Genomic DNA, 288,358 nt, shown 5'->3' on the forward strand with positions numbered 1-288,358 from the left:
AGAGATCGCACCATCAGTTCTTTATTCACAAAAGAACAAAAGGACAATTTGTGCTATTGACCTTGATTATGACATCAAAACTACTATGGCCAACGAGATGGGTCTTATGTTCCTCTGCAAGGGACACAAAGAGAAGTACTGAGTATTGCTAGAAGCTGTGTCTGACAAAGAGGGAATGTTGGACAAACTAAACATTTTGTACATTCTAGTGTATAACAGGGAGAACCAGATTTACAGAACAATTGTCAATAATAAAATAGTTGCTATAAAAGCAACGACTCGTGTTATATTTATATATATATATATATATATATATATATATATATATATATGCCTGCAAGTACAATAAGTGAAAAAGGAGTCCATGAATTTAAGAGTAGAGAGGGGTATATGGGAGGGTTTAGAGAAAGAAAAAGACAGAGAAAACATTGACATTAAATTATAATCTCAAAAAAATATAAAAAGCATTGAAAGTTATATATGAAATCATATATGGGTCATTTGACAAAAACTGGAATACAGACAGTAGAATATGTAATTTAAATATTGTCTGGGTATTAAATTTACTGAAGTTACTAGTTGTTTTATAATTATGTTAGGACAATTTTCCTGCTCTTTGGAAGTATGCATTGATGTTATTAGGTTTGAAGCACCATTATTTATTATAACTCATCCTTAAATGTCTAGAAAGAGTGCAGAAAATATGTAAATATTATGAAATGATAACAATAGGCAAACCTGGGGTAAGAGTAGTAAGTGTTCCTTTTGTTGTTTGTTTTTTCCAGACAGGGTTTCTCTGTGTAGTTTTGGTGCCTGTCCTGGATCTCGCTCTGTAGACCAGGCTAGCTTCGAAATCACAGAGATCTGTCTGGCTCTGCCTCCTGAGTGCTGGGATTAAAGGCATGCGCCACCACTGCCTGGCTAGTAAGGGTTCTTTTTATTTACTTTTCTCTTCTTTACGCTTCCTACACTTAAATATAATGTGAACAATATTTCAAAATCGTCTTTGCAATACAATGAGAAATAATTTAAAATGTGAGCTAATTGGATGGAACTGCTTAGAGAAAGATAAAGTGGGGGAAGAATGAATATGCCAGATTTCCTGGTTCATTCTCTCTGTCTTTATCTCTTGTATGCCCTGTGTGTGTGTGTGTGTGTGTGTATGTCTCCTTTCTCTCTCTGTGTCTCTCTCTCTGTCTCTCTCTCTCCACCTCTCTCGTCTCTCTTTGTGTATATGCTCATGTTTATACAGGAAAGTTTACATACTTACCCATATAAGGCTATGAAAAACAGTGGACAAACTCAGCTGTCATTCCTCAGGTGCTCTCTGTCCTGTTTCCTGAAACAAGCTCTCTCATTGGCCTGAATTTTGCTAAATAGCCTCCTTGGCCACATAGCCACATGCATGTGTCTGACACTGCCTCCTCAGTGCTTTGATTGCAAGCACAGGCCATCATATCTGTTTTTTTTTAAATGAATATGGATTCAGAATAATTGAAATCAGGTTTCAAGTTTGGAAGACAGTTTACTGACTAAGTTAATAAATCAGCACCCTAATTCTTTAAAGACTTTAAACATTTTTGCTCTTATTTTATGTGTACGAGTCATTTTGTTTTTGGTCTACATATATATTGACTGTATCACATGCATGCAGTGCCCACTAGTGCTCTTAACCACTGGGCCACTCCCCAACTCATGAACTTCATCTCATAATATTATCTGATTTTGTTGTGCAATGCAGAATATCATAGCTAGAAGCTACCTTAGTTGACTCACAAATGAAATGATTCCTAGAATATCTCTCCCTGTTTTGAGAGTTGAACTCCTTCCCTCCCATCCTAACTTATACTCCTTCTCTGTCTTTGAGTTGCTTTGCCCATCACATAACCTGGAAGATGCAAGGCATGAATCTTGCCGAGTCACAACAGCAATCTAGGATCTACAAACCAGAGCTCTGGTGTCTTGAGGAAATGAGAGCCAGATTCATGGAATCTGATGAACTTGGATCAGACTCTTCTACTTTTATAAATCTAAAAATTATAAGTACTTTATTAGCAAAGTATGATGAAATATATGACTGTCACCTGATTCCTTTTAGTATATTCTCAAATTGGTTTGTTCTACAAGATAGGCCCAGAAGGGTTCTTTGTTTTTCTTTCATTGCTCCTATTTTGGGAATACCAAAAAGAGTTATTATAAATCACTCAGGCATGAAACAAATGACTGAACTAAACTTGTGAAATGACTTCAATTTACAAACTAACAAAGCCTGTGTGCTCCTGCAGAGGCAATAGTCTATTATAAGAATTGCTCTGCAGTTTAGGGTTTAGCATTCAGGCCTCAGCCAGGAGATAGAGATGAAATTGCTTATGTACTTCGTCTCACAACACTATCTAACTTTGTTGTGTGATACAAAACACCAAAGCTAGGAGCCTACTCAGCTGAATGGAGGGAGAGATTGGAATTTTCAAAGATTAGTTTTTGAACTTGAAGAACCAGTCAATATTCTACTCCTAATTTTCTAGAACTGTCCATTTTGTCACTCCAACTGGATGGCAATACTGATACTACAACTCTCTAAGAAAACAGAAATGTTAAAAGGGGAAAAGAGAAGGGTGGGGATTTAGCTCAGCAGGGGATGGCTTGCCTGGCAAGTATAAAGTCAGGGGTTAGATTGCTGGTACAACAGAAAACAAGAACAAAAACTCTGACTCAACAATATTGAGCTTTGAGCTGAGGTTAATAAGCGTGGACTCAGAAGTCATTTTCTTCTTCACTATTATTCCACCTATGAGTGAGTCAGTGATCAATGTGAGCTTTTTGGAGAAGCATTCTGTTAATGCAATGTTACCATCCACCAAAAATTCAGCACCTATGACCTGTTTGGCACTGTCGCTACTCTGTGTTTGTCTCTGCACCAAGGGTCCCATACCTAATACAACACAAGTCCATTAAAGGTTCAAGCTGAATTAGGAAAGCAAGCTATAAACAGGTCATTGAGATACTACTTGATGAAAAGGGCACTTGGAAATGGCATAAAAACTTCATAAATGGCAAAACTGAGAATCCTAAATGCACTGCAACACACTGCAGTGGATAGTTCTTAGCAAAATGGACTGTCACTTATAACTAAACAACCAGAGCTTTGTCTGGCACAATAATTTCCAACTACCAAGAGGCTATTTAGAAATACTGTAACCTAAGGCCATGTACATTCTAGAGAATAGGGATAGGGTAATAGCTGAGAGATGTGGATATTCCTATCATAGGTCATCCCAGGAGAACCTCAGTCCCACATCAGAAAATGAGCATGTAGAAAAAAAAATTAAGGATAAAATCTACACTGCAAAATTCACAGTTTTAACTTTCAGCTACCAGTAACTGAGAACATGTCTGTATTTGGACAAAGAGATACTAAAAAATGTAACTGAGTCGTTGAGATGAGTCTGAATTTAGCACAATGAATGTCCTATTAAGAGATTAACACACAAGGACTGAGACTGAAGAGTTTTGTAAAAGTTACAACTAATTTTACAATAGTTTCAGATTTAAAGAAATGCTCAAGTGAAAATGGAGTCACATATACCCCATACTCAGTTTCCACTATTAAAATCTTACATTAGAATTGTACATTTAGTATAGTGAATGAACCAAGATGTCTGCATTAATGGTGCTCTATATTTTATTCATCATAGTTCTTTAATTTCTGTCTAAGGAACATTTTCTTTTTCTCAAAAACGCGGCTAGGATACCATATGATATGTGATTTCCATGCTTCCTTACAGTCTACCTAACAATTTTTCCTCTCTCATTTGGATGACTTACATAGTTTTATACAATATTATTATTTTACAGATGGCTTTTGATTTGTATCTTTTTCCTTTCCAACCATTTTTAGAGTAACTTTTGGGAAAATGTAACTATGTGTAGCCATGTATGAAGGGTGGGTTGATAAGCAACCCTGCAGCAGTACTTTTCTTTGAGCCGCCAGTCAGCTTACAGATAACAACACAGAGACACAGAGACGACGTCTTATTAATTATGAAAGCCTGGCCTTTAGCCTAGGCTTGTCTCAACTAGCTCTTACAACTTAAATTAACTCGTTTATATTAATCTATGTTTTGCCACATGGAGTTACCTCTCTTCTATCTTGCACCTTCTGTTTCCTCTCAGTGTCTGGATGATGACTCTTCCTTTCTTATTCCCAGAGTTCTCTCTCTGCCTGGAAGTCTGGCCTATACCTCCTGCATAGCTATTGGCCATTCAGCTTTTTATTGGACCAATCACAGCAATACATCTTCACACAGTATACAAATATCCCACAACATTTCTCCTTTAGTCTAAATAAAAAGAGATTAAATTCTAACACAGTAGAACTATATACAATAAGATCAATTATCAAGTAAGAATATTTACAATGTGCAGTCCATCTGTATTTGGCAAATTTCAAGAAATTATTTTATTATCTACCTTAAACAATAGTAGAAACATACATACAGTATTTAAAAAAACCCTTAAATCTGTATCAATATGCAAAACTCTATAACAATATAAAATATTTGAGATTAATAGTTGCTTTTCAGTTTAAAGTAGATTCAATAATCTACCCTTTTAGCCTATCATTTTATATCCCCCTTTCTTTCTTTTCAGAGAGATCCCTGAATCTAACCTTTGTTTAGCTTTTTTTCTGACAATTGCCAATAATAAAATGTAACTAACCCCCCTAATTGATGACAAACATCCAAATTTCACCAAATGACCAAAAACCATCCACCTCACCTCTTGGGAATGTGGATTTCATGTTCTCTAGACTGTTTCCTGTGTTCTGGGGCAATGGCATCTTTGGGGGCCCTGAGAAAATTAAGATAATGGTCAAGTCCTGTGAGAGCTAGCTATAACATTTGCTGTCCGGTCTCCGTGCAATATGAAAGTGCAAAGCTTAACAGCAGTCCTGACTGGAACAGCCTGTGAGGCTGGACCACCTCAGCTACAATCTTTGAAGTTGTTCTGGATGTAGAATTTTAAGGAAACTTCAAAAGAGGCACTCTGAGAAGCTGGATCACCTGGACTATTTGTCTTAATTGATATCTTGTCTTTAAAAAAAACTATAAAGTTTTAAATGTAACATATATATTTGCATTAACACAAGTATGGAATATGCAGTGTGTACAAGTCAGTTAAAGATGATTTTTTTTTTGTTTTATGTTTGACAAGGTAAAAGGCATCTGTTAACTTTATAAGTTTGTTTGGACTATATAACCAAACTGTAAAATAAATCTATATCCATGCCATATGAAAGGATGGCATGTAATAATCAGTCATGAGGACTCTGTAGCCAACAAGATTTATCATGTCTTATCCAGTCTCAGAGCTATTCCCATGTATAGGGATGACTACATACATCAGCTATCTTGTAGTTTTTCATTGTTGTTCCTTTATGTTTGTACCAAGATTTTCAGGAAGTCTCCCCAAGTCAAATCCGATCTCAATTAACTTTGAAGAAATCCACAGGTTTTGTTCCCTGTGGAGACAAAAGCACAACCTCTCCCCCAACAGAATCCATTTTAAACTTTCATTCTGAAGCCAAGACATCCCTAAAGTGTATAGGCTGATTTAATTCAGCAGTCCCTTCCACAGTCCCATGTCTCTCAGAAGCTGCCATTCACTCATCAGCATTCAAAAAATTCAAAGTCAACAAAGTAACAGAAAGGACCCAGGTATCCTGTGTATCTTCCACCTTTATGTGGCTTATTTTTTTTTTTATATTACTTTACTTTTTCTTTAAAGACTTTATTATTTTTAACGATTTCTTCTTTCTATGACTGTCTACACCCATTTTATTTTCTTTCATTATCATCTAAGCACATTTTTAAGCATAATATGTCTATTCAGAGGTTTTCTCCACCTGGACCTGGTTTTCTGCACATTTGCAGCCTTCTCTGACCATGTGAGTCAAATCTTAAATAGCTAGGCTACCAGTGAGCACCTCTGGAGGCTGTCTCTGATCCCATAGGTTCCACAAAAATCTAGCCTGATGCCAGTGGGTATCAGGCTGGAGCTGCATTTACCTGCCTCAGGGAATTTGTTGTGTCTACTACCTATAACAGGAGTTTTTCCCCAGTGTAGGCTGCTCAAATGCTAAGCTGCACAACAGGGCCTCTTAAAAGAACTGTGCCTCTATTTGCTGAGCTTACCTGAACAACCACTTTCTCAGGCCCTATGTGGATACTTAAGGGCCCATGTTTGACACCATATTCAGTGAGTCTTTCTCTGTCCCAGCAGACAGCTCGAAAATCATGACACACAGACTTATTATTAATTATGAAAGCTTGGCCAATAGCTTAGGCTTGCTTCTAATTAGGTCTTATAACTTATATTAACCCATATCTTTTAATTTACATTCTTTTATGTGTCTCAGTTACCTTTACTTTTAATGCCCATGTTGCTTGCTCTGTGTCTCCTGGCATATAATAACTACATAAGATCAGAAAACTTTCATTTTATCTGTTAACAACAAAAAGAATTCTGGTGTTTACACTCAAGTTTCTTCCATTGTAGTTTTTAATTATAAAACACAGGGCCATTTTTTGTTTGTTTAAAATATTTCAGTATCAAAGTAGATTTCAATGTCTCCACCCATACTCAGGGCATTAACATCTCTAAGTAATCTATCTTTACCTTTTGTCACATTCTTTTACCAGTCATGACTACAACACATCCAAATCTTCATTCTTCTATAGGCAAAGTCCCTATCTTATAGGAAATCATTCATATAGCTACCATATGTTCTTCATGGCTCAGGGAACACAGAGGGTGGTATTGGAAGAGCCAAGAACTTTTACGAAAAAATTGTCTTCTGGACTTAACATAGCTATTGTACTCATGGTCTTAATGTGCCCATGGTTATCTCATAAAACATACAAAAGTTCTATTGTACTAAGTACTGCGATTTCCAAAGCAATTTATGTCTCTATACTTGTTTGATTTGCACGATCTGACTTTAAATGTGAAGAGTACATTTTTTTTTTTTTTTGCAGTACAATTCAGTTCTACATATCAGCCATGGATTCCCTTGTTCTCCCCCTCCCGCCCCCAAATATCATAATAATGTTGTGAAGTTAGATTACTAAGTGAGAGCTTAGAACTAGAATAGGTCTGAATAAATCCATTTTATTCCAATTTACTCAAAGCATGTCTCTTATCAGAATTTATATCATTCTGTAGTCACAAAAGGAAGGCTTCGATTATTAAAGTACATTATAAAATTCAAAAAAAAAACATACAAAAGATTGGACCTATCAACCTTTAGTTGCAGATAAGGGATGGGTGATGGGTCTATGAGCTCGTACCCCTACCATTCCCAAAGTTCCCAGTAGTTAAGGAATTTGGGTATCCTGATGGTTTTAGCTGTCAATTCAACATAATGTAGAGTCATCTGAGAAGAAAGCCTCAACTGAGGAATTATTTAGATAAAACTGGCCTCTAGGAATGTTTCCATCAAACAGTTTTGGTTGTAACTGAAGTAGGTGCCCCAGCCTTTCGTGGGTAGCAGCTTTTCCTGGGCAGGTAGTCCCGAACTGTGAAAAACTATAGCCTGATTATAGCCAGCAAGCATCTCTGCCTTAAGTGTTTTACTCTAGCTCCTGCCTTGATTACCTTCAAGGATCAAGGGGTTTTCAGCTGTATCAAACCTTTCATCCACTAAGTTCTGTTTGGTCACAGAATTTCATCACAGCAAAACAAAGGAAACAAGAAGGTTGGAGATGCAATATCAGTTTCTTCAGTGGCATAGCAACAGAGTAGTTATCCTTACTCCTCTCTCCCCTGAATAACTTCCTCACCATGTTTTGATAACTCTTAAATTAAACTCAGTGCAACACACACACACACACACACACACACACACACACACACACACACACACACAACTGCATAAAAGTAGGGGTTATTTGTTGAGAAGAAGGGTGCCTGTGAGACAGTGGAGAGAGTGAAGGGGATGAGAGATGAGACCAGTGGGTGAAAATAACCAAAAATCATTTTTAAATATTATGAAACTGTCAAAATTTTAAATGGGAAAATTAGTTATTAAATACTAAAAGAAATTACAAGGAGCTAAGATTCCATCTTTGTAGGTTTGTAGTAGACGAGTAAAACCTACTTACCCATTGAAACACTGAAGCAGTAGTTACAGGAAATGAGCAGGAAGACAGGAATTCTTTTGTAGTGGTGCTGATATTTTACATTTCTTGTAGTTGAATTTAGTAAAGGAGTACCTGTTTTTTCTTACAAAAAATTTGTAATGTCAGCACAGTTCTGAATATTGTACAGTGTTCATGCCCTAGAAATTTAAAATTTATTTTCTTTCAGATTTTTCAAATCTGGCAATCTAGTTTAAGGTCAGAACCTTTCTGACTGTTGAGTTAATTCCAGTCATTAGAGTTGTGACTGGGATTTATCATTTTAAAATTCATGTAGAACTTTCATGGAGTGGGCAATGTATCAGGCATTGAAGGATGCAGGATGGATTAGACTCTGTCCCTGACTTTGAGAGGCTCATCAGTCAGTATAAACTATAGACCCACATAACTGAAGTAAAAGGAGGTAGATGCCAAAATACAGGAAGTTTTGTAGGACACATTATGGGAGAATGTCTCCAAAATAAGTGTGAATTAAGAAATAGGTAGAATATAGATTAATCAAGGTTTTGTAGAAAAGGAATAAATTCTTGGTATTTAGGACCAATTTTATGAACTGATTTGAACAAGAGAGAAACATAGCCACATCCGATCCTTGTCCCCAAAGCCATAGTTCTCTCTTTTGTGGAGGTTTAGCTCCAGAGCTGAGATAAATTTTTGGCATTTGGCATTTCTTGCTACATTTTAAAGCCCACCTTAGGATATATTCATACTCTTGTTAAATAAAAAATAGTTTAGTAGAATAGAAAAATATTTTCTATAAAAATATCATTCTACCAGAAAGCATACCAAATAATGGACTGAGCATTTCAATTCTTTAAGAGAATATTTTTCTGTTCAGATTTCATAATATACAGGTGAATATTAAAGCAATAACAATTATGGTCACTTAATAGTATTTTTTTTCTGCTATTTTCTAGGCAAGGCAATTTATTTTCAAATGCATAAGCTGCAAATGGAGAGCTATTATTATGGTAATGGACTAAATGCAAAACAAATGTGGTCCTGACACATGGAAAGCCTTCCCACAATACTACCCAGCAAAGATTTGCACTTTCACAGATATTAAAAAGATATGCTCCTTTATCAGTATGCCCAGTCATTACTCCAAAGAGTGCTTCCCATGTGCCCCACACTGCACTGTGATACAGAGATAGAAATGCCTGCTTCCTGCTTTCCAGATTCTTTATGTGGGATAAAAGTGTAAGCCCTCTGTCATGGGAGAATTGTTTACTTGAATTCTTCATTGTATTGGTTTGCATTTACCTAATGGTGCCAGGGAAGATCTCAGAGGATATGAGAACCCAAGACTGATGGGTTGGCTGGGGTTTGCCAGATTCATAGATGGTGTGGCAGCATTTCAGGCAACAAGATGGACACTTACAAAGGACCAGAAGCACAAAGGCTAGCAAGAGCTGAAGGAGGGTAAGTAGAAGAAGTCTCAGAGAACTTATTCTGAAATTGAATGTGAAGGAACATGGGAGGTGCTTTCAAATTCTGACTCTGGGAAGATGGAGCTGGAAGTGATGTTTTCAGAAAGCTGTTTCTTTGAAAATACCATCTTCCAGAGCTATGTTTTGATCCCATCTTTATTCTAAACCCGTTTTGTCAATCATTCACCTTGGTATATTGAAAACGTAGCCTTTCCCAGCTAACATCCTCCGTTCATTAACACTGTATTTTGAGGCATAGGTGGCTTTTTATTTCAATAATCCCCATAGAGCCTCAATGCACATAGAATATTGGTGAGTTGAATAAAAAGAAAAATTGATTAGTTATATTATATTGGAACAATGACAACATCTCTTGATCATCATTTTAAGTATAAAATTGTTGAACTTCAATGGATACTGTTAAGATTAAATAGGGTAGTTGATATAATGTGTCAATACAAATGCTTTACCTATAAAGCATGCTTAATAAACATGCTAGCTCACATCTTTTCTTCTTATCTCATGCCCAAATCTCAATACCCTCAAACACGAGGCATAAAAAAGCAATCAAACTGAAGACAGGTCCATTTGATAATTCTGCATCTTTGTCATGCTTCAGAGATCCTGACTGAGCACTCGCAGAGTTTCGCTCTTATTCAACCTGCAAAAATAATCTGAGTTGACTATCAAAAACTGAAATGATACACTAAATATCTCAGTGCATGCATAGTACGTGTGTATGTGTGTGTGTGTTATCTTCTTTTCTAATTGAAAATAGATATTTTTCATACAAAATATTGTGATTATGGTTCCCTTCTCCCAATGCCTCCAAGATCCTCCCCACATCCCCACTTACCCAAGTCTACATCCTTTCTTGTTCTCTCTTACAAGCATTAAAGAACAAAGAAAAAAAAAGGAAGATAAAATAAAAACAAAAAAAACCTAAATGGGACAAAGCGCAGGTCTGGGCTGCTGGGGTCACCCCAGTACTGACTGTTTTCTACTTCACCTCTTCTGTTGTCAGCGCTCTGTTGTGTAACAGTTTCCTCCTGGTTTGAAACAATCCATCCAGAGAGAAAGCTCCTTAAACTTGATGGTAAGCAACTCAAAACAGTTTGAGGAAGTTCCTGAACCTGAACAGATTCTCTAGGCCCCTCATGCCACCCAAGAATATATACACAGTAAAGTTAGCAGAAAATCATTCTCAGAGGAAGACCAGCTTCCTAGAAACAGAGACCAACAGAGCTACTTGGAAGATTTAGACCAACTGAGTTACTTGGGAAAAACATCTTCGAATCTGTTGAGCTGCCTGCAGGCTATGCAGTGTGCTCCAGGCTCCCAGGTTTTGTGAGTGATCAGGCATGCTGGGTTAGGCCTTGGTAATGCAGCTGTCTTTGAGTCATTTCTGCCTCTGTAAGTAACCCCTCACCCATATCCTCTAAGTAACCTCAATAAAATGCATTGACTCATCAAGTTGGACTTTTGTTGTATCTCTCCATTAGCCTGTTGTGGGCTTCTTATCTGGGGAGAATAGACATGTTTGTTGTTTCTTTCCAAGAAAAATCTTGTCACACAAAAATCTTCCAGCAATAATTCCTTTCTTTTTCTTCTTGATTTTCATAGTGATGAGTCCTCATGGCCTACTCCCTAATTTTGAAAAACTTAGAAGCTATTCTTCTCTCTGTCTCTTATGGTCTGTCATTTATCAAAGAAATGATTCTTTTCCTTACTTTCTCCCATTATAATTCTACATAAATATGTTAGCACTTTGTTCTAGCTCCTAAAATGTCATTGACAAATGTCCCTGATCTTTCAGTAAGAAATACCACCTACCTAGCTTCCACCTAGATATCTCTACATTCTAACATGGTTCTAAACTGCTGTGATGGAGGCAGATCCTCTTAGCATTCTCATTTTCTAAACTGGGCCTTTGTTTATGTCCATAAGAAATGCTATCACTGGGTGGTGGTGGCGCACACCTTTAATCCGAGCACTCAGGAGGCAGAGGCAGGCGGATCTCTGTGAGTTCAAGGCCAGCCTGAGCTACATACAGAGTGACTTCCAGGACAGCCTCCAAAGCTACACAGAGAAACCCTGTCTCGAAAAAAAAAAATGCTATCATCTTTCCTAATATTTATCAGATTTTCTGGTTCTAAAATTCTTAACTTTTCTTGAATCATTATTCAATAATTGCCATAATTTTATCTTCACATTATGTAAGGACTGTCATAGCTAGAAAAATCTTTCCTGCCTGCTGGTACTTGAATAACTAGTCAGAGGCTTAATATTAATTACAAACTGGTCTATGGCTCAAGCTTCTTGCTAGCTAGCTCTTTCATTTTAAATGAACCCATTTCTATTAATCTATGTTTTGCAATGTGGCCATAGTGTTACTGGTCTGTTGACATGTTGCACCTTGCGTGGGGTCTGCTCTGACTCTCGCTGCGTCTCTCTTGGATTTCCAGCCTGGCTCTTATCCCATCTTACCATAGGTCAAAACAGTTTCTTTATTAACAAACAGTAGCAACACATATTCATAGCATACAGAAAGACCATTCAACAGCAGACTATTCCATGCTCAATGAACAAACCATCACGATCATTGTGTGGTAGTGTAAGTATGTAATTTTAGCACAAAAGGCATATGTGGGAGGATCACCATTAGTCCAAGGCTAGCCTCAGTTACACATAGGGTTGCAGGCTAGGCTGGACTACAGAATGAAGGTTTCAAAAAAAGAAGCAAGACAAAAGCAAACAAACAAGCAAACAAAACTACCATAGCCTACATCTAGCAATATCACCTTCCTCTTAGAAAAAGAGAAAGAAAAAGAAATTTCAATAATTTTACTTCCCACTGTACTGGCCTTCAAATGTCTTCTTTAACTCACAGAACATCCTGTTGTAGCACTTACTCTGTATACAGCACAGTTCTATTCATGGAATTCTCCAGTTGGCTGTGGTGATATATTGTGTACCCCAATAAAGCTTAGCTGGGGATCAGAGGAGAGAGCCAGCCACTAAATTAGACATAGAGGTCAGGCAGTGATGGCACAGACCTTTAATCCTATCACTCAGGAGGCAGAGATCTGTTTGAATCTCTATGAGTTCAAGGCCACACTGGGCTACATGAAAGAAACAGAACCAGGTAGTGCCAGCACATGCCTTTAATCTCAGGAAGTATTATAGCAGGACACAGAAAGGTATATAAGGCGTGAGGAAACAGGAACTTGCTCTCTTGAGGCTGAGGATTTTGTAGAGGTAAGCTAGTGCCTAGCTGTTCTGCTTCTCTGATCTTTCAGCTTTCACCCCAGTATCTGGCTCTGGGTTTTTTATTATAAGACATTTTAAGATTTTTGTTACAGTTGGCATACTTTTAATTGTTTCCATTATTAAGAAAGAAAATATCCATGACATTTCAGCCCTGCAGGTTAATCATTGAAATATCTCAGGCTAGCACCTTAAGAAATGGAGAATATTAGACTTGCTTCTCTTCCTTTCCCTTCACATATTCAAGTAAGATAGAACTCATTCCCATTGTCATATGATCTCCAGACTGGTGGCTTGCCATCTGCCCTCTCCTCTAATGTCATCATTCTTGGCCTGTCAAAGTCTGTCATTTACCACAGCTCAAATTCTACCTCATGGTTCAAGCTTGGTCTGAAGCCTTGAGTGATATTTTCCAATATTTGAGACAGAAAACAAATTCTTTTCTCATAACTCTGAAAAGAGAGTTTCCCTCATATGTCTGGGTTATACTCATGCACAGAAGTAATTTAGAGCAATGGTTTCATTCACTCTGTTATTTTAGGCTCTACATTACCATCAACATTAGAGCAGGGCTGTTGACTTTAGGTATAAGATTAGTGAGAAGGTTTATTACTTCAAATTAGACCTTCTGATGAGATTCAAATGCTCCCATATAATTATTGCCAGCAAGAAATGATCCACCGCCATACATTTAATTGCAGTCTTCTTTTTTTTTTTTTTTTTTTAAAGGGAAGGGGTGGAAGGGAAGAGTTACGATATTGATTCATTGAAGTGAATCAGGTAAATAACATTTAGTGCTGGAGGCTTTAAAGGTTCATCCGTTTCTATTTATTCCTGTAACTTAAAGAGCTCAATTAAATATAATGGGTTAAAGTATTAAAAATCTGATTATCAGTACTTACTCAGTGAGACACTGATTAAAGCTTAGGGAAAAGACAATTCTATTCATAGAAGCAGGTTCAGAAGGAAGATCAGAGAGGCTTTAGCTGCACTTCTCACCCTGTGTTTTTCAGTGCAATTACTAAAGGTGAAACATAGAAACTTGAGAAGTTGTCCTAATAAGATGGAGTGGACTGCAACAATGCAATATTACCATCTTGCTCATAGATGCCAATCGCATTCTGACACATAGCTGCAGGTAGACATGTAAATTTCTTGTTAACTAAAAAAATGTATTCCCCTTTGTTTTTCTTGTTTATTCCACAGCAACTGAGTTACAGCATTTCAAGTCATTCTAAGAAATACATTTCTTCTAAAGAATTCATTTAACTGAACTGTCTATGAGCAACAAAAGGGTGTATAAGGAAAAGCATTGTACATAAACTCATAAGACATGGTCTTCATCTATAGTTGTACCTTGTACATTTGTATTTTCATTCATACAATACTGTTTTTAAAGCCATCTACGGGACCTTGGCTAAGTTAAATAGCCACAAGAAGGTTCATTTTCTTTCTTCTGTAATGTGGATATAATCATTATGTCTTACCTTGATGGTTGTTGTGAGGATTGAATCAAATCTTTAAAGTCAAATTCACTTGTATTCTCTGAATAGGGTATAAATTCAGCCTTCTGCACCCCTTTCTTTTCTAGTCTTATAAATCATATTGACAATTGTAATTTTTAAAATTAGCTTCCACACTCATCTACTTTTCAAATTAGAGCTTTTAAATTTTTTATTTTTCATTTTATTTTATGTGTCTGAGTGTTTTGCCTGCATGTATGTCCATGCAACAATGGATGCATGGTGCTTGCAGAGGCCAGAAGTCAGCATTAGATCTCCTACAACTGTAGTTACATGCAGTTACAAACTATCATATGGGTGATGGGAACAGAACCCAGGTTCTCTGGAAGAAAAGCAAGTGTCCTTAACCACTGAGCAATCTCTACAGCCCTGTACTTTAATATTTTTAAAGGCCCTACCATTGATATCCAGTTGTTACTCTTCACATATATGTGACATATGACACTGATAAGCCCATTTGTGACCAGAAATAGCACACTGTCACCACAGAAGCAGTGCTGGTATTCAGTAGATTAAATCTAAATAGGAAGGGCATCCATAAAGCAGGCATGGTTTGCACAGCACATACAGTTTTGGACTGATTTCACAAGGATATCATGTGGTCATTTCTATTGCACTTCTTATTATTTTATTATCCCGAAAGGTTGGTCTCTAGCTCATAAAATTTGTCCATGTTGCTAAGTCTACAATTCTATATGAGAATTTAAATATAGGATTTCCTTAGCTACCTACCCACACTGCCCCACAGGAGTCACACGATTCCAGGCCCTTGAGTGAGCTCCTCAAACCCTGATCAGTGCTGCCCTCCCCTTATACCCAGGATAGAGTGGGCATGCATTTCCAGTCCTAGTCAGGAAACTCTTTGCAACTGATAGCCACAGAGGGAGGGAAAAATTACCTTTCTTTGATGCTTATCACTGGTTTTATATACATATATATATGTATATAAAACCACACTCCAGGTAAGGAAAGATCCCATTCTCAGGAGTATTCAGCTAACACAAATTGTTTATTGTTGTTGTTTTAAGAGAGAGAAAAAACATGAAGTTGGGTGGGTAGGGAGTGAGGAGGATCTAGGTAGAGTTGGGAGAGGGAGAAACATGATCAAAATATAACATATGAAATTCTGGAAGAATAAGTGAAAACATAATAAAATAAAAGACTAGGCTTAAATTTATAGAATGAGAGATGCACAAGGAAACATTACAATGGACACCAAGAAGTTCAGAATATTACAAATAAATACTATATTGAAAACGTGGATCTATGTTGTTCTCCTATGTCTGGGCTCTATGATTGTATGGTTAACAAAGAATGGTGTAAGTAACATAGCTCCAGTGTCTCCTTCAGGTTTTATCAAACTGGACGCCTCCAGGTTTCTGTCTTTTGAGATTTATTTGTACTGGTGCAACCATACCCCATGCCTTCAGGTGGCCCAGGAACCTACCTTTTCCTGTCACATCACTCCCATTCAGTATCTTAGACTCTTCCATTCTCTCTCTCTCTCTGTCTCTCTGTCTCTGTCTCTCTGTCTCTGTCTCTCTCTCTCTCTCTCTCGTTGACATATATACATAAGTTCTATATGTTCATAAAATAAAAAATGAGGAAAACTTTGATATTTTCAGTTATTTTTCTCAATGTGATGATATCCTTTCTAATCAATATCACAGAAAGATATCCAAAAGTAAATTACTTTAAATGAGCAAAATATGTCTTAATTTTAACAAAATATAGACAGAATGGCTTCTGGAGTAGTTGGATTTGTGTGCTATCTTTCTTTGTTTTTTATTAAATATTAAATTTTGAAGAAATTTATTATGAAAACATTGCAAATAAAATATCACACACAAAAATTAACCTTAAAAAAAGACTGTAGAACTCAATGAACTTCTATATTGCCATAATAGAGTAGCCACTCAAATTAGAAACTGTGGAATATCACATTGGGTGTTATACTCTCACTATAGTATATGAATTTGTGCACTATTCTACTACCAAAACAACAAAATGATCTATTACAGATTTCAAATGAGAAAAACAATTAGCTATATATTCTTTTCCATAACTCATGTGCATTAGCTAGCTGCATTCAGTCTTTTCTCATACCTTTATAGTTAACTTTTCTTTTTTGCAAATTTTATATTATGTGTATAGGTATTTGCGTGCATGTATGTATGTCTACCATGTGCTTGCCTGGTGCACTCAGAAACTAGAAATGTACATCATATCCCATGGAACTGAGTACAAAGGTTTGTGAGCCAACATTTGAGTGTTGATTATCAAACAAGGGTCCTCTGGAAGAATAGCATGTGTTCATAACCACTGACCCATTTCTACAGCTGTGAATTTAGACTTTATGGTTGTCTTTTCTACGTGCTATACTTTACTCACATGTACAGTTTTTTTTCCATATATACATATAGTACTGGCTACATTCTGCACATGGAGAGAACATTTTTTTTTCTTTCCAAGATTGTGTGACCCCACATAACATTATGCATTTGGGCCTATCCATATTCCTATAAATTTTGTGATTACCTATTTTAGTGCTGAATAATATATATCTAGAAGGTGTCCTGAGTCCCAACCCAGCCTACAGCAGGTTATAAAATAATCACTCAGAGGCTTAATATTAATTACAAACTGTGTGGTCTATGGCTTAGGCTCATTACTAACTAGCTCTTACAACTTAACTCAAGCCATTCCTATTATTAGTTGATAAATAAAAGTTGTTTGACCAATGGAGAGGCAGAATAAGTTTAGGCAGTAAATTCAAAATGAATATAGAGATGAAGAAGGGTGGAGTCAGGGAAGATGCCAGCCTGCTGTCCAAGAATCAACATGCCAACAAACCAGTAACTCCACAACCACATGGCAATACATAGATTAATAGAAATGGGTTAATTTAAAATGTTAGAGCTGGCTAGCAATAAGCCTGAGCCACAGACAGAACAGTTTGTAATTAATATTAAGCCTCTGAGTGATTATTTCATAAGCAGTTGTGGGACTATGGGACCAGGCAGGACAGAATAAAGCTTCTGATCACATATATATGTATATATACATAAATTGTGTGTGTGTAACAAATTTTCATTATTCTTTTATCTGTTGATTTGTTTGTTGATGGGCAAGTAGGTTAATTCCAATTCTTTTGCTAAACTAAATAAAACAGCAAAAAACATGGGCATGTGACTTTCTGTCTGATATGGCAAGGAGTTCTCTGAATATATGCCCCAGAGTAAAATGGCTGAGTGACAGTTTTTTGAGAAACTCCTGAACTGATTTCTACAGTGTCTGTAATAATTTGAACTTGAACTAACAAGTGAATAGGGGTTCCTTTCTCCTCCCATCTCCAACATTTTTTTCCCAGTTTATTGATAATAGTCATTTTCACTTGGGTGTTTGATATGTCAATTTGCATTCCTATATGATGTTTAGGCATATTGAACACTTATTAAAATAGTTATCATTCTTTGTATTTCTTTTTGAAAATACTAATTATTAAGTTCATTTACTCATTTGGTGGCTTAAATTTTTTGTGATTTTACCAATATAAATACAGGTATTCCTTGCTACACAGACGTCTATACAGTTTCCCAATGTGCTTCAAAACAAGTGGTTGGTTTTAGTTAGCTACTTTTGTGAAATTCTGAAGACAAAACAAATTTTCAGAAAGGTTGGAATTTGAGATAAGCCTGGTCAATCATATATAGAGAAACATAGTTGAAAGAAGAGTTAGATGGATGGGTACAGGGCTCATAAGACACTGTAACATATTTTGAGGCCTTAGTTCAAGCAAACAGAATTAATTCAACCTTCCATCCTTTTCTCTATTCAGACCCTCAACAAATTCAATGATACTCCATGCATATTGGAGCCTTACTGTGCTTTATTGAGTCCACTAGCTGAAAACAATAGACCTCTTCCACAAGACTCTCAGAAACACATTGATTAGTAACCTAGAGCCAGGTTCTGAGCCTCAGGTAAATGAGTCAAGTTGACACATTAACTTAAGCGTCACATTGTCATATGTTTAATCTATGATTTTGTGTAGATGGGAGTTTGAAGTGAGGTTGTGAATGACTTGAGTCAAACTCATGACCAGCTTTCCCTTAACAAAGCGTATCATGGAGGTTTTTTTTACATTTTCTCTATTGTAGTTATTTCAGAATTTTATTGTAGGGATTAAATTTTATCACTTTTTTTTTATTTCAGTAACAACTACATAAGTGCACCATTAATAAAAACATTAATGTTCAACACCAACATAATTACTCTAATACTTCCCATATTACATTTTGCCGAGAACTTGTTAGATGCCAAATACTAATGCTAGACTTTGCATACATCATCTCATTTAGTGTAGAACACTCAGTAGGATGTGTTCTACTGCTGTTCTTAGATGTAAAGTTTTTTTCTTGGCATAAGAATAACTTTTTTTTATAAAAATCATATCAAAAAGGAAACAATTCATGCTGTTGCATTTTCCCTGACATGTATGTTAAGCATTTAACAGAAAAAATAAGGCCAGGCAATAAAATGACCATCAAATAATTGTGGACATTGCCACTTTATTCTTGGCAAAGTGAAAATCCTTTGTGTTTGAGTTATGGCCACCAGATAAAGCATAAAAAACTCAAGAAAACCATTTAAATTTAAGTTTCAGATGAATAAATACTTGTAGTGCAATCTTGTCCCAAATATGCTATGATATGGTAAAGTTAATTATTTGCTGTTTATCTTAAGGCCAATTTTCACAGGATAATTTCTATTTCATCTGGCAACCTTATAGTATGTCTGTAATTCTAAGTATAGATTTAAACCAAATTGTAGCCCTGTCATTTTTCTGCTTGAACAAAAGCAGAATTTTCTTGTTTTAGATTCTCTTCTGTAAACTAGATGTTACAAAGATTTAGTGGAAAATTACCTGAATTAACACACAAATTTTAACATGACCCCTAAGACATTGTAGGAAAATAATAGCTATTATTTTGGTTTTCATTTATTAAAGACCCACTTAACTCAAATTTTAGTTATTATTCTTTCTTTCTCATCAGTTAAGGGATATGAGAGTAGGAATCATTTTAATGGTTTCTCTGAATGTTTTGGGTATGTTAGTTAACAATATGTAGGTTTCTGTGTCACTCTGATATCTGACTTTTATTGTTTTTCATACAATATTCTTCATTAAGACAAACTATAAACCTGTTTACATTTCTATTCAAACTGAGGAGTTCCATATGAGTGGTGGTTGAATTGTATCTTATAATTAAATTTAGTTTCTATGTTTTTCTGTGACATTTGGGAGACAGAAGACAAAGAATGTCAACTTCACAGGTAGAACCAAGTAGATCATATTCTGTGGGTGCTTTCTCTGCTTTCCGTGAATGCTGTCTTCTGTTCTGGTTACCACTGCATCTTGCAGTAGCTGTTCTAAAGCCACCACTTGTCAGGCAACACCAGTCATCTAAGCCTAGCACACATGGATATCCTTTTTGTGGTATTCTGCTTGTCAAATGTTCCCTACCCTAACCACTGTCTGTTCATCAGGAGCAACTAGCAAAAGCAAAATTAACATCCTTAGTTGTAATTTATGCCTAGCTCCCTGCCCTTCCAATACACTTGAGGCATTTCCTAAGGTTCCTGAGGCTCCTCCAATGGTTACTCAATACATACTCTTGTTAGATTGTTTCATCAGAGTTTCTCACTCCTCTCTCCACAATCTGCTAAAAAAGAGGTCACTGGGGAGCTAGGAAGATGGCTTGGTGATTAGGAGCATTTGTTGCTCTTATAGAGAACCTAGGCTTGGTTCACGGTACCCATGTGGTGACTTACAGCCATCTGTAATTCCAGTTCCAGAGTATCCAACGCATTCTTCTGACATTTGAGGGCAGGAGTCACATATGTGTTGCACATACATATATGCAGGCAAAATACTAATCCACATAAAATCAAATAAATAAATCTAAGAAAATACTTTGGTAACACTCGAAACAAGATTGTTGCTCCTGGTTCACATTTTGTTAAATAATAAGATAGATCAGGGTTATTGCAACTATCACTCATTTGCATCACACATGTGCTTAATGTTCTCTATTGTTCTCATTATAATTTTCAAAGCAAATCTACAGAATAGGGATTAGTTCCTTATTTTATATAAAGGAAAAGAGTTAAATAGTTGAAGTAACTTGCCCAGAGATACAATCCTCCAAGGCTACTAAATAAAAATCTGCATGTTTCCTTACAGTCTGCTTTTTCTTCACATTCTGATATTTCAGGAGAATATATTTTAAAGAGAAATTGGAGCCAAACTTGAGGCTCTGCTGTTGGCTGACTCTGAACACTGGGTCAATAAAATCAACTGAGTTCTTTTCAGTTCAGTTCTACATTCACTAAATACCTTCTTAATATTTGAATCCATGCAACATAGCACTAGAAACAAAACTGGAAAGGAATTGCTGGTAACTCCTTATTGAATTGTGAGCTCAGCAAAGGAGAATAGATAGACACACAAAAGTCTCACTGTGGAATATGATATGACAAGTCTGATAAAATACAGATGAAAGGTTGGCTTAAGAAATAGAGGAGTAACAGAAAGCTGTGTAGGAATGACCAGGGAGATGGAGAAATTGAGCAAGTAACCCAGGTAGAAGTAACTATGCTTCCTATATTGTGCCCTCTAGACTGAAGAATACCCAGATATCTGACAAGCTATTCTTGTGTGTGTTTGGGAACATGTGTGGAAGAGAGAACACCAGAATAAATGGATGGGTAAGCAAATTTTCCCACAAATCCAGGAGGAGTAGAGGGCTCTGGTACCATGCATACTCATGTATAGAACAAAAAAGCAGAGGAGGAGCACAATTGCTTTCTGTTCATGTGGAAAATTCCATCTTCTTCCTTGGAATACTGATTGATCTTCTGGTTCTCAAGATTTTGACCTAAGGCTACATCAGACCACAGCCTTTCCCCATCTCCAGATATTGATGTTTAGCTTCTGTATTCAGATAAGCAAAATTAATTTTTCCTCTCTTTCTCCCTCCTGCTACAGAATGTCTTTCACTACACTGTGAATACATATTGGTCCCATTGGTTAATAAATAAGCTGTGTTGGCTTATGGCAAGGCAGTTTAGAGGCAGGCAGGAAATCCAAGGAGAGAGACAGGAAAGAGAAAGGCAGAGTCTGGGGAGGGACGCCAGCACTGTCAAGAAAAGTAAGATATGAAAGTACTGGTAAGCCATGGCCGCATGGCAACTTAAAGATAAATAGAAATGGGTTAAGTTATAAGAGCTAGCTAGTGAGAATTCTTAGCCATAGGCCATACAGTTTGTAAATAATATAAGCTTCTGTGTGTTTACTTGGGACCAAGCTTCTGCAAGAAAATTGGTGAGAGAGATTTGTCTGGACCGTGGGGGGCCAGGCAGAACCCGAGTAACTTCTGGCTACACCCTCTCCTTTTCCCTACCCCATTTTGTTCTGTTTTGCTGAATCTTAACACATGTGATATTTCAAAATTTGAGATATCAGTTTTGGAGTATAGACCTGTATTCAAGTCATAGGTAAACCATGCCACATGTATGGTTTTAAAGAGCAGGATGAAGCTCTGGCAGCTTTGTCATGGAGATACTAACTCTTTCACGTAATGTGCGTGTTACATGATAGTGAGAAACAGTTGTGGTAGACAGCATTTTTCAAGGCACTCTTTGAGGAGCAAAATAAATAGCCCATAAGGATTCAAATTTAAAACAAGAATAATTAATTATTGATAAATGCATGATGATGGGACAAAATGAGCTAATATACAAAAGCACAAAATGATGGAAGAAATGAATTTGTAAAATAGGCTGTACCTGAATAGGGGCTGAATTTAAAGGAGGGCTAAGAGTCTAGAGCATCATGCTTACTGTGTGATAATAATCTTGAGTAGGAAGTGGCTAGGTGGCCCTGATAGGGTACAGCACACTAAGACAGAGTCCAGACGATCTATGCTGAAGGGAAGCTGGTCATGGTGGTGTGTCAAGTTTTAGAAATTATTGAGTTATGGTTTATAAGGTGATGAGTGAAATATAGTCTCATATTTTCCTCCTCTATGTAATACATAATAATGATAGCCTAAAACCATTAGAGGAAAAACCAGGGAGAATCCTTCAAATTTTAGGCACAGGTAAAGACTTTCTAAAAAGGACTCCAGAAACTCAGGAAATAATACTACCAACTGAAAAAGGGAATATAACATGAAACTCAAAAGCTTTTGTAAAGCAATGGAAATGGTTAATACTGTGAAGAAATATTACACAGAATAGAAGAAAATCTTTGCCAGCTCTAAATCTGACAGAGGACTTGTGTCTATAGTATACAAATAACTCATAAAAACTAAACATCAAGAAAATAACCAAATTAAAAATGAACTATGGAACTGAACAGAAAATTCTCATGAGAATAAATACAAATGGATGGAAAAACTAATATATATATGTTCAGAAATGATAGCCATCACCCTAGTCAGAATGGCCGTGGTTAGGACAGAAATGACAACAAATGACATGGGTGTGGGGGAAGGAGAACACATATACGTAACTGATGGGATTGTAAACTCTCTTAGCCACTCTGGAAATCAGTCTGAAGTTGTCTCAAAAAGCTAGAAATATGCATATTTTGCCTGCATGTATATATGTGCAACACGTATATGCATTGTGGCTGTGGTGTTTAGAAGAGAGCACTGGATTCCCTGGGACTGCACTTATTTCTGGTTGTGAACCACAACAAGGGTCCTGGGACCTTATTTTGGTTTCTCTGCAGGAGCAATAAGTGCTCTTCATTGAGCGATCTCTCTGGTGCTAAATATTTTTTGTTGAATAATTTTTAAAAAATAATACATTTGCTGATCAGTTGAGATTTTTGTCCTTAGGGAGTAATGTTTTTCTTCTGGTGTAACAAGCATTTTACTCCAAATTTTCCCTGGAATTCAAGTTTATATCTAGTATCATTTTTTTGCTAGAATATCATCTCTCTCATTTTATACATGCAGGCAAAATATGCATACTTGTAAAATAAATAAATCTAAAATTAAAAAATTTTTTGGAAGATTTGTTTATTTATTATGCATACAGTGGTCTGCCTGCATGTATCCCTGTAGGCCAGAAGAGGGCACCAGAGATGGTTGTGAGCCACCATTTGGCTGCTGGGAATTGAACTCAGGACCTTTGGAAGAGCAGCCAGTGCTCTTAACCTCTGAGCCATCTCTCCAGCCCCCTACAATTAAAATTTAAATAAAATTTAAAATGAAAACGTCACACCTGCACTAGCAGACATTTAGGAAGAGATAAATAACAACAAGAAAATACAGACCCTCCTCTGTCCTCTCTAACACTGGACACAACATCCAGATAGAGCATCAGTAAGAAAGCATCAGACACAAGCAACACTGCAGACCAAATGCACCAAAACACTGAACAACCTTCCAACCCACAGTGCACCATCAGGACTCTCCAGGACACACACACACACACAAAAAAAAAAAAAAAAAAAAAAAGCTAGAAATAAAGCAATACCACTCATGGTAAAATGCCCCCAAAGACTTGACACCTTAATACAGAGATAATTGTCATTTTATTTACAATAACTAGGAAATATAATCCATCTAGATGCCCACCAGCTGAAAAATGGATAGTGAAAATGTGGTACTTACACACACAGTGGGGTATTACTCAGCTGTAGAAAAATTTAGATAATTAAATTTTCAGGTTTATGATGGAACTGGGAAAAAAAAACATACTGAGCCAGGTAACCTAAGTTCTAAATGACAAACATGACATCGAGTACCCTGGCCCTAAATACCCTGTTTTGTTTGTTTAGAGTTAGAAACAATAAACAGGCCATTGGGAGAGATGTGGAAATTTAGGGAGGTAAGATAGTGGAACACAGATGAAATGAAAGTGTAGATGGAGAACACTGTGGGCAGGTAATGGAGTGATGCAGAGGGGAAATGAGGAATCATGGAAGGCTTAACAAAAATAAAGTGTGAATGTTGAAGGAGCTAATTGGGAACCTAAGAACTTGTGATTTTAAAAAAATATAGAGTAAGAAAAGATAGTAGAACAAATGTCACATAAGAGAACAAGGGGAAATAATGGGATGTAAAGGTTTAAGAGATGATGGGAACAGGTATATGAGGTGGTGGTGAATATTGGGTGGGTTAACAAAACCTAAGGAGTTCATAAGTAGCCTTACAAAAGCCCATTACTTATAATATATATGAATTTGAACCAAAGTACCTCACATTAGTGAAAAATGATGCTACCAGAAGACATGTTAGGCTTGCGTTACCTCCCTACAACTGATTGCTCAGTGAGGCCCTAGGAACCTAAACAGTAAGGGTTAATGCCTTTGCCCTTGGCTTACTACCATAACAAGATAGTAAGAACCTATTGCTGAAGACACCACATAGTTTTGTTATAGTACTACACAAACTGGTACTGACTAGGAAGCTTCCCTCCAGGTGGCTAACCTTTATAGTGCTATAGGTGCTATTCAGGGTACTGGATGAGAGCAAGGAAAAACATTGTCTTTTCCAATGTTGAGTTTTGTAAACTACAACATGGATCTGCTAGGCAAGATATGCTCATTTGTGCCATAAGCAAGGGTGCTTGTGGGAATAACCAACTGATTTCTTTTTAGATTAGAGGCCTGGTTCACAGGAGGGAGCTTCATATTTGGTACTATAAACAAAGCCAAACCTATGGCTAGTAAAGTCTCAGGCCACAAGGGAAAACCTATTGATATTGGTTCACTAATTTTTTTTTGCCATCTAGCTGTCTCCTAAATATTTAGGTTCATAACCACTGATTAATTCAGTCCCCTACCTTGGCCCAAGAAGCTTCTTATTGCTGTGTGCAATGAATGGTTCGTGCAGAAACACATTTCTGTTCAAAATACTGCGAATAAGCAACTGTAACTGCTCAGCTGTACATGGGACATTCATATTAACCCTACCCTCCCAGACTCAGGGAACACTCTGGAAGAGGCGGGTGGAAAGATGTAAGAGCCAGAGGATAGCAAAGTGAGCTGTGAAATGTTGCTCTGTGGACATGACATGGCTATCGCACGTATGACATTATAACAACTGTGGTTACCTCTGAGGCCTGAACAAAATCGAACCACTTAAACATTCCAACATGGAGAGGGCAGAGATTCCTGAGGCCCCACCCTTATCTAAGAAGCTGTTCACAGTTGATGGAAGGTGGAAGAAAAAGAAAATCACTGTAATTTAGTAGTATGGCCCACTGGGAGGTTTTCTGTATCCAAGGGGATGACCTCATGCATGTGAGCATATGGGCAGCATTAATTGGATTCAGTGGGTTAAAAATAAATAAATAAATAAACAAACAAATAAATAAATAAATAAATAAATAACAGAAGTACACATAGCTGCAAGGGATACAATAAGAGGTGCTGCCAAGAGTTGAATAGGCAGAAATAATCAAGATATATTGCATTTGTGTATGTAATTTTCAAAGAATAATTAAACATTGAATTAATTTCAATTAAAAAAGGAAAACAAAGAAAAAGAGGGTAGATTTATCTAATGAAAACTTTAAATTCAGGGTAAATCATGTCAGTAATAATGACGGAAAATCTAATGCCATGGACTTTGCAGACTAGTCTAAAATCTGTATTTATAGGTATATAATTGCCATTGGTTACTTGTAGAAATTATTATTTTTATAATGAGACCACTGAGCTTCTCATGACATGAATACTTCTCATAATACCTGGACAAATGATACCTCAGTTTTATCAAGGAGGAGGCAGATTCCACGTTGTAAAACTAATATTCATTTACTTTTTAGTAAATGATCCATTTATTTTTTTAGTACAGACCTAGATACATTTAAGAAAAATAAATAAATCTGAACTTTGTTTCATACGACCGGGAGCTAACAAAGAAACAAAGAAAATTGATCTCACTTGGGGTAGTATTAGGAGATACATTCCACAGAAACTATCAATTGAGCCGAATTTGAAGGCTCTATAGGATTTTGCAGAGGTGAAAAAAAAATAAGAGAGGGGAGGTAGAAAGCATTTAAGATAAATTGAACAGAGATGTCAAAGCGTGCTGTCAGTAAAAGAGCACATGGACACACAATAGGTGGGAATTCCCTCACATCTAGAGGGGCAACATGCGAGGCAGGAGGGCTTCACTGGGAGTAACTGGAAAAGTCCGACTGAAATTGTTGCATTTTATTTTGGTGATAAGCAAGGGGAAACAAAGTGGTTGAAGCAGATGGGTCCTCATAGTCTCTGGCTTTGGGGCTATAAAAGGAAGCACAGTGTAAAAATTGACAGACACAGAGAAAAGAGAATTCCGCTGATCTTCATTTTTCTGTTCCCAAGACTGACATGTGGAGGAGTAAATCCATCACACACAAAATGCATTAGTGAAAATATCACTGTCTATTCAGACGATTAGGGTGAAGAAGGAAGACGGCATTTATAGTTTGTGATCACACTAGCTATGGAATAATTCAGTTTCCTGATCTCACAACTTCATTAAAAATACAGCAGTTTCAACATTATCCCTTTGAACATGATGTTACTGCATTGTTCAAATTATGAAAAATAAATTGATCTTTTTCCATGTTATCACAGGAAGAAGGCACCTGAGCCTACAGCATGGTCTTAGAAAAGCTTATTAGGTGAAGTGATTTATTGAAGAGGTAACTATGGCAATAGCATGACAAAATTAAAATATGTAAACAGTAATCTAGGAGGTAATTATAATGATTGTACAGAGATGCTGCTATCTTTGGGAGCTCATGGAATATAATCAAAGGCAAAAATATATAGTGTGTTCTCTGGTTAAGAGTTCTTCCCTAAGCTCTGGTATTGCCATGCATTTTTGCCTTTTGTCAATAATAAAACCATATCTGTCTATCATATCCTAGGACATCAGCTGCTTATCAAGTGACTTGCATTTGAAAAAAATTGGCAAAAGGGGAAATCCCGGCTTAGACTACTAGCAATAGTGGAGAGGGTGCCTGTGGTGATATATCTTGTACCCTAATAAACTTGCCTGAGGATCAGAGGATAGAGCCAGACACTAGATTAGACACAGAGGTCAGGCAATGATGGCACATGCCTTTAATCCCAGGAAATAATATGGCAGGACAGAGAAAGGTTATATAAGGCCTGAGGAAACAGGAACCCACTCTCTATAGAGTGAGGATTTTGTAGAGTTAAGAGCTAGTGGCTGACTGTTCTGCTTCTCTGATCTTTCAGCTTTCACCCTGATATCTGGCTCTGTTTATTATTATTATTATTATTATTATTATTATTATTATTATTATTATTATTAAATACCATCTAAGATTTGAACAACATCAATGTGGTGATATATTGTATACCCTAATAAACTTGCCTGAGGATCAGAGGACAGAGCCAGCCACTGGATTAGACAAAGAGTTCATGCAATGATGGCACACACCTTTAATCCTATCACTCAGGAGGCAGAGATCCCTCTGGATCTCTGTGAGTTCAAGGCCACATGGGGCTACATGAGATTGATCCAGTATAGGAAAGAAACAGAGCCAGGCAGTGGTGGCACACACCTCTAATGCCAGCACTTGAGATCTCATGCCTTTGCTTGGGAAGTACACATGCCTTTAATCCCAGGAAGTAATGTGGCAGGGCAGAGAAGGATATATAAGGCATGAAGAAATACGAACAAACTCTCTTTTTGGCTGAGGCCGTTTGAGTGAGGATTCGGAGCATTTCAGTCTGAGGATTCATGGAAACAGGGTTGGCTGAGGAATTGGCAAGGTGAGGTTGGCTGTGGCTTGCTCTGCTTCTCTGATCTTTCAGCTTTCACCCCAATATCTGGCTCCAGTTTTTGTTTTTATTATTATTATAAGAACTATTTAGGAATTTGAGCAACAGGTGCCTGAGCTGGCTAACCTCGGTAATCAGACCGGTGAATACACTAACTGTCATCATAGAGCCTTCACCTAGTAACTGATGGAAGTAGATGCAGAGATCCACAGCTAAGCACCAGGCTGAACTCCAGGAGTCCAGTAGAAGAGAGGGAAGAGGGATTCTATGAGCAAGGGGCATGAAGATTATGATGGGAAAACCTACAAGACAACCAAACCAAGCTAGTGAGAATGCATGAACTTTAGACCAACAGCTGTGGAGTCTCCATCGGACTGGACTAGGCCCTGTGCATAATCAAAACAGTTGTGTAGCTTGATCTGCTTAAGAGGCCTCCTGGCAGTAGGATCAGGATCCATCCCTGGTGCATGAGCTGGCATTTTGGAGCCCATTACCTTGCATAGCCCTGATGGAGGGGAAGGGGCTTGGACCTGCCTCAACTTAATGTACCAGGCTCTGCTAAGTCCCCATGGGTTGCCTTACCTCTTCAGAGGAGGGAATTGGGGGTGGGTTGGGGAAGGAGGACTGGGAGGATGTGAGAGGAGGAAAGAGAGGGGGATCTGTATGTAAAATGAATAAAAAATTTCTTAATTGGAAAAAAAAGGGAAAAACTAACTAATGAACACCTGTTTACTAAAGAATAGGTTTTTGTTGTTTAAAGACTGCTCAGATCAGAACATCTAGTTTTAGCAATTTATTTTAAACTGTGTGTGTGTGTGTGTGTGTGTGTGTGTGTATGAATGGGTGCTCATAGAGTCCAGAAGATAGAAATGAATTGTCTGGAGCCCAAGTTAAAGGTAGTTGCAAGCTGATTGAACTGTTTGATGGGAAACAAACTGAGGTTCTCTCAAGAAGAGCATGCTTTCTTAACCTCTTAGCCATCTCTGTAATCCCAATATTATAGCATCTTAGCGTTCATATTAGTAAGAAGCATACAAGGAAGGCAAAATATTGCAATTAATGTTATAAGAGTAACATCTATAAAGTATAGAGAAATGTTTAATGTGGATATAGGAACATTATTATTTGTTTATCAAACTTTGCTCATACTTAGTTTTCAAAAAGAAAGCATAATATGTGTAAAAATATAATTCATCTGCTATTATTATTACTTCATGCATTCCAGTTATTTTAGTTACTTTTATTGGTGTGATAAGACACTATGCCTAAGGCAATTTACAGAAGAGTTTAATTGGGATTTATAGGGTTAGAGTCCCTGACCACCACAGCAGCGAGCACGGCAGCAGGCAGGCAAGCATGGTGCTGGACAAGGAGTTGAGAGCTCACATCTTTAGATACAACCAGGAGGCAGAGAGAGCTAACTGAGAAATGGTGTGGGCTTTTGAAACTTCAAAGCCTGCCCCCAGTGAAGTGCCTCCTCTGATGAAGTCATTTTCATAATCATTCCCAAAGAGTTTTACCAACAAGGGAACAAGTATTCAAATATCTGAGCCTATGGGGACAATTCTCATTCAAACCTCTACATTAGCTATACATGAAAGTGAATACGAAGAATATGAAGCTGGCTTAGAAGAAAGAGCAAGTGCAGAATGGACCAGTCACTTCCATCCTTTTCTTTAAGCTGATATTGGTCAACCTTCGGCAATGACATGTTTAAGTCGTTGGATCTGGCTCTTACTCTATTCTTCGTTAAACTGTCTTAAACTATGGAAGTATCTTTTTGTGACTCATGCTAAAATCCCCATGTTTGGATCTTAAAGGCCCTTCCCTTAACCAAGTGTTCCCAAATTTCTGTCCCATTGAATATTGTCCTACTTAAGTGGCTTCTCAAAGTAACAATGGCCTGAGGCTAAACAAACTTCAGGAAAACTGCATATGATACTTGCACTCGGATATTCAGAATGTACCTTAGGGTATTAAAAGTTATAAAAACATAATGCAATCAAGAGACCTGTTTAATTTTGATTTGCTGTAAGCTTCTATAATGCATTTGAGCACAGGAGCCTTTTTTTTCTCTGTATAATATCTCATAAATGACACATTTTGAAAATTATACCCATTTTCCTTTCTTGCACCCACAATAATGAGCTTTTTTGTGCTCTTGTCTTCTTTTTTGCACCTGCATAGGAACCTGCCTTTGTCGCCACTCCTTCATCTTCCTGAGAGCATTATTAGTCAGCTCTTCCCAGAAAGCCCTTCCTTATATGGGGAACAAAGCTGTGACTTCCCAAGCTCTGGCCATTCTCTCATCACTCTTCCATCCCATATCTTGGCTCATCTGAAGGAACGTGAAGGTGTTGCTAAGGCATAATCTGCACCTTCAGGACTCCCCCAGACTCTTCATTTTGATGCTGAGTTTGGGTAATGTCTCTTGGGCTCATGACACTGTGGTTTCTCACTCTGAATGTTATGTTCAGCTCTGAACCACTCCATTGTCTACTACGAAGAGATTGATACAATAAGAGCAAAACACGTAGAATCCAGACTCCCAAATGCAGAGTCCAACTTCAAGTGTACTATTCCAAACACATTTACTACTTGAAAAGATCAGTTCCTTTATTTCTTGAAAAAGTATTGGAATTTTCAATTTGAAACACTTGATACTGGCCTTTGTAAGCTCTGACGTGTAGAGTCTAACAACTGTTTACACTTTCCTTCTGTTGTCAATATTCCTCTCCAGCCTAAAAGAGTGTTCCATTACTTTTCTAAATTAACTGAAAGAATATTAGAAAGAGAGATTGCAGAAAATTGAACGTTACCAAGTTACTTTTCTATCCCTTGTTTCTTTTCTTGTGCCAACAAAAGGATGTGTTCAAATTTACTGCTATGTGTGTGAAATCACCTCATTCACACTGAGTGTTTAACCAATGCTGCCTTCCCTGTGAAAATAAGACTTTTACTGATGACATTATTACTGTAAGAACCACATTTTTCATTTATCATTTATTAGTTAGGGGGTTGTATATATGTCATATCATGTGTGGAAGTCAAAGTGTCCTTGCTGGACACACTTCTTTCCTTCACTCTGTGTATACTGGTGATCTAACTCAGGTTGTCAGGCTGGGCAACTACTACCTCCACCCATGGAGCTATCTCTCAAGCTCAAGTTCTATCATTTGCTAGGGTCTCTTGTAGAAAATTAAGGTTGTTTTGATCATATCAACAAAGCTTGCCAGGTCAACCTGACCATGTGAACAGTAGAAAGAATGGAGCATAAGATTTACCATCAAACATGGGCTTGAACTCTGACTTTGGTTCATTCTTTAAGAAATTATAGCTGAGTTATTGAACATCTCAAAATTCAGTTCTATACCTCCAAAGTGTGCAGAGCGCAGTACCTATCATGTAAAATGACTTCACATATTGAATAAAGCCATGAAGAACTACGTACTCATGTGCTAATACTAACATCTATGCTTATTGAACATTTCAACAGCAGCATTGACAAGTGTAGTTAGTAGATAAGGAAAAAGTTTACAATTATTGGTGAAGATTAATATGAGAGAGATCTTCAGGTTTGTCCTAAAGCTAATGAGATTTCTCCAGCATTAATTTTAGCTCTGCCCTGTGGGCATGTATAGTACCAGACTGAAGAGTAACTGCAACCCTACAAAAAGAAGCAGATGACATATGCCAGGCTTCCTGGGTTCATGCCACCCAGTTACCAAATTCAAAGTCTGGTAGCCAGGCTGTTCATTCCCATTGAGTTTGGCAGAAGAACAAAGACAATATGAGTTAGCCAAGACATAGAATTAAAGTCTAAATCTTGGAATCAAATCAAAGGTAGCATGTCACTCTTCCCCCTTGAATTAAGCTATGTACTTTTGTGATGTGATGTTTGTGTCCAACCTTAGACTTCTTCCCTGTGTGTAGAGACATGGCAGGCACTTCCCATTAGACGGATCGTCTATTACAATTATAGTTTTGTTTTTTTTTTTTTGGTTTTTCAAGATATGGTTTCTCTGTGTAGCTTTTCACCTTTCCTGGATCTCGCTCTGTAGACCAGCTGGCCTCGAACTCACAAAGATCCACCTGCCTCTGCCTCCCAAGTGCTGGCATTAAAGGCATGTGCCACCACCCCCCGGCACAACTATAGTTTAAAAACCTTTCTGCTGAGCCCTTGATTCTTCAATCTATCTAGTGCAAACCATTCCACATTGATTTTCTTCAGTTTTCTCTGTTATCGTATTCAGTAATGTTCAGGAAATTGTATCACATCTATATTGATTGTCCTGGATTATAGAATCTTATATCATGTCCACAATTATTTTACTAGCACATTTTCTAATTTCCAAACTTCCCCATTTATATTAGTATTCAAAGGAGCTGAGAGTTGCTTCACTTCTAAAGAATTACTGTTTTAAAAAAATAACAAAAGAGTCTGGGGCAAGGGTGTGTAATAACTCAGTAGGAGAGAACTTGCTTGGCATACATAAGGTCATGGATCCCGTTAATACAGAAAAAATAATGATGAATAAATAAATATAAAATGTTTACTCTGCTGCTTTGAACAACTGCTATGAATGAGCTCAGTTAACTCACACTCCCTGCAAGCTTTATTATCGCCACACCTCACTTTTTTATTAGCATCATTAAGCTGTATTTATCATGCCTAATAATGAACATTCATTTAAGGCATTCAATTAAGGGTTGTGTTGGGAAGAGGTTCCAGAGTGGGTGGGAGGTATAAATAAGAGGAGAATGGGAGGTAAATGTGATCAATATACATTATGTACACATGCACAAAATTGTCAAAGAAAAAAATCACTGAAAAGCAATTCAATTAGTTTCAGTCTAGTCATAGGTTGGTGTGTCATCCCCTACCATCACTCTTAGGATACTTTTATTACCTCAGAAAAGAATCCTCATTGGCAGTTACTCCATATGCTCTCCTCCACTAACAGTAGTAAAAGTGTGATGCAGCTCATGAAAAACTTTAGTGTATGAATACAATCTGGAATTGACTTTCAGAAGTGTATACCTTAGAAACTTGTACCATACCCCATTGGTTCATACTGCACAGAAGTGTGGCGTAACCACTAAGCTCTACTTCCCCATTTCACATGAACAAGTTTAAAGCAGGAAATGTGGTGATGGTATACAGTTATCAGTATTAGACTGCAGTTTGAAGTGGCAGACACTGGAATCTTGACTCATCTACCTGGATGTTGCTGAGTAATTTTTTAGTGTCAGATTCTTCAGCTACCCTATGGACCAGAAAATAGCCACTTCACATGGAAACCATAATGGTGCAAAGATAAAACATAGTATGGAAAAGAGCTGGCTGTAGCTAATTCTGCCCGCTCCCCTGCTCCAGACACTAAATTAACAGGAGACTGGTTAAAAAAAAAAAAAAAGACTATAAGACTAACATGAGATGACTGTGCTTTGTCTCATCATTTTCTTTGAACTAAATCTCACCTCCTCTCATAATGTCCTCATTGTGAGCATCCTGCTCAATCCACAAAAATTTCAAAACACTCATTTTGTGTGAACTAGTTGCAGCTGCAAACCCACCAGCAGAAGCAGGTACTATATCTGCCCAGTGTTGATTAGCATCACTGCAACTCATTATTCTGATCAGCCAGAAGCAATTTACAATCATCTTTAAGCAAGTATGCATCATTTTCATAATTGACTTGCAGGAGCTTTGACACAACAACTTGTAGCTGTCAATCACTGTCAAAGGATAGAGTAGGAGGCCTTCTGGAGAGAAAAGCAAAGATATAGTTCCAGTCCACAGAGACAGTGGCTTGAATGTGGAGTCGTTTGGCTATACATCCTATTCCCTGCTGTCATCTCCAGGCCTTGTCATAGGACCCTCCCATGCAGGGGAATAGGTTAAGAGACAAGGTGGAACTCAGTGGTGCTAGAGGCTGACTTAAAGAAGCGTGATGTGAGAATGCTAAGCTTGAGGCACAGTGAGGACTTTTATCTACTTTTTTTTTTTTTTTTTTTTTGGTTTTTCGAGACAGGGTTTCTCTGTGTAGCTTTGCGCCTTTTCCTGGAACTCACTTGGTAGCCCAGGCTGGCCTCGAACTCACAGAGATCCGCCTGGCTCTGCCTCCCTATTTTTTAATCCTTTCTGATTATTTCTTCCTCTTTGCTAATTATGGTCAAAAAGAACTTGACTCACAATTTATCTCTCCATCACAAAGAATTATACATTTTATATAACCCCAAAGATTATATGTAGCATCTAGGTAGATAGATGATAGATTAGATAGACAGATAGACAGACAGACAGACAGACAGATAGATAGATAGATAGATAGATAGATAGATAGATAGATAGATAGATAACAAACGTCTGTAACAGGAAAAGATAGAATTTAAAATTGTGTATTTAATATATTTGTTTATGGTTATCAGTGAGAACACTTTTTAACTTTAGGGTCCATGATACGTAATAAAGCAAAATATTCAAACATTCACTTGGAGTTGAAAAATATTTTCTAGATAACTTTGGGGGAATAATTTGGTACCAGGTCTGTGTAGACAATGCACGATACTGACTCAATCACTAAGAAAGACACAGTGAGCCTAGGAATCTGTATTTCACATGGATCTGTAGGAGAGTTTAGCCAGGGCTTTCAGAATGCACTTAGACCAGGCATGTGTGAAAGCAGGGGAGACAGCAATGGCACATTCTCTCTTTCCCTTCCTCTCTCTCTCCCTCCCTCTCTCCCTTGCTCCCCCTCCCTGCTTCTTCCTGTGTTGTGAATATTGAATGCCCCATTATTTTCCATAGAGCAAAGTTGCTGGTTATATTTGCAGAGTCTCACAGCGTGACAGGCACTGTAAAGTGGTAATATGTAGGATGAAAGTTCCATGCAGACAGCAAACATCACACTTCATTCTTGTCATTTCCCGGTAGAGGCAAGTCCAGTGGTTAAAAATCAGATGTCCTTAGTGACTATGTGCAAATGTGAAAAATTAAGAAAATGAATTTTCTGAAACTGAGAGCATTGAATACCGTTTACCTGCATATCTCTGCTTTCCTTCTTTAACCACCATTTACCATATATGAATGAACTCTATTTTAATGAATGTGAACCTCCTAACGTCTGATAAAGGCAAAGACAAAAGCCCATTTTATTATGCTTCTTCTTGAAGACTCTGCTCAGTGCTACATGCTTGTATTTCATGCTGCCTTATTGGTGTTGTGTCAGTTTTCCATCTTGAATCACACACATCTGTTTTTTCATTAATTAATTTGAGTGTGTGTGTGTGTGTGTGTGTGTGTGTGTGTGTGTGTGTGTGTGTGTGTGTTGTGCAAGTGTGGACATTCTGATGCCACAGCATGCATGGGGAGGTTAGAGGACAACTTCGGGATCAGACATTCCCTTTTACCTTTACCTTGGCGTTGAAGTCAGGTTGCCAGGCAAATAGCTTCATCTGCTGGGCCATCTTCCTCGGCTCCATGTCACACATTCTTCTTCTGATTCCCACCTCTGCTTTCAGTGTCCAAAGTCACTGAACAAATCTATACTTATAATCAATTCTTCTATTTTAAATTCTTTCATCCTCGTCCTCCCGTGTCAATGACCTCATATTGATAAATGCAATGAATCATTTTGTTCTCATCTGGATTGGCCTGATAACTGGTGACAGCGCTCAGTTGTCATCATGGTCTTCTCTTGCTGCCTTGCAGAAGTCTTCTTCTTATGGGTATGCTAAGACTCAGTTTCTCAGCAGAGATATACTGGGGCTACTCCAAGTTTTGTCTGATCTCACTTTCTATTTTACCTAGAGGATCTAAATGATATGCTTAATTTTGATAAATTCCTGAATACTGATGAATTGTGAGATTTTTATAGCCAATGAAGACTTCTCTTACAAGCTCTAGACTGGCCAAGTTCCCATGTTATAACATTGTAGAGCCACCTGGACACATAACGTGGATTACTGACAACTTCCATTTTCTCATGCCTCAAATCTAAGATAACACTAATTTCATCTGAATAGTTACACCATCCTCAAATGCTTAAGTTGAATCTTATCCCCTATATGTGATCATCTTAGGAGGTAGACATTTTGGTGAAGACTTTGGTTGCCCTTATAAACGAAGTCTCAGATAACCTGTTTAACATGTGAGGACACAACTTGAGACTTTGTAGGTGAATGAGGAAACAGGTCCTCAGAGACACCAATGTGTTAGTCCCTTGACCTTGGATTGCCCAGGTTCCATAACTGTGGGGGAACAAATTCTAGGTGCTACATTTATTCAATAAAAGCAGCTTGATCAGTTGAATACATGTGCCATTTCCAAACAACATGACCTAGAAATTCCCCACAAACACATCATTTGTTGCCATCAGCCTGTTTTCATTTCTTAGTTGGACTGTGTGCCACATTCTTAATCAAGATGCTATCTTGTTCTTTGTCTTCCAGGCTTTCCTCAATTTTAGCTGGGGGGGGCACTTTCAAGATTGAAGTCACCCCTTTCCTTTCTAATAACAAAACTCTCTTCTTTGGATACAAACTGTGTTGTTTGATTTTATGTCAACTTGATACAAGCTAGGGTCATTTTGGAAGAGGAAACCTCAATTGGGAAAGAATGCCCAGAGATTGGTTTTTGGGTAAGCCTGTGGCACATTTTCTTGATTGATGGTTTATGTGGGATAGCCCAGTTGACTGTGGGCAGTGCCCCCCTGCACTGGTGATCGTGGATGCTACAAGAAAGCAGGCTGATCAAGCCTTGAGGATCAAGCCAGTAGGTGACATTTTATGCTGTCTTCATTAGTTCCTACTTTCAGGTTTCTTTCTTGAGTTCCTGCCCTAACTACCTTCAATGATGAACTGTGACTTAGAAGAACACGTGAAATAAACCCTTTACTTCCCGGGTTGCTTATGCTTGTGATATTTTATCACATCAGAAACCCTAAGACAAAGAACAAAATTTTCAGGATAATTAATGACTTCTTTCATGGTTTGGTCATCACTCCATTAGCTTTCTTGAACACTGTGGTTTCAGCATCCCCCTGAATATTGGCCATACAAGACTTCTTTAAATTCCATGGTTTAAAGGCTTTAATTTTTTTTACCATCATCACAAAACCTCTGGCTCTTTTCCCTACAACTTTCTCCATACTCTTTAATTCATGCCTATATCAATTCATATCCACATCGATGCAATATCTGTAAGACAAACTTCTACAACCCTAGTGTACTGAGAGCACCCCCTACCCATACACACTCATATCCCAACAGATTTACCTGCGGCATTTTCTACAATTTAGATTTTGTACTCATTTTTTGTGATGAACTGGTGACTAGTTAAACATCTAGACTGCGAATGAGTGACACAGATCTTATTTTAGCTCAGTCTTTTAAATAGATAATACAAACTAAAAATAATAAAATATGAATATGTTTAATCAGCATATTGGATGGGGTCTCTGTTAGCTACAGTGTAGACAGTGTCTCTGTATGGTGTCACAGGTTGCTTTGTTCTTGGGTGGGCCAGAAAATACTTTAGAGTCTCTGTGCATCTCACCAGAAAAGACATGTACACTAAAATTGGGTGTATTTTAAGAAAAGGTTTACACAGAAGTGAGATGGGCAGATGGAAACAATGAGACATTACATCAGGACAGTAGGTAATGAACCTTTCTCCCACTCCCTGTTTTTTGATTGCATACCCATGCAGAAGCACGAAAGAAAGGTACCCAGTAGTTACAGCTTGCACAGACAAGCTTCTCTGTGCAGAGAGAAGTGAGGAAAACGTATTCCCAAAAATAAATGAAATTTATTAGCAAGGACATATATAGTTCATTACACCTAGAAGACTCATTCGTGTTCTTGTTCATTATCTTTTACTTATTTCATCAGTAAGAGACTGTTTCTCTTTCCTCAATTCTTTATAGTTAATGTTTTCCTCTATGAAAAAAATGTTTAATATTAATAACCACGAGAGAAATGCAAATTAAAATAATAATGAGATACCTCATATCTGTTAAGAGGTGATTAGGAAAAAACAGGAAAACAGCTGTTGGCAAAGATTTGGAGAAGAAAAATTCCTGTCTTCTCTTGGTATTGATGTAAATTGATGTAGCTATAATGGAAAATGGTATGAGGAGTACTCATAACACTGAAATTAAAATTCTCATGTGATCCAATAATCCTCTTGTTTGTTATGTACCCAAAAGACTGAAATCTGTATGTTTCAGTCACATCCATAACTGCATGTTGGTTATTACATCACTGAAAATAGCCTGGCTCTGGATCAGCATTAGTACTGTGAATACATGAGTGAATACTGAATATACGACAAATAAGCACTGTGAAATACTAGTTAATTTTAATAAGAAATAACGTATCCACTTGTGACAACATAGTTGAATCCGGCAACTGCCACATGTCATGCATGAAACAAAACATGGACAGTAAAACAAATACCATATGACCTCACTCATTCGAGAATCTCAAATTTTTATCATTTTTGAGGTTGTGATGAATGAGAAGAACTATATCAAAGGTTATGTTTCAATTCCTCTGAGAGGTCAGCTGATATGTATTTGAGGTGGTGACTGAGCTTATTAATTTGATTTAATTATTTCACATAGTGTGTATAGCATGGCATTATCCTGTATTCCCAAAAATACATAACCTTTTTAATGAGCTGATATATCATAAAAGTGTTCTGAAGAATAACTTTGAAGATGATGTGAACCTTGTATGTTCCCTATGTACAACAAATTAAATTCCAAGTCTTCATTGGTCTATCTGGTCTCACTGCTTGACATTATGGTAAATACGCTGCAATAAGGGATGTGTCTAAATCTATTCTTCAGTCTCTGCTTTCTCAAAATATGTGTCTGATGCAGATGGTGTAGCCAGCATTTATGAAATGATTCTTATGGTTTGCAGTCTATGATACGTGATACAATTGCAAGTTAGATGAGGAAAAGGGCTGGGGAGAAGGTTCATTTAATACAGTTCCTGCTGTGTGAGCATTAGGACTAAAGTTATGATTTTCACATCCAGGAGTGGAGGTAAATGCTAGGAATCACAGTATTGGGGGAGAGTAGGCAGAGATTGTCAGTCTGGCCAATTGCCAAGCTCCACTTTAGGGAGAGACCTTTTCTTAAAAAACATCATGGAAAGTAATAAAGGAAGATGCTATAGTAAAATAATAATAAAAAACATACATCAATCTCTGGATTATAGATACACACATACTCAAAGGTAAAATGTGTTACCTAGTTGACCTCTCACAACATTCAGATAAGTAGGTGAACACTTTTTGATTCCATCTATCCAGAAGTGAAGACATATCCCTATCTTTTTCAAACCAGTCTAGTTTGGATCTTACTTTCAGAAACAGAAGGTTGCATAAGTGATACTGTGAGTGCTCTATACTCTAACCCTCAGGCATCCCTGATGAGCTTCCTTGGGATGCAGTTTCAGCATCACAAATTGAGAAAGCCAGTCAAGCCTTAGTGAAAGACTCAGAGCGGTGTTGTGTCAAATACAAAAGGGAACAGCAAAAATATCTCCATGCCGAGATTGACAAACAAGGTAGCATGCATAGGAAAAATGGTTGCCATGCCAATGACCTAAAGAGGTCCTAATCTGCCCAGTACTGTGATCATGGAATTTCTAACTTCTCTCAGCTTTGGTACACTCCTTCTTGTCTTCATGTACTCTCTTCGTTAACAAACAGAGTCTGCCTCAACCACTATCCACACAGAGCTGTCTAATTTCTTGCTCTAGGTGACAAAAACCTGGAAATCTGGTGGGGGCTTGACTGACCCCAAGATTCTCCTATAATATTGTGGAGATAATTTGACACACTTTTCCCGCTCTTTCTGGTGCCAGTAACCATTTAGTATATTGAGTGGGTTCATTTTAGACTTTACTATCTAGCTGTTAAAGGAATTGCAGGTGTCCTCCCATGGTCTCCCATGAAACCCACCTTCAACTGGCCAGATGATCTGAAGAACTGCAACGAATGGTAGATTATTGTTGTGTGAAGTCATCATATTTTGTAGTTGTATGCACGGAACAAAAGCTAATTCAAATGTGTTTTGTAACTTTACACATTTTATAAATATGGCAGGAAGTATTTAGTTTCACATCCTGAGGCCTAGCTAGAATTTGAATGGAGTTCTGTGGGAATCCAAATTCCATGCTGGAAGGGAAAGTGACACACTGCCTTACTGAATCTGTTTCATATTTTCTAAATTACTTTTAAACATTTCAAAGAGTCAATCACATTGCCAAAATTCTTTTATTTTCCACTATAGCTATCCCATTTTTTTTTATAAAACCATAATGCAACAAGCTTCCTGGCCTAACACAGGGCAGACAATTTTGTTTGAAGATCTAACAATGTAGCCACCACTGTCTGTATTGCCTATGCCAGCGCTAAGTTCCAGGTGGCATCAGAATGAAGTAGAATCAATCAGGACTTGTCAAACCTTGGCCTGCTCACTGAGTTTGGGATCTTGCCTGTGTCTGCATGGCACATGAGTTAAAAATAGACTTAACAATTTTAAATATTTGAAAAGAAAATCCAGAAAAGGGATGTTATTGCATGACATGTGAAAATCACATGAAATCAAAATTTTACTATCCATAGAAACATTTATTAGATCAGAGTAAAGCTCATTATTTTATGTGGTGCCCGTGGCAGGTTTGCTGCTCAGTTGTGACAGCTAGAACTGATGTCCCACCATGCTCTGCTACCTAGAAGCATCTACTGAAATTTTAGTAGGAACCACTGGAATCTTCCTGACTTGTCGAACCTACTCTTGTTTCTTGCTTCACTTATTTAATCACTATAGATCATAATTACCCTCTCTTAAGTGATATGCATCACGTAGCCATCTTTCACCCACTTTTTTAAAGACACAATTCTTTCACTTTTTATTGTTTGAACCAAAATTCATATTAGCACCTTTAATTTCATTTGAGGAGCTTCAGAGAATTTATCCAGTCTTTATATACCTTTTTGTATTTTTATTCTTTCCTTTAACATGCTCACACTTTTCTCCATGATGCTCTTTTTTTTCCATTTTTTAACTTTTTCCTTTTTATTGAAAATAGGTATTTTTTATCATTTTTATTTATTTTTTTATTTAATGTATCATCCCTAGTTCCCCCTCCCTCACCTTCTCTTGCCCCACACCTCCCCCCACCCCCCCATCCACTCCTCAGAGAAGGTAATGCCTTCCTTGGGTAGTCAACAAACTCTGGCATACCAAGTTGAGGAAGGGCCTAGGCTCATCCCCTCTGCATCAAGGCTGAGCAAGGTATCCCACCATAGGGAATGGGCTCCAAAAAGCCAGTTCATGTACCTGGGAGAAGTCCTGGTCTCCCTACCAGGGGCCCCAAAAACAGATCAAGCCTCACAACTGTCATCCACATCCAGAGGGCCTATTTTGGTCCCATGCAGGCTCCCCAGCTGTCAGTCCAGAGTCCCTGAGCTCTCACTAGCTTGGGTCAGCTGTCTCTGTGGTTTTCCCCATCATGATCTTGACCACCCTTGCTCATGCAATCTCTCCTCCCTCTTTACAACTGCTCTCCAGGAGCTCAGCCCAGTGTTTGGCTGTGGATCACTTCATCTGCTTCCATCAGTTACTGGATGTAAGTTCTATGATGATAATTATGGTAGTCACTAAATAAAATCCACAAACGCAGAAAGGCTAGGTAAAAAGGAGTACCCTAAGAGGGACACATATGGAGGGCCCCAGGAAGGACAAATAGTTAAGATCTCCTGGGTGAAGTGGAAGGGGGAGAAGGAAGGGAATGGAGGCAGGGAACATGAGGGATTGAGATGGCCGAGTTGGGAGAGGGATGCAGAGGGAGAGCAATGAAAGAGATATCTTGATAGAGGGAGCCATTATGGGCAAGGGAGAAATCTGATGCTAGGGAAATTACCAGGATTCTACAAGGATGGCCCCAGGAAAAGCTCTTAGCAACAGTGGAGACGGTACCTGAACTGGCCTTTCCATGATGCTCCTATAAACAAGTTTATGTCCCATAATTTAAATGTCTTTGAAAAATGATTAAAATAATTGTAGACATAGAGAAAGTCATAAAATGCATCACTAAGGATCTTCCACTAGTTCAAATGCCTATTTTTTACCCAGTTTTTTTACCATTTGTTCCTAAGTTTATTATATAATAATATAGTTATCCAAACCATTTATTTGGCACACATATATTGTATTTCTACTCTTTCCTGGGTAGAATTAGAACTTTCAGCCTGGCAATTGAGAAAAAAAAAGTATTCATATTCCAGATATGTGATCAAAAGCACCAATGGCTGTTTAAACACAAATTCCTTAACATTTTAATGTATATCACTCAGTATCTGTGTTATTTATTGCTAAAATCTCTTTCTCCTTGAACATTGTCTTTGATATATCTATGAAAAAAGAAAGTAGCTGAAATTAACATGAATGGTACTAGGTTGTTCTTGGAAAGTCAATTCTGGCACAGAGTGATGTACTTTTCCTTGCATATGGGGCTGAATCTTTAGTGTGTTCACAAATGGCTTGGCTGCATTGTCACAATATGGATTAAGTAGCTCTGGCTCAGAGGCTCAGGTTACCTATCACTGCTGAGACAGTGCCTGCTCTTTCTCTACTTCTTCATTCAGAGTCAACACAGTGGGCTGCAGATATAGCTCAGTGGTATAGTTATTATCCAGCATATCCATGACCTTAGGTGCAATCCCCAACATGTCAAAATTAAAATGCTTTAGGATAAACAAGTCTTCATTGGATGATCACAGAACAATTGTGAAGGATCAGTTCTGTTCTAAAGTGGAATGTTGTTTTTAAGACATCTATTAAAAGCAAGACAAGTAATATAGTACAAGTCATGACTCTTGGGGCACAAAGGTACAAATCTATACACAGACCTGAAAAGTGAAAACTAGGGTTTAACCTGTGTTTTCCACTCGTACTACTTGTTTCCTAAGCTGTTAAACTGGAAATAATAGTTTACTATATGGTTCTTAAGAGGAAAATATAAGAATGCAATATAATTTAAATACATGGAAGGCTTTATTGTGTTTATTAAGGATATAGTAAATAGAATTATGTTTTAAGCAAATTAACCTGATGGCAAAAGGCTGTTTGGTTTTAAATCAGATAAGATTGGGTAACCTTATTTAATGAGCACATACTATTTATTAGAAACTCTGCCTGATGCTAGGGACACAAAGCTCAATCAGGCAGCTTTTAAACATTTCATAAGCCAGGCGGTGGTGCATGCCTTTAATCCCAGCACTCGGGAGGCAGAAGCAGGTGGACCTCTGTGAGTTCAAGGCCAACCTGGTATACAAAGTGAGTTCCAGGAAGGGCGCAAAGCTACACAGAGAAACCCTGTCTTGAAAAATAAAAACAAAAAAACAAAAACAAAAACCACATTTCATTCAGAGAGATAATCACCAGAAAACTGTCTTTTGGACATTCCAAAACACTGATCTCTTAATTTATTGGGCAATATGCTAAGGGAGAAGCAGCTGCAATGTGGAGACAGATATAATTTGGTTGTATATAATGGGGTTAAGGTAACAATATAAGATATGGATTATATGAAAAAGTATCAATGGTATTCTGAGGTTGCAAGCCTCAGAGTATGGTCCCATTGATGAAAATGAAAAATGCAAAAGAGCCAGCCAGGCAAGGGGAGGGGGGAGGGAGAAGAGTGAGTTTACTTTTATTCATATTGAATTGAAGAGCTGTTGGCTCCTCTCAGTGGAGAATTCAGAGTCATTTGGTAATGGAATCACCCTGGGTAGTAATATATATAATTGAAGCTCATTCACAGAGTTCATGGAATGATAACATGCACTTTTTGGTTATTCTGCAACAATGTAATTGAGATCATATGTTTGTGTATCCACTGTGCATTAGCAGAACTACAGAAAGGCATGCATGTTTATGTTTGGTGTTTACCCTACATCAGCAGTTTAAAAAATTACTACCCTGCGTCGACTCTATTAATGACAGTCTGTATTTGGAAGGCTTGATAAGTTGTTTACAAGGAAGTTCAGAAGGAGAAATCAGCAAGTGTTTGCTGAATACTGTGAAAACATTTTTCTCAGGATGTGTTGCTGGAAATGGCAATTAGTCAATGTAGGAAAACTGGTGTGTCTTTATACATTAAATCATGCTAAAACAAACAGCCTGGCCAATTCAGTTTAGCTTCTCAGACAAATAAATGCAATTATGCTGAAATACAGAACTGTCTCACACAATTCCTATTTGTTCCCATGAATTCTCATTAGAGTTCTCAGGATGAGCCAGAAAAGAAGCTTCTCTGTGCATTTTTACAGAAAAAAAAATGTAGTGAGGAATAGGGAGATGAAGAACTTACAGAGACTCAAAAACGAATAGGTTGAAAAGTGGCCTGAAAAGTTTTCACAGCTTCTTTCTGAAAACTATATACTGTGCTTGGGAAGTTTAAGTTTCCTTTCTGGCTTCTCAGGAAGCTTCTGTACATCAGCTCTCACTTTGCCAGTGAGATGGTACAGTAAAACAGAATTCAAGTACTTTCATCATAAACGTGTAGGTTGCTTCTACTAAGCAAGTGAAGGAACTCTATGACAAGAACTTTAAGGCTCTGAAGAAAGAAATTGAAGATATCAGAAAGTGGAAAGATCTCCCATGCTCATGGATAGGTAGGATTAACATAGTAAAAATGGCAATCTTACCAAAAGCAATCTACAGATTCAATGCAATCACCATCAAAATCCCAACACAGTTCTTCACAGACCTGGAAAGAACAATACTCAACCTCATATGGAAAAACAAAACAAAACAAAAGATAGCTAAAAGAATCCTGTATAATAAAGCAACCTCTGGAGGCATCACGATCCCTGACTTCAAGCTCTACTATAGAGCTACAGTAATAAAAACGGCTTGGTATTGGCATAAAATCTGACAAGTGGACCAATGGAATCGAATTGAAGACCCTGACATTAATCCACAAACGTATGAACACCTAATTTTTGACAAAGAAGCCAAAACTGTACAATGGGAAAAAGAAAGCATCTTCAGCAAATGGTGCTGGCATAACTAGATGCCAACATGTAGAGGGTTGCTTCTATATTAACCAATATTCACCCTTCTATAACATCTATGAAGGAATAAATCCATTTCAGGTAAACTGAGTTCTCCTTCCCGGATTCTTCAATGAAAAGAGTGACCTAAACTGGTTATGTATTAGACCACTACAAAATTTGGTTTAAGGATGGAGATACTGTTTAAATTTCTCTCAGTCACAAGAATTTAAGAACTCAAGGAAAGTATGTCAGAGCAGCCTCACTGTTACCTATTGGATGTACCCCAGGAATTTGGCAGGAACACCTAGCCCATAAGCAGATTAATCAGAGCAATCAGTAAGGTTTTGGTGAAGCTGATGAATCAGGTCTTTGGCAACTAAATACGAATCACTATGTGACCAAATATGAATCTCCAACTTGCAACAAAGACATTTCTAATTTGTAAAAAATTACCTCAAGGTATGCTCAACCTATGGACACTGTGGTATCACGATGTCATCAACAATGTTCATACTCAAGAACCATCCACTCAAGAAAAATTACAGAAAAAAAACTCTTAATATTTAAAGTAATCTTAAGATTATTATTTATTGGGCTACTGTATTATTCATGGTTTTGTAGAGGAGCAGAAATGCTTTAATGAGTATATGGTATGAAAATAGAATTGACAATATTACCTTAGTCCAGCAATGTCCATCTACCTACTATAGAGGCTGAGAACACAGTAGCCACTCAGTCCATGATGCTAGATGTCTCAGAAGTCTCAACCCACCGCTGAAGGCTTTGGTAATTCCTAGAGATATGCTGGTGTTTAGTTAATGTTGGAAAGCTGAAGAAACTGGGTTCCAGCATCAAAGGATGGGGACAATGACAGGACCAACAGGACAGATTCATGTACGCGCAAAAGGCTAAGGTAGGCAAAGCAACACTAATTTTTCTTTGGATTCCTTTATGTCTAGGCCATTACAGAAAGGTACTACCCACTGGGAATGTCCTCAAAGACTTGTCCAGAGGAATGCATCTCAGTTCTAGGTATAATCAAATTGAAGAGTTAACCTTCATAGCCAGATCCTAAGCTATTCCCGACTGCATGCAGCTAACAGTAGGAAGGTTGGACACCCATATAGAAATGAGCAATAGAAACTGAAAGAGAGTACTTCTCTAAGTTGGCACCCATGAAATATCAAGTCTAGAGTTAAACATTGTACAATCACTTTCTAGATATCTTTTCAGTGGAGCATACTAATTTATCAATACCACACAATGATTAAAAACCTAGGACATTTAGGAGCTAAAGAAATATAGCAACTGTTAAGAGTAGATACTGCTCTTGTTGCAGCTCACAACCCCTTGTAACTCAAGTTTCAGGGCATCTAGTACCTTCTTCTGACCTCTGCAAGCACCTATGCTCATATACTCATACCTCCTAAACCATTTCTCCATCACTGACATTTTCAATTTTGATAAGGAAATGTAATTAGTTATTTTGAAAATTCATGGAAGATAGATGTTCTGACTTCTACATTCCTTTGTATCCCTCACTGTGCAAACAGCACATCATCATGTAATGGAGTCAAATATTTATTAATATCCATGCTTTTTTACTAGAGATTTATGGTGCTTTGCACATGCAAAAGTCTCAGTAAAAGTACTTTAAGGAAGTTACACTTGTTCAGTAAGAATATGGCTTTATTCTTAGAATCCAAAGTTCCTTATCAACTTGCCATGGAGCTGTCTACCATGTCCTTTCCATTTTTTAATATTCATTCTAAGTCTTCAAAAATCAAGCTTTGGATCCTTCTGACAAACACTAATATGGAGCAGCAACATTAAAAAATAATTGCAATTGTTTAGTATGGGGAGGTGAGTGTGTGCCCATGGGGAAATCAGATGACAATTTATGGGAGTAAGTTTTCTCATTCCATCATCTGGGTTCCAAGAATCAAACTCAAGCTTAGCAAGCAGTCAAGCTCAGCAGTAAATATCTTTACCTGTTGAACTTTCTGCTCCCCCACAACTAACTACCTTTTAGAAAATTAGTAGTCATATATGGCTAGTGAAAACTATATTGGACCATTAATATTTAAACAGTATGTCTATAATAGTATATAAATATTCTTCAGAAGATAAATTAGGATCAGTTTCACGTGAAGTTAAGTTTTTCAGAATATTGTATTTTAATTTTAGTGTATACTCTAGAGTTTGCTACTTTATGTGAAAGTTTAAGTACTCCTTACATCTCTAAGTGTAGTCTTTATCACAATAAATACATTATTATTTTAAGTGTTCAAACATACAAAGAAGTTAAGATTATGCTGGGACAAATATCCACTCAACAATCAATAGTATTACCTTTCCACCAAAGATAATTTTAATTTAGTTTTATACTCATCATGCAACCCTAACTATTTCTTGGTATAAACGAATCTAGTTTGAATAGTCTTAATTGTCTTATATCAATTTACATGGGCTGTGAAAAAACTTTCTACATATGATTTACAATCAGTGTGTTTCAAGATTCATATTACACCTTCATTTATTTTGGAGATTCATTTAATTGATGCATAAGTAAAAAATTCTATTAGTTTCTGATCTTTCAATAGCTATGTGTTGAGTGTGTCAGGGAGCAGGTGCTTAGGATATAGGGACATGTTCAAGTTGTTTATCCTTATCCCTCATGTTACTCCAACAGATTGCCACAGATTAGAAAATACAATGTATTTGACTTGCCATTCTAGGGATTGAAAAGTTCAAGAACATGGCACTGCACTTGGTCAAAGCCTTGAGGTTGAGTCACAACTTTGTTGAAAGGTAAGCAAACCCATGGTGAAAGAGGAAATTTAGGTAAAAATATATATTTTATCAAAATCCACTGCCCTAAATAACTTTATTAATCTATCCTTAAGGGCAGAGCACTCTTCGTTTAGTCACTATATCACAACGTTACTTTTAATATCATTCTAATGACAAGACAATTTCAGCATGTTGTACATCGTTTTAACTCTTCTGCATGAGAAGTCATTCTTACTTATTTGCCCACCAGCAGGTAAAATCATTAGTGCCTGTGTCAGTCTATGTCTTACACTAATTCAGTCTGAATAATCTCTTCACATTTCATTAGTCGATGTGGCTACCTGTCCTAACAGAGTGTGAGATGCTACAACAATAAAGTCCTTTGAAAGTTACATCAAAATTTAATTGCCACAAAGACCAAGAAAAGTAAATTCACTCAATCCCTCTCCATCAACTGTAGTTCAGAACTGGAAGGCAGAGAGATGGACAGTTCTCTGATTGGGTCTATGGAGTGGGAAATCATTCCTACAAAAGCCACAGGGGGAAATCCTGGGCTTGGGGGTGACTCTGCCAAATACAAAAGGCCAAAGTTATTGCAATTTACATATTTCCATTTTGAGACATCTTCCAACCCTTCAACCCATATGGCTTTGGTAATTATTTTTAAATGGAAATTCAGATAGCAGCAGGCAGTAAGTATTTGAGTTAGGATTTCATATGGAGAGGCTCGGTGGGGTACTTGGCAAGCCTTTTCTTCTCCTCCACAAAAACCAAAGGGGAAAGCTGGCATTTCAAATCTTAATCATAGGCACTCTACTCCTTTCTCACTCTGACCATTATTTTATAAGAAGGTGGAAATGACTGTGGGCTATGTGCTTTCTTCCCTCATGGTCTTCCCTACCACACACATATTACAAACACTTGTCAGAGGTTTAGAGTGGGCTTACATATAAATAACCACAGGTTATTACAGTACAAGACTCCTGAAGAGACAGCCATTTGGGCCAGAACACTGACAACCTCTAAAAAGTGGCTCTCCACTAATAGCACAATGCCTGGCTAATTTTTCCAAGTCAGCATTCATTACTATTTTAATGTGATGGCTCCCAATACAAATTCACAGTTTAAAGCTTAAAGAATACAAACTTTAGAGTAACATACAATCTTTTATAATTAATATATCTTCTTTTTTATTGAATGATCAGTGTGTGTGTAAATGTGTGTGTGAGTGTGAGTGTGTGTGTGTGTGTGTGTGTGTGTGTGTGTGTGTGTGTTTGCATTTAGTTGAGTATGATATCCCAGGTTCTCATCAACTAGCAATGTAGCCCATTGAATTCACAATCTTCTTGCTTCAGCTTCTTTAGTACTGGAATCATAAAGCTACCAACATGCCCAGTAATGAAGAGTTATTTTAAAATAATATTACTTTCTAAACTATAGCAAACTGTATAGGAAGTTTCTATTGTCTTACCTTGTCCTAAGAAACCCAACAAGCTAGGAACCATTGCTATAAGAAAGAAAGGAGTCTTCAGAATCCTATCAACACAAAATCTGATGGCTGCTTGGCCACTTACTCAGTGATGGATTTGGACAACTTACCTATTATTAGTTTATTTAGATTTATAACAATTAATGCTCAATTAGCAGTGTCAATGTGAAAATTAAATAATATCACATGCAAAAAATATTTTGAATTTAATTTTCCTTCCTCTCTTGCCGTTTTCTATGGCATTAAGGACTTCATCCTTTGTTGATCAGAAAATTTGGCCTTGTAGTTTCCCAGGCCCTCACATATGCTCCAGTTGCCCCACATCCAGATGGGCCATGTGAGTGATCACTCACTGGATGTAGGTGATTAGAGAAAAACTAATTCTAATGGTTTCAGGACAGGTGACTGTCTTATGGACTGTTTTATATGTTATCTATGATTGCAAATATGAGTCTTTTTTCTGCTTTTTTATGTGATTTCTTTATTATTATTATTAGTTTTTACATCCAGACCACTGTTTCCTCTCCCTTCTCTTCTCCTAGTCCTGCCTCCCCCACTTCCCCTCTCCCCAAGGCCTATCAACTCCTCTCCTGGTTCTCCACAGAAAAGGGCAGGTCTCCCCTGGATATTATCCAAACATGGCATATCAAGTTGAAGACTAGGGACCTCCCCTTGTATTAAGGCTGGGAAAGGTGAACCAGTATGAGGAAGGGAGTCCCAGAATCAGGCAAAAGAGTCAGAGATAGCCCCTGTTCCCACTGTAGGAGTCCCACAAGAAGAGGAAACTGCACACTGTAACATGTACAAAGGGCCTAGGTCAATCCCATGCAGGCTTCCTGATTGTTGGTTTAGTCTCTGTGGGACCCTATGAGCCTAAATTAGTTAATTCTGTGGGTTTTCTTATGGTGTCCTTGATCCCTCTGGCTACAAGAAACCTTCCTTCCCCTCTTCCACAGGATTTTCCAAGCTCTGACTACTGTTTGGCTATAGGTCTTTGAATCTCTTTCCTTCAGTTGCTGGATGAAGCCTCTCTGGTAACCACCGAGCTAGCTGGCAATCTATGAGCAGAGTATCATTAGGAGTCATTTCATTGACTCTTTTTTTAAAATCTTTGCAGCAAGGCTAATGCCTATGTCAGCTTGGAGGACCCTCAAATGATGGCAAATGGTACAGGAGAAAAGAAAGCAGGGACATTATGCCTACCATGTTGCAGTTCTCTTATGCAGTGTAAATTCAGACTTAAATTTCATCTGGGTTGAGTTGCAAGTCTTGCTAAATACAAGCAGGTTATATGAATCATATTAAGCAATAACACAAGCTCCCTCTTGAGGAAGGAAAGAAAGCCAGAGTCTCTGGAAACTGGGAAAGCAGGGGAAGGAAATGAAGCAAAAATCTACTGAGGAATCAGAAAGAAGACTTGATGAAACATCTTTCTTGCACATGAGTAGCAGCTGAGGATACTTTAGTCTGGGGTTAAACTCTTGCTGCTACCTCCCAAATTCTATTACTGACAGGTTATTTCTCCTACTGCCATTATACCAAAGGTGACAGCTAATTAAAGAGAAGATGAGTTACATTAAAGTATTTTAGGTGAATAAATAACCAGAGGAAATTCTAGATAAATGAGCACACAATTGCCTTCACCAAGATATTAGATCATAGTAGCATAAGGAACAGTAATTAGAATCAATATAGGGTTTGTGAAGAGTGTCAGGAAAGCACATTTAATTAGGACAATTAGTGGTATTGTCTAAAACAAATCTCAATAGGTTGACCAATTAATTTATCCTAATGTATACAATAATGAATAAAGCTCCAAACTTCAAATACATTGGATTAGTGACAAGAATTAAGAGTATTTCCCATAGTCAGCTTGAAAACCACCCACACAGCATAAATTGACATTAATAGTTAATGAAAACAAAATTTCAAAGTATACTGTCTCATATGAAAATAGAAGCCTAAAATTGGTATTGAGCAAAGGATATTTTAAATCATAGGAATTGGTCTGGCTGGATTCCAATGCTACCAATTCCAGGTAAAATATGAGTAATAGAGGAGAATGGTGACATTCAACACACTCTTCTGTAAAGTAAAGTCCTAGGTTTGTTTTTTTCACAGTTGATTTGTTTTGGATAAATACCTTAATTTATCTTAATCTCCATTTTCTGAACTTAAAATGGTCATCACTCTGTCTACTTTACACATTTGTTATGATGATATGGAAACATACCTAAGGTCTGGTTTTGTTTTAACATCTGTTGTGTCTTAAATATCATTAGTTCTCTTTTATTGAAAGGCAAAAAGCATAGTCTCTGCATAGAGAATATTCTTCCCTGTCATATACTGTAACTGTCTTCTCTTAGCTTAAGTCCATTTACTAATAAAATGTAAATAAAACCTGCCAAACAGGGTTATAGGAACAGTTAATTAGAGATGAAAATAGTATCTATCATCCAACCTGCTGTTAGCTTTTTATTAATTTTCTCCCTCCAAGAATGCTAAAGTATTTATTTGCAGCCTCCAAAGCCACAATCAACTCACTCCTTAACCTTACTCAATGCTGGTCCATCTAAAACCATCCCTGGATGCAGACATGCCAGCTTTATCTATCACTCTTCTCTTGTTCCCAGAGATGAATGCATTTCCAGCAATCTGAAGCTTAGCTTGGGTGAGAATAATATAATGCCTACAGGATCCTTTTAATGAATTTGGTTGGAATATGCTTTGCCTGTTCAATAAATCCAGCAGAAAATTCCCAGGTATTATACAGCCAGGAACAATGTGGAGTTTAAAGTTTGTTTGTGTGTGGATTCCCTGTTCCATTCTGTTCTCCACAGTGTTCATGTAACAAAGCCAAAGTGTGTAATTTTCTTATATATGACCAATCTAACAATCATTATGTTGTATAGATTTCATTATGAAAATGTTTTAGATATTTTGTCTTTTAGATAGTGCTGATTACAATGAGCTGAAAGAAGTTGAGATCAATATGATTTTAATAAAAGGGATGTAGGTGGTGGTGATGGTAGAGATGAGAGTGCTTGATTGGTGATATTAGTAATGACTCTGGAGATTCTTGTTGAGCTAAAGCACTGTGAAATGTGCTAGTTTTCAAAGGTTAAAGACCTTTAAAACAACTGATTTTGAACTATAAGTATGTCAGAGGATGTGGAATTGGAAAGAGATGGTACCATTCATGTCTCATGAGCTGTGAGTATGATACAGTATTCCACTACAAAGAGCATGGTAGCAAGAGCTGAGGCCATGATGGTGGTAATAGCCATGGTGGCCATAATGGCAACAGTAGGAGTGATAGTCATGATGATGGTTATGGTGTTGGTAGTAGTTGTGGTGGTGATGGAAGACAGTACACATGATAATAACTGTAGTACTAGTGATAATACTTTGGGAAGAATTGTTTCATGGATCTTTGGAGGAAATACCTTGATAATGTTATTATAACTCAGTAAATTGAGTAAAACACTGACCTTCAAGGGTAACCTGAAAGATAAAGAGATGCTTCATCCAGTAACTGATAGGAACAGATGCAGAAACTCATAACCAATAACACTAGACAGAGCTTTGGGGAACCCTGCAAAAGAGGGGGAGGAAGGATTGTAGGATCCAGAGAGATTGAGAACACCATGAGAACATGGCCCACAGAAGCAACTAAGCAGGGCTCATAAGGGTTCTCAGAGACTGAAGCAACAAACGTGGACCCTGTATTGGTCTGAGCTAGGTCCTCTGCATATATCTTATGGTTGTGTAGCTTGGTGTTTTTGTAGGACTCTAAACCTCAGGAGTTGGGAGTGTCCCTGACTCTTTTGTCTGTTCTGGGGACCCTTTTCTTTCTACTGGGTTGTATTTTCCAGTCTGGATATGAAGGTTAGTGCCCAGTCTTATTGTAACTTGTTATGCCGTGTCTGGTTGATAACTCTGGGAGGACTGCTCTTTATTGAAGGAAAACAGATAAGGAGTGGATCTGGGGAAAAGAGAAGGTGAGAGAGGGACTGGAAGGAGTAGAGGGAGAAAAAAATTGTGGAAAGGATGTAGTGTATGAGAGAAAAACAAACAAACAAATAATAAATAAATAAATAAAGGCTTGGAGATAAGAAGCTTTGTTTTTGAATTCTCACCTTGCCCCTTCTTTACCATACTGCTCTATATAGCTATCTTATGAGCCTAGTCATTTATTATTTACAGGAATGACTCATATATTTCCCTGAATACTCATAAAATTAAATATTTCATTTATAATGAATTTTTAGGAAACTGCACATTGAAAAGACACACATTATTTTTATAAACAGACAGTAACTTCTTGCTTTCTTGAGTACATGGCTTTTGGCAAATAGAAGTTTTATTTTTACTTTTATTTTATGTTGATTTTGCTTTAATCTAATAAAAAAATGTATGTCCATTGTTTTAGTTAGGGTTTCTATTGCTGTGAAAAGACACCATTACCACAGCAACTCTTATAAAAGAAAGCATTTAATTGAGGTGGTAGTTTACAGTTTCAGAGGTTTGGTCCATTAACATGGCAGGGAGCATGTCAGCTGGGAGTAAGGTGACATGCAGGCAACATGATGCTGGCTACATCTTGACCAGAAGGCAACAGGAAGTGGACTGATCCACTGGGCATGGCTTGAGCACATAAGAGACCTCAAATCCTTCACAGTGGCATACCTCCTCCAACAAGACCACCCATACTCCAACAAGGCCACACCTCCCATTAGTGCCACTCCCTTTGGGTACCATTTTGTTTCAAATCACAACATCCATGAATAGTAAACAAATGAGTATTCAACTATAAGGACTGGGTACATTCCATACACCATGCATAATAAAAGAGAGTTTAGTTACTTTTGAGTCATCCTTCAACAATGATGCTAAAAAGAGGAGAGAAGCAGATGAGGAAAAAGAGGAGCCAATACACTGGATAAAGGCTAGAATTCAGTGAAAGCACTGCTCTAGTGAGTATAATGGGCAAGTGATTGGGTCCCAATTCTTAGAACACACAAATACTACCTTAAAAGGAAAAAGAACATAGCGGAAGTGAGGAAGGGTATCTGAAAGATTATTCAATTGAAGATCTCATCAGGAGGAGAGTAACCTATTTGTCTTGCTTCATTCTAAAGTGGCCAAATGAAAGAGGCAAAGAAATAGTAGACATACTCAAGATGAAGTGTTGTGAAGGTACAGGAGTAGACTGGGTTCGTATGGCCAAAGCATAGGTATGGCAGCAGGTATCAGAAGCAGTAAGAGGCAAGAAACAGCCCTACTTTAAAAAAAAATGTGGAAAGAATAATGTCCTGCAGACAAATTGCTCTCTTGTTATAGTTATGCTAATTTGTTTCTGACTACTAGAATCATTGATTAATATCTGTTGTTTTAAAATACAAATCTTTGGCATTGTATTATAGAAGTCGTAGGCACCTAATACAATCTATACAATTTCTTAGGTTTCCCAAAGACACTTTAGAAATATTTTCTCTATTGTAGATTTTTAATATTCTCTTCACTGCTTCACCATTAATCTAATTTCAACATCCCCTCCCTAAAGAACAATCCACACCAAGAACACCAGCAAATTCTATTGTGACTGTAAATATTACTGACAAATAGACTTTAGTTTCTCTTTGAGCTCAAAAGAATGCAAATTTCATATCTAGGAACCTGGCAGTGTTACATTCACTAGGAAGCAGGGAGGCCACAGAGACTGGAGAACAGAGAACTTTAAAAAACGTACAGGAGGAAGAGTTGGGATTTACACCCACCAGATGGTGGAGTCAATGCAGATCAGAATGTTGGATGATCAGGTCACACAGAGAGAGGATCCCCAATGCAACTCCTGTAAGACTTCCTTGTCAGTTTGCTGTGCTCTGTTTTCACTTGACTGCTCGTCTTGGTCAGCTCACGCTACCTGTTGTGACAAAACGCTGCAGTTGCTGCTTTGTGCTACACTCATGTCTAAAGCAGATAGCTGAGATTAACTCTGACACTCCTTTAGTTGGGATGAAGTTTAATGCCTATTGCTTTTGGTAAAAAGACTTTTTTTCTTTTCTTTTTTATTTATTTATTTCAGTGTGTGTGTGTGTGTGTGTGTGTGTGTGTGTGTGTGTGTGTGTACATGTGTGTGAATACCAGAAAATAACTTTCTGAAGTTGGTTGTATCCTTCCACCATGTGGGTTTTGGGAACAGAGTTCAGTTCATCAGGCTTGGTGGCAAGCACCTTTATCTGATAAGTCATATCACAAGCTCTGAAGACTGATTGTTTTGTTTTGTTTTTTGAGACAGGGTTTCTCTGTTCTGTGTAGCTTTGGAGCCTGTCCCAGAACTTGCTCTGTAGACCAGGCTGGCCTTGAACTCACAGAGAGCCTCCTGCCTTTGCCTCCCAAGTACTGGGATTAAAGGTGTGCATCACCGCTGCCCAGCTGATTGTAAGAGTGCACTGTTGACTTTGCAGCAACAACTGTAGTTACTTAGCCTCTTGAGAATTGGCCAAAAGTGACTGAAATGCCTTAAATGAATTAAATACATCTGCACAAGGCTACAAGTACCTACGGGCTTTCATAATCCTTAGAGTAGAATGACTTCTGACTTATCTTTGCTGAAATCACTCTCAAAATCATACTATAAACCACATGATAATTCCTCTATACTTAATGACAGATCATGCCACCTCAATAAATCTGGATGCTTTTTGTCTTCTTTCATATGGAGAGCATTCTAGGAATGAATATTTCTGGCCAATAGAAATGACTTGGGTAGTCTACAAGTTCCCTATATTGAATATGTTTGGAGAGTGAAGAGATGAAGCACAGAGAATCCCATGGACCAAGCAAAAGCCAAAGGTAATTCAGAAGTTCCAAGAGAGCAGGAGCCCCAGCACACACCAAGCATTATGTATTCTAGTCATTTTTTTTTCAAAATTCAAGTGAGCTGACTTCCTGATGACTCTCACAGAAGGCAGCCATCACATTAAGAGGAAACTCGAACAGCAATCCTTCATTTTCTTTTCACTTTCATGAAAAATTTTTTAGCATAATAGGAACTTATCAGAGAGCCAAATCACTGAAATATGAAAATCACAGAATTAGCATTTACCCAAATGCCTCGGCTCAGCCCATCACAGGAAGGGCTCCTTTTAATCATACCAAGCTGCTGCTTCGTCACTGTAGAGTTTCTTACAAGCTAAAGAGCTCCTTTTTCTTCCAGACAAAATTAATGAGTTGGCCAAAGAATTGGATTAGTCAAGCAAAGAGCTTTCAAAGATTTTGAGGGAAAAAACAAAAATAAAATAAATAAAACCTCATCCACATTTTCAAGTTGTCACTCTACAAAACACATTTCAGTGTGAAGTCTTTTTAGAATTAGTTAATTGAATGACCACCTTCTTTGTGTTTCCTGTTCTCAGAGTGAAAGTTGTGATCTCTTAAAATATAACTTTTTCTTAAAGACCTGAATGGTTTGCTCAGCTGCTTCTCTCTGTCTTAGACTAGCCACATGTGACATGGATGAAAGCTGGAAGCAAATTATAGTCATAGTCTTTCTTTTTAGCAGATCTGTTTTACTTCAAGATTATTTAATTTTCCTGTTTTGTTGTCTATATGAAGATTTTTTTATCTCATGTTAAAAAAATAACTTTCACTAATTGATATATTTTATTCCCATACTGCTTGTTGAAGGCTAAATGGTTGGGAAGATTCACATACATTTCTTTGGCCCTTTGAACTTTACTTCTTCACTCTGAAATTGAAAAGCAAGGGTTGGGGTTAATATTGTCATCCTGACATGATATAAAAACACCTAATAGACAAACTTCCTTACATGTCTCTAAAGGAGTCTCTAGATTCATTTAAATAAGGTGGGAAGAACCATCCTAAATATTGATGGCACAATTCCATGAGCTGGACTCCTTGGCCAAATAAGAATAAGAAAGTGAGCTAAGCATTCCCACTCATCTCTCCCTGCTTCTTGACTGAAGAAGTAATATGACCAAGAGCCACACACTTCTGTTGTCATGGCTTGTTTTTTTTGCTGGGATGGATGCACTGTCAAGCTAGCAACCACAATAGATCATTTCTTCTTTGTACCTGAGCCACCCTGATAATGTCATCTTATATACATGTATATTTGTGTTTATATCAGTCTATATTTACAAAGATGATAGAAAGATGGTAGGTAGATAGATGACAGATAGATTGATAGATTGATAGTTTGATAGATAGATGATAGATAGATAGATAGATAGATAGATAGATAGATAGATAGATGATAGATTTATTTGATAGTTTTCTAAAAAACCTTGACTAATGTTCCCTCCTAATTTGTGTCTCTTCACCCAATTTTTTCACAGCTGGAATTACATTTCTACAACTAATATCCAAAAGGAAAAAAATCCATGCAAAAGTTTTGTTCAAAGTATAGAATTCAAATCTAGATATGAAAAAAGTAAGCATTCAAGAATGTAAAAATGCAAACCTTTCTGAAGTACATAAGGTCATTATTTAATCTAAAGTTATTTTAGCTTAAAGTGTAGTGGCCCAGAAAACCTATCTCATTCTGTTTCCCAGAAAAATAAATACATAAATGAACCCCAGAGACGGACAGTAACTAAAAGTGGATAATGGATCTTTTAACTTCCAAATACAATCTCTACCTATTATCTAACATAGACTTTATTTACAACACCCTGAAAAATGTAACAGTACATCTGGGCAATTAGGAAGAAAGAATAAGTGCATATGCATAAACACATAACTGAACTCAGAAAAACATAGGTTAATATAAGACATTTAAATTAACCAAGATGTTTCCTACCTTAAGTCTAGAACAGGTACAGATCAGTTCCAGATGATCTTATCTAAATTTATTTGCAATTCCATAGTTAAATCTACACATATTGGCATGTTCACAAAATGCTACCCTGTGATATTACACACGGTTATGAATTAATTAGATGAAATCTAAAGTTTCTAAGACTAATTTATTGAGATAAGAAATAATAGTTTGGGAGTCTACAAAATGGGATTATTCTTACCCTAGTGTTTTGTATAAAAAGTTTAGATTATCTCCTTTCAGTCAAACATAAAGTTATCTTCAACTTAAAAACACCTAGCAAGGAAATAAAAATACTGAAATGACTAGGTACCGTAGAAAAGTATTTTCATATGCAATTGAAACTATAAGTATGAATAATATAAGTTAGAGGCGCAACATTACAGATGCTCTAGGTTGAATTAGTGATTGTAGTTTTCTAAAATTCAATCATTTGCTTACTTAGATTAAATTAGATTAAAGGACAAAAATATAAAGCCAGAGTGATGTCAACAACACAGTGGAATAACAAACTGGCTCCTGAATATCTGTCTTCTCACAAAGACATGGAGTAAAACAACTATATATGTATCAGTTCTCTCCAGAGAAAGCAAGAATTCAATAGACAGACTTCTACACACCACACAACTGAGACAATACCCACATCAAAGCAGGCTGAAAAAAATCAGCACAGATATAGCTGTGAACTAGCTCCACCCAAAGCACAGCATCTTCCAAACTCAACAAAGAAAAACAAAACAAAAACCTTCAACTTACAACTTCACAAAGGAAGAGGTCTTGTACCACACATACCGTATTCAACTTTTACAATTCTTGCCAGAGGGCCTAGCTCTCATATCACTGGGCTTGAAGAATGGCAAGAATATATCATCAGAGGATTCCCCTCAAGCACAATGAACAAAAGGATGTTTTGAAGCCCAGTAGCACAACCAGTGGCTATAACGTCTGGAATTCGACCAGCTTAAAACTTAACCTAGCAAAAAAGTTGGTTGCAAGATTTTCCAGCATCTCCCTACAGTTCTGGAGTCTATCAGTTCAATAACTGAGAGTCTACAGAACAGATAAAGAATAAACCTGTTCCAGATTAGACAGGAAATAGAGAACTTCCTGGAGTTTCTTTCCTGGCTTGTTACAATAATTCCAGCCCTACAGTGTCCTTTGGACAGAGACAGGGAGAGTTCCTCATGGCTGAATAGGAAAGGAATGTGCCTTTGCTTGGTGTACTTCAAAAGTAATTCCAGACCAGAAACTTTCCATTCCTCAGAGCATCTGACACTTCTTCTGCTTGCTTAAATAGGTGAATGGTCAGTCCCAGCATCATCTACCCTGATTTGCTAAAATAGTAAACCCATATCTGGAGAGTCTCCCTGGAAACAGTTTCTGTTTTCAGTCATCATCCTATCTTGTGTAGCTTCACCTGAAAGACTGGCTACTAAATCGCCTATCCATGGGAGTTATTGGAGTTTTGAAATCTAGAGTTTCCTAGATCACAAAGAAAAACTGTGACTTACAGATTCATTGGTTATTTCCCCAGGTTCTATGTAAGGACTCTAAACAAGTATACAGACATCTGCCGCAGACTTTTCCTTGATGTAGTACTGACCAAGTAGGAGATAAATTATGCCTCTGAGGAACTTTTCTGGTAAAAAGGGATTGGAATACATTTGTAATAGTCAAGTATCCCTAGCTGCATCCCCAATGGCCTCTGGATGAGTTGAGGAGAGAGAAACATCTCTGACATGAGACCAGTCTAACACAACTGTGATTGGTGGTTCTTTTATCTAGCAAACATAAAGCAACATATAGACCCAAAGAAAATGAAGAAATGAAGTATATGGCACATAAAATAATAAATCTCTAGAAACTATCATTGATGAAATGGAGATAGGACACCATCTGACAGAGAATTCAAAAGATTTGTCAAGTAAGGAGAACAAGCCAGAACAATGTGAAGACTTCACCAAAATGATGCATAACATTTTAAAGTAACATGTAGGAATTATTGTATTCAAAAATAACTAAGAGAAAATAATTGCACACAGGGTTCAAAAGAAGACTAAGCCAAGTTAAAGAATCAGTGAATTTAAGGCATTTCTGTGGAATAGTTACATCTCAGAAGCAGAAAAAGTAAAAGAATGACTAAGTAATTATATAAATTAAGGGAAAACATAAAGCATAAAATAAAACATGAATTATCAAAATACTAGATAGAAAAGAATGTTATAAAGTGATTAAAACATGTTCAAATAAATAATGGCAGAAATTCCCCCAAAGTCTGGGGAGTTAATAACAAAGTCAGAATCAGGAAATTCACTGGTTGCTTAAATAATGAAATATGAAAGATATCAATAGAAACAATGAAATACAAGGGCTAAAGGCAATATAGAATAATAGCAACACATAAAAAACAACTTGCTACACAGAGAAGACATTTATAATATAATGTACTTTACATTGCATAGTAACCATGTAGAAATGCTCCCATAATTGATCAAAACAGAAAAAGAAATGATAGGAAATATATCACTATAGACAAAAAGCAGCAGCAGCAGCAGCAGCAGCAGCAGCAGCAACAGCAAAGACAGCAACAACAAAATACCACAGAAGAAGAACACAAGAAAGAAATAGAGGTACATAAAGTCTACATAAAATATAAAAAGAAACAACAAAATGATGATCATAAATCCTCATCTAAAAATAACTCTACTATATAAATGGGATCAATTATCTGGTTAATATATTAATCAGAGACCAGGGAGGTAACCAAGTATATAAAATATTTTCAAGCAACCATGAGAAACCAAGTTTGGATCCCCAGAATCTACATAAGCCAGATGTATGTCGATGCATTTATAATCACAAGTAACACTCATATGTTGGGATAAGAGGTGGGGCAGAGAGAATCCCTGGAAGTTACCTTACCAGCTAACCTGGTATACTCAAGCAAGCAATTCTTCCTCCAACAAGATAGATGTTAAAGACCAACATCAGATGATGTCCTTTAATCCCAGCACTTGGGAGGCAGAGGCAAGTGGATCTTTGTGAGTTCAAGGCCAGCCTGGTCTACAGAGCGAGAACCAGGAAAGGCGCAAAGCTACACAGAGAAACCCTGTCTCGAAAAACAAAAAATAAATAAATAAATAAATAAATAAATAAATAAGCACGTGGCCCTCCTGATTGTTTGCTGTCCACTAGAGACTCACTTTGCATTTAAGCACACATAGACTAAAAGTGAAAGGAATTAAACCAGTAATTAGCTGCAAATGAAAATCAACACAAGAGTAAAGTATCTCTAGCTATAGCAGATAAAATTACATTAAATCAAAACAGTAAAAGAAATAACAAAGGTCTATAATAAAGATATTATTATTATTATTAAAGAAGATATAAGCATCTCTCTATATATACATATATATGTATATGTATCCATATCAGAATACCTATGTATAATATTAAGCATATGTAACTAGATCTAAAAGGTCTCATAGGCTGTAATAAAATGATAAGGCAGATAATCCATATAGAGCTGTCTATATTAATAACAAATCTATGCTTAAAATACACTTTAGAACAAATGGATCCACCAAATATTTGAAGAACATTCCAATTAAATACAATAGTATTTACTCTTCACACCATGTATGTAGAAAACAATCCAGTACAGATGACAGATTAGAGCACCAAGAGAGTCTTACCACATTTATGATGCCTGAAACCGTATCAAATGCCTATTCCATCCACAGTAGAATGAAAGTTGACGTGAATACCAGGAGAATTCTTGAAAACTCACACATGTTTGGGAATGAAACATGAACTGCTGTTCAGCCAGTAAAAGAACTGTAAGTAAAAGAACAACTTAAAGGGAAAATCAGAAAATGTCTTGAGACAAATAAAAATAGGTATATGGCACACTTAAATATGTGGGCTATGACATTAATAGTCATGAGACATTTGTAAAGCAAATACTAACTGGAAAAAGAAGAGCCACTTTACAGAAACAGGCTAACGTCATACTTCACATTACTAGAGAGGAAGAAAATAATGTTGAACATAGAAGAAAGGAGAAAGTATCAAAATCATAGCAAAGACTAGCAGAGTAGAGATTATAAAAACAAAAATGAAATGTAACACTAACAATTGCTTCAAATAATAACCTAATTGATAATCCTTCAGCCAGGCTACAAAGAAGACAGAAGTAAATAGTGGGGGATTACAACTGATACCAAGAACTATCAACACCCATAAAAGATACTAAGAGAAACTACACCAAAGAATGGGGTGATCTAGAAAACAAGGATTGATTTCTGGAAACATGCAACTTATTAAGACAGATCTAAGAAGAATAGAAATATGAAAAGATAAATAGTGTAAAAAATCACTTGAGTTAGTGAGAAAAGTTTTCTCTTCATAGGCAAGGACCTGGTTCTGGTTCATTACAGAAGTCTCAGAGATACTTAAAAAGAACTCAGATGTCAGGCTTCCTCCACAAGTGCTTCCCAATAAATTAAAGAGGACGGAATGAATACTTCTAGGCTCATTTTCGAATTCAGAATTATTGTCACTTGATAGCCAACATGGCAAGTAGTATGCAAGAAAAGAGGACTGCAGGCCAATAGCCCTGATAAATACAGATAAAAATGCTTAAACCACAAAAACTAAGTCTAACAGCATATTAAGTTACCATTTCGTATAACGAAATGGGGTTTCTTTCAAGGCTGTAGTGATCATTAAACATATTCAAATCAGTAAATATTACAAATTACATCGAGAAAATGAAAGCCCTAAACCACAAGATCATCTTAATGAGTATAGAAAGAAATACTTGGCAACATTCAACATTCATTCATAATAAATATATTTAATTAATAAAATTAAAATTAATTAATAAAAAAGATATATTTAAAATAAATATATCCCAATACAATAATGAGCTCAATCAGCATCATAGAAAGTTATGGAAAGTTATATTCCTTTATTTTATGGTCAGAAACAACACGAATCCTCACCACACTGTTGCTTTTCCACACAGTATAAAAGACTCAAAGAAACAACTTAGCAAGAATAAGGAATTAAGGCATCCATATGAAAAAGCAGGAGATAAAATGTTTTTTCTCTCTTTGTTAAAATCCTAAAAATGCCACCAAAATGGTTTTGATCAATTCAATAAAATTACATGTTATGAAAATGTATAAATCTACTGCATTTCTATATACTTGCGATGTGTTTGGGGAAAAAGCAATCCCATTTACAAGATCATCAAAATAGTTTGGAACAAATAAAGCTAAAAATGGAGAATATAGGGACACTGAAAATTACAAAATACACATGAGGATAATAAATAAAGATACAAACAAGTGAAGAGGCAGTTCAGGGTTAATACTGAAATTTTTCTATCTTTAAATTTCCAATCTGCCCTAAGCAAACAATAGACTTAATTCAACCCCTTTTGAATTTCCCACATCATGCTTAGAAGAAAAAACAGAATTCTTGACATCTCAGGGAATCAGAAGGGATCCCCGTAGTGGTTAATATCCGGCACTTCAACAAATTACCTGAAACAATACACTTTTATGTGTGCCAAGGTGGGGGGTGGTCATTTGGATCATAGTTGCACAAGTTTCGGTTCACAACCAGTTTGCCCCCATTGCTCTTGGCCTGTAGCAAAGCATTACATCATGGCTGGAAGTATGTGACAGAAGCAGACATTCATCAGATGATATCTGAGACAAATGCCAAGGGGCTGGGGTTCCAGTCCTTCAGGAAATACCCTTATTATCACCTTGGGGCTTTCAGACCCTCTTCTGCAATGTTCCCTGATCCTTGGGTGGTAAGATGTTGATGCCCCATATAGAGATGAGTGCTCATATTCACTTCTTCTCAATATTCTATCAGTTATGAGTCTTCATGTTAACTGTTTCCAACTGTGAAAAGAAGCTTCTCTAACCTAGGTCAAGAGCAGGTCAGATCCCGGGTCAGCCCTGGCCTCCTCCCAAAGGTGACAGTTTAATATAGATAGACACACAGAGAGAGATTGTTAGATGGTAACGGATGCCAGGATTGTAACTGAAAGTCTGCATGCACCAAGAGCAGCTGACTTTACCACTAACTTAATACAATTTTACAGCTAGGCTGGAGAGATGGCCCAGACATTAAGAACACTGCTGCTCTTTCAGGTTCAGTTTCCAGCAGTGATATGATAGGGCACAATCTTTTTTTTTTAACTTTATCTCTGAGGTACCTGACACCTTTTCCTGGGTTCTGCAGTCATCAGACAAGCATGTAGTGAGCCTACATCCATGCAGTCAGAACAGTCATACCCATATAATAAAAATAATACATTATTTTCTTTTTAAAATTGGAACTAAGAACAACATGCATGTATAAAGGTGCATAGATTTCTATAAATGCATCTGTGTGTATATGATGTGCATCATCTGTGTGTATATGTACATCATATGTGTGTATATGTACATAATCTATATGTACATCATCAGTGTGTATATGTGAATCATATGTGATGTCCATATATGAATTTTACATGGAAGTTTCCAGATGGAGGAAACTAGATAAGATATTTTCTACCATCTATCTATCTATCTATCTATCTTTCTTTCTTTCTTTCTTTCTTTCTTTCTTTCTATCTATCATCTATGTATCATCTACTTATATATCATCTAGCTATCTATCTAACATCTATCTATTTATCTATCTATAATTATACATTTATCTGTATATACAATTGTTTGGATATTATTTTAATAATGTTCTCAGAATCAATGAAATCACAGACTATTTACAAATTTTGCTTACATTCTTACTCTTGAAACTCTTTGTTTTCTTTTACAACACTGATATGCTAGTACAAATTTTTGAGAGTCTGTTGTTAAATTTTCTTAAAAATCTGAGCCACGGTTTAAAATTGGGTTATATAAATTAGAAATTAAATGCACTATAAATTCCCAAAACTAACCACTTGTAATAAATATACTGTGATGTTCTGACGATTATGTATGTCTATTAAATTTATGTAGTAGAAACGCTATATATTGGCATCTCATGCTGCATCTCTTCCTAATATTGAATTCAGTAGTTGCCTTTATCATTTGAAAATTGGCATGGCAGTAATACTTTCATCAAAGATATCAGCAAACTCTAAGTGAGAGTGTGATTTATGATTTTGCTGATTGTAGATTTAAGAGAGTGTGGAAGAAAATGTTAATAAAGCAAAATAAATTTGAACCTGTCAAAAGCGGAGCCTTTACATCATGAATAACACAAATAAATGAAGGAAATATTCATCCAGGATTTGAAATTTATTAATAAATTAGCAAAGAAGTCACTTGCTTTTACTGACAAATGAGTGAAATCTCCACATAACTCTTCCTTGTTTCTCTCTTGTGTTATTTATTAACATAACCAAAACATCATATAAAATTGATACTGAAACTAATATTTCGTGTCATTTTGTACTGTGGATTGACTGCAGCTATGAGCAAACACTGGATATGTCATCTCAAAAAAATAAAAAAGTGTCATATATAATACCAATGGCTGAGTGGAATTTGTAAAGCAAGTATTATTTATTAAATAGTTATTTGTAATTTTTCTGTTAAGCATGCTTAAAAATGGTAAGGTTTACTTTACAAGCATATAACATTTTCCTTGATCACTAGCCTATTTGCCTAGATAACATAGAAAATTATGACTGAGGTTTTCGTTTTCTTCATTTTGAAATGTTATAGGGAGAAATTCATCTTATTTAACTAAGGACTGAATTGAAAATAATGTAGAACAAAAAGTAAAATAAAATGGTTTTTTGAGGGTATTTCATTTCATATCCACATTATTTCAAAATTTTTATACACTGTGAACAGTGTTTTGAATTTCAAATGTATATCAGGGGCAATTCCCCATGTTTTGTAATATTCCTTTAAAATGCCTTAAAGAACAATACTCTATCAAGTAATTATTTATTCACAGTTTTCCTAATTCCAAATCACTCTTATTGAACAGAATGCCTATTTTATTTTTTTATTTTAGTCATTCTTAATTTCAGCTTTGTAAAATAAAGTAGGAACATTCAGGAAAATATTTATGATTCAAAAGAGCAACAATTGCTGCTTGATTTAAAGATTGAAATGCCCTATAATTTATCTTGTATTTTTGAAAATTATTTTAGTATTTTATGTGCATGGTTGTTGAGGATGCACATCTGTGTGTGCACCATGTGTGTGCCTGGTGCCAGAGGAGGCCAGAGAAGAGGATGGATTCCCTGGAGCTAGAGTCAAAGATGTTTGTGAGTTGCCATGTGGATGCTGGGAATTGAACCCAGGTCTTATAAGAAAACCATATGTTCTTAACTGCTAAGCCATCCTTATAGCTCTACCAGGCACCATACTTAATTGCTTTTCTCTACCCCTCTACTAATCGACCTGTTTTGTTGGATGTTTAAAAATTATTTAACTCTTAAATATACATTTATTTACTCTTTGAAAATTAAACATATAAACAATACATTTTGATCATATCTACACCCACTGCCCCCTTTATCCCACCAAAATAGCTCTCCAACATGCCTTCATGTAAATATTTACCTATTTTAATAATCCACTGAGTCAATTTAGTGCTGCTTATATATAGATAAGTATGGGCCTTTGACTGGAGTACAGGAAAGCTACCAGTTGCCATAGCCTGAAGAATGACTCCATGCTAGAGCAATCAACAAATCTCAATAGCTATTCAGGCAAAAGTGGGGCCTCCTGAGCTGTCCACTACCCATTTTTAAATTTTGACCAATTTGATCTTGCACAAGTTTTGTGAGGCTAACTAGAGCTGCTGTGAGTTAATTAATGCAATGGTCACATCCTGTCTAGAAAACAGCACTTTGTGACATTTTCCCTCCTACTCCTGCTCTTACATACTTTCCTTCTCTTCCTCTGTGATATCCCCTGAGTTTTGAGGTGAGGGGATAATATAGATGTTTTATTTATGGCTGATCACTCTTAGTCACCTATTTTCAGCACTCACTGCTATTTATTGTAAAATGGGGCTTTGGATCAAGGCTAAGAACAAGACAGATTGTAAGAGCCAAAGTTACATTTTAAGTTTTAATTACTATGCCTAAGAGATTCGTGAAACAAAAATGCCTCTAATCTACAAGCCACTGGCCCAAGGACAGACAGTTCCTGAAATGCTGGAAGCTATTGTTTTGGGGAGATAACAAGCCACATGTTTTCATTCCTCTAAGTAAGTTTGGTTGACCCATCTGTAACTAGATGTGCTTGAACACACATGGGCAAGAAACATGTCAGGATGTACCCTTGCCTGTGATTGAATGTAGGCAGAGGTATGCAGGCAGGAAGTGCATCAGGATGTGTGCTTGTCCCTAATTGGACCTAGTGGGAAATGCAGTAAATTATGGGTTTTGCACTCTTAAACCCCTGCAAAACATTACTTGGGGCCATTTTCTGGGAACCCTGGTATGGACCTAGTCAGAGCCCATCCACCTGGCTAGTATTTAATTAAAGTTTGCTTCAAATTTGCCTTTAAATTGTTGTAGTGAATGTTCTTATTCTCAACCAGTGGAAATAACATTTCCTGGAGACCCCAGTGAGATTCAGACTACCCACCCAAATTCTAAAGCTGGACTTTCACTCTGGAACTCCAGAGCTAAGGGGCCACTTCAAGAGGCACATATTTGAGATGTTCCAATGATCTGAGGCTGCCTTTACTTAGCAGAATGTCAGAGTGAAATGACATGCTGAGAAATGCAAGCAAGCATCTATGGCAGCCTCTTGGTGAGTTGTAGTCTGGTTATCTTTTGTGGGATCCCTATATGGGATGTGGAGGGTGCTCAATGGAATCCCAATATTCTCCCTTCCAGGGTAAATAGGTATGTATCACCCACCCACTTGCTTCTGGTTGGTTGGAAAGTTTTGTCTATTTTCCATGGAAAGTTTTGTCATCTGTTTTCTGGTATGTCTGTAAGTGTTGTTTGAACATGGAGCTGAGACAGAATTAAGTTGAATATTTTGCTTTCTCTGCTGCCACTAGCCACCAGTTACCACTGCTGCCATGGCTACTTTTATGGCTGGGACTCAGAATTTATCTCTGAGCTCTCTAGTCAGTAGATTAGGGTTGGCAGGAGTTCAGATGTCTTTTTCATATGGATAATATTAAAGTTGTTTTATAGTGTTCTTCTATTGGAAAGCTGGCTCTAGAGTTGGGTTGTGGTTCTCTGTTCTCTAGACCTATGCATATTTTAAAGTTTCCTTTATGTCCTGTGTCAGTTGACCCACCTGACACTGTGACAGGGAAAAGCAAACAAAGCAGAACTGTAGTGGGTAGTCATTCTAGCTTTGATCTGGAAGTTCCAACCCCCATTGAGGCTTTGGCAACTGTCACGCCTACAAGGCGGGGCCAAGGGAGGTGCCAGGAGACTCTGAGATGTGGATGAGCAGCTCTCTATGTTCCTGGACCCTGGACGGTGGAGGTGGACCAAGCAGAGCTCCAGAGAACACCGCTGGACTGTGATACACCTTCCCCAGACCCCGCAATCTACCTATCCCTTCATTTGTAAGTTACCTACTAAATAAATCTTCCTTTTAACTACATGGAGTGGCCTTAATAATTTCACCAATATCTGGCGCCCAACGTGGAGCACGAGCCCACAACCCTGAAATTAAGAGTCTCATGCTCTACCGACTGAGCTGAGGAGAAGTAAAAGATCATCCACCAATGTGACATCTCTACAAGTTGTAATAAAAATTTAATAATCAAAGGTTGGGGTAGGGCTCTGTTTTTGTCTTTCCAGGATAATGGAAATACCCATCTTCCAAAAATCATAAGGCCTTGGATATCCAGATGTTTACAGCAGAAAGAAAGAATCTATTGGTATCAATCTACACACGGTAAAATCTCACTGACTAACATCTATATCTCTATCAATTTAGAAAAGTTGTGGTTCCAATGCAATTATAAGCCAAGCTGGCTTTGGAGATGGAATTGGCTCACTCCTTCTCTAAACCTAAGCATATTGCTAAAAGAAAAGGTTGAGAAATTCTTCAGTCCCATGTCAGAAGAGCCCTCTGATGTGGGACAGAAGGAAACAAATAACAAGGGACTATTGTCTTCAAGATTCTAATTCTCTCCATGCTTACTCTTGATTTCTCAGAATCCTTTCTTACATGCTATGTCCTCTTTAAATCCAAACCTTCCATTTTGATAACAAATAAGTTTTTCTAATAGCAATCTCGAAAGTCTCCAGAAGGAAGATGGGGCCCCAACAACAACAACTCTACCCAATTCAGAATGATGCCATGGTAATCATCATTATACTACACTTCTTGCCAGAATTTCAGACAGTCTTACCCATTACTCTAAGACTTACTGCAGAACCTACAGTTAGTCTAACTGAGATTTAACTATCTGAGCTTTCTCACAGTACCCAACAGAGATAACATCACCCCCTAAACAGCAGGAAACAATTCTAAGAAAACGACGCCCCTTCTCCCTTAGGTTTTAATCTCAGGATTATGAATGATGGTTATAGGGTTGGGGGTGAAAGAAAATATTAGACTCAGTATTCTAAAAAAAAAAAAAAAAGAAAGAAAGAAAAAAGGGAAAAGAAGAAATGGAATGGATAGGTATAAGATATTATGGTAGATTATTGTATATACTAGTAAACAAACTTAGTAAAATAACAGCCTTAGATAATTTGCACTGTAATTTGCACTGATATGGATTCTTGTATGTTGATAAAATGTAAACTATTTTTATATTCCTGTTTAAGATAATTTGTATATTGATACAAATACAGAACTATATTTGTTATAATGTACATATATTTTTACTCATATTTGAAATATTTGTATATTGATAAGAATGTAAATTTATATCTGTCATACTTTATGTATGTTCTACTTCTGTTTAGGATATTCGGTATATTGATATATATTTAAGATTATTGTCATATTGCATATCACACTATATATTCCTACCTCTCTTATAAATATCTTGTGTATTGTCACAATTTTGAAGTCATCATTCTTTACCATATATTTGCTTATAGACTGTTTACCTTGTTTACATGAAGCCTTAGTCCTTAGGTTATTTCGGTAGATAAGACTTATAGATTTATAGTCACCTATGCTTGTCATCTCTATAGTTATGTTAGTTAGGTTATCCAAATTTACAGATACATAGGTCAGATGGACAGGTAATCTTCAAACACTTCATAGACCTAGATAATATGGCATTTAAATAACTTAGAATTTTGTTGATGTGAGACACAATTGCTCCTTGCTGCCCCAGTTTGATCCCGAGAGAATGTTGGACTTCTAAGACATTTCCATTTGGAAGTTTGTCTTCTTGGCACAAAATGGCCTACTGGGCAAAGAACTGCCCTTGCCTCAACTGCTGACAGTACGAATGCAATGCTGTTCTTTCTAGACAAGTGGGACACAAGGAAAGTGACCACTGTACTCCGCCAAGACAGGGTAAGATGATCTTTCAGAATTCCTGCTTCTGAAAATGGTCTGTCAGTTACTCTAGGCCTTTAGCCAATTTAAATGCACCAACAATGCTAAGAAACATTAGGTGACTGTCCAGGCTGCCAGCTGTCTGTCTACTCTTGCAAGATTCCTGAAAGTTGCTTGCATCCATCTACCATTTCTCAGGTACCATTATATTCCTTCTTAGGTCTTTGATGGGATTGAAGACTAGCAGTTATAGTTACAACTTAGTATATATATATATATATATATATATATATATATATATGTACACACATATATATATTATCTTAGATAGAACATATTAAGTATTAGATTCAGGTTCTTTAGGATAGGACACCTTTTGGAATGATCTTTGTAACATGCCATTTACCTATGCTCTATACTTCTCTGGATTTTAGTATGTGTTTCTTGCTTGATATTGTTTGCATTGGCTGTAGTTCCATCTTATCTAGGTTATTATCCCTCATTTTTCCTGGACAATATTTGATAACCATTCCTTTGTATATAGTCTTGTATTAGGTTAGAACCTTCTTATTTAGACAAAAAGAGGGAGATGTAGTGGGTAGCCATTCCAGCTTTGATCTGGAAGTTCCAACCCCCATTGAGGCTTTGGCAACTATCACACCTACAAGGTGGGGCCAAGGGAGGCACCAGGAGACCGGAGATGTGGATGAGCAGCTCTCTTTGTTCCTGGACCCTGGACGGGGGAGGTGGACCGAGCAGAGCTCCAGAGAACACCGCTGGACTGCAATACACCTTCCCCAGACCCCACGACCTACCTATCCCTTCATTTGTAAGCTACCCACTAAATAAACCTTCCTTTTAACTATGTGGAGTGGCCTTAATAATTTTACCAATACAGAACAGCCAAAAAAATCAGACTTGGTTTATGTGAACATTCTGTACCTGAAAATTTACTAGTTTAATTTATTGGCTATGGTTAAAATCTGTAAAATCTATGAAAACAATTAACTTAAAACTAGAAACATGAGGTTGATAGTTAAAAAATCCATGCATAGGTAATCTTAAAGGAACCATGTGGCATGATTTTATTTTCAGATAACAAGGTTGGCAGCCGTCGTTGCTAGGATTGAGGGTGGATGTCATGTGACCTCATCATGTTTAGGTAGCCACATGTCTAACAACCATCTTTGCTAGGGTTGGAGAAGACAGATATCAGGAGACTTCACCACCATCTTGATTAAGGTGATACAAGGAGTGGGCTTACCAAGGAGACAACAACAGGTCTACAAGACGTTCTGGATTAGGATGGATTTTTGTCTGATAATTCCTGTCCTTTCCTGAAAATAAGGTTTATGAACAACAGTGAAAGGCCCAAGTAGATACAATAACAGGCTGCGCAGTCTTCTCTCAGAGAAGGCCTCAATTTCAGTTTCCTGAGACTTGAGCAAGCAGTCTCTAGGAGGGCCAGGAACAAAAGACATAATCCTTGCAGTAGCTCTCTTTCTACACATACTCTGACCGCTCAAGGTTCAGTCAATTGTTTACTGTCTGGGACCACTCTCTAACTTAGAGCTATGTGCATGGGTCAGTGTGAACATTTGAGGCCAGCCAGCCTCCATGGCAGCTCAATGACAAAGCCTGGGACTTGTCCAGGTCTGCTCCCAAATGATAACTCTAACCCTCAACCAGTAAATTCAAAGATCACACACCACCACCCAATCATATGATGCAAAGGCTTGTACCACCCTGCTTTCAGTTTTTACCTTTAAAAACCCCTCATTCTGAAAGCTCAGGGCCATCCTCCTCCATCCACTGTGTTGGATTGTTGGACAGGGACCCAGCCCAGGCTTGCTTGTTATCAATAAATCCCTGTGTATTTTGCATCAGATATTGGCTCTGTGGTAGTCTTGCTCAGGAGTCTCATGATGTAGGCACAATAATAGGATTTTAAAATAATGCTTGTTTAATAAACGTATTAAAGCTGCATCTCCATGTGTTCATATATAAGAATGTACCTTGCCCTGGCAGCCAAACATTGTAACGTAAGTGTCATCCAGGTGATATTGCTTTAAAAGACATGAAGGGGTCATGGGGAACAGCTGAGACTTGCCAATATATGGCAGGGCTAGAGTTCCTAAAGCAAGTCCAGTTGCAATGGTGAACCCTAGCAGTTTTGGAAATCTTGGTACTATGTATTAGTTAGCAAAATCACCAGCCACAGTGAAATGGAGCAGGCTAGGGTCTAGAAAGGCAGACTAGGTATATACTGTTGAGGGTGTGGCCAAAGAGGTAATCCAAGTCCCTTGAAAAAACCCAAAGGATTGTGAATGAATCCCAGATATTGAGTTTTGAATTGTTTGCACTGTTGGAACTCTGTTTTGCCTTATGCTGATTGTGGTTGTGCCCTGCATCTTCTCTCTTGAGTGAAAAAAAGTGGTACTTTATTTTTGATATTGCTGGAGCAAACAGTTGAGAGATTTAAGTGGAAATTTGGGAGTTTTACAGAATTTAAATTGAAAAAATGGATTTTTTTTAAGGAATGGCTTTTAAAATATTTAAATGCATAAGGCTATGGGACATTTTAACTTTATAAAATGTTTTATATTAGTAGTATTTTTAACTTAAAATAAATAAAAGGTTAAAAACTAAGGCCATAGCTGTAAGCACCAAATGCTAAACACCAGAAACTAAGATAACCCTATCATATGATGCAGAAAGACAATAACTTAAGAAGTCTGGAAAAGGGCTTGGAATCATTTTTTAACTTCTAGGTTATGACACTTTGAGGATCAAAAGACCTCTTTACAGGGGTACCCTAGGACCACCTGCATGTCAGATGTTTGCATTGTGATTCATAACAGTGGCAAAATTGCACTTGTGATGATTTTGTGGTTGAGAGGTCACCACAACATGCAGAACTGTTAAAGGGTCAAAGCATTGGGAAGTTTGAGAGACACTGGCTTAGAGAATGTCTCTCCTTACCTAAGGTCTATTCATACTTAAGAATGTACGTCTAGCCTTGTCTTTACTAACTTTGTTAAGCTTAAGCTATTTCGATAAACTGAGTTGTAGTGGGTAGCCATTCCAGCTTTGATCTGGAAGTTCCAACCCCCATTGAGATTTCGGCAACTGTCACACCTACAAGGCGGGGCGAAGGGAGGCGTCTGGGGACCCGAGATCTGGATTGGCGGGCGCTCTCTCTGTTGCGGGACCCTGGACTGGAGAGGTGGACCAAGCAGAGCTCCAGAGAACACCGCTGGACTGCGATACACCTTCCCCAGACCCCACGACCTACCTATCCCTTAATTTGTAAGTTACGCCATTAAATAAATCTCCTTTTAACTACGTGGAGTGGCCTTAATAATTTCACCAATACTGAGTCATATAAGAAACTCCTTTAATGTAATGGTGTACTACAAAAGATCAGGAAAGTTCCCACTCTTTCTGTGGACTGTGTTTATGAGTTAAAAGTTTTATTTTGATACTAAAAGAAGCTTCAATTCAGAAATTGTCATTTTTAAGGCTAACTTAATATAAACAGCTAATGATGATTAAGCCATGCAAGTTAATAGTCACCTCATAAAGGATCAAATTCTTTAATGTGTTCAGAACTATATGTGTAGTCATGTTAAATACTGATGTATTTAATTACAGGAAAAAGACTTATTTAGCCTCCTATATGTGTTTTCAAAGTTAAGTCTAGGCTTGTTTAGTTCAGATATACTTAATAGATAATGGTCTTCAAAATTATCAGAGATCTGATGAATGTGGCACTTAAAAATGTTTAATGGAAAAAACTTATCATGACAGAGAAACCTAGCTCCTAGCAATGACCCCAAAGTCTCCAAAGAAGATGAAAGAGCACCATGATGGCCTTACCTGGATTGTGGTAATGCTAACCACAGAGCGAAACTGCACCAATGTTGCACCTGCCACCAGGACCTGGCCCAAACTATGGACAAGCAGGACACTGGAGAGTTGATCGCCCAACTTTGCCTAGATAAAGTAAGGTCAACCACACACACCATATTCCTTCTCTACAGGAAATCCTCTCACCTTCTGGACCTGTTGGGCAAAAACTGATGCTGCCCTGGTACCTCTGCCCCTAATGTCACAGAGACCACAGCAGCCTAGGATTACCATCTAGGTAATAGACTAGTCTCTGTCATTTTAACTGATACACAGACAATTTGGATTATAATTCCTGCTGCAATTAATTCTTCTCAGATCTCTGATGGTATTTAAAGCTAGACTAACAGTAGCTTTGTCAGCTTAGCAGCAGCAGGTAACCAGGATCTTCAACAAGGCTGCAGCCACCTTGTTAGCTCATTTTATATATAAAAATTAGGCATTGCTTTTTCTAGAGTTACTAGGCCTCCTCTTGAGAAAAGATTTGTCTTGCTAACATGCTTCATATTAAAAGGTAAACAGGTTTCAGATGTAACTTTCCATTAAAGGAACGTGATTTGAAACGATTGTTCTTAGTAATGACTACTTGTGTCTCTGGTAAATGCTTAGATGGAAAAAAAAGGGTTAAAGTGTATGCAAGTTTTAAGGGTCTAAGAAAATGTTCTAAGGTATATAAATGTGTGAGGATGTGAAGTATTAAGTAAGTTCTGAGAATCTCAGAAAATGATTTAATATCTATAAATACAAGTTGTAAAGGTATAAATAAGCAATTTAAGGTATGTAAAAATAAGAAATGTGTCAGGCTCTGCTGACTTCTCATAGGAGGCCTTACCTTGTGGGAGGAGGGAATGGGGAGTGGGTTGGGGGTGAAGGCTGGGGGGTGGGAGGAAAGAGAGGAGGATCTGTGTTTGGTATACAAAATGAATAAAAAAGTAGAAATGTTTCAGAATTCTTTCCACTTCTATGATATTGTTACACTAAGGTTTCAAAAGTTCAGAGTTTTAACATCAGTCAATGGAGTTCTGATAAACTGGTAGAGCACTGACTACTTACTTTTCAATCAAAAGCTCAAGATTTTAAATTTCCTTTGGTTATCTTCTAAGTATAGATTTAAAAGTGCTTCTCATGGGGCTTAAGACATCTTTGTCCAATCTTTACTCAGCTCTATGGACAGAGAAACAATTCTCATGCTTTTTAACCCAAAGCTATAGCTTTTGCTAAGACTCACAGGTGTAAGTCTATTCCAGATGTTTTACAGACATCTGTCACCTGCTTTTCCTACAATGTGAATTTCAGTACAGATTGGTAATGCTTTTATGTCTTTTTGTAAACTGAAAAAAAAATCATGTAAGCTTTAGAGAATCTAGGGAGACATAAGACTTGGATCCACCTCTCACACGACAAAGGACAGCAGATAAATAAAGCCTAACTTTCTCTACCTTTCCCTTCCTGAGGATTCTGAGGATTTGATCTCTCTCTCTCTCTCTCTCTCTCTCTCTCTCTCTCTCTCTCTCTCTCTCTCTCTTTCTCTCTCTCTCTCTTTTGGTCTTGGGACTTCTCCCCCGACCCAGCTGCTAGGACTATGGGCCTGAAAGTTCAAACTGTAGTATTTTCCTTTAAGTTCATAAATTTTAACTTTTGCCCCTAGTCTCTATCTGTCTCAGCAGATTTCCACTTAGCTGACAGAAATCATCTGTGGTAGTTTGAATGTAATTGACCCCCAGAATGTCATAGGGATTGGCACTATTAGGAGGTGTGGCTTTGTTAAAGTGGGTATAGAATTGTTGGAGATGTGTCACTGTGGGGGTAGGTTTTGAGGTTTCCTATGCTCAGGTTACCACCCAGTGTCAATCAACTTCCCCTTGCCTGTACCTCAAGATGTAGCCAGCACCACATCTCCCTGCCATGATGATAATGGACTGAACCTCTGAAGCTGTAAGCGAACCCTCCCAATTAAATATTTTCCTTATAAGAATTGTTATGGTTATGATGTCTCTTTACATCAATGGTAACCCCAACTAAGATACCATACAAGCATCAGCTGCTGACTAAAAACTGTTCTAAATATTATGAGTCCTGGATTTGCTCAAAGCTTATGTGGACCAGTCCAGCCAAGGTGATTGTTCCCTGTCTCTTCAGCTGGGTCAGTGAACCAGCTGCTTTGGATGAATGCCCCATTGCCTGAATTCTCTCTTTCCTTTGCCTAGATTTCCAGCCCTCCTGGGTCCTAACAACAATGTGCTATTTTCATCAGAATGTAGTACAGAAGACAGATATCACCCCTTGTCCCTCAACAGACTGGAATATTAGATCAAAAGGATACTCCCTGGCATTGGGGATAAAACAGCTACCTAAAAAATTGGCATACCAGGAAAGGTACCTGTTAAAAGAAAATAGACCCAGATCTATCAACAAGTCGATTCATTAGCTAAAATAGTTCTACAACACAATAGGGCACTCGACTTGCTCTATGTAAAACAAAGAGGTTATTGTATAGATTTAAGAGAAAATTGTTGTTTCTATACAAGCCACTCAGGAATCATCAGAAATAATCTGGCTATACTCAAAAAATTACTGCAAGAAAAGGGGACCTGAGATGAAGTAAGTAACTGGTCCTCATTCTCATTTCCAGGCTCCTTGTGATAGTAACTCTGATGTCAACCATCACAGGGCCTTTGGCCATTCTGCTTCTAATAATTGTTGTTGCCTCTTGCATCATCAATACTTTAACTAAAGGATAATTCCTGTCTGGGTACCATTAAGCTGATGGCTATTAGATCCCAATATAAACAGGTACCTAACACAGAGTCAGGATTTGACTCAAGATACAACTCAAGGGGGAAATGTGAGAGCCAAAGTTATATTTGAAGTTTTAATTACTATGCCTTAAAGATCCATGAAACAAAAATGCCTCTGATCTGTAAGCCCTTTGCCCAAGGCCTGATAGTTCCCAAAATGGTAGAGGCTTTTGTTTATGGGACATAACAAGCCACATGTTTTCACTCCCCTAAACAAGTGTGTTTGACCCATCTGTATCAGATGTGCTTCATCACACATGGGCAGGTTTTATATCAGGAGGTGCCCTTGCCCCTGATTAGATGTAGGCAGGAGGTATGCAGGCAGGAAGCACATCAGGATCTATACTTGCCCTTGATTGGACATTACAGGAAAGGCAGGATTTTGCCTTCTTAAGCCCCTGCAAAACATGACTCAGGACCATTTCCTGGGAACACAGTTATGGACCTGGTCAGAACCAATGCACCTGGCCAGTTTTTAATTAAAGCTTGCTTAAAATTTGGCTTTAAACTGTTGTAGTAGTCTTATTCTCGACTGATGGGATTAATAAGACCCTAGGTAAACTCTGACCTTTTCCCAAAGGTGCCATTTTTACAGAGAGAGACACAGAGAGAATGCTAGATAATTATAAATGCTGATTGCAATGATGAATCCACAAGGTATAAGCATGAAGCACAGCTGACTACACCAGAAACCAGGAAGAATCAAGAGTGTTCAGAGGGAACAGACAAATATCTGTTGTTTGAAGCCAGTTCTACTGATGAGGCAGCTCTTAGAAAGTACACCCCATAACGTCCTCATTCTCAATCATTCATGTATTCAATAAATTTTATGAAATAACAGATGACATGCCAGGCACTATTCTTACTTGTTCTCATCTCCTTCATCTCTGTTAATCAATATAGCCCTCCAGGAGAGGAACTCTATCACTACATTCACTGTAGCCTCCCCAATTATGCACCCAGAAGAGCATGCTAATAAATAATGGTTGATTAAATGATTAAATGCCACTCTTGTTCTTTCTTAGTGAGGTTCTTTTAAAAGTCACTTGGATCTCTAGTGAAGAGTGATATTCAAAGAAATTTTGAGGGTTGTGAGGGCAGGGGGTAGGAAAGCATAGTCTTTGAATGGCAATCACAGGTCTATCTAAACAACAGAATATGTGCATTTTAAACAAACAGATCTTAGACATTTTCCCTCATTGTTCTCATCAACTATGCAAATAAAATGCTATTTCTCTTTGATTGTCTGAATGCTTTTCACTTCATCAAGATAAAAACAGCCAAGTGGACTTTCAATGAACTTGAAGTACATGTGTGAGAAAGCCTGAGGAACAGTTCAGCAGAGTGGATAAAGCAAGTCAGATTTTGATAGCTTAGACTTGCACATTGCAGTCCTTAGGATCAACCTTGAGAAAGCATTCAATCCCTCAAAGCCTATAGTTTCTCATATATAAAATGTCAATAATAATTATAAATTACATATGAAGTATGTGTGAAATTGTGCTTCACATTGTGTGTTGTTTAAGGGTAGATAACAGGTAGTTTCTGCTCTTGTGTCACTTTCATAGTGATGAGAACAGGAAATGTGAATTAGCTGGACAATAGGATGAAGGAGGCCAAACATGAATGATTTCCCTCACTGGGTTAAAAGCAGAAAATGTCCTTACACCTTTTAGCAATCACTTCCCTTACTTGGAGGTCATAGATGCCAGAAAGATATTTTATTGCTATTTATTTTCTTATCTCTTTTTTCCTAAAGGAGTATGTCTTTCCTGGACACCTTGCATAAGGACATTACAGAAGTAGCAAGGTAACTTGGACACTAGAAATGAGGACTAGACTGACCAGTTGATTGCATCTCCAAGCTTTATTAACTCCAAGGCAATGACAGTCAGTGGTACCCCACTCCTAAGGACCCTTCTGCTTTGCAGACCCTCTGCCTTCAATCTTTCCCTTAAGCTCCTTATATAAAATCTTCCTAAAACCTATTGTATGTGATCCATGAGTCTCTTAAAATTCTAAATGCTGACTCAAGGGAAATTTTGTGTTACCATGAACATCTGACGCCCTAACTGCTGAGTTCAACAACCATTCAAGAGCTGAGAGAAGCTTCATGATTCTCAAAGACACATCAAGATTTCCCATATAATTACTACAAAGACTCATATAGAATTTGTAATTATAAAAATCCTAAAGTTTGCTCTAGTTTTCATGTGTTGAGGAGACAAAATAATGGATATAGAGTGATTTTTAAAGGAGAAATATTTTCCATAGAATTAGAGGCTGGAAATTCAAAATCAAGGTGTCAGCATCTGACAAAGTCCACCTTGCTTCCATCTCACAGGGTAAATGGAAGGAAAGCACATCAGTACTGATGCATGTGTTCTGAGGATTGAGCAGGAAATGAACGGGAACCATCATCATAAGTGTTTTTTACAAAGGTGAGAAATCCGTTCACTAGAACTTGATTCCCTGATGACTAAATGGCTGCCACAAGTGCCTAGCTTTCAACATTGAAATATATAGGACCATATTTCTGACATATAAACTCCATATCATATTCAGACTCTAGTAGCATACAGTTTTGTTTTGTTTGCTTGTTTTTACTAACTCATGGGTCAGAAAGATGACTGTTGGAAAAGTGCTTGTACTTGTCTTGTAAGCATTATGATCTAAGTTTGATCCCCCTGAACTTAGATAAAAGAGCCTGGAATGTTGCCAGGCACATGCCAACCCAATGCTGAACATGAAAAGATAAGATGATCCTTGGGGTTCTCTAGCCAGCCAGCCTAGCCTAATCAATGAGCTCGATGCCAGTAGGAAACCTGTTTCAAAATGATGATGAGGATGATGATGATGAAGAAGAAAAAGAAGATGATGACGACAGTGACGGTATAGATTCTGACAGAGGGACAACAGTCAAAATTGTTCTCTGGCCTCCAAATGGACACGGAGACACACACACACATACACACACACACACACACACACACACACACACACACACACACACACACAAATACAAACGCAAAAGAATTTTCCACTAACCCAGAAGAGTAAAATATCAAATATCTTAACATTAAGGGAGATTGTATAATCATTATTACATCTATAACCATTACAAAAAGGAAGACCAAAATAAACATTGATTTTTGCCTCCCCAAAAGCAGTCAGTCTAAGCATTCAAGCACCAGCCCTAGAAATAGCCCTAGATACCACTGTGGTAGGGGATTGACCATTTATATGTATAGTCACAAAAATACAGAATAGCACTTTTTAAATACTACATAGTTACACAGTAAGTTATATAGATGCAGGTGCAACAGTCACTTAACTTGAAAATCATTTTATCTCCTTAGATGGGATAAGCACACTGACAATTTATATTCTCAGCTGGTACATGAATTTACCCCTCCTATGCTACAGTTTTCTTTTATCCACTTTGTGGTGCTGGGAATTGAACCCTGAGCTTTGCACATGCTCAGTAAGTGTGCTGCCACTGAGCACCCTCAGTGCATATTTCTTTTTGTATGGATTTTGCTTTTTCTGTAATTAACCTTTCTATCATAAATATATCTTTGTTTTAAAAGTCAATAGCTGTAATGAGGTCCTGGAAAAAAATGGGAGATGATACTTTAGTTATTACTACCTAGAGCTTTCCCAAGTCTCAATTTCCTGTATGTTGGTTTTAAATTCATTTCTTACCAGATAATTATTTTTTACATTAATCATAGCAAGCTAATTTGTGATCTACCTAATTTTGTTCCTGGGTAGTTTTCTTGTAGAATAGATTCATCAGATTTCATTCAGATTTGGAAATCTAGAACTAGGTAAGAAAAGATGAGAGGGTAGAAATGGTGATTGTGTGAGAAGTTAGAGGAGGCTGGGTGACTATGAGCAAAATACATCTTATGGCATACTCAAAGAATCAAAAAAATGGCTGTTGAAATAAAATGAAGCAATTACCTTCTTTAGAAATACATTTATTAAATTGTTATCCATATAAATGCCATTGTGATTTAATTTTTCCTCATTCTTGAATAATATTTGAAGTGGAATTCATTTTATTTTCTTTAAAAAATAATTTTATATTGTTTATAGTTATATGTATTTGTGTGCATCTGTGTTTGCGTATGTACATGTGAGTACAGGTGCTTGCAGAGACCAGAAGATTGCAAACTACCTTGAGCTGGAGTTAAAAGAAAATCATGAACTGCCAAGTATGGATAGATGATATATGCTAAACACAAAACTCAATTCCTCTGGATGATCGGCAAATATACTTACCTACTTGGCAAACACTCTATCCAGTGTAACACTCTCCAGATTTTCTTCTGTATTTCTCAACTCTCCTGTTCAGTTTTTACTATTCAGTTTTATTAATGAATGCCTTTGTTTATCTTTTCCTATTTATGGATTTGCTGGCTCCTACTCATAGTCTCTTATTTATTCAACAGTTTTCTATTTTTAATAACATAATATTTTGTTAATTCTTTGAGAATTTTGGACAATGCATTTTGATCATATTCCCCCACCAATCCTCCCAGGTCTATCCCCTCCTATCTAACTAACGCCTCACTCTATGCCACCTTCCCCCTTTTAGGAGAGATCACCTTGCCATAGGTGTGCTTGTCCTTTGGCTCTTCCTACCTTTCTGCCCCTCTTCAGCGATGCTCCCCAGCCCTTCAGTGAAGGGCATGTTGTAAATGTGTTAACTGGTGGTGTGCACACTGTAATCAGTTGAGCTCTGCATTTTGGTCAGAGGTGGATTTCTTTATTGATCTCTGTCTTCTGTAAAAAGAAACTTCTTTTGAATAAGGGTAAAACACATATTTATCTGTGGGTACAAATAAACACTTAGAAGTGTAAGGATAGGTATTTAGGAAGCAGTTAGAAATTATATTGGGTTAGGAACGTGACACTGGTAAGTTTTCCTTTAGCCTCCTATGGTCCTGCCTGTCATGGGTAAATAGCTAAGTTTACATGGCCAGGAATGAATTCCTTTCTACTGAAGGGTCCTTATCTCCAATGAGGCTGCTTAAATCTCTGGTTACTCTCTTAGAAGACAGCTTGACTTGCTGGTCATTGGTGAGGTTCATTGTCATTATAGCTGGGTAGAACTATTGATTGCTTTTCTCCAGTGGCAGCTTGCATGGATCCCTTCAATACTGTGAAAGCTAGCCCTCAGGGAAGAGGCTTCCAGGTCAGATAGTTCCAGAAAAAGAAAGTTAGACTTGCTTTAGACACCACGCAACTCAGACACAGGACCCGGAGGAACTAATCTGTCTTGTAATTTGCATTGTCAAGCTACATTCATGTCTATGTTGAATTTATAATAGTTCTTTACACATAACATGGTAAACTGTCAACCATTACATTTTTTCTTTTGCTCTGCCAGCTACTTTCAGAAGCTTCCAGTATAGATAAATCACATGTTATTGACTATCTTACATGTTAAAGGCTGTGAATGTCACAGAACCTGAACTAATGTGGACCCTAAGTACTAACATGCTCACAGCTTTGATTAAGGTAGAGGCTCACAAAAGTTAGGTGAATATTATACTACACACACTCGAACACATGAATATGGGTTTACTCTTTTCTTTTCCTTACCCAGAGCCCATTTTAGAACCAATGAATTTTTTATTTATCTACTTATTAATAGATACTTCATACTTGATCTTTCACTGAAAGGCAACACTGAATAACAGTACTAGGACTTGCATTTCCATACTTCAGTGCAATAAACTGAAGCAAGGACTGCATGGATGTGTAAATAATTATTAACAGATTGATCACTAAATTAACAAATCAGTGCACAGAATTTGGAGTTGGGAAGTGATGAATTGGGATTCCAGACTTTTAATTTACTACATTTGTTACTCACAAGTAAATTTTCATTTAAGGTTTATTTGCTATATTGGTCAGACTGTAAAAGAAGTATCTGTTTGTAGTTAGCAGAATTTTTTTTAATAAATTACAGAGGGTATGAATAAATGAGTATAATACAAAAGTGTAATTTATTATTGTGTAGTTGGTGAAGCCAATGGGTGGTACAAGTATTTCACAGACATAAGGGCTCTATTCTATCTCTTGATATAAATACCCCCCTCACTTTACAATGTTTTGTTCTTTTGTAGAAAAAAGACAACTACATTTAGATAGCAGAAGTGCCAACAGCTCTAGGCTTATGTTCTACCAGTTTGATAAGCTTAAACTTAGAAAGCACTTCTTTTCATATATCAGCAAATTGCAAGAACTTGCTATTCATTTGATACCACTTCCCATTCTGGCATCATTTGTATATACACTGTCAGATATGATGGCTTTCACTCACAACAGTCTTATCACTTAAATGACTAAGGTGCTGTGGAATAATCCCCTTGTATACTGTAAAGATTTAATAAAACACTGATTGGTCAGGAGCTGGGCAGGAAGTTAGGTGGGAAGGCCAAACTGAAAATTATGGGAAGAAGGAGGGAAGAGTCAGGGATCACCAGTCAGATGCAGAGGAAGCAAGATGAGAATGTTGTACTGAGAAAAGATACAAAGCCCCGTGGCTAAACATAGATAATAATTATGGGTTAATTTAAGTGTAAGAACTAGTTAGTAATAAGGCTGAATTACTGGTCAAAGATTTATAATTAATATTAAGCCTCTGAGTGGTTATTTTGGAAATGGTGGGTGGGAGAGCACTGTCCTTTTACACTGAAGTGGGAGAATTATAATGTATATATTTCTGGAAGAATGACAAAAAAGACTATATTATCCATACTGATATAATAGTTTTCAAATATTTTTTTTATCCTCCGTTGATTGAATCTGTGGATATGACACTCCTGGATATGAAGAAACAGCCATTTAAAATTGTAGAGAAGACCAAATGAAGAATTAGTAAGACATTTCATCATGGCAGGAGTGCCATGGTACAGTGGTACTTAGAGTTGGAACTGTATAATGACAGAAATTCTAAGTTGTTTCTGCTGACAGCAGCAACAAATATGCTTTGTGGTACTCACCATTTAATCAGAAGAGTAACAATTTTTATTTTCCACTTAGGTAGAATATTTTGTAATGAAAAACATTAGTGACTACATGAAAACATCCTGAGGCTCTTAGGTTTCTAGAGATTTCTAGCCATGTCCAAAGGACAAGGCTATCTTCAATCCACTGGGAGGAAAAACTGAAGTTTTTCTCTTGCACATAGAACAAGATGCTGTTTCAGTGTTTTCCATAGTACTTTGTATTTTATTCTTCACCAGGAGACACAGGGAGGTGAGTAAATCTGAGAAACCAAGAACCTTGAACAAAATATACTATACTGTACAGCAGGTTTGACATAGTTATTACATGTGGTTGGGGTATCACTTACATTTTCCTAGGAGAAACATATATGAATCAGATCCATTAAAAGCATCATCTAATTAAAAATGTTTAGAAAAAAATTATGTGGTTTAGTTCTCTTAAATGGTTCCCATAACTGTGCCCAAAAGAAATGACATCATGAATTTCACAGATAAATGGATGGAGCTAGAAATTATCCCAAGTGGGGGATCTTAGACCCAGAAGTATAAACATGGTATTTATTTACGTATATGTGAATACTAGCTATTAAGTTAATCATAATCAAGCTATAATCTGTAGAACCAGTGGTTAAACATAGAATACAGTACTTGGGGTACAGACAGATCTCATTAGAAAATGGAAATAGAATAGATAGTTAAGGGTGGATGGGGGAGTGGAGAGGGAGAAGTGAAAGAGGGAAGAGGGAGGGAATACAGGGAGAAAGATCTAAAATTAAGGGCCATTTGAGGGGTAGTAAGGAAACAAATGCAGTAGAAGCTTCCTAAAATATAGAAAGGAAGTGATCTAAATAAAACCATCAAATATTGGAGGAGGCAGAATCCCATCTGGCTATCTCTTATCACCAAATGAAGCTTCCAGTATCAAGACAGATTTACATCTATTTGAGTTGTTGGCCAAAGGAGTCCCATAGTAGTTCCCAAACAATCCAGACTGCTGCCGAGACTGTAGGTTGCTCTTCACAAACTGACAGTAAGGGCCCATTACTGAAGACGACTCCTACACAACTCACTGAACATGGAACGTTGAGCTGGTGCATACATGAGACTTTCACTCCTACAATGTAGTGTATTTGGTACAGGAAGGTACTCTGCACACTACCAACCCATAAACATAAACACCGACCCACACACAAATTATTGGAACTGCAATGGTGTCCTAACTGTGAGACATGCTATGGCAATAGAAGCACAAAGCTTGAGGCAGTAACCAAGCAATATCTGATGTAACTTAAGGCCCACTGCAAAGATTAAACCCTTGCCCAACATTGCTTGCATGACCAAGAACCCGAGAATAGATAGACCAGAACCTAGGGTATAGCCAAATACTATTGTTCTAAAAAGAAAACAAAGCAAAAGCATAGCAATAAAATGACTACTAATGACATTCTTCTCTACTCATAGAACAATGCCTTGCACATCCATCATAAGATATACTTCCTTCTGCAGCAGTTTGTAACAAATACAAAGACCCACAGCCTAATATTATGCAGAGAGGGAGAGGCCTTGGAACATTCAGCCCTAAATGGAATGGCTCTATCAAACCCCTTTCCTCAGGGCTCAGGAAAGCTTGTGGATGAGGAAAGAGTATAAGAGCCAGATGGGATGGAGGACATCAAGATAACAAGAACTTCTCCATCAACATGATCACAGCTCATATGGACTCATAAAGACTGAAACAGCATGGACAAGACTGGCACAAGTCGGCATATATATTATGGCTTCTAGTTTAGTTTTTTTTATGGGTTTCTCAGGTATGCTAATGAATGGGTCTCTGATTCTTGTACCTTCTCTTGGTTGTCAAATTTGAGAATTTATTTTCTGTCTGTAATTTCATTTTGATATATACTATCTAATCACTCAGGTTCTTGGCTTATTTCATTTGATGACCTCCAGCTCCATCCATTTTGCTGCAAGTGTGCTAATACACACTCACACCAACAATGTGTAAGGCTTTCTGTATACTACCTGAACAGCACCCATTATCCTTTTTCTTTCACACTAATAGCCATTTTGACTGGGGTAAGACAGTATCTCAATGTGAGTTTCATTGTATTAACAGGATAAGGAGAGAACTGGGCAGTAGTTGTGCAGTTGTTGATCATTTTCGTGTCTTCTCTTCAAAATTATCTGTTGAGATTATTGACCCATTTTTCAGTTAAACGACTTTGATTTTTACTTTGAAGTGTTTGTTTAGATCAAATCTTCGTATTTCCTCGACTAATCTCAAATTGGCTATGTAACTGAGAATCGCCTTGATCTTATGAAATTAGATCTCCCATAGTTCAAATGCTATGTGTCAGCTATTCTGCCAGTTATTTTTTGTTACATTTTATGATGAATGTTTCTAAATCTAAACAATGAAGACTCAAGTAACCTCAAGTTTTAGAGTCCCTTAGTTGTACACTGAAATCTCTGCATATTTGATCCCCAAGCCCTTCTACTTTTGAAACAGATTCATTAATTACAATTTCTATGACTTCCATAAAGAAAAAATTAAGTTCCCACTTTGAAGAATTAAACAATTGGTATCAAAGCTGACATCCATTTTCTGTTATTAATACATTTCCATGTGCAGACTGCTACAACCATGTAAATATGATAGTAAGTGCAACACACCAGGACAGATGTGGAAAGTACTGGTGCGGGGATAAAAGCCATAGTTTTTCTCCTTATTGTTATTGTTCTAACTTCTGTGTCAGTTTACTGCAGAGACACATTGCTTATGGAAAGAGAGGTAGGGATAGGTTTGATCATCTCTGGCACATCCTTATTCTGCATTTAGTCTAATGTCTGAACTAATCTATCCTCAACACTTTCTCTAGTCCTCCTCATTCACTCACTCACACAGTCCCACCACTGTCACATTCATCAGGTGATCTTGTAAACTAGCCTCAGGCCTCCTACATATGTGTTGAAAAATCTCCTCTGCCAGGAAAGTCACTTATTGCTCACTGTCCTCCTCTGATCATTACCATAGCTTTGAGGTTTTCATAACTGCCTTTCCTTAATATCCAGCTGTGCATCTCTTCTTCTGAAATATTAATACTATAAATGTAATTCCTCATTGCCTTGTAATTCTCTGTTTCTGGTGACATCAAGATTATTAGTCTAATATTCATGTCTCATAACTCTTCAAGGTATGAAAAATGAAACATTTAAAAAATTCTGCTACATATCAGGAGGTATAATGAGATGATAGGATAATGAGATAGCAAAATCTCTTTCTTTCACAACATAAACAGGCTACAGTTTATTCATCTTCACTGTTCTCAGTCAGGGGAGGTGCCAAGATATACTTATTAAACAAACAAGTGGGTATACTTTTTTTGTACATAAACAGATATGGTATGAACTATGAGGAGAATTCAATCTTAGTTTAAAAAATAGTTATTTTATTTGAAATGCTCAATATTTTGCCAAGATGACTAAACATGGTATTGCCATGTCATTTCCAAGTTAAAGTATTAAAGGAGACATAGTCACAATCTGAAGAACTCTAATGTGCTCTTAGATATGAAATCAGACAGGCATGCCTCAGGATATCTTACTCATCTTAGATGGAACTCTGGAGAGGTGTGTTCACATAATTCTACAGACTCTATTACAGCTTTGTCTAGACTTGCCCTGAACAGCTTCGATAATAGCAAACCCCTCACTTCCTATCACAACTTGTTCCATTAACAACTGTGTATTTTTTGTCAACCAACTGAAAAAAAGGATCTATGTGTATATAGTCTTTCAGCAAGTTACTATTTCACTGTTATTGATAAAATTAAGGCTAATCTTTAGAGAAAGAATGAGGTGATTGCTAGTATATTGCATGGCAGAAAGAAAAGTATTTCTATTTCTGATAGGAAAAAATACTGTGGAATATTTTGAACTCTAGCTGTCCACACAATTTATTTAGAGAGCACTGAAATCCAGACTAGGACACAAGCTAACTGGCCAGGGTGGTTGTTTGGTGAACAAGCCAGGGGTAGAACATCACTTCCTTAGACACACATTCATTTTCTGCTATGCCATCCCCTCCAAGAGTTATGTTAGACTTCATTGGGATGTTTGTCATCTTACTTTATTAAAATCTCCACATTAAATTCATGTATATAAAGAGGCTGGAGAGATGGCTCAGTGATTAAGAGAACTTGTTTTCTTTGAAGAGTACCTTGGTTCTGTTTCTACTACCAACATGTCAGCTTATAACTCTCTGAATTTCCAGTTCTAGAGTATCCAGTGGCATCCTATGGCCTCTGCAGGTACCAGGCACACACATAATGCACATACATGCATATAGGTAGACACTCATTCATCTAAAAAACACTAATCTTAAATAAAACTAACTTTGTATGTGTCTCATATATATGCATATTATATGGTGTGTGTGTGTGTGTGTGTGTGTGTGTGTGTGTATGTGTGTGTGTGTATGTGTGTGTGTGTCTTTTTTTCACACATTACTTTATTCTTGGTTTTTGACAGAATAAATTTGTGAAGTTTATCTTTACAATATGTTTCCTGTCCTCTGGCTTACTCTTCTCCAGCCCGACCAGACCAAGCACACTGATGACCATGCTATATCTTCCTAGCACCACAAGCACACCGATCACTAAGTTAAATCCCCCTAACACCCTAGAAGCTGTTCTTTTTCTGACAGATTTATGGGGATCTTGTGACAAGCTGACTTGTAGGGTTTAGAAGGAAGTCTGCAAAAATCAGAGAATAGAAGAAAGATCAAGAGTATACAATTTCGAGACCCTATAAGAATCCAAAAACTAAAAGAGATGTATCCAAGGCAAGGAAAGAGAGCCACCCCCTCCCTACTCCAGTTCCCAGGAGAAAAACACTATAGAGATGTCAAGTAAAACTCTAACCCCAGTTCTCAACCTGTGAGCCATGACCCCTTTGGGGGTTGAAAGACCATTTCATGGAAGTCACTTATCAGATATCCTGCATATTTACATTATGAATAACAATAGTAGCAAAATTATAGTTATGAAAAAGCAATGAAATAATTTTGTGGTTGGGGATCACCACAACATGAAGAACTGTATTAAAGGGTCACAACATTAGGAATGTTGAGAAATACTGCTCTAAACATTGATGATTTCAGGAGATTGAATAGGGACAAACATACAGGTTTATGATTTATCATCCTTTTATAATCTAAGAGTGACAGTTTTTTTCTCATTCCTGTTGTTTAGATATAAACTACTTCATCAAGTGGGGCTTTCCTATAAAAGCTTCAACTTCATTTGAGCTAAATCAGATATGGAAATCAAAGTTCTTAAATAAATACATTTAAATGATTTAAGGGTAGTGTATTCTACATTAGAGTTTGTTAGATTTTTTATTAGCTTATATACTGTCAAAAAGTATTTGCTATGCAGTAGTTTATAAAAAAAATGTGTGCTAAATTAAAGGGAAGCTTTTCTGATGAGGGACAAGAGATGCCCTAACCTGTGGGTATATAAGAACTTAAGAAGCAGTTTATTACTATGTCCTTTTAGCAGGATCTTAGCATTTGCTTCTCCCATAGGCCAAAGATCCAGCCAATCACAGGTTTTATGGCTAGTTAACAGCACCACATATGATTTAAATCAAATAAGAAAGCAGTTACTCCAATAATATCCATTCCACCATTGCATTAGTGGGCATATCATGCTAGCACATTCATTATTGTAAGTTGCAGACTGCACAGCTGTATTTAACTGTTGAATATTCTTCTCACACATAGACTAAAAAATTTGATACTATAGAAGCTTGCCCATAAGGATGATACTCTGGGTGAATACTAGATTGGTTTCTCCATGCCCTATGACTCAAATATATGATGCCTTCAGCAATAGGGTCTTACCACCATGTCTTGAAGGATAAGCAAGAACATTCTTAATAGCCTGTCATGTTGGTGGCAGTTCTGAGACCTCATGGCTAACAAGTCCTAAAGAGGTAACACATATTTGATAATGCACTGTAGTTGGAAGTTTTCCTGTGTCCCGGCCAGCCAATGGTTGGGACAAGTCTCTCCCACTTGCATCCCCCATGTAAACACACAGAGGCTTATATTACTTTTAAACTATTGCCATGGCAGGCTTCTTGCTATCTAGCTCTTATATCTTAAATTAACCCATTTCTATAAATCTATACTTTGCCATATGGCTTATTGCTTACCATTATCTTTACATTTTGCTTCTCCTGGTGGAGGCTAACAGCATCTCCTCAGCTCTCTTTTCTCCTTCCTCTCTCTCTAGTTGGAATGCCCTGCCTAACCTTATTCTGCCTCACTATTGGCCAAACAGCTTCATTTATCAACCAATCAGAGCAACACATATTCACAGTGTACAGAACGATATCATGCATCAGTGCACTCTTTATTTAATAACCTATGGTGTCTAAACAAGTTTTGTCCCCCTGTTATAGTTTAACTCCATTTATATACGTATTTATTTTAGGAAGCTTCTTCAATAAATAGCTTCCATGTGGCCTTTTAAAAGATCCATAGTGTTATTCCTTCCCATATTCTCTCTGTTACTCTTCCCTCCCATTCCTACTCTATTTAACACTTCTTGTTACTTATTCCATTTCCACCTCCAAAACACCTGTGTTCTATACCCCTTCCCTTGAAATTGTCACCATGACTCTTTCCTAGTTTGCTGACTTCTGTTAGTATTAGAATTTAAACACACAAAACCAGAATTTCAAATTTAGTATCCACATTTGAGACAGATTATACAACGTTTATCTTTCTGGGTCTTGGTTACCTCATTCAGAATGGTTGTTTCCAACTCTATCCATTTACCTGTGAAATTTGCACTTTTTTTAAAATTGAATAATATTCTTTTGTCTATATGTATCATATGAAGAAAATGGAGAGTGCAGAGTACTCAGTTCAAAGTGGAACATCTGTATCATGACTCTTCCCTCCAAGTTTCAGGGATCATTATGGAAGATGGGCAAAAAGATTGTAAGTTCAGTAATAGCAGATGTCTTCTGAAAAACAGTATTTGCTGGACATGATAGTATCATGCATGCATCAGCTCTTGTTGGCTGTGATTGCACGCAAAAGACATGCACAAGATCAAGCTAACTGCGGTCTCATGCATGAAGCCCCACCCCTAGCTGAAATCTATTGGTATTCAATGGTTGCTGGGGGAGGAAGGGTCAGTTTCTGTTAGGGACTTTTTAAAATAAAGTGTCAGAGTAGGGGCCATCAAAACTTTGGATTCGACATCTTTGAACAAATCATATTGTTTCATCAGTTTATTTATTTATTTCTAAAGTGGAAATGTGACTGTAGTCTTTTTAATAATATTGCTTGGCATAGATAAGTGAAGAGCAAAAATTACTAAGTTGCATTATGTTAAGCTTTTTTCTCATTGTTGTTGTTGTTTTGTTTTGTTTTTGTAACTCTGAAAAAATCCTCTAGTTCTTTCAATGGGGTTGTTTAGTAAGGAATTCAAATATGTCAGATGGCTGAGTGAGACAGCTGGAAAGTAAATGCCAGAGTTGTTCCCATGTAGGAGGCATAGTGTGATTCCTGTCTCCCAGGTGGGTTCATGTGGCTAGATGAGGTAGGATTATTACTTTTATTATCATCACTATAAGTAGTGAAAGGACACGGACAGTGCTGTTTAAAAAGCTTGCTCAGAAATCCCCAGCATTTAGCAAAGCCTTAAACTACAGGAGACTCTTAAAAGACCAACAGTCCGCAGGAGTCTGTATAAGAACCAAAAATTTAAAATAAAAAATAGATTACACAACATTGACAGATTGATGGTTTGCAATGAGTCCCATAAAACCTCTCTGCCCTTCAAAATACCCAGCTTTTCACAGGGGTCACTGATCCCCACTGACCCAGGAATCCTCTGTTTAATAAGTGACTGAGGAAACATCTACCAGGCAGTTGGAAGAGATGAGCTGGATACCTTAGCACTATTTTATTAATGCCTACATTTGAGTAAAAGCTGAAACAGGATTTGTCACGCCAGATTCACTGCAAGCATAACATTATTTATGTGAGTAGGTATGGGTAAGTAAGTGAGTTAATGTTGCAGTATTTCTAAAGCCAGCTGTTCCTGAAGCAGGGAAATATCTGGCTGTCATAAATGATCAATTGTACTAAAAGGTCCAAGCTTTGCAAATTTCTAAATAAGATACTCAGTGAAGCTCTCACCTCCTTAAACCAGCTCATTTCAGAAACCAAACCATGAGACCTAGAGCTTCAGGTTTGTGCTCAGAAATCCACAACCCCTATCCTAGAGTGTCACTGAACTGGAAATGTCACAACCCTTAGGGGAACATGAAAAATGCATATTATTTCACATCTGTTTCCTGCTTGATCCCAGTGGGCCTGATATTTCTCCAAATTGCAATGTGGGAAAAGCAATTTAATTTGATTGAGGTATGAACAGAAACTGACAACAAGCAAAGTAGTATACTTGCTTTAAGGTTAAGTGGGAAGCTCAGCTTTGTGCTGTTATTGTGGGCAAATTCATCTGTGAGTATGACTTTCTCCTTTTAAATCTCTTTTCATTGCTGATGCAACTATGGCTCATCTCTTGAAGATCTGGCAGAACAAACATTCAAAGATTTAAAGATCGCTTCAAAACTGTCTTTCAGTTTCCTAAAATACATAGTGTATGTTTAACCTATAAAACACAATGTGGACTATGAAAATTGAAAAGAGGAGAGGAAAGATTGTAGTAGCTCTGTGATCTTGGAAAGTTATTTATCCTTTTTAGATTCAGTTTTGGGTAGCCATCATAAGTACATATAGGATGAAAATATAAATAAAGCAGAGTGAGAAGACAACTGGCTCTGATGTTTTTGAGAACCCAATCGGCAATGCTAATCAATTGAATTAAACGTTTAGAGGTGGTAAAGATCTCTTTTTGGCCTGTGTGATAATGATGTGCTTTCCTTTTCATAAAATCTCCTTGGGTATCAGCTTTCTCATCTTCTTATAGCTTAAGATTTAAAGAATCTGAAAAGTGCTGCTTCTGACTCCCTGGACATCAAAAATCACTCCCAGGACATGGAGCATAAAGCATTCCAGGACAGTGTTGAAGGGAAATGTTGGCTTTTTAAAGGAAGATGGACTATATACCAATCTACCACCCCTCTGCTCATCGGCCACATTCTTGCAAGTCTCCCTAGGGAGAGGCGTCAGATTAGATTTAGCACAATCCATTCTGCAGCAGGCCTGTGCGCAGACTGATAAGCAAGTGAGGGGACGGGAGAACCTTGTCTGTGCTTTGTCCCTGGAGCGCTGGCTATTTATTTCACTTCTACCCCAATCGACCAAAGGCATTTACTAAATTTTGTTTGATGCTGTCACCGGATTCCTTTGATAGCCCTAGTTTTGCAGCCAGGCTGAAAAGATTGGCAAGATGACAGTGCTTTGTGATCAGCTCACAGGAGTGCAGTGGCAGGCGTGGGGTTTCTTGGGGAAAATTATTCTTTCACTGAGCAATTAAAATCCACCCAGTAATTTTGCCAGCTGAAGGATTCAGTGAGTTCTGAGCCAGTTGCCATCATGTGTGGATGTCTCAAATCCCTTTGAATGAGATGTTCGGCACATTCCCCCCACAATCATATGCACCCTGTGAAAGACAGTTTAAAAATGAAAAGGAATAAAAGAGTGCCACATGATCACAGAGTGGTTTGCTTTTTGACCATATTAGTACTGTTAACGTCTTCAATTATCTTGGAAATGCCACAAATATATTTTTCAAAACACTTTAACTACCTGAGTTATATAAATGCATAGCATGGCTGGGAACTTCCACTGAAATAAAGTTATGTATTTGTTAAATTGTTAGTACCATATATAAAAGTTACATATATGTATATTTGTTATTACCTTAAATTGTAATATATTGAAGAAAAAGATACCATAACCAATGCAAGTTCAAAACACGGGTTAGCATAAATTTTCCATCAAGATATATGTAACCTTTATATATGCTATAATTTTTTTTTCTATAGGTGTGGAATCAGATGATTGACTACAACTGTTGAATTTTTTGCTCATGTTCACAAATCAGAGAAATGCATAAATTTCAATTAGAGACTGGTGATAATAAAGACATTATTTCGACATTCATGTACATGGCCCACAATTTATGCACACAAAGGGAATACACTGGAATTGAAATGAAAAGATTTGAGCTGGTAGTCTTATGCTGACACATCTGAAGTGTGTGATTCATTCAAGTCATTTTTAAAACTCTGAGTCATACTTTTCTCAATTATATTTCTCAGGGAGTTTTTTAAAAACTGAATGGCAGATTACACCCGTTAGAATATTTATTGAGCACTTGCCCATGTCAAGTATTTGACCAATTACTCTGAGGCATTAACTGAGTACATGCAGGAGAGACTTCTTGGAATAATAAAAGAAATACATCCATTAACATATTATACACACACACACACACACACACACACACACACACACACACACAGTTGTTCAAACAAGACTGGATACCTTCAAAAATCCATTTTAGTCTACTCCCTGCAAAGGGAAATTTAAAGCCTGCAGGTGTCCTACTCAGTCACCAAAGGGAGTTATACAAACTCTCCAGATGGAATTATTTTAGAAGGGGAAGGAACTGTAAGAGATATTGTCTACAATCTTTATTTTGTTGGCAGTCACCCTGAGGGATAAGGGGGCTCCTTGAAAAAGTGTTTGATTGAAGCTGTCAGACTCTGACTCTAATACTATTTTGGACTGAAGTTACCCTTTCCCTGATATTTTATAGTAGTGATGGTTATTCTAACCATGGTTATTCTAACCATCACTACATCTAACCACAGAGGCATAGACTATGCAGAGAGGATCTGACCATTCTGAAAGAATTTTAGAGAAAGCGAAGGCTTCTACTCTTACAAAGTTATTCCAAAGGCATTTAAAAATGTTTTTACCATAGAAGGAAATGATCCACAATTACTTTAATGGCATGAGTACACGTTTGATATCACACCAAAACAATAACAGGTTTTAAAAATCACAGCCCTCCTATAATAAAAGAATTTTGTTCCAGGAAATATAGGTATGCATCAGTATTAAAAATGTGTCATCATAATTTATCATCTCAATAATTTAAGAAAGAAATTATATGAATACGCCTGTAAAAGCTGAAAAGTATTTAAAATGTTTTATTATAAATTAAATGGTATGAAAATACATAGTGAAAAAAATTTTATTTCAAATATCAAGCTAATAAATAGCATTGAGAAAAGAAAAAACTTCAAATGAATTATCATCATGATTAAAAAGAAACTAATAATATATGTGACTTTATATTTCGGGCAGAAATATAGTGTAGAGTACTTGCCTAGTGTAGAGTGTATAATAATAAATATAGTGTAGAGTACTTGCCTAACATGCATGAAGCTCTGGTTTCAGTCTCTAGTGCCATATACATGTACATATACACATCAACACACAGCTGATTTATACTTGAAACCTCAATGGAATTAACTTAAAAATGATTGCCAACAATTGAAGACATTTTTAAGGTTTCAGGGTCCTAATTTTGTATACATGGAATGGAATATTTGAAATGTGCAATTAAAACCCAGTTAAAGAAAAATTCATTCCTATGAACAATAAAATGGATCCAGTAATTATGTGTAACCTAACAAGAAATGCTCAGATGTCTAGAAAAGGAAATTGTCCATGCTTCTGATTTCTGCATACTATTAAAGTGAAGAAGAAGGTAGGCAGTATTTGGACAGCAATACTTCACCACACAATGTCACCCATGTTGCTCTACTAAGTATCAATTCTACATGTACAATTCTGAGATGTTCTTAGGCTAGAAGTTAAAATACCTAATTCTTCATTCTATGTAAAAAGCAAATAGGCAAAATCACCAAAAACTGAAAAACAAAAGCAAAACAAACCCAGTGGATTGGCATTTGAGTATGTAATGGTACCAGACATTGGAACATGCTTTACATTTTTGGCAAATAAAGATACAACATTATCTCAAACAGAAAATGTATTAGCTATGAGATTCTAAACTTAATCATGTACTGGAGCATAGTGCAAGACATAAATGACATTACAAAGGAATAACAAAAGAATGAACTAGTTAGTAAAAATGTTTTATAGCGCCTTGAAAGGAAATCAGTCTGATCTATATAGCATGAAAACAGCAGACCAACTTTCAAATAGATCAAATGTTTAAAATATTAAAAAAATTAAACTATAAAAGTATTACTAGTAAATTTCAGAGTTTTGTAAAATAATACCAAGTGGGAAAAAAAAGACATTTATAAAGCTAATGCAAGGTTAAGAAGCCACAATAACAGCAATCAGTTCAACTACACAATTGCATCACAAAGGTCACAATAAACAAAACAAGTACATGACTAATACAGTATTTTCAAATTATCATTAAAAACTATTGGCTTAGCCGGGCGGTGGTGGCGCACGCCTTTAATCCCAGCACTCGGGAGGCAGAGCCAGGCGGATCTCTGTGAGTTCGAGGCCAGCCTGGGCTACCAAGTGAGTTCCAGGAAAGGAGCAAAGCTACACAGAGAAACCCTGTCTCGAAAAAAAAAAAAAAAAAAAAAAAAAACAAACTATTGGCTTCAGTACACCTTCAACCAAGAAATAAATAAAAAGAACAATATAATACAATTGTGTTTTTATGGAGTTTGTGTGTTTCTTGTGTTTTTTCTCTTTTCTTTATAATTATTTTGTAATAATTTGTCTATTTGTTTTCTAAAGAGAGAGATAAAATAGAAAGAAAGGACCTGGAGTTAGGTGGGCAAAAAGGTGGGGGAGAACTTGTGGGGAGGGAAACCTTGATCAGAATACATTGTATGAAAAATTCTTTTTTCAATAAGAAAAATCTAATATAGAAAATGGGGAAAGGAAATCAGGTATGCAGTTTACATGGAGGAACAAGCAAATGGCTCTTAAGCATATGGACACACGTAAGTCTCACTCAAAAAGATAAAATATCAAGTTAGTGGATGATGAAAATCAGTTTGCAACTTACATAATCCAAAAGGATGGAAAAGTTTGATAATTCACAGTGCTAAGGAACATGCTAAGAAAAAGGCACACATATTAATCATTAAATCATAATTTATATGTTGTGGAAGATAATTTGACAAACCTCTACAAAACTCAAACACAATACTTAGACACAAATGAGATGAATAGTATATAGTTATTCACTGACAACATATTTATTGTATGTAGATTGAATAACTACATGGTGTGTTAGAGGACCTACTAAACTACACAGAATACACAATGCACCTGCTTTGTGACTGCTAGCAGTTCTTTGGCCCAGTTCAATTATTTTATTTGTCTTCATTTTTTTAAGTTGTATTTCTTTTTCCTCCCAAGATTTATTTTTAAGTACATTGGTGTTTTGCCTACATATATGTCTGTGTGAGGGAGTTCCTATCTCCTGGAACTGGAGTTACAAACAGTGGTGAGCTGCTATGTGGGTGCTGGGGATTGAATTCGGGTCCTCTAGAAGAGCAGCCAGTGCTCTTAACCACTGAGCTGTCTCCCCAACCCTGCCTTCAGTTGTTTTAATAAGAAGTAAACTCTCATTATTTATGAAGCTCTTGGAGTTGAGCCATTAGTAACACATAAAACTCTCCTAAATATTCTATTAAATTCTATAACTTTAAAATAAGTATTCCATATTTTATATAAAGATAATAGAAGATCATATAAATTGCCATGATCGACTTGTTATTTGTCACTGTTGGGATTTATATATTATCAAGTGAACATCTCACCTCCTTTAAAAGTTTGTATGCAATGACTACAGGGTGCTTATGAAGAACATTCCAAGATAAGTCATAAGGAAATACATGTGAGCATTACTCACAGTTCTTTATGCTCATTAATTTAATTATTGATATAGATAAGTAAGCAGCAGTCAGGCAAGTGGGCAGGCAAATGGCATTTTATAAATGGAAGTGGATAGGCAGAGAGAAGCTTATAAGCTTCGGGCAATGTATAAAGAGACAGGCAAAAATATATTAGATGTAGAGGTAGACAGGTAGATAGATGATAAGATAATATACAAATGATAAAAAAGGTGTAGATAAATCTATGATATATAGTTGGTAGATAGGTAGATAGATAGAAAGATAGATAGATAGACATATATATATATATATATATATATATAATATGAAGATGATTGATGTATAGACGGTAGACAGAAAGATAACAGATGGATAGTAAATGGAGATAGACAGTTGTTGACCTCTTCATCACAGCCATCCCCTAACTACATGTACACACTCATGCTTCCACTTCTCTTTTATACTCTAGCACCATTCTTTCAGTCAAGCATAAGAAAGCATGAAGGAATTTAAATTAGAACAATACTTTCCTCTGAAGTTGTAATTGTCAAAAACTGAGTTTCAAAAATTGAGTCTAAGCAATCTAATAGGTCATAAACATTTTATTTGAATATGAGAAGATAGAATCTATTAGAAAATACGAACAGACATACTAATGGGTTTAAATGCTATTAAATGATTATTTTCTTTTAGCCTTAATTATAATTTTATTTATGTGTGGTCTGTTTTCAATATGTAAGACATTTTAAAAGAAGATAAAATAATTATCCAAAAATGTTTAAAATCATTGCTGCATTTTAGAAATGATAACAGAAAAGAAACAAGAAAGATTCATCCTTATATCAAAATATAAATTCTTTTTCTAGGATTTTCCAAATTATACCACTGCTATTATAGAGATATTTACATCTTCTCTAGTTATTTTAATATTCAGGTTAATTGATCTTCAAAGCAATTCCCTTTACTCATATAAGGCATATTTAGTCAAGTTTTGTATCTGTGTCAATTACTTCTCTCATTTTTTTTTGTGTGTGTGATAGAATACCAGACAGAAACACCTTAATGGACAAAGGATTTATTCTAGCTGATGATTCTGGGAGGTACAATCCATCAGTGTAGGGAAGAAGCCATGGTAGCAGCTTAAGGTTAAATCAGAGTGAATGTGAGACAGCTGGTTATGTGAGCTGGCCCATCAGGAGACAAAACTCAGAGTAGCACAGGGTCCAGCCTACAACTTACAAGGCTGCCTTTAGTGACTAGCTTCTTCCAGTTATGTCCCACCTGATAGAGGTACCATAATCTTCTGAAATTGCACTACTAGGTGTCAAGCAAGTGATCAGATGCATGAGCCTATGAGAGATATGTCACCTTAATCTGTGCCCTGTGCACTGTTTGTTCCAGATTTATTCATCTAGGAAGCTGACTTGGGAATGCTGCCCAAGTGTGGTGGTATTGTGTTCCCTAAAATATTGTGCACTCTAATAAACTTATCTGGGGTCAAAGAACAGAACAGCCACTAGATACAGAGGCTAGAAAATGGTGGCACTCACACCTTTAATCCTATCATTCTGAAGGCAGAAATCCCTCTGGATCTCTGTGAGTTCAAGGCCACAGTGGAAACAGCCAGGCATGGTGACACACGCCTTTAATCCCAAGAAGTGATGCCAGAAAGCAGAAAGATATATAATGCGTGAAGACCAGAAACTAGAAGCTTTTGGCTGCTTAAGCTTTTAGGCTTTTGAGCAGCAGTTCAGCTGAGACCCATTTGGATGAGGACACAGAAGCTTCCAGTCTGAAGAAACAGGATCAGCTGAGGAACTGGCAAGGTGAGGTAACTATGGCTTGTTCTGCTTCTCTGATCTTCCAGCATTCACCCCAATAACTGGCCTCAGGTTTGATTCTATTAATAAGACCTAACAATTCTTGCTACACCCAAGTTCATACCTGTACTGTTCTCAACAATAGGTATAACAAGCCACATTATTTAATTATGTATTCTCTTATTGAAAAAATCCTTCACTCCTTGTTCACATGCAACAACAACAACAACAACAACAATAATAATAATAATAACAACAATGCTGATTGCAAACACACCAGACATGGGACTGAACAAGGGTAACATACTGCAGGTAAAAGAGACTTAGCCTCTGGTCTAATACAACTCATACTGACACCCATGAGTCACAGATAACACTGCCATGGACTCATAATGAATATGATACACAGAAATCAAGAACATGAAATAGAGACATCTTTTTGTCACCTTAAGTTTGAGCCCTCCTTTCTAATTCTAGCTCAGCATGTTATTTCTGAACCTCATATTCTTCTTCCTAAAATGGAGATTACATTAACTAAATGTTAGTGCTATTGGAAGGAGGGTCAGAAAGAACACATTTAAAATGTATTTGGTAGCTGCTAATAGATAATCAGCTTTCAATTTCAGTAAGTCCACAAGTTCTAGAGAACTCTTATTACAGCCTGATAATTTGCACAAACCTATATAAATTTTCGTAGTGATAATATGAAGATTTTCCCATAAATACCTGTCAAATCTATTGACTGTGATTGTCAATCTGTAGTCCTTAGAAAATATGAATATGGAAGCTGTCTACTAACAATGTGTTTAATGAGAACAAAAAAAAACAAAACAAATACAATGCAGCACAGAAACATTTAAGACCTCCATATTTTCATCTTTACCAAAGCATTTCATTTTTTCACCTGTGTAAGTCAATGAAGGCAAGCCTATTTGGGCTGGGAGATGGCTTGCAGGGTGAGGCACTTGGTATGCAAGTGTGAGGACTTGAATTCAGATCCCTGAAACCCACATAAAGTCAGGCATAGTGACACTCATTTGTAATCCACAAAAACCATAGGCTGATGGGAGGTGGAGACAATCCTGGAAGCGCACAGGCCAGGTAACCATGACTGTGCAACACTGAGCATGATACACTGTCTTAAACAAGGAGTGCAGAGGTTGTCCTCTGATATGACTTCCACAGACATGCTGTGGCATGTGCAAAACACACACACACACACACACACACACACACACACACACACACACACGGATGCATGAAGCATGCAAACATGCACATACTTTCTTTTTTTTGATTCAGTAGTAACTGGTTTTGCTTAAGTCATCCTACACCTATACAAGACTAAGACACTTTCCTCATGACGTTAACTAAGGTTGAAGCTATTTGGTAACAGTCATTTTGCAGCTTCTTAGAAACATTTATTATAACCTTTGATTCCTTCTCATGCCTTGGCATTTAGGAACACTTGGGAAAAGACCACAATTATGTGGAATTAGATTGCTATTAGAGAACAGAGCATCACTAAGAGGGAAAAGCCATAGAAATTGTATGAATTTGTCTAGGGCAAAGACCTCTACTTACTTTGGGAAAGGTTTATGTAAGTTCTGACATTTCAAAAAGAGGCATCAAATATTCTTGGCTGCTTAATTTTGCAAGCTGGGACTCTTGTGTGTTTGAAAGGGAAAAGAAAAAAAAAGATTTTAGAATGAGTCCCTTTTCCCCATCTGTTCTGTCAATCCACTCCAGAAAGCAAAGGGTTGGCTCTGCAAGCAGAGGCTTTTCATGAGGTTAAAGTAAAGGACTTAAGAGAGCAAAGAGAAAGGTTATTTTCTTCACGTTAAGAATATTAGCCTTGAGAGAAGGCAAATGGCTCCCACTGGGCAAGACATGGATTCTCCTTGTCTCTTGGAAGGAGCAATTTACTAGGTACTAGAGAAATAGCCTCAAAATTACATTTCATGCACGTTTCCTTATGCTCCTTCCTCTTCACATCTTAGCTTGTACTATTAACTTCATTCAAAGACAGGTGAAGAATCCTTGGGAATCCATGCTTCTGACTGACTGATAGTTCAATAATAAACGTAGTTAATGCATGTGATTCTGTACTAGTGGCTAATGGGTTGCACATTTCCAGACCTCTCACCCAGCCTTAAACTAGAGCACTCCCCATTTGCACCTTGCAGAATCTGAATTCCCTTAATACAGAAGGCTTTCTACAGTCCTGAGCTATCAAAAAACCCACTCATTCATAGGAGAAATAGAAGAAAACTTCTATTTTTATGTAATACATAAGGCGATATTAATGATTATTAATGGAGCACTGTATTATATGGTAATGCATGCAGATAGCACATTCTTAATCATTACTTATCTTTATATCCCAAAATACCTTTCCATTTCTTTATCATGAAAGTTTTAAAATGCTTTCTTTTGACTTTTTGAAATGCACACAAAAGTCTAGTAAATATTTGCAGGAGATGATGGAGAATGACTTACTAGTAAAAGTACACACTGCTCTTGCAGAGGACCCTAGTTGAAATCCTAGCTCCCATGTCAGGAAGCTCACAGACACCAGTAACTTCAGCTTTCAGGGATATAATGCCTCTGGTCACCACAAGCTTCAGAACACAGGAGATATTTAAAGGAAGTGGGAGAATAAAGATGAAGAAAACAGCCTAATATAGTAGAAAGAAATTTAGACCACAAAGGTCGACCTTTAGGATCTCATTCTTGATAAAAGAAAGGATGTGATGAATCCAGAATATCATGAATTGTCTCAATAAAACATTTCTTTATAGATTAATACTGTGCAAAATTGGGAGTGCTGCTCATTCCTTGGCATACTAGGATGGCTCTAACCACACCCTAAACACTACAGAATGGTGGTTAATTTGGAGGTACTCAATGCATCTAAGCAGAATCAGAAAGGGAGAGGTTCACTTTTAAACCAAGAAGAAATAAAATGCTGGTTAGAGAAAAAAAAAAACTTTCATACATCAAAGAACATTTACCTAAAAGGCTGCCACAATTCAAAGGTTACAGGATAATATTAGGTAGAATCTTTCAAAATTGTCAACACTTGAGTGTTTTTGACCTACAAGCCATCAGCTTGCAATGGTTTGTCCTTTTAGTAATCTTAGTAACAATACATGCTCTGTTTCATTGAATTTGAAGAAAATCAGCTTACTCATTTTCTTCCTGTGGCTTCTGATGACTATTGCCTGCAATGTAGTAAGAATTAAATGAATACTGGTTCTATGAAAAAATGATATATGTAACAATGAGATGTGTTCAGAGCATTGTAGTTTCATTAATAACTATGTTTGGGATAAAACTTGTTTACATTTTCTGTGTTCTGGGTAAGTTGGTCATTTTTGATATATCTGTGTCTATTTTGATCAGTCCACTGGGAGGTCTATTTTCCTTTGTTTTTCTTTACTCCTAGGAGGTCCTGCATTAGACCATGGCTGATACCTTAGCTTCTATCTAAACCAGGAACCAGGATGCATCTTGCCCTCTCAACCTCTTCCATCTTGTAGAACTGAAATCAGTTTGCCATTACACTTCCAATCACTATGCAATAAAACTGCCAGCAGCCTGCTGCTCACCTTTGCCAGATTTCTAGCTTCTTGTTTGAATGTCCTTCATCTTTTCCAATTGCCCTTTTGGTAGATTCAATTCTTAAGTGACTATTACTTTGCAATGCATGCACCATAACCCCAATTTTCCATTTGTTGCAGTTTATTTTCTGAGGAAAATTGCACTTCATTACAGACCTATTCATCTATGAGTTGGGGGAATGTGGTTTTATTCAGTCCTAAATGGGCCATTTTCCCCCTTGCTTGAGTAGCAATTGGAAAGTAAGTTTTTGTTCTTTTGTAAGGTGATTTGGCAACAAGGCTTAATCAGAACTATCAGAGTCAAGGATAGTCCATGTCATATCATAGTTTACATTACTTATAAAATACAAACCAAGGGGCTAGAGTTGACAATTCAGCATCAGTGCATATATTTGATTTTTTTGATACCAAGGTAATTAAAAAAACTATTAAATTGACAAGTCTACCTTATAAATTTTGTTATATTCACTTATATAACACCAGATAATCAATTTCAAGATCAACTTAAAGGTATTTCATGGGCATAAAAACTTTAAAGCAATTTTATCTTTTCATGGAGTAATGTGATGTATGGTTTATATTTCCTATATATTTGATTATCATTATATTTCTTTGAAATAATGTTGAATAATTGATCAAGATGTAAATGGGTGATTGGCACAACCCTAATGCTTTCAACTTTTGTTTTATTAAAAAGCTCCTTCAAGAACTTGGGAAAATATCAAAAGCTGTGTTCATATCTGCTCAGTGGCTGTAACAAACTTCCATATGATGGGCATCTTTTAATAAAAGAAATGTATTTCCCACTGCTCTGCAGACTGAGGTGTGTGAGTTCTGGTGTGCCAGTGTCCCAGTAATGAACCAAAGCAATAGGCAAAAAGCAAAAATGGGGCAGGATTTTCTTGTAGAATGAAGCAACAATGACTGGAATTCTTGTTGTTGTTTAAATTTTTTTATGGGTTTAGATTTTCTTACATTTATATATTGTATTTTGAACAAACCAATTGCTCTTTCCTTCCAACTCCTTTCCTATCTCTCTACCACCTTTCCTTTCTAACTCTGTGTGCTTATTTTTTTATAGTCTACTGAGTCCATTAAATGCTGGCTGTTAAATGTACAAGGAAGGGTGTTGGAGCATCTAATAGGGCAGAGGTAGTCTGTCATGTGACTCTCCCTCTCCTACAATTCATCAACTGCCAATAGCTTTCAGTTGGGGGTGGGAATCTGTGAGTCCCTTTCTACTTTAGCTAGGATTTCAGCTGGCTGACACCAACACACAAGATCTGAGTAAATTTCATTTCCATCACTTGTGACTTCAGGGTCTCCTGAAGACAGGGATAGTTTAGGGAATCCTCATAAAGAAACATTAAAAGATCTCATTTGGTAAGTTTAGAATCTAAGAGCCACCATCCGACAGGCATTCAGCACTCTTCTCACCAACTAGAAGTATACTAGAAATGTCTACAGTCCACATATTTTTGAAAGTCTATTATGATATTTTACAGGAAGGTATAAAGAATAGAATGTGAGAGATGTGATTGATTCCAGAAATCATTTTAGCCACATGTTCACACTATACATGAGAAAAACAAAATATGAAGAATGATAGGGAGTTTCCAAGATATAAAGAATCTGTTACTAAAGTGTCACAATGGAGATTTGATTATTATCGACTAAACCGAGTGAACAATGTTAGGCTAGGACAGAGTTGTCACCTCATATGACCATCCGTATGACACTGCAGGCAGAGCTTGGAGTCTTGGTGTACATGTGTGTCCTGGTTGTGTGCATTTGTGCATGTGTAAGCTAGAGGGAGACATCAATGTCTCATTTTATCACTCCCTAACAAAAAGGAAATGTAGTCTTTTTCAAACTATACAGAGTGTCAGGAGACCCAGGACATTTCTCCAGCCTGATGGAAGCAAAGCCAGTGATCTACAGTTGAGGGCTGAATGTTTTGAAAGATTCACAGTAACCACATTGTTGGGACCACACACACACACACACACACACACACACACACACACACACACACACACACACTTGCATGGGTTTTTTTTTCATTTACAGACACAAGAGAAGTTTCTTTAAAAGATGAGGCGATTCACCCACTGCAATTTACTCAGTTTTCCACTTTTTTCTTCATCAATAGAGTTCTTCCCCTTTTATGCAATGCTTAAGACAGTCTGCAGTCTCCCATAGATTTCTCCCCTGTTACAAAAGCTCAGTCAATCATGCTACAAAAGGATGAAGGATAGTGTCCTAAAAGCACATTAGCAACAATGGTATGCCTAAGTTGAGAAGGTCCGGTGAGGTCATCTAGCAGTTTCTGTGGACATGTTCTACTTTAAGCACTGTGCTGTGCATTTTTACAAAATATTGTCAGTTTATATACCATTCACTAACAACTCTATCGAAACTAATTAAGATTAGATTCTTAGTGTGTATGTAGAGCAGTTACAAATGTTATATGGGTACTGATTTGATTTTACAAATTACAAGGAGCCTCAAAATTTTATAACGCCTCATTTACTCTAACATAGGCACCCATCTTGTACATGCCACCCCAATGCCTGTGATTAAATCCATATAAATTATTTTCTTAATAAAACTCCAATTTTGCTTTTTAAAAAGGTGAAGTGGGACATTAGTCATGATAATTGTTTGATTTCTAGTCATTTAACTTGTAATAGCAGCACAAGATTTTCCTTATACTTTACTTTTTGAGTGAAAACATCCTTTAAAATTCTAATAGCACTTCAAACTTTATAGTAGCTGGGATGGATACCAGGCTAGAAGATGAGAGGCAAGAACTGACAATGGTGTCACAGGAATTGTAGACAGTAACTACATGCAGGGGCTAGATACCATTTAATACCTCAGCCCCTCTCCATGGAACAGATGGGGAACCAGAGCCCAGAGAAGAGATGTTTCTCAAATTTCACCTCTCCTTAAAGGCAGAGACAGGGTTCAATTGAATTCCATTATTTCCCAGTCACATACTCTTTCCAGAAGAGCATCAGATGCTGTCTCTTGGGATACATACAGACATGCTTCCTTTGTCAGACACTGCAGAAAACAAACAAAACTGATATCCTAGCATGAAGAATTTAGGGCATTCAAAGGCACCCCTCCTTCTCTATAAGAAGTACTACTTTGATCTTGTCCAAGCTATCCATTGCCAGCATCCTAAGTGACTGACAGAATTACAATGCATTTCTATCACATCTATATTCTATTTTTAGAAAATAGAAAGATGCCACATTTATATCCTATTTTAAAAGACCTCAATTGTGTCTCCCAACCTTATAATACTGTGGCACCTCACTTCAGATTAAATACTTTAAACTCACTCAAAAAATTTTCATCCATTTTCTTTCCCTTTCACACACACATTTTCTTCTTTGTAAACTTCAGTGTGTAAGAGTGTGGTGTCTGTCTGTGATGTATACCCATACCTGTGTGTCTGCTGGCTAGAGGAGGGTATTTTGTGTCCTACTGTATTCCTCTCTACTTATTCCCTGGAGATAGTGGCTGTCACTGAACTTAGAGCTAGGTTTGTGACCAGTAAGCTCCCTGTCCCTCACCCTGCCTCTAAGGCTGGGATTATAGGTATGCATGTGACCATGGTGGCTTTGAAAGCAGATTCTGGGATCTGTACTTGGGTCCTCCTATACATTGAGACACCTTTCCATACCTTCCATATACACTTTACAATTTTAAATATAATTGACTTGTAAATGTATATGTATGCATAATATAGTGATGTATATATTTTATACATCCATTTTTCCAGATATCTGATACACCCACCATAATATTGTTCTCAATGTAGTGTTCACTAAATGTTCATACTAAATGGAAGATTTTTGTATTATGACATACAGAAAACACAATTATAATCTTCTAACTCTAATTCTGTATCCTCTTATATAGAGTCAGTATTGCACTTCTCTTTCCCTGTTGGAAAATGAGTGGGCTGGGGAGGGGCAAAAACTCAAATTTGGAGATGGGTATCTAATCAAAACAGTTCTAAATCCTATTGATTCCATATCCTAGATTATATTAACTTGCAGGAAGAAATATGTATAGTGATCTTTCAAAGCAAAAGCAGGTTTCTGGGGGGAAAACTTATTTCTTGAGAGTATTCACTACTCACTTATTTTTTTTATGAGGAAGCAAAGGAAGACTACAGTTCTTGACACTACAATTCAAAGTGATAACTACGCTGCACAGTGACATCCCTAGAGATGCAGAAAGAATCTAATCTAGTACAGTGTGAGCAGTAGACAGTGGTATTTTCTACAAATTAATTTAATTGGTTCTAAAAGAGCAAAAGGAAATGGCTGTGTGCATCTGGATGATCCCTTGGGAACAGAGCTGAAAGTGGCTTTGAGAAGATGCAGGAAGCCACTGCAGAACCCAGTGTTTATCATGCTCCCTAACTGCAATGTAATTTCCCATCAAAATCGCCTGTGTTGTCTATTCTTTAAAAATTAATTGCAGAATGCATTTATTTAAATATACCTATACATTAGGACAAATCATGTTTAATATGGCTCAGTTTGAATTTGTTAATATGATGAAGCATTCTTGTCTATATAATTTGCTGGATGAATTCATCCAAACTCCTGAAATGGTGTGCAGTGTAACAGACAAGATGAATCTGGGTGTTTAAATGGCACTTGAAGTTCAGGATGGCTACACAGGGACAGTGATGCTTTAGTCATCAGGATCTTCTTCACTAAAGACAGGAAGAACTGAAATAAAATCACTTACCATTTTAAAATGCTTTTAAGTAATTGATAGAGGAAATATTAAAGCATACAAGGCTTCAGAGATATATTTTCAGATGCAAACAAGGAGTCTAGTGGAGCTCCATGTGGAAGGATGCATGAGTGAAGTAGAAGCAATGGTATTAACTAACTAGCATTCTAAACTGTGTCTGAGTATTGTAGAATATTATTTAACTATGTAAAGAAGTTTACATTTGTTTATGCTGCAGAATATTACTTTAACTGTGAAAAGGTGTGTTATATTTGTTTCTGCTGCCTTTATTAACGATGTAAAGATGTGTTACTTTTATTTATGCTATATTTGTTTAATTGTGCAAAGATTTGCTGCATTTGTTTCACCTTGCCTGACTAAGGCACCTGATTGGTCTAATAAAGAGTTGAATGGCCAATAGCTAGGCAGAGGAAGAAGAGGTAGTGCTGGAGGGCAGAAAGAATTAATAGGAGGAGAAATCTAGACTCAAGAATGAGAGGAAGAAGAGAGAGGAGAGAATGAGGGAGAAAGAGAGGGGCAGATTCCTGGGGCCAGCCAGCCAGGCAGCTGCCAGCTAGATAGATAGAGTAGGACATACAGAAAGAAAAGAAAAAAGCCCCGAGAGAAAACATAGATGAGGAGAAACAGGTTAAGTTATAAGAACTAGCAAGAAATGAGCCTAAGCTAGGCTGAGCATTCATTACTATTAATAGGTCTCTGAGTCATGATTTGGGAGCTGGTTGGTGGCCATAAGAAAAATCCTGGTACAATCTGAGTGAATGAGTGAACAAAGTTCTAAACAATAACCAATTGTATTATTTAAAGCAAATATACTATGTATAATGAGATGCGGTTGTAAAAGTGCTGTCTACGATGAACTACTTTTAGGAAAGGAGTATGTACTGGGAATGAACCCAGGGCTGTATATGTTCTCTAATGCTGACCTATACACTCAGCCTAAAGGTAATTAAAATAGGCTTTATGCCTTCCTTATAAATGCTAATTAGTCTTCAGACCCTACAGGGCAGAAAGAGAGAACCAGCTCCTGCAAGTTCTTTCATTTCCACGTGCTCCCTTGGCACCCATCCTCAAGTAAATAAATAAATATAATAAAGAATTCGAGATGAAGAGACAGATAACACAAAGGCTGAACAGTTTCTCCTTTGTTCTAAGGACTATTGAGAATGCACATAAAAGCAAATCATTGTTTCATATGTGGAAGATTCAAAAAGAAATAAAATGAAGTATCTGTCTTCACTAGAGAGTTCCTATCAGCTGGGAACAATTGTAGGATAGGATCTAAGAACTCACATTCTGATCATTTTCCATGTAATGGTTTCTGCTAGTTTCTTTTAGCTCAACAAAGAGAATAACATATGTGGATGGAGCTTCATGAATATAACTTCACTTCTAAGAGAGTATAGAATAGCTTAGAATATGTATTAAAAATGAAGATTTAACAGAAATATAAAGATGTGAATTCATTGATATTAATCATGAAACATAAAATAAAATTCCAAAATAGCTGTGTCAATGACTATAATCTGAAAGGTAGAATATGTGGGCTACATTTACTTAATTTTATCTGTAATTGACAAACATATAGAGAAGTATGGTTTATTAAGACAATTTCACTGACACTAAGAATTCATTTATGTGACTGACAAGTCTAATAATTAGGGTAAAAATGACAATATACATGGGACATCTACAGATTCAAGGCCCAACTTCAAGTTTAGTCAGCTGAAAGTGTTATTTCACAAGATGTAGAAAAATATTACGTGATTTCTGACTTCTACATTGTGACAATTTCATAATCCAAACAACAGAGCAGATTCCATCAGGTGTCCTGTTCCCAGATTGCTGAAACCTAATTACAACATCATTAATGACAGTTCATTTTATATCCATGGGTACATCTCCAGATTTTTTTCACTTCAATTTTATCCTTTTTACTCATAATTGAATGCATCACTGATGGGGCTGAAGGCCAGTGAGTAACCTAATAGAGGTGAAAGTCCTGGAAAAATGAACGATCTCTCTTTTTTTTTAATCCTCCCTAGTTTATGGTACCTGTGCTGCTTCACAAAGGTCTCAGGGTTTTGTTTTGTTTTGTTTTGTTTTTTTCATCCCTTTGTATAAAATAAGCCAAGTGAGTGAAGCACTAACACATTTTCACCAATGGATATTGCTTTACAAACATAAACATTAATACATAGGAAACTGGACAGCTTCTGTTTGCTTCAGGAGGCTGGATTCAAATGTCAAGAGCAGGTTCAGGCTGGGTGGTGGTGGCACATGCCTTTAATCCCAGCACTTGTGAAAGCAGAGCAAAAGAGGATCTCTGTGAGTTTGAGGCCAGCCTGGTCTACAGAGTAAGATCCAGGACAGGCACCAAAACAACACAGAGAAATCCTGTCTCAAAAACAAACAAACAAATCAGTGGGTCCAGAGAAATGGGTTGGAGGGGTCTCAATATATAATTCCTGGCAAACTCTGTATACAGTTTGAAAGGATAAAACTTAGTTACTATCTCTGACTACTTTAATTTAAACAAATGGATTGTGAAGGCTTATTTTTTCACTAAGTAGTATTGAAGAACTACAGTGGGTAAAGAACATAACCTTGTCCTCAGTAGATACTCTTTTACAGAGAAAAATATAATATGAACATAGCCACATACTATTACACACTTATACACAAACATTTGATAGATTACACTCTAAAACCTTGGGTTTCCATAGTTAGACATGTAGATACATTTCAAATAATCAAAATATAATGAAGAAGAAAAATAGAAAAAGACTGCATATTTATTAAAATGCAAAGTAAAAGTGTGTGGATCATGATGGTATCTAACAGCTATACCTTTGAATTTTTTCCTATTCCCATCACTCATATTTTATTGTCTTTTTAGAATAACTACCTTTGCCTTCAGGACATAGTTCTGGAGTATGTAACCTTCTCTAGTTTATATATGCTGAAACGAGCTAAGCAAGTATAATAATTGATAAAAGACCAAGGAGATAGTTCATGCTTTTATGTAGATAAATCTGGACCTAGACTAACCCAAAGATCCAGTTTCCCTAAGACCTTCTAAATAACACATTTGCTGTACACACCAAGAAGTAATAATTATATTCTGGATATGACCAGGCTGCTGGACTCATGAATGCATATCAGCTGTGAACCAGATAAATCCAGTCAAAATTCCAGCATGGGTGGGGAGGTGACGGGTGACAGAGGTTTGTCCTGAATGTGGACCAGGCAGGAAAACTCTTAGCTATACTCCATTCCTAGTGATGGACCTACTGACAACTCCTGGTAGCTGAGGAAAGGACAGTTATTTTTTTGATGGTATAGCCAGTGGTTGGTTGCCATGTTCTGGTAGATCACCAAAAATCTGGATACACAGGGCAGACTAATTGGATGTAGTGTGGTATTTTAAAAGAAAAAGATGAGAGTGAAGTTCGAGGGTATGAAATTGAGAGGACAGCATGTTGAAGGAATGGGGAATGGGAAGAGGGCATTATACAGTCATATTGTACACTTGTAGGAAATTTTTAAAGAAAGAATAGATTTTGGGAAAAAATTAGAAAAGAAAGATTAATTCCTTACTTTGAAGTGCCTTTTTATTCTATTCCTCTGAGCTGTCTATGAAAACAATATTAAACACTTATGGAAGACATCACCACCTGCATTTGTTCTGGCAGCCTCTTATCTACATCATTGTTCTGTTCTCTGTTACATTTATTCCAGTCTAGCATATTTATTGTGATATTTGGTTTTAACTAGCAACATTATTATCTAGATTGGGTTGACCTGTTGGCAAATATGTTGGGGATAGTCTTGGTTGTTTATTGATGTAAGAAGAACTACTCCTTTGTAGGTGGTACAATTCCCTAGGCAGAGGATCTAGAACAGTGTAAAAGAGGAGTAAGCCAGTTGACAGCAAGCAAGCAGGGATATATGCATTGACCCTCTCTCCTCTCTCAACTGCAGATGTGATGCTTTAAGTTCCTACATTGACTTCTGCACAATCGTGGACCATAGCCTGGAATTTTGATCCAAGTAAACCCTTCCTTGTCTAAGTTGTATTTCCTCAGAGTGTTTGTCACAACAACGGAAATGACACTAGGACATATACAAAGATTTAGTTTTCTCACCCTAGTCTATAAATAAAAAACAAATTCATATTCACTACTCCAAATTGTAGCTCAAATAAGTTAGTATTCATAGACACTTGATGTACACAATTTGAATATCACTCCATTGTTTTCATAAAAATGTACCCACATGGAAAAGGGCCAACTTGATGTTAAAGTAAACCATCTGCATCCTAGAGGACCAAGTCCCTAAATGTTATTAAATATATTTCATTTGAGAAAACATGATAGGATTAACAAAAAAAATTTATGGATGGGTTTTGCAAAGTCAATATAATATAATTAGATAGCTAGCTCATTCTCCTATGCAAAACCAACCTGCAATTGTCATTTCAATTCATCTTGAATGAACCATGAAAGTTTGAGAACTACACAGAAAGTCAAAACAAGATACAACCCTTTGTGACCAGCATCCAAATGAACAAATAATTATCACCTATTAATATCACTTGCATCATTATTAGTCCTAAGGTAGTTAACATTATAAATACTTTGACAATTTTTTTTAGAGGATGAAAATGTGAGTCTCTATGGATGGGTTGAAGGTGAACTCTGACCTGGCTTGAGTTTTTCTGTTTCACAAACTCCCTGTATTCTTTACCTAAGGGACAACAGCAATCTAGTTACAATTATGTCTGTTTGGTATTCTGAGAGCTGAATGCTTTCTTTCAAAGCTGAGATATGCCTTAGCCACAAAACTCTCCTAAAGATAAAGACTGCCCTAGCCAAGTCTAACTACTAGAGGAAACAATAGGTGCTTTGCTTAGTGCCACTTTGCTGTGCCTTCTGTGGGAAAGCATTTAACAAGTTCTCTGGGGAGCTAGCAGGCAAGAACAGCACTGAAGTTGAAGCAGCCCAGGTTAGTCAAGACCATTATGCTTTTTACCTTCCTAGTGTTCCAGGTAATCTCCAGGTCTACTTCCCATTACAATATTTAGACTTACTGATTTATATTACAGACAACTGAGGCATATGCCATTATTATTCACATATTACATAAGGAAAATAGAGCATAGGAGGAATGAGGTTTTGACTTAAGAAACTTGGCTAGTACCTTTGGCAATGGAATTCAGATCTCTATTATATGATTCAATGGGAAACATTCTAAACTGCTTATCAACTATTCTCTAACTATACAAACTTCCTGTATCACATTCTTCACTACTGCCACCATCACTACTGAATGCCTGGAGACACTAGTTGTTCATTATCAAGATTTTTTTTCCAACACTGTGATCCAACTTTTCTAATACCAATTTGTTAAGCTCATGAGAAGGCATACTTATCTCCATTTTTCAGATGAAACCAAGGCCTAAGGAGATTAAATACCCATGATAGAGTGAATAAGTTCAGGTATCCAGCAGTCAAATGCAATTCATACTGATTGTAAAAATTGTCTTTTTCCATGTTTACATAAGCGTTACTCCCGGGGTGGGGGGTGGATTTGGAAATATGGAGATCTCTTGTGATTGTAGCAATGCACTCAACCTATTGAGAGCAATCAAAACTGAGTGCATAGTGGCTGAGGATACTGGACTTCTTCAGTACTCTATAAACTGAAGGTATTCCCAGCAAAATGCCTGTAGATTCCCCTTTGAGGAACAGTTAATCAAGGCTCCTTTTTCATCACAGAGGTTTTTATCAAGTTGAGTATGTAAAATATTTTCCCATACTTGTGGCCAGTTTTCCTATCTATCGCAGCCTAGAGAAACGTGGAAAACTCTCAAACATGGGTTTTCACATGACATTGACTTTTTATCCAGTTCTAAGGCAGTTATCATTTGTGTTCCTCTAGGAATGCAATCATTTATAGTTTGAAATAGCAAATGAGGGCAGCTGACATGTAAATAATGCAACTTAGCACCTTTGATCCTCTCTGGAGCAGTGTAAATTAATTCTGATAACTGCCCAAATCAAATATGCAGCGAGAGAATTATGAGATTGCCTCAGGGCATGATGGAGGAACTGTTTGCTGCTGTTTGTGGTAGCTTAATGTTCACTTATAGGGATTCACTCTGTGGTCTATTTATATTTATCTGCCTGTGCCTGTTGATGCCTCCTGAGCTATACACATAAAACAACAATTTGATTGCTTTTTCTTTTGTAACTTACAGATGAATGATGGCAGGTGGTATAATAATTATTTCATATGCTCTTATTAAATGCTAGTGAGCAATAGTTTCAGAAAGATGGAAATGTCATGGTAACAACTAGGAGGAGAGTACCTGGTGGGGAGATGCTCTTGGTAGTTAGAGGATGGTTGAGCCACCTCATAAGGTGAGAAATATATGTAAGTCTTTTCATGATGATTGTCACTGTCCATCACTGGCTGGATGTGCCTCAATTTGGCTTAAATCAACAGGGAAAAAAAGATGACAGTAGCATGCCACAGTATGATTTATCCAGAAGTTCTTTTAGTGAATTTTTAATGAGTTTCAGGGATTGGAACATATTTCTAGTCATGTATTATTTTCACAATAGATCAGAGAAAGCCAAGTGCTGTGGGATGGTCTGTATGTCAAGTGTGTTGCTGATTGGTCAATAAATAAATCACTGATTGGCCAGTGGCCAGGCAGGAAGTATAGGCGGGACAAGGAGGAGAATAAAGCTGGGAAGTGGAAGGCTGAGTCGGAGACACTGCCAGCCGCCATGATGACAAACAGCATGTGAAGATCCTGGTAAGCCACGAGCTACGTGGCAAGGTATAGATTTATAGAAATGGATTAATTTAAGCTGTAAGAACAGTTAGCAAGAAGCCTGCCACGGCCATACAGTTTGTAACCAATGTAAGTCTCTGTGTTTACTTGGTCGGGTCTGAGGGGCTGTGGGACTGGCAGGTGGCAGAGATTTATCCTGACTGTGGGCCAGGCAGGAAAACTCTAGCTACAGCCAAGTATCCATACCAATGGTGAAAAAAGTAAGGCCAGGATAGTTCTGCATCTCACTTAGTTCACAGAGATACTGCATGTGAAAGGTCAAATTCCAGATGCTGGCAGACATTGCATAAGTCAATGTTCACATCTACAGAACACATAGTGTTTAGCCAGCTCACTGAGTATAGGGGTAGTTGGTATGATGAGAACTCAGCTTGCTTGTTGTCTAGAACTTTCAGCGTTCTAATATCAGGCTTACATTATTATTATTTTATTATTATTAATTATTTTAATACTATGGGGAAGCAATTGAGGAATGCATTTCTCACCCCAAAGAGGGAAAGTGAGGATCTGTGTATTTTTGTTGTTGTTCTTTAAACCAGTGTAATGGAAAATCTTGCTGTGAACCTATTATTCCCCCTGGGCACAATCCAAAAGGTAAAAATTGCTAAATGGTCATTGAACATCAGTCAGTGTTATGCATTGATAATATTTTCTGGCTTTTGGCATGCCTTTTAAGAGAGGAAAAATGGTTGACACGTCCTTCTGCTGGGGATGCCACGGCTGGCTTTAGCTGCTTTTTGAATGGGGAATGAGTCCTTGTAACCAATCACCCTGATACTAATATATTAGCTGAGAGAGAGAGAGAGAGAGAGAGAGAGAGAGAGAGAGAGAGAGAGAGAGAGAGAATAAGAAGCTGATTCCTTGCAGTTGGATTGTTAGACCATTTTATATTACTGGAAGAAAATGCATGTGACAAGGCAAATTCATGGAGAAAATAGACTGATTTAATTCACAGTGCTAGAGATTCAAGGGAATGGCATAGATGCTAGTTTGGGCCTGGTGAGGATTTAATAGCAGCTGACAGAATTATATGCAAGTAAGTTCCCCTTGTCAAATGAGATACAATAGAGTGACTCAAGCCTTACAGTCCCTCCCAAGAGCACTGTCCCAATTGATGTGAGGAACTACAACCACAATATGAACTTCTCACCACCTCAACACTGTCACACTGAAATCCAAGTAGCCCATGGTTGTGTGGAAATCCCAGTACTGCTTCATCCAAATCACAGTACAGGGGTAGGTGTGGGGGAAATTCCGTAGTTTCCTTTTTGAACATGGAACACAAAGAGCTGCTTTCATGCAAATCATATGTGTTTTATCAGAAAGAAACCTGGGGCTACCCACCATCCGTCAACACTTCTGGAGCAGGACAAAGAACGTTAGCCATTAGCTTACAATCAGTTCAAACTAAGAGATTCTGTACAGGGACGCCTGGAAACGATTTTTCATTGGAACAATAAAAGTGATGATTGGCAAGTGTGTGGTCTCCTTTTGTTCTAGTTGATAGTATATGTGCTTTCTTTTTCACTTTTAAGAGCTCAGTGCTATGGAGTGCTGAATTCATCTGTAATTGGTTAATGGGATTTTTAAAAGGTTATAAATTATCCCAATTAGCTTACAGAGGTCATTCTGCAGGATACGCTAGTGTTCCAGAAAATATAATAAATCCATCAACATGTAGAAGACCCATAACAGGTTTTATCGACTTATGGAAGGTGAGTGAGTGACTAACCCAGAGTCACTGTAATTGGTACAGCTGAAGTGAGAGAAAGTCTGATGCATGGAGCTGAAATTATTGGAAGCACTGTAGCCCCAGAATATGGGAGGGGTGTAGCCGGAATCTTACAAAGTTCTTAATAATAAAATCAAACCTGAGGCCAAGTATTGGGTGATCAAAGAGACAGAACAAGCCACAGCGAACCTCACCTGGCCAACTTCTCAGCTGATCTTGTTTCCTCAGACTGGAAGCTTCTGTGTCCTCATATCTGAATGGCTCTCAGCTGAACTGTGCTGCTCAAAACCTAAAAGCATTACCAGCCAAATGCTTCTAGTTCCTGGTCTTCACGCCTTATATATCTTTCCTTTCTGCCATCACTCCCTGGGATTAAAGGCTCACTTCTTAGGATTAAAGGCGTGAGTCACCATGCCTGGCTGTTTCCAATGTGGCCTTGAATTCACAGAGATCCGGAGGGATTTCTCCTCTGGAATGCTAGGATTAAAGGTTTGAGTACCACCATTTTCTAGCCTTTGTAACTAGTGGCTGTTCTGTCTCTGACCCCAGATAAGTTTATTAGGGTGCACAATATTTTGGGGAACACAATACTACCACAGAGGGGTGTGACCTAAAATATGCAAATGGATGTGGACAGTGATAAAGATCTATCCTGAAGCTGTTGGGCAGTGCTACAACATATGTGGAATAAATGCATACACACATCTATATGTATTATATATATATTATATATATATATATATATGATGATATCAATATGTATAGTAAAGAGCTAAGTATCTCCTGTCTAAGCCAGGTTATTATTTACTCATCCTGACTGTTACTCACCACGTCTATATAATCTGTATGAAACTTGCACCCTTACAGCTACCCTAATGACTAGAGTTAAGAGTCAATTTGGCAATATCTCAAACCACAGGCCTCTGAGCTTGTCTGTAGTGTATTCTCTTGTTAGTGTCAACTGAGGTGGGAAGACTCAGTCAGTGTTGGTGGCACCATTCCCAATACAGGGTATCCTAGCTTACCTTAGAGTGGAGAAAGTGAGCTGAGCACTATCACATGTGCGTTAACACGTTGCTTTCTGATCTTGAGAGTAGATACAATGTGAGTGGGCACTTCAAGCTCCAACACCATGACACCTCCCCCTCAATGACAGGCTGTTAGCTAGCATTGCAAGGCAAGTAAGTCCTTTCTCCTTTAAGTTGCTTTTATAGGGATTTTTTTATTAAGAAAATTTTTTTTCATTTTACACACCAGAGATCCCCCTCTTCCCTCCTCCCGCCTCCCTAGCCTTTTCCCCCAACTGACACCCCATTCCCCCCCCACACACAAGAAGGCAAGGCCTCCGGGGGGGGGGTGCATATCCAGTAGAAGCAAGTCGCCCTTCTCCTTGCCTCAAGGCTGCACGAGGTATCCCATCATGGGTAGTGGGCTCCAAAAAGCCCCCTCATGCACTAGGGATGGATTCTGATTTTACTGCCAGCGCCCCCCCCCAAAAAAAACAAATCAAGCTACACAATTGTCTTGCTATACAGAGGGCCTAGTCCAGTCTCATGTAGGCTCCACAGCCATTGATCCAACTTTCATGAGTTTCCACTAGTTTGGTTTGGTTGTCTCTGCAGGTTTCCCCATCATGACCCTGATGCACTTGCTCATAGAATCCCTCTTCTCTCTCCCAACGGATTCCTGGAGATCTGCCTGATGTTTGGCTGTGGATCTCTGCATCTGCCTCCATCAGTCATTGGAGAAAAGCTCTGTGATTATAGGGTATTCACCAATCTGATCACTGGGGCAAAACAGTTCAGTTCAGGTGAAATGGGGGTGAGGGATAGGCAATGGAGGGTAGGGCATGGGGGATGAGAACATGAGGGAATGGGATGGTTGAGCTGGAACAGGGATGGAGTGGGAAAGCAATGAGAAAAATACCATAATGGAGGGAGATATCATGGGGATAGAGAGAAACCTGGTGCTTGGGATTTTTTTTTTAATCATAGCAACAGGAAAGAAAATTAAGACAAAATAATAGTGCTTGTATTTTGGGATTTGACAAAATTCATTATTAACATAAATTTTACCAGTTTATTTTTACCTTTTTCAAATCTAGCTTCCTAAAATATAATCTTAAATACATGGATTATCTTATTGAACAATATTCTTCCACATCCTTAAAAGAATAGAGAGGGAAGGATACATTTTTTTAATGGCTTGCATTGTTTTCCCTAGCATGATAAACAAATTGTCACTGAATGGTTTCAACAATGAGAACGCCTTTGTTCAGTGGGCAAATAGGAAGCAGGTGGTGCATGGGCCCTGGAGCTGGTTTGAAGCTACTGATAAGTGCCACCCCCACTTGGTTTGGTTGTGGGTCTTTTGAAGGGTGAGTTGCTGCCTCAGTGCATCAGTATCCTGTCTTTTTGCTTTGGTGTATGTGTGTGTGTGTGTGTGTGTGTGTGTGTGTGTGTGTGTGTGTGTGTGTGTGTGTTGTGTATGCCTATGTACACATATGTGTGCAGCAGGTGAACTTCCTTGTATGGGTGCGCTTGCCCATCAAGCACATGTGGAGGACAAAGGTTGCCAATAGGACATCTTTCTCAATCAATTCTCCACATAATTCTCGGAGAGAAAGTCTCTCACTCAGCCTGAAGCAGATGTGTTCCACTAGACTTGATCCCAGCAACTCTAGGATCTGTTGGTTTCCTCTCTCTGGTGATAGGGTGTCCAGTGTTTATTGCAACACCTGGCTTTTGCATGGCTGCTGGGAATCTGAAATCAGAACCCAATGCCCTCAAGACAACTGCCTTGCCCGCCCAATGAGTCATCTCATCCCAGTGTACCAGTATGCTCATTTGATAATTCTATCAACACCAAATTGCTTTTAGGGAAATCAAATGATTTAATTCATACAAGGCACCCAGCTCAGAGAGCTGACTAGTAATAAACATCAATCCATTTATTGAGTATCTCCTTCCAGGTCTGTGGCTGTCTCTAAAGGACATCAGGCCTATCACCCTAATAACATCTACATTTTTGCTACACCATGGTTGATTATTTTCTAATCTCATATTTCTTCTGCATTGCATCACATAGTAAATAATATCAGGTATGCTTGTATAAAGGTCAGCAACTTGGGACTAAATTTTTATCAACGGTGAAAAAAAATCTCAAATAAAATTCAATTTTAAATATTTACTTGTTTATATAAATTTGTGCTTTTCAATCTAGGAACAAACACTGGCATTTTATGGACAAGCTAAGTTAGGTATGGCAATTTTTGTTTTTCAAGCAGTACAAGATTTTAAAATGTCAATATTGCTTTTACATTCATTCTTTTTGTATGATTTCCTTATTTGAATTACATTCTTCCATACACTTCTCTTTCCACAGACAAAAGTTGGAGGTTATTCCTATTTTGGGTGGTGTGTGTGTGTGTGTGTGTGTGTGTGTGTGTGTGTTTAATGTGCATGTGGCCGGCCATGAGAGAACAACTTAAAGGAATTGCTTCTTTCCTTCCACCACAGGTTTCAGGGCTGGAATCTAGATTTTCAGCATTGGCACCTAGCATCTTTACCTAGAGCAAACTCTGATCCCTCTCACGAGCCCAGAACTTTGGATTTCAAAAAGAATTCTCAATCCCAGCACTCAGGAGGCAGAGCCAGGTGGATCTCTGTGAGTTCAAGGCCAGCCTGGGCTACCAAGTGAGTTCTAGGAAAGGCACAAAGCTACACAGAGAAACCCTTGTCTTGAAAAACCAAAAAAAAAAAAAAAAAAATTCTCAACCCCTTCTGTTTGTAGCCCTTGATTCCCAAGTGCTCATATAACTATTCCTTATTTACTTGAAATTTATTTATTAAGCATCTATTATATACCAGAAATTTCCAGAAGTGAGAGGAATACAGCATTGAAGAATTCTGACTCAGCCCTCTATATTGTTGTTCCTGAAGCAGGCACACATTTTTTTTTTGTTTGTTTTTTTTTTTGGTTTTTCGAGACAGGGTTTCTCTGTGTAGCTTTGCGCCTTTCCTGGAACTCACTTGGTAGCCCAGGCTGGCCTCGAACTCACAAAGATCCGCCCGACTCTGCCTCCCGAGTGCTGGGATTAAAGGCGTGCGCCACCACCGCCCGGCACAGGCACACATTTTATGTCATAATGACAGTGATAAAAAATTTGTGAAAAAAACAGTGTACTAAGGATTATGTAAATGTGAGATCTGTCCTAAAGTATAAGAATTAGCTTCTAAAGCTGATTTGTGTAAAAAATTAATAGTATTAAGTAGGCAGAAATCTGTCACACAGATATTGTCCCACAACACCACCCAAGGGATCTATAGTGCCCTAATATTTGCTTATTCTTCCAACATCTGTGAAATGAAATAAAATTCAGCATTCTAGAAAGTCCTTTTTGTCCACAATGATCATTTTTTTTTTTGTTATTGTGAAAATCAGGGAAACATGACATACATTTACACTCAGTTGTAAAATCTGAATTAAGGCTGATTCTACACTTTAACTATATTTTTATAAAAGTTGTCATTCTAATCTTAGAAAAACAGTATGGTGGATGATGCTTGGATACTAAATAAATATATATGTATCTCAGAATAGACAACATAAGCTTTTACTGACCGGTAAAATTACTGTATTCATGGAATTCCATTTATTACAATTCAATGGTTTATTAAACATATTAACTCAGATATTCCATGTTTAAGGGAAAAAGAGAAATTATGTTAGAGTATTCTATCATCAAGAGCATCAGAGAAAACTACTGACAGAATCTCATTGGAAAATGATGGAACTTTTAAAATGCACATTCATTTGAAATTTATTGAATACACACTTCATGATGGCATTTTTATCCCAGATATTTTTATGACATTCTCTTCTCAAATCATACATGGAGAGTTTATGCTACCATTTTGAACACAACTATTCCAAGATGAATTTTGAGGATTTCTATTATTTGTTATTCTGTCTGAATAAATAGAAAATGCACAATTCGGCAGTACAACATGAACATAATTTGAGTCTTGGCTCAGTAAAGTGAAGACTCAGACTAAGATGGCTGTCTATAGGAAGTAGCACAAGGAAAACAGGATGTGTATCTAACAGAATCTAGGGTAGTATCAACTGTAAAGAGCCTTCCTTACAAGTGCCCCAGCATTCTAAATTTCATCCTTGAAAACTACCTTAAGAGAATTAAGAAAGTTTCATTAGTGGAAAAAAAAAACTTAGCAAGACCCATACAGTCTCACACACCATGGATAGACAAAAGAGAACAATATGTAATCCTGGTCATATAAAATTATACCATCTGTGAAGGATCTAGCCTTTTTAGACTACAAAATCAGTCTATGGTGTTTACAGGACATGTGACTCAGAATGAATCTTTGTTTCTAAGAGCAGAAGGATGAGCGTCAAATATAGTCCCTATGCCTAAAGCCTTGACATTCTTCCATCATGCTTCTTAGGAATAGCTTTGTAAAATGCATTCAATTTCACCTGTGTCAGCTACCCCTTTTAAAATCTTTATATTGTAGGTAATCACTCTGTTGTGTATCTATTCCAAATTCCTCATATTCATATGAACAAATACATACAAGCATACATATTTCTATAGCTTGCACGGGCACCCTCTACTCACCTACTACTCTTCAGGCTTGATACCACTTCTTCCAAGAAACCAATTGGATTTTTCCAAGTAGGAATTTTGTTTCCATCTTACATAGTCCGTAAGATTCTTTGATGTCAATATTTGCATTCTTACATCTTAATTATGCTTATTGTCTGATTTTCTTGCTATATATGAATATTTGTTCAGGAAGAAAATCACATAGAGGTAGACATTTCTTAAGTTGATAAACATTACTAACAACAAATAGACAATAGCAGTTTTATTACCAAATTACCTTAACATGCTATCATACTGGTACTCATTTTCTGCAAACTTCTGGGTCTGATCATTTGAAAGCACCAATGAATACAAGTGCTCTTATTGTATGTTGGTCTTATCATGAAATTATTTCTGGCCATATAACACAGAAAGTATACACAGAGGATAGTAGGATTTCTGGATACTATTTCTTTACTGGATACTATTTCTTTACTATTTCTGGATACTATTCTTTATGAATATATACAGAATTTACTGCAGAGCACATGTATTATATTTCCTACCAAACCCAAACTGTTACAAGAATAAACTCCTTAAGATCCCTCTCTCTCTCTCTCTCTCTCTGCCTCTCTCTCTCTCTCTCTCTCTCTCTCTCTTTCTCGCCTATCTTCTATATTTGTATTTGAATATACATACACACATATACCTACATTTATATAAACAGTTATATACATATATACAAACACATTATAGATGCTATAAATTATAGTACCCAATATAGAAAATTAGTAGCAGTAGTTAATTAGGTTATTGTGATACACCTGGCCACCATAATTCATATACCTTAGGAACTAGTTTGTGGTAAAAACATATAAATATATATAATGTGTGTGTTTGTGTGTGTGTGTGTGTGTGTGTGTGTGTGTGTGTGTGTGTGTGTGTGTGTGTTAACTGTTAAAGTTTGAATATTAAATGCTCCCAACTTCATGTGTTTGGGTTTTTTTTCCCAATAAAATTTATTTATTTATTTTCTATCCTAGCCACAGTTTCCCCTCCCTTTTGTCCTCCCAGTTCCTTCCCCCACCCCTTTCTGTTCCCATCCCCCCAATCCACTCCTCCTCCATTTATGTTTACAAAATGGTAGGTCTCCCATGAGTATCAACAAAACATGGCATATCAAGTTGCAGTAAGACTAAGCACCTCCCCTTGTATTAAGGCTGGGGAATATGACCTAGTATAAAGAAGAGGGTCCCAAAAGCAAGTAAAAGAGTCAGAGACAGCCTCTATTCCCACTGTTAGGAGTTGCACAGGAGGAGCAAGCTACACAACTGGAACTCACATGCAGAGGGCCTAGGTCAGTCCCATGCAGGCCTCCTGGTTGTTGGTTCAGTCTCTGTGAACCCCTGTGAGCCCAAATTAGTTGATTCTGTGAGTTTTCTTGTGGTGTCCTTGACACTTCTGGCTCCTAAAATCCTTTTCCCCCTCTTCTGCAGACTTCTCCAAACTCTACTTAATGTCTGCATCTATTTCCATCAGTTGCTAGATGAAGCCTCTGTGTTGACAATTGGACTAGGTACCAGTCTAGTCACAGGAGATGGTCAGATCAGGCTACACACCCACTATTACTAGGAGTCTTATCTTGGGTCATCAATATAAATTCCTGGGAGAGTCCCTTGTTCCATGTTTTACATGACCCTGACATGGCCCCCCTTTCCAGTAGTCTCTTGTAGTACTTTCCCCCCTCCATCCCTACTCCTTCAACCTGATCACTCATGTTCCCACCTACCCCTCACCCACTTAGGAAATCTCTTCTATTTCCCCTTCACAGGGATATCTGGGTGAGCTTCCATGAACCCTCTCTGTTACTTAGTCTTTCTGGGTCTGTGGATTGTAACATAATTTTCCTTTATCTTACAGCTATTAAAAGCAAGGACACCATGAAATTTGAAGGCAAATGGATAGAACTAGAAAAATATCATCCTGAGTGAGGCGACCCAGACTGAGAAAGACAAACATGGTATGTACTCACTTATAAGAGGATGTTAGCTGTAAAATAAAGATTAAGTACATGCATTTGAACACTTATTCTCTTATTGGTGGCACTAGCTTGAAAGTTGTAGAACTTTGTGACATGGAACCTAGCTAGTAGTAGTAGGCCATCAGAACCAGGTCCTGAAGTATATAGCTCCCAGTATCTGGTCTATCACATCTTCCCTTGCTTCCTGATCTACGAACCTGTGCGGAGGCCATGCTCTTAACCCCCCTGCCATTGGTCAAAGCACTCCACTTCCTATATTTTCTCTACCACAACTGACTAGGATTCTGTAACATGGGGGGGGGGGGGGGTGACACTCCAGCCCTTCTTCCCTTAACTTGCTTCTATGAGATGTTTTGTTATTGCCATTAAAAAAAAGTACCCAATATTGAAAACTGGTAGCGTTAGTTAAGTAAGCTATTGTGATATACCTGGCTGTGCTACTCCTATATTTTAGGAACTAATTTATGGGAGAATATGCAAGATTATATCTTCAGACTGGAAAATCCACAGACTGTTGTAAACAGCTCTTAATTGGTCACTCTAATTGAGGTGAAGAAAATTGGGATACCAGAAGACAGAGGATAAGAGAGCAGGCATGCCTGTTAGATAGGAACAAGGACTGTGTAGAACTGTACTGAAGCTGTTCTGGAAAAAAAAAATATTCTAGCTCTGGTCTGTACCCACACTGGTAATTTGGAAGAGGCTTAATTGATTGTAATAGATGGATTTATTTGGCACAGAAAATTTGAGGACAATTTATTATCTATGTCATGGCATGGTTCTTGCTTGCTGCTCTTACCTCAGATTTAGCGTAGAAATACACTACACGAAAGTGAAAGAGAAATTTGTGAAAATTGGCCATATTTGGCAAGGAGAAGGCCATGTATATGTTTAAAGTTTCATAAGGGACAGGGCTATCATTGTTAACATGTAATCACTTTAGCACCAATATTCCGGTAAAGGCAAACGATAAGCTTTGTGCTGTGACTATAGGGAAGATGCCTAGGCGATAACATGCCTGTGAGAGAAAATGTCTAGGACACAACATGTCTGTGAGACAATATGTCTAGGAAACAACATGCCTAAGAGACATCATGTCTGTGAAGGGGGTCTCTATCCTCTATAATCATATGCCAAAATAGGTCTTCCTCCCTTAAATTGCTTCTTGTTTGGTATTTTGTTACAGCAACAAGAGTAGCAAATTCTATATTCAAGGTACGCAAAGGTTAAGCTTCACATAAGTTCCATAATAAATCTATTTTTTATTTTTGGTTAAGATAAAAAGAAGGAGTCTTTTCCACTACGAGATCTCATTCTTATTCCTGTATCTCTATTCCTATAGTAGTTCCTCAAAGCACATAAAGTGAGTGGCTCAAATTCTCTCTCTCTCTCTCTCTGTCTCTCTCTCTCTCTCTCTCTCTCTCTCTCTCTCTCTCTCTCTCTCCCTCTTTCATGTGTGAGAGTGTGTTTTGGTTTTAATCATGTCTTCATAATCTACTAGTAAAGCCATTAGTAAAATAATTAAAATTCAAAATGGAAAAATAGAGGTCATATTATGAAGGATGTTACATCCAGCAAATACCAGTACACATCAAAACAATTTTTTTAAATTTTATTTTATTTTACAATAAAATTTAGTTCTACATATCAGCCACAGATTCCCTTGTTCTCCCCCCTCCTGCCCCCTCCCCTTCCCCCCAGCACACCCCCCATTCCCACCTCCTCCAGGGCAAAGCCTCCCCTGAGGATTGAGATCAACCTGGTAGACTCAGTCCAGGCAGGTCCAGTCCCCTCCTCCTAGGCTGAGTCAAGTGTCCCTGCATAAGCCCCAGGTTTCAAACAGCCAACTCATGCACTGCGCACAGGACCCGGTCCCACTGCCTGGATGCCTCCCAAACAGATCAAACCAATCAACTGTCTCACCTATTCAGAGGGCCTGATCCAGTTCTGGGCCCCTCAGCCATTTGTTCATAGTCCATGTGTTTCCATTCGTTTGGCTATTTGTCCCTGTGTTTTATCTAACCTTGGTCTCAACAATTCTTGCTCATATAAACCCTCCTCTTTCTCGCTAACTGAACTCCCGGAGCTCTACCCGGGGCCTAGCCATGGCTCTCTGCATCCAGTTCCCTCAGTCATTGGATGGGGTTTCTAGCACGACAATTAGGGTGTTTGGCCATCCCATCACCAGAGTAGGTCAGTTCGGGCTGTCTCTTCACCATTGCCAGCAGTCTATTGTGGGGGTATCTTTGTGGATTTCTGTGGGCCTCTCTAGCACTTTGCTTCTTCCTATTCTCATGTGGTCTTCATTTACCATGGTCTCCTATTCCTTGTTCTCCCTCTCTGTTCTTGATCCAGCTGGGATCTCCCGCTCCCCCAAGCTCTCTTTCCAGCAAATACAAGTACACATCAAAACAATTTTTATCATGTGCCATGCAAGGTATCAGAATATTATTATGATGACCATATGTTATAATTCTACTTCTGTGCAATTGTTTACCTTGTTTTGTAACTGAGATAACATCTCATTATGTAGCACAGGATAATCTTGGTCTTGTGATGATTTAGCCTGTATCTCCTGGTATGATTATAAGCATGTAATACAATACCCAGTTCCCTGTATATTATCGAATAGCTCCTTTACTCTGTCATCTAATGTTAGCAGGAGGATTTGACTTTTGAAATACTTTTCAGAAAGGGTTTTGTGTGTGTGTGTGTGTGTGTGTGTGTGTGTGTGTGTCAGGAAAATGAGATCAAAGGTCATGAAAGGGACTAATATCCAAAGAACCTATGCCTACCAATGGGCAATGGGTAAATTTAGAATCCAAAGTATGGAATTCAAATAAAAAATAAGGAGAAACATAGCACTGATACTGTCCTCACTGTGAGTAAATCCTTCAAAAATCTATGCTAAGTAATACATGCAAGACACATTACTATATAATTTCATTTATACAAAATTATAGGAAATGCAAACAAATTTGTGAAAGGATTCATGCTGAGAATGAAAATACAGACACTTGCAGGGTAGAAAAATAAGAATACAAAGAGACACCAGAAAAATTTCAAGCTTGAGAGAAGAAAAGTAGATGTGTTAAGTATCTTGATTATAGTCATGGTTTCATGATTATAAATGCTTAAACTGCCAAATCACATATTTTAACATGTGTTTCTTATTTAATATCGGTTATATCTCAACAAGGCTGTTTAAAAAAGTCATAGTACCTACTATTCATTGTTATGTGGCCAAAACAAAAGAAATTAGTTTTCTACAGCATGAGCTTCTGAAATGGTAGAATCATGCATGTCCCCTTTTATACTCCTTTTCCAATATCTATACATTACTTTCCAAAGCCCTAAAACAGTAGCACCCTAACTCCTGTGCATCCTGTAAGATTGATGAAGTTTCCATTCAACAGAACACACTTAGAATCACCTAAATTTTTTTTATGTTCAAGGCCAAGAGGGATTTGACAAAACAAATAACAGTCTAGGTAATGAAACAGTAATTCCTATTCTAAAATAAATGCACATTATCAAAAAAACAAATGGATCCTCCCAATTCTCATAGTGTTATATCAATCTATTAACATGCCATTCTTTCTACCTAAATGAATATTTGCTATTTCAAAAGATCAAATGAAGCCGGGCGGTGGTGGCGCACGCCTTTAATCCCAGCACTCGGGAGGCAGAGCCAGGCGGATCTCTGTGAGTTCGAGGCCAGCCTGGGCTACCAAGTGAGTCCCAGGAAAGGCGCAAAGCTACACAGAGAAACCCTGTCTCGAAAAACCAAAAAAAAAAAAAAAAAAAAAAAAAAAAAAGATCAAATGAATTATTAGATTAGTTTTAAGTATATTATAACTATTAAATTTCATATTTGCATCATAAATTGCTGCAAAATTGACTTAATTGCTTAATTTCCAGAGAGGTTTTTTACATAACCTGTCCCTGACACCACCATGTTCTTTCCATCATTTCTTACCTCGTGGAACTTGTTGACAAATAATATGAAGACACATGGGTGAAAGAGAAACAACTCAAAATTGATTGTACTGTTTTAATTTGTTTGCTCTGGGTTAAAAAGTCTTTAAATGAAATTTCAAGGCAATGACAATCAGCCTCAATCAGGACAGTCACACTGCATATTGTCATCACGGGAGCTATCTGTGTGATGCGTCAATGTTATAACAGCCTCGGGTGATAAGTTAGACAGGTGTTAATTTTTACTTCATTGAAGAGTACTTCTCACAAATTCTGCATTATTTCATGTTTTTGAAATTTTGTTATAAAACTTTAGCATACATACTCCTACACACATATAGACAGCCAGGTCTTTTCGCACTTTGTACCTTGACTGCTTCTTGAGCTTTAGAACATGGGAATATTTCTTTTCTTACACTACCTTTAACTATCTTCCTGTCTGCACAGCACACAATGCTTGTTCAAGAATCACTTTTAGGCATGGGCTATAATGTATCCACTGCTATGTACCTCTGTGCTGATGTTCTGACCTATCTTTTGTAGATTTAATCACTTTCTCTAAAGACAATATAATAGCACTGAGTACGTTATTTTCCTTGACTGCAAGCATATAAACATTTTAATGAAAATATTACTATCTAACAATTACATCTATTTCTCTTTCCAACAGACTCTAAGTGTGGACCATGTTAAACTAAAGAAGAGAGGTAATTGCTAGAAATTTAGGGGTCAGGCAGCCTCAGGTTCCAGTTCTCTTTAATATTGACTAGGAAGCTGTTTTAAACAAGTTACTTAACCTCTGATAGTTTCCTCATTGTTGTTGATTTTTAAAATGTATAAAATAGAAGCCATGGTATTTGACTTGTTATTGTATGACAACAAAAGATGTCACAAAGAAATACATAAGGAATGTTTGGTTCATACTACATGTTCAATAAATGATAAATAATACTGCTGATACTTCTGTGTTGCTATTATTGCTTTCATCATAGCAGCTGAAAACTAGGAGATTTCACAAATATATGCTAGTGAATACTGCTCAGTTATTTCCTGTTTGAAGATTTTTCAGGCAGAAAGATATTACAGATATTATGGAATAATATTCCTCAAAGCAAACTGACCCTCACCCACGTATTGGCTTGATCTGACAGACCTTGTCATACTGTAAATGAGAGAACTGCAGCTGGGAAAAGCCATCTGGTTCTTCTGAGGAATCAAACCCGTAGGAGATAATGAAAACATGCATCACTTGTAACCTTTTAGGCCAACTGTGCTATTGAACATCACAGAAATATAATGGCTTTCCTAGTATGTCAGAATATTCTCCATCCCTACCAACACCTAGTTCATCAAAGGGCTCCATGCTTATTGCTTCAATCTGCATTCAGCTATAATACACTCTGGAAGCCTGCATCCTTCCCCTCAAAACCATGAAGGCCCCAAGAAATTACTGTGCCTGACTGCCATGCTCACTAAGTAACAAAGACCCCAAGAGCTGAAACCAAGCCTGCTACACTATGAAAATAAAAAAAAAAGGAGAGTAGGGGAGTTGTGTTAAAAATAAATAGTTTCAAAATTTTCATAGAAAAAAAAAGTCAATGCAATTTGTAACTTCATTTGTTCCAGTGACAAGCTGATAAAATGTTGGTGGTACAAATGCATCAGAAGATCTGACATAAATTGAAAGTGACTACACATTCCATTATCCCAAACTCCCTTGGTAATAGAAAATGATTGTTAAAGACAGTTTCTAATATGTCTCAGAAACATGAGGCTGTCTATGTGAAATAATACTGCCGATTATCAAGAAAGATATATATTTCAAGGGGAGGGGAAAGCTGCACTGATTTGTGATCCAAGCTTTGGTGTTTCAGTGACTGGCTGTGCAAAAACTTTCATTAAGTGCTATTTAGATGTATAAAAAAAACTGTTATTCATGAAATACATTTAAAACTTGTAGAAAAGTGATTCATGGAGCCATGAGTCATTAACAGAAAATAAAGACTGTGTGGCCAGTCAACAATTAAGCTTGCCAGGATGGTTACTATTTTTATAAAGGAATATCACACATACTTAAGTGATATTCTCTGCAGGAACAAGCAGTTGTTTAAATTGAAATTTGAAAGTATGACACATCAGAATTAAGTTTCCATAAAAACTTCTGAAAAGAAAGAAAAGTAAAATATGGGGTTGGAGAAATGGCTTAGCAGTAAAGAGCACTGGTTTCCCAGTACTCACACATGGCTCACACCATCTCTAAGTCCAAGTCAAGTGAAACGACACTTTCTTCTGGTTTCTAGAAACTCGATTTAAAGTTGATTTATTTTGAAAGGCTTAACTATTTCTTCCATGCTCACACTTATTATAACTTTATAAATTGAATTTTTGATTCTGAATGCAGTCATTTTTAGCACCCTTCATAATTATGTGGTAATTTAGAGACCATATCTAAATTCTTTAATCTGTAAAATTCATCCACTCAATGTCTTTCACCCCAAAGCATTTACCAAGAAGAAGATACCAAGTTCCCAAGTATGTTTCTGTTTGTTTCTTGATTTTTGTTTATTTTTCTGATTGTTTTTGTTTTTTGAGTTAGTGTTTCTTTGTGTAGCCTTGGTTGTCCTGGAATTAGCTCTGTAGATTAAGACTGGCTTTGAACTCTTTGAGATCTGCCTGCTTCTTCCTCCTGAGTGTTTGGATTAAGGGCATCGTCACTGCCCAGCCCAAGTATGTTTCTTAATGATTATTCCATAGTGACCAGAATAACAACAAAGATGGTATTTGTTATGCTCTTTTCAATTTCAAACAAGAGAAATCCAATCCAAATGAACTAAAGCAGCACAGAGAATTGACTGGCAGGACACTAGAGATGCCAGGCAAGCAGAGGCTGCAGGACACTAGAGCAGCATTGAAGTTTTAGAAAATTGGGTCTTGAAGTTTTTCTCTTCAGGATGCTGACTTTACAATTTTCACCTTCTTTCCTGTTTGGCAGCTTATTTCATTTTAGCAGCATCCCTCACGTGTTGTCACCCATGGGCATTAGAATGCCTAGGCTATACAACTATACTCTGAAGGAACAAAAGCTCCCTGAATTTTATCATAAGAACCACTACAAAAGGAATTGAATTGTCCAAGCAGATTCACTTGCCCATCCAGAAAAATCACTGGTCAGGGTGTTGGACTTTTAAGTGATCTAAGCCAAGGCTTGGAAGACAGGCATCCCATGAGCATGTGGAAGATGAAAAATTGAGTTGTAATTCCTAAGAATTACAGGGTTACAGTTGGAAAAGTCTACCCAAGAAGGATGTGAGGAAAATGCTGTAAGTAGCAGATTATTTATTAATGCATGAAGCTTGGTCAGGACTAATCAAGAACTCTGGGTAACACCAAGTTTTTGTTACATTATTTTTAATGTTAGACACGTTTGTGTTTTTAGACATTCACCATAATCATGGGAAATGGGAAATATGTTGCATTTTTTATTTTCAATAGATATTAAAGATGTGAAATTGCTCAAGATGACATATATGTCAGTTTCAAATGTGTCTCTAAAATTTGGGTATGAATATTAAAAATTAAAAATGACATTACCATTTTAATGAAGCCACTGGACTAATTTGAAACAAGGGTAGCATCAGTGTGTTTAATTCTGTTCATTCTTTTTTCTTTGAGAAAAATGCAATGTTTTTAACTTTGTCTTACAGTCTGCTAGCAAAATAGGCATAGTACTTTTTAAAATTAAGCATACAATAATTTCTACCTTTATTTCTCACTATGCTACACACACACACACACACACACAGAGAGAGAGAGAGAGAGAGAGAGAGAGAGAGAGAGAGAGAGAGAGAGAGAGAGAGATTCCCCAGCAAGCATATTTGAGTAAATATTCTTTTCTCAGCCTTACTCATTGAACCCACCAACAAACAACAGACTGAGTCACCATGCTTCTCATCTAACTATATTTTTTCAGCTAAGTAGATAACACTAGAAGTTCCATATTAGCGATTTTATTTTTGCTGTTACTTCATGTCTCTTTCTGTATTAGGTAACAGTAAACATCCTGAATGTGCAGTCCATGCACCATATCTATTTTGTTCATTGTGGAATCATCAGTGGATAGCTAATTGTTTGGTAGAACAGCTAAACAACAAACAATTCTAAATGAACAGGCAGATTGAATCACTGATGTCTTAATACAGAATCGTGTTTAATTCAAAATACATTTTTTTTTACTGTAAGAACATTGCATTGAATTTAAATAAATATAAAAATTATATCGGGCCAAATATTTGATAATTCCTTATTTTACATATGACCCTAAATATGTCTGTAATGGCTCTTTACCTTACATTGCCTAACTTCCCATTTACTATTTTGCACACTCATACTCTCTTTTTTTCTAGAAGATTCCTGATATTATATTATCAGTAAATCTTTTGACTCTCCTTATGGTAGATACTTCCACCCTCACATTTCTACAATACAATTTGACCATAGCCCTTATTATTTTTTACCATTATTGTGATTTGATTATCAGCACCTTGGACTGTGGAATCCATCTTAAAAATCTGTCTTAATTTCCCTGGAAACTAACAGAATAAATGAAATAGATTCAATATATTGATTTTCATTCTAATGATTTTTACATTGTTCAAGTGATTTCTGCCAGAATTTATGTGATACTTTGATTTCCCTAGAATATGTACTGCTCATCTTAATTTTTACATCGTTTTTTAAACAAACTCTTACTCAAATTGTTTATGATATTTTTAAACCATTTCTTCTGTCTGCTGCATCTCTTACTTGACACTAAGTAATTTATATTAACTCCATGGCACATAATACATGACTACACAGCAAGACTCCATTTCAAAAAATAAAAAAGTAAAATCAAAATTGAAAGGACATGATGAAGAGACACATTTTTTCTAATAGAAAAAGGCCATAGTTGAATACACAAAACAAATAATTTGATTAACAAATTTCTTATATTTGAGAACGCACCCAGGGTTCTAGAGTCATAATAATTGTATTGTTCCATTTACTTATAAAAATGATTGGATATCTATGAATTACAAATTTTCATTCATATTACTGGGTTCAAGTTCCTGGTAATTGAGAAGAAAAATGAAATAACTTATACTACAGTGCTAGACAAATAAGTGCCCAATGAACAAATATTAAATTTTATCATGAGTTGGCTGTTTGAAACCTGGGGCCTATGCAGGATCGCTTGGCTCGGCCTGGGAGGAGGGGACTGGACCTACCTGGACTGAGTCTACCAGGTTGATCTCAGGCCGCGGGGGAGGCTTTGCCCTGGAGGAGGTGGGAATGGGGGGGGGGGACTGGGGGGAAGGTGAGGGGGGCCGGAGTGGGGAGAACAAGGGAATCTGTGGCTGATATGTAAAACTGAATTGTATTGCAAAATAAAAATAAAAATTAAAAAAAAATAAATGGTATGGTTATTAGACACTTATTTCATTGAAATTATGTCCCTTTCTGGAATTTTAAGAATCTTAAAATCAAGGCGGCTAATAATCTATCCAAAGTTGTCAAGTTATGAGCACTAGGTTCACAAGTGGAATGCACAAAAAAATTTATTGAAAAGAAGATGGTATAGCAAATTGGCATGCTGTAAACAGTCCTGAAAAGGTACATAATAATAAAGTATGACACAGGGGTAAAATTATTTTTCAGTTGTGTTAAGGTTGGAGAATACAATATAAATTGAATTAAAAAATGACAAATCATGAATCATAGTTGATGCCAAGCAGAGAATGACTGTGACCAGTTTTTAGCTGCTTAACCTCCCAAATGAAAAGCAACGCAAGGTTTGACATAACTGGCTTTATCACTGATAATATGCCCAAATGGTTGAGAGATATATCTTATGGTTTAGAGAACATTGCTAATCACATTGAAACCCCTGTGGACTTTTGCAGGGAGTAGAAAGCATATCTTAATGTAGTTCTGTGAACTTCTGAAAACAATGCTAGACTTTAGAAAAAAATAATCCACAGATGTCAGACTTAAGAGACAGAGGCAATGTGATTGAACTCACTCAATAGCAGCCTTGCCTAGCATCCATCAAACATCTGAGGATGTCAGGGCGTTTTCAGCTTTACTATGGAAAATTAAGTCCATCTGCATCTGCAACAGGTTTTTTTCCTGGGGAATTACTAACAGAAGCAAGGATATTTATAGAACTGGAGTCTCAGAAGCACATGTAGATGAACATTTCTCCCTACCCTCCTTTCTGCAGTCAGGGAAGCCTGAGGCATTTTCGGAGAAGCTGCTCTGTGTAAACCCTAAGGGCTTGTCTTACTGCTGAGGTAACTACCAAGAAGTTTGAGTAGGAGGTGGTAAAACAAGACAACAGACTTCTCTGCCACAGAATTGCTTTAACTGTCTCTCAATCAGAGTACATCTAGTCAACAGCATTCTGAATACCTACTCCTGCCCCTAGCCTCTCATCTACAGACATAGCACAGAAGCCCTCAAGGATGCTTAGTAGCCAGATAACCTGGATCTGAAGTAGAGCCCCCTTTGTGAGAATAGGAAAAGCTTTCCCATTCTGGAATCTACAGAGCTATTGATCTAGGGAACCAGTTCCTGAGATCTGGGGATAGGCTGAGGATCATCTCACACAAAAGATTCCATCTGAAATGTGCTTGGGGACTCATCTTCACACTATTTCCTCCTGTATATATGAGTGGGGCCTCTTTGAAATACCTAAGTCATCCATGGATGTGACCCTAGGCACATCTCCAAAATCTCTGGTTCATTTTGCTGCTTCTCAAAATGTGACTGAGTAACTCATTGAACATGGAAAGAAGTTGAGTTGGTGCCTCCATAGAGCCTTCCCCACTTCTTTGTTCTAGCATCTGTGGTACAGGAAGTTACTCTGCATACTACCAAAATAGAACATAAACACCCAGCCAGCCACAAGAAAATAACTGTGATTTACAATGGTGTCCTGCTTGAAAGATATGCTAGTGCAACAGTGGTGCAAAATTTGGAAGAGTAACGTTTTGCTTTCTTTTTTAGAACAGTAACATATGGTTTTACCCTAGGTCCCTGGGCTATCTGGTCTCAGGTTCTTAGTTGCCTAAGCAATGTCAAGTTTCATCTTGTGGAGTAGGACTTAAGTCACATCAGATATTAGTTGGCTGCTTACACAAACTTTGTCATAGAATCATATTTTAAGTATTATTATCCCTTAAAATTGTAAATAAATACCATATTTACAGAGCCATATTTCGTTGTTTTTTTTTTTTTTTTAAGGAGTTAAGGCACTCATTTTGTCCCAAACTCTTTCATTTCAAGACTTATGGCTACATTGTCTATGCTCCCAGGTGCCTCTTCTTTATGCCTCTTTTCCTTCTTAAACAAATGAAATGCTCATCACATCTTCACTTCTCTTCATAATAGATAAGAGAGAGACAAGATATCTCCATTAAATCGACAGGAATACCAGGAGCTGCATTACTTAGTGATTAAATGGAGAACCCACCTCCCCACACACACAGCCTCCTCTGTCTTCTTTCTGCTCTCTTCCTTCTCCTAATTCCATGTGTCCACCTGTTTCTTTCATTTCCTAGTCTGTGATGATAACCTATAGCACTGAATAAAGTAATTATAAAATCTAAATGATGAGTACCAACTTCCCTCTGGGAAAATGTCATGGGTTTACTATGCAATCTCAAAACAAGAGCCAGGGTTTTAAGCTTTAAGTTAGTTTGATCTTGAATTTGCTTCACGCCTTTTTATTGAGTAATATTAAGCACTGGTCATATGTCAGTCAATATGAGGGTCGTGCTTTCTAATCTCAGAAGTCATACGCTAACAGAATTTCTGCCTTTGGCACGGGGAATTTTGGTCAGTCTGGTTTCATGTGAGAATAATAGCCATAGCAGTAGCCATGGTTGTATAGTAGTAGTTGTCCTTTCTGTGTTTAATGCTTCTTATATGCCAACATTATTCTCCCCACCTTGAATGAATAAGCTCATAGAGTGAATCTTCTAAATGACAAAGCTGACTTTATTTTTTTAAGTGTTTGGCATTTCTTCTTTAGCTGGACAGCAAAGGACTTTAGAGTATCATGAGACAACAGACATCACTGGAACCTGGCATCATTTCATACCCTTTAATCCCAGCACTCAAGAGGCAGAAGCAGCCAGGCGATGGTGGCGCACGCCTTTAATCCCAGCACCCGGGAGGCAGAGCCAGGCGGATCTCTGTGAGTTCGAGGCCAGCCTGGTCTCCAAAGTGAGTTCCAGGAAAGGCGCAAAGCTGCACAGAGAAACCCTGTCTCGAAAAACCAAAAAAAAAAAAAAAAAAAAAAAAAAGAGGCAGAAGCAGGGAACCTATGAATCCTAGGGTAGCCTGCTAAACATAGTGACTTCCAGGTCAACCAAGACTAGCTACATAGTGATTATCTGTCTCAAAACATAAAAAACAAAAACAAATAAAGAAGCAAACACAAACCATATAAAAACAACATCATTGGAAATGAATACTTAATGGGAGAACACTATGTTTTCCAAACACTTCATAGAGAAAAAATGTGCTAAAAAGAGTTTATAGAACTGAGGTTGTAAGGGGGGAATCTTCAGAAGGAAAAACCATACCCAAATGATTTACTGTCTTGCTCAAATAGAAGACAATGAGGCTTGCTGGGTAATCTCATTATTTCTTTCTGTTAGAGGGATAGGCATGGTGGCCCCCAAAATGGACTGCTCCCCATAACAGATTAACAGATGACACACTAAACTCTGCCTTCAGTGTACCCTGACACTTCATGTGTTCTTTGGAGTTTCTCTGAACATATATAGGAGAGATACAGGAACAATTTTGTTTCAAAAAAACAAGTTCTTAAACTACATCCTTAAGACATGACATAAACTTTTAAATTGTGTCACATGGCTTCCTATCAGGCCGCTACTGTCCTGTGTGTCTGTCACCATTCCTCTTCAGTATGCTACCATCATTGTCTCCCATCTTCCATGTACTCATCTGCCTCCTTTAACAAATCTAAGCTCTATATCACAGCGGTCTAGGATATTTATCTCCATTGTGTGTTGTGAGAGTCTTGCATACTGCATTACATAGGTATATTACAATGAATAATTACTAAATAATAATTTTCCATGGACAGAAAAAAATCCCTAGTGAATTTTTTAGAAAATCAAAATATTATACTGAAGAAAACTTCTGCATAGTGTACATAGACAACAGATGTTAATCAACTGTCTTCAAGGTCATCCTCACCACTGTTGCTTTAAATAACTTTCTTCTAACAAGAGCACAATAATTTCTTTCCTTTGAATAATCTCTCTGTTATCCTTGTATTTCAGAATATCCAGAGGCACTTTAGTTTTTCAAAACTCTGAAGCATGTTCAGAAGTATGTTATTTATAGACTAATTGGCAAAGCCATGTAAGTGCAATGGTGGCAGCTCAATTTCTCAGTGCCGACTTATTTGGTTCATCATAATTTGACAAGTTGGCATGTTTGAGGTTAATGAGAAAATTTATTTTCAGTGAAATACCAGGCATTTAGGAGAGCAAGTTGCACTAATAAGGAATCACATGTTAGACATACTGTATAGTCTTTGAAACTTTTCTTTAGGGAAAAAAGGCACTTGGAATGTTTTGTTTAACTCTAAATAAGAAGAAAAGGGAATGCAGCGTCTTATTATAAATATTTTATTATACATAATTTCTCACATGAATACACTAGAATACTTAACAAATTATCTGATGTTTCCATTGTAACAGGCTCATGAGAAATATAACAGCTACAAATACAGGCTGACCCAAATGTATTAATGTGTCTTTTCCATTGCCTTGTAGGAAAGTAAAAAACAGAATTTAAATATTTTTCCAAAAATAACTGTTTACATCTATATGAGGAAAACATCATGTGTCATATGAGGAAAACATCATGTGTCCTCAAAAAATATCATTTTAGAATAAGCTACCAATTCTGAATACTGAGGTATATGGCTTATTCTTAAAAACATTCAAATAAAGAACCAAATAGCCTTCAATTTGCATCCATGGGGAAGCAAACTTTAACAAATGAACACTTACTAAATACATATTAGGGGCACTTATTGTATGACAGGCCCAAGTAAGAGGCGGCAGGAAGTACAGTATATTGCAGAGTTGCTGTCACTGTCTGGAGAAGCATGCTGTGTAGGGGGAGAAGCTGTTGTATTTCCAGTAGGTTCAAGGCTAATACACTTAGGGCTGAGACACCGCTGCCTAGCCTGTTGGAAATAAATGCTGTCAACAGCAGATATTTTGTTCATGTTGAGCAAACTGTGCCTGCTTTTAATTAATTCTGTGAAGGTCTTCACATCAACTTAAATAGTTCCATAGGAATCAGAAGGCCAAGATATAGCATGAAGCCTGGCAATTTTCCCTGTGTGTTAAAAAAAAAAAAACACATTTTCATAATGCTAATGTCCTGTATTTGTTGCTAATGGTCATTGTTGCCATCTGTTATTCTAGTATGCAAATAAAATTAACTTGAAACAAAAATAATGTATATGTAGAAAGAGATTTGACATCTGTATGATGAAGAATCTGGACACAAAGCTGAAGTGAGTTAGTGTTTGTAGTCTGCCTCATTGCTTTCATCATATCACTTAAATGCATTACCTTACAGATTCCAGTCATGGCTGTGCACTAGAGGGATACACGCACGTGGTCAGAATGACCTGTACCTAGGTCCTATGTCATGTAGTCTGATTCAGTAGGTCATGGGATGGTATTTTTTAAACAACTTCATGGATATTTTGAAAACAGCTTATAGACAGGCTGGAGTTCACAGACTATATAATTTGTTTATCTGAACTATTCCTTGGAAATAGGCTTTATTCACATCTCATGGGCTTTCATAGTTTTTATTTACAATGCTTCTCCTGAGGAACCTCCTTGGAGAATTCTTCCCTAATCATATCCCTCTCATACACTAGTATTATCCAGAATATTCAAATGACAACTAAGAACACGGCACATACCTTTAATTAAAGGTATTAAATTAAAGGCGTTAAATAGCGTTTCATTTCTGCTGCATATATAGTTCTCTCCTCAAGTTGCTTTTGAGAACCTTAATAGCATAGACTATCTAAGCAACCTTAAGTCTTAAAAATTTATTACATTATGCTGGGTGGTGGTGGCACACGCCTTTAATCCCAGCACTCACTCAGGAGGCAGAGGTAGGTGGATCTCTGTGAGTTTGAGGCCAGCCTGGTCTACAGAGCGAGATCCAGGACAGGCACCAAAACCACACAGAGAAACCGTGTTTTGAAAAACCAAAATAAATAAATAAATAAATATTACATTATCCAGACACATAGGAGTATCCACATTAACAACAATAATGTTGCATATGCTTACAGTGCATCAAACATTGTTTCCCAAACCCTGTATTCATGAACTGATTTAACTTCCCTAATAACCAAGTGAAATTGAAGATACAATTGTTATTATCTATATTTACAGACAAGAATACTAGGGTACATAGAACCTAAGGCACCTAATGCCATTCTGCACTTGGGATGGATGTGTTGGTATCATGCCCATATGGCAGAAAAATGGGCTTGATTTCACAGGTTAGAGGAAGGAAATGCTTCTAATTACATTAGTCTTTTAGTGTTGACCATGTATATTGTTGTTTAGATTATAGCCTTTATAATTACATTGAGAATAATATGTGGACTTTGAACTACCGTGTGATTATATATATATATATATATATATATATATATATATATATATATCCCCGTGTGTGTGTGTGTGTGTGTGCTTCTCTGTGTAGGTCCATGATTATGTGAAGGCCATATATTTGTTTCATTATGTCTTCTAAAATTGCTTTTTAACCTTATTTTATAAGCAAGGGTTTCTCAAAGAACCTGGTGCTTCTGATTGGCCCAGATTGTCTAGGCAACAAGCTCCCCAAATCCTGTTGTCTCTTGTCCCAAACACTGGGGTTGTAAACATGTGCTGTCATGCCTGGGTTTATTTAGGTGCTGGAAATCCGAACCGGAGTCCTCATGCTTGTGCAGCAAATCTTTTTATGCACTGTTTATAAAAATGTTTTATACCATCTCCTCAAGTCCTGAAGGGTTCTTCCAATACTCATACCTGGATATGATGGATCTTCTGCATGGAGATATCTGGCTAAATGAGGGAGCCAGAGGTGTGAGTTGAGGCATTGCCCTGTATGTACTTTCAGTTGAAAACAGATGATGTAAGCCAGCAGTGCCAACATCTGTTAACATACTGATTTGTCACTGAAAAAATGGAATGCATTTGTTCACATTTCCAGATTATTTAAAAATAAGTAGCAATGGGAGTTATTAAATTGGGCAATCTGGGTTCTAAGTAGCATTTATATACTTTTTTTTCGTGGATGCCTTCTTTAAAATTAAATTTTTAATAACCTTTAAGCCTTGCAGCCTTGAGGGAATAATTTCTTTCACAGTAGTTCAAAGGTTTAATTTCACAGTAAAGCTTTTGAAATATGGTATTATCCCCTTTGTTCTAGAAAATTACTGTTTAAAAAAATCATATTTCAAAGTAATGATTGTAATGAGAAAAAGATATGAAGCCCAACTTCAAAAGAAAAAAAAAACTGATAACCTCGTCTGTGATGTCCTCCAGTGAGCCTTTCCCTTGCGGTTTCTAATTTGTAACAGTTTGAAAAACCTTTGGAATGGTACAGTCTCTGCTCAGTGATACAGAATGAGCTTAGGTCTAGGAACTGGGAGGGCAGTTGATACAGACATAAAGGAAGCTATTAGCTCTCTTATACAAACACAATGTAATATGTCTTTAGTCCTGCTGTGTGTGTGTTTCTTGCAGTACTATTTCCAAATGCTATCTGGGGAGTTCCAGAGCCATTTCCTCAGAAATTAAAGTTGTGTGTGTGCAACTTGTGGTAGAGATGGTAGAAATGGCTCATGTTTGGGGTCAGAGAGATGGCTGAGCAGTTAGAGTATTTGTTGCTCTTGAGGAAGATCTGAGTTCTCTCCCAATACCCACAAAGTAGTTAACAACCATCTGTTACTCCAGTACCAGGGGATCCAAAATCCTCTTAGAATCTCCACAGGCATATGACACACACACACACACATGGTATACACACATATGCAGGGAAAACATTTATACACATAAAATAAATGAATCTAGAACATTTATTTAAAGAAAAGAAAAAGAAATGGCTCATTTGTAGACTTATTCTATATATATACACATATATATGTATATATATATATATATATATATATATATATATATATATATATATATATATATTCCTTAATCTTCAAAGCAGCCCACTGAGGTAAGAACATTAGCACCATCTAAGTGATATGAAGCTTTTAATTCCTGAAAAGGTGATTCTCACCTATGTAGTATGACTACTCTTATAAGAGAACAGAAATCCCCTTTGTAACTTCCAACTGTAAATATATGTGATAATTTCCGTCACTTGGAAGAAGTTTGAGTATCCAGGGCAACTGTTTTACTGCTGAACTTGAACAAGGTCTTATGGAACGCTTTTGGAGTCTAATAATTTTGAATAATTTTTTATGATATAATCATGGGGGGGTCAGAGTTTGACAGAACTGTCTGATACTGAAACAATGAATGTAAAATTGTTTAGGTAACCCTCACAGTGTTAAGAAGTCTGCGTTTCCCTCAACAAATACTCCTGACCAGTCGTAAATTCTCATCTTGCCACTTAGAATTTGTGTGATCTTCTTTAGCTTCATTTTCCTACCTATAAAACAAAAACTGCTCAAATGATCCCTGTTAGAAAGAATAAATCAGTAATTGTAAACATAATGGTTTTCTCAATAGCAGATATATGTCATCTGATGAATCTTCAGTTTCAGCCTCATTTCCTCCTTTTCCTCTGTTTCTGTGTAAGTCCTAAACCAGGCTTGGTAATAGCCTAGGAAATCTCTAAGGACTGGGGGCATTCCTGACATTGTGCACTTTCAGAAGTAGACATAAAAGATAAAATATTAAAGAAAACCACACATTTCATATGTAATTTCTCAATTATATAAATGAGAATGAAGGAAACGAGAAAGAAAGAAGGTAGGAGATAGAAAGGGAGGGAGGGATGCAGAAAGATAGAAGGAAGGAAGGGCCGGGCGGTGGTGGCGCACGCCTTTAATCCCAGCACTCGGGAGGCAGAGCCAGGCGGATCTCTGTGAGTTCGAGGCCAGCCTGGACTACCAAGTGAGTTCCAGGAAAGGCGCAAAGCTACACAGAGAAACCCTGTCTCGAAAAACCAAAAAAAAAAAAAAAAAAAAAAAAGAAGGAAGGAAGGAGGGAAGGAGGGAAAGAGGGAAGAGGGAAGAAAGGAAAGAAGGGAGAAGGTAGATAGAGAAGAAAAGAATGATTATGTCCATAAAGTACGGAGTAACTGTACACACAGTCTGTGGTTCAGCAAGCTTATTTTTCTTGGTATAGTGTACAGTGCAGGGCTAGGCATTTGTCAGAGATGGTGTCTGGGTTTGGGGTTTGAAAATTACTACTGTAGAGTATATGGCAATTAAAATGCAGGAGATAGTAGAATAAATGACACTGAATTCATTAACATTTGCAGCATATTAGGTATGGGACATGTTATCCAGGGGCAAGAGACAGGAAAGACAGGGAAGAAGCGATGGGGCATTAGCTTCCAGTGAGGTGGTAGAGGTGCCTTTAAGGGTTGTCTCTAAATTTCTAAGAAAAGAGGAAGAGAGAGAAGGAAAAAAATAGTTTCTCTGATAAAGCAGAACAGCCAGCCAGCCTCTGCCTGTTTTGCAATTTTCAATACACAGTCCACTTTCACACTTCAATAATTCATTTTCTAAGCACTTAGAATCCAGAAAACTGCTTCCCCTGATGTAGCTGAAATGCAAGGAGCAGAGTTCAGTAACAAACATCTCCACTCATCTCATCTCAATCCTCAGTAAACTGTGTCAGAAAACATGTGTAAATAGTAGCAAGCCAACTGCCTTGATGGCCTTCTTGGGAGGGTATTCTGTTGCATTCTACATTTAGTGACTTTCAGAAGGTAACTGCTTTGGATAATGAAATGCAAAATATTCTAAAATGAAATATCTTGTGCTCTCATAAATTCTTCAGATTTAGATTGCAGTAGAAATTGCAAACATGGGGGGGGGGTTGATTTGTCCTCAGGCTACTCTGGGTGGTTTCACTCCCTATGGAAGATGCTATTGGTCCCATTTCATAGTCAAGGAACTTGAGATGGATTGGATTATTTTTCTGAGGTTGAGTTGAAATAGAACTTTAAAGTCTGTCTTTACCTTTGACCTGTAGAAAAATAATTTCTACAAAATATTTTAGAGGAGATATCTAAATAACTCTTGAATTCCCCACCAAAATTATGAATAAGTTAGTATGTCACAGAAAATTGGGTAAAATGTTAAAATTATCATTATACATTCTCAAAGTTATATCTACTGGAAACATTCATCAAGTCTGTCTATCTATTGGAAGATATGATCATAGGACATAGCCATGGTATGGAGTTAATGGAGTTTCCTGTGTTTGGGTATTGAACAATGACTTTGATGGCAAATTTACTAAAATCAGCCACTAAAGATGTCATATTTCAATGGTCTTGACCATTAGGATATAAAACAAATATCTGGAAATGTAGCTGAAATTTTCTCCAGCCCTGCCTGGCCCACGGTCAGGACAAATCTCTCTCACCTGCCAGTCCCACAGCCACTTAGACCCAACCAAATAAACACACAGAGACTTATATTGCTTACAAACTGTATGGCTACAGCAGGCTTCTTGTTATCTAGTTCTTCTATCTTAAATTAACCCATATCTATTAGTCTATAAGTTGCCATGTGGCTTGTGGCTTACTGGTAACTTACATCTCACTTTTCATGGCTGTGGCTGGCAGCGCCTCTCCACTCAGACTTCCTGTTCCCAGAATTCTCTTCTCTGCTTGTCCCGCCTATACTTCCTGCCTGGCTACTGGCCAATCAGCATTTTATTTATACAAAGCAATATCCACAGCATGGAAACAAAGGAGATGCTCACCCAGTCCACAACTGACATTTTCATGATCTGAGATATTTGTTCTCAAAGAAACAGTAGATGATTTGCTCAGTATTTTATTAAATGACATTTAGATACTATAAGCAGCAAGGATAATTCACTTTGCTTTTATTTTCTAGTATATCTCTACAGAAAATTAGATGGAACTACTGCTTCATGAAGATACTAAACCCACTATTTGTATGAGTTTGAACTATGAAGTCTTCCATCATTGAAGAGGCCTTTAATAAATTCACCATCAAAGCATATTTACTAAGAAATTATTTCAATATAAACTAACAATTATTATACATTTACTTTGGGCTAGATCCTCAAAAATCTAAACTGTCCATCTTAAATTTATGTAACTCTAGACCTTAAAGAAGCATTGATATGATTTCAATCAATGCTTGCATTTCACAAATAAAAAAGAGGTCAAGAAAGGTCAAAGAAACTATTGACATAAACAAAAGTGTCTTTATCTATGTGATCTCACAATGTTCCATATTTTAAAAAAGAAATTCAGAGCTGAGACAAGTTAATGAACCCACTTGAGGCCTGAGCAAGGACTCATAGCCAGCTCTCCTAGATACAAAAGACAAGTCTTGGTTCTCTGTTGACATTTTGAATATTTGGAAAGAACTAAACAAACACTACTATCATAAAGGAGTGTCAGCCATCCCTAGCCACACAGAGCTTTGTATCTGATGTTCAGCAGATTAAAATCTGAAATAAAACCAGGTAGTGGTGGCACATGCCTTTAATCCCAGCACTACAGAGGCAAAGGCAGGCAAATCTCTGAGTTAGAGGCCAGTGTGCTCTACAGAGTGAGTTCCAGGACAGCCAGGTCAATCCAAAGAAACCTCGTTTCAACACTGCTCCCCCAAGAAATCTGAAATGAGAGCCACAGTATCAATGGCAATATGATCACCCCAAAATTCATGCTTCTTATTTAAACTACAGGGTTGTTACCTGCAGACAACTTTAGAACAGACCACCAGCTACATCACGTGGATGAGAGATATAGGATACATCCAAGACAGGTCCATAAAAACCACATGAGTGATGTGTCATTGGATCATTGGTTCTATGCCAACTGACTATCAAGTTGAAGCATGATCTGAGAGGTTGGATACTAAAGGATGTTGACTGATAGCTAGATTCTATTCCTCTACTGTGTGGGGATGGGTGTCTCCAGCACAGCCAGCTACTCTCTCCCCAACTCTGCTGATTGATCAATAAATAAATGAATAGAAAACAGATTGTGAGAGATGCATAACATTTCCAAATAAATCTCCCAAAATCTACATAAATCACATTGTTTTGCAGAAAAACAAAGTACTATAATAGTCTTAATTTCACTTCTCTGTAAAAAAAAAATAATTATGAAGCAATTTTGATCAACAGAAAAAATAAAAAAGTGCCACTTTCTAATTGTGAATGGATGTACTTTTTGCGGCTAAAAACAAACCCAAACACTCATGAAAATAGGAAGAATTAGAAATTGCTTTGAAGAGTTAAATGTGGACACACACATACACACACACACACACACACACACACACACACACACACACACACACACACACAGAGGCAAAGAGGTGGGGAGAGGGAAACAAAAGGCAATATGCCCAAAACTATGGTGTATTTAACAAAAAGTCTAAAAAATAAATAAAAATTACAGATTTAGAGTAAGGCTTAAAAATTCAACTTCAATGTCAAATTTAACTTGGAAGGTGAAGCTCTCTCTCCTCTCTTCTCTTTCCTCTCCTCTTCTCTTCTCTTCTCTCTCTCTCTCTCTCTCTCTCTCTCTCTCTCTCTCTCTCTCTCTCTCTCTCTCCTGGAAACCAAGAGATATTTACCTATGAACTTTCACTTCAGTACCCATCAGTCTTCCCCTGCTAACACCTGATGGCTTGGTTCTCTGTGTTTTAAGGTAAGTAAATGGTAAATTCATTATTATCAAGCTGCCAATTACTTGGCACTTCACAGTATGCCAGCATCACTGGCCCTTTTCTCCTTCAATATGACTAGCACCATCTGTTTGTTTTCTTCCTAACTAGAGTAACTTTTGGATCTCCTTTACTTGGCATTCTCCTGAAAGCCTTGACCCACTGAGGAATATTCTTTCAGAGAAGATTTCAGTATTTCAGTCTGCCCCTCCCCTCACAGTTTCCCAACACTTAGAATTTTTCCTTAGTGGAGTTTCATCATTGAATTTATGTTTGGGCTCATATAGTCATAGATAAGAAATGCATCTACTCTTCATAAACAGACTATATTTTCTGCTACACACTTATGCAAAGGCCATGTTCTATTTAAATCTTACAAATGAGAATGTGAATGGGAACATGCAAATCTGGTAACAGTGTGAATGGATATATGAATAGAGGAGTCAAATACACAAAGCATTTTCTTGAAGGCTGGGAAAATAGATCAAGGGAAACAGAAAAAGATATGCTTCGGTGCTTGAGAGCTCGTTTCTTGCCAAATTCAAGGTATGCAAACAACAATATTGACTTTGTAAGGTCAAAATGACTAAGTTTTAAACAAAATGACTTCAGTGGAAGGAATATTTTCAATGCATATCAGAAAAGGGAAAGGATGTTTCTCAGGGGGTGGGAAGCTCTAGCTTGCCAGTCACTAGCATTTTAGTCTGTAGACACATACAGCTGTATTTTCAGGCAATCTCTAAGGTAACAACAGGGGAAGATTTGATGAAGAATCTACAGCATTTCAGTAATTATACCAGAACAATTCATTTAATCATTACTAAAGTTATTAGGAAAGAATAATGTGATCTATATATCTATCATTTATCTTTTTACCTATTTATTCACATATTCCCATTTAAAACAGATAGACTTTATGGCCAACTTAGAACTTTACAGTTGGTGAGAAGTTGGGAAATGATTTTCAAGTAAATATTTGAGTGCTGGAGTGAGGGCTCAGTGCATAGAGCACTTGTCTTGTAAAGGTGCGGGTTGAAGCTCAGACCCTAGAAAGCAAATGAGAAAACTAGGTGAAGACGGTAACTTACCTTTAATCCCAATGGTAGGAAGACAGACTGAAGACCCCTGGGGCTAGCTAACTAGCTACAGTAGAAAAATTGATGATTTCTGTGCTCACTAAGTTTGATGGTTAGTGTTAATTGTCAATTTGACAGACTCTGGAGTCACCTTGGGGATGGCCCCTAGACATTTCTGTGGGTAATAATTGATTGAATTAACTGAGCTGAAAAGATCCATCTCTGCTATGTGCAAGGCCAGTCACAAGGCAGGAAGATCTTGGACTGCACAGAGAAAAAGTGACCTGGACACTAGGAGGCACTCATCCTTCTCTGTCTCCTGTATGTGAATATCCTTGCTAGCTGCTTCTAGCTCCTGTGCCTTGGATTTCATGTCATGGAGTACTCTATTCTTAAACTGTGAGCAAGAATAAATTCTTTCTTCCTAAAGTTGTGTTTGTTGAAGCATTTTATTAGAACATCAGAAAAGAAACTCAACAAGGAGAAGCATCGGTCCATTCTATAAGTATTAATGCTATCATTAATTTCCAGCACATTTGAGACAGGGATATAAAGAGTAAAGTCACATTTTCTGTAAAGAGTAAAATGCATTTTTGATGAAGAAATAGTAAAGGCAAAGAAACTATAAAAAAGAAAAGATTGGCTACTTCTCATGTTATATCATTGAGTGTTAGACTCACTCTCAGGTGTCAATCTCACTGATTTTAAAGTGACTTCATGAAGTAATGGGGATCTTTCCAAAATTCACTTTGGTCATGTTTTTGAAATGATAAGAGAGGTGATCTTCCCCAACTGGTTGTCCATTGACAAATGGTCAACCCTGAAAACATATGTACAGGCAACATTATGCAGACTGAATAGGTTATATTTGAGAATATTATATGCTTGTACATAGATATATGAATGCAATAACAATTATGAAAAATAGGCCATGAATTAGAAGGAAAGTGGGAAGGAATATATGGGAGGATTTAGAAGGGGGAAAGGGAGGGAGAAATGTAATTAAATTGTAAATTTCAAAAAAAGCATTGTATGCTTATGATTAAGTTTATCTAGGGTATAACTCATATGCACTAATCTTCCCATAAACATTCTTTCATATTCTTCTAACAATAAGAGCAGACTTTCCAGTTAATTGAGTTTTCCAGGTTGTTCTTTAGCAACCTATATAAAATAGATTATATTTATATGTAATATTGATCAAGAAGATTGCACTTGTGTGAGCGAAAAGGAAGAATCAGGACTAGATAATGAAGATGAAGCTTTACTGCAGTCTCACTTGAGTAGATAGAGAGCTTTGACATGGAAGGTTGCTGAGTGGAGGTGAGAACAGGGCCCTGAACCCTTCCCAAACTTTGGCATATCTGACTGCTCCCTGGGCTCAAGAAAAGGGTATGGTGTCAAGTGAGTTGATTCTCCTTAAATGAAGACATCTTTCTGAAGGGGTACATGGATGGCACACCACAGTAGTCACCAGACCTGGTGGTTCATGCCCTATGACTTATTAATAGTCCCCATTTCTTTGCTCAAATAGCTGAACTTGAAAAACAAATTATGTTATGCCTTGACCCTTGCATTATGTCCCTTGCTATCTTATACCTGAGAATGTGGTGATGATACCAAGAAAAAGGAGACAACACGAAGGTCATTCCAACATGAAAGGACAAGAAACTTACTATTAGCGTTAACTGTAAAACAGCAGAGAATAAAGGACAAGAAAGGTCAGGGATGAATTTTTTCTTCATTTTCTCCCCTCTGTCTAGGAAAAGCAAGTCAAAGAAACATCAGAGAGCATGGGGACTTCTGAGAATGCCAGAGCTGTAAAGAGATACTTTCATGGGCAGATTTTGACTTTAAAACCTTTGCTTCACATGTAGAAGAAGCTCTCTATGTAGAGCAGCATGGACCAAAGTCAGGTGTTTTGTGGCCAGAAGAGAAATATACAGAACAGAAACTCCAGAGTATAAGAAAGTCTGTCAGGAGACGGTAATGAGCAAAGCTATCTCTCTATGTCACACAAAATAACAGTGTGTCATAATGTGATGGCACATCCAGGAATTTAAGGCAAGCTGGTATTTTGGTCATTTGAAAATAGAGATAATGTACATATGATGATTGTAGTGACTCATTACTGTCCTTAAGGGAAGATAGAAGGGGACCAAATTTGCAGAGAATATGTTCCCCAGGTCTCATAGGTTTCTTAGCAAAGCTGAGCTAAATCTCGACCAACTTATTACAATGATCTTTATTAGTCCATTGCACTATACTGTGTTTCCTCTATGCATTATTCTTTTATCTTGTGACTGGGTCATAATTTTTGTCTCAGCCTACCAGCTTTTCTTTTTACCAGGTAAACTAATTAGAGAGAGAAAAAGGATCAATTAAACCAAAATGATTTGATGAATTTTGTCTCTTTCATTTTATCATCCTAACTTTTTGTGTGTAAGTGAATATACATATTTGCAAGAATAAAGAGAATTTTTTAAATGAAGGTTGCTCAATACACACTTGAAATCAATCAATGGTTAACAAGGCTTAGCCTTGAAACTAATGAATATTTAATTAAATATCCTCATCAAGGAGACTTAGTAAATTACTGTCAAAATGTTCTTCTGATTAGCATCTTCACAGCTCATGAAGGTACCTAGAGCCAAAGAGCAGACAAAACTATCAAAATTCAAAGGATGTTGAGCTAGTAAGGTCCTTAGAGATCACCACATCTGGGGCTTCCTGACATGTACTCTGCTCAACAGGACTCCCAGATCTTGTCTGAGAACAAGAGATCCTTTTGTCAAAGGAGCTGTGAGGGCAATCACTTAGGTGACTCCCATGGCCCATTAGTGAACAAAATACCAAGAAAGAGACCTAATTAAATCTACTTAACCAGCCTTTCATAAGACTGATCTTTCCATTAAAAACTAAGCTGTGTACTTTAGCACACAGCAACAATCCAAGGAACAGGTTGTGTTTAGAATGCTGACATACTCTATTATCTGCTTCTATCACAAAATACTGAAGTTTGGATGACTTAGGGAAAAGGAGAATTATTTTGCCAATAATTTTAGAAACTGAAATATAACAAGGAGGCCTATCTTTTTGCCTTCTGGTGAGGGACTCTGGCTACTTTAGTCATATGAAAAAGATACAAAAAGGGATGAGGAATGACATCATGAAAAGGGGATAGACATTCAAGGTTACTTGGTATAATAATTTACTTTCCTAAGACTTTTGCCCCCATGAATGAACTCCCAGAAGGACAGTTTGGATCACTGCAAAAGTTGATGCATTTGAGGTCTAGTCATTTGCTACCACACTTTAAATATTTCTTTTGAAATTGACATAATTATTTATATTAACTAATTGTGGAGTGTGTGTTTACGTCACTGTAAGTGTGGAGATTGAAGAACACCACCACCCAGGAGCTCTCCTTTCTGTTCTTCTGTTTCCATGCATATACCTTAGGTTATTAGCCTTGCTTGCTGGGTGCCCTTAACCACTGAACCATCTACTACCTCCAAACTCTAATTCTTAAAGGTCAGATCAAGAGCTCAGATCCTGATATGAACATAGCTGAACAAGTGCTCTTGTGGTGTGATTGAGCATTCCTTGGGTATATGCCCAAGAGTGGTATAGCTGGATCTTGGGGGGAGATGGATTCCCAATTTTCTAAGAAAGCGCCACATTGATTTCCAAAGTGGTTGTACAAGCTTGCATTCCCACCAGCAGTGGAGGAGAGTTCCCCTAGCTCCACATCCTCTCCAGCATAAGGTGTCTTCAGTGTTTTTGATCCTAGCCATTCTGACAGGCATAAGGTGGTATCTCAGAGGTGATGGGATGGCCAAACACCTTAATTGTCGTGATAGAAACCCCATCCAACTACTGAGGGATTTGGATGCAGAGATCCATGACTAGGCCCTGGGTGGATCTCTGGGAGTCCAATTAGCGAGAATGAGGAGGGTTTATATGAGTGAGAATTGTTGAGACCAAGGTTGGATAAAGCACAGGGACAAATAGCCAAACGAATGGAAACACATGGACTATGAACCAATAGCTGAGGGGCCCCCAATTGGATCAGGCCCTCTGAATGGGTGAGACAGTTGATTGGCTTGATCTGTTTGGGAGGCATCCAGGCAGTGGGACTGGGTCCTGTGCTCATTGCTTGAGTTGGCTGTTTGAAACCTGGGGCCTATGCAGGATCGCTTGGCTTGGCCTGGGAGGAGGGGACTGGACCTACCTGGACTTAGTCTATCAGGTTGATCTCAGTCCCTGGGGGAGGCTTTGCCCTGGAGGAGGTGGGAATGGGGGTGGGATGGGGGGAAGGTGAGGGGGCGGGAGGGGGGAGAACAAGGGAATCCGTGGCTGATATGTAGAACTGAATTGTATTGCAAAATAAAAATAAAAATTAAAAAAGAAGAAGAGCTCAGATCCTGTAGTGGTTTGAAAGAAAATGGCCCCCAAAGGAAGTGGAACTATAAGGAGTTGTGCCCTTGTTGGAGGAAGTAGGTTACTATGCGGGTAGGCTTTGAGGTCTGTTTTGCTCAAGCTTCATTCAGTGTGATTCAGTTGACCTCCTGTTGCCTGCAAGATGTAGGACTCTCAGCTACTCCTCCAACACCATGGCTGCTAACATTTCACCATGCTCCCTGCCATGATGATAATAGATTGAACCCCTGAAACTATAAGCTACCCCCTTAATTAAATATTTTCCTTTATAAGAGTTGCCATGGTCATGGTGTCTCCTCACAGCAATAAAAACCCAAACTAAGACAGTTCCCAAGGCATGAACCTTTTCAATGACACACTGAAAACACTGCCAAATCACTGCAAATTCTTCTTGGAGGCTGTTGATTCAACATAAACAGCCCATTTTATTTTGGGGAAAATGAAGCCCAAAGATGTGGAATGACTAAGTCTGGCCCATATCATAAGCTTGTAGTTCACTTGTCCACCCTCCTGTTTTCTTCCAAATATGTAGACCTGGGAACCTAACATTGGAACAAACTTCCTGGGTGTTTGATGTGATCTACTGTCTTCGATGATCTTGCTACTTTTTTTGTTGTTGTTGATGTTGTTGTTGTTTGTATGCTTTGTTTCAACTTGTACCCCAGGGACAAGGTTTTTCTACTATGATAGCAAAGACAGAAACTCAGCTTCACTTCAACATTTAATCAAATCTTCACTGGAATCCTTCCCTCACTCATTCCCCGGAGCTGTTAATTGCTTTATATATAGCGCTATCCTGAATATTCTTAATTGTGAAAGAATTTGAAGGGATACAGTGTTTAAATTTGATTTACAAAAATCTCTTAAGTGGTCTTCATTCCCTTTACTGTAAAGTATCCTTGTTTCTTTTCTGTTTGAAGAGGTGTTAATTAAATGCTTTGAGTTAATTTAAAATTAACAGTGTATAATTTGATGTCTTTCTATTGAATCAGTGAATTCTAAATGAAAACTCCCAGGTCAAGAATGTTCCTGTTCCAGGTGTAGTTAATTGAAGTGAATAGCGATTGTCTGAGAGCCTTAACATGCTCCTTCCTATAATTGTGTAATGTAGAAGGGAATGCCCCAATCCAGTCCATTTTGAAACCAGAATAAAGCAAGTTGTCTAGTATCACAAATATCAATTCAGGCAATGGATTTTCACCAAGATTCTTATCTGACTGAAAGAGATTAACCATTTTGTGTGTGCTGGTGAAAATTTAGGGATTATATTGTCCCATTCATGTATCATAAGGATAAAAAGATTTGAATTCATACAAAGGGTGGTGCTCCCAGAACCACCCCTTCAGTTAGCACGAGCACTTAAAATAAGAACAGGTGTTCTTACACTACATTCCACAGGAACATTTAGACAAGCCACATACTTGTGTGCCAAGCCAGTTTTCTTGTGACGGTTTTCCAGAGGCAACACCTTTGCAGTGCTATGAACTTCAAAATTTCCTCAGGACGACTTCTTGTTTCTGTTTACCCAATGGAGTTAGAATTCCTTTGCTGCACAGCAAATCCTTAAGAACTGAAGACCATAAAACAACCTATGTCCATGGCCTTAGATTATTTGGTGCAGGAGGTACCAGTAGCTCTCAATCTGTGGGTTGAGACTCCTTTGGCAAATCTCTGTCTTTGAAAATATTTACATTATGATTCATAACAGTAGAAAAATTACACTTAGAACTAGAAACAAAAATAATTTTATAGTTGAATTACTTTATTCTGATTTTATTAGTTTTCCTTAATGTTATTTTCTTTCTCCATGATTCTATTTCGTGGGATTTTTTTTTTCAGTGCTGGGAATCAACCACAACATGAAGAAATTTAGTAAAGGGGAGCAGCATTAGGAAGGTTAAGAACTACTGTTTTTGTTTTGTAAACTACTAGTCTACCCTAGCTTGGTACCAAAATGACTCTGATTTTAGAGTCTCACTCCAAGTCCACATAACTGTTGGCATAATTAATCTTTTTCTTATTGAACTACTGAGGCTCCCACTCTTTCGTAGACTGTGAGATCTTTAAACAGTCGTTAACTATTCCTTTTATCTGTCCCTCTTTGGCATGACAACTTACTTCTGCAAGCACAGTGGGAGATGTTCCCATTTTTCAGCTACAGATCATGAGGCACTGTGGTGGTATTGTGTTCCCGAAAATATTGTGCACCCTAATAAATTTATCTGGGGTCAAAGAACAGAACAGCCACTAGATACAGAGGCTAGAAAATGGTGTCACATACACCTTTAATCCTAGCATTCCAGAGGCAGAAATCCCTCTGGATCTCTGTGAGTTCAAGACCACATTGGAAACAGCCAGGCATGGTGATACATGCCTTTAATCCCAAGAAGTGAGCCTTTAATCCCAGGGAGTGATGGTAGAAAGCAGAAAGATACATACAGTGTGAAGATCAGAAACTAGAGGCATTTGGCTCGTTAAGCTTTTAGGCTTTTGAGCAACAGTTCAGCTGAGATTCATTTGGGTGAGGACTCAGAAGCTTCCAGTCTGAGGAAACAGGATCAGCTGAGGAACTGGTGAGGAAGCTGTGGCTTGTTCTGTTTCTCTGATCTTCCAGCATTCACCCCAATAACTGGCCTCGGGTTTGTTTTTATTAATAAGACCTGTTAAGATTCATGTTACGAGGCACAGAAGACACAAATATCATGCCCAAGACTGTACAACTTCATGACTGAAAAGCAGGATTAAATCCAGCTTTCCCAGCAGAAACCAAAAGCTCTTTCTGTAACAGAGGCCATTAGTGGTGTCTTGCCAGGTGTACATCCGATGTACCCATATTGTGATTCCAGATTGAGAAGATGATAAGTATGCAGAGAGACTTGTAGCTCACTGCCAAAAAATAACTCTCTCTACTAAATATTCCCCTGAGGAGCAAGAAATACAAATTAATAAAGGAACAGAAAAATTGGTATGGCATGGAAGGTAAAAGGTCAGGTTCTGAAACAAGAGAGACATGGGTACGACTTTGATTCTATTACTACTTTGGGCCAATTGAGGATGCTACATTTCTGTAAAGTGGAAAGAGTAATTCCTACTTCCTGAAATTCTATTGTAGATAAAAAGATATAATGAATGTAATGCTTTCAGTAAAGTGCTTGTAACAGTATACCTCAAGTGTTAACTATTTCCTCAGTACACCAGAGGAAAGGATCCATTGCAATGCGTTCTCATACTCCCTAGAGTGTTTAGGATCTCCTCCAGCATCTACAGTAATCAGGACTTTGAATTGTAATATTGTGCTTGTAACTTTTTTAGTGAAACTGTTTGTTTATATATCATGAATGGGTAGCTTGATACATTTGTTAAATTATTGAAATGTGATGCAAGCCACACATATATTTTGAATGGAATGTTCTGGCAGCTATAATCAAAATTAAAAGGAAGCAGATGAGATTCATCATACTAATCCTTTTGACTTAATACAATATATCCGATTCATTATCATTTCAATATGAAAATGACTTGAGAATAATTCTACCTTATACTTTTATGTGGATTAAATTTACCAGGTTAAGTATACACTTTATGCTTAAAGCTATTATGTTTGCAACATTTCAAGTGATCAGTAGCCATATGTGGATAGAAGCTGCCATTTTGGATATTGAAAAAATATATATATATGAAAATATTAAGATTTTCAGGTAAATTGTATATTTCATATATTGTCATTTTTAAATTTTGTGGTAAACTTACACGCAGAAAAGTTTAAAAAATACTAGTGTTTCCATATGTTCCATAGAAGATTTTTCTGCTAATATTTTTTAACATGGTGCATTTATCACAAATAAGATGCCAATATTAATACATCACTTTTGCCTGTGTATATGTGTGTGCATGTGGTTCACACACATGTTCACATGGGTATGTGATTATGAGTACTCATACATTTTATTTTATTTTATTTTATTTTATTTTATTTTTGGTGTGAGGTTGGCTGATCAATGAACTTCTTGGGCTCCACATATATTTACATTCTGCCCCACAAATCTGCATATGGGTTAAACATTCTATACTCCAGCTTCTGTATTTTCATATGGAGGCTGGGGAGCATGTCCTCATATTTGCATGACAGGTACTTTACACAGAGACCCTCTCCATGGACCACTTAATGAAATATTTTATTCAGATTTTATTAATTTCCTTAATGTTATTTTCCTGCTCCATGGTTTCATTTAGTAGGTTTTTTTTTTCAGTGTTAGGAATCAAACTCTGGCTTTAATATTCTTGGAAAAAATCTTCCACCAAGAAACATCTCTAGCTATACAGGAACACATTTATGATATCATATCACTTTTAACTACTATATCATATATCATTAGGTTTGTCTGATATATAACAGTTTCTTACACTACTTTGAGAATTTTGAAAAGTACCAGTGATGTACACTACCATGATAATGATGGCATCATGCATATTGGAATACCCTTACAGGTGAAGTGCATAAGGGCACATGCTAAGAACACATCTAAGAACACATGCTCTCATAGTGGCTTCCTGTTGAAACTTTGCAAAGGGGCATTTACCAGGATGGCCCAAGGTGAGTTAGTTTCACCCAGTATACTGATATACTTCTCTGAGTCGGTAAGGATAGGCCACAATTACAAATTATATGTATGAGTGTATATATATATATATATATATATATATATATATATATATATATATATATATAATTTGAATTCTTCTGTGTGGGGGAGTTGCATCTTTCTCTTTTCTTTATATTTTATCACTTTAAAAAATGTTAACTTTTTTAAACTTTAGGTGATGATCAGTTCTACAATATTTACTTTTGCCCATTTTTCTCCAGTTGTGGAAACAAGGAGCTCTTTCTGCATGCAGTACCCTTTTGACAGAGTGTCATCATTTTGACTTCTAGTCAATCCCTTAGATTTTACACTGAAAGATGACCTGGACTCATATTGTAAATGTGGTACTCTCTCTTTAAAATCTGTCTTTTCTTCCTTGGTAGGTTTTTTAGAAAATTCTATTAAAGACCAACTTCTGGGTGCTACGTTCTATTATGTTTTGATGCAATGTCCTGTCATCTTCTATAAATGTATAGACTACCTTCTAATTTGTTATAGCTAAGTCTCTAGTTTTTTACCCCTATTTCTCCCTCTCTTTCTGCTGTAGACAGAAAAATGCTAGCTGTATGTTAGTACTTTGTTCAATAGGATATTGCCTAGCATTCCTAAAGCAATTAGGAGAAGTGAAAGTGGAATGTTCTCTCAGGACATCTTCCATCAAGTGATCGCTTCACACATTTCTCTACTCTGGGGGCTTGGTAGAAATAATAACCATAACCCAGTGTATTCAGAATAATGTTACTTACCAGAACCTGGGCTAATTCATCTGTACCCATGGCCTCCTTTAATCACAAAACATAGTATATACATAGGTGCTTTTATGTTTTAAAGTTCAGTAAAGTGAAGCTAAAATATTGGTTTGTCATGACCCAACAACTAGATGATGTCTTTGATAGAAATCTGCCCATAAATGCTCTTGACCTCTGTAACTACAAGCACATGCTTCTGAGTTTAAAATGTTGGGCACACAATGTCATGTGACCCTCAAGGAAATCTAGGTTTGTTTAGGTGTATTTTCCTGTAACTGTTGTCTTGTTACAGTTGCTGTTATGTGACTGTTCATTTCAATTTTTTTGAAGACAGAAATGAAAAGATATTTATGAAAGAGTCATCACCAGGGAAGTCAGGATTTGAGTTGCATTTTTCTGAGGGCATGTCATATATCTTAATAACACAACCCCACCGATTTTTCCTGGGAATTTTATGAAAAACAGGGCAGAGTCTAACCTCCTCCTACTGTATTCTTAATGTTCTGCTTACTATACAGTGATACAAAAATGTTTGCTCAGTAGCTGATGGAGTCACACGAACTACTGAAGAACTTTGTGTGGAATTAGGTAAAATGTGGTCAAGTAGTAAATGTGTTTCCTTATCTTTAGGCCCAGTTTCATTCCCTTGTATTCCTTGCCACTCCTTCAAAAATTTTGTAACAGGATTGAAGCATCCACTGCTCATTCTTCTTTGTAAAAACTATGCAAGTGACCTCCAGACCCATCCAACTTACAACTGAAAGGGTAAATGATGGGTCTATTATTAAAGTAGTCCTATATGCCAAAGTCCAAACTGGGTTTTTGTTCAATCGTTTTGAAAAATGGAAGAGGAACATTGAATAAAGGTTTATGTGTGTTTGCCACAAAATGAATGACTGACAGTTCAGACTGTCATAACTTTGAATTTCTTCAAATGTTTCCACACAGGATTGAGTAGATGTGACTGCTTCTCATGTTTCCACAGAGTTATTGAATTTCAGCTGTTAATCTCTCCACTGCCAAATTAATTTAAGCTTAGCTTTCTTGCTTATTACTATCTTCTCTCTTATCATTCATCTGGAAAGCAATCTAATAAGCATTAGGTTAGGGAGAGTGCTCTTGAGTCAGCCTGGAGCACAACACTCAGGTGTAGTATTGTGGCCTCATTAAGTCACTTTCCTTAAGCAAGTCAGTGATACGCTATTGATATTTCTTTTAATCTGTGGCTCTGGGGATGATCTGGGAATCCATATCTTATTTTCAAACAGAGCTGTTTGGCTGTAACCCATGAGAAGCAAGTATGCTCCAACCACATGAAAAGACAATCTATTTGGTTCCATTAATAACTGACACAGCAAGACTAATGTTAATGAACATCTAGGCTATGTGAGACTGGGTAAATCCTGAGTTTCTCACTATTGTGAGTCTTCCTCAACACTAGGTTTGGGAATTGGTTTAAAATGAGACAGCATTGGCTTAAGTCATGACTCTGGCATTTATGACTTTGGTTCCAATGTAAGCCAGGTTTGTTTTTTTTTTTTTAATGAGTCCATATTAACAGAAGAAATGTCCATACTTCTTCCCTTCCTCCTCTCTTGCCGGGCGGTGGTGGCGCACGCCTTTAATCTAGCACTCGGGAGGCAGAGCCAGGCGAATCTCTGTGAGTTCGAGGCCAGTCTGGGCTACCAAGTGAGTTCCAGGAAAGGCGCAAAGCTACACAGAGAAACCCTGTCTCGAAAAACCAAAAAAAAACAAAAAAACAAAAACCCTTCCTCCTCTCTTCCATCCTCCTCTCCCCAGTACTCCTTGTTCTCTGCTCCTGGCCCTTCCTCCTTTAATTCCTCTTTGTGTTCTTCTTATTCTTCCCCTTAATCTATTTCTAAACATTGCATCTGATATATATTATGAATATAGTATATATTAGAATATATATATATTCTAAAATTTGTGGTTGGAGATATGTTGTGCAAACACTCCAAGCCTCTAGCTTTAGTAATATTCTCTTAGCAGTATCTTTTGAAGAACAAAATATTATTGTGTGAAGAATAACAATTTATCAATATTTTCTTTTGCAGAGTGGACTTCCTTTGCTTTGTCTAAAAATAAATAAATGAATAAATAAGACCTTTGGTTACCCCCAAGACCACAGAAATATTATTCATGTTTATTTCTAAAAGCTGTATACTTTTATATTTTCAATTTAAATACATAGCACATTTTGTTTAGTATTTTAGATCAGATAAATGTGGATGCAAGTTCACACTTCTTATACGACTATCCAATTATTCCAAATGGTATGCTGAAAAACACTGGATGCCAGTCACTGAGTTCTTTTGTCAGGAATCAATGGTTTGGATGTGTCCAGATTTATTTCTGCATACCTCATGTTCACAGGTTCCGTCATTAACTTTGATATCACCACCTCACTGCTTGCTACATGACTGTTATAACAAGATGTGGCCTCAGTTGTCGTAGCTCTTTGCTACTACTCCTTTGAAGCATTGCTTTAGCTACTCTAGGTGCTTTTATTGTCATATGAATTTTATTATAAACCAGTTTTTACCAGAAACAATAATCAGATTTTTGAAGGACAGGATAATATTGAAAAGACAGATAATTTGGGGGAGGATAATGACTTTAATGCTTAGTCATATTAAAGGACACAGATTATTTCTCTTGCTTTTCTTTAATGTTACTTTAAATTGTAAGTATGTATGTTGTAATATATGTATGTGTTCATGTAAATGTGGGTGTATGCACGTATGTACCAATGGTGAATATCTTTCCGTGATGGTAGTCACCATTCTGTTTGTTTGTTTTGCTAAGATGACTGACCAATGAGCTTCAGGGATCTGCCTTTCTCTGCCCTCCCATCCCTGCCCTGTGCTAGAGTTATGTATGAGGGCACAGCACCATCTGTAGCCTTTTACATGGGTTCTGGGGATCCAAACTGAGGTTTTCATACTTGTGCTGTTGGCTCTATTTTTTTAAATTTGTTTATCCTTCTCTCATACAATATGTCCTGACCACAGTTTCCATACCCTCTACTCCTTCCAGTCCCCCTTCCCCACACCTCTCCCCTAGGTCCACTCCTCATCCATTTCAGTTCAGAGCAGGCTCCCAGGGATAGCCACTGAACAAGGCATAACAAGATAAAAAAAGATAAGGCACAAACCCTCATATCAAGGTAGGGGGAGGCAACCCAGTAGGATCAGGGGAAAGAATCAAGGACACCCTCACTCCCACTGTTAGGAGTCTCATGAAAACATCAAGCTTACACCATAACATACGTGCAGAGGACCTAGCACAGACCCCTGCAGTCTCTGTGATTACCACTTCAGTTTCTATGAGACTATATTTTATTTTTGACAATCAAGCAAAATATTTTGTTTCCTTTGAAGATGTCTTGTATCATTACTGTCAGATAGATCTACGTTTCAAATGTTATTTTTAACTTTAAATTTGATTTTCCAATTGAATCTTACCATCTTCCTAAAGCATGTTTGAGTTCTAGTGGCTTTGGGTCACTTCTACAGTAAACAATTATGCTATTACTTAGAGCTTTTTTTTTTTTTTTTTTTTTTTTTTTGATTTTTCGAGACAGGGTTTCTTTGTGTAGCAGTGGAGCCTGTCTTGGAATCTGCTCTGTAGACCAGGCTGGCCTCAAACTCACAGAGATTTTCCTGCCTCTGCCTCCCGAGTGCTGGGATTAAAGGCATGCACCACCACTGCCTGGCACAGTTTGTTGTTTTTATCTGTATCTTAATAAATTGATCTCTTTTATAATTATTTAATTATAATCTTCTTTATTCTTACTATTATTATTTTTCTACAACCTACTTTTATATCATTAGCTTTCTAGGTTAATGTGAACATGATATATATTTTTTCAAGAGTTTTTTGTTTGCTTTCTTTTAGTTTTTGTTCTTTTTAACTTATATAGCTATAACTTGTGTTACTTGTACTTGGTATATGTGTTTTTAATCTGGTCTTATAAGATCTAACAGTGTGATTATACCACTTATATTGAACTATTCATGTAGTTGTAGCTGAGATCTGCAAATCTGAAAGTCAATACAATGGAGAATACTTTAGAAACAGAACATATCTGGGCAGCCATGTCATCAGAGAAGATGAATACGGACAGTGTAGAGTTGTAAAGAAAGCATAAGTGAGAAGAGCTTAAGAAACAAGCACAGATAACAGCATGCAGAACCACCTAGGTCATGGTAATGGTTTTAGTAATTTCCTTACAAGTGATGAGAACTCATTGGAGGTTTAATCACATTGGCCACGGGGTGAAAAACAGACTTTGGGGAAAATGAGAAACAGGGAATCAGGCATTTAGGAAGCAATTGATGTCTTTATGCCATGGAGATGTTGGCAGCTTTGGAATATGGTGAAGGCACCGGGGGTAAAAAAGGGCAAAAAAACTGGAGAGCCATCTGCTTAGAAGCAAATGAACAGGCTTGACCTAGAAGAGAACACAGAACTTCATTCAGGTGATTGCTGCATTTATCTCAGAGAGGGGAAATAGTCCACTGAACCCTGGGTCTTAAAGTCTGAGCTAGTTCCAAGCAGTTTTCTCAGGAAGATTGGAATACCTGAACTTTTTGCTTCGCTCAATTTTCAAAGTTGCTTTTATTTAATTATTTCTATTTTTGTTTTTTATGTTTACACATGCAATGTCAGCCTACATACAGAATACCTGTGACACAGATCTTTAAGTGCGGATCTCACAACTACCTGTCTATTGAATTCTGCACACTTATCTCTTTGTTTTGTTTTAATTTGGCAGCTACTCTCATAACCTGTCCAATCAATTTCAAAAGTCCTGAACTGTGTGAGGCACTAGATCATGTAGCTGATATATTTATAAGAAACACACTAGAAAGTGGAGTAGGTAAGGGGATTTTACCATTTCTGTCCCTTGGAAAGATCAATATGGCTTATAATTGGCACTAAATCATAAGGGCTCTGGAACAGAAATGCTGCCCTGATGGGAACATCTTCAGGCTTCAGGATGCTTTCCATCCTGCATCTCCATAATCAGAACACCCAGTCCTCACATCTTCTACAGAACACAATAAACATTTCATTGTATTTTCAAAACATAGAAATTAATGACCTCCTTTCTAAAGGCTGAAGACTTAGAGAGTGTGGTATATAATTACCATCTCCCGTAATTCACCATATTACAGCTCAAAGGTTTGCATTGCACATCTCTATAATTACTTTCACATGTAATTACATTTACATAATACATGATTTTATTTACATAATACCTAAGGTGAAGACTCAGATTTAAGTAACTTTTTTAAATACCCCCAAATGGGATACACTATAGATGTATTTATTTATGGAGGGAAAAGTCCAAGTATTTATACATAAATGTAAACACAAATATGTAAATATTAATCTATCATCATTAAACAAATATGTAGAAATTTAGGGAATTTGAATTTAGTAAGTTGAAAAGAGTCAAGATATATATTTATTTCAGATTATCATCTTACAGTCCCTGTGTATTGTCAAGACAAACATATGTTATATGACCCCACAATAACCTAAAATAATTCTAGATGGCAATGGAAATGAAGTACATTAATAATTTTCCTAGTTTTTATCAAATCCATCCACATTCCCTCCAACCTCTCCCACACCTCTCCCTACCACTTTTACCTCCTAATTTCATAGGCTTATTTGTCTTTTAAAGGGACTGAGTTTATTTTGTGTTGCTGGTGCATGCGTATGTATAGGGCTGTTAGCAACTGAGGATTGCTGGTGTAAGATGAGTTAGTTTCATTCAAGTAATTTTGATTGTTTTTACTTCCAGTTTTTGACTTCAAACCCAGGTTTCATTGCATGCTACATAATCATTACGATATAACCCAGGCCCAGGGAATGTCTCTTTAAGAAGTCTTTGAACTTCAGCATGTAGAATCACCTGAAGATCTTGTGAAATATTTACATTGCTGAGATCCAGCATTAGATACTTGGATGCTTTGTACCTTGAAAAGGCCTAAGACTTTTATTCCAACAGGTGATGATGTTGATGATGTTGGCTGGTAGAGAGCACATTTTGAAGGCTACTGACATAACTCATATGAAACTGTGGAAAAGTATGATAGGCAAAAATAGGAAGGAAAGTCACATGAGTCATAGTTAATGCCCTAAACTCGTAACTTATTCTAAGGAAAAGTTCACACAATTCAGTAGATGGAAAGTGCCATATCTCAGCCTTTCCTGTCTGTGTGCTATCTTGGGAATGCCATTCCTCTACTAACTTCAATTCTTGTCCCCTAAGAATATAGAGATCAAGATAGGTCCATGTTCTGAAGGTTTCATTCAAAAAGACATTCAAAGCAAATGTCTTTTTTATGGAATGGTTGTTATTTGGAGAATTAAGTGGACAAGATCAATGCCCACTGTTTCATGCAGGTTAACTCTCCTGATATCACTTTTTCATGTCATATAATGCCATCTAGGAAATCAGAAGAAATAAAAACATATTTAATACTCTATCTGAAAACACTGACCTCCCCTTATAAAACTCAATAATTGCAGAATATAGGTAATATTTTTGGGGCACTTCTTTTGTGTTAATAGAGTAATGATAGAGTAAGAGTTTATAATGTATTTTATAGTTCAATCCTTAGAAAAGCCCTTTAGGTAAGGTAATTATTCCCGACCTACAAATGTACAATCTGTAGCAAGGAAAATTTAACCTGCTGATGAGCCACCATGAGAAAAGAAGGGAAGAACTTGGCTTTAAGTTTGTCTCTAAGTCTGTGATTTCTTTAGACTATAAAGAGAACCATGTGATAGGGATTATAAATGTGGCATTAAATTAATCTTTTGTTACACTAAAATAGTATTTAAACACAAGGCAGAAGCAATTATTTGAGAACCATCATTCATGCTCAGGTATGTTTTTCCTTTGATCATCTTTCTTTTCTTTAACCCTTGTGTTAAAGTAATATATATAACAAATATATAACATATATATATATATTTTTTTTTTTATCCTCCCAAAACTAATTAATTACTTGAAAAAACAATATTAAAGCCCTATAGGAGAAACCTTGATCTCCCCCTAACACATGTATTTTGCTTAGTGAATGGGAAGGAAGAGGGTGTGGTTTTCTATAGACATGAAGGTAGTGGCATATGTTTTGAAACAATATTACTTGCTTATTTGTTTGCTCAATAAGAACTTTGTAGCTGGAGTTTCTCTCCAGGTCCTGCCAAGCCCCTGCAGTCCATTAGCCCACTTATAAAATAATCACTCAGAAGCTTATATTAATTAAAACTCTTTGGCCTAATGGCTCAGGATTCTTGCTAGCTAGATCTTACATCTTAAATTAACCCATTTCTATAAATCTATACCTTGCCACATGGCTCGTGGCTTACCAGTACTTTACATCCTGCTCCTCATGGCAGCTGACAGCATCTCCTCACTCAGCCTTCCACTTCCCAGAATTCTCCTCTCTCCTTATCCCGCCTACACTATACTTCCTGCCTGACTACTAGCCAATCAGCGTTTTAATTATCAATCAATCAGAGCAACACATTCATAGCATCCCCAGCAGAACTTGCTTGAAAAGTTTCAGCTATTCTGATGAAATTAAAGGGAGTCATATTTTAATTGTAATGGTCAGAAACAGCAAGCACTACATATGTCAGAGTAGGGGGTTATACAAGAGGAAGTAGTAATGGTGTCAAGAGACACTGAATCCTGGTTCTGGGCCTGGGTGGCATGTGAGTTGGTCAGCATTCCAGCTTTTCCTCATCATCACTACCTTGGCAAACTCTCCACCATTGCCCTGGCTAGCTCACCTAGTGCAGCAGGCAGCAAGGAGCAGGGCCAGTTCTCTTGCTCTCAAGTGCTCGGGTCATGCTCTCCAGCACTCACACCACAACAGCCAGCTCTACAGTTTTGTCCAGATGAGGTATATGGCCTGCTCTCCCAATTGCTGCAGTTGCTGAGGGATAGGGCTAGCTCTCTGTTCTTTTGCCCCCAAGGCCAGCTACCCCACCTGCTGCATTTGGCAAGAGGTAGGATGGGGTGGACTGCATCTTTCCCCCAACCATGCCACCACATGGCATATGAGGGAGGGGGCAGGTGCCATTCTCCTGCTCTCAGGTCCATTCACCTCATCTATGAACTGTTGGAGTATGTGAATGGGCAGATCTGCAGACCCAAAGCTACAGGATACACATGACACTGGACAACAACAGAATGTACAGGAGGAGTCCCACTGAGGGCCCACTATCAATAGAGTACCAGAAGCCAGAGGCCTTGAGTTAAACTAAGTATTCATTGCAAAGAACACCTACAAGTAAATATGTATGGACTAAGACGTATACTGTGTGACTCATTGGGCCATACTGCAGCTTCCAAACTGAAACTCTCTTTCTTTCTTTCTTTCTTTCTTTCTTTCTTTCTTTCTTTCTTTCTTTCTTTCTTTCTTTCTTTCTTTCTCTCTCTCTCCCTCTCTCCTTCCCTCCTTCCCTCCCTCCCTCCCTCCCTTCCTTCCTTCCTTTCTTCCTCCATTTATTTTTTTAAATTGTTTTTAGGCTATACTTTTAAATTCTGTCTTGTTTTTGGGAGGAGGTCACAAAGGCAGAGGGCAGGGGCAAGGGGGCAAGATGAGCGGGATCAGGATGTATCATGTAAAATTCACAATGAGTCAATAAGAAGGTTTTTTTTATTTTTGTTTTTCTTTTAAGATACACTGAATCTCCTTGTGGTATCTCCTTCTCAACTAAGAGTAATGATGATCTCTTAATCATGAATATTAACATTAGAGAAGATTCAATGGAACCTCCTAAGTCTATGTGAATAAAGCTTCAGTGAAGATTACAGCATGGTCAGTGGTCTCAGGAAACCTAGATATGGGTTTTTTACATATGCTGGTTGTTAGGGGACACAATCTAATTCAAAGATTCTCATCCTCTTATTATAATCATTAAAGCAATTCAAATAAAATGCAAGAGACTACTGGAAAAACCACCCAAATGCAGATTGCCTTCTTTAACTATGAAGTAATTATCAGTTCACTGATACAAGTACCTTTAAACTTTGCTCCTTGTCAAATATTAAGTCTTAATGGATAACACTAAAGAAAGGACACAAATAATAGGCAAATAAAACCAATATGGCAATTTTTAGTGATTATAAACTGTGCATTTTGACAACTAAAGGTTATATACTCATATTTATAGAATTTTAGGTCACTAGCAGATAAACACCACATGATATTAATGTATCAATAAATAATTATGATGATTTCTTCATGGGTGTTTAAAAATACTTATGCAATTTTTCAATTGGCGTGCAATTCTGATTATTCTATTTGTCTTTCCAAGGTGTCTCCCAGCATCATCTGTGACAGCAGACAATATTTTATTTTACCAGCATATTAAAATTGTATATCCATTCTTCAGAGTTTGCACTGACCTATTTTCAAATGTCCTCTCTTTCCAGTCACAGAGTTTCACAAGTTAAACCAGTACCATTTTTGCTTGATAGTAATGTTTATCTCACCACCCCATTCCCCTCCAAATAAAAAAATGAATATGCATGCAAAAACTGTGTGGATTGGGCTTAATTTGTGGTTTTAACCCCTACATTTTCAATTTCAGGGAAACATCTGTGCCACTAATCACCGCTACTTTCATTTCAACAGACAAGGCATTTAAATACTGATTAGACTAAAAAGATGCTGTGGACTTCCAGTGCATATCAAAGGCAGGAACAATGGACATCAGATTACAGTGGGAATGTGGCTAAGGACATTTAGACAGAGTATGTGTTGATACGGTAATTATTAGATGGGGTAAAATACAATGAAAAAGTCTTAACAAGAGCTTGTATAGTTTCTTTTTCACAAGAGAGGTTTTGCATTAGAAAAAAAAGTAATAAAGATTTCTTTAGCAATTTCCAAAATCACTTGCTTCAAATTCCATTGTAAGAATATTTTAAAAGTTTTAGTCTGCAGTGCATTATATATGTTTAATTTCAAGTGGATAATTTTTGAGCCTGAAAGCCATACCTGATTTGGTGGTTTCTTCTTTACCCCATGCAGTGAAAATCAATAGATTGATCTTGTGAGACAGCTACCTGGGGTGATCTGAAATGAAAAAGACATTTTGAAATTAGGGAAAGAAACCTGCAAACTTCAATAATGGTGGTACCATAATAAGATGTTTTTCAGTCAGTCAACAGCATTTCCTGTGCATCTGTATACCAAGCCATTTCATGCTGACATGAGAAGCAAAAAAAGAGAGAAACACAGCTTGTTACTGAACTATCTGTTTGAAATAAGTAGATGCTAAAGGAAATGTAAGAGGAGAATTAATTATTTCTATGGATGGATAGTATATAAACTATTTGGAAAAGAAAAGCAAATGAAAATGTTATTAGTTACTGTATATTAAGTAAATTTTTCTAAAATAGGAGAACATAATTTCAGAATGGAAGGTACAAGAAAAAAATGTATTTGGTGGGGTTTAAAAGAAGGCTCCCAGAAGTTCACTTTATGGACGCTCGGTAGAAACAACCTGTTACAGACCTTCAACCACATTTCTGGAGAACAGCTGGCTCATGGAAAACATAATAAACTTTATTACATACATATGTGTTATAAATCACGCTCATAAACACATATGTGTATTATTATGCATACACACAATATATACAAAATGCACTATACATATAGCTCAGAGGTAGTGGTGTAGGATAGACGGGTCACTGGGGGTTGCTGATAGCAAACCTATTCCCAGGTTCAGTGAAAGACTCTGACTCAAAAGAATAAAGTAGAAAATGATAAAAGAAGACACTCAACACCCCGACCCTGGCCTGCTCAGGTAATTACACCCATCTACACAGGTACTCATACTACACACACATATACACACATCAAACATGCATACACACACCCACACACAAATACACACACACACACAGAATAAGAGAGAGATTTTTAAAATCCTACAATGGCATTATTCATGTAATACAAAAATATGTCAATGTTATATTATATAAATTATATCCAAAAATAGATTAATTAATGAAGATTGCACAAGAATAATTACATTTTATTTTAAACTTTATTTGAACAATTGCTGTATAATGTCAATCTGCTTGTGTGCGTTTCTGATCAAAATATAATGATAGTGATGATTATAACAATTTTGATTAAGCTGATAGCTGCACTCTTATGTTTCAGTTTAATTTCATTAAGCATCTTTTCCCAACTTAAAGAAATATAATAAATTAGAACATTTTCAAATAGAATATACATTATTGAATGTGGCTCTGACCACTTGCCTTATGCCCCAGAATCCTCCCTTCCTTGCATAGGCAACCTCCATTCTTTTTCATATCTGTCCAACTTAACCCTAATCTTAGATTCTTTGTTTTCTAAAAAAAATATTCTATTTTGTGTGTATGTATGTGTGTGTATGTCTATGTGTACACATGTGTATTCAGATGTTTATGGAATCCATATGAGGATATCAGAGCCTTTGGAGCTGGAGGGATAAGTAATTGTGTGACATCTAGTTGTGCTCTGATCCAAACTCCATATCCCATGACTGATTAGCAAGTTTTCTTAATTGCTGAGTCATCTTCTCAGTGCCTCAGATTCTTCCATCAACTTTTTTCTACTTGAAATATTCCCCTACGTGTTTCCCTAGAATCCATAACTTGATCTGACTTCTAGATAACAGTCAATGACAGGGTTCTCCACCTTGAGTTATAGATGGAAAGCCCATCCCTGAATGAAGGGAGTGACATTTGCAATATCTCTCTTTGCATAATCATCATCGGCATCTTCAGCATCATCTCCACCATGGTACAGGTCATGATTATATACAATAGGAGCTATGAAGAATCAGCAGCAGGAGGGAATTATTACAATGCAGCCTTGAAGGAAGAGAGAGGGTCTTACTGATTACAACAAAATGGAAGATCAGAATGCAAGCAAAAAGAGTTAATGAAGATAGCCAGAAAAATTAAGACAGGTACTATTATAACTATTCTACCTATAGCAAATGATGAGAAAAGAGTCTGCCTGAGCTTAGTAATTTTTCATTGAAAAATATTGAATGCAGTGCATCTATAAACATCACTCTACACATTCATCACTAGAAGTGATGATTATGAAACAGAAAGTTTGAACATTTATTAGGATCTGTGAAGACTTAACAAATTTACTTAGTGAATTAATACTTAAGAGGATTAAGGTAATGGAAGAACTAGGCAGACATTTTGCATTATATGGAGCTGTATTTTTTATTTTACCTGATGTTAAATGGCTAAATAGGACCAACTATTATGGCAATAACATTCTATATAGGATATGGCAGAATCCTCAAAGCAAAGCCCAAATTTCATATCATATTTTCATCAAAAAGGAAATTAAATATCAAACATTTCAATATCTTTATTCCACGGGTAAGTACCAATGTCCAAACTCAGTTTTATATGTTGCATTTGTTATTTTTCTGTTGGTATGAAAAAAACACCATGACCTAGAGTGACTTATAGGAGTCATTTTTTTTCTTTCATTTTTCTTTAATTAAGAAATTTTCCACTCACTCCACATACTATCCACTGATCCCCCTCCTCCCTACTCCCTCCACCCAGCCCTCTTTCCCAAGCCACCTCTCATGCCCACATCCCCCAAATCGAGGTTTCCCATGGGGAGTCAGCAGAGCCTAGCACACTGAGCCTAGGCAGGTCCAAGCCCCTCCCACTGAACCAAGGCTGTGCAAGGTGTCACACCACAGGCACCGGGTTCCAGAAACCTGCCCATAGACCAGGGACAGATTCCGATCCCTCTGCCTGGGTGCTCCCCAAACAGTTCGAGCCAAATACCGTCTTCTGTATCCAGAGGGCCTAGTCCAGTCCCATGGGGGCTCCACAGCCACCAGACCACAGTTCATGGGCTTCCACTAGTGTGGCCAGTCATCTCTGCACATCTTCCCATCATGATCTCGATGTCCCTCGCCTGCAGTACCTCTCCTCTCCCTCATCAATTGGATTCCCGGAGCTCAGCCTGGTGCCCCGCCGTGGATCTCTGTATCTGCTTCCATCAGTCACTGGACAAAGGCTCTATGATGACAGTTAGGTTATTTGCTAGACTGGTCACTAGAGTAGACCGGTCCAGGCACCCTCTGGACCACTGCCAGCAGACCAAGGTGGGGTCAACCTTGTGGATTCCTGAGAGCCTCCCCAGTACCCTGTCTCTTCCTATTCCCATAATGTCCTCATCTATCATGGTATCTTCCTCCCTGCCCTCCCACTCTGTCCCTGTTCCTGCTTGACCCTCCCATTTCCCTATGTTCTCATCCCCCACTCCTCACCCTCTGCCACACCCCCACCCAGTCCACTCATGTAGATCTCATCCATTTCTAGGAGAATCATTTATTTTGGCTTGTGATTCCACAATGGCAGGAAGAACCATGTGGAGAAGTGCCAGGCATAGCAACAAAACTTGGGATCTGAGAGCTCACATCTCCACATTAAAATGAAAGCAAAGAGAATGAACTGGGCATAAGGAGAGGCTACAAACTCATAGCCAGCCACCAATAATGTATTTCCTCCTGTAAAGCTCCAAGTCCCAAATGTTCAGTAACTTCACCTCAAACAGTACCACCAACCAGGGATCAAGCATTCTAATACCAATGCCCATGGGGGACATTTTCCATTCACTAAATTGCTTAATTTTAGCAGTTGCTATATGCTAGTATATTCAAATCACCCCATACATAACTCAGTAAAAAAGTGTTTTAGGTCTCTTCAAGATATAGCATCTTTATGTAGATATTGTATTCACTCTAATAAAAAAAAAAGTCATGATTCTGTCTACGTTTTTTGCAGTGTGAAGAGCTGAACTCAGAGCCTCACATATGCTAGGCCAGCACTCTACCATGCAATTATAGGCCTATATATTTACATTTGAAAAAGAAATCATGCATGTCTTCTTTAAAGTATTATTATAATTATTCATAGGTCAAAATGCCTTGGTGAAAATTTTAGCTGTTTTTACTGCATTTTTCTCTTATTTGGACATATGCCTGAAAGAAAAAATATAATAGCTGAATTTTTTTTTTTTTTGTAAAAAGAAGGCCCTGGTCATCTTTCAGCATTTTGCTACTACTGCAAAGATATCATCCTAATTTGAACAGACGACTATAATGAACAATGGCAAATCAGTAATGGAAGCTTTTAGCAGAGCCTCAGTAAGTTATCCAAACGTAAAATGTGCAGGGAAGAGTCACTCTGGAAAGGAGAATTACACAGAATTACACAAAGCTACACCTAATGTTTTAGCTTGGATACTGACTTCTAAAGTGGTATAAGATGTTAAGAAAACACATCAGGTTCAGAGACCTATAATTAATCTTGTCAGCAGATATGGCAGGGCAGATTGCTACTGAAACTTGCATCTTGATGAGACTTTCCCCCCATTTACTCTATCAGTGTGAAGCAGTAGTGACCCCGGGGATCTAAAGCCATTACCGGAGTTTTACAGTACAGTTCATGCTCACTGCATGCCCTCCTTGTGCTTGAGGGCATTAAATATTTAACTAACTGTGACCATCATAGTGTGGAGAGAGAAGTAGCTTTTAGGGCACATTTCATGCACAGTATTGAAGAACAAATACAACATTTAAAAAGTCTGGGTCCTTGACTTGAGGTAGAACAAGTGGTTAGGGGAAAACACAATTTGTGTTCAGTTCCTGTAATTGAATTAGATTACAAATGTTTCTAAATATACATATGCATCACATCCTACAGTAGCTGGAGTAAAGTGTGAAGTATTATAGGCATTAATGCTATTATTAAATTTTAATGTGCACAGTGTGGCTGACAATGTATCATTCCAAACCTTGAAAGCAGACTAGAAAAGGCAAAAGATTTTCAATCTTGAAATATCAGTTAAATTATCTTTTCATAACATTTCAAATAGACATACCAATTGCAAATTTGTGTTGAGTATGGGGTTGTTAGTAAACAAATGGGTAACTCATAGAGTTTTGTTTTGGTTGGACTTAATCATGCTCATTCAGTTTGGCTTGAGAAAAATCATTTTATATAAACTTGAACAATTTGTTTTGCTCACATACTTTGTCACACTTTGTAGTTTAGGAACCTCTGGAATTAACCAGGTTGTGGCATCATGCTTCTTTAGATCATAGTATGGCATACATTTCACACATTGAAGTAAATAAGAAAAAAACAGACTAATGGAAAGTGAGAAGTGTTTCTTTTATCAGAAGAACAAAATAGCACAGAGAAAAACAAACTCTTAATTTTAAATCCAGGCAATTTGTGAGTGCATGTGGGAGGTATGGAGGTTGTGGGTGTATGAGTGTGGAAGGGCCCATGTGCACTGGTGTGCATACATATGGGGATCAGAGGTTTACAAGTCTGGTGTCTGTCTCCCTCATTCACTCTCCACCTTATTTTTGGATACAAGGTCTCTCACTGAACCTGGAACTCAAAGATTTGTTGACATTACCTGATCTGCCAGCTCCAGAATCCAATTGTCTTCACATCTTGTTTCTTGTCAGCACTGGGATTACAGACACTCTGGTGTACCTGGCCTGTTACATGAGTGTTAGGATCCTAACTCAAATCCTCGTGATTGTTATGCAAGCACTTCTGGGTGAGTCACCTCTCCAGGTCTTGGTTTGTTTTCTTGTTTCTAATTTAGGAGATTTTTTAATGTGCATTGTGTCACAGAGGTGACATATGGTTTGCTCTACAGTGTCCATAAAAATAGTGACTATGGAGACCAGAGATGGCTCAGAGGCTCAGAATAGTCGTTGCTCTTGCAGAGGGCCTGGTTTGGTTCCCAGAATCTATAAGGCAGCTCATAACAACCTAAGACACCAGTTCCAGTGAATCTAAAACCCAGATGCCTTCTCTGGCCTTTGTGGACACCAGACTCACCTCTGATGCACTTACACTTACACCACATACAGTCAATACATACACACTAGAAATTAGAATGGTAGCTACAGACAAACAAATCATTAGTGGATATAAATCTTGGATTTATTAGATTAAGTTAGAATGAATCTATTTTATTCTATGTAATATCAATGTATTAATTTGTCACTAAGCATTATTTTATACATTTTTATTGAGTATGAACAACACATTAGACAATTATTCTGACTGCTTGATTCTTCTTCACTACAATGGAAGTTCCATGGTGATAAAGTTTTTTAATTTTCTTTTTACTTTATAATTTAATTTAATTTTACATATCAGCCACGGATTCCCCTGTCCTTCCCCACCCCCACCCCCACCCCCGCATTCCCCCCAGCCCATCCCCCATTCTCATCTCCTCCAGGGCAAAGTCTCCCCTGAGGATTCAGTTCAACCTGGTAGATTCAGTCCAGGCAGGTCCAGTCCCCTCCTCCCAGGCTGAGCAAAGTGTCCCTGCATAAACCCCAGATTCCAAACAGCCAGCTCATGCACTAAGAGTTTCGAAAAAAAGAGAGCTTAGGGGAGCGGGAGATCCCAGCTGAATCAAGAACAGAGAGGGAGAACAAGGAATAAGAGACCATGATAAATGAAGACCACGTGGGAACAGGAAGAAGCAAAATGCTAGAGAGGTCCCCAGAAATCCACTAAGATACCTCCACAATAGACTACTGGCAATGGTCGAGAGAAAGCCGAACTGACCTACTCTGGTGATAGGATGGCCAAACACCCCAACTGTCGTGCTAGAAATCTCATCCAATGACGGAGGGAAGCAGATGCAAAAATCCATGGCCAGGCCCCAGGTGGAGCTCTGGGAGTTCAATTGGCGAGAAAGAGGAGGGATTGTATGAATGAGAATTGTTGAGACCAAGATTTTTTTACTTCTTGAGATTATACTTACATCACTTCCATTCTTTTATTTCCTCCCTCTAAGTTCTCCCATGTATCCCCTCCATGCTCTTTCAAATTCATGGCATCTTTTATTTAATTGTTCTTACATTGTGTGTGTGTGTGTGTGTGTGTGTGTGTGTGTGTGTGTGTGTGTGTGTGTGTGTGTGTGATATGAATATAACCAGCTCAGTTGTATGTATGTTTTCAGGACTCATAATTTAGTATTGTATAGCCCAGAGGTGTGTCTTTCATGAGAATGCTCTCAGCATTCTTTAATGGCCTGTAGTTCTTTTTCCTCAAGTTGAGGCATTTTAGTGTATCTGTTGATGTAGTCCTTGTTCAGTTCATGTTCAAGCAGTCACATTGGTGAAAGATGTGCTGAAATTTTTTAAATTGCATTTCTTATTACTTTATTGACAGATATTTATACATGTTGGTGTATAACATGAAATTTTAATCCATATTGCATCAGGCATTTATCAATTATTTTGTTATTTTTTGCTATCATATTCTCTTCTAAGTACTTTTAGCTATATATTATTGATGTCTGTATTCACTCTTCTTTTCCATAGAGTATAGAGATTATTTTTCTGCTAAATAACAATATTTTACCTATTGGTTGATTTATTTCTCCACTTCCTTTTTCATCTTTCCAGTCTCTGGTAACTACTGTTCCATTCAAGGTTATGAAATTGATTTTTTATTTAGTATAACTTATTTTGGAACTATCAATGTAATGAATGTTTCATTCTTTTCATGGATTAAAAAGTATGTCACTATAGGTATACACCACATCTTTATCACCCATTCATCTGCCAACAGACCCTTAGATGGATCTCTTAGTTGAACTATTGGGAATAGTGCTACAATACACAAGTAGTATATGTATGGTTCTGGGCTGTTTCTTGCATCCCTTTGGGTATATCCTTTTAGGGAGATTGTTGGGTCTTCAGTTTTTGTCCCAGTCTTCTTTTATGGTACTCTGAAATATTTCTTTAATTTGGTGGGTTGTTAGAAACCACTATAGGAGCCAGTCCACCCTATGCCTGGCATTGCTTAGTGAGGCTGCGAACGTTTTTCTTTGGGTACTTCAGTTTAGGTCTGTCTCCTCATGGGTCAGAGAAAAAGACCAATGAGAATTTATTGTGTACTTTAGAGAACATTTTCCAGAGATGCTACACACAATGTGTTCCCTTTGCCATGTTACTCTGGCGCTAGTCTGTCTTTCTAGTATCTCTTACTTGCTCACTTACACCCAGATATTCTAAACTTCTTTGATTTCCGGCATATTGCTCATGTCTCCATGTTCACTCATCTTGTTTGTCTTACAGTCCATCCATGTAGAATCATCCACTCCTTCAACCACATTGATCTTTCTGGTTAGCTTTTACTTGCCTTCAAGACCAGTCCAGTAGTTACCTCTTCTGAGGTAGTCTTCCTGACTTTCTGAACCTCAGTGTGGCATCCCATTGCAAGGTCTTATATCATTGTAGATTTTACCTAATATATGGTTTCCATTCTTATTACCACCATTTCAATTATTTTGAAATTTATCTACTTCTAATAGAACAGAAGTCTCCTTTGAGGCTCAAGGTAATGATTGACAAACACTACGTTCTCACATATTTGTAATATTGTACCCTTGTATAAATATATTTATATGTATAATGATAAATAATATGGACTTGATTCAGTGATAAATGGAATATATTTGGGTCATGGAATTACATCATCCCTAATAGTTGTTTGTTTATTCATTTGCTTGCTTGCTTCAATACAGGGTCCATTTTGTGGTCCAGGCAAGCCCCATCATTCATATTCTTTGACAAACAAAAACTGGACAATTCTCTTTAAAATACTTTAAATAGGAAATAAAGAGAATTTATTTTAAAAGACTTCCATTTAGCATCTCTATGGAATATTTGTCATGGATGGCTCTTGAGAAGCCAGGATTTTGCCATTGGGAGAACCCAGATATCCAGTTCAACCCTTCACTCAGGACACTAGAATAACTGCTGGATTTTAGGCTACAGTGTTTGTTTGTTTGTTTGTTTGTTTGTTTGTTTGTTTTTATATTATATTTTTATGACATTTGATCTATGGGAGAAATGCATGAAACTGTCACAGTTTCTTTTGGAATGGAGCAAAGATGTATATTTTAGAACAGTCTACAATGCAACAATATATATGTATGAAAATTTAATAGTGACTCCATTAGTTTGTATAGTAACAAAATTAATAAAAATAATAACACATAGTACTGCTAGCAGTTTTGAGAAACCATTTATTATAACATTTCATGATTTAATATTTGTCTAGGCCACTACTTTATATTTTCACAAGGACTTATTTGATTATTCTATAAAACAGTCATTCACAAATACTAATCTTCTTTGTATTCTCAGCATTTCTACTTTTATTCTTTGGATATCACCCCCCATACACACATTCTTTAGGCTTTCACCAATCTGTCTATCTGTTTCATTCTGAGTTACTTTCTTTATCTTCTTTTAGAATCATCTGCGGAATGAAAATATTCTTGTGCCATGGCTCTTCCTTGTGCACATAGCAAGCTGTTTCCGAAGTGCCTGGGGGAAATCTCAATCAGTGTCACACAATTAAATTATGACAGGGGTGACATACACAGTGGCAGGCCATATAAGATGTGTGAACTTATACATATGGATTATGATTTGCGACTAGAAATGTAAGCCAAGGTGTTTTGTTTTGATTTTCACTAATTATGTCCATGTCTTATTTCTCTATGTATCTGGTCCCTGCCAGTGCAGCATCTTATCAGTGACTTAATCAGTCAGTGATCTGTGAATAGGCTCCCAGATAAAGAGGCAACCTGCTGATCTCTGAGGTAGGCACCAGAGTGAAAGGGGCCACAAATGACAGAGGGGAGGACAGCTGCTTTTTTTTAAATTCTTGATTAGTGATGTTACATTAATTACTTCTCTATTGCTATGATACAACACTATGACCAAGGCAGCTTATAAAAGAAAGCACTTCACTAGGTTTATAGTTCCAGAGGGTTGAAATCGTTGAGGGGTGAGCAAAGGCATGGTGATAGGAACAGATGAGAGCTCATATCTCTAACTGCAAGCAAGAGGCAGGAGAATACTAAGAATGTCACCCAGTGACACACCTCCTCCAACAAGGTCACATTTTTCTAATCCTTCCTTAACAGTTCCATCAACTTCTGACCCAGTAATCAAACATATGAGACTATCAGGGCCATTCTCATTCAAATCATCCTACCCATATACGTAGAGAAGCTTGTAGATATGTACTTCTAACAGGAGCCTGAAAGAAAGGAATTACTAACATGATTTTACACATGTAGAAATTGAGATTCAACTTAAGTCACAAAATAACCAAGAAAAAATTTCTGAATTTGGATGCAAATATCCACAAATTCAAAATACAAACACCTAGATAATTATACTTAGGACATACTATCTACCCTTTTCTCTGTACAAAGTTCTCTTAGCTTAGAAATCTTGGATAAATTAACATTTGATCCCCATGGAAAGATAAAATGCCAGTTTTTCCATACACCTTTAAAGAATCCATTAGATCAGAAAATAATCCACAAATCTCAAGGTATCAGAATAAGGACAAACCTCTACCTTTCTGCACGCATGTGTTTAGAGTCCCCTGACTAGCATACAAGTGGTGCTAAATGCTGCTAAATAGGATAAAAGAATTACGAAAAATGCAATAAATAAAACATCAACCTTATAATCCTCCAAAGGTAACAGGAACTAAATAATCAAATGTGCTACAATTTTTTTAACTTGACCCAACTTAGATTAAGGAAAATAATCTTCCATTCTCTTCCATTCTCATCTTAACTTGTTCCTATATGAAACTATAGAGAAATTATACCCAGTAATAACCAATCAAAGGACTTATCAATGTAGCAAAGTAAGCTCATGACATTTTATTTTACAAGATTTAACTAATTACAACACTATCAGAATGTACAGTTTTCAGCCGCCTGGATCCTGGCATTTTGACACCTAATTATGCCACTTGGATCCGTGTGCTTTTCTCACAAGCAAGTATGTATACATTAGGCACTAGACTATAGACACTTCTCTTATGAAACATAGGTAGATTAAACTTTCATGAAAACATTATAAAAAGTAGGCTCATTAATTTTGCATAGAAAATACGCACTAAGATTTATGCAACCCAGTTTTGGTCCCAGGGGTAGGTTCTATTGAAAAGTGGTGTCTTGTGAGTATTGAATGAACTAGTAGGTGGAAGACTGAGGAGGTATATTTGAGATGCCTGTCTTGCCCATGGTCATAGGCCCAGAAGCAATGGATCCTAGCTACCATAGACCAATGTCTATGAAATCATGACCCAAAATAAAAACTAAGTCTCACACAGTTACAAATATGAACAAGATAATATAGATTCAAAACTGGGAATGGGTCCTATTATACAAATATCACTAATATTAACTAAGGGTCCTATTATACAAATATCACTAATATTAACTAAATGTACAACTATGTATCTATTTCCATCTAACTGTGTACTCACCCTTTTGCTTTACTTGACTGATTTAAAATTCACCACTAACAGGATATCAGACCTCCATTCCCATTTCATAAAGGAGCAAAGGAAAGCTCAGGGAAGTTAGGTCATTTTCACAAAACCACACACGCAATAAAACTTAACTTTCTTAAGTGCATTTCTTCTATTTTTGTCTATATATAGTACCATTATCATAAAGAAAATCATGGACAGTCAAATATAAAATAAGCACAATAACCTACTCCTTGCTGATACTAATAGCTTCTTCAGTATTATACAAATGCAGCTTAAGAAAAAGCATTTACACACAAACTGGAAAAAAACAAATCGAACATGGAAGCTATTAGAATTATGAATGATGAAGGGCGAGTGAAATAAGCATAATCCGGTCTCATTCTAAAGAACCATATTGAAGGCAAAGCTCCAAAGCAAAGGGAACTCCAAAGCCACTACGGGAACAGGTGATTATTTATTGGTTAGACAAGTTAAAAGTATGGGCTAAAAAAAAAAAAATGTTTTATTAAGCAACTAGTATTCACCAGCAAGTACATCAGGAATACTGTCTTAAGTAGTGTATTCTATACAAACTTGTGGGTTATACATAATTCTAATGGTCTAAGGATGATGTCCAGTGTAATGACATTTCTGCCTATTACATCATCTTGTAGCAAAGGATTTAAAATTTCAAACTGAGGTAGCATAAGAAGAGGATGGACTGTTCCCCTTTGTAGGTGTTCATTTCAGTATGTCAAAAAACGGTATGCAATAAATTGGAATTAGTAGTGCTAGTATCAATACTGGGCATTCCTAACTGAATCAGGAACAGGGCAGAATGCCCAGATACAGAGGTGACTTAACACTATTCTCTCAAATGTATTTAAATTAAATACAACCTAAAATTTCACTTATCCACCTCAAGCAATTCTGGGGATTATCAAACAAACACAAAGTGCTTTGGATGGTTTAGCTTTGTTTTGCTTCTGTGACTGTATGAGGAGGGAGAGCCTCTTTATCAAACAGTGTTAAAGCAAAAGGCTTTCTTCCTTGCCAGGAGAGTGACTTCAATAATTACCAAAGGAGCTGGAGACAGGAGCTCCTCCAATTAACTTCTGTTACAGAGTGCTGCTGACTGCTTGCCTGACAGCCACGCACAGATAGAGGGAGAGGAAAGTACACTCGTTTTTTTTTCCTTTTGCATTTCATAGTTCACAGATTAAAGGCAATGTCAAGAGCAAGTCAGAATGGAGGAATTGATTTCTTTAGCACTGAGTATGTGGCGAGGGCTACTTCTGAGTCATTACAAACAAAACTGAGGGACTTGAATATTGTGTTCTGCTTCTTGGTATCTAAATCCAACATTTTTTTCCCTTTTCAGATGATTTCACTCTGAGAGTCTCACTGCTAGAAAATAATGGTTAGTTAGCCCAGTTTCTTTAAATCCAGCATTTGTAGCCACTAAGGTGGTAGCAGTTACAAACTCCATGACTCTGGCCAGTTGCTTGCTTTAAGATTAACATGGATTATGAGGGCAAAGCAGCTACCAGACAAGTGAAAGATGCCAGAGAAAATGATGTAGAATAGAAAGAAAGCACTAGATTGCTAGATGCAAAGGGACTTTGTGATAGTGTAAGAAAGAATCATAGCAATTAGCCAAGTAGCACCTGTCTGTGCTGGTACTCTCTAGAGGCCCTTGGCTCCCCTTTCCCTCTTAATTTTAATATTTATGACGTTCCTAAGAGGTGGCGACTGTTATTATAATCACTTAACAAATGAAGAACCTAAAGAATAGGAAGCTATTAAGTTGCTCAAATATAAACATTTTGGAATTGGGATTGGATAGTCAAATCAACTCCAGCTTGTGCTTATCTAAAAATGCACAGATTTAGCAAAGATGGCAAAATAGTTGCAGTGTCTACATGTGACATTGGAAAAGTATTGTATATACATATAAATATATGAGTATTCACAAACATGCATACAGTCATATGTGTATATGTTCACATGCATGTATATGTGCATGAAAAAATGTTAACTGGATATCCCAATATCCTAGACCTCATCAAAATTTATGCTGGATTTTCATCTATTGACTCTTTCCTAATACAATCTTTACTATGGTGATGGGAAATCTTACTTTGCCAACTACTGTACCCCACATACATTAACTTGAGGAATCTTACAATTTTATAATCATTGAAAGCCCTCCTGTTTCACCCAATGTTTGATATATTAGTTTGATCCTTTTATCATTTAATGTGAGCAAATTAATTCCAATTTTTCAGTGGGCTATAACTTGGTGTTGAACTTGATTATTTCAGTATTCTATTATAGTAGATTTGAGCAGTGCAAATCCAATCCATCTACTTCCTGTGCTCTTGGGACATGTCTCTTGGGTTGGTCATAACACTTTCCCACTTTCTAGCATTACAAGATTCTCCAGGCTCACCTCACACTCATCTTGTGAAATTCCTGGAAAAAGCTCCATCTCTGTGAGTCCCTAATTCATGAAAGTGAGAAAACAGAGTAGACATAGAGGAGAAGGTTTAAATTCATGTGAAGCAAGTATCACTCTAAACAGAAAGTCGATTATCTTGTGAAACAATAAGCTCCACATCAAAAGAGTTTTGTTAAAAGCAAAGAAATTCATTCAAGTAGGAAATTGTATGTTACACAATTTTAAGTCATTCTGCCATGGCTGACATTCTCGGTTTTCAATTAGCTAATGTTCTTAACAAAATTCATGAGAAAAAAGAAGCTTGAAGCTTAGCCTAGAATTTCTGAGGGTTTTTGCAGCCTGGGTCATTTTTTATAAGATTAGTATTATTTATAACTCTTTATTGAAACTATTTTCCCTGATTCTGAGATATTAGGACTCCAAAATTGTTCTGGCAATCTCCAAGAGAAATGGGCTCATCACTGTCCTCTTCAGAGTTACATTTGTGCTACTGATGGGAAGGTGGTATTCTGTGAATGAATAGTGAAGGTATGGCTGAATGTGTAAAGGAATAAATGAGTGGAAAGGAAATCTTTTTCTCCTAAGCAGCATAGATCATTTTAGCTATTCTCTGATTAGATAAAAAGCATATCAAAAGTCAACGACATAGCCAAGGACATGTCAATCTGAAACTATAATCCCAGAATACTTCTACCAGAGATCTGTTTCATTCAGGTTCACAACTTACCTTACAGGGATCATTTATTCATTCAACGATATTATCTGTATTACCTTATTTTCTAGATATTGTAGGTGCTTTAAGGAGAAACTGTGGTTTTGCAGTCCAGAGGGAGAGATGTTAATCAGGTAATGAAATTTGTGATTACAAATCTAGTAAATATTAGCAAGGAAATGATGGCAATCGATACAGTGTTGGGAGTCATGAAAGAGTCCATTTAAAACACCTGGAGGGACTGAAAGTCTGAATAAAACAGAGATTCACTGCATATGGATACTACAGGGGACTGACCCGCAGCAAACAAAATAAGAACAGGAGCCTGGGGTGGGCATGTGTATATGTGAAAGAGATAGACAAGAGCAGAGAGGCGAGTGTGAACAGCTTAGATGGAAATTTTTCCTGTGATTGGAGTTGGGAGGTCTATTCAGACTTTCTGGCACACTTAGAGATATTTTATTTTATTAAAAAGTAAAAGTAATCATCAAAAGACAGAGAATATAACATCATTTGCTTTTCTCTTTCAAAGGAGACATTAGTGTGACTGCCTTGTATATACCATGTCAAAGTATAATATATTGTATTATTTAGACAGTGGGGTAGCACGAATCTTAACAGGTCTTAATAATAAAATCAAACCTGATGCCAGTTATTGGGGTGAATGCTGGAAGATCAGAGAAGCAGAACAAGCCACAGCCACCTCACCTCACCAATTCCTCAGCTGATCCTGTTTCCTCAGACTGGAAGCCTCTGAGTCCTCACCCGAATGAATCTCAGCTGAACTGTTGCTTAAAAGCCTAAAAGCTTAACCAGCATATAGTTCCTCATCCTCACGTCTTAAATACCTTTCTGCTTTCTGTTATCAGTTCCTGGGATTAAAGGCATGAGTCACCATGCCCAACTGTATCTAGCGTGGCCTTGAACTCACAGAGATCCAGATGGATCTCTGCCTCTGGAATGCTAGGATTAAAGGTGTGTGTGTCACTCTTTTCTGGCCTCTATATCTAGTGGCTGTTCTGTTCTCTAACCCCAGATAAGTTTATTAGGGTGCACAATATTTTGGGGAGCACAATACCACCACACAGTGGTAAGACTTGTATGCTGAAAAGACTTTCCTAAGGTATCTATCAACAGATGTATTGTATACTACATAGTAATACAGCACATTAGCTATAAGGAAAAGAATGACTTCTGACTTTGGAGACTATTCCATTGTGGTGAAACAAGTTTACTCAATGTAAACAAAGAGAGGATTTGCAAGTGAAATAATAGGTTAAATTTTCAGTTTCAGATTTTTTTGGGCAATCAAATTAGAAAAATTAAATTGAGGCTGTAATAGGTTCATTGTAGAAAAATGGAATTACAAATTTTGAGGATTAAAACATTACTGAATATGCTGAATACTGATTAAACATTTTGAGTAAATATAGTATGAAATGGGAGCTATAATATATTTTAAAGTAAAACAAGAGAATAAATAACATATTTACTTAGCACTTTCTATCTGTATGAGGCTATCTTAAACATCCAATAAGTTATTGCTTTCAAAAGATTACTCTGGAGTTAGAGAAATAGCTCAGTAGTTAAAGTGGTTGAGAATAACTCACTTCCCTTTCAGAAGAACTGGGTTCCAGGTTCCAGTATGCATATGGCACCTCATAACAATAACAAGTTCCAGAAGATCTAATGACCTCTTCTTCCCTCTACAGACATCCCACATGTGGTACACAGAGATACAGGTAGGCAAAACCCCCATACACATAGGATGAAACTAAATAATAAAAGAGAGCATTTTGATGACATTAACATTATAAGTAGCAATTGTTTTCAGAGAAGTTACCTCTGTTATGCTTCCTTTTACTGCTAGCTTGGGTTGTAGTCAGGATTTGAACCTGGAGTTTTCAGCTGAGGCTAGTTCCAAAGCCTACACTCACAATTATACAGAGACAGTCTGTGGGGAAGCATAGAGGAAAAAATAGAGAAGAGAAACTCCAGGAGAAAGAGTTATGACAAAAATTAAGGGTTGGTGTTGTAAGGAAGAAAGAGTCCTCAAGTTGAGAGCTAGTGACCAAAAGAAAAAAAGTGAGAGAAATGGTACCTACTGCAGGGCCACAAGGAGGTCAGTGGATTCCCTCCTTATAAAGGGTGGAAGCAGAAGACCCCTTGAAGTAGGGAAGGGGAAGATTGAAAGGAAGAAAGAGGAAAATCAAAGATAAAATATCTGAAAAGTTTGATAATCAAAAGGGCTAATAACTGTTAACCGTTAAGAATAGAAGCTAGAAAAATGTACATTTTGCTTAAGAGGAAACAGAGTTTGAACATATTCTCCTGTCAGTGGGAAGTCACAGCAGAGAGAAAGGAGGTGAAAATATGAAAGACATTAATCAATACTGACAAACAATGTGGCTAAATTCAAAACATAGCAGGAGTGGTAAAGATATCAGCCAACAATGGAAAGCTATGTGGGGCACTGAGATCAAGCCCCACTGATGTGACTGGTAACAAAACAGACTATGGAGGTAGCCAAGTTGTAGAGTAATTGGCTAGCATGTAAGAAGCCCTGTGTCGGTTTTTTGTTTGTTTGTTTGTTTGTTTTTGGTTTTTCGAGACAGGGTTTCTCTATGTAGCTTTGCGTCTTTCCTCTAACTCACTTGGTAGCCCAGGCTGGCCTCGAACTCACAGAGATCCATCTGGCCCTGCCTCTGGAGTGCTGGGATTAAAGGCATATGCCACCACTGCCCGGCAAGAAGCCCTGTTTTAATCCCCATCAGCACATAAACTGGGCATGGTGGAAAACGCCTGTCAACCCAGCCCTAGATAACTACAGGTAGAAGGTTCAGACATTCAAGGTCATCCTCAGCTTCATAATGAGTAGGAGGCCAGCATGGGCTATTTCAGTGTTGGTCTCAATTTTCTTTTTAATAAAATAAATAAAGTGAACAAGGGAATAGGTATCAGACAGAACATAAATTGGGGAAGTGGAGGTAAAGAATTATAGCTGGTTTATTTATTTTTTTTTGTGAGAATGGGGCTTAATTATCTGTCCTGCATAAGAGAAAATATTAATTAGTGGGAGATATGTAGAAATTTATAGATCACAGAGAAGGTACGATAAATATCATTGTTATTATCACTGTGACAAAATACCAGACAGAATTAACTTAATGAAAGGAATAATGTATTTGTCAATGAATTAATTCAGTCTTTTATGTCAAGGAGGATGTAGCTGAATGACTCACATCATGACTGATACGATGAAAAGGGACATTCCAGCCCTCTTCATGTTTTCTCATTCTTGCCTCATTTCACGCTATTTGAGACCCAGCCCCTAGAATGGTACCACAAATATTTAATTTCTAGGCTAATGGTTACAGAGGACTCTGTCCATTATACTAGGAAGGACTAGGTGAGGCAGTTTACATTGTAGTAGACAGGAAGCAGGGAAAAGGAATTTTCCAGCTTTCTTTCCTTTCCCTTTGTATTCTATATACAGTTCCAGCTCATGGAATAGTGCCACTCACAATGATGGCATGTCTTCCCCTTTGAAAATCTTCTGTTACTGCCCTCAGAGATATATCTTGTGGTGAGGTCCATCTCCTAAATCATTCTAAACCCAATCAAGTTGACGATGAAGATTAACCATCACAGAACAATCATTTCAAGGCAGGCAAGGGAAAGACCACTAGGCAGTGGTGAGGGCGGGGCAGTCACAAACACGACATAGTCACAGAGACACCAATTACCTAGACAATGTTTTTACTTAAAACTGTTAAGCTAAAATCTGCAATAAAATTTCTTAGTACACTTCCAAAAAGTGATATTTGCTTAGACAATGGAAACTATACTTGGGACTGGGGATGCAAATCAAAATGGTGCAAAGATTTCACATGAAGGATGTAGATGAAGAATTTCTTCTTTATTCTTAGTATCATGATACTGTGGATCAAGCCATTGATCTGTTCCTCACACAGAATCATCTCTTCATCACTTCTTTCTATTTTTCCTTCCTTCTTTTCTTTATTTCCATAATTTTATTGGTTTTTCTTTATTTCAGTTCTTTATTTTCTTACTTCTTCTTCTAATGCTTCTTTCTTTTCCTCCACATGTACCAAGGAATAATTTTCAATCCCAATTATGTCACTTGGAAAACTTTTAAAAAGTACCTTTGCATGGATCACATCATAGTTGAAGTAATTTTAGAACTGATGGTAGCAACAGGTGTAAACAATATGCGAGCAAGTGGTATTCAAAGTCAAAAGTCAATAAAATTAATTTCTCCTGTAGATATCTCCCATTTAATGATTTGCTAGCTTGATAGCATGCATAGATGTAGCACCAACAATGCAAAACAAGAAACAGGTGCTATTCACCCCTCTCCATTGTCTACAGTCAGGCCAATATTTCAGTGTGTCTCCAGTCATTCAATGCAACAGCATTCCTTGTGTATGGCACTGTTCCCTCTAACAAGAGGATGCATTTTCCCCCAATGGAATTAATGTGAGAGAACAAGGGTGAGGTCAGGAATCTCATAACATTCTTCCCTCTCTTTGAAAATGTAAACAAGTGACCTTGTCCTCAGTGCTCTAGGCATCTTGTTTGTAAGATGGAATAATGATACATTCTCCATGGAAGTTTCATACAGCGAGAAAGCATATAGCCCCTGGGACCCAGACTGATTTCATTGCAACACAACAGAAATTTATCAAATGCTTTTAACTCAAGCACCAGCAGTTCACACTAGGTTGACCTGAATGATCTCAAGTGACCACACAGGTTTTGTAACAATCTTTGAGTATCTGATGCTTTATTTAAAGCAGAAAATTTGTTCTGGTGATAACAAGTTCTCAGATACTTGTATTTTAGGTTGTCTTGGGGTCATAATTCTTCCCTCAACTGTCAGAGGAAATTTTTATGTTCACAGTAAAAATTAAAATAACCTGCATACTCATTGAAAAGGTCCTTGGGAGACTGGTAAACCACATGTTTTTTAGTTGGACTATCTTCAGTCAGATAATGGTTATGTTACCTGAGAGGAAAGAGGGGTCATTCTAGTCAGGACAAATTCTAGCCTTTGACATATATAAGTGACACTTACTACTACTGATACTTTCTTTCTTTATGTTTAGGAGATATCCAGTACAAAATGGCCTGACATTTGAGCCCATACTGGAAGCCTGATGGTTTAGGATACAGTTCCAAGCTTTCTGGAACTTCATTGTCTGCCAGACTAGAGTGATCACACAGCTCCTGTGCAAACCTCCTGGAATCTCTTTATAGATGGCAGTCATATCTCCCAGACAGCAAGATCTTAGCTCTGGGACATACCTCCATTTCACGGGGCTCCAAGATGTCTGTTTTTAACAGAGTCCTCATGGACTAGGCAGATAGGCACATTTTAAACCACATACATTATCACTGTTGAAGAAGACACTATTTGTGGAGTATTGGACATGTATGGTAGCTCCAGTGGATTTTTCCCTCCTATAAGAATGAAGCAATTATATAATTTTATACTTGTTTGTCCATTCACTAACACATGCTTGCTCTGTCAAGTATCATATACTATAATGACTATATCAAGAAGGATCTCAATATAAAACAGATGACAAAGTCCTTAATCAAAGCTTGATAATCACAATTCAGTGAAGAAACATGTGTTTCTATCATCCCATCTTTGGTCAGAAAGGAGCTGCTGTAACTTTGATCAGCAAAGGCTAAAATTAATAATGTAACCTCATTCACTCTCTATCTCCACAACTGGCTCCTGCTTAGCTTTCCTATTGACTGAAACAAACATGAAGCATGAAAGGAAGGTAGTAAGAGGGTAACCTTACTGATCAGACTCTCAGTAGCAAACACATAGATTGGGATGGCAAGTGTATCCAGAGGGGGAAATGAAAATAATAGGTATGGTGCATGCTTAGAATAAACAAACAAAAGTAATGTGAAGGACATATTTGTACTGTAGTTTTCATTTAAAATATAATCATATGGAAGCTCAGTGACAATGAGCCGTCTTTTCTCCTCATTCATGTGGTCAAAGTAAAGACAAAAACAAGGGCCACAACAAAGCTAGTTGGATTCAAGCAACATGTAGCAGCATTCCTTTTTCACACTAGTTACATCAGCTTCTTTCCATGCTTTGAGGTATCCTACTGGAAAGAACAATTGGATTTAGTTGAAGAAATTCAGTTCAAAACTAATTTTGTCATGTTAAATTGATGTTAGTTAAAGCACTGAGTCTTCCTTTCTTAATTAACCTGGAAGATAATGGTATCATTATGGAATTTTCATTCTTTCACCTTACCCCCTTCCCTCTCATGCTCCTCTTTAATATTTCTGAATCTTAATTTCTCATCCATAACCATGAGATTAGTAGCACGTACCCCTGTGCATGATGCAGAGAATTAATTCATGAAAAAAGTATTTTCATAATTTTTTAATATTACAAATAAATAACATAAATATCAGTCAAAAACTACCAATGATATTTGAGAAACTATTCTTCAGTTTATTACTTAAAGAGTTAAAAATTAATAATTTCTATTTCATTATTAGTATTGCCGCTTCATTCAGAACATGGTGATAGCAGGCTTATTAATAAGAGTTTTAGCCAGGCAGTGGTGGCACACACCTTTAATCCCAGCACTCAAAAGGCAGAGGCAGGCAGATCTCTGTGAGTTTGGGGCCAGCCTGGTCTACAGAATGAGAATCTTTGAGTGACACCCCCCAAAAAAATACTTGCTTAAAGTAGTTTCATTCGAAAGGGCAGTTGGTTTAAATGATGTGGTTATTTTATAGGGTTGGATACAAAGACCCTAGAATCAGAACTGGGAAAGCCAAGCTTCAGGAAAATTCCACTCTTATCTCTGGTGGAAATCCATTCCGTTCTCTCCTTTTTTTTTTTTTTTTTTTTTTTTTTGGTTTTTCGAGACAGGGTTTCTCTGTATAGTTTTGCGCCTTTCCTGGGTCTCTGTGTAGTTTTGCGCCTTTCCTGGGACTCACTTGGTAGCCCAGGCTGGCCTCGAACTCACAGAGATCCGCCTGGCTCTGCCTCCCGAGTGCTGGGATTAAAGGCGTGCGCCACCACCGCCCGGCCCGTTCTCTCCTTTTAAAGAACTTTCCTCCATCTTGGTATGAGTGTGTGCACCAAAGCTCTGGATTCACTATGCTCCCTCTATACAACATTAAACAAAAACTGAAGTCCCAATTATCAGCACATACCACTTGGAAGTTTCAATATGTTTCAAGGATTTTCTGCAGCTCACCCTGCTGGTGAGTAGTGATGTAATTTTATTCTTGTCCAGCAAACTATTAAAATGACTGTCTAAGAACCATGAATACCTGCTATTAGGAACAGAACAGAAATGATTTGTGTGGGAAAACAATAGTCTGGCACCTGTGGAAGAACAGATATTTCAATGGAAAATATTAAAAGGATTGTACCATCCTCAGTTTATTCCACAACTTCAATATTACTGCTTAAATGTCCATGGAACTTTTCTTACATACTACAGTCGTTTTATCATTTACCACTGTCCTTTTTATCATAAACATAGCTTCTGCTCAAGCACAATTTTATCTTTTATTTGTAATTTTATGACAAAAAATATTAACTATGAAACTAGAGATATAGCCTAAAGGAGATCTTCAAAACCCATTCAAAAATAATGTATGTTAATTACTTGAAATTTTGCACTGGCCTTTAACTTTTCACAGATGGTGTTTCATATGTCTGACCTTATATTTAGGTGTTCCATTTTAAAGTACTATTTGCAAAATAGTATTTCTTAAAAGCATTTTATTGTTGTTCTTGGTAATCCCATTTTTATGTTTTGTAATGGCTATTTTTTAAAATTATCAGTTTCTCATTAAGTCAATAGTTATTTCATATTTTTACTCAGACCAATGTTAAAACATAGATTAGAGTTTCAATATATGTAATCTAAAGCTTTTATGAGCATGTTTGATTACTTACATTGAATTCCTTATGATGGAAATACTCAAGGAAATGTGCGATTGCAACAAACTCTATGGCCCCTGATATAAATAGCAATACAGAAGACTGTGCCAATTTGTGTTTCAGCCCTGCATTTGATATGTCAGCATTTAAAGGCATCTGCAAGGCAAAACCTCATCATCAACAAACCTGATTGCTGGAAATGATAATGCAGCTCATTCTTTTAATATATGATTTTAGTAATCATTCATGCTAAATACATTTAAATTATTGTAATTGATTGGCTATATTTCAGCTCACACTTTGTCACACACACCATGAGGAAGTTTCTCTCTCTGTGTCTTCAGTGATAGATTTACATAACCCAAGTTCTTATCTCTTAAAATCATTCTCAAAAGAGCATGGACTCTGCTGGGACACTCAGTTTGAAAGATGACTGTAGCATGCTAAAAGCATTGCCAAGAGGGCACTCAAACTGGGCTGAATGCAGGATCTGATACACACACTGTAGGCTTGTCACTTAGCCTCCCTTGTGTTCATTTAAACCCCTGCAAAATGGAGACCAGAGACACTGCCTGACATGAGAGGAATCCTTTCTTCTCTTAGATTTGCTATACAGCATCACTTCTCTTTCATGACCTACACACATGTTCTCTACATTCTGGAAATATTTCACTTGGATTTTTACTTAGTTTTAATTTTTATATAACTGCCCTAGCTGTCCTGGGACATTCTCCATAGACCAGGCTCTCCTCAAACTCACAGATTCTCCTGCCTCTACCTCCCAAGTGCTGGAATTAAAGATGTGAACCAACATCCCTAGCTTTGTTTTACTTTTTAAATACTTAAATGCTCAAGATTTAACCCAGACTCTTGATAGACACGCACTCTACTATTGAGTTATATCAACAACTCACTTCCGAATATTTTCTTTTTTTTGGGGGTCCTGTTTTCCAGGTAGCCTCCCTGGTGATGTGAGTAGCAGACAAGTCATCCTTGTTCCACATCTAGTATCCTACTATGAGTGAGTACATACCATATTTGTCTTTCTGAGTCTGGGTTACCTCACTCAGGATGATTTTTTCTAGATCCATCCATTTGTCTGCAAACCTCATGATGTCATTGTTTTTCTCTGCTGAGTAGTATTCCATTGTGTATATGTACCACATAACATCTTTTATCATTATCTTTCTATCTGGTATTTTTCTCCTCTTAATATCTGTGTTTCTTACAGATTACCTCCTCATGGCTAATCATTTCTATCACTTCTGTAATGTTCATGCTTCTCTTCCCAGTATTTACATAGCATAGCATCAGAGAACCAATAAATATTTGGGTAAATAGAAGATCCCATGAACCATTTTCTGATTCTGAATAATACATCTTCTTTGTATAAATATTGTCTGATTTAGGTAGTGGCAGCCAAGACAAAGCTGAGTTTGTCTGGAGGACTTAATTTCTCATGTATCAGATTATGTAATACTAGGTAAATTTGTGTTGACAGTTTAAATACATTTAGTAAAAATTATTCTTAATAGCTTTATCCATGTTTTTATTATACTCTTCAAGGAAAGCAATGTCGTTTTCCTATTTTGATGAATATTTAAAGTGCTTTCTGGTGCCCTTTGCTCATAGAATCCCTCTTCCCTGTCTTTGACTGGACTCCTGGAGCTTAGTCTGTTGCTTGGTTGTGGATCTCCGCATCTGCTTCCATCAGTTACTAGATGAAGGCTCTACGATGACAGTTAGGGTATTCACTAATCTGATTACCGGGTAGTATAAAGGGGCATCAAGATTATGATGTGGAAATGTACAGAGACAACCAAATCAAACTAGTGGGAACTCAGCTGTGGACCAATAGCTGTGGATCCTCCATGGGACTGGACTAGGTCCTCTGCATAGGCAAGACAGTTATGTAGATAGACCTGTTTAAGGGGCCCTAACAGTGGGATTAGGATTCATCCTTGGTGCATGGGTAGGCTTCTTGGAGCCCACTGCCTATGGTGGGACACCTTACAAAGCCTTGGTGCAGAGTGAGGGGCTTGGACCTGCCTCACTGGAGTGCATCAGGCTCTGCTGACTCCTCATGGAAGACCTTGCTTTGGAGGAGGTGGGAATTAGAGGTAGGTTGTTGGGGGGAAGGCTGTAGGGTGGGTGGAGGGAGTGGAGAGGGATCTGTGGTTGGTATGTAAAATGAATAGAAAATTTCATAATAAAAAAATTAAAAAGTGCATTCTGCAAGAGAGTTCCTTCTCTTCTGCATTTGTAAGAGTCTTACATCCTATTCCTCACCTCCACACTACATAAATATTTAATACCAAGTAGCTGACAAAAGATATGGTTTGAGCCAATTTTAGGTGTGCAATTGCCTTGTGAAAACTTTCAGAAGTCTCTTTTTCCTGATGCAATAGAAAGAGATTCTGTTCTTTACATCATTAACATTAATGTGTCTCCTGTCAATCTGGACTATTGAGGGATCAACTAACGGGAGAGAAATCCCCTTCATTCTCAGGTCCCTATGATATTTTTATTGTGACCAGAATATTAAGGTCTACTGATAGAGTTGCAGGCTATTATTATTTACTCATGTCTTTTCTGGTTATATCAGTGAAAATAAAGGCCATTTAAAATTTATTTAATTAAATATGTGATTTCTAGAAACATATGAAGTACATATATAATGCTGCAGTCTGTTACATGATCCAGCATGTCCATTTATAAGCCACTACCCAAAGGAACTAAAATCAGCTACTTGAACAAATAGTTTTGCAACCACATCCATAGTGTAAGTATATACATTAGCCAAATGGAAGCAAAGCCCAAATGTTCACTGGCAGATGAACGGATGAACAAAATGTGGTTTATATGTAAGGAGAGGAGCATTTGGCCTTTCAAATACATAGAATTCTGATGTAACACACAATGTGAAAAAACATAAAACATTTTACTGGGTAAGCCAGACACAAAATGACAAATTTTAAGGTATTACTTTAACAGAGAAATTTATAGTGACAGAGAGTAGGAGTTGAAGGCCAAAGAATATTGGGGAGTCAGTGTTTAAATGGTTTGTATGTCCACTAAAAGAGTGAAAAGGTCCTAGAAATAGCGGAACTGGTCACACACCAGCGGGACTGTAATTGATGTCCCTGAATTGAGTTCTTAAATTCAGTGCATATTCAAATTCTGTGGGATTTATATTTTATAAAAATATAAAATAGCTTGTATAATATTTATATATATTAAAAAACACTCTAAGATCAAACTGAACTTGAACCTGTGATATTGCCTGCTGTTGACACTTATTGAGAAGCTTTGATATCTGTCATCCGTCCTATCTTACTATCTATAAATAATGTCATTCTAATGATTGGCAAGATAAGATGCAGGCATTACAGAAACCCAAATAATGCTTCTGCTTGTTTTGTTAAAAGTTACACGTTCAAAATGTAATGGGACACTGAAGCGCCTTCTATTTAATGTTTTTTTTTTATAACATGAATTTGGTTAGCAATCAAGTTATGAAAACCAAATTTTCCTGGCAGAGTTATTGAATATTTTATTATTTGAGACATCCAACTTTCTTTACTCATTCTCAATGTCTTCTGACTTTATAAGAAAAGGGAGAGATTTAATATTTACTATCAAGTACTAGCTGCCTAATCCCTAAAAGTCTATTACTTTTAACCTTCTTTGATGTTTACCTTGCTGAAATACAGTTAAATGAAGTTAACAATAGACAAAATGGCCAACAGCCAAAACTGATAAAGACCTCTATCCAGCCAGATGTAAGAAGATGTTTTGTGATCAGTGAACAATTTAGTCTAATAAATTTTATGCACCTTGTTTGTAAGCAGCTCATTAATAAGTAGAGTTTAATTTTTTAAATAAATTTTGCATCAGCTGCCTCCTATGTGGCCATGATATGTGTGGGTTATGGAAAAGAAAGAAATAACAATATTTTATAGATGATAGTCTAAAACAGCTAAAGTCTTTTGTGGGAAATTGATTTGGCACTTATCCCTGAACAATACCTCCACTGATAGAAGTGATGGATTTAATGAGTTTACACTCACTCAACAGGGGATGGAGAGCTTGACTAGCATTCAGAGAACTGTTTGCTCTTCCAGAGGACCCAGATTAGATTCCCAAAACTTACATTGTGGTTCACAACTACCAATAACTCCAGTTCCAAAGGATTTGGAGGCCTCTGCTGCTATCCAGGGGCACCAGGAACACACATGTTTCACAGTTGAAATGAAGGCAAAATACCTATATACGTTAAAAATAATAATAAAGTAATTTTTAAAAAGTTTCAGTACTCCCTAAAATAAAATTTGTCCTATGTAATGAAATCATCTTACAATCTATGTACATGTCATGCTACTCTTGGCTCTTTGTCTTTAGCCACACTCTGCCATGCATCGCAAGCTCTACTCTTCTACACATGTCTGTCTACATACTATACCATGGGCAGAGCTGATTTATTTGAAGTCAGCTCTTTCAATTGCACCATACAACATCACCTTAATACTAACTTCTAAGAGCAGGTTGCATGTTCTTCTGTGTTTGTCTTCTGTTAATGCCTAAGAAGATGCCATTTCCTTTTATTTAAATTTAAAATAGACGGAACAAGAAAAATACACTGCCCTCTATATTTATATCCTTAAAAGTTTCAGAACATTATTACAAGGTAGGCAATGACATATACTATCGACTATGACTCTTACAGTTTTTTTAAATAGATAGAAAGAACTCTTCGCTTTGTCTGGGGACAATGACAACATAATCTTTCCATTGTGGATATTGCAAAAATTCCACAAATGTTTAGTTTATATCAATATACTTTTTGAGAAAGTTATTCACAATAATTCTCATACATCTTGAACATTTATTCTTTATTATTCTCTTTATTCCATTGAAAAACTTTGACATGAAAATTTTATATGCAACTTAAAACACAAAGATAATTAAATAATCTTATTAATTAGATTCATAATGCTTATAGCAAAAATAACTATGTTATGGGTTTAAATTAACATTGTGAATTAAAAATATATCCTCATACAGTGAGGAATTATCCTACATTATTAACATAATGGTCCTCCATTTTCAGGTCTCTAAACATTTAATTTGACTCACTGACAGTAGAATACTATTGTTATAGAATCCTTTGTCCACATGTTTTTATGCTTCTTAAAGACCACTAAATAGTGACTACATGTGCACTGCTATAATGAACATAATGAATAATGTAAATAAATAAGGTAAATTTAGTTTTAGAAGCAGTAAATGAGAAAAATACTTATCAGTCTTTTCTACTTGCCTCTTAAAATACAGCTTACATTTCCTTTATTTAAAAAGCTTAAAACCAGAATTGCTTTGACATTTAGGCAAGATTTTTTTGACTGTGAAATATTTGCATAAACATAATATCTTAGGGGTAGAACCAAATCTATGCATAAACTATGTTTATATTTCATATGTACTTTGTATTAATAAACTAAAGATAATTTTATGAATTGCTTTTAGTAGATCTATAGTTTGACTATAATTCATCTCAGAGGTCAGGCATGGAATTTTCTACAAACAGTTTATGTCAACACTAAAAAAGTTAGATTTAGGAGGTAAGATGTTCAGATTAAGGATATCAAACCTGTATCTACTGTATTCAAAAGCAGAAAATTGGAAGGAAAATAATATAAAATTATTTTTAAAGAAAAAATTGTATTTAAACTAATAATTCAACTCTAAGATTATTTTCCTCTTTGGCTGATTGTGTCTGGCATTATAGCATGGGAAAGAAATTTTACTTTATAATTATATATAAAATATATTTTGATGTCACTAACATGTACTTTATTTGAATGTTATATCTATAATTACAGTTTCTTTTTTATTAAACCAGAGAAAACTATTTACTCTATTATCTATAACTTCCTAAACTTATTATCAAAGGAAAATTCATAGTCCTTTCATTTATTTATCTATATTACTTGATTATTACATAATATATATGTATATTACACATTATATTGTACATAATACTTGATATACATGCATTTAAATTTCCTACAAATAAATTAGGGCTACCCACATCAAGCTTTACCTTAAAGATTGAGATAGATAAGGTAATCCTATCACTAATATTATAAATCATAACAACAATAAACATTATAATACCTTGTAAGGAAGTGCATGTATTTTACATTTAGCTTCCTGAATCCTCACATAACTCTGAAATCAGCTATCATTATTTATGTTTTGAAGGCAAAGCTAGCACAGACTAGAAATATTAGAAAATCAGTCTGTAGAAGACCACCAGTTATTAAGTGGTAAATTTGACCTCTGTACTGAGATTTCTCTTCTTGTCTTCTAATTGCAGTCCTTTGAGAATGGATCCTGCACACAGCTGTTTTCTAGGGGAGGGTGGATTTCTTTGAATGTCCTTTATTTTTGCTTTGCTACATACTGGACTGGTCTTACTTCAACTTGACTTATTTATTTTGTCACCTTGTAATTCTTCTCCTGTTACAGCTGCCACTTCCATTCTGACCTGTGGTTGGATCTGGTTTTAATTAGATGATTGAAAACATGTGCTTCAAAAAAAAAAAAAAAAAGAAAGAAAGAAAGAAAAAGGAGTCTTGACATGCACACAACTGACTGGCCTTTAAAACAGTCACTTGATGTTCAGCATCATTTGTCATAAACCTTGGACTTCTGATAGAACAGATGTAGAGCAGGAGAGATGGAACATAGGGAATCAATTAGTAGAAAAGACAGAATGGTAAGATTTAAAACTGGACAATACTAGCTAGATACACCAGCCTTTTGTAGATCTAGAAATCATGACTTTTGCTATCTCACCTGTGATTTTTCTGGTGAGTCAGTGGTCATTTCTGTCTGTGGGCATTATCCAGCTGTCCTTTTTGAGTAAAATGAATGTTTAAAGAAAACAAAGAAATTCTCTTTATCTCTCTGGCATGGGAGAAGTGAAATAAGCCCTTTGAATAAGTATCTTTGGACTTGACAATTTCCACCTTGTTTGATTATCGGTGTCTCTCCCAATGTCAAACAAGCTCCCTAGGGATTTTGAGTGTACACAGTTTTCAATCAAATCAACACAAATACCATTGGAGGATTCAGTTTGACTTGGAAATTACCCATAATTTCTCTTTGATGTAAGATGTAGCTTATGGATCCTTTTGGACCACTTCAAACAACTGCTTTGGAAGGAGCTCATGCACATGCTCTAACATATTATGATGCAGCTCCAATTGATTTAGCTAAACAGATTTGGACTCTTTTCACAGGCTTTCATAATTAACAAGACAAGGTAACTGACACCCCATGAGAAAACTTCGACTCTGTAATTTAGATAACCCATTCAATTTGTTGTAAGTCAATGCCAACCTCAAATAATGAGATTAAATGATCTTGTGACATTCATGACACTTTGGAAAAAAAATCACATGTAATACTCGGATTCAGGGAGAACCTAGAACTACTTCCATGTGACATACACTTTTCTTCCCAAGGGATTCTTGTTAGAAATTCTGTAGGAACTTAAAAACAAAATTTGCAGGATAAAAACTATCCCATTTTTTTTTTTTTTTTTTTTTTGGTTTTTCGAGACAGGGTTTCTCTGTGCAGCTTTGCGCCTTTCCTGGGACTCACTTGGTAGCCCAGGCTGGCCTCGAACTCACAGAGATCCGCCTGGCTCTGCCTCCCGAGTGCTGGGATTAAAGGCGTGCGCCACCACTGCCCGGCAAACTATCCCATTTTTTAAATGAATTATAGAGTTCATTATGGAGCAGCTTTTAGACAGGAGTTCACAGTAAAAATCACATAACAATATTAAGAACATTTGTCTCCTAAATTTGGTCTCCACTCTTCTCTCACCTCCAGGCCCCACCTGCATTTTCATCCTGTTTCTCAGACCTTGCTTATTGTTTCCCCAGCACTTTGCAAATGCAGATTGTTTTTCCTGAGAACCTCACTCTGTACAGAAGTTTCCCTCCTGGCTGTTTGAGTTCTTCTTATGCTAAGGACTTTTCTTTAGCGTGTTTTTTCTTCAAAGAGTTTTCTCTACATTTTAAAATTCTGAATCAATGTCCCTTCTATATAATTACCATGGCATCCAGTTTATCCTGTCAATGTCAATGCCTTTTCACACTCTGTAAGAATTACATTTCTGTCTCTATTCCTTATGAGTTTACAAATTTCTGAAAGGCGAGAACACTCACTCTGTTTATAACCACTTGCATAGCAACTAATATGTAATAGACACTCCTTGACTGAATTGTGATTACCACAATTATTGTAGGTGTTACTTGAAAAAACAGTTTTGAAGATTTTACATACATCCATTATTTATATTATTATAGAATGTACACATTGTTACCTGAATTTTAGAGATGAGAAAACAAAAATTTATTTAGGTTAAATCCTTTATTCCAGATTCATGATTCCCAAAGAACTCATGTACCATCCATCATGTTCCCATAGATTTCTAAGAAGTTAGTGTTCTCACATACACCAAACCTCAGTTAAACAACAAAATTGCTTCTCTGTGATATCAAAAATAAAATCTGCTTAAAATATTTTAGGTAAGACAATAAATTTTAGAAATCTGTACTATTAGCTTGAAGGCTTCTTCTTAGCACAATGTATTTCAAAGCATATTATTCTTTCTTTTTCCTTTTTTTATTGGTAAGAAATTTTCCATTCATTTTACATAACAACTGCAGATCCCCTCCTCTTTCCTCTTCCTGCCCCCAAGTCCTCCCCTACAACCCACGCCCCATCCTCACATTTCCCAAGTCAAGGTCTCCCATGGGGAGTCAGCAGAGCCCAGCACACTCAGCTGAGGCAGGTCCAAGCCCCCACCACACACACACACACCAATTCTTGATCTATGTTAGTACTCAGACTGGTTGAGAGTACTATGAGAATATTCAATAATAACCTCAGGTTATTGAAACTTTGGACCCTACATCCTATTTCCTAGGTGACACTAGATCTGTGAACATCAGCTCTGCTATTCTTTGGAATTCAAACTATCATCTAAAAAGGCATTCGGCCTTTGTTCAAAGTTCCATTTCTGGAGACTTGGTATTCCAGGATATCCAGAAGGAGATGGAGGGATTGTTACCTTATTGTTCCTGCCCTAATTCCCTTCCCAGTGAGGATTCTTACAGAGGCTTCCATATGACAGCACTCTGAAGTCTCTGCCATGCAGTCTGTCCACTTTTGAACAAAGAAAGCTGTAACTTTCCCCTTTCCTCCTCTTCTATTTGTCTTTCTAATTCCACACTACTATAGTTGAAGATTTAAAAGAACATAATATTAAAAAGAAGGAGCTGAAACTGTGTTGGTAGAAGATAAGGCATATCAAATAGGTTTAAGATCTGTTGTGAGAAGTGTCAGAGTAATCGACTAAGAAATGTTTGTACACAAATATATTTAAGTGCACTTATTAGTTATGGAGCATGACAAAATAGAATCCATGTGTACAAAGTGATTCAAAACTGCATATGCACATATACAAATGTAGAGACATGTATGTGCATATACACTAAAACATACTAGGTAGAAGGAAGGAAAGCCAATGCTGATTAGCCTTCACAATAAACACTGGACCAGGTATAAGTATCAATAAAAGTTAACTTTAGAAGGATGTTTGAGTGGGGAGCAGGCTACATACTCACAGTCTTAAACTGTTTCCCTATACATTGCAATCTGGTAGTCAGGGGGAAATAGTAGCTGCATGGTGGAGAACATAGAGAGTGCCTTGACCTCTTTATGGAGGAAGAGCATAGATAGACACTGTATCCTTCCAGATGTGGTCTGCCAGGTAGTATTCAGGGGCTCCTCCCCAGTATTCTAGGCAAGAATTCCTGAGCTGAACATGTCCATGAAGAATCATCAGGGAAATAAAAAATGAAGAATATTTCATTTGTATAAGGATAGAGAGTGCCATTATTACAATCTGTCAATGTCAGGAACACTAAAAAAATTAACAGCTGGGCGGTGGTGGCGCACACCTTTAATCCCAGCACTTGGGAGGCAGAGGCAGGCAGATCTCTGTGAGTTCGAGGCCAGCTTGGTCTCCAAAGCGAGTTCCAGGAAAGGCGCAAAGCTACACAGAGAAACTCTGTCTCGAAAATTAATAAATAAATAAATAAATGAATAAATAAATGAATAAATAAATAAACAGCCAAAATAACAAAGAAAGCCGGAAAAAAGTTTCCAAAATAAAACTAAACTCACAGATAGTTAAGTATTAAATAGGCTACCAACCCTAGATTTAACTCTTTTTGGAGGGAAAAATACCATAAATGATATTATTAGTTAACTGACAATATTGAAATATAGTTGACAAAATATTATCATATTTAATGTAATTTATAACTGCTTCTGTTTGCATAAGAGATAATTTCAGCTTCCATAATATGCAATGAAAGGAAAATGATGAAGCATATTTGGTACAACTTAAGTAATAGTTTATTCTGAGTCAATGTAATTGGTGTTTATATATCATTTTTTGCAATTTTCTCTAAATTGGAAATTATTGACAAATAAAACATAAATTAGCCAAAAGTTTTGAAATTAACCCAATTGCGGGGAAGTACATACTTTGCAGCTGGAGCTCTAACATGTCTTCTGGGGCTCACATAACTTCTTTAGTATGCATTTCCTGGCAAGGAATATCAGTCAAGATTCTCTTTTTTTTTAAGTAAAGTTTTTTTTTGTTTATTTTATATACTGACCACAATTTATCCTCCCTCCTCTCCTCCTGTTCCCTCTCCCCACCTCCCTTCTATCCCCCCATCCACTTCTCCTCCATCTCCATTCAGAAAGTGGCAGGCCTCCCATGGGAGTCAACCCAGTATGACACATCAAGTTGAAGCAGGAACAAGCTCCTTCCCCCTGCATCATTGACATCATGAAAATTGCAGGCAAATGATGGAACTAGAAAAAAAAAATTGTCCCAAGTGAGGTAACCCAGACTCAGAAAGACAAACATGTTATCTACTCACTCATTAGAAATTATCAATCAGAATTCTTGTTTTCTAGAACCATCGTTAGAAGGGAAGGCTTAGAATCAAATTTTCTGGGTTCTAATTCTCACTCTTTGGCAAGCTGCATAATCTCTTTCCTTTTCAATCCTTCATCTCAAAGTTAGGATAGAATTCCAGAATTTATATCTTAAGGTTGTTTTGAACGTTAAAATTTATGGGAGCTGCTTAATAGAGATGCCTCAGGTAATCCCAACATTATTATTGGTCAAAGGAGGAGTCAGAAATCCTCATATCAGCTTCTAAAATTATTTTTTAACACATGTAACTCACCTTGAATTTTTAAACCATAAAAAAAAATCCACCAATAAAGGCAGTTATGATTCTGTACATATAGAGAGAGAGTGGTTTAAGTTGGGTATCCTATACATCTTTAAAGTTTCCACACGTAATAGAATTCTTGCTAGCATGGAAGCCATCCTTCCCTCTAGTGTACTGTACATTGCCTCGTAAAATCACTTTTTGAAATAGTTAATCAGATTAGGTTTATGCATACAGCATGCAATTCCCATGCGGACAATGCTTTCCCTAGTTTAGGTTCTACTCACTAAAATTTCCATCTGGTTTGGAAGCAGTTATTTTCTTTAATGATCTTTTTGAAGACAAAGTCTTTACTTTTTGGCTGTGAGAGTCAAACAATGCTCTGTAAAATGTAGTACCCATTTCTTGCCTCTTTGCATCTTGATGCATCTTTTAAACCTCACACAAAACAGTTGCACTAATTTTCCCTTGACACTCTCATGTTTCTTCCTGCTTCTCTGCTTATTGACTAAAAGCAAACTGGGAAAAATATAACTAAGTTCTCTTCAATAATTAGTTCATTGGCGTTGGCCAAGGAATAAAAGTTGGCTGAGGAAAATAATTAGCAATTCTGTTCTGTCATTAAAGCCTCATTATTTGGGGGCCCAGTTAACACCGTTTTATAAATTAGAAGTAAGAACAGCTGGTGGATACATTAAAAGATGCCAAGAGAACTTGATTCTCTGTACATTCTGCCTCTCCCATTAAAGATGAAATATTACTATTATAAATAACTGCAAAAGTGGTGGTGAAATTGACATTTCGGTACATGAGTTCACACCATGTAATATAAAGATACTAAATCAGTGGACAGAAATTCCTGTATTGATTTATACCTTCTTTTGTTGATTATGCTTAGTTTCATATAGATAGCATTTAATATTTAAAACACATTGTATCTTAATTCTGTACAAGTACATACGATGACTAAATTGTATAAAGTATGTTTAAATATTCTCCATAGTAAGACACTATAGAATGTTTACAAATCTTTATGTGAATCTCTCAGTTTCCAAAAGTTGCTTATGTGGAACCCTAATTAGCCCTATAAACTTTGGCTGAAGAACTAAGTCCATCATCACATGTGACACCAGGCAGATCTCTGTGAGTTTGAGACCAGCCTGGTCTACAAAGTGAGAGCCAGGACAGGCACCAAAACTACTATACAGAGAAACCCTGTTTTGAAAAATCAAAAAAAAAAAAAAGAAAGAAAGAAAAAAGAAAAAGAAAAAGAAAGAAAGAAAAAAGAAAGAAGAAAGAAAAAAAGAAATATCTGTACCAATCCAGGAAAGTTTAAAATTATTATCAAACAGGTAATCTTGAATAGATTAAAATAAGACCTTGCTAGACTGCTGATAAAACTGTACATTCACCATGAAAAAGAAGCAAGTAAGTAGAAATCCGAAGATTACTCCTTTCACTAATTCAGTCATGGATCTCCCATACTTAATAACTGCCCTACACTACTTCAGTGATGGATTTCCCACATTTAGTACCTGCTTTATACTAATTCGGTCATGGATCTCACATACTTAGTACCTGCCCTACACTAATTCAGTGACAGATCTCCTACATTTAGTACCTGCCCTACACTAATTCAGTCATGCTCATGCACTAAGGACAGGTCCTGGTCCCACTGCCTGGGTGCCTCCCAAACAGTTCAAGCTAATCAACTGTCTCACTTATCCAGGGGGCCTGATCCAGTTGGGGGCTCCTCAGCTATTGGGTCATAGTTCATGTGTTTCCATTCGTTTGGCTATTTGTCCCTGTGTTTTTTCCAATCTTGGTCTCAACAATTCTCGCTCATACAATCCCTCCTCTTTCTCGACAATTGAACTCCTGGAGCTCCACCTGGAGCTTTGCATCTGCTTCCCTCAGTCATTGGATGAGATTTCTAGCACAACAGTTAGGGTGTTTGGCCATCCTATCACCAGAGTAGGTCAGTTCGGGCTTTCTCTCGACCATTGCCAGTAGTCTATTGTGGGGGTATCTTTGTGGATTTCTGGGTACCTCTCTAGCACTTTGCTTCTTTCTATTCTCATGTGGTCTTCATTTATCATGGTCTCTTATTCCTTGTTCTCCCTCTCTGTTCTTTTTTTTTTTTTTTTTTTTTTTTTTTTGGTTTTTCAAGACAGGGTTTCTCTGTGTAGCTTTGCACCTTTCCTGGAACTCACTTGGTAGCCCAGGCTGGCCTCGAACTCACAGAGATCCGCCTGGCTCTGCCTCCCGAGTGCTGGGATTAAAGGCGTGCGCCACCACCGCCCGGCTCCCTCTCTGTTCTTGATCCAGCTGGGATCTCCTGCTCCCCTAAGCTCTCTTTCCCTCGAACCTTGCCCTTCATTACCCCCACTCATGTCCAGGTTGTTCATGTAGATCTCATCCATTTCTCTGTCATTGGATGATCCCTGTGTCTTTCTTAGGGTCCTGTTTTCTAGGTATCTTCCCTGGAGTTGTGAGTAGCAGTCTAATCTCTTTGTTTTACATCCAGTATCCGCCTATGAGTGAGTACATACCATGTTTGTCTTTCTGAGTCTGGGTTACCTCACTCAGGATGATTTTTTTCTAGATCCATCTATTTGCCTGCAAATCTCATGATGTCATTGTTTTTCTTTGTTGAGTAGTACTCCATTGTGTATATGTACCACATTTTACTTATCCATTCTTCAGTTGAAGGGCATCTAGGTTGTTTTCAGGTTCTGGCTATTACAAACAATGCTGATATGAACATAACTGAGCAAGTTCAAATGGCTGAAAGACATTTAAGGAATTGCTCAACATCCCTAATTATCAGGGAAATACAAATCAAAACGACTCTGAGATACAACCTTACACCTGTCAGAATGGCTAAGATCCAAAACACTGAAGACAGCTTATGCTGGAGAGGATGTGGAGCAAGGGGAACTCTCCTCCACTACTGGTGGGAATGCAAGCTTGTACAGCCACTTTGGAAATCAATATGGTGCTTTCTTAGAAAATTGGGAATCAATCTACACCAAGACCTAGCTATAACACTCTTGGGCATATACCCAAGGAAGGATTTTTTTAAAACAAAATATTTTTTAAAACAAACTAAAATATCATATTTGAAACAAAAACTTATTAGTGGGTTTTAATAGCAAACTTGATCAAGCTCTTGAAATAATCAATACATTTGAAGACAGTCATTTAAATTTAAACAGATATAGGAACATAGCATATTACAGTGAATAAAGTTTTAGACACTTATAAGACATCATCAAGTAGAATTGTATAGTCATTATATGACTTCCCAAAAGAGAAGAGAGTCAAAGGTCATTTAAGGAAAGCATTCCATTTTCAAGAAAGGAGAAAGTCAACCAGATTCAAGAATCTCCCAAGTCAATTACAAAGAGAATTTACAAAACATCAAGAAGAGGAAAAAAGTAAAAAAAAAAATAGATTGAAAGAAAAAGAAAAAATTGACAAAACAATCTTTCTAACATAATGATCATATTTTCCACCACAAATTTTGCACAGAGTCGTGTTAATAAACTGCCTTCTAAAGACTCTTGTTTGTACCTATAACTTAGTTCTTTGTTCAGACTTCAAAGAACCTTCCTACTGTATGAGGCAATGGCTAATGCAAAAACACATAACTGGCAGAGTACACAATAAGCAATGATGAAACTTGGACTGAACTGGGACAATTGTCACACACTCTACAAGGCTCCGGAAACATCACAGATTAAGGTGTTAAAGAGAAGGGCTCAGGATGAGGAGATGTGCAGCAAAAAGATGTCTTCTGGGCATGGCATGGCCATTGCACTAATGAACTCAGTACAGTTATTTGGTCTGATCAACTTGTCATAGAAAATGAAAGAGAGGTCCATGAGGCCTCATCCCTCCCAGAGGGACTTATTGCCAATTAAAACTTATGGGAGTGGGTGTCATTTTCTTAGTAGTATAGTCACATATACATTGCCTTTGCTTCTCTGCATAACTTCCAACCCTATTCTTCAGGCAAAGAACTCAAAAACTCAGTAGGTCATACACAAGAAAAAAAAACATAAAAGAAGGAAAGAGGTAGGTTGTGAAGAAGGGTGCCAGTGGAAGAGGAAGGCAAATGAAAGAGAAGCATGGGAGTAAAATGACAAAAAAATTCATTAAGTAAATTTACAAAACTGTAAAATAACAACAACGAAAATGGTATGGGAAAACATTTCACAAAAAAGGAGGTTTCCATCAAAATGCTATGTTTAGTAAAGTGACCTTCAAACATAAACTTTTAGAAGAATTATCTCTAGGAATCTAATGTACAAGGTGGTAATATAGTTAGCAATATATCCATCTACTCCTTTTTAGAGAAGGTTATGTCTCAATAATCCCATTGCACTTTGAAAACACACAAACATAATAAAAAATATCCTGCCTAAGGAGGATCACAGCTGAGCAATGTGCAAAATGGAGTGTGTTTGTAAATCTTGTACTCAGATGGCTGGGAGCTTCAGATCTCTGTTGCTGCCTATTGCACAACAGAGTATTGTAACATATCACTAGCCCAGGAAAAAAAAAAACTGAAAGCACACTGTCAACTGAATGTGCATTACTAGAGCTTTATTACAGACTTAGAAATTTGTTAAATTGAGCCATCCTGAGTCAAAACTAAATATCATACTCAGAATTTATTGTACTATATTGACATTTGCTAAGAAGGCAGATCTTGATTGCACACTCCTACATGCACACGTTTATGTAAACACTGGCACACAGACACAACAAATAGATGTTGACCAAATTCACTTTGTGACCATTTCACATTATGTACAATGCCATCCCACATTATTCTGATATAAATGTAAACATTATTTTCTAACTATCATGCCTTCCAAAGCTGTGATAAATGAATTTAAGGGACTAAAGAAGTCACTCCAGAAACCTGAGTGATTAACTAAGATTATTATTGAATTTTTTATTGTTCATTAATATATATTGTTTTATTAAAATAAAGTTCAGAGAGGGTAAAGCAACTTTCAGTCACTCAGCAAGAGAAAGGGCTGGGACTCTGAAAAATCATATTTATTTTCCTAGCAATATGGAGAGAGAATTTCATAACAATTTGAGATATGTGTGTGTGGAAATAAGATCAACCTAACTACAGTATAGCTCAAACCACTTGAGATTATTTATAGCTATATGTAGTCAGACAGCAAAGTAGATGGAATCTATTTTTACCTGTCTATTAAATGGCCAATCTCCCTAGTTCCGTATTTTCAGTGTTCATGTAATGTTCTCAGCTTGCCTGATATTTCTTTTCATGCATAAGAAAGCAAATTTGATGGAAAGAAGGAGAGGAAGGACATGGTTTGATTTTAAAAGAGGAAACTCAAGAATTTATTATGCACTACAAGCTTAGTGCTATGCTAAACATTTCGTACATGTTAAATTTTCTACTCCTTTCCCATTATTTCACACATTCAAGAAAAAAAAAACTATGGCTAGGCAAGGTTAAAGTTGCCTACAGCTCATATCAGGCAGGTGTTCATATTGAACTACACTAAGCTAATTACTTCAATGTTGTCTCTCAACTATTCTCTTAAAATTTTGTCATGGTTGGAATGAGAAATACCTTTCACAGTTTCAGGCATTTGAATACTTGGTTCACATTGGTGGGGCAGTTTACATAGTCTTAGTAGGTGTGGATAACTGGAGGAAGGATGTCACTCCAGTAAGACTCTTGGTTTCAAACATACACACCCTTCCCATTTCTGTCTCTGCTTCCTGCTTGTAGTTCCTGTTGTAGATTCCCAGCTATCAGTATCCAGCTCCAGCCACCATGTCTGCTGCCCCCTGCCCTCTGCCCTCTGCCTGCTGCCTGCTACCTCCTACCACGCTGTCTCCACCACTATGCAGCCAAATTCTCTGGAACCATCAATCCAAAAATGTTCCTACTATAAGCTGATTTGGGCAGGATGCTTCATCACAGCAATGGAAAAGTAACTAAGACAAATGCAAACCCCTCTTTCTTTGCGTTAAATATACCTTTAATCCACCCAGTTGCCCTCGGAGGTGACATGGAATTGACATGTCCTAGATTGCTACACAATGCAGTCCTACAAAATTTTATACCTTGGACGGTGACTTTGAAAGCAGCCTGTAAACTGAGAGATAGGAAATGCACAGAAGAACCTTGGGAACAATCTGAGCTATGGTCCCCAAGAAAACAGTTTTATTATTGAGAAGATAAAAGTGACTATTATGCTCACATAAAATTAATTCCCTAGTGGTTCTTTACCATTGAGTATATTGGAAGCATAAAAATACCCATTGTCAATGAATGAAACAGTTGGCTTATTAGAGGTGCGGGATTCTGTTTCCCCTACTCCACTTCTCCTTACTTCTTAATCGTTTTTTTCCTCTCCCACTATTGCTTGTTTTAAATCTCTGTTCTTGCAACACACTTTTAGTGTATTTTCACAAAAGTTACCATGAATATTGGCAGTGCAAAATGAATATTACTATTTTGTATTACTCAAATTCTAAAGTGAGAAAATTATTAAAATAAGAGAATGATGGTTAATAGAGTTTTACAAAAGTCTTAAATGCAAATAAAACATTCACAGGAGGGGAAGCAGTGCTTTTTTTTCCCCCACACTAAGCAATTTCCATTATAACCTGTAGCAGCCCATCTTCCAAACAGCCTTGCTTATAAAAGCTGAGTCCATATGCAATGACAGTAGGAATCTAGTTTTCATAATGAAAACTACAAAGCAAATAAATGTGCACATACAAATGATATATTTGTAACCAGAGTCCAGGCATTCTGGAATAGAAGCCAAAAGTCAAGAAGGTGTGCAATTGAATTTCTTTTGAGAATTGATTTAGATGATATTTTGATCCTGGAAGGAGTTGCTAGTCCTCATTGCAACTTAAGAAACACACAGAGCGATGGACAGTTTCTGTTCACAAAGAAAAATGTCCACTTGTTCTTTTTATAATTTAATCTGTAGCTGTTGAGAGAAGTATTTTATCACTTATATATTCTTCCAATAATTAATGATGACATGCTATCTATGTACAAGACAGTGAACTATTAGTTGCTAAGAGAGTTACTTGCAAGAAGTTATAAGATTGTGTATGTGTGTGTGTTTGTGTGTGCACATGTACACATGTGCATGAAGTTTACAATTTGTATCTTATAAAAATATACACTCGCCGGGCGGTGGTGGCGCACGCCTTTAATCCCAGCACTTGGGAGGCAGAGCCAGGCGGATCTCTGTGAGTTCGAGGCCAGCCTGGACTACCAAGTGAGTTCCAGGAAAGGCGCCAAGCTACACAGAGAAACCCTGTCTCGAAAAACCAAAAAAAAAAAAAAAATATATATACACTCAAGAGACTTCCAAAATTTGACTCACAGTGTCTTTTTTATATAGCTCTGTACTTCACTTACCCTACCTGTTCAATCTCTATTGCCAACATGGAGTCTTGTCTCCCTTTTGATGCCTTTCATTGATAAATCACAAATGGAATTAATGACTTTCTCCAGTTCTGAATCATTTGCATCATTATTTTCATTGCGAATATCCCTGTCTATTCCTGTTGGGTTACACAATACCAGAGGGCATTCACATACTCTTACAGCAAAATGTCAAGTTCATGGTGTGTTCTCAATAAGATTTGATGCAAACATAAATCGAATATTTGTTACACAAAACAGACTGTAGTGTTGAATAAAACAAGAAGCCAGATTATAGAAAGGAAAATAAATTTTAAAGAAGTTGGAAATAGGGGGAGAACTAGTCTCCAAGAGGGATGATGGTAGGACAGAGGATTCAGAAGAAATTGCTTTCAAGCATGTATATGTTGTGATGGCTATTATTTGTTGTCAACTTGACTATGTGTGGAAGGAACTACAATCCAGAAATGAAGGGCACACTTATGAGAATTTTCTGTTTGGTTTGAAGTGGGTGAATCCACTTTTAGTCTGGACCTATGAGGTAGGAAGAGAAACATCTTTGATTAGGATCTTGAGGCTGGAAGACACACCTTTAATCTGGGCCATACTTCTGCTGGAAGTCTATATAAGGAAATAGAAGAAAGCAGCTTATACTTTTTGCCTACTTCCCCTCTCTCTCTACTAGCACATTTATGCTGTGGATATCACTCTGTATAAATAAAATGCTGATTGGTCGGTAGGCAGGCAGGAAGTACAGGTGGGACAAGCAGAGAAGAGAATTCTGGGAACAGGAAGACTGAGTCAGGAGATGCTGCCAGCTGCTGCCATGAGTACCAACATGTAAGATACTGGTAAGCCACAAGCCATGTGGCAAGGTATAGGTTTATAGAAATGGGTTAATTTAAGATGTAAGAACTAGATAGCTAGAAGCCTGAGCCATTAGGCCAAACAGTTTAAATAATATAAGAGTCTGTGTGTTTATTTTATAAGTGGGCTACGGGACTGCCGGGGTTTGGCAGGACCCAGAGAGAAACTCTCCAGCAACACATTTATTCTGTCATTGACATTAGAGCCTACTTCTTTGGAATTCCAACATACATTGAAAAAACCAGGTGAGACATCCAGCCTTGTGGATTGAGCAGCTATTGGATTCTTGGACTTTCTGTTCACAGCCATCCATTGATTAATTAACTGGATTGCAGCCTGATATATATATATATATATATATATATATATATATATATATATATATATATATATATATATATATGTGTGTGTGTGTGTGTGTGTGTGTGTGTGTGTGTGTGTGTGTGTTGTATACATATATATGTATATATGTGTGTGTACATATGTATATGCATACATATATGTGTGTTTATATATGTATATATGGGATTTATAACTCTCTAGAGTGACAGAAATAGAGATAAGTAGAAAGATTCATTCTGCAAGTTGTTTCTGTAAAAACCCTGAGTAAAACATATAAATGTATGTATATGCCATATATATATATATATATGTGTGTGTGTATGTGTGTGTGTGTGTGTGTGTGTGTGTGTGTGTGTGTGTGTGTGTGTGTGTTATGTATGCATGTGCATTCATATCTATAAACTGTTTATATTAACAGGACCATGACAAAGTGAAGAAAAAAATTGATGGTGACCTGGAAAAAGCAAGCAGTGCTTTCACATTCTTGACTTGCAAGTCTTTCTCTTCATTCATGATTTAAATAACAGATTTACTTTCATTTCTGATCCTTAGGACAATACTTGAACTTGGTTTAAATCTGCATCTGGCTCCCTTTCTTGAATTATTTGGTCTTTTCAGATTCATCTCTTTGTTTTCCTGAATATGCTTTCTTTTTGGTCCTCCCATTCTAGGGATGTCTTTTTAATCTCCTGATTTTCTTTCTTTGTGAGACTCCCTGAGAAATCTACCTTCCATATTCACACTCATCCCTGTCAATATTAATGACCAATAAGGGAAACTCCTCATCTATGCCCTGTTTTCTCTGCATTGAGTTATCTAAAGCTGCCTCTATTGTCTGTCCTCTGTGTGTCACTTGCTGCTTTCATAGAATAAGGTGAAAACAGCCACTTATTTCATACCCTTAACTTTCATTGTTTTTCCTTCTTTCAATGAGTACACATTATGCATGGACATCAATCTTACGTCTTGTCATATTGAAACTCAAATTATTACTTATATCATTGGGTTTCCATTCCATAACAAATTTAAATTGAGTTTGGGGAGCACTGTATCACATGCCTTCATTATTGTTAATAGTATCTTAGACAAGTATATACTCAACATTTTCTATTTTGTAGATATCATATATGGCTGTCAGTATAATAAAAGCTAATATTTATGGATTGTTTATTTTGTATAGGACTCTTTGATAATCCAAAGCCAATAGCTTCAGGTAATTAAGTCTGTTCCCCTAAAATGATAAAACCTTAGAGGCCTCCTATGAACCATATAACCTATAAAACACTTGTATCTCTGATTTTTGACATAACAATGTCTGAATGAATGGTACAACCATTACAAATAAGAAAATCATATGGAAAACTTGTCTTTCATACACAGATAAATGTGTCTTATTCCTCCATGTTATGTAATGTCATCTTTAATTACACAATTATTTGTTGAATATTTAATTTCATGAGTGATATATATATATATATATATATATATATATATTTCTACAGAAATGAAAAATGATTATAGGCCTAGATTCCACTTCAATTTCTCCTCTTTGTTCATTTTTAGTCAATTTAATTATTACCTCACTTAAAACATTAAGTAATTGTATGTGTGTGAGAGAGTATGGGCACATGTGTGCCATACATGTGGAGGTCAGAGGATAACTTTTGATAACTGGTTCTGCCTTCTACTTTATTGAGACAAGGTCTCTCCTGTGTCTGTTTCTGATTTGGTCCTATATACTCCAAATTGCTGGCCTGTGAGCTTCCAAGTGGTTTTCATGTCTGCCTCCTATCTCTCTATAGGTGTGTTGGGATTGTAGATGTGGGCTCTCTAGAGCATCAGGAATTTAACAGGCTCCAGGGAGCACACTCAGATTTTCAAGTGTGTTCAGCTACTGGTCTTACCGACTGACGCATCTCTCTGAGTTTTAAAAATGTTCCTGTTAAATAGCTCGGTCTGGCCCCAAATTTGTAACTCTCCTCCCTCAGGTATTGGTAGTACGAATTTGATACCATAACCAACTCTTATTCGAATTTTTCAACTTAATTTTTTCTTTCCTGTTCTATATGGTCTATTTTTATGTTTTTGACATATTCATTATGGGTTAGATGTCACCATACTTTGTCCTGCCTCTTAAATCAGAAATACAAGTTTCTTTTTCTATGATAATGGCTTTACCAAAAACAAAATAACTCTCTCATTAAATTTTACACGTAATTGGATGTCCAGTGATTAAGTCTCAGTGTGCTTCTGTATTTTTAAAAATTACAATATTACTTTTCTCTCAGATACTTAGGACTATGGTAAAATACCAGTGGGTTGGGCTCTTGTAAAGCAGTTTTCCTTGAAGATAATCCCTGTTTAGAATAGAGTATGCTAAGTACTTTTTTTCTAACTACAACTCTACTCACCCCCTTTTAGCTAAACCTGAAGAAGATTCTTTCAAGAACACTTGATGTTCCTAGAAGCAAAGCTCACTGAGTATGGGAATCCTCAAGGAATGTCTTTCCATGCTTATCCACTTGCTCACTAACATGGCACTGTATCCCTGGATGATTTTGATCCCATGCTCATGTTCTGAGACGTGTGAGTCCCTCTGTGTATTGCCTGGTGCCTTAGTTTTAAGGCAATAGTCCACCTTGCAATGCAGTTCCCTGATGGACTTAAAGAGAGTTGTTCAAGTATAGTTTGTTCGTCTTTTGTCTTATGTGACTGATGAGAATAATGACTCTCAAGCTCCAGACACCTATATGATAAGGTCGAAATGGGAAGTCTGACCTCTAGGCTCTGGAGGTCCCTGTTTGTTTTTCATTCATGGACACATCTCTGTTTTTTCTTCTATCTCTATCATACAGCCCTCATTTCAACCACTCAGATGTGGGACAAAACCTTGAATTTTAACCCTTTTGTTTCATTTTTGTTTCTGAGATACTTGGGAGGTAGGAAGAACATCAAAAACAGGATGCTACTGCTTGCTCATTGTTTCTGTTTGTTATGATCCTTGAGGCCTAAGATCCTCTGAGTTCCCTTCTTTCCCATAGACCTAAGTTAGGGATTTTTGATATTGCTCTTCTCCGGCCACTTACATTAACTACTATACAGGTGCCTTCTCTCCTGATTTTAGTGAAGGCCTTCAATTTAATCTATGGATTAAATCTTGATCTAGATGATCCTGTAGCTGCAAGTTTTCTCTGCTCCCGCCCGGCTCCTGCAGCCCCACGGTCCAGCAGTCATTCAGACCCAAGTAAACACACAGAGGCTTATATTATTTTTAAACTATATGGCCCAATGGCTCAGGCTTCTTGTAGGTAGCTCTTATATCTTAAATTAACCTATTTCTATAAATCTATACTTTGCCACATGACTCGTGGCTTACCAGTACTTTACATCTTGCTTCTTTTGGCAGCAGCTAGCAGTTTCTCTTCAACTCTTTCTTCCTCTTTCCTCTCTCTCTAGTTAGAATATCCTACCTAACCTTATTCTGCCTCACCATTGGTCAAATGGTTTTATTTATCAACCAATCAGAGCAACACATATTCACAGCATACAGAATAATATCACCCATCACAATCTACTTCTTCATGAATTTGCCAGACATGTGATTGTAACATGTGAATGTATCAGTCACATTCCTCAATCTCTTTACAACCTACTATTTGAGGATAGAGTCATTGCTCTGAATAAACTCAGAATTCTTAATGCCTTTCTTAAATTCATTTCTTGCTGGTTCTTTAGCTGTGTAGCTTGCCATTTTATCCCTCATTCTATTGGACCATACGATTTACATTTTCTCTTTCCCAGAGAGGAGAAGGATATTCCAAATTTTGCACATTAACATAATCTTAATTCATTTATATCACAAATTACATATGAAATATTCCAATCAGAATGAAGTTCCACAACTTGGTTTATTTTTTCCCCTCATTTAGAACTTTTCTTTCTCTCTCTATTTTGTAGTCAATTTTATTTGCCTCACATCCTGTCTCTTTCCCACAAAGATAGAGACTTTATCTCTTATTTATCATTGATTCCTTGGTATCTAGCATAGTGTCAGTCTCACAAAATGCATGTGATGAATATTCATAATGAGTTACAAGAGAATGCCATATGGGATTACATAAAACATGAAATGAGGCTCTATTTCTATATTCTTAACCTGCTTGCTGAACTTCCATGCTTATGCTCCTACTGTAAACTGTAAGCTATTAGGCTCAGCAGAATTTGTAAACAGCCAGCCTGCAGGCTGAATGTTACGCACAATATTGCTTTTTTTTCTTTTTTCCATTTTTGGCACTTCATACTTGGAAGAAAATGTTGCCAACATTTAAGGAGCATAAAACCCAAATCCTAATTTCCACTTCATCTTAAAAGTCCTTAAACCTAAAAGCTCAAACCTCAATTGTGCTTTGTGGTCAATCAGATATAGACACGTTGTGGAAGTATATTGTACTGCTATTGTGTAACTTGATGCTAATGGGTAATAATTTTTAGCACCTTCAGTCTCTAATGCATTTTCTATAAAATGGATATAATGTATAGAATTACTGTGACCAACAAGCTAACTAATTAGACAGTGTATACAAAGATATTAATTACACAGTTTACCTGTAAGATCTGGCACAAGTCAAACATTTCACCAATTAATAAATTACCAATTCGCTATTGTTGAAATCAGTCAATGGCTTCTATAATTAAGTTTGGATGTGTTTGTAACTTTCACTAATGGAAGAATTGCTTTAAAATTACAATAATGAATTTTGTGGTGTAACCAAGGAATGTTGTGAGTTATTGAGTGGTTCACTTGTGGCTGTTGTCTCTCTGTTACCCATGAGTTCCCATCCAATGAAACGCAGGTATCTACGACATATTTTCTTTCTCATTAGCATCTCTGATGACTTTTTTATCTCACTTCTCTTCTCCACAAAATATCAGAAGATTCCTTGCTGAATCTTTAGAGCTGTGAACTTTAGTTGGGTGGCCATCAGTGTAGATGTGATCAAGTGCTCACAAAAAGTACTTTCTCTCTTCCCATTTCCATTTAGTCAACAGACCACATTAGTCCTGGAATTTAATTTTTACTGTCATATATTTTTCTTGTCTCTTTTTCTTCCAGTATATGTGCATGGATATATAAATACCACAGCTGCCTTTGCTCCAGGGTAAATCAGTTGTTTTATCAGTGTACCTTTCTTCTTTCTTTTACTGCTAAGCAGCCTTGACTTAAGCTATTGAACTTGTTTCAGGATTTTTAAGCCAAGCACACTTTTGGCATTCATCACTTTGCCTGTTCAATTAAATGGTCACTATCCTGTAAATGAGTCTTGATGTCTAAGGAGGTGAAACAGGCAAAACTAGAAAATAAGCACCTAAAATACATGTGCAGATTCCAGAGGAATTTGGAACTACCCATGACACAGAGACAAGTTGGAACTATCCATGAGGAATTTGGAACTATCCAGAGGAATTTGGAACTATCCATGACACAGATTCCTATATTTAGTAAGACTGGAATTGGTAGAACAAGAGAAAAGGCAGAGTCCCTTAGACACTTTGGACAAGGATTATTGTCCTCTTGCAAAGTAGTTGGCGGGTAGTGAATGCATACTTCACACAGAAGCCTAGTCAGAAGACTTTCAAAACCTGCCTTAGCCAAGCTTTATTGTCCCAGCTTGGTTCCGCTCTCTGTCTTGCTTCTAATTCATGCAACTAGGCATATAGACTCTGTAAAACCCTAAACTACCATTTCAGAAGATTTGTGGGCCATTGCTTATTTTCATAAGAGATTCCACAGAAACAGAACTCATCCTTTTTCAGTTGTATGTTATGATTTGCTTTCTAGATGTTTCTCGTTTAATCTATATTTTAACTTGTTTCTCAAATATATCTTAAAAGCTTACCTAGAAATGGTGATATTTTATTTGTATTAAAATGTTATTTGTATGTTAATAAATAAAGTTGCCCGGGGTCAGAGCTATTAGCAAGCCATAGGAAAGCAGGGCAGTGGAGGCATATGCTTGTAATCCCAGCACTTGGTAGGCAGAGCTAGGTAAGTCTCTGTGTTCAGGGATATAGCCATTATTGGATACACATGCCTTTAATCTCAATACCAATCATAGAAAACCTGGAGGCCTACACAGACAGGCCGTGGCGAGGCGGTCATGTGGTTGGGTTTACAACCAATGAGAAGGCAGAACAGAAACTATATATAAAGACTTTAACACAGAAAGTAGCTCTGGTTCAGAGAGGTAGGACCACCGCAGGAGGAAAGGTAAGGTTTTAGCTCTTAGCTCTGACCTCTTGGCTTTCTTCTTTGCATTGGTTCTGTGTTTCTTGTTTAATAAGAAGGTTGGTTACATCTACATCTAGATGCACTCATTTAAAATTTGAACTTTGTCACATTGGTTACCAAGCTTTCAGAGTATGGGCTCTGGTAAGACTAGCTATATCCAATTCATAACACTAAATTCAGAGCAGTCCAGGTTTAAAAAGAAATGCTAGGATTTTTTTATGGTACTTTAACTATAAACGTTATCCAAGTAAGAAAAATTCAGCAAGCATCATAAACAATAATGATATAAGGGGGGAGATATAGTGAATGAAATATTAGTGCACCTCTGAATACATGGACATGGGGAAGTTTGCAAAAACAGTGTTCAGTTAAGAAGGCTCTGGAACTGCCCACCAGTTGGAAATTCATGCCATCATATCATCTATTTAAAGATCATACCACACAAGAGATTTAAAAGATCTTGGATAAGTGTAACAAAAACGACAAAGAAAAACTATCATTCCTTGACATTTCTATTTTAAGTGTCTTGGATTACCAATATGTTTTGATCAAAACAATAGGAAAGCATCATCTTGACATAGGGACACCCATTGCTGACATAATAAGTACTGACATATTCACATGGATTCACTGCTTGTTGCATCATTGAAATATGGAAAGAATGAGGTCATGAGAAACTCGGGGTTCTGATCATTCAGTCTCAGAGGAAGCAGAATACAGACATGCTGAAAGAAGAGTAACTCTGATGCAGCTGCTTATAATACGGCCTCAGCTTCATCTCTAAATAGGAGTTAAGAATAAAATTTGGGTCATTCCTATGACTTGGGGTAGATAAATTCTATACCTGGGTTATTTTTCTTCAGGGACTTCACTGACAAGCAGAGGGTATTCCTATTGTTCATCAATGGACTGTTGAAGTAAACTAATATAGAGAACACATGAAGAGAAACTTTGGGTAGGTTTAGAATTAGGAGCATGGTGTTTTTTGTTACCTAAAGTGTTAGAGTCAGAGCAATGGTGTAGGCATATCTAACAAGTTAGGCTGGGACACTCATCTTCAATTGGCTAACTAAAAAGGAAAATCATTTGAAAACCAAAAATGGTAGATGTATTAAATGTGGCTACAACTAGACAAGGAACAAGGAGGTCCCGTGATCCCACAAGTCCCTTGTTGGCATTCTGAGCTGAGGTTTGAGTTTCAGTAGAAGTTAAATAGTATGCATAATCAAGTGATCCAGGTCCAGGTGTGGTTTTGTTCCTTACTGAACCAGCATGGTTTCCTCTTGTTCCAGTATCTCTCACTCATGGTCTGATAAGTTAAAACTTTGTGAAATCTTTTTTGAGGAGACAACTTGCTCCCACAGTTGGTATCAGACTTTAGTATTTCCTTCTCCTGGCATGAGAAATCAAAAGGAAACTTCAATTTCTTGGAGTACATTGTCTCAAAATTCTGACAGCTGAGAGGAGGGGAACAAGCATTTCTTTAAAATGTCTTCATTTCTCTCAGGATTACAGTTTGATTTATTTTACAATGGGACTTTGAACTTATTACCCTGACTCATTTGAGAGCCATCTTAGATCTTTGTTTAAACTCTCCATCACACTAGCAAAAGGAAGATACATTGCATTGGCAAGATTTTAATTGAAGCCATGTAGGAATATAGGCATGGCTTCCCTGGAGCTCCAATTGCATCTGCTCTGAACAAAACATCTCTCTATCTCATTTTATGATTGATGTGCAATGACTGCTAAGCTGAGCTACGTTTACTGATTAAACACAGAGAGTGAACAATAAAGGCGGCAGGTTTTATTCACACTGCATGTGCTGAGTTCTGTTCCTTCAACACAGGGATAGGGAGGAGAACCTGCTAAGCCGACCCCTAAGAATACAGAACATTGACCCCATGGTATCCTAAAGATCATAAGTGACTTAAGGCTTCTGGTGATTTAAAGCCTATATGCCTAGTGCTGGCTTCGTCTTTAGCACTCTCTTTTTCCATATGTTAGTTATGAGCTTTCATCGATTAGTTGGTACAGGTCTTTCTTTTCTTCGAATATGCATCTAAGCATGCTGGTGACTACTTGAGCCATATGCAAAATCAGAGTTGACAAGACCTACTTGTGTCTTTAGAAATAGAAAACAGATATAAATCAGATCTTAAATCACCTGTGCCAACCCACCTTTCCCAGAGCCTTACATTAAGGAAATGGCCCAGTAAGTTATGAATTGGGATTTGTTTCCCATTCATTACTCTTTTGTGTATGTCTAACTCCTTCTTAGGAGAGACCATCAGAAAAGCTAACTCAAAGTTAGTTTTACTCAATTACAGTTGAATACTCTCAAGCCTCCAGGCATAACACAGACTACTTATGCTTTTCATGTATTTATTGTCTTTGGGTCTAGATTCTGCTTTATCCACTGTTATGCATAGTGTTTTTCAAAAATTATTTCTTCTACTAAAGACAATGAACACATCATATCCAAGGTTGTAAGGACAAGGTATAGCTCCATATCAGAAACTGAGGCAGCGATTGGTTAAAGTTTCACAAAATAAAGCAAATAAACAGACCCAAATTCCAGCAACCGACATGACAAGTGCACAGCCATAGGAAGCAGCCAACTTACAAAGGAGGTTTACAGTCATTTATTTCTGAAGGAAATGTATTCTGCGGAGCTGATAAGAAAACACATTTTGTAAATAGGCAGCCTGAGCTAAAATCCTTGTAAGTGGTCTTGGGGCGGTTAGTTAAACCACCCTGAGCCTTGCTTCCTTCATGTGCAGAAAGCATTAGAGAGAAATCTGTCTCCTGGTTTTATGCAGAGACTAAGTTCTTACATACATTGTGACAAGATGTGGCAAAATATGTTTTGAAGGGTTTTTTTTTTCCTGTGTTGACAAATTATCTTTTGTATTCTTCCATCCCCCCCCCCCATTGACTACATATAACATAGCACTAGCTCTCTCTCTTCAGTTCACAGAACTAGTCATGTTCCAGTTTGAGAATCGTAAATACGCTGATAGCAGCCATTTCTGTATGGTGCATTTGTCTTCTAGGTCCTCGCTCCTCATTCCCAGACACAGTGATTTATTCTATACTTGCTTGAAAGAATAGAGTAGAAAGGTGCTTCCCCAAGTCATTTAGCTCTAGGGAAATGGATTCTGTTTGCTTTTGGTTTAACTGATCCCTTCTTCCTCTGGGCTGTGCATTTTTGCTTTCCTTTTAAAAAATAAAGAGTAAATAAAAATAAACCCTCACGACTTGTCCATGCCTTCCAGTCATTTCTGCTGTCCAGGACACAATGATAGATTCTAACACAGCAGCAACAGCTGGAGAGTTTGGCACGCTCCTCTGGGAGATCCCAATGGTGGATGAAACTGAAAATAAAGAGATCTTAGGCATCTCCCTAAAGTGCTTTTCTACCATCCTGATGGCTGGTTTGTTTGCCCACGCTGCTTGAGCAGAGGTCTGTTAATACAATGTTTGCAAAACAGCTGGGGAAATGCTTAGGTATAAAGGACTGCAGGAACAGCTTTGATTGTTATTAATGAAACTGCCTCACCATTTGGCACAGTGTCTTGTGCCTTTGGAGTGCTGTATTCGGGAATGTCTGCCTGAGGTATGCTTTGTCTGCTCGCAATTCACTGCCAATTAAAATAATAAATAAGCAGCATGAGCTGTAGAAAGTAGAGGAAATGATAACTTTTCTTCCTGGTCAGAGAAAGGAGAGGCTGGCTAGGACAGAGAAGATGAGAACTTAGAGGTAACTATTTTCCTCTCCCATAGTACCAGTTTTATTTTCATTTTATTCACACTGCAATGGGTAAAGGGGGAGGCTTAGCCACAACACTGCCATAACAGACCACTGAGGTCTTCTATTTTCACACAGTACAGACTATATCTTTCACATAAGTCTAACCTCCCCTTTATTGTTCCTGTAGACTCTTGGTATTTAATCCATTCATTGGGGGAAAAAAGTACATTAGCTTTATTCTATGGGAGACAACAAGAAATACCAAACACATCCTTATTCCTAAGAATGTACCTATCTACCTGTTGACAATCTGGGAACCCTGTCTGCATGGAGCTACATGTATGCCCCACTTCAGAAAATGGAAATGTTACACCCCTTAGCAAACTCTTGATAATTCATTTCTATTCAAACCTGCTCCTGGATATCTCGAATTGGGAAAAAGGGGCTTGATGTGGCAAAAACTGTGTACTCTGATTGAACTTTCAGGGAGAATCCTCTATTCAGCATTTTATACCTATACATAATTGGTTATGCATATGATTAAAATCAGAGGTATTATGAGTGGTGGAGAAAAGCTTACATAACCCAAGTCTGTCAGTCAAAACAGAGAAATGTCCAAGCTACAACCTTAGCAACCACCTCCTCTTTAGATACCATAAAAGAAGGCTCCAAGCAACAAGCCCTCAAGTGCTCTTCCCTCAGGTGTCACTGCCTCTCTGCTCACTCTGTTCAAAATTTGGGAATTCACTTTCCTTTTTTACAATTTCTCCCTGATTTACCTCTTGATTGTGCATCTTTTCCAATTCTATGAACAAGGGTCAAGAACCTGGTCACACTTGGTTCAGACAGCAGCATCTGGTTCCGATGCTATATTCTATTAAGTTTGTTCCTTTAAACTCTTCAGTGCAAGGAAATAATCCATAAAACATGTAGCCTCTTAAAATAGTTATCCATGGTAAATGACATTGTTTTCATGAGACTTCAAGCATCTAGGTAAATTGTCCCAGATCACAAACATTTAAAGTAGATTTGTGAAGAATATATTAGACATGTTCCCACAGAATGTTTGTTTAGTGCATGTTTGTTTTACAGCTTGACCTTATATCAAGACTCTAGAATATTGGTGAAATTATTAAGGCCACTCCACGTAGTTAAAAGGAGATTTATTTAATGGCGTAACTTACAAATTAAGGAATAGGTAGGTCGCGGAGTCTGGGGAAGGTGTATCACAGTCCAGCGGTGTTCTCTGGAGCTCTGCTCGGTCCACCTCCACTATCCAGGGTCCTGCAACAGAGTGAGCGCCCGCCGATCCAGCTCTCGGGTCCCCAGGTGCCTCCCTTGGCCCCACCTTGTAGGCGTGACAGTTGCCGAAGTCTCAATGGGGGTTGGAACTTCCAGATCAAAGCTGGAATGGCTACCGACTACATCTCCCTCTTTTTGTCTAAATAAGAAAGTTCTAACCTAATACAAGACTATATACAAAGGAATGGTTATCAAATATTGTCCAGGAATAATGAGGGATAATGACCTAGATAAGATGGAAGTACAACCAATGCAAACAATATCAAGCAAGAAACACATACTAAAGTCCAGAGAAGTATAGAGCATAGGTAAATGGCATGTTACAAAGATCATTCCAAAAGGTGTCCTATCCTAAAGAACCTGAATCTAATACTTAATATGTTCTATCTACTAAGTTGTAACTATAACTGCTAGTCTTCAATCCCATCAAAGACCTTTGAAGGAATATAATGGTACCTGAGAAATGGTAGATGGATGTAAGCAACTTTTGGCATCTACACTTCATAAAAAATTTAATATAAGCAGAAAATACAAGCTCACTGACAGAATTTAGGAAATAGAATATAAAAGGATTATAAAGTCTTGGGGTTCAATAAAGTGCTTGTATGAGAAAGCAGGATGAAACAATGGGAGAGGACCATCATGAATATAAGAAATTCCAGACAATACTGTTAGAAAAAAAAGACTTTCAAGGAAAATTAAAGCTCAGTACATCACACTGAGGCGTGGAGCATACACCCATTGTTCATTTGTAATTTGTTCTTAAGATATGACTCCATAGTTGTCCAGACTTTCTCAGACAACCCTCCTCTTAAGTACTTATGACAAATATATGCATTGGATAGATGAACTAGGTGTTCCTAACTATTAGAATTCTAGGAATTTGCAGTTTGGGCCATTATGTCAGAGTAGCTGAGGGATAACAGTACACTCCAGTATACATGTTCTAAGCAATATTTGGTGTAAGCTGAATACAGTTGTTTCACAAAAGAAAAATCACATGACTGCCTCTCTCTACTGTACTTTGTTTTAATGTATTTAGCTTGGTCTAACATATTATTTATGCATTTGTTGCCTGCCTCCTTATAGAGAATTTAATCTCTTGAAAAGAGGACTTTAGTTCACTTCTACTATATCTTTAGCTTCTAAAACAGGACTTGGAAACTAATTGTTGTTAGTATAAATTTATAATTTCAAATAACCATGCCTTTCATGTTGACTATACCTGCTTATATAAAATTGAATCAGTATGACAGGTTTTGGCCCCAAAGGAAAAAATATTTACTTTCAACATAGTCTCTGCTAATTCTTGCTCTATACTACAGAAAGATACTTGTACACTGTAAGGAAATCAATACATATAATTGATGAAGCAATGAGATTGCTAACAGAGACATTGCTTTCAATTTCCTAAATTTCATGTCAAAAATTACTTAAACATTTAATAATTGTTTCTCCAAATAATAATAATAGTGATAATAATAATAACAACAAATATATTCTAAAGAACAGAAATGAGAGAAAAAATGAACCATATGTAGTCTGCACTTGGTAAAATGAAACAAAAACATTTATTTTCTTCCCACTCATTCCTTGATACACTCTGTGAAGGTGATTTTAAGGACTACTTACTTTTCCCTTGCCTTTCAGGACCTCCTCAACTCACCCTCTCAGGGCCATGCTACTTAGCAATACAAAGACTACACTAATATTGAGGTCCCTAAATCAGAGTTTCTGTCTGTAGAAGTTGGAAGACTTAGACTGCTTAATCATGACAGAGAATGTAAGGCTGTAAGACTCAGGCCCAAATGTCAGTCATCTTATTCTTCTGAAGTCATTAAAATTGTTAAATAATATTTAGATTGATGAAGCAAAGGCTATATAACAAATGGAACCACTTTCTTAGGTCAGGGTTTTACTTCTCTAATAGTTGCAGGAAATGTGTTAATCATAGATTTCTCTGCAATGTATTTTATACTTAAACATACCAGTCAAGACAAAGTCAGATTATCTATCTATTTATCCACCATCTATATATCTATCAATCTATCTATCTATCTATCTATCTATCTATCTATCTATCTATCTATCTAGTTTCTGTCTGTCTGTCTATCTTCCTTCCTGTCTCTTTACTATGGTGGTATTTTATTTGTACTGAAATGTGATTTTAATTGTATGTTACTAAATAAAGTTGCCTGGGGGTCAGAGCTATTAGAGCCATAGCAAGAGCATGACAGTGGTGGTGCACACCTTTAATCCCAGCACTTGGTAGGCAGAGCTAGGTAGATCTCTGTGTGTTCAAGGATACAGCCAACATTGGAGACACACGCCTTTAATCTCAATACCATAGAAGACCTGGAGGGCTGTACATACAGGCAGTGACGAGGCAGTCATGTGTTTGAGTTTACAACCAATAAGAAGACAGAACAGAAAGTCTATATAAAGACGAACAGACAGGAAGTAGCTCTCTTTTGGAGAGGTCTCTTGGCTGAAGAGGTTAGCTGCAGGGTAAGTCTCTTAGCTCTGATCTCTTGGCTTTCTTCTCTGAATCGGCTCTTTGTTTCTTATTTAATAAGATGGTTGGTTACTTCTACACTTTACTGTTTATCTATCATCTCTGCTTATCTTCCTGCTTCCAAAGAAAAGGTTAGGAAAATAATATGCATTTCACAATTCCTGTTATTCCTGGATTCAACACCTTCCATAGTTAATGTAACAAGTACCAGTATTCTGCCTTTTGTAGAAATTTATTGAATATGTGATAGCCAATAAAAAACCATCTGAGAAAATAATATTTTCCCCTAAGCAAAGCTTAGTATATTTCCTAGGAATAGGTATCAAATAAGAATATTTTAAAGTTTTGCTTTGTTCAGCTAATAAGCCATTTTCACCAAATTTAATTGTGATGTAAAGCAAAGAATGATATTTGGCAAGTTTTGTCATGATATATTATATCCTCTATATTTATGTTTTAAAATAATAATCTGCATTTACTCTCTCATGACTGAAACCCTAACACATAAAAATAATCACTGTTCATTTTCCCTGTGATGTTTCAAAATAGACGAGTATAGTTCAGTGTGCATGTTTGATTAAAAAACTACAAATGAAATATTTAGGGTGTGGATCAACTGAATTCATAATAAATGAAAAGATAAATTATATATAATGGAGCTTTTTTTTCTATAACAGTGGCTTGAAGTGTTAGACACATCTTGATGTGTTTCCTGAATTTGATAAAAGGACCATGACTTACACACATGATGAATGCTGGCTAAGTATAAATTTAAGGTAGATGTCTCTTTATTTACACTACCTGAGATCCAGTCTTACTTTCCTTGGGAAAGACTCTAATCTCCATGATGCAGAGTTTTTAATCTCTAAAGGATTATAAAAGTACCACCTACTCATTAGTTAAGAACAGTACATCAATTAGTTAATATAAAACAGCTAAATCATTTTTATTTCACACACTATTATTTGTGAGCACTGTGGAAATGTCACTGAACTTTACTTAATGAGAACTCAGTGGTAATTTCTGCTTTTCAGACTTGTCATTGTATAAATGACAAAACTTACTAACATCTCAGTTTTTAATTTTTAAGGTTGAAGTTACCCACGAAAGAGGCTAAACACTTAGGTTAAACTGAATAATAAATGTTAATTAGCATATTTGTCAGCCCATTGTAATTCACAATTCATGTTAAAAATGCAATCAAATGTGTGTGGAATTATAAATAAGCACATAGAAAAAAGTCACAAAATAAAAAAAAATCTTCACTTTGGAGGTATAGCAGATAGATAGAGAAATAAGAAATAAATTTAAAACTACTATATTTCAAAGAAAAAATGAGGAAAGAACTCAGAAAATTAACTTTCAGAAGAAAGTAATTGAAAGATATATCTTATGCAGTATTTTTTTATACTTTTCATTAGTATAAACTAATGAGACCTCTAATTGCTGTAATCTTTACAGATAGTTGTCTAGAAATGTGTGTTCAGCTCTTTACAGACATCCATACCCTTGAGCTTAGTCATCCAGGCCAAGCAAACAAACAAAAAACAACAATAGATACCTAAACAATTGTTATATATAAAGGTTTTATACATATATTAAATTTTAATGGCATTAAGTGGAAAGAAAGCTTCACAATGACACTTGATGGTGACTACTTTTTCAAACAAAACATATTTAATAGGAGAGAAATGCTTATAATATTATATAAATAGAAAGTTAAATGTGTGTTTATATTTATACTTTATTGACTATATAGCAATTTATTTCTAATCTGGACTCTGTGATAAAGTAAAAAAGTCTTTGTTTTTCCTAACTACCACATTCAATGTTCTACAGCAGCTGTCTTCTGTGTTCCCTGGACACTGCCTTGGACCTCAGACAGCCATCAGTCACCCTCATTTTCAGAGACTGAGAAGCTTAGTTTGTATTACTGTGTTTGGTCTGTGGGATACATGAAGATCTACACTAAGCGTTTCCTCTGATATACCTTGGGCAGTCTTGTGTGTAGTCTAAAGGTGCTGTTTGGATACATTACCTCAAGTTCAAGATGATTTTTGCCATCTCTCAGCAAGACTGTGGTAATCTATCAAGCACGTCACAGAAGCTATTGGATTTTATTAACCATCATCTTCACCTGTGGCAATAAATCCAGCTCCTATTTTAGGACATATGGGTTCTTATAATCTGTACTATTTAACTCTGGGGTACTTGTTAAAAGTCAAAGATGAGAAAATATGCATTTCAACACTAAATTTTGAAACTGCAGATAATTTCTCTTCTTTTTGATATGAATTATTTCGATCAACCAGTTTTAATTTTATGATTATTTTTATAAAATCAAGAAATATGACTCATTCTGTTCTGTTGTTAACACTGTGCATTAATCCTATTACCTAAAGTATATTGTACTCTACTCATGGGTAATCATTGTCCTTAGTGTTTATACATAAATCATGAGTACTTCATAAATCACTGTTTACTAAGTGTCAAGTCACGTCAACAATAGGTTAATAAAAATAGATAAGCAAAAAGGAAATGAGCATTGGAGTTGACCTTCAATATCCACTATATATGGTATAACTACACCTCTGCTAGTAACCTTGCCTCTGCTTAGGGACCCTGAACTCTGGCTTCCCACTATGGGATAGACACTATGCTCAAACAAACATGACTTTTTGGTTTGTTTGTTTGTTTGTTTAGTTTCATCCTTAAATAATGACTTCTTCTTTCACAGTGAAGCTTAGAGAAGTATCCTTTTTATATACAACATAATTCTTTATTGATTCTTTGGGAATTTCACATCATGAACCCCAATCCTGCCCACCTCCCAGTCCCTCCATTCCCTCCTCTTACCCCTGCAGCATCACCCTCAAAAGAAACTTCCCTACAAAAAAAATCAATTAAAAACAAAACAAACAAACAAAAAACACCTCTTCTTTCATCCTAGTGGGTGCTATGGTGTATCATGCAGTATACCCTTTTGTTCAATCAACCCTACCCTCCAAGTGTTCATTGCAACGAGGCATTGGTCTGGCTCCAGGTCTCCAGCACACTATCATCACTGGACCCTCACAGAAACTCCTCTTGAATATCCTGCCCCAAGTCTTGGAGATCCTGTTATTATAATTCCACAGGACTAATCCTTTAATGCACTCCAGCAGATCATATATGACATAGATGTTAGGGCAGGCCAATCTAAGCGCCAGGATATGGGTCTGGGTGGTAGCTGATCTGGTTGGTCTGGGCCATTGGAACTTCCTACCTCAGGCAAGGGGCAGAGCCAGTTCCCCTAGGCCCATGGTTAGGAGTGGGGTCATCCTCCCCAGTGTGTGTGGGGGTGGGGCAGTGAGGTGTAGGGAAGCTCTCCCATCAGGGTGGGGTCAGCTTTCCTGCTGCAGTGTCCAGCAAGGGACAGGGCCAGCTATCCCAGGACCAATGAGAGGAGGAGTGGCTCAGTGCTACCAGCGATGATTTCAAGTGCATGGTACCTACGGTCCCCTGTGGCAACACAGGCCATGGCCATCATCATAGACCCCAGGTGCAGTATAAACACTGACCCAGACATGGCCCTGTTCAACCAAGATCAGTAAACTAGAAAGTTGGTGTTACCAATCTTCATATTCTATTCGACATATTAGAAGATTCTGTTCTTTTTTACTGTTTCCCATGAGAGAAAACACACACACACACACACACAAAGAAACAAACCCAAAACAGTTCCACAGTGCAGAATGGGGCTGTGACAGTATCAAAACTCTCTCTGCCAAGGTGACAAACTACCTTGTCAAGGGGAGGCAGTGAAACCTGTGTCCTTTTTTTTTTCTGTAAACATAAAACTACTTAAAAAAAATAAAAGCTTGTAAAAAAAAATTAAAAAGCCAAAAACAGTTGGTATTATATGATTAAGATATATTAGGCAGGCCGGGTGGTGGTGGCTCACACCTTTAATCCCAGCACTCGGGATTAAAGAAGCAGATGAAAAAAAAAAAAAAAGAAGAAGCAGATGGATCTTTGTGAGTTCGAGGCCAGCCTGGGCTACAGAGTGAGTTCCAGGAAAGGTACAAAGCTACATAGAGAAACCCTGTCTCGAAGAAAAAAAAAAAAAAGATATATTAGGCATAGTGCGACCCTTGGCAGACGCAGCAGTGGCTGGACCCTTGGTGGGTGGCAAGGCCACCGCCTCTGTGGAGGAGCTAGTTTCCAGAGTACAACAGGCAGCCACTTCACCAAGCAGTTTTGCTCATACTTGAGAAGCATTGGAGAACTCACAGGGAGTTCATCCTGCCTTACCTGCCTGAGTAACAAGACCCACCTGACTTTGGTGGCCACCTGGACCAATTTCTGTCCCTATCCATGGTCTGGGCCAACCATCTCTTCCTGGGCTGCAGTTACAATAAAGACATTTTGGACAAGGTGATGAAATGGCTGATGGGAGTGGAGTGGAAGATCTGCCACAGTTTACAACCAGAAATGAATTAATAAACAAGCATCAAAGCTAAGGCAGATTTACTATATTTCCACCCCCAGGATATGCTTAGAAAGGAGGCCAGGGTGGAGGTAACAGAATTCTGGGAGTTCATGAGAGTCCCAGCATTTGCAGCAAAGAAGTAGCTGGAATGGAAAGGGATGTGTCTACAAAGGTTTCAAAGAAATCTTCATTCTTCCAGAACCTGATGCTGTAACAGTACATGTGCTAGTTAGGTTTATGTATTTACAAATGGCAAACTCTCTGAAATTTCATCAGCATCGTCCAAGTCAAATTTGAAATACCTTTTTTGTTGTCATAATAATGACGAGTTATGAATTTTACAATTCGATGTTGTTAGCAGAACACCTTTAAGTGTAATTCTTGTTTGTGCCCAACCCCCACCCATTTTTGTCCTCCTGAGGCAGGCCAGATTCTCTATGTCATTATTTCTGCCTGAACCCACTCCATACTTGTCCATCACTGCCGATGCCACTGAAGCACTTCCGTGTTAACCTATTGGAGTACTCCTGCGGCTGGACTCTCAGACAGTTGTGTAAGGAATGGGGATCATGATGCAGGCCTGAAGTAGCTGAGCTAGTTCATAAGAAAGAGGTGGCTTACAAGGAAGCATATGGTCTTATTTTAAAATTCACTGAGGGCTAGAGCTGTAGCTCAGTGGGAGAGGGCTTGCTTAGCATGCTTGAGGTCCTCAGTATTGCAAAGAGAGAAAAAATAGTTAGTCAGATTAAAAACTGCTGAAAGTATATACACCTTTGTCCAGCCAGATGACTGATTTCTAGACTCTCTAGGTCTTCCAGGTTGCTCATGTACCTACATTCTCTTTGTTTCTAGAAGACTTTCAGACTTGAAGAACTACCTTGCACATCTACTCTAGACTGTAGTGCAGTCTCGCTTCGATCTGAAATTGTGGTGTTGATATTTTACCTGACAGCTGATATGTGTCTTCTGAACCCCCATCCAGTTCCTTCTATTTAGTGTCTCCTTTAGGTAAATGCCTGAACTGTGGGCAGCAGTGGGACAATGTACCACAGCAAGATTCATCAGTGGCAGACCCATTATGGCCAGTAAGACAGGGTCGTCTGTCTTGGTTTCATCTACTGAATATAGGAAATTGGACATCCAGAAGCTGGGGCCAGTAGCGTCTGGCATCAGAGCAGTGGGGTGATATTCTTGTTGGTGGCTTGAAACGAAGGACACATCTTTGTGGGGTTCCTGGTTTCAGTCCCCACTGACCAGAAGAATAGATCAAGCCAAGATCATTGGCTTGTAAACCCAGGTAAATTCCTCCAGGCAATGAAGGTAAGGTTTCCAGTCACAGAGGGTTATGGGAAGGTAGTGACTGTTAGAGGGCTGAACTCTGTACTCACTGAGACTTAGTCAGTCTTCACCTCAAATGCAGCCTCCCCTTCTTACATTCTAATCATCTGTGCAAATTTGTGAGGCTTAAAAACAAGATGAAAAGTCCTGATGACTCACTTTAAATTGCATTTTCCATAGATTGGTGATTTTATTTTCTGTATACAACCCCCAATAAAACAGCTTTTCCATTGAATGAAGATAAAAATAAAAATATATTAGGCTATCGATATTTTGGGTATTTGCCATTTGGGTTAACATAAATAGGGATAGGTAATATGTATTTATATATGTATACATACATATAATTTGATACAGTCTAGCATAGCATATTCTCATGCAAAACTTATTTTTGTTTCACAAAGGGTGACTTAATTATTACAGCTTGCAAAGTCTGCCTTTTATTGAGATTAACAAGGTAGAATGCTGTAGCCACACACTGAATCCCTGGCTGCCTTGGATCTAACAAGAACCAGTTGCTTCATTCAATTTCTTTCTTCCTCCAAAATGCAATTAACAGACTGTGATTAGTTGAACAAATTCCAAATCATATTCAAATGAAAGCAATTTACCCAGAGTCTGGGTCCAACAGGTGATCGTTTTCAAAGCTCCTGGAAGAATTGGATGGTTTCATCTAATTGTTCTCAGGAAGAAATGGATTTAAATGCTTGGTTCCAATAGGCCCCACCATGCACAGCCCATATGGTGGCTCAGTGTTAGCCTTTCAGCTTCACTAGCCCAAAGGGCAGCCTGGATAATTACATCTTGCTTCCAAAATATTTTAATGGTGGATTAAAACGTTTCAGTTGAGCACAGAATAATTGCAGAAACTTCTTAATTTCTAGGCAAAGAAAGTTGTAAGAGAGTACTAGGGTGGGTAGTATCTACAGACATTTCACTTAACATTTTGATCCTTGGAAGTTAAATCACAAACCTTAACTTCCACAGTAAAAATATGATGTATGTGTTATTTTTCATTAGTTCAATGAAAGAACAGAGATAGGAAACATTAACACTAGTCCCATAAACTACATGTCCTTATGTGGTTTGAGCCTGAAGAAGCTTGAGGGTCCAGATGAAGTGTGAATGCATAAAAATAATGGTTTGTTCTCTTATTTTCCATAAAAGCCTTAGTTAGTGATTTTATGTGCTACTGGGATTTAACTGTGAGACAAAAATGAGCAATCTTAGAAAAAAGACCAAAATGCTTTCACCCTAAAACTAAGGCCTGAGATTTCTCCTTTTAGGTACAGGCTATGAGTTACTAAAACCAGTCAATTCAGATTCCAGAAACCAGGAAGTGTAAAAGTACAGAGTCACAAGGTAGTCACGAGGTAATGACTGCCGGACTATGGAATGTCCTCTCCCTGGTTTCCAGGGTAACTGACCACAGAAATGTCCCCACCTGAGGGCAGCCAATGAGAAATGGTGGTGGGTAACCACTCCCTTAGAAGTAAGATTAAGCCATGATTTCTAGAAAGCCCCTAGAAGCGAGCCAATCAGAATCGTACCCATACTAGCACCCTTAAATGATGTAACCTTGTGGTTTTTGCCTTTAAAAACTGAGCTTACAAGAGGTAGGCACTTCCTCCAGCCTCCACTTCATTGGATCTGTTGGACAAAGTCCCTGCCTAGGCTTGTATTTGGATATCCTGAATTAAACCTTGCTTTTGCAGTCTGGCTTGCTCGTCTTTGGTGGTCTCTCTGGGGGTCGTGATCTGGGCACAATATTAACAGGTATTTTTTTTTATTCCATATCTTAGGGTTTCTATTGCTATGAAGAGACACCATAACCACAGTAACTCTTGTAAAGAAAAGCATATAATTGGAACCAGCTTACAGTTCAGAGTCCATTACCATCATGGTGGGAAACATGGTGGCATGCAGGCAGACATGGTGCTGGAGAGGTAGCCAAGAGTTCCACATGTGATTCATAGGCAGTCAGAAGAGACAGAGAGCCACTAAGCCTGGCTTGAGCTTCTAAGACCTCAAAGCCCACCCTCAGTGACACATTTCCTCCAACAACACCTTGCCTACTACAATGCCACACCTCTTAGTGCCATTCTCTATGGGTCTATGGGAGCCACTTTTATTCATACCATCACATTCAGTTAACATAAGGAGCAAACTCTAACTGAAATTACACATATAAAGATTTAGCCAATTATATCAAAAATATCACAAATAATATGGATCATGGCACATGCTTGGATGTTATTCTCTCATCAACATTTAAAGTTGCCTTGAGTGAACATTAAGAGATTTCATTAAAGCTTCAGAATCCATAGTCTTGTGATACACAAGATGGTGGAGTCTGAACATGGGATACAATGGAAGGGACCTAATCCTAAAAACACAGGCAAATCCATCACTTATTGTATATAGGCAATTCCTAGATTTATATGAAAAAGATTAATTCAATTTATTCACAGCATTCAGTACCTATAGCAATAAATTGCTCCTTTACATGTTACTAAGTCATAATAACAATAGTGTTACAGATAAAAAAATGATTCTGTTATGACATGACTCAATTTGGCCTATAGCTTGTAAGGTACCATCACAGCTTCTTAGTTCATCTCCCTCACTACACTGTGAAATCCTAAAAGTTTCAGATCTTATTGAATTTCAGTTGTCAAAGCCTGGCATAAAGTAGCTTCCAAAACTATTTTCTGCCACAGCCAGACCATCAAAAGACCTCGTGTTGTGACTGACACATTAGTTCTCTCTCCTTCCCGGTTCTTGTACTGTTTGCTTATTTGATTTTCCTACATCATCAAAGCAGCAGATCATGCTTGTTTCTATTTCTTCTAGAAAGGAATCCACTACCAATCTAGCACTAGTAAGTGTTGAGGGTGTCTGGTGGGCCATCGTGATTGTGAGTCTGATTGCATTTAGAATCAACTTGAAAATGAAGCTCTAGGTACATCTGGGAGGGAGTTTCTACACTGAGTAAATTGAGGCAGGAAGATGCACACTAAAGAGAGGTGCCACCATACAGCAGGCCAATGTCCTAGGCTGAATAAAAAGGAGAAAATAAGCAGAATACCAGCATTAATTTCATGGCTTCCTTGCTGGGGATGCAATGTAAACAGCCACATCATACTTCTGATTCCATAATACAGCTGCTATGACTAACTGCACTCTAAGAACTATGAGCCCAAAAGGAATCTTCTTTCCTTAAGTAGTTTTTGTTAGGTATTTTGCTATAGCAATGTGGAAAGCAACTAATGCTGGTTGAATAGGTGCCCCCACTTCACAGGTAGGCACCTTAAACCTTTGAACCTCAAAATGCAACCTTATTTGGAAAGAGCCATTGAAGATGAAACCAATTAGAATCAGATCATATTAGAACACAATGGGATCCTGACTAGACAGATAGTCGAGTTTCTCTATTAAAAGAGAAAATTTGGAGACACATAAGCACACACACTTATGCATAATAATAGAATATGCAAAGAATAGAATTCCTGTTGCCCCAAATCAAAGAACCTCTAGAAGCTCAGGGGAGACCTGAAATGGACTGATGCATCCCTCACATCTTCAGAGAAAGTGTGTTCTTGCTAAAACCTTCAGTTTGGACTCTTCTCCATAGTGCGGGTCAATAAATTTATGCTGTTCATTGGTGAGGGGGGTCCCTGCAGGTGTCATATAGGTCTCTGCAGGTGTCATATAGGGTAGCAAATCACATGGAGAGATGAGGATGAAAACGGGTGCAGATTGTTTTCTTCAACCTGGATCAGACTTCAGGGGCTCTAATGCCAGGCAGTTCATTTTCAGCGTACTTAAAATGTTGTACAGTTTGGGAAAAGGTTTCCAGGCAACAACCAGTCCAATTACAGGTGCACAGTAAAGCTTAGGGTGTGATTATATAGAACTCTTCAACAAAATACATGTGACAATGAGGGTGGGTTCTATAGCTAAAAGACCTAGAATCTAGTGTGGTCTCTGACTGATAGCCTAGAGGTAAGTAGGCCATAAACTACTCATGGCATCTACCCTAAGACTGAGTAATGCTCTAAGGAGGGAAGAGTCTGGAATAACCAATCTGGGCAATTTGGGTGAGTTCTGCTTATATAGCAAAAGGTAAGTGATGTCTGCCTCCACAGATAACAAAAATGTCAACAAGTCTTTAACAACCTCAGCTCTCAGCTTTCTGGATGGAATGCAGGAATTTGGTTTTATCTCCTCCAATGAGGAGACAGTCCTGTATGATTAACATTCCTAGTTCTTTTAGTGCCTCTCTGTGAGTACAAGGACCTCTATGCCCCCAACACATTGGTTTATGGTACTAGAGCACACCTGCCTTAGAAAACATACTGTGGATTCTGAACACTGAACTTCACCCTGCTTTCCTTGCTCACCTAAGTATCTCAAAATTCCATCATCAATGTGTTTTTTTCCAAGTCTGTTCCTAGCAGTACTCAGATTTTTTAAAATTCTTTGCTACTTTAACCCTAACCAAGAGCTTTCTTTTTTCATTTTATAATGACAAATTTTATTTCATACTAATTATATCAATTCAATACTATTTTTCAATTCTATCCAGGTAATCATATAGTAGTTTGCATTTACATACATTTCCCTTTCCATTTTTAGTTATTCCCATGCCATAGGTATGGTCATATGATGAGAGCAGTTAAAGAAACTGACCTATTAACTGACTGAAGACTAAGAAGAACAAGTGTCCTAACTTGGGTTGATGCTTTTTTAAACAAATGCATATAATAATTGGGGTGTGTAGAGCCACTTACTTGGGTAGCTTGAATAAAATGATTTCAGGATAGATTCAAAAATCTGTCAGACAGAAAAGGAAGTAAAGAGAGCCTCTAATTTGACCAATGGCTTCATGCAGTCATTCATCTAGTCACCCTAGCTAACTGAAACACCCATGCCTGTAGCATGCTGTAATTTACTCTGTGGAGGGGTCTCAAAACAGCTTGACCACACAGCTGCCATGATAGTCTTAGGGGCCCAGACATAGATTCTGTGACAGGCTTACTGGCAGGCAACACCCAGATCCAGGGAAAGCCTTAAGCTGATAACACCCAGGGATCCTCCCAGGGATGAGGAAATACCTAACATCCCAAACATTCCAACCATTAGATAAGGGGGCTAAATGTCCCTGAGTCTAGCACACACCTATTTTTGTTATACAGATACCCCTAGACAATTGTCAGTCAGTTAGGTTCCTGAACCCTGAAAATCCCCTCATCTTAACCTCTGCTATGATAAAAACCCCACCCCACCTAAGCTCAGGGCTCTCTGCTCTCATTGCTGCGTCAGACAGACAGAGAAACCAAGCTCGGAGCTTGAAGAGAATAAAGGCTCTTTGCTTTTACATATGGGATTCAGTCTCTGTGGTGGTCTTTTGGGGGTCCCTGAGATCTGGGCATAACAGCTCTTGCTAAATAAACCACAACAGCAAATGCTGGCACAGATATAGACAAATGTCAACCATTACAGGTGGCTGGTGAGAATGTAAACTAGTTTACCCTCTATGGAAATCAGTATGGATGGCTCCTAAAACATTAGAAATAGGAATTCTAGATGATTTAAATTATGCCATTTCTAAGTATTTACCCAAAGGACATTAAGCCAACATAGCGCAGAAATAATTGCTCTTCAATGTTTATTTCACTAGTATATGTAACAAGTTACTTACAGTACAACTTCAAAACAGCCTTGGTGTCTACAGGGAAATTCTTTTTCTGTTGCTTTCTTAAGACAGGGTTCCTTTGTGTAGCCCTGACTGTCCTGGAATTCACTCTATAGACCAGGATGTCCTTGAACTCAGAGATGTACCTCCTCTGCCTCCCAAGTGCTGAGTGCTGGGATTAAAGCTGTGTGCCACCACCACCCAGCCAGAAAATTATATATAGATACAGATATAAATATATAGATATAGATATACAGATATATAGAAATAAATATATGAAAGTTTTTCAGCCCAAAAGAATGAAGTCATGCTGTTTGAGAGAAAATGGATACAATTGGAAATAATAATAATAAATGAATAAAGCCAGACTCAGAAAAATAAATGCCAACTTTTCTCTTATTAGTGGCTCCTAGACTGTACATATATATATATATATATATATATATATATATGCTATAATTATATATACATATATACACATACACATACATAATGAAAGTAGAAGTAAAATTATCTCGGGGAACAAAGAGGATTAGTAGAAAGGAGGAATAAAAGAGTATATGGAGAAATGAATGCAGACATGTGTTATCTAAATTTAAAAAGAAATCAACCATTCCCTTTCAGAGCCATTCTCAAGAATTCTGTAATCAAAATCCAACAATGTTCAGATTCTATTGCAATTCCACCAGACATCAGTTGCCTGAATATTTATAAAGAAATCGTGGCTATTTTTTTTTTTTTTGTCCCTGACACGTACCCCCATCACAACGCATGTAACGTATGACTTTCCACTTATCCAGCTTATCGCCTTCCTTTTCCTCCACTCCTCTTTGTCATGTCTCATATTTTTAATTCAAGCAGACATATCTGATAAAGGCCCATCAAAACTGCGACAATTCATCCACTGTCTTGCAGTTCTCATCACACATTAGTGACACATACAGATAAGTCTTTGACTGTTTCGCTCTCTCTTTTAAGCTCCTCATATTTTACTGCACACAAAGAGATGAGAGACAAAGGCTCATCAGAGACATCATTAGGCTACATTTATCTACTTTGAACTCCCTTTGTCTCCTATTAGTTTTCAAAATGGTCCCAGTCCTTGCACAGCTAGCTAGAAATCTTTCCTTACATTTGTTCTGTTTCATCTGTTCCTGAAATAACAGTGCTACTTGATTTTATTTTTTATTATAAAAAAAATGTCTTGCATTTCTACTGATGAGAGTATCTCTAAACAATCTTCTAGAGGGTAGAATGCAAAGGGAAAGTATTTTAATTAAAATATGAAGGGCAGCTTGCATTTACGTTTATCATGTGTGAAACATTCACTTTTCATACTGATTTACTAGAAGCTTGAGAGCATTGTCATGCAATGATTATCCCCAATGCCAAGTTACCAACAGGAGTATTTTAAGATAAACAATGTGTTTACAGAGGCAACTGTGGTGGTGTCCTTTGTTTTAAAAGATGTTGGAATTTCTATTACTATTCTGCTCAGGACTAAGCCAGTCTTTCTCTGCCTATTGGAAAATTGCAATAATTTTCTCAGTGATTGCACATAGAATTGGCTCTCTTCTCAGTGCCCTCATCAAATGAGGTGTTATCACCTAACATTTTTTCTGATGACCCTTCCTATTTATGTGTCTATTCATTCATTCAGTCAATCATGTAGCAATCACTAAGACAGCTTTAAATGTGATTTAAGATAGAGAACTCTTACATCATCCTCACCAACAAATGGTACAACGGTTATGATTTTACAGAAAAAAAAATTACACTAACAGGAGGAATTAAAGCAAACAAAATATAGAAGCAAAACTTATGCATTTCCAAGCTGCAATGATTTAGGGTTGAGATATATACACCTATCAAAATGCTCTCATGGAACTGAAATTGGGTAGACATTTGCATTTACCACTCTCTGATATGTGAAATGTAATGTGTTTGTCTTTAACAAAACAAGCAAGAAAAACCATAATCCATTTCTAAAGATCATCTCAAAAATAATGGATGAAAGGCAGGGGCAATGGGCCGTATGGGAAGTTAGAAGAGGTAGCTTTGAGGAAATTGAGGACATTTCATTTGATCCTAAGAGTTTTGTTTCTCATATAGAGATCCTCAAAAGAAACACATGCATGGGTGGTCATAAGACATATATGAGTACAGAAACTAACAAGAGTTATTTAGTTTTGTAAACTCTCTTCCCCATTTGAAATCCAGGAAGCAGCAATAAAAGGGGAAGCCAATAGGGTTTAAGAATTGTAGTTGTTGTGAAGGGGAGCTTACTCAATCTAGAAAACTGAGCTAGAAGTATGTCCTGGTTAGTTTGTAATACCAGCTTGACACAACAAAGAGCCAACTTGAAAGAATGAGCCTCAGTGGAAGAATTGGACTGATCAGATTGGCCTGTGGCCATGTCTGGAGGGTGATAGGGATTGTGTTGGTTGTTGCTTTATATGAGAGGGCCCAGACCATTGTGTCCTGTGCCACAGTTGGGCAGAGAGTCCTGGGTTGTGTAAGAATGTTGACTGAACATGAACAGGAACAAAGAACCAGTAAATAGTTCTGCTTCATGCTTTCTTCCTCAGCTTCTGCCCACTCTTCCTTCAATGATGGACTGGACCTGAAACTATAAGCCAATTAAACCCTTTCTTCCTTATCACGGGTGGTCACAGTATTTATTATAACAACAGGAAACAAACTGGGGCACTATGCATGGCAAGTTACTTCTTAGCCTGAGAAATAGTTTTTGGTAAGTGGTAAATGTGCTTAATTAACACAGCCAAACAGAATACTGTTTTATGCCCTGTCTATTATCAAACAATCAAAACAAAAGTTTAACATTTTTCAATTTTTTTTCTTTATGAGCTTTGTGACTATATCAGATTTCTGGCAACTGCTCAGTTTTGCATATGCTTTTCTGAATGCTCCATTTTGAAAGGTGGTATTATACAGAACTGGTAATGGTATCACAAATTCTGTCACATATGTTCTTCAGGTCTTTATATAAACAAAAGTCTATGGCACTATTAGATACCTCTAAAATTTCAAGTTAATATTATCTTTACACTAGTAAATGGTGTTAAAGAATAGGTCTCACATATGACTTAATTTTCCCAGTTTTCAGATGAAGAAATAACCAATCTGACAATAGAGGTAAAAGGATTGACAATGGTATGATGTTTCTTGGACTCAATCTTAGACAATGTAGGACTTTCATTTTAAGCTGAATATTTGAAGATAGTTCATGTATACTTTAACAAACAAAAATTCTTCTGATATACTGTTTGGCAGTTTAATGCATGTTATGAGAGTTGATGAGGTGATAGGAAATCAACGACTTCCCTTCTAAATAACCAGGCACCTGGGTACTGATTGTTTTAAAAATTAATTTCCCCTTTCAGGGCCTCCTATAGAATCTGTTTGTATAATAGAAAAGACATAACACTGAAGAAAATAATCTTGATTGGAACTTACTCTGTGACACTGAGTAACTTACTTAGCTTATTCATCATCATCAGTAAAGTGAGAAAATTGCACATTGACTGTTGTTAGGAAATGAAATTACTGTCAGGGCCCAAAGAAATTCAACTGGCTATCTGTGGTGTCTATTAGCATATTAAAGGGTATGCTGGCCTCTAGGTCCCTCAGTATGAGGACTACCTGTGGCTCTTCTCACCCAGTCCCTTACCCTAAACTTCTTCAGCTCATGGGTCTTCCTTCCCCCAGCTTCTCATTTCCCTTATAAACCTGCCATTTTGGCTATACACTCACTTGTTCCTCCCTTTCTCCTTTTACTTCCTCTCTAAGATCTCTTTTTCTTGACCGATTCTCTTGGTCTCTTTTGCCCATACTCTTTTTGTCTTCCTCTTTCTCTCTCCCCATCCCCTTCTTACATCATAGCCTGGTCCAGTCTGCTGTTATGTTCTGTCTACTACCTTCTCTCTGCTTTGGACTCTTCCAGATGCCTCTGTCTGTACTCTCCCTCATATCTACAATAAAAACTTTCCTTGGAGTGGTCATATCCTCAGTTTATACATATACAGTAAGCTCCTACAAAAGGAATGCTCATAAAAGTTTATTTCCTTATCTCAGCAATTAACCCTACTATACACATACATGCATACACATATACAAACACTAGATTTTCAACTCAAGAGATTATGGTAACTCTTGATTTAATAATACTTAAAAATACTTCACAAAATCCCCTCTATTTTTGCTCAAAAGACCCTAGAAAAGTAGCCTAGAATATAGTCATTATTCCCAAAATGTAAAAGCCAATCATTCACCAAATGAACAGTTATTTTTTAGGACCTTGATCCGAAGAGGGTAATTTTAATAATATTAAATAGGTCATAGCATTTTGGTATTCATACTCCTGATTGGATTATTTTCTGTGCATTTACTTTGGATATTTGTTCGATCATGCTCTCCAGCTTCTCTTGAAATTAGATGTTTTAGTATGAGGTTCTTCCTCAGCCTGTTCCATAAAAATATCTATCCTGTACAACCCAATCTGCCCTTCTGTTTTTGTTGCCTGAGAAGGGGAAGGCCTCTGGTGAAGTCTTAGTAATCACACATTACTCAGATGGCAGATACCCATTGTCTTAGATGTCTGTGTCCCTGGTCAATGCATGGAGAACAGCTACCCCTTCAAGGTCACCCACTACCTGAACAATGATTAAAATACCTCCAGTTGTTAGTCTTGTGATATCCTCTCTAACACAAGTGTTTAGCATAATTCTTTGTGCATTGTAATCATTTGAAATTATTCTCCTTCCTGACTGGTTGACAAATAGTTAAAGTGATCTAGAACCTGGGTAGTCACCATGATGAGAAACTCTGAAACTGCCAAACTGAAATGATATCATTTTAGTCTAACCCACTACCATGGGTTTATTTTCTAATTGTGCCCCCAACATATTGATAAAATTAGATCAATTTTAGAGATAGCCTTTGTATTGTTCTCCCACTCCTGCCTTGATTTATATATGTAATGAATGTTTCTCAAATACATGTTAAAAAAATAAGAAAGAAAGAAAAGGATTGGGAAGACCAGGGCCAGGTAACACAATACACTGCACTCATGCCAAGCCAGTACACTGCTTAAGTGCACTTAGTCAGAAGGTCAAATTTTGTTGTTAGAACCCAGAATGAACATTACCAACAGGGGTTGACTCACCTCTCTGAATTTCTCACCTGTAACCAGGTCAAGAAGAGAATCCAGAGTTAGTTCTTGCCATAGTGGAGCATTACTGTCATTTGGAAGGAGATGGGTGCCTACACGAAGCTTCAGGAAGGAATGCACATGTTCAGATGTTTATGAAGTGGGGTTCGAGAGGTGACATAAGCATGAGGGCCCCAAATTCATGTCAAAAACTGGACATGGCTGTGCATGCTTACAACCCCAGCACTGGCAGGCAGGAACATGCAGATTTAGAGAGCTTGCTGGCCAGTTAGCTTAGCTGAAATAGTGAACAGTTTAGTGAGAGTCCCTGTCTCAAAGCATCAAGGCAGAGAGCAACAAAGGAAGATACCCGATGCCCTACTCTGGCTTTCTCATGCACCTAAACATGTGCATGCAACCACACATTCATGTGTATATGCTATATACTCTTACACACACACACACACACACACACACACACACACACACACACATACACACAATGTTTGTGGAATGGAAGCTACCATGAGCATGTGAATCTGAATTCCAAAAAACATGTAAAAAGAGATGAACATGACGTTACGTGCTTGCAATTTGTGCACTGGAAAGGTAGAGATAGGAGAATCCCTGGGCCTCACTGGCTAGATAGTTTAGTGTATTTGGTGCATTCCAGGCAAGTAAGAGGCCCTGTCTCAAAAAATAGTTTGGATTCTGCCTTACAAGTGTCATCTTGGGTTGTCCTCTAGCATCTACATACATATACATACATATGCATTTTCACCTGCATATACATGTGTACCTGAACCACATGAACCATATGATCATGCATACATCTATATGTTTCTAATAGACTATTGTTCATTTTTAAAATAATATGATACCCTTAGAATCTAAAAGAGTATTTCTAAACAATTACTCATCCATAACCCCAAATAGTTTTTGTTATTGTCACAGTGATTTTATATGTCTAGGATATAGCTTTGCTTTTGAAATGAAACTCATGCATGGAACTTAAAACAACAATTGAAAAATAAATGTACACACATACACACACAAGATACACAAATGAAATAAGTGAGAAACAGATTTTCTCTGAATCAGAATGAAATAGGTAGATATGACATAATCACCACTTGTTGCTGAATTAACCATGGTAATGGTAGCATAATTTGACATCCAAATAAAGATATTGAAACAGGGCGGGGCGGGGGGGGGGGGGCGGTAGAGACCTGATGTTTCAAAACAGTGAATTGTGTGATTAAGCAGTGTAAGTGTTGTTTAAATATCAAGCTTACAAATCATTTAGAAAGCATTTAACACATCAAAGGGGAAAAGACTGAAAAAAGAAAATGCTCCAATAAAGGAAAACAGAGCTGATTTTGAACGGAATAAATTCTCAGGGAAAATGGAAAAGACAAGTCTATAGCCATTACCTCTGCTTGGAACTCTTTCTGTTCATTTATTTTCCTTATAAAGAAAAAAGAAATTAAGAGGAAAAATCAAGCTGCGCCATTATCTAGCAAAGCTTTATAATCAGAAATTCTACTCGACATGCACTCTTAGCTTTCCCTTCCTCTAAATTAGAAAAGATGCTAAGAATTCTAGTTTATGATTAGAGGAACAGCTACCCCACAGAAAGGTGCAGAACAGACTGTATGTTTAAACTGCTGGATGTCAGAGCTAAACAAATTGCTTAAGCTAAACACAAATGATTTAAAACACCATTTGTGTGGCAGCAACCCAGGCATTACTTATTTGGACCAAGGCTCAGTTTCCCCATCTGTAAAAGATAACAATATATAATAGTTCTGATTTATCAAATTTGACAGTTTTGTTTTTATACTATAAATCCTGAAAGACATTCCTTGTCTTTGGCAAGCTTTTGCAAAGATGGGATCAAAGCCTTATATTTAAGTCAAAAGTGATGTTTGGGTTGTCTTTTCTTTCTTTCTTCCTTTCTATCTTTCTGTTGCTTCTCCTCAGTAATTGTCATGTGAATTCCAATCTTGTCTCATTATTTCTCTGGCAGACTTTGCTAAATATGCTTATTAACAAATACACTTCCCATTACATCCTAAACTCTTAAAGGTTCATTTAGTCATGAGTAATTTTAAAGCCTCTTCTGTACACCTGACACTGATCTAATTACTGGTGACACAGTGGTTATTTGGGAGCAGCACACACTGCCTGTCCTTGAGCAGCCCATGGACTATCCAGGGGAAGAATGAGAGGGCAGATAACAGAAAATAAATGAACTAGTAATGTATCTGATAGTGTTAAGTACTAGTTAGAGAATTAAAGTAGAGTGATGTGACAGAAAGTGACTGTGTGAGATTGCACTGTTGGAGTTGGGCACTGTGCAAGCATTTGCTGAGATCTGAACTAAATAAAGAAGCAAGCCATGCAGCAGAAAGTAGCATGTTCACCAACGACAGCAGTAGTAACCTTAACATCATTAAGAAAGTGAGTAAGTTGGTGTAACTAAAGCAGGAGGATGGTATCTGGTAAAACCAGAGAGGTAGGCATGTAGTATGTGTTGTAATGTGACAGTCTCAAATCCAAAGTAAGGTGTTTAGAACGTATCATCAGTGCAACAGTTGAAGGTTTTAGCTGGAGGTAGCTTCTTAATCTAATTTAAATACTTTTCTGAATGGGGAGAAAGGCAAAGAGGAGAAAAAGGAGATGGCCTACAGATGATAGGTAGATAGGTAGAAAATCTATTATTCGTTGATAATAGAATGATGGGTTAATAGATGATAAACAGATAACAGATTACACAGACAAATTAATGTTATAGATAGATATAGACAGAAAGATGATAGGTGATACTGAGAAAGATATGTAATAGATAGACCAGTATATAATAGAATGTGATAGATCAATATGTGGATTAAAGATAGGTGATAGATAAACAGAAAGGTGACATAAACACATTGACAGGTAGACAGACAGAAAAGTGGCAGGTAAATGGACAGATTGAAACATGATAGGTATGTAGAAAAAGCAAGCAGGAGCAAAAATGTACATGTACACATGCAAGAGAAAAACAAATACAGTATCCAACAGTGTCTAAACTCACTGTGATCTATCCTACTACCAAGCATGGATCCATGATTAAATACGATCTCAATGAAATAGAGCAAAATAGAAGTAATTATAAGTCTGTTGCCTAACTTTGGGTTTCTATTGCTATGATAAAACACTGAGTATAAGCAACTTGGAGAGGAAAGGGTTTATTTTACTTTATGCTTCCAGATTACAGTACAACACCTAGCTAAGTCAGGGTAAGACCTCAAGGTAGGAACCTGGAGACAGAAAATGAAGCAGAAGCCCTGGGGGAATAATGCTTACTGACTTTTCTCTTCATGGCTTGCTGTGGGATGGTCTATATGTCAAATGTGTTGCTGATTGGTCAATAAATAAATCACTGATTGGTCAGTGGCCAGGCAGGAAGTATAGGCAGGACAAGGAGGAGAAAAAACTGAGAAGTGGAAAGCTGAGTCAGAGAGACACTGCCAGCCGCCATGATGACAAACAGCATGTAAAGATGCCAGTAAGCCACGAGCCATGTGGCAAGGTATAGATTAATGGAAATGGATTAATTTAAGCTGTAAGAACAGTTAGCAAGAAGCCTGCCACGGCCATACCGTTTGTAACCAATATAAGTCTCTGTGTTTACTTGATCGGGTTTGAGCAGCTTGGGACTGGCAGGTGAGAGAGATTTGTCCTGACTGTGGGCCAGGCAGGAAAACTACAGCTACAATGGCTTGCTTAGTCTGCTTTATTATATGCCTGGGAACATCTGCCCAGTGACAGCACTACCCTGAAAGTGTTGGGCTCTCCCACATCAATCATTAATCATGACAGTACTCCCACAGACTTCCTATAGGCCAATCTTATGGAAGCATATTCTCAATTAATATTCTTTTTCCCAAATATATTTAACATATGTCAAGTTGACAAAAAGAAAAAGACACACCCATACTGCTCTAAATCTAAAACAAAGAACTACAAATTTACTGAAAGTAAAATCTATGCAGGAGGGGTGGTTGGTTCCTTGTGTTACAAGCAAGATTCCCCAAAAACCCTCCTCTCAAATTCCTTCTGCCAAGATGCTTATCCACCCCACTGTGCCCTCCCTCTCTGCTTGCCCTTCCTCACCCCCCTATGGATGATTTCTTCCTCTTGCTCACCTGGCCTGTCCATCCTTCCAGGAAAGATCAATGGTTTCTCTTGACCTCACTTTCCAATACTGACACAAAAGGTCTTCTTTGTGCTCATCCACATTAGGGAGTACAAATATATATATATATAACTAAATAAGGGAACTGGCAATGCTCAAAAACCTTTAAGTGACTAGTAATTCAATTATAAAGATTAAGGGGGTGGATTCTCACAAGCAACATCTATGGATTCTTTGGCAGGTAGCATTTCAACACAGATCAGAGACTTCTGTTTCTCATATACTTCTCTTCCCTTGAATGTAGATGGCACATGTGACTATCATTGATGGCATGCTCATGACAAATGGACATTCTGTATCAAAAATGAGCATTTTGGTTTTGCTTTGTTTTACTCATATAAGAAAAATTATTGATAAAAATGGAGTTGATTAAAATGAGGATGATCCTTACCTAATCAGGTGAATCCTGTAAAATACAGAATTACTTGAAGGGGGAAACTTGAGGATACTTTCTCTTGGTGTTTAAAAAGTGAGAATGAGGTCCCTGAGGGGGACACATGGTCAGAATATAGATTTCAAACCAGCCCAGGCTGACAGCAAGCAAGAAAATCGGTTCTTCAATTCTACAAATTAAAGGAAATGCATTCTGTCAACATCTCACAATCTCAGGAGACAGTATTGAGTTCAAGAAAGGAAAATAACCCAGCCCAACCTGTCTGTAGCCTAGAGACACCTCGATACACATCACAGCTTCAGGATCTGCAGGACTATAACACTACTTAGGTGCTGCTTAAAGCTGCTCAACAGAATACGGACATCATTCTTGCATATATCTCATCAGTATTGCGTTGTAGTTATTGTTGTGTTCTCTGTGATTCTTGCTTATATGTAATACAGTGCTTTTCACTTTGGCATTATTTGTTCAACTGATTTTTGTTGGTGTAGTCTTTCTATGGATATCCTATTACAATTATTTTCTAGCTGAATATGTCAAGGGCTTCAATTCATTTAGGTTGCCTTTGTATAACTTAGCAGCCTCTTAAAGAAAGCCATTCCACACCAATGGAGTCTCAAAATCCAAATGCCAGTAGATCTGATGTTTGAGGAAGACTTACTTCTGGTTCATGGTGTTTCATCATTGTTTTTGTCATGTGGCAGAAGAGGGAAAACTTCTCTAGAGTCTTTCTATTTATTTATTTTTTATTATTTAGAATTATTGTGTACCCAGTGGGGCAGGGGGGAGCAGAGGACTTAGGATCTAAACCACCATGCACATGTGGAAATCATGGGACAAGTCCGTGGATTCCACACTCTCCTTCCACCTTCATGTGGATTCTTGGGAACACACCCAAGTTGGCAGGCTTGTGCAGCAATCACTGTTACCCACTGTGTCACCTTGTTGACACTATCAGAGTCTCTTTTTCACAAGATAATTTCCTTCATGAAAATTCTGCTCTTTTGACTTCCTCACTGTCTGAAGGTCCCTTCCCATGCACCATATTGTTGGTAGTTAGGATATGAATGTGTATGTTTTGAGGGGGATAGTCAATAAGCAGGAAGGAGCATTGTGATGCATTAACTCATTCCCCCCAGGCTGTGTTTCTATCAGGATTGCTCTTTATTCTTAAGTTCTGCTTGGAAAAATCCAACTTATTAGGCTGGGGCTGGAGCTCAGTTGGCAGAATGCTGGCTCTGTGCATAGAGCTCTGAATTTAATTATTAGTGCCAAGTTAAAGTAAGAATGGCAGTGCTTGCTTGTAACCTCAGCACTTGGGAGATGGAGGCAAGAAGTTCAGAAATGTGAAGTCTTCCTCTGCTATATAGTGTTTGAACCCAATCTAGATAACTTGGGACTCAAAAAACAAAAAAGGACAGAAAGAAAATAGAAATGAAATAAAACTGGACTTACCCATGTAAGTATCACTCACAGGTGCCTTCAACATGGAACCTAGTTGGATTTGAGTTGTGATCAGTTTTTTCAAACTCTTTTAGCACTTTCTCTCTGCATCCTTATGTTCATTGTGCCTTGCTTACAGCTGTTTATAACATCAGTCATATCTTCTTCAGTAACAACAAATACATTTAATCCTCATTAAATTCAGATTACATTTTTGCAAGTTTGCCAATTATTAAAATGTATACACACTTTGCAATCCAAGCTTATGGCACTTACCCTGTTATTCTTGTATCTGAGCATGTGCATAGTGGTAAAAAACAAATACAAAAAAAAAAAAAACAAATAAGCAAAAAAAAAAAAAAAAAAAAAAAAAAAAAAAAACCCCGAAAAGGAGTTTCTATATACCTGTTCACAGGCATAGGAAGAAGTCAGCAACCTTCTTCTTACTCTAGAACTTGAACTAAAAGTAAGTGTCTGGTTTGTGTCTTGTTTATTGAATGTTTCTCTTTATTTGGTTTCTTTTAGCTGAGATCTCACAGTTTAAAGTGCCCACTAGGGGACTGGTGAAAGAGCTCCATTAGGAAAGTGCTTGCTGCATAAGCATGTGGACTTGACTCTTAACACCCATAACTCATAACAACCTGGTCATGACACCTATTGCTCACAGTCCTAGCACTGATGAGATAGAGACAGGACAGTCCTTGGGACTTGCTAGACAGCTAGCCTACCTCCTAAGCAAGTGCCAGGTACTAATGAGAGACCTTATCTCAAAAGAGGTGGGCAGCTCCTGACATCTGGCTACACACACACACACACTGAAAGAGAGAGGGAGAGAGAGAGGGAGAGAGAGAGAGAGAGAGGAGAGAGAGAGAGAAACACATGCTTGCATATACGTGCCTACACAAATACACTCCCTTCCACATACACAACACAATTAATTAATAGAGTTGCCTCCAGGCACTGCTTACGCAATATCTAGCATTATGCACACACAAGAGAAATGATATGACTTTGATATGACTTATGAAAAAGCACGTGTATTAATCTCACATTGTTGTTACAGAGAGTCAACATTAATGAACCAAAGATACTAATAAAGTGCTGTTTAACAGAACTACAAACATTATAAAGCTCAAACATTATAAAACACATGATGATGTGTTGGTCCTATGGATTCTCACAGGAACATGAACTTGCATTTCTCCTAGGAACAATTTTCTGATTTAGTATTGAGGCAATGGTACAGAAATGTAGCAACCACAGATGACAAGACTCTACAGTAGTAAGCATATTTTTTGGTGCTAAAACTCTCACAATATGTTTTTCCTTTTTATATCATTAATTTTTGCCCTGTCTATTTATATCCATTAGATAATAATGGATTCCTTTAGTCATAATAGGCATTAATGAAAGCAAAGTTAAATAGAAGAGATATTATACTTTTCCTGGGTGATCACATAATCTAGAAGTGAATAATACAGTGTGGTGAATCTACAGTACAGTAGAAACATACAATAATTAGTGAATTTACTTCTGTATGCACACAATTAACATGCACTCCAATTCATACATGAACACACACATAAACACACAAAGCATAAAATAGTTGTTCATGAATTTACTAATAAAATCTAAATGATAAGGAAAGATATTAGCAATGGTATTTCTGAATGAGTAAATGACTTAGTAATAATTCTATTTTCTGTTTATTTAAATTTATATGTTTTATTATTTTCAAAAACAAATGTTGATTGCACTCTATGCAAAACATACCTTTTATCCACTTTTATTCTCATCATCTGCTGTCACTCCTTCAAGGACCTTTACTTTGCTGAGATGTGACTGACAGATGAGTTCCTTTTTTGGTGTTAAGGGTGGTCATTCAGAGCCTTTTCAACAGCTGACAAAATCTATAAGGGTTTCTACAAATTCAAGCTTCAAAACCAGCTTTCAAGCTACTCTTGAGAGAGTTCACTTGGGCTGCAATTACCCATCGCAGGTCTAATTGCCCATCTGCATGCACAATTTACAATGGCACAGTTGAAATTTAGTCCCAGGCTCTCCAACACTAATTTTCTCCCTTGAAATTGACATTTCAAAGAACATCAGGTGGCTAAAACTCCAGATTTGTTATTTATTTCAACAAAAGAACTTTTCTCCTTTCTAAGTTGAAGTTTTGGTTTCATAATTAAATTAAAAGATGAAAGGGGAAAGACAAGAACACAGGGACACTGCCTTATCTCCTCTACTCTCAGGAGTAGTCTGCCTGGAGATCATTAGAATATGATCAGTTATCCAGTTAGCAAGGCCATCTCTGCTTCCGAATAGAAAAGGACAGGTATTTCCCTATCTTGTGTGGCTATGCCTCTGTCTATATACTGTTCTACCTTCCCATATGAAAGGGAATAGGGTGATAAACACCTCTCAAGAGGATTTTCTGAATGAAAGTTTCTAAGGAATAGGAAGAAGTACACGTAGTATGCCTTTCACAACAGTTTTGTTCCTGGTCCCCTGTCTTGAATTTCTGAGTCTCCTTCCTTTACCCTTACTTGTTTTAATCCATAGAGTTGAATTGCCTCTGTTTATGATGAAAAAAAAAAAAAAGAAAACAAAACTAAAGAACCTGAGTCATCTTTCTTGTCATGTCATTTTGTGGATCTTAATTGTAGAGTAGGAAAGCAGACACTCAAGAATGCGATAGACATGATTCTTGGGCCATATAAATCCATTATCCATGGCTCTATCAATGGATAAAAAATATTTCCTATCTAGCCATTGAAAAGTATTGTAGAAATCTGTGCCTGTCATGTGTGAATATGTGAAAAATATAAGGCAAGCAAACGATTAGGTCTTTGGTAACTCACTTTTTACATAGAGGTATCTGACTTCTGTATATGTAATCTAGCCATGGGAGATAATTTCATTATTAGTTTGGCTGTGAACCTGGGAGAGATCCTGCTACATAGTGTTTGGCCTGGGATGCTGGGGCAGAGGATGTGGGTTCACATGGAACAGCTTATGTGTATAACATAGTTACAGTTTGATGAATTCATTTTAGTAATGGGACAAAAAAAGTTATATAACAAGGTACTTTGGGTCTGTAGAAATATTAAGTTAGCAATAACAGTAAAGAAGAGGAATCACAGCAACAAGTGGCAGATGCTACCAGATGACACTCATAGCGTTTTGCTCGCTAGAAACTAGGGTTTTGTTAAGTAAATATGTTCCAAAAGATTGTGTCTCATAGTCACAGGCAGAGAGGTGGAGAAGGACTGGTTATTTAAGGGTCTAAAGGTAACCCAGGATAAATGTAACTAGGCTTTGGACTGGCAACATTCAAACTCTATGTAATGATTAAAGTCCTAGTCAGTCAATTTTTTAGGAGGTTCTGTTGAAGGAACAATTTCTTTTGAGGAATTATTCCACTGAAAAATGCAAATCACACAGGATTTTAAGGATTTTACAAGTTCCGAAATGTCTGAATGAGTAACGGTGATTCTCAACCTTGTCCATACTTGCCATATCATAAGTAATCACAACTGGGTTAAAAGTAAGAAATGCAGAAAGTAAGACAGTCAAGAAGGAAAAAAGGAAGTGAGTTAGGTAGGGAAGGAGGATATAGGGAGGGGAGGAAGAAAGGAGTTCGTGTGCTTCTAGTAATACATACATACATAATACATACAAATATATAATGTTTGTTTGGAGTTTCTGGTCACCTGTTAAAATCATTACAGCTTTTTAAAACAAGTGAACTGACTCTCTTACCTTTTGCTAGGATGCTTTGCAATATCACATTTATTTTTATTTATCTTTTATTTTTTTTCTATTCTGTGGAACTTCAGTCACTGGGCCCATGATACTTTTGTATGTTCAGGTTTGTTTTGTAAATAGGCTTGGTGTGTTTATTATACCTTTAGATTTCTGTGTACCTTCTATACCAATATCCTCAGTGACTGGCTGCACAAATAATTTACATTTTGATCAAGAGGAAAGAAAGTTTCTTTTCCACATTTTCACCAGCACTGACCCTTTTTCTAAATGATTGCCATTCTGACAGGGATAAGATGGAACGTCAGTGTAATTTCAGTTTGCTTTTCCCTGTGGCTAAGAATTATGAGCGTTTCAACCAAGTTTTCTCACTCCTATGTACATACCCAGAGGAATCCAAGTCAGTACACAATAGACATACCTTATTTGTCAGAGCATTATTCACAGTACCAAGTCCCTGTAGTATTCTTGTGTTTATGCTTCTTAGAACTATTATTATCATCGATGTTGTTACATTTCATGTTTATCTTGACATTAAAACTCCAGTACTGAGATGGCTTGATTGGCCTCTGTTCTTTGAAAAGAAAATCGGCCATTGTAGCCCTTAGTCATTATCTTCATGTTTCCTAGTCAAAGACCTCTTACTGCTCTCAGTTAGATGTCAATTAGTTCTGCTAAGGTGTCACTTGCTAATTACAGTTGTGACTCACAACAGCTTATTGCAAAGCTTCCAACTGACTGAGCTCCCAGAAAAATGAGAGTGGCCAGGTGCTTCTGGGAAATCAGGAACACACCTGCACTAACCACTGTAGGAGAAATGTCTTAGAAGCTTGACATCTTATTTACAAGTCTATTCAACTTGTGTAACATTTCATAATGTGGTCATGCTTGTTTACTATAAAATATTTGTCTCATGGCTCTGAGGATAGACACATCATCATGAACACTGCTTTAAAAGGTGTAGCATCTAAACACATAGAAAAATATGTGCAGGTCTAGAGTAGTCATCACAGAAAGGGGAACAGCCCTCAATATCTGAAAACCCTTAGCTGTAATGACCAAAACCCAGATAATAGGAGGTCCTACTTGCTGATAACTATTGTCTTAGACTCCATTCAAACTCATTTAGAAGTTACATGAGCAATACAGGCACATCAGATGACATGATAGGTTCTCACAAGTCTATGTTGAGATCAATGTTAAATAGTCTCTTCTTAAATCACAATGAAAAACACACGTTATATCTACATTTAGTATAAATATACATATACCTAATTTTATGAAACAATAGTTTATTACATATGATCCAATGTATTCTATTCTAGCCTAAGCTATTTTCTAAATATACTGGTCAGATACCCTAAGCTTATTGCACAACCCAGAGTATATCACATATCAGATTAAGAACACTACATGAGATAATGCCTATTATGTTTCATTCAAATTCATACTCTTTTTTAAAGGGGTTGACCCAGATGTAAACTGGATTGAGCCAGACATAGTGATATACAGTTGTCACCCAAGAACTCAGGAGCTAAATCTAGGAGGATCAGAGTTTAAGGTAATTTTTTTACTATTTACTGGGTTTGAGGCAAACATAGGCAATGTGAGACCTTGTCCAAAAAACTGAATAGAATATATGTCCCAGAAATAGTCTACCTACGATTAGCATAGTATTTACGGATTCATCTACTTGGTTTTGCTCATAGTAGGCAAAATATACAAATCTTTCCTTTTATAGTCTTTTGAGCACATGATAGTCATCAACAAAACTTGGATTCTACCACTTTATGGTTGCATTTAATTACTATATCTTGTCCTTTTCAAAATGTTTCATTTTTATTTAATCATCTTGGTAATTATATTTATGTTTTGTGTGTTTGTCTTTGTGTGTGTGTGTGTGTGTGTGTGTGTGTGTGTGTGTGTGTGTGTGTGTGTGTTCACTTGTGCATGCAGGAATGCATGTGGAGATCAGAGGTTGCTGTTTTCCTCACTTGATTTCTACCATTTTTTTTTTTGAGACAGGGTTTCTCTCTCTCACCACACTGGAAGCTCACTGATTGGTTACACCATCTGAGCCGTGAGCCACAAAGAACTAGCTGTTTCTCTTCTTTCAGCTTCAGGCTTACAAATACATGAAACATTTGGGTTTTATGTGGATGATGGGTATCTCATGTTTTTGTACCAAGGATTTACTGACTTATTTAAATATCTTCCCACTTCCTAAAATACTTCTTTTAATTAAAAACATATAAGCAAACAATACAAAATTTTTCAAACCCCACTTTCTAGTCTGTCACTTTTTTTAGATATGTGAAGTAAAAGACAAATTTTTATTCTCTTCTTTGTAATTATATCTTCTAGAGATAACTATTCATAACAACTTGATGCCTAAATTTCAAGTTATGATGATTTTAGCATATATTAGCTGAAGCATGTTACAGAAAGACTTTCATGGGCTATGCATGTACTCATCAATGAATCTGATCAAATGAATTTATGATCTGATGTTGTGACAACGTAATATATTAGTATTGCTGGATCTTACTCTATTAATGTGTACTGTCATAAACATGTTGCTATTCCATTGTATGGAAATCACACACCAGCAATTTATCAGTGGAGTAGTACTTAATCTTCCTAAGATTTTCTGCCATTGATATAATGCTATACAGTAATACTCATACCCATGTGCATTTATAGGCTCAACCCTTCCTGAGATAGGTTAAACAAATGAAGATTGACATAATTTTTAATTGAAGGCAAATATATTTTAACTAATTTATATTTTTATAATAGCATATGAAAATAGCCATTTCCCAGATCATTGTTGACACTAACAACCTATGTTTAAATCTTTTTGTGATTTTTATGACAAAATAAACATGCTTCAATAGTTTTCAAATTTGACATCAAATTTATTTTAATACATACAACATAAGAATTTTATTTTATGGCATATTGTGATGTTGTGATATGTGTATGCACTGTTCAATGCTTAAACTGTGGTAAATATATCACCTTTCCAGCTGTAATGGTTCATGTCTACAATGCCAACATTCTTGAAGCTGAGGCATAAAGATGACAATTGTGTCGATTAACCTGCCTGCCTATTAAGATGTCCATCTCAGAAAAACCACAGACTCCTTATTTCCTGTAGTGGGTTGTGTACTAATGACTCCCTATGATCATATATTTGACTACTTGGTCCCAGTTGGTAGAAATATTGGGGAAGAATTAGGAGGTGTGGTCTTGTTGGAGGAGGTGTATCACTAGGTTTCATTCCCTGTGTCTCTGTGTGCTTGAGATTGTGTCTCAAGATGTGAGCTCTCAGCTACTGCTCTAGGGCCATGCCTGCTTGCCTGCTGCCATGCTCCCTGCCAATGATGGTCATTGACTCTAACACTCTGACACTGTAAGCCCCAAGCAAACTCTTTCTTCTGTGAGTTGCTTTGGTCATGGTGTCCTATCATCACAACAGAAAAGTAACTAAAACATCCTCATAAACATCTATCATCCCTTCATGACTAAAACATTTAAGAGGCCTTCTGCTTTGTGGCTTAAATAAATAGTGGCTCCTTATGTATAAACCCTCTACTATGGTGTAGAACACTGAAATTCTTATTCTTAAATGTAACTTAGTATCCTTGACCACTCCTTCCTCATTCATCTGGTCCAGCTTTGCTCCCCTGCCTCTGATAGCCACTATTCTACTCATCATATCTACAAAGTCAGTCATTTAATATTTATTTTGTGGATGAGATCATTTAGATTCTGTCCTCACAATTATTTAAGTTTTTGTTATTTTGGATTTTTCAGTCTTACGTTTCATTTTCTTTTCTAATTAGCTTGTGCACCCATGTTTACATTTTCTACATGGCTGCTTACATTTTTTTTTTTTAAAAATGGAAAACTACTCTTTACAATAAAGCTGTCTTATGTCCTTGCTTCTCCTCTTAGGCTACCATTAGTTATTCTCTCTTTCTCTCTGTAGATGCGTTTCCCTGTGTGTGTGTGTATGTGTGTGTATGTGTGTGTGTGTGTGTGTGTGTGTGTGTGTGTGTGTGTATTTGTGTGACTGTGTGTGTGAAAAGAAAGCAGATAAGAAAGGATAATAAGAGTGGGACTTTGATCAAAGAATATTACAGATATGAAAGTATAATATAATAATTAAATATAGATTTTACAACTTGCAAAACAGCTTTGTTTAAAGAAAAGAACTTTCATGGTGTTGTATTTAAAAAAATAATACTCAATGATTTTGCTAACAGGTTCATTTCAATAGTGTATATGGTAGAAAATTACTCATCACATATTCATATTTATTTTCGTATTTATGCAAATAAAAGTATCTCATAGTTTCATTAATCTCATTTGTAGCTATAGTTATAGCTCATGATGCATATTTACTGTGTGTGTATTTTTCTGTTTTAAAATCCTCTTAGGTTTGTTAGTTGCCTTATTATTATTTTTAAGAGAAACATTTTACATTTATTTGTTCAAATTTAGTTGTAGGATATATTGATTTTTAAACTTTATTAACTCTTTCTGTATAGGTTTGTTTTTGCCTTTTCACTTCCAAAGTGAACTTTGTATAATTTATTTTTAACAGTTCCTACATTAAATAAAACCATATTTACACTAACTAAAGTTACAAGTATATTTATGAACCATATTTTCTGTTAATTTATAAATGGTTCATACTTGTGAAGTATAGAATACTTTAGTGAAGGTGAAGAATTATGTATTTCTAGATATATCTACTAAACCAGAAGCACCATCTTAATTATTTTGCTCTCCTACCACACACCTGAGGAATCCACAAAGCTGGGAGGGGTACAGTAACTGCAACTGCAGAACAGATGCTAACAGGAACAAACAACAGTGATTTCTGAGAACTTAACCTTCCACTTCTGCGTCGAATGGTCTTTTCACCCTTATGCCTTTGGGAGGACTTGCCTGGATACACTGACAGTGAATGATGTTTTCTATTGGGATCACTCTGAAACAAGGGAGTACAAGCAGTATAGATTTGAAGTTGAGAAAAAAGCAGGGCAGAGAGGGAGAGGAGGACCATCTTGATTTCTTTTGTGGCTGTACATTAGTAAGGATTCCAGAAATGACTTTGGTACTTTATCTCACATCCATTTTTTAAAGATGTTTAGGCACATGCATTATGCTAAGCACTGTGACAGACCAAGAAGTAGTAGTGAGGGACAGCCTATCTTGAATGCAAGCTGTGTCCTAAAAATGGATACTTGCTCATTAATACTATATGTTGGCAGCAGAGGGCAAGAGGAGGTTTGAATGTGAAGTACAGGATCACCAAACAGTGGAACAGAGGAGAACATTCAGAAATTATACACAGACATCCATGAAACTTCTTACAGGATCCACCACAGATACTTGGGTGAGTTTTACAGATTACAGTAAGAATAACAGTTATGTCAATAATTACAACTTATATGCCACTGTCTGTTGCTCAATTCCAATGTCACCATTCATTGTATCTGTATTTCTTTGTTCTGACATCATTCTGTTTATTAGAAAAGAAAAAAAATGACCATATCTTTGTTACTCTCTTATTCCCACATATCCTCTGTGTCTCTCCAACAGAAGGAGAGAGTTTCAACTTCATCTAAATAACAAATGTGCCAGAATCATCTCCAGGAAATGTATGTGTTCAGTTTGCATCTACTGAAGCAGAGACTGTGTGAGCCTCAGCTTCATCACTTGTTAAATCACAATGATTTAAATTGGGGTCAGGTGAGTGACAAGCACTGAGTAATAAGGAAGCTTGTAATTACTACCCATTTCAGAGCAATTTACAGTGGAATCTTTCAAAAACAACCTCACTCTGACCACAGATGGGTTTGCTAGGTGCAGAAAAGAAATTAGAACATGTAATTACCTGAAGTGAAGTGGCTACGATGGTCATAAATAAATGTGGAAGTATTAGTATTGTTCAATTGTTTATTAAATGTAATCATTATTCAAATATCAGTCTTGGGAACCTCCACTTTACAAAACACTGTGCTAGAGTGAGAGAAACCATGGCCTAGGAAGGTATACAGTACTTGAATCCTGGGTAGAAAGACCTATTATGTGAGTTACTCAGTGGCTAATGAGAGGAAGAATGCTGTGTCTGGGCTACTATCTTCATTCTAGATCAGATGTGAGGCCTCTTGTTTTCTAACTTACTTTCTGGAGTTTAGCCTTCTCATAATCTAAATAGAACAAATAGCTAGAGGGTATTTAGAAGAGCTTTAGTATCATCCCAAGAACTTTATAGATGGTTTAACAGTTACAAATCTTTCTTGATCAAGATGAAAGAAACACTGATGAGGAGGAAATTCATTGATTGTAATTATTTAACCATGAAGGATACAAGGTGAAAAAAAATCAGATTTCATAGAAACAAAAAAGATGATTCCTAGAACAAATCCCATTATTGGCCTAGCCATCAAATATGTTTTTTTTTTCACACTCAAGTTATGCACAATGTTTCCAGAGATGGCAGAGGAGGTTAAGGGGCTTCAACATAAATGTTTCAGAGATCAGGCTTTGTATACTCTGTGTGAGTCTCAATTTTTTCTAAAACTTTCAATTTTTCTAAAACGTGGTCTTTATTGTTTGAAAGTTTCCAATGTTCCTTGTAATTTAATGGCAAATATCCTTATGTATTTTTCCACATTTGAACACCTATTTTCACTTCTCATGAAGTTGATATATCTTGTTTAGGGCGTGCTATTTATGCTGAAATCATACTGTTATCAATCTCTGTCATCTATACATTTTTACAAATATATCGTGACATCCTGTCTAACATGGAAAATTTCTTATGGAAACAATTTTTAAAAATCTCAGTCTGTCACACTGATGTCAAGCAAACAGTTGGTTGATTGAATTTTTGAGTATTCACCCAGATGTTAATATTAATCAACCATGGCTGTGTGTATGTACACTCATGTGTCATTTGCTGTCTTTATATATTTAGATACTTTCTTTGAATACACACAAACCTTGAAATTCTCTGATTATATCTATGGATTAAATTAAAATCACTACTAATAGTGCCATCTTGTGTCTGAAATTTAAAATTAAGAGATTATATTGAGGACAGAATTTTAAAACTTTTTATTAAATAAATTTGTTCTTAGACAACTTTCACATATACTCAATCCATACTGACTATTCTTACCTCCTACCTTCTCCTCTTTCCCTACCATCTCTGTCCACAATTTAAGCTAAAAAAAGAACATAAATAAATCTTCAAACTTTTCTTGTCAAAATCAAGCATGCAAGGGTTTAGGGAGGTGGTGATTTATTTATTTTTATTTTTATTTTTTTGATGCAACTTAGTCTAGAAAGTCTTTCAATTGGTACTAAAATGTGAAATTTGTGTCTTTTGATTTGATTTACTTAAAATGTATCACATTGTCTAGAGAGTTCACTTCTGATGATAAAATAGTGCAATCAGCTTCAGGTTTTGTTTAAAGCAAGATATGGATATAATATAACTTTTATCTTCATTTTGTCCTCGAAGTTAGATACACAAAGACCACAAAAAATTCCTAGTTAATGAACATTTGTAACAATATTGCAGGTTTCTATTATTATTAGGTATCAGTGACAATTAAAAAAATATTTTAAATTTTAATAGGATAGTAATATAAGAGAAGTCACGCAAGATATCTCCCCCAAATGTCTAAATTTATAGTACATTCAAGGCACAAATCTACATTTGTTTCCAGAGTTGCCTGTCCGGTAGTATCAAACTACATCCTTAGCCCCTGGGGTGGAGAGAGAGTGAGAGAGAGAGAGAGTGAGAGAGAGAGAGAGAGAGAGAGAGAGAGAGAGAGAGAGAGAGAGAGAGAGAAGGCATGATAAACATGAACAAGAGGAGTAAGAGGACAAAGAAGAATATCTTAATCCCTGGAAAGATTTGGAGGAGGCCAAGAAGAGAAAATTATTAAACTCGTAGAAAAGCAAATAAGACATATAACAGTACCCATACCAAAAGTCAAAGGAACAGAAAAAATTATTAAAAAGCTACAAGTTAAAAAAAAATATGCCAGGCATAGGAGCACACTTCTTTAATCACAGCACCCAGGAGAGAGAGGCAGGTAGATCATTCTGAGTTCTAGACCAGCATGGTCTACATAGAGAGTTCTGAGATGGCTAGAGCTACATAGCAAAATCATGTATCACTAAAAAAATGCAATAAATTGCTTTGCTTTTGTTAGCTGCCTTTTTGGACATAAGAACAAAGTATTAGCCTTCAATGAGCAAAAAAATGCCAAATATTAGTTAAGTAGATCATCTTCCCAAGAAATACTATCTAGTTATCAAGTAAGAATTTCATGAGTTTTAAGCATCGACTTTCTGAGCGTTCCAAAATTTTCCATAGAGACTGTTAAGAAATCACTCAGAACACTAGGTTTTAGAAACCACAAGTTAGTGTTTACAATGAAATATCAGATCTAAAAATGTGATATTGTCTGGGGGCAGAGAATAAACTAAAGGCTATGTCAAGAAGCAGAGAGTGGTTTAAAGCAACCTCAGCACTGCTAACTAACTCCCAACATTTATGAAATATTAAGAGAAGGATTTGTCTACTGACCTGAAAGGAATGAGAAAGCTACATACCGGATGGGACTAAAATATTTGCCATAGCTTAGAGACCTGATAAATTAACGTGCTTAAGAATCAGGACACAAATCAATTTTTAAAATTTGAAAAATCAAGTTTTCAGAAATATAAAGGAGATTAAGAAAAACAAATGCTTTTCCAATGGTTAAAAAGGAGCTAAGGTAGAAAATAACAGCTACATAGGCATTGGTGTTATCTGTGTGAGGTAAGCCATATGCACACCTTTGAACACATACATCTTGTATACACACACACACACACACACACACACACACACACACACACAATGATAACACTTTAATTTTACAAAATACAAAATAAGTAGTAAATTAAAGGATACATCATCCAGCCACTTTGAATGTGCTTCCACCCATACAGGGCTGGGCTATGGAGATGTGGGGATCTGTTTTATTTGCACTAACACATAGATTATACTGCCATTATGACTGATATACTAGGAACAGACAGTATCAAACCTTGAATTCTTGTTAAATATTTTTCTCAGAAAACAAAATATAACATTTAACCTGCATGCTTTTTATAATAGACCTGAAACCTTTGACCCAGTGATAGTGTTCCAACAGGACTATACACATATCCTCAGACAACCAAGTAACTTTGAAGCTTGACCTCCATAAATAATTATACTAATTGAATCAACTTGCAGAACACCCATTGAAATTCCTATGTTATATACCAAGTGAATTTTTAATGTCTTTAAATTTTATGAAAATATGCTGATGGTCAATTTTTGTGGATTCCTTCCATTAATAAGGTCTCATGTCTTACTTAAATCATCCTGTTTTTAATTTATTTTACTACCAAGTGAAGTTGGTAATAGAATTTTCCAGCCTCCACACAGAGTATATATGGGAAGCTGAGAATTGGGTAAAATAAATACTTAAAATCTTTATGGGGTATAGTAGCACTCTAGCAATGACATAGACCTTTAGACACTTAGGAGTCTAATCATTCTATTATGAGAGTTCAATAAAATATTGTAATTTTAGCTTATATTGTAGTTCTTTTTTATTTCTTTTTGAAAAACATCATCATATGTTAGCTGAAGAATTCTTTATTCTTTTACTTTTTTGTAGCAAATTTTTCAAAGAGGATATTGTGAAACTTTGTCCAAAAGTTATTTCCATTTTGGGTTAATTCTTGACCTATGCTCAAGGACATGTAGAAAAAATTTGGCCATATAATTTTAGCTGTGACTGTTTATGCTATATATTATGATATAGTTTAGGCTTATTAATAGTAAAATTAATTATATTTATTGAAGTAAAATTTAAGTATTACTTCATATGTTGAGAGTTTTCAAATTGTAACTGAGGGCTCATCAGTCAGATTAAGTAAGATCTGCAGGCCAATGGAGATTGGGAGCAGAGAGAGCAGAGATAACCAAGTGCAGTGTTTCAGAACCAGTCACAGCCCACTCAGTTCATCACAAGAATTTTGCAATGATCTCTAAACATCCCCATGTCCCACTTTCCCCAGGAACCCATTCTCAGTGTGATAATTAATCTTCATCATCAACTTGATTGGATTAAAAGATCCCTCGGGCATTATGGAGGACAGGACCTTCATTGGCTGTGTCTGTGAAGTTCTTCCAAGAGAGAATTAACTAAGAGAAAAAGACCTACCCTGAATCTTGGAAGCATCACTCAATTTGTGTAAGGTCCTGGATTGAACAACAAGTAAAACCTAAGCCCAGGCATTCATCTGTCTCTATTCCTGTCCATGGATGCAATGTGACCAGTCTCTTCATGTTTCTTCCATCATGCCTTCCATACAATGATGGGCTGCAACCCTTCAAACACTGAGACAAAATAACCTTTGTCTTCCTTAAACAGCTTCTTGTTAAGTATGTGATCATAACAAAAGGAAATTTAAAACAGAAAATTAACACAAGAAGTGGGTTCATTGCTGTGATGAAATTAGCCACACCCTTCTTGAGCTTTCTAAACTGCTTTGCAGGAGGAATGTGGAACAGTTCAGAGCTTCATGCTATAAATTCTGCAAACACTGTAAACCTAGTTTAATGAACTCTCACCCTATGAGTTCAGAAGTCCAGAATGCCTGCAAAGATGTGGGCCAGAAAACTCTATTCATAAACTTTTAAGAGGCAAAGCAGGACTCAACTGTTCAAAGAGTTAAAAGGCCAGTCATGTTACATTCCGACAAAAATTCTGGATAGGTTGTTCAGAGGGCAGAACTTAATTCAAATTAAGTAGTACCTAATTTGAGTGAATTTTTTTTTGTCATTATTGTTTTGGTTTTTCAAAACAGGGTCTTTCTGTGTAGTTTTGGTGCCTGTCCTGGATCTCGCTCTGTAGACCAGGCTAGTCTCGAACTCTCAGAGTTCCTTCAGTGAAATTTTAAGAAAGCAAAATATCCAATGTGTAGTATAGTTTTTAATCTCTGCTCCAATCCATCTTTACAGTGAGAGAGACCAGTGAACAGAGCAGAAAGTATAGGAAATTTACAACTTATCAAGTAAAGGCAAGAGGCCAAGATGAAAGTTCAAGCAATGTGGGAGTCAGCAAAGCAGCTCTAGTTGCTAATGAGATCAGTAAAATTAACAAGAAGCCTCTTAGTCAGCACTGGGGTTATACGAAAAGTGCCTGAAGGACCAGTCCTGTATACCTGAAAACTCATCTGATAAACATTCCTATGAAAGGAGAATACCTAACAGATAAAGTTTATAGGGTACCCTGCCTAGGGATGTGTTTAACCAGTACTTCCACAGTGAAAGCACACATAGGCCATTGCAACTGTAGTTCAATGGGGCAAAGCTACATCTCCACCTGGCAACAGAGCTAGGCATAACCCATATGGTACTGGTTTTGCAGAATATGCAGAATGTAAGAATGAAATGGTCATAGAGACTGACTCCAAGTTTTTTTCTTAAAGCTGTTGAAGCCAGGTAACATGTGACAGGGACAGATTTCCTACGTAAAGCTCTTGAGTTGGTTGTGTGTGGATATGTAAAGAAAAACATAAGTTACAATGGAGATTCCAAAATAGTGGAAATGTCAGAAATATGGCATGCTTGCAAGGAAAATTGAAGGCATAGAGTGAATCTGGCCCATGATAGTGGTCACAATTACTACTAGGAACAGAGACACTTGAGCATGGCTACTCAAACCTATTGCAGTCTACATGATGTCATTGGTAGACCCAGAAGCCAGAGGGAGAGTTGTAGGATTTAGTGTTTGCCCTACTGTGTTTCATTCTTGTTTTAGTTCGGAATTTTCCTCTTTTTTTTTTTTTTTTTTTTTTTTGAGACAGGGTTTCTCTGTGTAGCAATCCTGGCTGTCCTGGAACTCACTCTGCAGCCCAGGCTAGCCTTGAACTCCCAGAGATCTGCCTGCCTCTGCATCATGAGTGCAGGAATTAAAGGCCATACCACCCTGAACATGCCCGATGTTGTCTGATCTCGTAAGCTAAACAGGGTCAGGCCTGGTTAGTACTTGGATGGGAATTTTCCCTTTCTAATGTAATATTTATTCAGATCACATACACATTGGGAGTTCATAGTCTATTTTGTCACCTAAAAAATGTAGTTCACAGCAAACATGACTGGACTGATAGAAGAGACATTGAAATGTTGAACTATGTTAGAACATACAAGATTTTTGAGACTTATAGACATACAATGCATAAGTTGTATTATGTATAGCCATGAGACTATGGCAACCAGGATGAAATGTTTTAAAAACTAGTATGATTGGATGTCATGTTGGAAAGGGGTAGGCTTGTGATGGTTAATTTTCAATTTCATTTGGTAGGTTTAGCAAATGCCTAGTGCATTCTAGAAGTACAATGTTGTATGTGTCTATGAGGTGACTTCCACTAATTCACTTGTGCTAAATATAAAATACTGTATCACATAGACTAGGGTTTTGGCATAAATAAAAAGAAGAAAAATGGAAAAGCTGCTGAACATCAGCAGTCAACTTCTGATTCAGGCACAAAACAACTAGGTGCCTTGCATTCCTACCACCATGTCTTTCTTGATGTGATTGTCTGTATCTCCTCAAAGAGAAGGCAAAACAGTGCTATTTTCAAGTTGTTTTATCTGGTAACAATAAAGAAAATGGTAACAATATACTTTTCTCCTCTGCTATCCTGACAATGTTATTTAGAGGAGACAGTGTTCATAAGAATTGCTTCTAATTCTTTCTACCCTTTTTTGTAGTTTGTTCTAACCTTCATTCCCAATCATCTTAAAATGTCTGAAAACTTGCTAATTTATTAGCTCTTATATACCACTATCTATTACTCAGTATCTCTTTGTCTTCATTGAAATGCAAGATTTTATCATCATTGTTTTCTAGAGTATTTAGCCTCTGGGAGATAGTAGGTACCCCTTGAACAGTTCCTGAGGGGACTGAATCAATGGAAAGGATTGACTATGGATCCTAAAACTTAATTTGTGACCATGAGGAATCATTTGTAAAAGGTGTTATACATGTAAAGATACCGTAGATAGTGAAAACCTAGTCAAATATTCTGATGCTTGTCAATTTAGATGGAAAGCATCATGGTGTCATATTCCATTTGACATACTACCACAGAATACCTGGAATAGGATAATTTGTATACAATATATATTGTATATGAATAATTATAGAGAGGAATATTGTGTATATATATATATATATATATATATATATAGAGAGAGAGAGAGAGAGAGAGAGAGAGAGTTTAAAAAGCTCAAGGTTGAAGCATATCTATATAGATATATCTATATATATATCTATATATATAGAGTTTAAAAAGCTCAAGTTTGAAGCATACATACATATATATATATATATATATATATATATATATATATGCATACACACACACGTGAGGACTTTTTTTTTTTTTTTTTGGTTTTTCGAGACAGGGTTTCTCTGTGTAGCTTTGCACCTCTCCTGGAACTCACTTGGTAGCCCAGGCTGGCCTCGAACTCACAGAGATCCGCCTGGCTCTGCCTCCCGAGTGCTGGGATTAAAGGCGTGTGCCACCACCGCCCGGCACGTGAGGACTTTCTTAATGCTGCATATTATGGAAAATCAAAGGGTAGATAACACATGTGAGAGGTAAGTATGGGGGGGCAAATGGCTAACTCATCTGGTACCTACTCCTATAAAACTGAATATCTCCCTCCATTATAGCATGAATCCAACCACTAAGACAGAAGACTAGTGGCTTAACCATCTCATAAAGATCCCCATTCCAAATACTATTATATTGGAAATTAAATTTTCAAAACATGAAATTTGAGAAACATGTTCACATTTATAGTGAAAGGCACCTGGAAATTTCTTCTAGGCCAAATGATCAAAAGCTGAGCATTGGAAAAATTAAAGAACACATATCTATTTGTTCTTGTATAACACTACCTATATCCCAATATCTCTCTTCATGTCAATGCAAGGTTTGAATTATCATGTTTTATCAGAATATTTAGCCATGGACAATGGTAGATACCATATAAACAATTGCTGAGTAGCTCCAAGGTCTGAGAATATCAATTCAACTTCTATAGTCAGTCTTTTTACCAGTATATGTATGTATGTACAAGTATCGATCTATTTGTCTGTCTGTCTGTCTATCTTCTATCTATCCATTTATCATCTACCTACCTGTCTCATCTGTGTCCATATATAAGGACAAAAAGAAGTGAGTCTTGAGACTACTCTCCATGCAAGAAGAAAAAATAACAGTGGAAACCTTTGTGAGTTCTTCATTCCTATATGAAGCATGAGTGTGATAATATTGAAAAATTGGATTCAAAAGAAAGTATGAGTTCATTTGAAAGCAGGAAGAATTAGACACATATGATAATATATGGGTTTAAAAGAAACTGTTGGGAAACCATGAAAGAGTGAAAATAATTTATTACTTTAACAAAAACACTTTAGATTATTAACTCTATACATTCACCAAAAGTAGTGCAAGTATCTCTAAAATATTTAATGAGAATTTAATCTGAACCAGCTAATGAATAAGTCATCAATACTGTGAAGGTAAATAACACAAATCAGATTCAATAAGTTTAGAATTTCATGAAAGTTGAAGATGATAAATAACTACTCTAGTGTGACAAGTTCCAAATAGAAACAAATTAAAACCTTATCAAATGTATAAGGTAATAATGAACATGTTGGTAGCATATAATGGCTATCTCATGGTTTTTGTTTATATGTCAGTAGGAAAATAGTATCATTACCTTATAAAAATGGTTTAGAAATAAATGACTAAACATCATGAAGGGCTGAAATATGGCTCAGGGCATAAAAGCTCTTTCTGTGAAAAGATACAGGTCTGAGTTTATGTCCCTATCCCACAAGCATGCCTAGAACTCCAGCACTATACAGGGTTAAGACAGGAAGAACACTGGGTCTTGTAGACAAGACTAGCTGCAAGTCCAGTGATAGACTCTGTCTCAATGGAATAAGGTAGAAAGCAACAGAGCAAGACATGTGAAGTATTCTGGTTCCTTCTAATCACACATAAGTAGGACTTTGCATACATGTGCTTATACACCAAACATAAACATACACATATAATCCTAAAAATAATAATTCATGAAATCTAATTCTTCATGAATAGTTTGACTACAGTACCTATTGTTACAGAACATTATTTATTCAGCTTTAAAGTTTCTACATATTACCAGTGTAATATTACACACAGTCCTAACTGCATAACATAATGAAACTAAGTGGAATTTACTCACAATACAATCAAGAAAACACTGATATCAAATGGAAGCATTTTGCATAATTCAATTGCAATATCTAATTAGGAAATCCAATTATAAAATGCTTGGTTTAGCTACTTATACCTCTAAACTGAAAAGATGAACAGGTCAAGCAGAGTTCAGTATAAACCATTCTCAGACTCCAAAGAATTTCCAACTCTGATGCTGTAGAACTATAGCAACTGTAGTGTATGTAAAAGGTCAATAATCCAAGGTTACATAGAGTAAAACATGGACTTTGTTCTCTGTATCACAGCAGTACAGTGTGCGTTCATGAGAAAAATCCTCAGAATTCATTGTTTTGTACAGATAATTGTAATCTTCTGTGATAACTACATCCTCCTAATGAATGACACAGGAAAAACATACTGATGAATCTACATTTCTGATACAACCCAAGGAAAATAAACCAAGAAAAGATAGAGTAATGAAAGTGGTATAGGAAGAAAAGGAGTAGAACACACAGGTAGCAATACACCCTGAAGATTTTGTGCACCATAAAATAAAGTGACCAAGGCCACAATACAGCAAAAGTCAAGTTTCCTCTGCACTGAGTTAAGCATTATACTTCTTTAATGAGAGCTAATCACTTTTATTCAGGAATTCTTCCTATTTCCTACAAGTACCCATATCCTAGTGAATATGAATGAGATTATTTAATCTTACTTTTGATTCATATTCTAATGACTGAAAATTCCTCATTGCTTCTGCATCCCCAGACTCAACGAAGAAAAGAATCTTATACTGACTAAAATTTAATATGTTTACCAAGTTCTGTGGAAATATTGTTATCCTTAGTCAGGTATATCCCTAGGAAGGTACAAAACACCAGTTTCATCCCTGATACAGAATCTGTATTGTATTCCAGATGTATTACCTGAGTCACCTGAAGAGATGACTTCCATAACTCTGCTATCTAGAGTGTTCTCCTGTAAATGAATGCCTAGTGTATTCAGTTCTGAGGAGCAAAAACAGATGAATTGGTCTGTAATATGACTCTCTTTAAGTAATCTCCTCTTTTCTCTTGGAAGAAAATGGTTTTTGTACTATGACTTTTAGAAAGCTATTGAATGCATTGGTGGGAGGAAATTGTTCGGACCATTCATAAAGCATATTTTGAGAATGTATAAATAAACAAAAGACATTAGACATGTTTGTTTTTGTATTATGTTCTGCTTGAGGTATTATTTCAGGGGATGAATTCAAGAACACACACACAAATACATAAAAAATAAAGCATTCCATTATGCTGGGCCTCAACACCTTAAGACATGCTGTGAAAGGTCAGGCCAGAGATAGAAATGTAGATAAGCTGTTTTCTCTAAAGCATCTTAATGTGTACAACAGTTACCCCAAATAGGAGCTGAGTAAATATTTATTGAAAAAACAATTTAGGCAAGAAATTTAGCACACATCTCTCAATTCAATTGGAAAGGTCACAGTCTGAGCTTGCCTCACTTTCCCCTGAGTAACTGGCAAAGTAAATATAGCATGGTGTCACCTGGACCTGTGAACTTAAACAATAGACATAAAACTTGACATCCAGACCTTTCACCAAGTTCATCAGCATCCATCAGTTCCCACACAATCTTTTCATACTTTACATAATCACAAAAGTGATTTACCTTCCCCACTTTCCTTCTAGAATGTCTGTGCTTTTTCTATAGTTTTTTCTTCATTTATAGTTTTTCCTTTGTCTATTGGTAGAAATTGATCCAACCTTATTTCTGAACAACCTCCCAATTGGAGGGTCTTTTTTATTTGAAAGTCTAGTTTTTCATTACTGACTTGAGAAACTGTCATCAGAATACATATTTCTACCTCTTTTATGGTTTATGTCTGTTGATGTTTTGAATGACTATATGACTTTTGGTAGCTGAGATTTTCTATACCAGGTTAACACATTTTGCTTTTTCCTTTTAGATTTCTTACTGTTTTATATTGTTTTCATGTTAAATTTAGGATGAGTCTAATTTGAGGATGGTACATAAACATCAATGAGTAGATTGATTTACAAAGTGATTTTGGGGAGGCTTTCACATTAAGTTTATAAGCCTTGGAATAATTGGAGTACTTATGCCACGCCATTAGATTTAATAATGTGTTTATCTTCCCACCTGTCCTAAGCATGTCTTAAATCTTTCATTAACTATTAGTTACTACCTCTGAGAATCTGTGATACTGAGACAAAATAATCTCTCCATTTCTTGATTGCATTTTATCTTACTTTGTTTTCTTTCATTATAAGTTTCATGTTCTCAGCAAATTACTCCTTTTTAGGAATGTGTTCCATACATACAATGTACTCTATGAGGGAAAGAATCAGGGATATGACACCAAGAGCTCAAAAAGTACTTGTTTTAATGACAATATGACAATGTTATACATTTTTTTATTTCTACAGATAATAGTCTAATAGTTTTCAAACATGAAATTCAGAACAGCAGATAACTTGGCCAGTCTTGAAGTCATTGAGCTACTAAGTGGAGTCCACTCTCATTGCACATACTTCATTGACAAAATGTTTTTTTCCAAATCCTATTGTATTCAACAGGAAAGTAACAAAGGCTTTAGTTGTGATCTTTAGATAGTTATTCATTTTATTGAGTTAGTATTGACACAAACTAATTTTTGGAAATTTAACAGAGGATACAGTTATGTGGTAGAATTTCAGTTACTATGGCTCAGGGAAAATTATGTTTATTCGATCTTCTGTGTGTGTATGTGTGTATGTATGTAAATGTGTTTGTGCATGTTCATGTGTGTGAAAGTGAATATATGTACAAATGCATATATATGAATCTCCTCAGTTGTAGATATCCTTATTCAGTTCTGGTCAGATCACCATCATTGACACTATCATAAGATGTACAGAGTGTTATATGTCATACCCAGAACACCTGAGTTAGCATTCTAAACTAATTTCATTAACCTTATCAACATAGAATTGATAGAACCATGAGTATATGTAGTGGTATTTCCTCCGCCCATGACCTTGGACTATAGGGCCCGAAGGAGGCAGTGTTTCTTGCGGTCCTATGTGACCTCTTAAAAGGAAAGGGAGAGGGGTCATGAGGGCCCTTCTCCCTAATTACTGCTTCCTGGTATGAGCAAGCTGCCAGGTAGATTCACTCCTGGTCAGGACAGAGGATGACTTCAGCTGTTTACTTGGTTCTGTATTTGTGAGTATATTTTCTCAATTTATACCCTAATAAATTTCCTATTACTCCTTAAGCAGACTCCTGTGGATTTCTTGCTTTAAGTATTGCTTTATAGATGAAGCAACTAAGGCTTGTGCACATTTAAGCAATGTACCCAATACACTGATTGTGGCTGGGGTAGGGCAGGAGACAAATGTGGGCCCAGCAGGCTGGCTCTATCATCAGGTTCTTTGTATACTGATACACTTTGTAAAGGTGAAGACACACCTGCCAAATCTAAGGCTAGTTTTGCATTTGAGGCTATTTCCTTCCAAATTTCATCAAAAGAACAGAGTTCTATCTGATTAAATATCAAGTCAAAGAAAAATCATGCCATCTCCTATTGATAAGGTATTCAATGCAATAATTTATTTACCTTTAACCAAATGGCCCTTGGGTGTTTACTATTTCTTTTTGATAATGTATTTTCATACTCTGTATTTGAAAAGGGCAATTAGTAATTCATGAGTAATTTAGGAAACATTGAGTATAAAGTTGTAGATATTTACATAGTTCCCATAAATTATAATAAAAAACTATAATTTGTTCAGTTGGAATTCTGTTGAGAGCTACATTTACATAAAGTATCCAAATGCAAAATGTCCACATGCATTTCTAAAAATCAACATATTGGGGGCTATTTCATCCTATAATTTAAATTAAATTCATTTTTATACCCAAAGTAGTGAGTTATGTTTTTTTCCCTCATGGGGAGACAAAAGTTAAACTGCACTTACTCACTCAAAGGGATACATGGGAATAGCAAATCTTCCTAACAGGAGAGAAGCAACTTAGGTGCAATCACAGCAAATAAAGTGTCTGGTTCACCTATGTAACAACAGGGTTTAGTATAAAAATGGAACTTGCAGTATGTCTTATGAAACTATCTACTAGAGCAGCAGCAATCAGTATTACTTCATTTATTTGTTTTATCAAAAATTAAATGCTAGCCGGGTGGTGGTGGTGCACGCCTTTAATCCCAGCACTTGGGAGGCAGAGCCAGGCAGATCTTTGTGAGCTCGAGGCTAGCCTGGTCTACAGAGTGAGATCCAGGAAAGGCGCAAAGCTACACAGAGAAACCCTGTCTCGAAAAACCAAAAAAAAAAAAAAAAATTAAATGCCTTTCACATTTGAGCATTCTGTTCAGTTATGAATGATTTGAGACTCTACCCTACGTCTTTGACAAGTGGCCTTCCTTCTTTTCCTACTTCCCCCTTCCCTCTCTCTCTTTCCTTTCTTCCTTATTTTGTTCAATAATTCCTACATTCATTTTACAGTTACCTCATGACTGCCAATGGACTATGAGACAGGCTGTGCATGTGATTCTGAAGGAAGAGTAGTTACTGAAAGAGAAAGCTCTGCTCTCATTAATTGTTGAACTGTTGGGAATGTAGCACAATTAAGTTGATTTGATCTAGATTAAGAAATCATTTTCATGGGCCAAATCTTTGTATAATCTATCAAATCTATTTGTTTTAAACAGATATTTCTTAGAGTTGTAAATCAGAGGTGTAAGGAAGACTGAATGCTGAAATTCTGGTCTGGGAGTAGGAGATGTTTAGCTGCTGAGAACCTTGGGGAAGGCCAAGATATAAACCATCAAAAATTATTGAATAGAAGACCATCAGGATAGAACATATGGAGTTTTAACAGATACTTCTCTTTGCAATGTCAAGAGATGACCTGGCATTGGCTTAGAGGTCAAAATGCCCTAGGATGGGAGGAGTGTAATAGGGCCCTAGGATGGGAGGAGTGTAATAGGGAACATTTTTTTTTCTTTAAATATTGAAGTAATTGACTGGATCACTGTGATCAGAGAGACAAGGAAAAGTGGTCTTAGTTTGAATATAATTCTAAGATGGAACTAATAGCAAAACCTGGCATTTTTCTGTAGTTAAGAAAGAAAGAGTACAAAGAGTGAAAGGTTTTTAACCTGAGCAGTGGGTATGATGTGTTCATATTGTGAGAGACTTTACGATGATTATTAGGGGATGAGCTTAGGGAAGTCCTTGATATAGATCCTTCTTAGGAGGTATGAGGCTAGAAGTATGCTAGTTGTACAAGACTTTCAACTGAAATAGACATATAATCATCACATGTTGCTATCAACCATTATCAACATACTATTATATATATAATTTATATATATCCTCAAATTTTATATATATATATATATATATATATATATATATATATAGAGAGAGAGAGAGAGAGAGAGAGAGAGAGAGAGAGAGAGAGAGAAAATAATTTGAAAGAGACCTAATGGGGGATGATTTACATGGAGGAAATGGCTTAAAAAATAAATCTGAACTTTTCCCAAAGTTTTTGACTAGAATTAGTAATGAGAAACCATCAAAGGAATGTCAAAAATGTTGCAAATGCAACAGGAAGTGAGGCAATAGAGAACAATACAGAAATGCTGTAAAGAAGAGGAAGTTGATCATGTGTGTGAAGCTATTTTATAAAACACAAAGTAAGATTGTGTTACATGCTTCATACAGGAGTCATTGCAACCTTGATAATAGGTGCTTCTAATGAGTCAAGTTTTTCAAAGCTTCCTTATAATGGGCTCCAGAGAAACCTGGAGGAAATGACAAAGGCCAAAAGAAGTCTGGTCTTTGAAGGCTTTGGGCATGGAGTGGCACAAAAATGTGAGGCCAGACAGAGGCAGGCTTAAGGAAATTGTTCCTCTTATTTTAAGAAGGGAAGCTGAATGACATATTTGAATGTAATTAAAATTATCTGATAAAAAGAAAAGTATCATTGGCATAGGAAAGAGAAGAGACATTTTCCAAAGAGAGGTTCAAGAATTGGTGACTGAAAATTAGATCCAGTGCAAAGGTTGAGCCGCATGACAAAGAAGCAAGATCCAAAGTCACTTAGCAGAAGAGTAGGCAGAGGAGGCTGGATTCGGTTCTCTATAAATAGCAATCATCACTCTCATAATTAGCCACATTAGTTTTCTTGTTGCTGGTAATAAATGTACTATAAATGTTTAAGGGGTAAAATGTGCTATAGTTCTAGAGATCAAAAGTCCAAAGGCAATTTTAGTGTGCTGAAGTTGAAGCAAATATTTGTGGTACTGCTTCCTTTGGAGGCCGGAGGATAGAAACTTTTGCCTCCAAGTTTTCAAACTTGAGAATCCATGTGCATTCCTAGTTCATGGCCCCTTTCTTGCGTCATTTCAAACTCCTGTCTTCTTCATTAGATTGTCATAACTCTGATCTATTCTGTCCCTAATAAGCCTACAATGGGATCCAGGGATAATCTAGAGAAATCTATCCCAGTAGCATCCTTAGTTTAAGCAAGTTTACAATATCCTTTATCATATAAGGTAATGTATTCACAGGTTATGGAGAATAGGATATGTCTATGTTCTGGACCATTTCTAAACTACCAAAGAAGCCCACACTTGTTAGAAACTAACTATGCCCCAGCATCATTCCTAAGGACTGATCAACCTATATCAACCCACCCAATTTGCAACATAAATATTTATACATACATAAGCATTTGTGAGTGTGTTTGTGTGTATGTGTGTGTGCACATTCATGTGTGAGCATGTGCAGATATGTGTTACTGGGGACTTTACACAGAGCCTATGGCATCCCAGGCAAGTGATCTATCACTGAGCTACATTGTCATCTCCCTATATATTTTTATTATATTATTTTACAAAATAAAAAACTGTAACATATGATAGTTAAATAACTTGACCAGTAAGGGTTAAGAGTAGGGTTTGTTTCCAGTCAATATGATGGAAAGCAAAAACAAACTTTCCTGGCAAACCATCTCCTTGAAAATACTATGCACCTGACATTTATTATGTAACTAATTACAAGTTGTAATGTGCTAGTTTCTTGTTAGAGAAAGAAAAATGTCCACTTCCCAGATCTGAACACTACTACTGGTAACTTAGACAGTCAAAGTCTCTTTCAAATATGTGCAGATATGGGTTTATGTGTATATATATATATATATATATATATATATATATATATATATATATATATACACACACACACACATGTATTTACCTCAAATACCAATAGCATATCTATGTATTAAAATTGCTGTCCAAAATATGCAGAATTTCAAACTTCTGAGCCTGATATGTGCTATTTATATTCATTCATACTAAGAAGAATTTCTACATTGACTCGGTTACTGCATTCTGTCTGATTTCTGAGAATGCTATATGTCCAGAAAAAATTAATCTCTAATATAATGATGCCCCATGTGATGTGAAGAATAGACTGAATATGTAATGACTTAATGTGAGCAAACCTACTAGAAACAAGCGTTAAAGTTAAGCAGCAAGAACTTATGCTTATAATAAAATATAAAGCCCACAGCTTATTTTCAAGTGATAAGAAAAACAACTTTGGATCTAACTAAACATAAATATGCTTATTCTATATGGCATGTCAATGTTTCATTATTAACTAATTTAGCAAATATCTATAGGAAGGTGAAATTGGAGAAAAATACTATTCTTGTTTCCAAGGGGCAAATAGAGAATGGAAATACTCTTACAGAAGACGTGGATTCTGTTCCCAGTACCCACCCGCTTGCTCACAACCAAAAATAACTGTTTCTCCTGGGGTTACAATGCCCTCTTCTGATCTCTGTGGATATCAGTCAAGCACACAGTACACAGACATACAAACAGTTAAAACACTTACATATGTACAATGAATAATTCTTTAAAACCTAAAAATGTAATTAAGCAACTACAGTTCAGAATGATCAATATAATGGTTTAAAATGTACACAGAACTATGACAGCAAGAAGGGAAGGGATTGGATCCTTGAAAAGACAGAGCTTAGTGAGGAAAGGCCTCTGTGTAGACGCTTGCCAGAGTTTAGAAAGGATATTTGAAACCACAATGGATTTTTCACAGTAACAGGTGAACAATAGTTCAGGAAAAGAAACTAGTACAAAGCTAGGTAACCTTTCCAAAATCATTTGACCAGCATGCCATATAGAGAGTATCCAAGCCTGACTACACTGAAGTTAGTATGTCTCTCCCAGGTATCCCATATACAGGGATGACACTATTTATGACATAATTGGAAATATCTGTGCAAGCCATTAATTAGCATTCATATTTCATAAAGTTTCCATTATATTACAAACCACAACACACAGTACGAACCATAAAATTTGTTTTAAACAGTTCTCTTCATTTTAAAATAACATTTATTATCTGTCTAAGTCAGAATATTACATGTTTAGCACTGGTCTCTTTCATAGAATAATTTATTTCCACAGCTCCCAAGAGAATGTATTCAGCTTGACACACATTTTAACTGTTAAATGTTGTTTTTCTATTAAAATTCATAAAGTCAAGAAAAACTCCAATTCAATACAAGTTAAATGCTTTACCTCCCACCTGTCATCTGCACAAACCATATAATTTTCCTAAAATTATGCAAAAATTAGCTAATTAAGTTTTAATTTGCTAATCCTTGCTCAGTTAAACTAGTGACATATGTAAATTGGCTGCTAAGCCCTTTAAAATTTTCAAAGTAAATGATAAACAAAATTTCTTGAGTTTAAAAAAATGTAAAGAATCTAGTAATTGATTTATAATAGTGGTAGGTAATTGGGTAAATCCTACACTTTTGTTATAAGCAAAGACCCAACATATTCATAAAAATGTTGTTTAAATTCATGTTTAAGTATGATAATTGTAATAATGCAAAGCCCATAAAGGTAGCAGAATAAAATAACAGTGGACCTCAAAAAGACAATATACTGCAATGTTTACTTATGAAATTATGTTAATTATATAGATTTTCTAAAGTAATCATTCACTTTCCTTTGCCTGAAAAAGAAAAAAAATCTAGTATAATTCTTACTGGAATCAATTAGCATTGGATTTTATTAAGAAATAGGTTATCAAATGTCAACATGACTTCTTAAAATCAATATGATTCATGACTTTTGTACAGAGTCAAATTATTCTAGTTGATTTATTGAAGTATTCAGAATTCAGGCAGCTGAGCTGTTGACACGTGTACTACACCAACCATTGTGTGTGTGCATATAAGGACCGCAAATACATGAGATAATAGCAATATATTAAGAATTCAGTTTTCAACCAGACATACAAGGTGTTAAAGGTACCCAACAACATTAAGTACCACATGAAGTTCTTTAGGAAACTGCTAAAATGCCTGCTAAATGATGTATTTGTTGACAAATACTATAATTGCTTATAACATGATCAGTCACTGCTATTTGTTTTAATTCTTGAGATTGACTTGAGGACCTTGCATTCCAGGTAAGGGCACAGCCACTGAGAATGTTCTCTAGTCCTGTTCCAACATTGTTTACTATAGCTGAATAATATTTTGACGATCCTAAAATAATATGAAAAGTCATTCATCTAATATATAATGTAGAACACTCTTCTAGGCCTTTCTCACATGATGTTTGGAAAGTGATTCACATTTCTACCAATTTGGGCAACTTAGTTTGTGGTAATTTGTCATAGCACCATCAATAAATAATACAGGTACTAACCATCTTTATGTACATAGTACAGTGCATTTAAAGCCAGACTGGTTAAATTCTATGCTTATCTCTGGAGATGCCTTGATATAAAACAGAACAGTGAGATTGATCACATTATTGTCAAAATCTGAAATTCTACTAGTTATTGGTAATTTCAGGTCTCTTATTAGTTGCTTTTTTGGATACAGCTTATTAGAGTGGGAGAGTTCAAGGAAATGGTCTACCTTGAGTTCTCCTGACTTCAAGATTCACAACACTGTTCTGGGGTTCTTGATGATTTAATTTGCAAAGAGATTATATGTATGACCAACCTTATGCTTGGGTATCTTTGCTTTGTGCAATTTTCCATTATTATAGATACAATTAACCTCTAAGACAATGCCTTAGATCTCAATGCATATCATAATCTTTTAAATTTATCCAAATATCACAATTGGATGAAATTTTGTACCATAATGTATTTTTATTCTTCCAATTTTAAGTGAGTTTCTAGAGATTACATTAGCTTTATACAACCATAGCATCCTGTTGCTGACATTTTTAAGTAGTTTGAAGTCATTTGTTATTCAACATTCTTTTGCTTAAATTAATATATCATTTAACTATTTTGTTAAAGGTATATATCCCTTGAAAGACTTTTCTGAATACACTGTCCACTAACATGGTGTTGAGACAACTATGAAAAAATTGATAGAATCAATTCAATTAAAACTCCCAAATGTATATAATCTCACAAAACAAGACATTAAGAACAATTTCATCATTCACTTACATTCTATAAATATGCTTTCTATTAAATGCTCATTAACATTCATCAGAGAAACCTCAAAACAATTGCCAATATGGCAGATTAGCAAACATGCAAAGAGCCACTCGCTATGAAGGGCATTTCATGTTATAGCAGCAGAGAGTAATCAACCAGAAATTAATCCTTTTCATGTTGTGACCCATATAACTGTGAAGTGAAATGCGATCTTGACATTGGGAATTACAGTTACTTGCAATCAGGCAAGAGTAATGCTATTCAAGTGACACCATTTTGTGAGGTTTCAATTAGTTCACACAATAGGGGTCTTTATGATGACAGGAGCATGTGTCAAACCAGTATCAAGGGGTTATGAAAACAGAGTCACTTCAGGGAATCAATCAACTACTGCCTCTTCTCATCAGTCCACTTAGATGTTACTCTCAAGAGCTGATTAATAGGGAGTCTTGTGGAGGTTTGCTCTTCAGATGTGGAAGTTGGGGATCTTTTATTTTTTATTATTCTTCAGCAACACAGGCTTGTCTCATTATGTAATAATGATAAAGGTGCAGAGAAACTCTATGGGATTAATGGGCAGAGAAAGGAAGCTCATTCTTGAAAACTATGATACACACACACACACACACACACACACACACACACACACACACACAAATATATATTTACTTTCCTGAATTAAATTAATGATTAAAAAGTAAATGCAATCATTTCAGATTAATTTTGGAAATTCTCATATACAAAATGGCCAGTATATGTGACCATATTGTAATAGATATAATTAAACCATGATAATATGTATGTAACCTATTTATCTGTCTGTTCACATGACTAAAATCTGTGTTTGTTATGTGCCCAGTGTTCTATTAAATAAACATGAATGATAATTCTAGCACTTAAAAAGCTTTGTTTCCTGAGTCTGAAGAACAGGGTATAATTTTTTTTTCTGAGATTCTAACCACAAGTATAAATGTCTTTTTAACTGGGATCATTTTCAGAATTGAGAACAAAAACAAAGATAAAGCACTAAAAAGTGCTAATCAGAATGTAATACACAAAATCTTGTGTAGTAGAGACAAGTATAAACACAGCATTTCACCACAAAGAACAATGATGTCTTGTCTTATATAGAAAAAACAAGAACATTCTGCTGATTCTAACACTTAAAAAAAATAGGAAGAAGAGAGTTTAGTGTCCTTGCCAAAAACAAGCACCAGCTAGGAAGAGCACTGCACACTGAACAGGTGAAAAATCTCCTTATACACAGCAGGCTCTGAGAGGCATGTGTTTACTATAAAGTAGCCCCCACTTAATGAGAATTTAAAGATATCCCAGCGTACTTCAGGCTGTGCCAGGGATTCAAGCAGAATTAGAGCTACATTTTGTACTCTAATGGAATCTCCACCTGTCCAAGATTAAGGAGGAATCAATGGATATTTTGCAATTTAAAGATCTGTAATTTAAGAGAATTTGGCCTATGGGAGAAATATTCACTTTTCCAAAGTCAAATTACTACATATAATTTTTGTTTTTAATGCAAGTTTTATGAAGTATCTATAATATTAGGGAACATAAGATTCTCCATGTTTCTGATTTTTACTATACTGAAGTACTTTACAAGGTTGTTTTGTCAAGTTGGAAAACAAACTAAAAATAAATATCAAGTACATTAAATCAGTAAATGAAGAAGAAAATAACAGGAAGAAGAAGAAGAAGAGAAATGTGTAATTAAAGCCAACATTATCAAAGATTAGGAATGAGACTTTTAAATTTTATCAAATTATACATTCTGTCAAGGTTATCAAAATTATATTTGAACTTATTGGTCTCTAGGCAATTAATTATAATATTAACAACAATCAATAACTTAAGAAATATACCTCTGAGTGATGATAGCTTCAAATGTTCGTTTATTTTCTACCAAGAACACTAAATAACTTATGTTGAAAAGCCAGTGCAGTTACAGTAAATTTGAAAGGAAAACACTAATTTTTAACTGAACCAGTCATTATTTATGCAATTTACATGTAATACTCTATTAATTTCTTCTATCAATGTGTATCATTTTGCTTATTTTTCTTTGTCTAAATAAAATTTTTATTCTTTATTAATTTTTTCATAAATATAGTCTGACTTTTTCTCCTTCCACAACTTCTAAACTCTCCTCACTCTCTACACACATAACTATATTCTTTCTTTGTCTACTTTTCAAAAACTGATAAAACAAAAAGCAGAAAAATACAAAAATGAAAAGCAAAACAAATAGGCAAAAGACCATTAATACAAAACAAAACAAAAACAAAAAACCCAGAAACAAAAAGCTGAAAGTCCACAAAAATACCATTAGCTTTGTTTTGTGTTGGCCAACTACTCCTAGCCACAGTGCCCTAGAATTTGACGGACATTCTGAGTGACACTTCATTACAGAAATTGACTCTCCCCTTTCCAGCAGTTATCAATTATAGATAGCCTCTTTATTAGTGGTGGGCCCTGATGTTCATTTCACCTTCACAATGTTGGGACCCCATCTTGCTTTAATCTATACAGATTTGTGTGTGTGTGTGTGTGTTGTCACAGTCTCTGAAGTTCATATATCCATCGGTCCTGCTCTGTCTGGAGACATCATTTTCTTGGTGTTATCCATTACTGGTTTGTAAAATCTTTCTGCCTCCTCTTCCATATAGATCCCTGGGTATGGTTATGATGAAAATATCCCATTTACAAATGAGTGCTTCAAAGTATCTCACTCTCTGCACATTGGCCAGTCATAGCTCTCTGTGTTAATACTCATCTTCTGTATGAGAAATCTTCTCTGATATGGGTTGACTGAGGCAATGATATATGGGTATAGTGATATGCCATTCGGGGTCATTTTATTGCTATGTTTGCTTAACTGTATGACAATATTAAGTTTTCTCCTAGGCCATGATCTGTCTGGTATCATGTTCTTGGACACTTTAGCAGTTTTCTTTATGGGTTTCATCTTATGGAGTGGGCCATAAATCCAATAGAACAGTGGTTGGTTACACCCATAACAATTGTGCCACTGTTGCACCACTATATCTCTCAGGCAAGTTGTAGAATCCATGGTTTGTAGCTGGGTGATTGACAACTGCCTTTCTACTCCAGTAGTAAACTGAACATCTTGTAGAACCATGAATGCTAATCAGCAAGGATGAAGTTTTCAGTTAGGTACCAGTTTGGTTTCTCCATAATTAAAGATGTAAGAAAGTGTTAGCTTCAGTAATAGAGCCTTACCATGGGTTTACTGAGAGCAACCAATAAGCCCTAGTAATGGGGGGTTCCATGGGATCCCTTTGGCTAATGATACAGAAAAATGTAACCCATTCTTGGCACTGAAGTTTTCACTTGGTGCCATGTCTTGTTAGGACATTCTTTCCTCTATTATTTGGTGACCCCATTTAGATTCCTCTCTTATATGCACATATTTTTACAAAGCTTCTACAGTATTAAGTTTCCATATGGCTCCTCAGTAACCTCAGGGGTTAGCTCCCCCTTTTACATTCCCTCCCCTATTCTCATCCCCAGCCCCCCTCCTAATTCAATCCCCCTATTGTAGTTTGTTTTTATCTCCACAATACTATATTCTGTGTCCCCTTCCTTGGGAGATCCTCTCACCCCCCTCTTGTCCCTTACTAACTACCTAACTTCTATGGTTGTTTGGATTTTAGCAAACATATCATAAGATTAAAAGCTAACATCCACATATAAGAGAAAATATACAATATTTGTCTTTTTGGGTCTGAGTTACATAACCCTAGATGATTCTTTTCTAAATATGATCTGCTATACTAACAGACTTAAAAACAAATCAATGTATTGTTTTTAATGTGAATATAACAAATTTTGAACTTTTGTTAGATTAGCTTGTGACTTCTTTCTCCTTACACACATATACACGCACACACTCACAAAACAAAAATGAACAAAAACAAAACCACCACCTTACCACTGGAGCAATGAATGGCTCAGTTGTTCAGAGCACATACTGCTCTTATGGAGAACACAAGTTCATTTCCCAGCACCCATGTTGTACCCATGGCTTACCATTAGTTGTAACACAAGCTTCAGGTTATCTGGCACCTCTAGCCTCCTTAGTGCAGTTACATTCATGTGCATATACCCCACACAAATATACATAATTTAAAAGCTACTATCCCACCTCTAAAGAAAAGTTTTACAATCAAAACATTTAATTTTATCAAGTATTAACAATACAAATATTCAGCCTAAATAAATGTATATATCTATATCTATCTATCTATCTATCTCTCTCTCTCTCTCTCTCTCTCTCTCTCTCTCTCTATATATATATATATATATATATATATATATATATATGAACTTTCAACAAAGACTTTACTGAAAAAGAATCCTTATACATGAGAAGTTAGTCTTCTGTTGATTCAGAAAACCTACCTACAAGTTATCATTTGTCCTATTACTCTGCCCTTTTGCCTGTAATAAGACTGTTTTTATTTTCTTTTATGCATTTTTATTTGTGTGTTTGTTTTCTTTTAGAGATAGTTTCTAACTACATCACCCTATCTGGCCTCAATGTCACTACATAGCCCAGACTGAATGGGAACTCGTTATCCATCTGCAGAATAAACTGAAATGACAAGCATGTACTATCACACATGTTTTGTAATGTGAGAGAAAGGACCAAGCCCCGTTTGCTTCTAACCACCAAACTTGGAATAATACCACCTCACAGGATTATTTCAAATATTCCAAATCAAACTAAAATGAATATACTATTTAAATAAAAACTTTTAGTGCATTTACTATAAAGAAATAATATTGCATTACTGATTTGGCTATTGCTATATAATTAATATTGTAGGCAGACTTACAGGTTCACTTAACTAAGAATTCTAGAAAGAGTGAGGCATCAGTGCAGTGCAGGTGACAGATATCCGAGACAGAGTGAGCAGCGAGAGTCTGCAAGCTTTCTTCCGAAGGGAAACCATGGTTAGGAATGGAGTGGAGATGTCATGCCATGCCATGCCGTGAGAGAGGTGAACATCAGGCAGCAGCTTGGAAAACCCACCAGAGATGCCATGACGTGGAAAAGCCGAACAGCGAGCAGCAGTGAGCAGCCAAGACTATGGAGACCAGACTGCTGCCAGGGACAGAGAAGCAGTGTTAGTGCCAGATGAGCAGCTGAGACATGCTGGAGCCCATGGAGCTACGGAGGTGAGAACTGTGCTCCAGGCTGAACAGGCGCCTGGGCTCTGTGGGAACTGTTGAGTTTGCAGCAGCCCTAGCTCCCAGCAGCAGTGTGTGGCTGGAACCATGGAGTTGCCCTGGGGCTCTATGTGACTGTGCAAGGAGGACAGCAGATGGAGGTTTCTAGGACCCAGGGTGCTGAAATGGTACCCAAGGAAAGTGCAGCTCATAGTGGCTGTGTTTCCTCATAGGCCCTAGGTGCTGAGAGAAGTGGCAGCCTCTTGAGCCCATGAGGTGATTAAGAGTCCTCTAGCCTCAGGACACAGTGGGCCTGAGAATGGCCCAGTTATGGGAGGCACAGACAGATCAGGCCTGTGAAAGCTGTAAATGCCTGAACAGAGATAGCAGCAAAAGCTTTGCAGTTTCTGTTTGCTGGCTATGCAGAGAGCTCTTTGGAAGAGCTCATAGCAGCTCAGTTTCTATGGCAGTTACTTATCCCTGAGGCTAAGTTTCCTGGAAAAGACTGCCATAAAATGCTATTGTAATTGGAAGTGCCTCTATGCCTGAGTACGAAAGTTGCAGAGATGCTTCTTTGAACTAGAATTGTTAGCTGCAAAAAATTTTTGTTTGTGAGAAATGTTTCTTCATATTTTGAAGACCTGGTACAAGAATTTATTCTTTTGAACTTTCTGAACTTAAGAAATGGGAAGGACAATAGTGATTCCATTTCAATGGGACAGTTTGAATTTATTTATGCATATAGGCTTTATCAACAGATGATTTATGTAACTGCTTATGGAACTGGTTTTGTGTTAAAAATAGAACTGTTTAATTGGAGAAGTTTTTTTTCTAACTAGAATCAAGATTGCATTTAAAAAATTATAAAGAAAAGGGAGAGTTAATATTCCTCAGTCTATTTAATTTAAAAAATATTTTCTTGTTACTTGAGTGGATTAATTTTATGTTTGTATAGTTCCATTAGGAAATTGCTTTTGGATGTTTGCTAAAGTTTTTAAAGTGTTAATGGTTATACTGAGAGTATTGCTTTTGAATGTAGTTTGTAGGAATTATAATTGTGTATAGTAATATTTATGTTAGAGTTATCATGTTAACCTATTGATATTGATGCACCATGGTTTGATGAAGTTAAGGAAGTATTTAAGTTTGATATGACTACATCAGAAGTCTATCCTATGTTTTGTTAGCAAGAAATTTGAATGGTTCTATTAAGAGTTCACATTAAGATGTAAGATTGAGAGATTTGTAATTATGGATAGTATTATTTGTGTTAGAATTATGTTAATCTGTTAATGTTAATGATGAAGCTTCAGGAGTTTGATTTGTTTGGTGTGGTTGCATCAAGAGTTTTTTGATTTAAAAAGGGCTTGGTGCAGCTAAGACTGCTATAATCATATTAGACCAATTCCAAAAAGGACATTCAATCTATAACATCCTCTACTCTTTCACTGGCAGGTGTGACAGCTATGGAGATTGCTATGAGCTCCTAATGGGGAGTATTTTTTAAAAATATTAAGAAGAGGGACCTGTTGGAGCCCATCAAGGTTTTCTAGTGGCTTTACCTAGCAGGACTGCATAAGAGGTTGATCAGACCACAAGCCTGAGTACCAGGTGTCTGGAAAGGTCTACACTTGGCTGTATCTAGCAAGGGGAGGGTCTTTTGCCCCTTCACTTTGCATTGTTATAAAAAGCCCTTTTAAATAAAGTTCTGGGCAAGTGAATAAGGATCCAGGCCCACCGAGGCTATTCAGCATTTCTATCTGTTTCTCTCCCCTCTTTATTTCTAAGTCTCTTATTCCTCACTTCTCAAGAGCCCTTGGGATAAATAAATGTGGGAGCTGGTCTCCCACAGGAACCCCATAAAAACACTGAAATGGAAGCCATTATATAAATGCAAAAGACAATCTTTTCACCTTTTCTTTCCTGGGGTTCCCTGAGCCCTGAGGTGAGGGGTTAGAAGGAGACATCTAATTTTGGGCCAAGTGTTTCAAGGTTTCTCATTCTACATATAATGTATGGCTGGAGGTCTCTGTATGTTTCCATCTGCTGCAGGAGGACATTTCTCTAATGATGACTGAGCAAAGCACCGATCTATGAGTATAGCAGAGTATAAAATATGAGTCATTTTATTGGTACATTTCTTTTATTGTTGTATTTGGTTTTAACCTATGTCCCTGCACTATCTAATCTCAATTTTTTTTGTAACCCTAACAGTGTCAGATATTTGTCCTATCTTATAGAATGGGCCTTATGTCAAATCAGTTACTGGTTGATTACTCCCACAAGCCTTGTGCCACCATTGCCCCACCATATTTTTCAGGCAGGACACCATTGTTGATTCAGGGTTGTGTGACTGGCTTGGAGTTTATAATTCTCTTTTTGTAACATGCAGAGTACCTTCCTGTACCAAATATGTCATAATGTAGGGATGAAGGCTCTATGTAGGCACCAGCTTGACTTCTCCGTGTTCAGTGAGTTATGTAGATATTTTCTTCAGTAATGAGGGCTTGTCACTTGCCATCAGCTTGTAGAGAGCAACCTATAGTCTTGGCAACAGGCAGTGTTGTCTGGGGATTGATACAGAATGACTTTGGCCAACTCACCTAGATATAAACGAACCCTGGTACTGGAAACTTCATTTAGTGACAAGAGATGGCCGATTGGGGCTCTGTCTCTCTCATTATTTGGTAATTTCATTTAGATCACTTTTATATATGTATATATTAGGAAGCTCCTACTGTATTAGGTTTTCATATTACCCCACAAATGGCCCTTAATTTTAGCTGTCTTTCTTTCTCTGTATCTCCTCCCCTATCTTCCTCTTCCCTCCCCCTCCCCACTTGATTCTCCTATTACAGCCTGCCATCCATCTAAACTATCATTATATTTCCCTTTCCTAACAAGATCTATCTGTATCTCCTAGTTCCTAACACTATTCCTAAACTCTATGGTTCTATGGATTATAGATTGGTTGTCATTGACTTAGCCATTAATACCCACAGATAATTGAATATGAAGCAAACTTTGGGTAGATGCCCAATAGTGGTATAGCTATTTTTGAGGTGAACTGATCCCCATAACCCTGAGGAACTACAATACTGATTTCCATAGTGGCTGTACATGTTTGCATTCCCACAAGCAATGGATGAGTGTTCCCCTTGCTTTAAATTCTCACCAATATAAGGTGTCACTTGTTTTATTGATTTTTAGTCATTATGATAGATTGTGGTGGTTCGAATGAAAATTGCCCCCATAGATTCATAAGGACTGACACTATTAGGAGGTGTGACCTTATTTGGAGTAGGTGTGGCCTTATTGGAGGAAGCGTGTCACAGGGGTGGGGGTGAGTTGGAAGTTTCAGAAGCTCAAGACAGTCCAGTGTCATCCTCTCTTCTTGCTGACTGCCAATCCAGATGTACAGCTCTCAGATACTGCTCCACTACCATATCTACCTTATCTACCTTGCCACCATTATTTCTCTCATGATGATAATGCATTAAACCTCTGCACTATAAGCAAGCTCCAATTAAATGTTTTTCCTTTATAAGAGGTGCTCTGGTCGTCGTGTCTCTTCACAGCATTAGAAACCCTAACATACAGTATAAGATGAAATCTCAAAAAGTTTTGATTTGTATTTCCCTGATAACTAAGGATTTTGAGCATTTGTTTCTCAGCCCTTTGAGTTTCCTCTTTTGAGAATTCTCTGTTTAGATCTATACCGCTTTGTTAATTGGGATATTTGTTTTCTTGATACCCAGTTTTTAGAATCCTTTATATATTTTGAGTATTATCCCTGTCTTGGGTATATAGTTGGTAAACATCTTTTCACAATCTACATGTACACTGCTGCTTAGTCTGAATGATGACATCTTTTGCTGTACAGAAGCTTTTCCAATACATGAGGTCACATTTATTAATTGTTGATCTTAGTGCCTATGATAAAGGTGTTTTGTTCAGGAAGTCTTATCTTGTGTCAGTGAGTTCAAGACTACCTTTTCACAATTGTCTTTTCCTATCCAATTTATTACATCTGGACTTATGTTGAGGCCTTTGCTCCATTTGGAGCTGAGTTTTGTGCAGAATAATAAGCATGGATCATTTTGTAGCCATCCAGTACATTTTTTGAAGATGTCTTTTCCCAGTGTGTATTTCTATGTTTGTTATGAAAAAAATCAGGTATCCATAAGTGTGTAGGTTTATGTCTGGATCTTCAATTCAATTCCATTGATTGATTTGTCTTTTCGGGGGCCAATACCATGCTATTTTCAGTAGTACAATTTGAGGGTGGGATAGTAATATCTCCATTATTTATTTTATTATTCAGGATTATTTAGCTATCTTGGATCATTATGTTTCTCTATGAAGATGACAATTAACCTTTCAAGATCTATGAAGAACTGTGTTGGAATTTTGATGGGGATTGAATTGAATCTATAGATTTCATTTGGCTGGATGGACATTTTTATTATATTAACCCTACCAGTCTATAAGCATGAGAGACCTTTCCATCTCCTGATATATTCATTTTTTTCTTCAGTGTCTTAAAGTTTATATCACATAAGTCTTTTTACTTGCTTAGTTAAAGTTACTCCAAGATATTTTATATTATTTGAGGCTATTGTGAAAAATGTTGTATTCCTGATTTCTTAAGCAGATATTATAAAGAAATGACTCAATGAGGAGGAAGCTCAAAGTGATAACTAAGTTCTATATGTTAAGAGCTAATCATCACACAGGTCCACTGTCTCAGACTCTTAGACTGTATTGCTTCCTTTCTTTTTCAGTACTGAGAATTAAGATCAGGACCTCATTCACAGTATAAAATGATCAGTGTTTCCAACTCCCCTTGCCCTTACTCTGTTGGTGTTTTCCTTAACATCTTACAGTATAGGCAGAGAAATCCAAGAAGTATTTAAAATTCACAGGAGATCAATAAGAAGAAATAGATTTATTGCTAATGACAGGTGTATAATTGTTCTGACACTAAAAGTCTCCAAGTCTTCTGGAAAAAAAATTCTCCAAACTAATCCTTGTGAGCAAGTCAACAAAGATTTGCTGTACTGGATAATTCTATCACCAATAGTCACAACTTCAATTCCCTTTGCATAATGAAATAATTATTTGTTCATATACAGACTCTTATATTTCCTTGGGGGATATCAACAGAAGGAAGAGAGGTGTAAATTATTTAAATAGCATTTTAAAATGTTTCAAGTAGATTAAGTAGTTTGAAATGATAATTTGCCTTCAAACTAAGCAGGAGTATAGCGAAGGGCTGAGATGGAGAGACTTCTCTGTTACTTAATGACAGTCTTTAGTTTTGACAGGGTAAAGTACTCAGGTGTGTGAGTGTGTGTGTTTGTGTTTGTGTGTATGTGTGTGTATGTGTGAATTTGTGAGTGTGTATGTGAGAGAGAAAGAGAGAAGGAGATGAGAATGTGTGTATGCACTCAAATGTAATGTACAAAAATTCAACTGATATCTGTATGTTGGTATTATATCCTTGAATCTTGCCAAAATTGTTATTTTAAATGATTTGTGCATCAATGAATCTTCTCTCCATTAAAAAAGTGTCTTCAACTAAACATACTGTAACCTCTTTGTTTCCATTCTATATTCCCTTAAATTTTAAATGTTTTTATCTTATTTAATTGTCCTTGCTAGACTATCTGTTAAAACATTCAACAGTAATGAAGAATAAAAGTGGCCCTCCTTGCTTTCTCCACCCCCACCCCCAGTTTTAAAGAGAAAGCAGTCTTTTAACCAAGTTACTCAATGGGAGTTTTCATCTGGCCAAAAACAACAACAACAACAACAAAGTGTTAAAAATTCTGTTCTACTCATTATTCCTTATTACTTACTCCTCATTATTCATTATTACTTCTACTCCTCAACACTCTTCTACTCCTCTGCATGTTTTTATCATAAAATGACACTGAGTTTCCCAAATGCTTTCTCTGTTTCCCTTCAGAAAAATGCACAGATATCTCCTTGCTTCTAACGATCTACTTCATTAGGTTGTCTTGAGATGTAAAACTACTCTATATTCAATTGGTCGTGGTGTATTATTTCTTCTTCTTCTGTTAGATTTTCTAATAGTTTATTTCTAGTAGTTTATTTCATTTTTTGTTTATTTAATGATATGGGATATTATTTTATGTTTTACTCTTATATATTTGTCTAGTATTGGTGTCAGGTAAAAAAAAAACTGGCCCCATAAAAGGAATGAGAAATATTTTCTCATAGTTTTTGAAGAATTTCTGAAGAGTTGCTATTAACTACAGTCTTAAACTTTCATAGAATTTAT

General features: G+C 36.9%; 1 pseudogene; it reads left to right on the forward strand.

Annotated features, from left to right (window-relative positions):
• The first annotated feature begins 80,455 nt into the window (after window positions 1-80,455).
• Window positions 80,456-228,916, forward strand: LOC128123927 (CDKN2AIP N-terminal-like protein; annotated as a pseudogene).
• Window positions 228,917-288,358: the final 59,442 nt, after the last annotated feature.

Source organism: Peromyscus californicus, unplaced genomic scaffold (genome assembly GCF_007827085.1).
Source record: "Peromyscus californicus insignis strain IS unplaced genomic scaffold, ASM782708v3 Scaffold_4__1_contigs__length_199733344, whole genome shotgun sequence".
NCBI classification, from domain to species: Eukaryota; Metazoa; Chordata; class Mammalia; order Rodentia; family Cricetidae; genus Peromyscus; species Peromyscus californicus.